Consider the following 239,213-nt stretch of genomic DNA (forward strand, 5'->3'; position numbering starts at 1 on the left):
CCTTTTCCCTGGAGGGGGGGGACGGGACGTTTTCATCTCAGGATTTTACCAGGGTAACTGCTTAGTTAGCTAGGTAAAATCATTTGGAAATTGCCCCCCTGCTAAAATCAAGCTTGAAAATATTACAAAAGGCTCCCCTTTAGGGAAAATTTGACAAAATACATGATGGGTGGATATTCTTGTGCATTTTAGCATGGCTTGTATGTGTGTTAACAAACATGGGCAGGGCCATAACATAATACATCAAGGTGCAGAGGTTTCAGGATACTGATCTGCAGGGCAACATCCCTGAAGAGGAAAGGAGATATAGGGCTTCGGTCACCATATCTGTAGGGAAACATGTCTGAGAAGGACAGACTGGTTGAGGGTTTGGTCACTGGATCTAGAGGGTAACATGTCTTGAAGAGACAGACTGGTTAGAGCCAGGATCACTGGTTTTGTAGAGTAACAGGCCTGGAAGGGACAGGCTGGCTGGGTCCTAGATCACTGGATCTGTAAGATAGCATGGATGGGAAGGATAGGATAGGCTGGCTGGGCCCAAATATCCTGGATTTGTAGAGTAACATATCTGGGAGAGGCAGGCAGGCTGGGGCCTGTGTCACTGGATCTGAAGGGTAACGTGTCCGGGAGGGACGACAGGTTGGTTGGGGCCTGGATCACTGGATCTGTAGGGTAACATGCTTGGGATAGGCCGGTTGGGGCCTGGATCACTATGTCTATAGAGTAATGTGCCATAAAATAACCAACTGTTAGCATGTTTTTCATGTTTAGCTCCACAACCTACAATCTTTCTGTTTGGGGTAATTATCACCATGGGGTTATGGGGACAAGATATCTAGACTCAGTGAGAAAGTGGTCAGTAGTGAGCCTAGCATGGCAGTGCTTCTTCTTGTATGTGTTTTGGTGTCTTGTCTCCAGGAGATGGCACCGAAACTTTGCATTCTGTGGGGGCTGCAATGATCTGCGTCTATCGGAAAGATTGATAATAAATCTTTCCGATAGATAAATTGGGGGTGGGGAGTGGGGTTTCGCTGAAACCTCTAGGTGGTTATAAGAACGCCCTGTGGAGAGCAGTGTGATGCAATCTCCGTGAACACGCAGATCTGCCTTGGGCCTTTCCTACTCTCAAAAAATAACCTCAAATTCTATAAATATCGAGAGAGTGACTTTTTGTTTTCCAGAAGGGAAGGCTTGAGGAGACCTAACTTGATTGCACATTAACAAAGAGTACGGGGGGGCAAAGAATGGAGGCAAATGAAGCGTTATCCTTCTCCAACCCTCTCGCTGCAGTGAGAACCAGCACCTCTTTCTCCTGGCCTTGGCCCCCGCATACTGGCTTCTGACCCTGACAGACTGTATGGGTGATCCTCTCTGTATTGCCACTTGGGTGTGTGCCATGACCTCAGCTCTATAGATCAACTGTTTAAAAGTCCAGTTCAGTCCAGGTGACATTGTAGAATTTGGATTTAAATTCAGAAGCACCCTTCCCCTGCCCCCCCCAACAACAAGGGACACTGTCTTGGATGAAACCTGAAGTCAGTCTGAAATCCATACAACATGCAGAAAGAGAGACCAACAGGTTCATGTCCGGGATTCCTCAGAAGGCATTTCCCACCTCTAGATTTTGGCGGCTCGCATGGCTTATGATGTCACTAGAACTCCTAATGGAGATGTTTCTCTGCATTTTCTGCTGCCAGAAGTAGCCCAAGACACATCTTTCCCAGTGACCACTCCTTTCAGTCCTTTTATGGTCTCCTGTATTTTGTTTTTTTTAAGATCTCTGTAAGTTTTAAACGGCCCTACATCCTTTCAAATTAAAAGGGGATATACTTTCCCCTACCTGATTTGGCTGCTATTCACTGGACCGGAGTGCATTACAGATGAATACTCCCCTGCCTTCTCCTCCTTCTATCACCATTAATACCCCTAACCCTACACAGATCTGTTTGAGGTGCAGTGACATAACAGTGCACTGATGCTTCACAAACGTGGTGATTAACATGGAAGCAGGAAATTCTGCCTTTTCTCTTCCGTGGTGATATTTTCACACTGTGCACACCTCCAGTGACCCCCACTTGCTGAAGTATCTGTGCATTGCTAATGCAATGCTAGTGCCAAAGCAGCGAGAGACCAGTGCTGCACAGTGTTATTTCAGGGCTGTGGTGGTGGCGGCGTTGCAGTGCTACTGCAGTCTTGTGCCAGCGTTGAGGCGGTGTTATGTCGGTGCTACTGCAGTGCCACGGGGCTGGGGTGTAATGGCAGGGCTAGCGCACGGTTATCGCTGTGCGAGTGCGGCGTTGCTATAGCACTGAAGCGATGTGGTCTCAGCCCGGTTTTTGTAGCTATTGCAGTACTGAGGCAGTGTTATGTCAGGGCTAATGCAGTATTACCGTTCTAGCACAATGTTAGTGCAGCGCATCCCAAACTATGTCACAGAGCAGCAACGAATGTGGGCCCACTCTGCACCCCAGTCCGCTCTGTGCTCCCTGTCATTTCCTCCCATCACCTAAGCCATCAGCTTGTCCCGCCACCCCCATCAGCACAGCCCCTCACTTCTTGCTCACTTTGGCATGTCTGCTGACACAGGGCTTCTTTTTTTCTCTCTTATTTTCCAGGGCAAGTGTAATAGTGCAGTTGAGTCTGTATGTTCGGACATTGTGCCAATTTCTGGGGAAGCCAAAGTTCACAAAAGCCAGCTGTAAAGGGCTTCTCACGTGGATGGGCCGCCAGACCCCAGCTTCCCGGCACCTTTTTCCTGCCGTTGAAATCTCATTTCTTTTTTTGAAGGCCCCCTGATGTCTCTGCATTTCTGTCGTTCTTGTTGAGGTTCCTTCCATATCTTTATTTTTTGGACAAATATTTCAAAAAACAAACAAACAAACAAAAAAAAATCAAAAACTACCAGGGCCTCGATTCTAGAACTGTAGAGAGATGCCCCTCCCACTCCCCAGCACACTGCGCCCGAGGGGACAGACCAGTGCCCAGCTGGTACCAACAGCGTTAAGCAAAGGGGACAGAAAGGAAACGGTTCTGTTCGGTTGGGTGGGTGAGGCCTCGAGGTTGCTGGAATGTCTGATCCTCTTAAATACTAAGGACACGACAGAATGGTTCTCTGCGGCCTTGCCAAAGGATGGGTTGCCTCATCGCAGATACACCGATTAATGTTAGCTTGGATTGATCTTGGAGAGGCACGGCGAGTCAGCTCGCCCTACGGGTGATGAGCCCTTCCCTTGAAGGGATAAAAGCACATTCAGGTGGTAGCGTCTGAGGGATGCTTGTGCTGCTGCTGCCACCCAGGCTGCACCCGCTCTGTGAATAACTGGAACACTTCAACGTCTAGACTCTAATACGTCACCTTTCACCAGCACGAAACTCAAAAATCAGACGACTATTTTATAAGTTCAGTATTGCACACCGTGCCACAAGTGAGCAGGCATGAATCTGTTAGTGTAGGGGTCTTTTTATATAGTTTTTAATGCACTTATTTTAGAAAAAAAAAATGATCACTGAAAAGATGTCTTTCTTTAAATTTCATACCAAACTCTGGGTGACTGTAGTTGGGTTGATCTACCGCAGACTGGGTTCAGTGCTCACCAGGGCCAGTTCTAGTGCAAATGGTTTCCTGAGCAAAATTCATTGATGACAACCCGCCCCCCCCCCCAAGTGATTTCCAGCCTCCCCCTTCCCCCCAGTCCTTCATATGGATTAGTAGAGGGAAGGGCACAGGCAAACTTCCTCTACAAGCACGCTGTGGCATGGGCGTTCCTCCTCCTACCAGTATCCACCCCTTACCACTCCCCCCCCCCCCCCCCCCCAGCATCCTGTCTCTTACCTGCCCCCCCCCCCCCCCCGCACACTCCATCCCCAGCAATCTCCTTCTCCACTGCTGTTGGTTCTGCATCTATCCATCCCCATGTTCCCCCACCTCCTTCTTGGGCAAAATACCTGTTTAGCCGCGGAGCCCTGGGCATGCAAACCCCTGCAGACAGCATCCTTCACACCTCTTTCTGCAGAAAAGCCAGTGTCTTCCTCCTGTAGATTGAATCTGTAGGCGCCTCGGTGTGTATTAGGGATGAAGCTTGTAACATGCTTTACCCCTGATATTGAAATTCATGTGAGCTAATAATAGCTTCATGGTTATAAGGGATAGGATGGTCTGGGCCTGCATTTACTCCCATTCCTGCAATTCTTAGCGACTTTGGAACCCCCCTCCCCCCCCAAGCCCAGAGATGCAACCTGGACTGCCTTCAGAACCTTCCCTCCGTCCCAAAGTAAATGTTACCTGGATAAAGGGACTGAAAAGCAGGACAGCTGGGCCTGGGAGGATTACGGCACAGAGTGCAGTGCTTGGTGCGTGTGTGTGTGTGTGGCTGGGTACCTCAGCCCTCGGAAATCGCTGCTTTACAACACAGGTGGCTCCAGAGAGGAGTGTGGCGTGCTCGGGTCTCGTTTTACTGCATTGCATGCCACGGTCTTGGACTTCGGTGTCCCCTCCGTAATATAGGAATTCCAAGTCCGTAAAGGCAAAGCTTGGCCCATCCTGAGTGGCACGGAGCTTGCTGGTGACCCTCTCTCCTGGGCCTTTCTTGGGCAGACCCCGATTGGCACCCAGAGGTTCGAGGCCCCAAAACCTCTGTGATTCCTTTTGCTTACATTGCAACCGGCTCCCTTCTCCTGTGTAACATAATTTGTGAGGATGCAGAAGCACAAAGCAGTTGGGAATGGGGTGACTGATCCCTCATCATAAACGCTCCTAATTTCACATAGCACCCGAAGGTGGCTGGCTGCACTACTTTATACAGGACAGTTCTCTTTTTTTTTTTTTTTTTAAAGAAATTGTCTCATTTCTTGCTTTAGCAAGAACAGGACACACAGAAAGTTACTGAATTTCCTTCATGCTACACATGGGCAGATCTAGGATATTAAAAAAAAACAAGCGTGCAGATGGTGTGCTCTTCTCCTCCCTACTTCCTCCTCCATTCTGTCACATCTTCCCTTTTGCTCCTTCCAGGTTTTTCTCTATCTACCTCCTCCACTTTCTTCTTTGTCCCCTCCTTCCTCTCCCCTAGGTACTGCACCATCTCTCACCTCCCTTAACTTCTTTTCCATTGCTTCCTGCCACCCCTCACCCAAGGGTCCTCTTCATCTCCCCCCTCCTTTCCCCAGGTTCCTCTCTATCAGCCCCCCTCCACTGGCTTCAGGTTCCTGTAGCACAGTACTGTAGGCAGGCAGGTAGCATGGCGACATGCTGAGTGCGTTTCCTTTCCTTTCAGCTGAAATTCCTTTGTAATCGAGCAGCTGAGCAGGAGCCAGGAAGCGCAGGCTTACTGTGTGTCCCAGTGACATCTACCTGCCAGCACTATTGCTGGTCTGACTGCCAAGGAGGGGAGGCAGAGGAAGATTGGATTGTGAACGTGACCATGTTTAGTGTGCCTTTCACCAAGGGGGATGTCCTCTAATCTGGGGATGTGTAAGTGGCCACCCTAGTACCCACAGCATTGTGGGAGCAATGCATAGGGATATAAGGAATGATTAGCACAGGTTGACCAGTTGCGCCAGGTCTGCAAGTGGTCCCTTCCCAAGGGAGCTTACAGCATGAGGATTGGTTGGATGTGATAAGACCCGGTACTGGGTTAGGGTGCAAGTGATGGAATGAAGTCCCTTCTCTGGTCATGAGAAGGGGGAATGAGGGAGGAAGGTTTTGGAGGATGGTGAGAGAATGCAGACCCCAGCACAAATGAGGGAGCCAAGCCCCTTGCCAGATCTTTGTAGGGTTTTAGCGCCTGCCAAGTATTCATAGAGAATCCTTTGTTTTGATTCTAGACACCACCACCTCAAAGTTGGGGGCAGGGAATGATCTACCCATCTCATGATCTAACGGGGCGATCCCCAGGACCCCCCCATCTTCTTTCAAATATAGATGTGAGGCCATGGGAAAAGGTTGTCAGAAGGGGCAGGCAAGGTGGGTGCCAGGTCAGAGGGAGCTGCAGGAGTGGAAGCTCGTTTTCACGTGAACTGCTCCTGCAGTAGAGCAGGAATTTTCCTCTTTGGCCAGCAGACCGTGTTTCCCCTCTCCTTCCCCCAGGGCACTACGTAGGTAGGTGGCTAGCCTGACCATGGGACTATAGTTTATAGTGTTGTGGAACCACGCAGGGGGAAAGGCTACTGGTGGTCCTGCAGTTACTGTAGTCTCTTGCAGAATAGCCAAGCCCAGCTCGTAGCACAGCGGGGGAGGGCAATGCGATAATCACACACTTAGCTTAACACACCAAGACCCCCACTGACATCACATAACATCTTAAGCGTGATGATTTCTAAATCCTACATCCGTGAACGGTCCCGGGTCCTGTGGAATCTGTTGCACCTGCAGACAGCATTCTCACAGCAAGAGAGGGAGGGCAGGGTGAGGGATTTGTCTCCAAGCCCTAGAATTACATGACTCCAACAGAGTTGAAGGGTAAGGTGGGGCAAGACCTGGCAGCACCCAGGAGAACATCTGTCTACATCCACACCTGCAGCACATTGCCCTTGCCCAGGTCATCAAAAAATGCTCAGGCTCTGGGACATTGCACACGTTGTCCGTTTCACAAACAGATGGGGAAAAGAAGGAGCAGGTGCATCGGGAAACAAATTCTGAATGTCGGCATTTTCCCTATCCACAGAAATCCTGACTTGCGTGCAACACATCTGCACTTGGCTTTCATTGTCGCCCGAGTGCAATCCTGAATCCACATTTTCAACCTTTTCCGTTTCCTTTTTTTTTTAAATTTTGGTTTTCCTGCATGCTGTTGTCATGGTAAATTGCTCCACTGATTTTTTTTTTTTTTTTTTAAATAATATTTACAGCCCACCTTCTAGTTTGGAGTAGTTTTGTAAAATCTTTGATGCTGCAAAGAACCTTGCTGACATGTAGCCCTCCCCCCCCCCCCCCCCTACCACCACTGGTGCCTCCTGCCCTTTTCTGCCTCCCCTCAACTTGGTGGCATGCATTAGGAAAGACAGAGGGGGAGTGGGAGACTAACTCATGGGCACAACAGCCATTCTGAGGTCTATCTAAGCTTTTAAAAATACCAAATCCAAGGCTAAAGTCAACTTGACTACCACAAATAAGCCACATTTCCCAGCCTGAGCCAGTCCTGGTTCTGCCTCCCTGTGCTATGTGCTAAATCGCCCAGATTTCTAGAGGGAACAATTTGCCTGCTCTGAGTTTTTTGAGCTTGCATCCCCAATGCATTTTTGTAAACGTTGACCTGGCTGCGGCTGCTGCTTGACTTTAGCACTACGGATACCAGAAACCATTGGGGGGGGGGGGGGGGGAGTTAAGTGGGCAGGATCATTCCAAATCCTCTCTCCAGAAATCTAGTCCCTTGCAACTCTTACTAGGTTGGCCTACTGCCTTTAGGGCAGGGCTTCCCATAGTTCTCCTGGTGATCCCCTATCCCCTGCCAGTTGGGTTTTCAGGATATCTGCAATGGACATGATATAAAACTGCATATATTGAGTCTCCAACATATGCAAATATATCTCATGCATATTCAGTGTGGATATCCTGGGATACCCTGCCTCAGGGGAATTGGAACTACAGACCCCAAAATGCAGTGGGGGCAAAACAGGCCTGGTTGAGCTGAACTGGAGCCATCAGGGAGTGATACGCTCTCCCAAAAAAAAAAAAAAAAAAAAATGAAAACACTGTGGCATTGTGGCTTTAAATTTTCCAGTAGGAGGAGATAATCACATTTTTGTTGATAAGGAGGTGGTGGAGTTTGCACTAGGAGCCAGGGTATTTTGAAGTATTAGAAGGGTGTATATTATTGCTGTACCAAGAATGTTTTATCGCTATTTTATATAAAAAAAAAGTTACTATTAAATAATTTTTTGTGGTTGCAATCTAATTTTTTTCCTGTTAAGTATTTTATCAGATTTGTATATTCAATATTGTGATTTCTGTGTATTTAAGAGGATTCTGAAAGGTCCCGAGAGAGTTTTATTTAACTGTGTATGTTGTAATTAACCCTTAAAGAGACAGTGACTATTTTGCAGCCCCCGAGTCTCTTCTGGCTGACCCCCCCTCCCTGGCTTTCCCCTATCCCACAATTTCAGGTTAGGTTCATGATCCATGGGAGGAGAATCTCATTAACTTTAAGGGAAAATCATTTCCAAGGAAGGCCATGCTGCAGCATTAATGAATTTCATTGGCTTAGAGGGGGATGCTGGATGGCAGGAGCAACAAGTAAAATTTCACATAAATTCATTAAAATTATTCTCTCCTGAAAAAGCACCAGATGAATTTCACTATTTGGGGGAGGGGAGGATGTCTCCCCCCCCCCCCCCCCCCCCCCCCCCCCCGCCTTTTAACATTGCCATCAGAACACTCCTGACTGGCACTGCTTCTTGGGTTGCCAACAAGCTTCAATGTCATTAAGGGCCAGGCTGAGCAAGCCCTGATTTTTACCTGCCCCCCAAAGTCCCATAGTGGCAAGATGGACAAAACCAGGACTGACTGACATGGAACCAGGCCAGCATGATCCCTTCCAGAATCTGAGCTCAGTGGAAAGACTCTTTGGGGGGGGGGGGGGGGGTGCCACAGAAATCTTCCCCACCCTAGTTATTTTGCATCATGAGCAATGGTGCACATGCAACACTGCCGCTCCGCATCTCCCAATTAAAAAGAAAAAAAAAAGGAAGACAAGCAGCCTAGATAGGTCTTTCTCTGCCATCCCATCTGCTTCTATATTCCAGTGTCTATGTTCCATCCTTTGGAACATCTGGCAACCAATCAGATTTCTCTTTTTAGCCTCAGTTTTTACCTCCCCAAGATAACGAAAGCTTTCGGCAAATAAGAATTTGTTGGCCCCAGCCCTCCGAGTCCCTGCAGACCTCCCTCCTTGCCCTCCACTCATCAGGCTGCCTAGGAATCTTGTTTTTCCATTTTTATTGTAATTTTCCCTGGGATTTTGTCAGTGTTTATTATTACAAGCAACCAAACACCGGAAAAGGACTCCTCCCCCCCCCCCCCCCCCCCCCAGTGATTTTCTCCTGCTTTTTGCAGTTTATTACAAACACTGATAAACGATTGGGGAAAATAAAATAAAAACTGAAAAACTAAGAGCCCTAAGGATGCAGCAGTTCCAGGGGTGGTAGGCGGTGCGGAAGGGGAATATAAAGCAGAGACATTCTGTTCCAGAACCAACTATTTAGGAAGAACTGGAGCCCTAAAAATGCTCTCTTGGGCTTAATGTAATACTATACTGCAGCCTCAGTCCATCTTTCAGTAGGTCCGTTGTAGTGGCACTCACTCGCGCTAGCTGGGCACTAGACTGGTTGGGAAAAATCTGGAATTGAAACTACAATGATAGGTTCAGTGCTCCTAAAGCCTTATTAAGAAGAATTAGGGCGTGTGGATGTTCAGTCCATTCAATCACGTGATTGGCTGAACCATGATCCACGAATTGAGTAGTGCCAAGAGCAGGGGTGGGCAGTTCCGGTCCTCGAGGGCCACAAACCAGTCTGGTTTTCAGGATATCCCTAATGAATATGCATGAGAGAGATTTGCATGCACTCTGCCTCAGTTGTATGCAAATCTATGTCATGCATATTCATTAGGATATCCTAAAACCTCGACAGGTTTGTGGCCCTCGAGGACTGGAATTGCCCACCCCTGGCCAAGAGTGACTACCAGTTGGCAAGATTAAAACAACCGCTTGTTTCTTTCCTTTTTTCCTGCATCCCCGTCTTCCCTCCAGACCTAAAATGTACCAAATAGACTCATTTTCAGTTGTCCTCCCAATTGCCCCTCTCTTCTCCCCCCCCCCCCCCCCTACCTAACACAAGCACAGACCTGTGATGGAATTGACTGATTATGCCACACCTATTCTGAAATGGTGCACTGTCCCTTTAAGAACTCATTGAAGGTATTTCCAGTGTAAAGAACTGTACCACAAAGAAACATGTCAAATGTTTAAAAACTTTTTAATTAAAGCAAGAGATAGAGAGGAAAAAGAATTAAAAGACTTTATGGAAAACTGAACCTGCAAATCAACCTTTCTAATAAAACAGATTTTGCACTTGTCAATTAATGACTCGTATATTCATTGTTACCTCCATGAAGGCAGTTACTGGGGAGGGAAGGAAGGATTCATGGGACTGCCCAGGTGCTATTGCAGATCTTGCTATGCAGACATTACGAAAGGAATATAATTAAAAGTGACTGCATGAATCAGGCCAGACCAAACAATCCTTCATGGAACTGGCTCAGCTTGCCTTTCATGCTCTTCTCTGCTTTCCTTAATCTTTCCTTTCCACATCTGGCTTCAGAATTCTTGACATATACTACATTTTTAGCCACATGCCCGATGTATTCTTGTCCCCGCTGGCCTATTTTGGTCAATGGAGAAAGCTGGACTACCAGGCCCAAAATGCCTTTGGCGGGGTAATGGGGCTGCACTAAGTACTCAGTATTGGAGGCAGTTTCTCATATTGCCCTGTGGTTGTGTTTTCTAAGAGTTAGAACTCAAACTATGGGATATATTTATTAAGCCACAATCAGCATTTAAGGTGTGAAAATCAGTGTTTATCATGCAACACATGCTTAGCGTGGCAATATCGTGCAATATTCCCCCAAAAAAGCCGTTTTTAAATGAGCTGCTTTACATGCATAAAATTTGTAAATACATGTAAAGCAGCTCATATATACATAATCTAATGCAAATAAAATATAGAAACATAGAAATGACGGCAGAAGAAGACCAAACGACCCATCCAGTCTGCCCAGCAAGCTATACACTCCTTTTTTTTTTTTTCTATTTACTCTCTCTCTCTCCCATACTTGTTATGCCTGGCTTCCAGTACCCTCTAGTTCTATTTCCCCTCCACCCCACCATCAATGCAGAGAGCAGCGCCGGAACTGCATCCAAGTGAATATCCAGCTCAATTAGGAGTAGTAACCGCCGCAACAAGCAGGCCACACCCCCGCCCCTGTCCACCCAGACCATGCAATCCACATATAGATCCTCCCTTCCCCATTTCCCCTGCCGTTGAAGCAGAGAGCCACGCGTTGAAAGAGAAGTATCAGACTCTCTCCCCTGCCGTTGAAGCAGAGAGCTACGCTGGACATGCATTGAAAGTAAAGTATCAGCCCAGCTACACCTCGCTTCCCTGTGAATACATTTTTTTTTTTTTCCTTCCACATTACCTCTTGCCGTTGAAGCCCAGAGCAATGATGGAGTCTCATCAACCGTGTGTATGTACACTGAACAAGGGTATTATCTCCAGGTAGTAGCCCCCATTACCGCGAGCCACATTAACAATCAACAAATATTGAACAAGCCTAATAACTGGCAATACCTATAGCCTATGACCTCACTGGTAATTTTAATTACTCTTACCCACCCCTGTTTTTTTTGTTTGAGATGGCAGCCCTCCATCCTTCCGCTCCGTGAAAGTGGTATACCATTGGCATCCCGCTCCGTGAATGCCTCTGTGGCTACTGCCGCTCCGTGCAGTGTTCTGCCGCCTCCTTCCACCCTTGGCCTTGCGGGCCCCGGTTATTGATCCCTGCGTCTGCTACTTTTCGTGGCTGTGACAACTCCTCCCCCAACAAGACCTTTAATTAGGGCTTCAAGGGCTGCTGCTTCTCCCTTTTCCTGCAACAGGTCTGAGGCGATCTCTAGCTCAGCCTTTCTGTGCACTTCGGCGGCAGCTTTGGCAGCAGCAGCTTCCTGTTGTTCTTCTATTCTGAGCCCTTCTGTCTTGAGGGCTTCTGCTTGTTCAGCATTCTGTATGCGAGCCACCCCCTCTTTATTCACGTCCTCTAGACTTGATGGATCCACAGTGTTTATCCCATGCCCCTTTGAAGTCCTTCACGGTTTTTGTCTTCACCACGTCCTCCGGAAGGGCATTCCAGGCATCCACCACTCTCTCTGTGAAGAAATACTTCCTGACATTGGTTCTTAGTCTTCCTCCCTGGAGCCTCAGCTCCGTGACCTCTGGTTCTGCTGATTTTTTTCTGATGGAAAAGGTTTGTCTTTGTCTTTGGATCGTTAAAGCCTTTCAAGTATCTGAAAGTCTGAATCATATCACCCCTGCTCCTCCTTTCCTCCAGGGAGTACATATATTTAGATTCTTCAATCTCTCCTCGTATGTCATTTGATGAAGAGCCTCCACCTTTCTGGTCGCCCTTCTCTGTACCGCTTCCATCTTGTCTCTGTCTCTTTGTAGATACGGTCTCCAGAACTGAACACAGTACCCCAGGTGAGGCCTCACCAAGGACCTGTACAAGGGGATAATCACTTCCCTTTTCTTACTCGATATTCCTCTCTCTATGCAGCCCAGCATTCTTCTTGCTTTTGCTATTGCCTTGTCACATTGTTTCGCAGACTTCATATCATTAGACACTATCACCCCAAGGTCTCTCTCCTGCTCCGTGCACATCCCCCCCCCCCCCCCCATCGAATACAGTTCATTTGGATTTCCACTCCCCATATGCATGACTTTGCACTTCTTGGCATTGAATCTCAGCTGCCATATCTTAGACCACTCTTCCATCTTCCTTAAATCCCGTCTCATTCTCTCCACTCCTTCCGGCGTGTCCACTCTGTTGCAGATCTTAGTGTCGTCCACAAAAAGACAAATCTTACCTTCTATCCCGTCCGCAATGTCGCTCACAAAGATATTGAACTGGACCGGTCCCAACACCGATCCCTGCGGTACACCGCTTAAAACTGCTCTCTCTTCAGAGAAAGTTCCATTTACCATCACACATTGTCTTCTGTCCGTCAACCAGTTTGCAATCCAGGCCACCACCTCTGCACTCACTCCTAAGTTTCTCATTTTATTCACCAGCCTCCTGTGCGGAACCGTATCAAAAGCTTTGCTGAAATCCAAGTAGATGACATCGAGCGCTCTTCCTTGATCCAATTCCTTGGTTATCCAGTCAAAAAAGTCAATCAGATTTGTCTGACAGGACCTTCCCCTGGTGAATCCATGCTGCCTCTGGTCCAGCAATTCTCCGGACTGTAGATAGTTCACAATTCTCTCTTTCAACAGTGACTCCATTACTTTTCCCACCACCGAAGTGGGGCTAACTGGTCTGTAGTTACCAGCCTCCTCTCTGTTCCCACTCTTGTGAAGCGGGACCACCACCGCTCTTCTCCAATCTCTCGGCACCACTCCCGTTTCTAGGGATCTATTGAACAGGTCACACAGCGGATCCGCCAGCACATCTCTGAGCTCCCTCAGTATCCTTGGATGAATCCCATCAGGCCCCATGGCTTTGTCCACTTTCAGATTCTTTAGCTCTTCCCATACATTTTCTACTGTAAAAGGATTTTCATCTACTCCACTCCCCTCCAGTTTTTTTCCTCAAATAACACAAGCTATGATATTTTCCGAAAAGTTAGCTACATCTCAGGAGTTGTAGCTTAAGTTTTCTCTGAAACATTGGGACACTAATGCAAATCCTAATGCTTCCGATTTGAAATTTAAAGGCGCATATCAGCCTTAAAAACCTCTTTCCAATGTGTAAAAGCCCCCCCCCCCATGGGTCTGGCTAGAACCCTGCCACCTCTAGAGGCATCCCAAAAGCAAAGTCAGGTGATACTCTATTCCTCCTCCCCTTTCACAAAATATATCCCCTCTTGATCCAAAGAAAGTTCCCCCCCCCCCTTATAAGTCACCAATCCCCCTTAGCCCACTCTTGGACTGCCCCATACCTTATGATATATCCCTGGTAGTCTAGTGGGGCCCAGACTGCCCCCTAGGCTCTAGGCCATCCACTGACATTTTCCAAAATGGCGACACTCAGCCTTTGCTCCATCACGTGAGGAAGCAAAGGTCGGTTGGTGCCATTTTGAGAGACAGCGGCAGCCAGCCTGGAACTTAAGAGGTGCTCCAGGCCTTACTAGACTACCAGGTGAAGGGGAACCTGAAGAGTGGGCTAGGGTACAGCGGGTTGGGGAGGTAAGATGAGTTCTAAGGGGGGGGGGGGCCCTCTTTGGATCAAGTGGGAGGCTTTTTGTGAATGGGGAGGGTCGGAAAGAGAATAGGCCATTGCTGCACAACTTTTTTTTTATCTATTTATTTTGTTTACCTCTTTTACTTTTGGGTCCCCCTCCAGAGGCAGGGGAGGGCCTTTTACACACTGGAAAGGGGGGGGGGGGGTTTGCTCAGAGCCGCTGCTGGTCCTTTTAGAAGAGGATGGCCTCAAGCAAAATGGGCTGGCTGTCACTGTGCAATTTTTTTTCCCCTTTCCCCACAATCTTTTGCTTTGTGGAATTTTTTCATGAGAAAAAATAGTGGGGGGCAGCCACCATGAAATGTTATTATGGACGTGAAAAATATTATAGGAACTCTCGCCCACAGTGTTTTACCCCACCCTGCAATAAAATACCACAGCTTAGTAATTGACCCTCTATATGCTTGAAGCAACAATAGAGTATATTCTGTGCATTTGAGAGAGCCAGAAAATTCATTTCGTAATCACTTATATTCTGCCTCTTCTCCTTCCCCCCCAAAAAAGGGTAGACAAAGCAGTTTACATCATAAAATACAAAACATTATAAAAAAAACATATCAACATCGTGTAACAATATAAGAGACTAGCAACTGGTGGCGAGCATTTTTATTGGCACATATTGTTTTGTAGGGAAGTGTTAGCTGAAAAGGAAAAAGACATTGTTTTCACCCAGGGCGAGGGACGTGGAGGTACATTTCAAAAAGCCACGGCTGGCTATGAAGTTATTTTATTTGGGGGGTTTTTTTTTTCTGCAATTTCTTCAGCAGTTGGTGGTTGCTGGCATTTAGGAGGCATATTTCCTGGACATCGCTGCTGGCTATCGGTGTTAGCTGCGTCACGTTCCTCAGCGGCATTTGCTTGGCGGCCAGGGAGCCACCACCGCCTGCACCATCTATCGGCGGGCTGGCTCCTTCCTCTCTGACAACTTTATGCGAGCACTGATGGACACACTATCAAGCCTGATATATAAAGAGATCCCTGACAGTACACTGAATGAAATAGAACTTATATTTACATACCAGAGTCCTTCAAAAGAGAACTCAGAATAGGTCACAACATAATCATGAAACTACAATCAAATGGCTAGAGGAGGTTACAGGCTTCTCTCCTCTTCTTCATAAGAGGATACCTCAACCAGAAGAGGCTCCCGCCAAATCTTGTCCTTCCACCTTCAAACGCCTCTTTCCCATGAGCCTTAAATGTCACCCTCTTTACATATCGATTCCCCGCCTCCATAGATGTCATTAGCATTCATCTCTTGGAGGCACAGTTCCCCCCTCCTTCTGAAGGCTTAAAATTTCGTATCCCTATATTTTTTATGTAAGGAAATTAAATGTACACTAAGGTGAATTACAGCTTCTTAGTAGTTCACTCACAAAAAGTCTACCATGTAACCAGCCAGCTTCCTATATGGCTGGGAATTGGAAAACTCCTATATCAGCCCAGGGCATAAAGCAGGAAGCTGTCAATTAGATGCATTTTTCTCTTTAATGCACCCGGCAATGTAACTCTGCACTGCAGCTTAGGGGAGCCCCAAGAATGAAGCTGCAGATGCTCATCGGCAAACCTGAGCCCTGCTTTCTACCCTAGTCCCATACTTCTTATCAGCAGTCCCTTCCTTACGCCTCAGCCACATGCTCCTTCCCTGACCTCGTACTCCTTCTCCCCCTCCCTAGGGTCGCCACCTCACCTAAGTCAACGCAAGCAGGATGATGATGAATCCAAGCCTGCTTTCAAACATCCCCCCCGCCCCTTGCATGCATGAAGATAGCAGGCCAACGGAAATCGGACAAAAAAAAGAACACGCCAGGCTCAGCCTCCGACTCATGTAAAATTGTCATGCCATTAAAGATACTTAAAGCTCAATGGGGGGGCTGCTGCAACCTCCTCGCCTCCTTTTTTCCTTCTTATCCGTAACCCGTCCCGGCACTGAGGAGGCTGCGCAGTTCCCCTGTCATGTGACAAGGGAGTGTCGCTTCAGCGCTGCGCGACAGCGATCACCTGCCTAGGTTTCTAGGACCCCGCCTAGGACAGGAAGGAGGAAGCGGGTCCCGGTGACGAGATTTAAAATAGTAATAATAACAAGAACAAAATGACGGCGGAGCCGGCCATGCTGCGGTCGGTACTGCAGGCTCTAGGGTAGGTGCGGGCGGGGGGAGAGAGAGGAGCAGGGTGTAAGTATACCGGGTTAGACAGCTTCTGTCTTCCAGTGCCTCAAGCCGGTTGGGTTTTCAGGATAGCCACAGTGAATATGCGTTTCTATGCAATGGGGGCAGTGCATGCAAATACAGCTCCTAAAGTAGTCAACGTGGATATCGTGAAAACCTTAGCGGCCTGCTGCACTTGAAGACCGGAATTGCCTACCCCTGGTATAATACAGCCCTGAAGAGAAGTGTGTGTGTGGAGCTCTGGTGAGGAAGGAGGGAGCAGTGTATGTTGGTATACAGCACCAGGGAGGGAGGAGCCGACCTGTGCATCGTACCAGGGGTGGCCTTTCTGATCCTCAAGAGCTACAAACAGGCCAGGGTTTCCCACACCGAATGTGCATGAGAGAGATCTGCATGCACTGTCTCCAATGTAAGCAAATTATATATCATGTATATTCATTTGGCTGTCTTGAAAATCAGGCCTATTTGTGGTTCTTGAGGAATGGAATTGGTTATCTCTGATATATACATCCCTGAGAAGAGGAGCAGTGTGTGTCTGTGCAGTCCTGAGGGGAGGCAACAATTATTGTGTATATGTACAGAGCAGGGAAGGGAGCAGTGTGTGCATGTTTATATATACAGCCCGAGGAAGGGAGCAGTGTGTGTGTGTATTTATAGCCTAGGGAAGGGAGTAATGTGTGTGTGTATATATATATATATATATATATATATATTTGAAAATTTTATATACTGATATTCATTTGCATATCACATCGGTTTACATGGAACTGGTATAACATAACTTTAGAAGATTTACAAGGAACAGGTAATAATAAAACGATTAATAGTTTATGAGAAAAAGGATGGCCACCACACAAGCAAAGCTGTAACTGGGGGATAAACATTAAAAGTTAGATCCAGGACATATAAATGTGGTGTGTAAGAGTAAAAAGGAACCGGTAGTAGTAAAATGATTTAATAAAATATATATATATATATATATCTCCTCAGAAAGAAGTACTCTGTACATACAGTCCCAGAACCAAAGAGAGGAGCAGTTTGTGTATTTACAGTCCCAGGGGGAGGAGCAGTTTGTGTTTTACTGGCCTGGAGAGGGAGTAGTATGGTTTGTGTGTATAAAAATTATTGTAAAATCAACATTTTATCTTTATTATCAAAAATGTTTAATATTGCCTAACTAAAAAACTATAAAATCATAATAGTCCTACTCTATATTGTACAAAATTGAAATTAAATACATATAATCAAAAAACTTCTACATAAACTATGCACATATACTGCACTCATACTTCAACAATATTAAAGTTAATATCGAGCTATTTGCTTGATCGTCAAGAGCTGAGTTAACTAATTGCTGGACTCATGCCGTGTTAAACATGGCTAGTGATCCTTTAGATACTAAGATATATTTGTTTTTGATCAGTGGACAATTTGTATACCGTATATGCTTATTGAAGCTGCATGTGGCAGCTAAGAGTTTTTCTGCAACAAGCACAGATATTGCACATAATTGAGAACAGATTGCTACTATTCATATCATCATTTACCTTCATATCAGTATAGTTTTTCAAGCAGTCAGCATTTTTTCAAATTTCACAGATTTCATGTTCGTCCATGTATAAATTCCCCCTGAAGAAGCCATTAGGTGAAACGAGGATCCTTATCATGGTTCTTCGTGTTTGAATTTTAACATTGGGTTCTGTGATAAAAGCCATTGTAATATGATCAAGTATGATTAACTTCATTTAATGTCAGTGGATCTGTTTAATGGATATAAATTAAGTTTAATATTGTTGAAGTATGAGTGCGGTATGTGTGCATATTTTATGTAGTAGTTTTTTGACTGTGTATTTAATTTCAGTTTTGTACAATATAGAGTAGGACCATTTATAATGATTAGTTAGGCAATATTACACTTTTTATAATAAAGTTACATTTTTGATTTTACAATATTTTTGTAGTGCTTTTTCCTTTAGGGTTTTATATATATATATATATATATATATATATATATATATATATATATATATATTACATATATAGTTTCAGAGAGATAAGTACTCTGTGTATATACAGTCCCAGTCTCAAGGAGATGAGCAGTTTTTGTATTTACAGTCCTGGGGAGAGGACCAGATTGTGTATATATAGCCTCAAGAATAGGAGCACTATGAGTATATACTACCTTGGGAAGGCAGTATTATGTCTGTTTGTATATCTATCTATCTATAGATATATCCATGAAGCAGGAGCTCTGTGTACATATAGCTATGCATAGGAGTAGCCTGATGGTTAGAGCGGCAGACTGTGACCTGGGGAAACCAAAGTTCAAATCTTGCCTCAGATACAAACTTTAGGGTCTGCTTTACTGAATGTATGGGTGAATTTTTGATTGCTCCTTCAATGAGATATGGCAGACAGCTCCTAGAAGCTGCATACACAGTAAAACTGCTGATTAAGATGTGTGGTGGCATGAGCCTGTTAGATGGCTCTGTCAGTGGTCTTCCTTGCTATTCCTGCTACACATTTACTTTCAAAAGTGGATAATTATTTTTTTGTTTGAATTGCTCAAATTTGTAGAAAAAAGTCAGTAGTGTTTAATTGAGGTAATTAAAACCAAAATTGTCTAACAAAGAGAGAGCATTACACCAGTTTTACATTTATTACAAAAAAAAAAAAGTACATGGTAGTTAGACATTTCAGAAACCTTTGTAGCTCCACAGTCCTTGGAAAGAACAGAGCACCTACTTTGAAGAGCTGCTGCCAAATTCTTCCAGTTTGTCTTGATGGCTGGCAATTTTCTTCTGCCTTTCAGGTACGAAGGCTCGCTGATGAAGGATGTGGAGGTGGATAAGTTGATAAGTGGCGGAGCTTCGTGCCAAGAGTTCACGACATTGTGCTGCTGGCTGGTTTCTGAGCTGAAGCTGCTGTGCTCACTAGAGGAAGATGTCAGTCTCACTAGTGGTAAGAAAAGCAGGAAAGCCATTGACTACCCAAGCCAGACTTCCAGCAGTACTCTGCACCTGTACACCTTACCTTTTTTTTTTTTTTTTTTTTAGAGCTGAGCAATTGTGTGGATGGGCAAATTAGATAGGCCATATGGTCCTTTTCTGCCATCATGTTTCTGTGTTTTAACCTACTTTCAGCAGCATATTTATCCTGCGGGGAACAGATGATTTAAAGACATGCAACAGAGAGAGAAATGTTGAGAGAGTGGTGTCAGAAGTGAGGATGAGAGAATCAGAAGATACAGGAATCCAAGAAAGAGTTCTAAGAATAGTAGCACAATATTTCCATTTCATCCTGCTACACCAGACCAGTGAGTCCTCACAAGTAGGTTATGTCCCCCTACCAGCAGATGGAGGCAGAGCACAAGATTTTCTCTGACAGCATTGCTACTGTGTATCGGTGGCGCAGCACCAAGAAATTCCAGCAGATGGTAGGGCTCACTGATGGTGCAGCAAGATCCAACAGGAGACTCGAGTGTGCCGTGGGCCAGGCCTGGTTCTGTCAGGAGAACGAGTCCATTCCTGTGGCTCCCAGTCACAGAGGGGACTTGGTAGAGCCTTGGGAGTGGGATTTCTTTCAGTAGTAGACTGGAGAGAAAAAGAGGACAGCTGTATTCACAATTGCAGTAGGAAAGAATCCTTCAGCCTCTTCCCTCTCAGTCCCCCTCACTTGGTTATTTGCCTGCCTATCTCTTTAAATTATTTGACAACAGAAAAAAGACACTGATTTTGAAGAGAAGTGGCTCTGAACTTAGTGCACAGGCTTCTCTGGTGACTCTTCAGGTTTGCAGCAGATCACTGTGGCATCAGTTTGGAACAGGGCTGGCATGGATGCATCTGAGCTCCCTCGCCACAGTCCTGCATGCTGCTCCCAGCACTCAGGGTCCACTTTAGGATGTCTTGTACCTGAACGGGAGAGCTTGCTGGAGAGTGCTCGCAAGCATTGGGTAGCTCCAGCGCGTCCCCCTCCCCACCTACCTACTGGAGAGGCTCTTAAGTCTGATCTGCAGTCTGGGACAGTCCCTGAGTATGCCTCCAGTATGCCACTTTTGGCAGGAGCGTCAGCCATTTTGGGCCAGCATCCTGCGGACATTTTAGGCCCTCTTCATTCGCACTTGAGTTCAGAAGGTGACTTTGGGGATCCCCCAGTGAAGATATGATCAAGAATTTCTCAGTGCTGCACCACCAATACATAGTGGCGAAGATGCATAGAAAAAAATCTTGTGCTCTGCCTCCATCTGCTGGTAGGGGGATATAACCCAGCTGTAAGGCTCACTGGACTGGTGTAGCAGGATTCATGGAGAGAAAATTAATAGGTAAGGAAAATTTCTCCATAGCAAAAGAATGTATAGACACACACAAATCCAAGGAGCTGTATATGTAGGGGGTTTCTTTTTCAGTTTATATATTTTTCCCAGGAATTTATCAGCATTTATTACAACAAGGAGAAATGTGACATTTATCCGGAAAAATGACATCATTTTTTTCCACTGATTTCTCCTGTTTTTGCTCATATTAATAAACACTGATAAATTCCCAGGTAAAATAAAATTAAGTCTGGAAACGAAGGTCCTTATGTATATGCCCATAGGTTTGGGAGTCAGGTTGTATATAAAGGCCTCTTATACAGTGAAATAGCCAAGACAGAAATTGATTGAAGCTTTAAAAACATTTTAGTGCATTGTGGCAACAACATGATTAGTATTTTAGCACATCTTGAGCTAGGACGCTTAATGTTGGTGAGCAATGAGTAGGAAAGTGCAGTATCAGATCCTAGGACCGATTGATCAGAGGCAGCAGATAACCTGGTTTCCTCTTCTGTCCAGGGCCTGAGGATGCAGACACCTTCCAGCTGGAGATGAGCGGAGTGCTGAGTGAGCTGCACTGTCCATATATATCACTAACCTCTGGGGATGTGACCTCTCGGCTGACCAACAGCAAAAACTGCCTGCTGCTGCTTGGTAAGGGGGACTGCAGGGATTGGGAGAAGAGAAGGAAAGAGGGAGTGGTTTGTTTTTTTAAATTGAAAAACCGTTTCTGATTTCAGTGGTTTCATACTACAAAAGATTGCATTCCTGTTTACAGCATTCAGTCATAGCCGTCACCCTCACTTTTTACTCCAGATCAGTTTTGGATAGGAAAGTACTGTAACAATGCAAATACTTCTGGTGACACCTTGCACTAAGAAGACACAGCCAAGTTCTGGTAGCGTGAGACCTGCAGCTTTTCCTGTGTTTTATCTTCTGTTTGCAGTGTTTCTGAGCTCGGAGCTGCAGGCGGCTAGGCTGCTGTCCAGCAGACTGACTCCTGCACCAGAGCAGAGCGAGGCTGCCGAGGAACTCGCACTGATCAGCCAGGCTCTGAACATGCCTGAGTCTACTTTGGGCAGCCCCATGTCACAGCTGCTAGAGGAGATAAGATCTAAGGTGAAGGGAACCTGGACAGCGAGTGAACGCTTGTCTACCGTTGGGCTCAGGGGATGTCTGCATGGAACCCTCCCGTTTTTCTACCGATTGCTCAAGGCCGCTGTTAGCAGCACAGCCCTTGGTATGTCACAGCGTCCGTGCTGCCAGCCCTCCAGTGCTGGCTAGGAAGAACAAGCCGGTACTAGATCCCACAAACTTCTCATCTGACAGCAGCAGCTGTACCGATCAGCCAAAAGAAAAAAGCTCCTTACTTGGCCCAGCAGTAAAAAAAAGAAAAAAAAAAAAAAGGTTTTCGTTCAAGCGCAGTTCTTGCCTTGCTCCCCAGAGAAGAGCACACTTTCCCTTTCATAACAGCTTTCACTTTTTTTCCCCTTTGTTTCTCCAGCCAGCTGAAATGTGCATGTCCCCCTTAGGTATCTGACACCTTGTCTACCCTGCCTGAGAGTGAAGCAGTGATGAGTCCTCTGCTGAGAATCCCCTTGGATCCCCATCAGTGGGTATGGTGGAGTGCTTTTTTTTGGAGTGGAGAAGGTTGCATCCCATCCTGTGACATTTGTATCGGCTGTGCTCTAGACTGGAATATAGTAACATTAGTAAATGACGGCAAAAAAAAAAAAAAAGACCCAAATGGTCCATCCAGTCTGCCCAACAAGTCGCCCTGCGTGACTTTCCCTTTCATGGCTGCAGCTGTCTTACCTCCTCCCATCCTTTGCAATCCCCAGGAGCAGCTGTTGCAGATCCAGTGGGCCTTGCACAGCGAGTATGAATGTCGCATGCGAATGCTGGTCACCCGCTTCCATGTAACACTGCAGTCCTTCCACTGGTCCGAGAGGTCAAAGGTGAGAGGCAACAGAGCTATGAAAAAAGACGGTTGTCATTTTTTGCCACATAGTCACTGTTGACAATGAGCAACTCATACAATCTGATTTGAATCGGTCAGATGACGAGAAACGACTGCAGGATATGTTATGTCGTTCCATATGAGCTGGTCATGTCTGGAACATGCTTCTCTCTTTCTTTCTGACTAGCAGCTTCCTTCTTCACGCCGCCTCCTTGATTTACTCTGTTTTCAAACATGGTTTAACAGGGCTGATTCTAGGTTGAAATCTTAACTGTAGCCTTCGCCTCATTAAGTTCTGATCAATTGCGTTTCCGCATAACCCTCCCAGGACCGAGAGGCAGAAATGCTCCAGGCGTACACGCCTCTCCGCCATGCCTTAACCGTACAGTCTCGTGTATCCTTGGCCCACCTGCTGGCCATGCGGGAGGACTCCTCGCGAATCGTCAAAACCAGCAGTGGCATCTCTCTGGAGAATACAAGCTGCTCCTTGAACAAGGTGAGCATCAGAGGGTGGCAGGGCGTTGAGTCCTGGCGCTGTGGCTAATTGTGTTAATGGAAGGCTTGCCTAATTAGGGGTGTGGGGAACAGGAAAAAGCTAAGGCTTTAGGCTGCTTGATGCAGCTGCTTTGGAGTGGTAAACCTCATTGTTATAAAGTAGAGGGGAAAAGGAGAGTCACAGACTAACGAAAAGGCAACTAAAAGGAATCTGGCATATACCAAACTGGTGGCCCTCTGCCAATTAGAGTTATCACTCCACATGCAGCTTTTGGACAGGCACGTCCATTCCTACAGGTGTAATTGAAATATTGTATAGTAGTGATGCACTTGGTAAATGCCATGCCTGGATGAGATGTAACTGTGAAAGCACCATATCTTCTCCCCTCACTCACCCTGAAATTGTCTTCCTCCTGAGGTTCTCATGGGCAGTGTCCCAGATCGAGGGGGCAGGCCCAACGAGATAGAGCCCCCCATGCCGATGTGGGAGAAGAGGAGAGAGTGGGGGAGCGACAGCCGCCGGAAACGCTGGAGCAAGCACGGCAGAAAAAAGAACCGCTAGGTTTGGAACTCGGGACTCAGCGCAGGTCGCCCCGTGGCAGTTGTGGTATTCCTGGGCCGTCATGGACTTTACTTCCTGACCTCTTGAGAAAGTTTTGCCCTCATTACTTGTAACCAACTTGCTCAACAGGTGCCATGGGGAATGAATATCTCAAGTACTTGCCTTGTTACCCAGCAGGGGGCACTGTAAATGTCTGTATTACTGTTTGCTTTAATGGTTAAATCAGCTAAGTGGGACTGATTGTAGAAAGGCTAATGAAAACAGTGAAGTACTTTTTTTTTCTTTATATAAATACCAGAGAAATTGTGATACATTTTTCTTTAATTTTGGATTGATAAGATCACATTTCCATGGCCCAAATCTCTGTGTTTAGAAGAAAGTTTGCCGAGGTTTTGGTGTACTTGTCTTAGAAAACTTCACTTATTTTTGGTTATGCCCTAGAGATACTGTATAATAAATATTTATAAAATCCTGTGCATCAGCATAGTAGTAGCTGATATAATACTTTTTTTTTTAATTGAAATATTTATTAAGCCAACAGTACCAAAGGCAAAGAGCAATAAAAACAATCAAATACAGGTTAGCCTATATAACCCATATATGGAACCCCAAACCCAATACAACATCATGCCCCCAGAACTCCTGCCCCTCAAGTACAATAAACATTCAGTGTAAAACCAAAGTAATATGAACCACTCAGCTTTCAGGGCTCCATGAGTTAATGGTGACTGTAGAACAAGAAGACCTGTATTGCATGAGAGATCCAATCGGGCTCAAGCAGGTGGCTGGGAGCACGTGACGGGTGGTCTCCTGCTGAAGCTAATGGTTCCAAGTTGATACTTTCCCCCAAAGCTCAGACTTCCAATGGCTTTTTTGGTTTTGTGTTTTTTTTTTTTTAACCCCGGCACGGAGGTTGTGGCACAATAAACCCACCTGACAAATAGCATTGTGTGCCTGAAGCTTTCTGTCCTAGTTCGAGGACCTCTCTTACATTTTGGAGTCGCACTCGAGGTGCAGTGAGTCCATGTCCTCCAGGAGGAAGGTGACCATGGGCTGGGAGCAGGCTTGCAGCTGGCTCTTTAGCGCCCCCAGCTCTTCCTGCAGGCTGCAGACTTGGCCCTGCAGTCTGGCATTCTCCACGTTCAGCTGTGAATTAGAACAGTGCAGGCTGGCATTCTCGAGCAGCAGACGGTCTCTTTCCTAAAAGATAACCGAGGCACGCCAGTGAATGCAGAGAGCGTTTCCCTGTGACATGCTAGCATGCACTACGTGGACATTAAGGGTGAAAATGCTGAGACGGGTTTTCAGCGAAAAGTACTCTGCTTGGGTAAGGGGGGCCCAGAAAGGTACTGTGCATAGTTACAGGCCAGGCTAAGAGAAGATCTCTTGCCTACAACCTTTCATCAAGTCCCCATAGCGGAGACACACAGATGTGTACTGGTAGAAATGCACATACAGTAATTGCAGATGTTTACATGTGCGTGTGATTTTGTACTTGGCATATGGTCTTGCTGACATTTGTACTAGCAAACACCCATTCGCTTTCACACATGCTTGTACCTTTTCTAGCGTCTTCAGTTGCTTGAGGTGGTCCTCGCTGGGTGAAGTTTTTAGGCTGTTCGTCTGGACGAGGCTGCTCTGTTCTTGCTGAATCCCAGGGTTCTGACAGCTAAGGAGAGCCTCTGAGGGGCTGGATTTGTGCGTGAACGGGGGAGCGAACCCCTCAGTCTGTGTCTCTTTATGCATTGTCCTCACAGGCCGTGTACAGATGGAGCTTTTTTGAACTGATCCTCCCATTGTCACGACGGTGCGTTCCTTATTCCCAAACCTGCGATTGCTGCTTGGACTGTGTAAAAACGTGGAGGCTTCCTCCTCTGAACCTGTTCGGGGGAGATACACAGGAGAAGCTCATTAAAGACATTGGCCTTTTTCTCCGGGACTTTCATCTGCGGCTTTCTTGTGTTACTTCCATGCCATCTTCTGTCCCACAGAAAATGCCCAGAGACGAGGAGAGAGCTTCAAGGGAGAGTCCTTGATATACAGCCTTTTACTATTTTTCTTGATATGGAGAACCATGGTGGCATTTGGCAACACACTTGTCTTGTGAGTTAGCTTCTGTATATTTATAAAATATCTTCAAATGCTGAACATCAGCCAGAGCTGGACCCTTGGTCAGCACTCCTGCACCATTTCCTACAGTGCCTCCTGTGGGGACAGGCTAGGACTGCAAGAGCTGTAAGCTCCCTACTACTACCACCACTTAGTTCTATAGCACTACTAAATGTATGCAGCGATATACGGATATACACAAGAGACTGTCTCTGTTCTTTTCTGGGAGAGATGCTGGGCGCCTGCAGGCATTGCGAACTTGCCCATAGTCTGTGCCCCCTGAACGATTCCCTACAGGGCTTCCTACTGGGAGAAGCTGGAACTGCCTTCAGTGCTCCTGCATCATTCCCTACAGAATATTTGAGTCTTTACCTGCCTGGCACTCCCCCTCCCTTCCATCTTGTCCTGCTACACCAGTCCAGTCCGTGACAAATAGGTTGTTTCCCCCTACCAGCAGATGGAGGCAGAGAGCACGGTTTTCCTTTGTGATATCACAGCTACTACTTACAGGTGGGGCTATAAACAGCAGGAATCCAGTATTTTTCTGCCTTCAGCACTGGATTGGTGCAGCAGCTCTGAATTGGATTTGTGATCAGACCCAGGGCCAGGCCACTGGTTGTGAGCCCATTTCTCTGCTCCCAGCCCCCAAGGAGATGTTTGGTTAAGCCTGCTGAGGAACAATAAACTTATCAGATTTTTTTTTAAATTTCCTTTTTCTTTCTGAGAGGAGGTTTACCTGCTTCCCTCCTTTTCTCTGCTCTCCTCTCATTCTGGTTACTCTTCTCCCCCCTCCCCCTTCAGCTCTAAGTGTGTTGGCTATTGTGGCTGCGCAATTGAGCCAGCTGACTCTTGGTCTAAAACCATCTGGGAAAGCTGCACTTTAAGGACAGGCTGCTGTTCAGGGAGGATCTGGATCATTGGTTAAGATTCACAGAGATCCTAAGCCTCGAGTTGCCAGAGGATAAGGGCTGCTCCTTTTATAGGGCTGGCAGAGGTCTTGGACAGTTTCAAGCTTCACAGTGATATTAGCCGGGTCAACACCATTTTGGTACTACCTCCGCTGCTTATTTGGGCCACGGAGGCCAGGCTCAGTCCTTTCATGGAGCCAGGAGACAGAGGGTGGATGCCAGTTCTTCCTCAGGAGTTGGAAGAACCATCTCATGAGGTGCCCTGGGTTCACTCACTCTTGGTTCCTGTAGGATGCTATCTGTAGACGTTTTACAGGGAGTGGACCCACACAACGAGCAACCAGTGGGTGTTGGAAATAATTCATTCTGGTTATATCTTCAATCTTTATCAACCCCTTCAAGATGTCTTTTCTGATATCGCCTTCTTCCACTCTGGCAAAGCAGCGGGTGGTCCACAAGACTTTGCTGAAACTGCAGCTCTTGTGGTATTGGTGCCCCCAACAGTGCAGGGCTGAGGACGTTATTCCATTTATTTCATGGTGCCCAAAAAAGACTGTTCCTTTTGTCCAATCCTAAGGTTGTGAACCACAGTTTGTGGGTTCCACCTTTTTCATATGGAAACTTTGCAGTCCATTCTCATCACGGTTCACCAGGGGGGAGTTCCTGTTCTCAGTGAATCTGTGGAAGCCTACCTGTATATTCCCATTCAGGACAGGGATCAAAGGTATCAATATTTTTGTGTGCTGTGAGAACATTTCCAGTTCCAAGCATTACCATTCGGTCTAGCGACCGCACCACAAGTATTTACCAAGGTGATGATCGTGATGGCTATGGCTGTTTGTTGCGAGGGAATTACAGTCCAACCATATCTCAACGATTGGTTAATTCGAGCACCATCTCACAAGGAGGCAGAGTGCATGACTCATCAAGTGGTTCAGTTTTTAGAAGGCCTGGCTGGGTGGTCAATTTCGTTAAAAGTACCCTACAGTCCACGCAGTTCCTGGAGTATTTGGGAGTATGATTTGACACATAGGTGGAACAGGTATTCCTCACAGATGAGAGAGTGCACAAGATACTCAGTCAGGTTCAGGGCTTCCTGGAGCTGCCAATCCCCTCTGTGTGGGATTACTAGCAGATGCTTTGTCTGATGGTGGCAACTCTGGATTTGGTGGCATGGGCCAGAGCTCACATGCGCTCTCTCCAGACTTCGCTTGTGACTCTGTGGTCCCCCACATTCACAGGATTACGGAGTTTGACTCCCTCTGAGTCAGTCGGTGTACCAGTTGCTTCTCTGGTGGCTGGTCCCTCACATCTGTTGAGGGGAGTCAGCCTAGCCACTCCATCCTGGGTCTTGGTAATGACAAATGCGAGCCTCTCAGGTTGGGGGGGGGGGGTGGACTCATTATCAGGATCAGGTGCATCAAGGAAGTTGGTCTCCGAAGAAGACCTCATGGTCCATCAACTGACTGGAGACCAGGGCCATTCTTCTGGCTTTTCTCCATTTCCTCTCGCTGTGTCAGGGGAAGGCCATTCGGGTCCTCTCAGACAATGCCACCATGGTGGCATATGTGACTTGACAGGGAGGAACCAAGAGTCAAGGGGTCTCAGTGGAGCATCTCTCCTTTTCCCATGGGTGGAGAAGAATCTATGGTTGCTTTCGGCGATACATATCACTGGTCAGGAAAATGTCCAGGCTGACTTCCTCAGCCGAAATCTGCTAGAACCTGACAAATGGGAGCAGAGCTTGAATGCTTTTCACGGGATTTGTCGCAAGTGGGGTTGTCCTCAGGTGGATTTGATGGCAACTCAGCAGAACATGACAAAGCTGGCAAAGAGAGCAAGGATCGGTGGGTATCGACACCCTAGTGCAGCCCTGACCAGAGGGAGATCTTCTTTATATCTTCTCTCCATAGGCGCTCAAAGGCAGGCTGCTATGGTGGATAGAGCTGGAGAGCAACAGACTGATTGCGCCAGACCTTGATACATGGATCTTATCCGGCTGCAAGTGGATCAGCCCTTCTGCCTCCCGAAGGTGTAGGATCTCTTGGCTCAGGGGCCTGTAGTCATGGAGGATCCTGCGCCATTCTTTCTTACAGCCTGGCTCTTGAGTAGAGCTGGTTCCGCAAGAAGGGGGTATTCTTCAGCGGTAATTTCTACTCTATTGAAGTATTAGAAATGGTCCACTTCCTTGGCTTACTTTCAAGTCTGGCATCTGTTTGAGCAGTTCTGGAAGTCCAGGTCAGAGCACACCTGGCAGGCTGCCATTTCCTATTTCTTAGCCTTTCTTCAGGGCGGCCTGGGCCCCTTGGGGGAGGGTCTCTGTAGCAGCTCACCCGGCTAGGTCCTGCCTCTTGAGGGGCATGAAAAGGTTGCAGCCACCTTTCCGGCCCACCATTCCCTCATAGGATCTCAATTTAGTGTTGAGAGCCCTCACAGGGGGCCCCTTTTGAGCCTTCCAAACGGAGTTCCTTGAAAGATCTGTCACTGAAAATGGCATTTCTGGTTGCTGTTTGCTCTGCACGGCAGTTCTCGGAGCTTCAAGCCTTATCTTGCTAGGACGCCTTTTTATTAATTTTGGCAGTAGCGGTAGTTTTTCAACCGGTGCCATCCTTTCTCCCAAAAGTGAATTCCCTTTTTCATATCAATCAGTTTCTCTTTCTGGCCTTTTCTCGGGAGGAGTATGGACCCAAGAATAGTTCTGTAAGGTGCTTGGATGTGTGGAGGCTTATTCTGTGGTATTTAGAGGTCGCTGATGTCTTCCACAAGTCAGACAGATTGTCCTTGGTGGAGATCCATGTAAAGGAAAGACTACTTTGTCCTGCTGGATAAAGGAGACAATTGATTTGGCTTACTTGCTAAAGGGCAAGAAGCCTCCAAAACTGGTGTGCATGTACTCCACCAGGGTATAGTCTGCATCTTGGGTGGAGGGGCATGTGCTTGTGTCGGCCGATTATTTGTAGGGCATCCATTTGGTCTTCTCTGCATACCTTTGTGAAGCATTATCGGCTGGATGTGCTGGCGCGGGAGGATATGGCTTACAGTGTGAGCGTTCTTGGGACAGCCCTCACTTCTTCCCACCTGAGTAGATGAAGCTTTGATACTTCCCACTTGACTGGACTGGTGTAGCAGGATGAGATGGAAGGAGGAATTTCCTTTCCATTAGTCCTGCTTCCCAGGTGGGTCCTGCTCTGGTGTAACAAGGCTGTATCATTTTAGGTAGTTCTCGGTAGGTGTCTGTATGGGGAGTTTTGGCCTTTCCTTTCGTTCAATTTATTATTGTTTGTTACTTCATAGCTTCTGTTACAGGTTGTAGGGAAACTTCTGTTCAGGTTTCTGGTTGGAATTTGATTCTTCTTAAGTTGGTGGGGTCTGAGCGGAAGCTTTGTCAGAAGGATAGTGGATTCCTGCTGCTTGGCACCACCTCTAAGTAGTGGCTCTGATATCATAGAGGAAAACAGTGTTGTCTGCCTCAGTCTACTGGCAGGGGCAAACAACCCCCTTATCAAGGGCTGGACTGGTGTGGCAGGACCAGATGGAAAGGAAATTAACAGATAAGAAAACTTCTCCTTCCCTTTATTTTACCTGAGCTGGTGTGCTTAAGGGCATCTGCTGTTATTGGATTTGGAGCCAGAGAGCCTAGGGGCAAAGAACCATGATCGACCTTAAACCTCTTCTTATATTCAGCCATCAACTGGTCCTTGTATGGTTTGTGACAGTTTATTTCACAGGCTGCAGAGACAAAAAGGCAGAGTGGGGGGTTACGAGGCCTGCACATCCTGCCCCTTTATCTGTGAATTTCCACTGGTCCCTCCTTACAGAATTTCATTGACTTTCAGTGCTCAGTGGGGCTGCACTGTGGTGCCCTGTGCAGAGCTTCATGCTCAGCTGGAGCTTGACTGCAGTGTCACGCGTGCTCCGTGCAGGCTGTTCAAGTGTGTGCTAGCCTAGAGTACATTTACAGCACTTTAATGACAGTAAAAAAAAAAAAATGTGGCTGTGGGGAATCCAATGGCAATAAAAAAAATTCCTCAGTTATTTGTAATCCCATGCTGCAGCTGTCCTATTTACCGTACAGCCCTACACCGGAGATGTTACCACTCCTGCATTAATGACGATGCATGGCTCTAGCTTCTTGCACCCCGCTGGAAATGTGCCACCTCCCATAGCATGACCCAAGTTATAAACCCTGCTGCTGTGCGGCATCAGCCAATCACAGAGCTTAAAAGAGACCTCGGCTCCTGCCCCAGAATTATAGACATCAGTTACTGCAAAAGGCATAAATCATCACTACCAGCTAAGTGCTCACTACTTTACACTTCAAATGCCCCTTGGTTCCTTCTGACTTACTTTAGCTTATGTAGACATGACACTGTACAGCTTGTTGCTGACTTACTTTGAGAGCGGTAGCCCTGCTTTGCATCACCCCAGAACTGAAAAAAAGGAAAAACAAAAGCCAAATGAATTATCCTAGAATTGCCTTGAAGCAGCACGGCTACAGCAGGTTTTTCACAGACCTATGGTAAACAGTGACTAAATAAAAACATGGCTATCCAGCCTGTGAGGACTTGGCCCTATTGCAAGAAGATGCACCAAAGAGAGGCAAGAACCTCACAGTGCATGAGACAGAATTTCATCTAACGGAGAGGGCAGAAATGTGCCCGAGGGGGTAGGCAGTCTGCTGTTTCAGACGGCACTTCCATCGGCAGAGAACAGAGGATCAAAAGAAGATACCAAGTCATGGGCTCTAGTTCCTGAACCAGAGATGCGAAGGCTGTGTCATTGGTTCTGCTTTTGGCTGCTCCAGTTGACTTGACAGTCGGGGCCCATGGTGCTGCTGCACTGTATTCTATATCCAGGTGATGAAGAGAAGGGGTGATCTATGTCAGTCTGGTACTCACGGGGCTACTACTTCCGCAGATGCAGAGGGTTGGCTTCTTGGAAGTGGTCCCCAGAAAACTGAGGCCCAGGCTGGAGTAGGCTTTCATGAAGTAGGCTGTGATCTCATCACGGCTCACCGGCCCCTTTCTGTTGGGGAAAGAAAGTGAGAGAATGGAAAGTCCGGGAATTAGAATTTGCAAAAAAAAAAAAATATTTGGCTTTCAATTCTGTATCTGCAGCGGGGATCCTGCTTGGAGGATGAGAAATGGAGCACATGAGCTCCTGAGGTCTCTTGCAGTCCTGCCTTTCCTTTTGAAATATTGCTTGGGAGTTGGTTTAACAACGGTTTAGCCTGTTCCCACTATTCCCGATATTAATCCAACTGCTGTATTGATATGACTGCTTGACGGCACAGTCCATCTGTTAGCAAGCAGACAAAGACCCATATTGGCAGCTGTCAGCCACATGCTCTTTGATTTATCTGGTTATACTTGGAGGCATTAAATGATGAGATTGAGGTAGGGAGGGTCTGAAGAATGCCGAGCCTCTCCTTACCGATCCTTCTCCGGGCCTTGGAAAGACAGCAGAAAATGCGCCGCACTCTTTGCAAAGTCTTCCATGGATATGTAGCCACTCTGTTCAGGATCGTAGTTCTCAAAAATAGACTGTGGGGATGGGAAAGAAATGGTTTTATGTAGCACAGCAAAATACTGGAAACACCAGTTTCTGCCCTCCAATACACACACACACTATCCTTTCTTCTTTCCCTCCCTTTCTCCAAGATACATGTACTCCTTGCCCCTTTCCATACTCTCCCTTCATGTGTCTCTCCCTTTCAGTACATGTACTCCCTCTCTCTCACCCACTACAACCCTGCTCCCTCCAACCATCTTCCTCACATATACAATCTCTGCCTCCCTGCCAGCACAAACACCCTCCTCCTCGATAGATAATCTCCCTCTGCCCTTCCTTATGATTATGAATATTCACCTGCATCAGCTGCACTGAGCATTTGGATTGGATGCTGTGGAGTATAAGAATGTACAGGCTCCCTTCCTCCCAATATACCTATTCCTCCTTCATCCCTTTCTCCGTACAAACACACCTTCTCCTACCCGTAAGGCCTGACTGCCTTAGCTTTCCTTTGGTTGACATGAAATCCATCTATGAGCTATTTATTCCAGGAGGTTTCTCCAGTCCCATACCTATGGCAAGCTTCTTTATTAAAAAGCAAAAGAGGTAGTGTGCACAGAATATTATCTTCCAAGGGTAATACTGCCATTGCAGGTATCGCGGTCTTGTCTCCCTACTTGTGCTATGTGTTTCCTTCTGGCATCGTGTTTCTCCATGTGCTGTATGAGACCATTCTGTAATTGGGTAAGCACTGACCTATTTTTCTTCCCCTTGCTGTAGCAGAGGCCGGTGCACTGCTAGAAAACAGGAAGGGGCTACAATCTCTCAATCGGCCACTGTAATCTGCTCATCATTTCAGGAGGGGCTGTGGGCCCCATCAAGGGTAGCCTTCTGCTTGCTTGGAGAGAACTGGGTCGGCAGTGAGAGTGCAGTGTCTTTTTTTTTTAACTCCTTGTGAACTGGCACAAGGTTCACACCAGAGATGTGGCTTTTAAAGAGCCCTGCTATCCCGACACAAACAAATGTGAGTAGCAGAGAAAGGGACAGAAGAGATGGGAGACTGAATGTGCTCTGTGGTAATTCAGCAGGAAAATAGTAATGGGCAGAGGGTGTTAACCAAGTGACTTTTAGCCATGGTCATGTGTTCTTATGTGGCCCATAGGATCCTACAGCAGTAATGCACTCGGGATTTCCTCCAGAAACCTTTAATGTGAGCCCTTCTCTGTGTTACTGTATGCTCTGCCTTGCAGTAGTAATTCATTGTTTTCTTGCCATATGTCTCTCTGTCTCAGTTCACCCAACTGGCAGCTGAGTAATGATAAACTCATTCTCTTTTCTCCCCTCATGCCTTTGGAAGTCAGAAAGCTCTCTTCTGCCCTTTGCCTCATAAAATGTCCACCTGTTTTCCCAGTGTGACATGTCGGGGGAATCCTATGTTCTATAATTCCAAATTCTTATTGGTATTAAACTTACAGTCACCGTTTCCTGCACGTGCTGCCCAAGAGTAACCTGATCGGACTTTGAGGCCATGCTTGAGACCCATTCCACAACCACTGGAGGAGCCTTGTAGGGAGCTGAAGGCTAGAAAGAGGCGTTAAATTGTATCAAAGCGTGCTGGTACAAACATTGCACAGACAGACATACAAAGAGGTGATCCAGGGACTTTAGCACAGGTGGCAGCGGCAATTCAGTTACCTCAAACTTGGGAGCAGCAGCACCTATAATTGAAATTATCTTAATTTAATTTTTATTTCTTTTATTGTACATGATGTTACAAAAGAGTCACCACTTGTCTTGACTCTGCAGCCAAGAATGGGAGTTTTCATAGGTAGAAGGGGAGGGGCTTAAGGTGGTTGTGGACTTAGGGTGGATGTTGTACAAACAGGAACCAGAGAATCAAAGTAGCTACCCACAGTATGTTCAGGCTAAGGCTTTTATCCACCTTTTGGGTTCTGTGCTGGGAGGAGGGTGGCACTGGGTTGTGAGAAAGAGAGCTTACATACACACACTTGGTACACTCACAGTTTTACATTCACACAGTGATATTCACACACACACACAGTCGCATCTGAAGAAGAGATTTGTGTGGTCTTCAAAAATACTTTTTCTATGTTGGTCATTTAAAAAGTATTGCAACCTACACTCCATTCCCACACTTTCATGTTACTCCTGAAGTTAAAGACTGAATTTTGCCAAAGCAGAAATGTTAAAGAGAACATAAGAACATAAGATATGCCATAATGGGTCAGACCAAGTGTCCATCAAGCCCAGTATCCTGTTTCTAACAGTGGCCAATCCAGGTCACAAGTACCTGGCAAGTACCCAAATATTAGATAGATCACAAACTACTATTGCTTATTAATTGCCATAATATCAGTTTGTGGATTTATCCTCTAGGAACTTATTCAAACCTTTTTTTTTAAACCCAGTTTTACTAACTACTGTAACTACATCCTCTGGCAATGAATTCCAGAGCTTAACTATGCGCTGAGTGAAAAAGGTTTTCTTCAATTTGTTTTAAATGTGCTACTTGCTAACTTCATGGAGTGCCCCCTGGTCCTTCTATTATCTGAGAGAGTAAATAACTGATTTACTTTAACTTGTTCACGTCCTTTCATGATTTTGTAGACTTCTATCATATCCTGCCTCAGACGTCTCTTCTTCAAACTGAACAGCACTAACTTCCTTAGCCTTACCTCACAGGGCAGCCGTTCCATGCCCCTTTATCATTTTGGTTTCCCTTCTCTGCACTTTCTCCAGTGCAGCTATATCCTATGAGATGACCCAATGATCACTCAATCTTTCCGAGGACTGAAATTTTCCACTTGATTGTTACCCTCCTCCCCCCTTTGTGTTCCCTCCACGAGAACATCTGGTACCCTGTATTTTTTCTCAGACTCTCTCAGATGTGACTTCTCAGTAACTGGGTCATAAGGACGATGAAGGTGTATAAACGCATAGAGTCTGCAGAAATTAGTCATGACCTAGAAGCAAAGGCATCTAAAGTACAGTGATTCCTTCCCTCACTTCCCCAGAAGTGGATCCCCTTATACCCTCTTTTCCTGTTTCTTACCAATGTCTTGGTAGTTTTGGGTTCTCTTGCGTAGGAGAGCTCGTAGATTTCATCTTCTGTGTAGAAGAGGTCCAGGGAAAGCTGAGGAAACAAGGAGGAGCATGGAGAGTGGGCAGCCAGCATGAACCTGTGCCTTTTTTAGTCCTTGATTCCAGGGCACCATCCTACAAGTGCCCCAGGTGGATTGCAGGCCCCAGGGTACTTACTGTGAGGAGGTGGAGCACATCTTTGTTGGCTTCAAAGGTGTGGGATGCCTGCTGGAGCTGCTTCAGTTCCAGGATGTGCTGGTACAGGCTCTGCAGCTTGCTCAGATTGATCTTGTTGTCCTCCAGGTAGTCGGGGAGAGCCTCATTCAGGGAGACTAGGTCCTTGAGGTGTACTCCAAGGATCGGGATCTTAAAGCCCTCACACTCGCTGTAAATCCGCCTGTAGGTGCTGTAGTTACTGCAGGAGGACAGGAGCTCTGTCATATCATTGAGTGTCTGCAGAAAAATACAAAAGAATAAATGCATTTTAGGTTTGATATTCTTCCATTGGTGTCATTTCTGCGAGTACTGAAGGATGTATTGTTGCCATGGTTACTAACAGATGTGTGCCTGTTATCTCCATGGTTAATGAAGGTGTGTTGATGTTACCGGGTGTGTCATTTCCATAGTGACTAAAGGCTGGGTTCCAGCCATTTCTGTGATTGTTGAAAGCTGTATTCCTGCCATTTCTTTCTTCTTTTTGACCTGGAAGTTTCCTCCTCCTCATAACTTCCAACTCAATCAAAGCGAGGGTTGGAAGATGACGCCATGAGCTTCATTCACAGTTATCTAGGGATTTCTTTCCTATTTTATATCCCTTCTCAGTCATTGTAAAGACAGTTCTTGACTTGGGGCCTTGCACCAAGGCTCCTTCTGTAACCCTGCTTATGAGCCCTAAATCTGGCCAGCAAGGTTCGCTATTGCAAAATGACTGTGACTTCCTTCACCCTTTGCAGGGGCTGTGCATTTATTCCTGCTATTTCCATGGTGACTAAAGGCTGTGTTTTTGCTGTTTCTGCATAGTGACTGACACGATGGCCATGACTGTTGAAGGCTATTTCAATATCTCCATGGCTACTGTGAGTTGTCCTCTTGTTGTAGGTGTGCTAGTCGCCATGTCTACTGGAGACCATGTGCCTACCGTCCCATGGTTACTGGAGAACTTTAACTCTGACATTTTTATGACGTGTTGATACCATAGTTACTCCAGTGCCAACACACCAAAGGTAGACAACCTTTATTTCCCCACATTAAGAAGAGAAGATATCTTGAAGGGGGGCAACGGGATATTAAAATGAACTTTGTGGCACATCACAAATTGAGCAGTCTAAATGGGTCTAATGATACTCATCTGCCTTCATATTCTATATCTCTAAATTTAATGTAACAAGAGGCCAAGCCCTTGCATGAGGCAAGCCAGTAAAACCCAGCCATTTGCCTCGCAGAGTAACCTTCCCTTGCTGCAATCATCATTCCGTCTCTAGTGCAATCTGGTTTTTATCTTAACCACAAGTACTCCTCTCTGTAATTCTGTGGTTTTTCTTAGTATTGTGACAAGAAGAGAAGGGTGGAGTGTGAGGGGAAATTACAAGCAAAGCCCTACTGAAAGGGCACCTGGGTACTGCTACTGGCCAAACCCAGGGCTCACTCTTTTATTCACCCATCTGGAGGCAGTTGCTAATCACACTTTAGGCCAGCTTCAGGATTACAAACGCAAATGGGTTTCCTCAAATGTCATGGTTCACAGATAGGAGTGGAAAGCTAGTGGGAACTTAGTTTGAGTAAGGTGCTCATTGACTCTGGTGTAATTTCCCTTAACAAAAAAAACCCAAAAAAACCCTTTCTCTGCAAATTGTTATCTGAAGGATATTTTAAGAAAGGAAGAGAACACAAACCGTTATGGGGAAAGAGAAATTCAGAAACTTAAAAAAGGAACTTAAATCCAGTAAACTCTCTTCTATGCTTTAGGCATTTTGAATCTTTTTGAAATTAAAGATACCACTTGGCAGGTTGGTAGTAATTTGTCCAGATTTGGAGATGGAATAATGCATAGCAGATTCTCCAACCACTCTCCTGGATTTCCTTCTTACTTCATTCTGGTAATTCAGTGTACATTCTCATATAAGAAAAATAAATTAAAAACTGAAAACAAAGTTCCCTATTTATAGGCCCTCCCAATACACCTAGCCTAGTCATTGTAGCAACAGTCCATGACCAGGGGTCATGCACCAGGGCTTCTCTTAGAATCTCTGGCCCTAAATCCAGCCCCTGGGTGTCATCGTTGCAGGATGACTGACCCTCTTCCCCATAAGGGCTGCAAACAATGTCTCCTCAGCATCCTCGGCTGGCCTGAGAAGGAGGAGACCCGACTCAGGTATTGAACCTAGATGGTCATCTTGATGAAGCACAGCACTGCTACTAGGCTGGCTCCCAAAAGTAGTTTTCTCTATCAATAAATAGGCTGAATTAGCCATTACATGTGGGTGATGTTATCTGGCAGCACCGAATGGTCTCATCTTTTCAAGCTAGAGCTTTGAACATTACTGAGCGTGTGTGGGAATTCCCACATTGGCATTGCCTCAGGATTCTCCAGTCATTTTTTTGTCTGAGCACAGCACAGGCATGAACTCTTATCATTCCTTTTATTTTTTTTCCTGAAAAAATCCTTATATCTCTCTGTTTGATATTTTTACTTCAGTTTCTTCTTATTTAGTTGCCTTGCTGCCTCTGCAGCCCCACAATAGCACTTTTCAGTGCTGCAAAAAAACCAAAACAAAAAAACCCCAAAATAGCATACTGAGGAAACGTGGTCTCTTCCACTATGTCCGGTGAAAAGAAGAAAGCAACTGCATTGAGTGGCTTCAAAAGTTTATTGGTGGGAGGATTCTATCCCTCAACAGCAGCTATGAATTGTGTCATTGGTGCCTCGGCCTGGAATATGACAAAAAAAAAAAAAAAGCTATGCCTGTGGATGCATGCCCCTGCACTCGCAGAGATCCATTGAGGAACTGCATAAATATCTCTGGAGTCGCAGTAGATCCACATCCCACAGTGCAGGCTCTTCTTCCTTCCTGGGAAAGAAATTGCGCAGGAGTTCTTCAAAGATTCTCCCCATCTGCTCATGCCAAAACCGCAGGGTCACGTTCTGCCAGCCACCCTGTGCTAAAGATAAAGCAGCATCAATCACTGAAGCCCTTGCATCAACGAAACACAGACATTCTAAGCGCAATGCATCGGCACCATCAACACAACCATCATCAGTGCCGTCAGCACCAACAGCATCAGCGACACATAGTGCATTGACTCACCCAAACAGCTTCCACTGGTGCCATCAATGCACGGTGCATCGAAGCATTCAATTCAGGATGCACCAAAGTGCTGAATGCATGAAACTCTATGCTCTGACACAACAAAAGCCTGCAGCCTCCACTACAATACTCTGTGCAAGGATCCATAGTGCAGCTCCGAATCAACTGATGTAATATTGTAGACCTGTGTCAGATTCTTCAACATGTTTTTAAATCCCACTGAAGAATACCAAAGCATCCAAAGTATTCAAACATTCTGCAAGAGGGAAGGTCCAGAAAAACAAACCGGAAATTGATCCAATATTGCAGTAGTGACCAAAAGAAAAGAGGATCAATAAACACCAGGAGTTCTTTATTAAGCACAGATTGTGATAAAAGCCCAACTCAGGCCGAGTTTCGCTCTATGAGCTGCTTAAGGTGGCTAACAAAATAAAACATATATAGAAACATGTAAATACAAGTAAAAACACCATACATACATAAACACCATACATACATAATTAAATCATATAAAAATTATATTTAAAAAAATCAAATAAAATCAAAATTAATAAATGACACACAATCACAACACAAAAGCTCAGTCAAAACAATGTGTTATTCAAACATGGTCTATGATATATTTATGTGTAATTCTTATTTATTTATTTATTTATTTATTTATTTAAATTCTTTTGGTATACCGATACTCAAGACTAGTGTCTTATCGTACCGGTTTACAGTGAAACAAGAGGTAACCAATTAACTAGGAAGATAAAGTTACAATGAACAGGGATTTACAGAGTGGGAGAGTTGAGAGCAAAAGCATACGATTAACATAAAGTATAACATAAGGAACGAATGTAGCAAGCTTTGACAATAGCTTAATCTTTAGGTCTATAAAACTGCAGGCAAGAATGTGGGAGAAGGTGGGGGCGGATCTGTGAAAATGAAGTGCAGGGCTGTGCAGTTAGTGGGGTGTCCATCAAGGGAAGGCTTGAGTGAACAGCCACGTTTTTAGTTTCTTTCTGAATGAAAACAGGCATTGTTCCTGCCGAAGTTCCGGGGGAAGAAGATTCCAATGATACGGTCCGGCCGTGGACAAGGTTCGTTTCTGGATGGAGGTGTGACTAGTGGATTTGTTAGTGGGGGCTTGGAGCGTTCCTTTGTAAGCCGATCTGATCGGCCTTGTGGAAACGTGAAGTTCGAGTGGTATTTTGAGTTGTAGTGTAGATCGGTGATAGATGTTTTTGTGGATGATGGATAAGGTCTTAAACATTATTCTGTGGTTGATAGGTAACCAGTGTAGGTTTTTTAGGATTGGTGTGATGTGGTCCTTGCGCCGAGAGTTAGTAAGGATCCTTGCTGCGGCATTTTGAAGCATCTGTAGTGGTTTCGTTGAGGCGGCCGGAAGGCCAAGGAGGCGCGCGTTACAGTAGTCGATCTTTGAAAACAGTATGGCTTGTAGTACTGACCGGTAGTCTTGAAAGTGAAGGAGAGGTTTTAGTTGTGAAGTGCAGTGCATCGGAAGTCTTGAAAGTGAAGGAGAGGTTTTAGTTGTATATAATTCATATATGTCCACATATAAATTCATACATAAAATATTAATTTAAAAAATATAATTTAATCAACGCTGTCTATTAAAAACTAAAAACTTCTAATAGAAGATAAATTAATCGGTGCAATCTGTTAGTTACTAAAAAACTTTAAATAAAAACATTTGAAATACCTATTACATCTATTGTGGATGATTTGTCTCCATACAGCAGGTAAACTTTTTCAGTGAGCTGAAAAGCCAGACATAATTGAACATAAGAATTAATCCAATTTATGATACCTCTATGTGAACACATCATTGAAACAAATTATCGATTCGGGGTCTGACTGAGAAAAATCTCCTTAAGGACACAAAAGCTATTCCCAAAGGTATTGAACATAAGCAAATAACAGAAATTAAGACAAGCAATAACCTAGATAAATTTGATTTGACATAAAGTAAAACATATACTAAAAACTTCTAGTAGAAGATAAATTAATCGGTGCAATCTGTTAGTTACTAAAAAAAACTTTAAATAAAAACATTTGAAATACCTATTACATCTATTGCAGATATTAATATGTTACTTTATGTCAAATCAAATTTACCTAGGTTATTGCTTGTCTTAATTTCTGTTATTTGCTTATGTTCAATACCTTTGGGAATAGCTTTTGTGTCCTTAAGGAGATTTTTCTCAGTCAGACCCCGAATCGATAATTTGTTTCAATGATGTGTTCACATAGAGGTATCATAAATTGGATTAATTCTTATGTTCAATTATGTCTGGCTTTTCAGCTCACTGAAAAAGTTTACCTGCTGTATGGAGATAAATCATCTGCAATAGATGTAATAGGTATTTCAAATGTTTTTATTTAAAGTTTTTTAGTAACTAACAGATTGCACCGATTAATTTATCTTCTATTTGAAGTTTTTAGTATTTAATAGACAGCGTTGATTAAATTATATTTTTTAAATTAATATTTTATGTATGAATTTATATGTGTACATATATGAATTACACATAAAGATATCATAGACCATGTTTGAATAACACATTGTTTGTTTTGACTGAGCTTTTGTGTTGTGATTAAGTGTGTTATTTATTAATTTTGATTTTATTAGATTATTTTTTTATATATGTATGGTGTATATGTTTTTACTTGTATTTACATGTTTCTATATATGTTTTATTTTGTTAGCCCCTGAAGCTGCTCATAGAGCGAAACTCGGCCTGAGTCGGGCTTTTATCACATTCTGTGCTCAATAAAGAACTCCTGGTGTTTATTGATCCTCTTTTCTTTTGGTCGTTACTTCAAACATTCTGCTCCATCAAAATCAATACATTTACTAACACAGCTCTACACAGTCCATCCTAGATCCATGGGAGAGGGGGGTCATATTACACCTGCTGCCACTAATAACCAGGCTGCTCACCCCACCTAGGCTAATAGTGAAAAGACTTTGCCTGGACGCTGCAAAACCAGTGATGTCTATAATACCACTTTCTTCCAACAGCTGCCCATCCTCATGCAGGAGCCTATTCTGGTCTTGGAAGAGAATGTCCCAATGCCTATGCGAGACCAGAGGCCACATCCCAAATTGCTGACTTAATGTGGAGTTTCTTTACCTCTCTGACCAAGGAGACGGAAGGAACATTTCAGCCTATCCTTTGTATTATCACTGCAGTGATACCACAGACCGGGAGTCCCAATATCACATATAGGAGTGAACTCATCATCAGAACCCTTACTCAAGGGTTCTTCATCATCTATTGCAGTAGATTTTAGAAATCAGAGGTCTTACACCAGACTGCTGCTCCTCTGAGTCAACCAGAAGCCCTTCTTGGTTCTCCTTCATAAGCAATCTAATACCTTTAGGCTCAGATGAAGACTCAACTGGCACTTCCTTTGACCCTCTTCCAGATCCTCTGGACCTCCTTGCCACCAGAGGATCTTATCTATTCTAAGTTTGTGGAAAAGATGGATACTGCACTGGGCATCCATGTCCGCAAAGAAAAAGACCCCCATTCTGAGTCCTCGGGCTTCTTTAATTATTGGACACTCCAGCTGAACCTGCAGCCCTTCCAGTTCATAACATGCTCAGTGTTTTGTGGATAAGAACATGGGAAACTCCCATTTCAGTTGCGCCTAAAGCAAGAAAGTTGGACTTCAATTTCAGAGTCTAACACTCACCAGGCTTTGGTGTTGTCCAACTCTCTCACCATTCCATAGTGGTTGAATGAGCTATGAAGAAAGTAAAGAAGACATGGATTCACTCGAATTCTTCTCCAGGAAAAGACCACAGACTTCTAGATAATTTTGTCAAGAAACGTTTTCAGAGTGCAATGCTATCTGCTTGTATTATCATCCACCAGTTTTGCATGATGCAGTACATACATGACTGTATTCAAACGGTGAAGCCGTTCCTGCCTGCCATGGAACAAGGCAATCACTATCCATAACCACTCCTGGATGTGGACGAGGGCATCCACTATCTACTCCGATCAGTTTATGAATCCTTAACTTCCTTTTCATGTATCTTATCTGCCTCTATTGGAGCTAAATGTATGGCATGGCTTTGGGCAAGTAGCATCCGTGAGCAGACCTTCTCTGCTTAGGGGACAATCTTTGTAGTGAAAAGCTCCATGAGATGGCCGTTCAGTTTAAGGACCAGAATGTGGTAGTGCAGACATGCTTAAAGGCATCATGTTTATCCATGCAAACGACCATACTTCCATGGGCAGCCTTACAGATCTTTTCAACAAACCCATCTACTACCACATCTAGCCAGGCCTCGAGAAAGAGAACACTGTCAACAAAAACCTACACAATAGACTCTACTCAATGCAGGGCCTAGGCTTTGATCCCTCCAAACAATCCATATCAGACTCTTCTAGTAGGGGGAAGAATCCAACATTTCATGGAAGAATGGAGTCAGATCACCAAGGACCCTTGGGTCCTCCAAATTGTGCAGTCTGGGTACCGGTTGTATTTCTCCCGGCCTCCATCCCTTCCACATTGTTCGGCGCTACATCAGGATCCTTCTGATTTATTGCAGCTTTGATTAGAAGTCCAATTGCTTCTCCAACAACGAGCAATAGAACCAATCCCAGGCTCCCAGCATGCACTAGATTTCTATTCCCAATACTTCCTTATCCTCAAGAAAACAGGGGACTGCAGCCCATTTTCAACTTGAGACACCTGAGGGACTTTCATTAGCCTCGAGGGTTTTTACAAAATGCCATGTGGTAGTGGCATCTCAACACTCGTCAAAGCAAGCTGAGTTTTCTTTCAGAACAATCCATATCCTTTTCTACTGCTGCCTCAGTGCTACTAATTACAGCTGGTACAGTACAAAGCCAGGAACTCTGTTGCACCTGAAGCCCTGTTAATCCTCTTAAAATGCCACTGGGTTTGGTACTTTTACTCATACTCCTCATGGGTTGGTGTTCTTTCAGCTGGTTGGCAGCTGCCCTTGCCCATCTTACCTTGATGACTTCGTGAGAGAGGTGGGCACGTGTGTCCTTCAGTCTGCATATAGCGCTGTGGCACAGGCCACCTATCACGGCCATTAGTGTGTTAAAGTTCTGTAGTTGTCGCAGTTTCTGAAATGATAAAAAAAAGATGTTTGTTGGGGAGGGTAAATGACTGTCTCTTACTCATCTCTGACAGCAATTGGGATGTGCTTTTCCTTATTTATTTATTTAGAGCCAGCAGTTTTCTCCTGCTCCTTTGGGTTCTGACCTTAATCGAACGTGACTTCTGATGGGCCACAGCACCATGAGCCTTCGTGCACAACTAACCAAGGATTTTTTTCCCCCCATTATTTTATATTCCTTAACTGAGTCCTCGGGAAACACTTAGCCCGACAGGTTTTCAGGATATCCACCATGAATATTCATGGCATAAATCTGCATACAGTGGAGGGCAGTGCATGCAAATCTCTCTCATGCATATTTATGGTGAATATCCTGAAAAGCTGACTGCGGGAGTGTATCCCCAGGATTGAGAAGAGAACCCCTGATCTAGTCAATGCAGCAACAGTCCTTGCTGGCCACCATGTATTACTAGGTCTCCCTACCCACTCCCCCCCAAAGGGCTCCTGGCCAACTCAGGGAACAGAAGATCTGACCCAGTAATGGAACACAGGTCCCTCCGCATAGTAATGGACAGCATTTGCCAGCCAGAAGATGCTTTTCTAATAACTTGGAGAGCATGTTCTCGTAGCCTTGGGGGACAGAGTAACATGATAAAATATTGCTACATGTCGTAAGGGTCAAACTAAGCCAGTCCTGGTGCTAAACCCATTCCGTGGGCTTGCATTTCTGCTTTTCTCTGAGCTATTGGAACTAAATGTCCGGAGGTGTAATGGTATAAACCCAGGTCTGGCTCAGCCTGACTTTTATGACATGGACCTATCTGGCCATCTTAGGACTGAGTCAGGTATTACCATTACTATGACACTTATCAGTTGCTTTAAAGAGACTCATTACTTGTTTTCTCAACTGCAAAGGAGCGTTGTGGAGTGGAGGAGAGTACTGAAGGCTGAATACGGTGGTTTTATGGTTCCCACAATGGCACCTTCGCGGACTAGCCAGTTGGATTTGTTCTCAGCAAACTGTACAAAGCCTGAATAAAAGTGTCTGTCTGTCTTCCCAGGGGGACGTTTTAGGCCATTTACCTGAAACTGTATCAAAATGCACTCAACTGGATACAGTCTTTTGCAGAACAGAGCAGAAAGATGGCCATTTGCTATCTAAAAAAAAAAGTGGGCCTATCCCGTCAAATATAGGGAGGTTGTTTCCCCCCCACCTCCAATGGTGGAAGAGGTTGCATGGGTCCCCATGGAACATGCCTGGCATCCTTACCTGCGTGACGTGAATGAACTTGGTGAAGACCTCAGCTCTCTGCTGTGGTGTGGGTCGGTTCAAGATCATCACCTGCACCCACTGGGAGATGCTGTTGCAGAGGGCCACCGCATGTTCGAGCCCTGGGTTCTCTCGCACAGAGCTCTGCTGCACGTAGCTCCTGTAATCCAAGTGCTGTCAGAGAAACAGACTGTTAGCAGCTCTGTGTGGCAATCTGTCCATCCAGATTACTGGAAAATGTCCACTCCAGCAAACCCAGCTGCCAAGTCTCCTGTTTGGGACCTCTCTTGGTTGAAAGGCTTGTGTGGGGCAGGCAGAGGCCACTGAAGTAGCAAAGCACAGAGTTGGGAAATAAGAGCCAGTATCCATTTCACCACTATTGCCAGCTTTCACTGCGCGACCTTCAGCTATCCATTCAGCCTTCCTGTGCAAAGACTAGAACTGTGCCAGGGACCTATAACACTGCAATTTGCCTTGCACAGCTCTGCCTGTGCTGTATAAATATTGAATAATGTTACTTTACAGTAATAAGTTATTCTCTGGAATCGTAGAGCAGTAGCACCATCTGCTTCTTACTTTCTAGGAACTTGTTTTTAAAATAATAAGATGGGGGTGTAAATTGGTCTTTGAGAAAGTTTGCAACCCTTTGCGTTTGAGCAATCTGTGATTGTTCAGCTGCAAGAGAATTTTCACTTTGCAGAAATGTGAGTTTAAGCTTGCAGGAGGGATGGCCTCTTCTGCTCTACATTTCACCCCCTTTGAGCTGCTGTTCCAGCAGAATCCAGGACCTGGTTTTCCAACAAACCCAGTGGGGGTCAAATTCCCCCCACTCTTTCCCAACTAGCCAGGTTTTCAGGATATCCCTCATGAATATGCATGAGATATAGTTGCATGCACTGCCTCCAGTGTATGCAGATGCATACAGTATCATTCATGTTCAAAACTCAACTGGTTAAGGGAGTTCCAAGGACTGGTTGAAGCACCACTGGATTATCATAACTACTATTCTGAGATCATTATAGCACACAGGTTCTCTTAGTGTTTTTTATGAAGATGTGCTACATGGCTGTAGAATGAAGAGGAGGTGAGATGAATGCTTTGTGCTCAAAACACCCTACACCATCACCACCAGGCAAGGGCAAGTAAAACTGATCACAGATGGGCAGATTTTGCAGTATATTGTGTTAGGTGGCTGATGCTGAGTGGTAGCATTAGGCACATCAAAGACCACATCAAGGAGGGGGCTACAGCTTACTTGTACAGGTGCCAACGGCAGCAGGAATGGGTAGTAGTGGATTCTCACCAAAGAGAAGTGCAAGGAGGAGAAGAGAAGTGGTGCGGTTCTCGGCTGAAAGATAAGGGGGCATGGTGTTTTTTTTCTTACTGATATCCTGCAGAAAGACTTGAACTCCAAGTAGCTGAGATGATTGGCAAGTTCCGAGGGCTCCAGATGGTCAAAGAGCAAAGATACTTTTCTTTTTTTATTGAAGTTTGGAGTGCTGTGAGCCATGGATCCTGGTGTCCAGTCGTGCACTGCACTGTGGGAACACAGGGGAAGAGACAAGAAGGTAGATGAAGAAATCCAGCATTTACTGCATCTGAAAGAAACAGGCTACGGGGACTGAGAGGCCTCTTATAAGGCATGGCTTACAAATTTCTTTTAAGAGTTAAAAATTAAAAATGAAATTCCCCATGCTTCCCAACGTGGGCAAGCTTCAGTCGGGTTACCAGCTAAGGAAGCAAAACCACAGTCTTGGCCATACCCCATTTCACCAGGGTCTAAAGAGAGAAACCCATGGGCTTAGCCCGCCACCGGTCACGCTGAAGGGTCTTCTGCGGCAGCGCGACTTCTCAAGGTAGAAAGAAAATCAAAGGAGGATTTGGGTCCTTACACACTGGAAGGGTCGATCAGTCTGCAGTGCGAGGCTTCACCTTCCCCCTTCACCACCTCCCAGAAGTCCGCCGTTACCTCCTGTAGTTTGGGATCCGTTTTGAATTCTTCGGGGTAGTGGGTGATCCAGTACCTGAGGGAACCAGGACAGTGAGAGAGAGAGCGATGGATGGTGGGGGGCAGGGAGGAACTAAAACAGATTTACCTCTGGGGTACTGTGAGTTCCAGCATCTGATGGGAAAAAAAAAAGAAGGAGAAAGACAAAGAGAAAAAAAGCAAAGCATGAACCTAGATCTGTGTGTTATCACTACGGTAGCTGTGATAATCAGCAGAGCGAGTGTGGCAGGGGTAGGTTCATCCATAGATCTATTCAGGCAATGCTTCTAATGTAAAGTTACTGAGAAGGGAGCCATATGGAAACGCTCTAAGGACATGAATCTTCCATGCAAAACCATTAGGGTATGTGTTCCTACCCAGAGTATGAAGAAGTGATAAGAAAGAGAAAGATATGAAGAGCTGTGTCCTCCTCAAATGTCTGCAATGTTATTTATAGAGAGAGGATATCATCTGTGCCCTGAACCATTCCCAGAGGAGCAGAGGGATGGACAGATAGGAGTGGAGGAGGGTTTACCTCACAAAGTTGCAGATTTGAAGGCGTCTCTGGCACTGGTTTACCCTGGATGCTTCTTGGTATGTAGATTAGGGTTAAGGGATGTATGCTTACATTACACATGCCCAGACGTTCCTCTTCCTTGGGCAGAGGGGCACGTCTTAACACACACAGATGCTGCCTCCTTCCTGCACGAGGGGCATAATATTCTCCCACCTGGTGCCCCTCTTTGCTCATGCAGGCAGACGCCCGCTCCCATGCACACGTTGGCTCTTCAGTGATGCCGGCCCTGGCCCTGCACAGCTTGATTATACTTGGACACCCAGCCCATCCTTTCAGCAGAGGTTATGGGTATGCTTCTTGCATGTAGATTAGGGTTAAGGGATGTATGCATACATTATACATGCCCAGAGGGAGGAGGAATAGCCTAGTGGTTAGAGCAGTGGGTCATGAACCAGGAGACCAGGGTTTGAGTCCTGCTGTTGCTCCTTGTGACCTTGGGCAAGTCACTTTACCCTCCATTGCCTCAGGTACAAAAACTTAGATTTTATCCCTCTGGGGATAGAGAAATACCTACAGTACCTGAATGTAAACCAATGTGATATCCCAGATCAAATGTCAGTATATAAAAAAAAAAATATGCAGAAAGATTCCTTTGTTCTTCATTACGCAGAGAATGATGCAAAAAGGATATAGTTTGAGAAGTCTGTGTGCAAATTCTGATGAAGGGATGACCCAGCTGTGCATTGTGAGAATCATATTCACCATTCGATCACTCCGGAACAAATTCCCATCCTGATCTGCTTAGAAAATGCAAGATATAAAAAATAGCACATTTAATGTTTTGGGGCAGATATACATGGTACGGATATCGTATGGGAAACAGATATACCGCACACTTGTATGGCGAAGACACTAAGGACCATGCAAATCTCACCAAAGGACTGGATGCATTTTTCCAGGAGCTCTTCCAGGCTGCAACCCTTTGTTAGCTGCCCTAGGGTCATGGATGCCATGACCTTGTTGATCTCTGCAGGACTGGGGCAGGTCATCCTGCGTCGACTCGGTCTGCTGCGCACTTTACCACTGCTGCCAACCCCGGGATTACTCGGAAGGGGGCTAGGCCATTCCTGCCGCGATTTCCTGAAAGATGGGAGGGCAAAAAGCAAGCTTGTGAGCTGTCTTCCATACCCCTGAAGAGCTACAGTGGATTTTAGTGGGATTCTTTAGCTTCTCCTGGTTTCTGATGCTGACTCTACCAATCACCTCAGTGAGGTTAGACAAGTCACTTCTGTCTATGTACCTCACTTCTAATCCTTTGTCGACAACTCTCTCTGTGTTACTTAGTACAAATCTTTTACTTCCCTCAGTTTTACCCAGTTATTAGATAGATGGAAAGCTTGAAAAACAGTATCGGTCTGTACCCTATCATCAAAGTCTCCAATTTCCTGCAGCAGCTCAGAAGTAAATTCTGCAGCAAGAGTTAGAAATTTCTGTGGCAAAGTTTCTGAACTTCTGTGGTAATTGCGTGGCATGTTTGCATTAATGTGTATCTTTTGCATACTAAATAATATAAATGTAATTTCCCATTATAAAAATAGTTTTCCAGCTTTGTTTGTGTGTGTATTTAATTTGGGGGTTTTGGGTGAGAAAAAAGGATCTCAAGTATTAGCACAGGGAGGGGAGTTTGGAGAGAGGGCGAGAAAGAGGACTGGGGATGGAGAAAACAGAAGGTGGGAGGAGGGGGTTCTAGGGTCAAGGGATGGAGGATCTGAATTTGGGATGAGGAGTGGTGGGAGGGGAAAAGATAACCCTCCCTTGGCTCCAGTCTTTTTCCTGCCATCCCCACCTCTTTTAACCTCCTCTCTCTCCTCCACAAAGTCCCACATGCCCTTTCTCATACACACACACTCTGTCCCATTCGCCTCTTGGTTCTCTCTGCCCTCCCCAGCTGACTGTCCGATCTCACAGCCAGCCTCCCACCATCATCCCCCGCATCCTAACCATACAAATACCCCTCATTCTGCAGTCCCTCATGATTCCCCTCCCCATCTTCCTAGCCCCTTCTCACCCTCCTAACGGACCCCAGTGATACTCCTTTCCCATTTCCCTCAATGATCCCCCAACGATTCCTCTTCCCTCTGATTCTAAAGAGCATCAGTTCATTGAGCCACACCTTACTCTTCTGCTGCTTTCAGCTGCACTGGGCACTGTGCTACTGTGTGTATCAAAGTGTCAGGCTGGAGTGGCAGAAGAGGGGGACGCAGCAGAGGTATTCATGGGTGATGTCCTCCAACTGCTAGTGATCAGTGGTGTGACAGGTATCGGAGGGTGGAACTGGGGGAAAGGATGTTGAATAGCACATGCAAGTGACACTTGCACATCCTCAGTGCAGCACCCGATTTCTGCAATTCCACAGTAAGGGTCTGATTTTGCAGCCTTGGCCATGGAATCTCAGCAGACCAGGGGCCCTACCTACTGTCAGTTCCTCTACTGCCACACTGAATAGGGTGAGATCCCTTTAAGGTTCATGTCCATGTGCTTAGTCAAGCTCCAGACAGGGGGAAAACTGCTGCCGGGGGTGGAGGGGGCAGAGGCTCCACCTCTGAGAAGCTGTGAGGGATCTTGATATTTCTATTTGCATAAGCTGCTGCAGGTACCCTGGATTTTAGCAGGCAAAGTAAGCTGCAGGAATGAGCATCTGCTCCTCCCTCTCTGAACATCCCAACTGTGCAAGGAACTCTGCACTTGCAGAACTTATCACGTACAGATAATGAAGGGTTTGACTTGCTTAAGAACCAAATAGCTGAGCTACCCTACCTTCCTTAAAGGATGGAATCCTTCAACTCTCTTATCCATGTGCCGGATTCCAAGCTGTTGTAGTGGAAACCGTTGCGGTTGATTTCTGCAATATTGTGTTGAAGCTTAACTTGTATCCATAAACGGATCTGTAGCTACTCCACGTGTGACCTGAGCTTTATTGGGGACAATTTTCAAAGCCATTTGGAAACATAGAACAAGATGGTGGATACAAACCACCCAGTCCATCCAGTTTGCTCATCATTTTAGCGTCTTCCTTTCCCTGGGCTTGTGTCCACCACTCTCTTTGTAAAGAAATATTTCCTTAGATTACTCCTGATTCTACTCCCTTTCACTCTCCTCCCCTGACCCCTCATTCCAGAACCTCTTTTCCATTGAAAGAGGCCCCCTCTCCTGTATATTTATTTTTTGGAGGTATTTAAATGGCTCTTTCATATCTCCCCTTTCCTCCAGGATTATAGCTGTTTAGATCTTCGTCTGTCCTGTTTGCTTTGTGATGAAGACCACTGACCATTTTAGTAGCTGCTCTCTGGCCACACTATTCAGTTTATATCCTTTTGAAGGTCTCAGAATTGTACACAGTCCTCCAAATGAGGTCTCACCAGAGACTTATACAGAGGATGCATCACCTCTTTTTTCCTGTTGGCTGTTCCTCTCCTTATGCTTTGTCTAAGTGTTTGGCCACCTTAAGATAATTAGAGATGATCACCAGCAGATCATGGACTTGTTTTGTGCACAGAAGAATTTCATTCCCTAAGCCGTACTGCTCCCTTGGGTTTTTGCAATCCAAATGAATGACCTTCCATTTTTTAGCATTCAGTCTTAGCCGCCAGGCTGTAGCTCGTTCCTCCAGCTTCACTAGATTCTACCTCGTGTCTTTCATACCTTCCAGGGAGTTTACCTTGTTGCAGATTTTGGTATCATCTGCAAAAAGGCAAACCTTTCTCAATAGCCCTTTCACCACACCTTACTGGGCAGGTTCTGTGAAAGACTGGCTGGACCATTTTGGTTTTTATCTGCCATCATTTACCATGTTACTCTGCTAAAATATCACTAACAAAATGTTCAATAGAACCAGACCAAGGATCGATCCCTGCGGAACACCACTGATTAAACCCTTTACCTCAGAATAAATTCTGTTTACCACTACCCTTTGTCACCTCCCATTCAACCAGTTTCCAACCCAGTCAGTCACTTTAGGGTCCATGCCTAGGGCACTCAGCTTGTTTAGAAGTTGCCTGTATGGAACTATGTCAAAGACCTTGCTGAAATCCATGTCCACTAGTTGCAGTATATTTATTTTATTTAAAAGTATTTGTATTCCGCCCTCTAACGTTCAGGACGGGTTAACAATATTACAAGCATAAAAAAACAGTAGACTTCACATACATAATTACCAAATTAAACCACTATATAGAGACAATGCCATAAAATCATAATAAAACAGTCACACAATTTTTGTGAATGCTTTATTCTGATTTTATATCTCCATGCATTTATTTAATTTGTTAATTATGTATGTGAAGTCTACTGTTTTTTTTTAATGCCAGTAATATTGTTACCCACCCCAAACGTTGGAGGGGAGGAATACAAATACTTTTAAATAAAATAAATATACTACAACTGGTGCTTTTCCCTGATCCAACTCTCTGGTCACCCAATCAAAGAAATTATAGTCAGATTCATCTGACAAGACCCTACCATTGGTGAATTCCAGAATCTAGGATAAAACAGGGGGATCTCGGGGTTCATCATGTTCAGCTACACTGTTTAATGTGGGTTTGGCCCTATTGAGCAAATTATTGGGTTAAAGTTCAGGATATATGCAGATGATATCCAATTTTTATTTAATCTCTGCCGTAAGCAAACTGGAGATATACCTACATGCCATTCAGAAATGCTATTTCCCATCTGGTTTTCTTTAAATCTATCAAAACTGCTATTACTAGCAACAGTACATGGGATAGACTTAGTTTTTGGATACTTGCCAGGTTCTTATGGCCTGGATTGGCCACTGTTGGAAACAGGATGCTGGGCTTGATGGACCCTTGGTCTGACCCAGTATGGCATGTTCTTATGTAAAACCAAACGATATTTCTCACTAGCTGTACAGGTATTCACAAGCCAGCTAAGATTAGATTTGAGGGGCATAAGATCTCATATCTCCCCTGTGGTATAGGATTTAGGAGTTAACAATGAAAGCCCATGTTCAGAATCTGATTGAGTTAGGCTATTACAAACTGCAGGTATTAAGAAGAATAAAGCCATATTTGGAACCTAAGGATTTCCAACAAACACTTTTTTTTTGAGGGGGAGGATAAGATTATTGTCAGTTCCCTTCTGTTAGGAATACCCATTAACACCAATAGATCCTTGTAATTGTTGCAAAACTCTGTAGCTAGGGTTTTAACAGGATTATCAAAACATGATCATATCAAACCCGTTTTATTCAGGTTGCATTGGGTACCCATACAATTTAGAATTCAGTATAACATTTTAATGTTCATCCAAAAAATCATTCATAAAACTGAATTTGTATGATTTGTATAACTCTCTGAATACTTAGACTTCCACAACATTCTCTACCCTTCCCAGTTCGGATTCCGAAAACGTCTAAATACGGAATCCCTCCTAATCTCCCTAACAGACAACATCCTAATGGGCCTAGACAAAGGCCAGTCCTTTCTACTGGCTCTACTCGACATCTCGGCAGCATTTGACACAGTGAACCATTCAATCCTCATCAACCGACTTACGGACATCAGCATCTCCGGCACCGCCCTCAACTGGTTTAAATCCTTCCTCAATAATAGGAACTACAAGGTTAGAATAAATAATAAAGAATCCCACCCCATATCTTCCACTCACGGAGTACCTCAGGGTTCGTCTCTCTCCCCTACATTGTTTAATATTTATCTGCTACCTCTCTGCCAGCTCTTAGAAAGTCTTAACCTGACACACTTCATTTACACTGACGATGTGCTGATATTGATCCCCATCACAGATCCTATCTCCAAAACCCTACATTTCTGGGACAGATGCCTTCACTCCATCAATCTTCTCCTCTCTAGCCTGAACCTTGTCCTCAACACATCCAAAACGGAGCTCCTCATCATTTCCCCAATGACTGCAACCCTCTCGTCAGCAACCCCACTATACCATCAGTGAACCATGTGAGAGACCTTGGAGCTATTCTAGACACCCGAATGAACTTCAAAAAGTTCATAAACACCACCACAAAAGAATGCTTCTATAAGCTACTTGTTCTAAAACATCTCAGACCCCTCCTACACCTTCATGACTACCGCTCAGTCCTTCAGGCCATACTGTTTTCAAAAATTGATTACTGTAACGCGTTACTCCTCGGCCTTCCGGCCTCCACAACAAAACCATTACAAATGCTCCAAAATGCCGCAGCGAGGATCCTAACCAATTCAAGACGAAGAGACCATATCACACCTATCCTCAAAAATTTACACTGGCTTCCCATCAACTTTAGAATCCTGTTTAAGACCCTGACCATTATCCACAAAACCATTTAACTTCAATCCACACTCCAACTCAAAATTTCACTCAACCTTCACGCCTCCACGAGACCGATCAGAACGGCATATAAAGGATCTCTTCACGCACCCCCTACTAAATCCTCACTTCACCCTTCCATTCAAAAATTGCTTTGTCCACTGCCGGACCTGCTCAATGGAATGCATTACCAATAGAGCTTCACCAGGAACAATGCCCTTTCACCTTCAGAAAGAAATTGAAAACCTGGCTTTTCAAACAAGCCTTCCCTTGACTGGCCACACCTCAAATAAGGGACTGTACGTAAATCTTCTTTCATAATTTTCCGTCAGAATTACACTGTTCCATTAATGACTCTCATAACTCTGACTGCTCTCCTGCTCCTAACCTATAATTTTACAAGCCTCCCCGCAATTTCTCAGCCCTCTTTCCCCCTCCCCCCTCCTTTCGGTCTTTTCCCTGCCACTTCCTTCTTGACCCCCCTCCTCCTAGTCTCAACACCTTCTCCGTTCTTTCTCCGCCCTGTACAGATGTCACAATCCCTTGAAGAACTGTTTGTTTGAGTACCCACTAGGTCCTTCGCCTAGTCACTACTATACGTTGATTGTACAGATGTCACAACCCCTTGAAGAACTATTTGTTTGAGTACCTACTAGGTCCTTCGCCTAGTCACTATTATACGTTGATTGTTATTTACTCTATAGTAGCGCTATGTTAAGCTAATTCTACCTCTCTTAGTTGTCCTGAATTCATCACCCTGTTCGATGTAACTTTCTCTTATATTGCTGGTTATCCCTTGTTTACTGTAAACCGGTACAATAAGATATTTATCTTGAGTATCGGTATATTAAAAGATTCTAAATAAATAAATAAATAAATATGATTAGGTGCAGGTCTTTATCTGTACACATCACAACACTCTCTGCGATCAGCAAACCAAGGCCTGTTGACCATTCCTACAATACATCAAGCACATATAGGGTATGCTGGTTGATGTAAAAGCTTTAAAAAAAAAGGCATTAAAAACATGGCTTTTTAAACAGGCTTTTGAGGATAAAGAGCCCAGGTTATTTGTAATTTTGAGTGCACTATAAAGGTAACTGGCATATGGTACATAGACTAAGATTGGAAGAAAGTATGTAAAATGTGAACATTTTTTGCCCTGAAAATTGTTTTATGTATTCAATTATGCACATTTTATTGTAAACCGCCACAATCTGTGGAGTGTGTGGTGAATAACTGGTTTGAAATAAATAAACTGCACTATCCTTTGTTTTAGTAGCAATTTAATAGATTTAATCACCACCAAGGTCAGTCTAACCAGCCTGTAGTTGTCAGACTTTTGTGACGAGGAGCCATATCTGCCTGTCTCCTGCTCTATAGAACCTACTCTAAAGAAGCATTGAAAAGATCAGACCATGGAGCTGCCAGACCTTCCCTAAGCTCCCTTAATACCCTTGGATGTATCCCACCTAGCCCCATTGCTTTATCTACTTTTAGTTTTGCTAGCTTCTTGCAAACACAGTTTTCTGAAAATTGATTGACATCTACCTCATTTCCATTCTTATTTGTGGATGAAGTAGTTTGGCTGTTGTGTTAGTCCACTTGAATGCACAGAAATTGGACTAACTTAATCCAGTTCTTGACCAGCTTTTGAGAGCTGATCCTCTCTTCTTCAGGTTAGAATTCAAATGAGCAAAATATATCGGGACCAGGAAATATGGAGTAGAGTGGCTGCCATAAGTGAATCATAAAAGGAATTCTGATGATAGGGTGAAGGGGAAGGGGGTTTGAAGGTCAATCATAAAACTGACAAGCAATATAATTTTATGATGCACTGTGTGATAAGAAGCCTAGGTCTTTGTTGCATCAATGGCCTTATGATTAGGTTAAGCAAAGGAAAATTTTAAACCATCCAGGAATGCAAGACTTTTGAAGATAAAATTATTAAATAGTTTGGAATTGACATGAAGGGGGAGGGGGGGGCTAGGTGTTGGATAAAGTATTGGTCTTGTAAGAATCAAAGAGGATGACAAGGCCTGAAATAGCCCAGCAGTAGAGATGGAGAAGGCCAGCAGTGGAACAGTTTTTGGACATGCTTGGAACAGATATGGGAAAAGGGTTGAGAGCTCAGTAAGACATAAAAACATAGAAATGACGGCAGAAGAAGACCAAACGGCCCATCCAGTCTGCCCAGCAAGCTTCACACATTTTTTTCTCATACTTATCTGTTTCTCTTAGTTCTTTGGTTCTATTTCCCTTCCACCCCCGCCATTAATGTAGAGAGCAGTGATGGAGCTGCATCCGAGTGAAATATCAAGCTTGATTAGTTAGGGGTAGTAGGGGTAGTAACCGCCGCAATAAGCAAGCTACACCCATGCTTATTTGTTTTACCCAGTCTATGTTATTCAGCCCTTATTGGTTGTTTTTCTTCTCCCCTGCCGTTGAAGCAGAGAGCTATGCTGGATATGCGTGAAGTATCAGTTTTTCTTCTCCCCTGCCGTTGAAGCAGAGAGCTATGCTGGATATGCATGAAGTATCAGTTTTTCTTCTCCCCTGCCGTTGAAGCAGAGAGCTATGCTGGATATGCGTGAAGTATCAGTTTTTCTTCTCCCCTGCCGTTGAAGCAGAGAGCTATGCTGGATATGCGTGAAGTATCAGTTTTTCTTCTCCCCTGCCGTTGAAGCAGAGAGCTATGCTAAGACATAGTTGGGGTGGAGGAGAAGGGGGAAGCAGGTGTTGATTTTCATATGGGAAGGTATCTGCTCATCGACCCAAAATGGTTTAAAAAACAGAGAAAGAGACAGAGTCTCAACTAGGTTGGATGAGACAAATGGTTTTGATCTGCTGTTACTTAATGCTACTGCTGTTACTATCTCTCATTTCTAAGGTGCTTCTAGACATCTGCACTTCTATACAGATAACATAGTAAATGGTGGCAGATGAAGACCCAGCCTCTGCTTCTCAGCTTTTACAGTCTAGTCAAGACAAACATACATGACATTGTGAAAGTTCTAGAAAAGTTCACAATTAGAAAAGATCCAGTTTGGATTTAGAAAAAATCACTCAACAGAAACCCTTCTCATCTCTTTAACTGATCCTGTGCTACAAGCCTTTGACAACAATAAATCATATAACCTGGTTCTAATAGACTTAAAAGCAGTATTCAACACAGTTGACCACACCCTGCTATATGAGTAGCTGAATGAAATTGGAATAGGTGGAAAAGTCATCAATGGTTCTCCTTCTTCTTAAAAGATAGGACATTCCAAGTTAAACTAAGTAATCAAATATCAGACACCTTTATGATTGATACAGGCGTCCCCCAAGGTTCAACACTCTCAGCCACTCTGTTCAACATCTATCTCCTGCCTATATGCACTCTATTAACAAACCTGGGAATCAACTTCTTCCTATATGCAGACGATATACAATTCTACATATCTTTCGACAAAACAATTGAAAATAAAGCGGCAACCCTGTCAACATACATGAAGGCCATACAACAAAATCTTTCCCAACTGAAACTAACTCTTAACACAAAAGAAATGGAAATTATACGGCTAAGGAGAAACAACTCGATACTCAAACCGCCAACCCTAAACCTAGGAATTACAAACATCATCACTCCATCAGATGAGGTTCGAGACCTTGGAATTCAAATCAACGAGAACTTCACTATGAAAAAGCATATTAATCAAATCAGGATACTCCAAGCTGAGAATTTTACATCAACTAAAACCTCTGTTAACAATACAAGACTTCCACACTGTCTTACAAACACTTATATTCTCAAACTTAAGACTACTGCAACTCCGTTTTACTAGCCCCCCCCCCCACAAGCCTACTAAAACCACTACATTTACTTCAAAATGCATCAGCAAGACTCTTTCTAGGATCAAGGAAATTCGATAACATCACCCCTTCACTGATAGCCCTGCACTGGTTTCCTGTGCAATCTAGAATTCTTTATAAAGTGTTGTCACTAATATTCAACATCATCAACAATATCGATCCATGCCCATTAGGAGTGACGCTACAACTCGATACACCACAGAGAGACCTAAGATCACAAAACAAAGGTCTCCTAATGGTACCCTCCACTCGGAACACACACCTAACGCAAATAAGAGACCGAATGTTTTCCATAGAAGGCCCCAAGCTGTGGAACTCACTGCCAGAGCCCTTTCGCCAGATAACCGAAAGAAAGAACTTGAAGCGGGAACTGACAACATGGCTTTTTAGAAAGGCTTATGATCTAACATAACTATAATGCTGATAATTGCATTGACAGGACATGAGACAACACTAGTCGAACAATCAATAGATGATGAATGAGATAAAAGTATTACTAGTATGGTTAGAATCTATTTTCACTTATGTAGACCTAGAATGAATTAATATTTATTTTATTTATTTATTTATTTATTATTTTTGTTATACCGAGTTTCGTGACAGATATCACATCAACCCGGTTTACAATTAACAATGTGTGTAAAGCATAGCGTAACGTAATAAACAATATGATATAAATTAGATAGGAACTACTTTGATATCCTTGAAGAAGTATAATTATGAACTAGAATATGTATTCTCTGTGATGTTGAATTAGAAGAGTGGGCATTAACACAAAGCATATGAACGTTGACCGTGAATATGAATGCTAATACTGTAAACCGTTGTGATCTTCTTTGGGAATGATGGCCTATAAAATGCCTAAAGAAAGAAATGACAGGCAACACTCTATGGGAAGTGTATTTATTGTACAGAACTCTGTAGGATTTAAAAGCAGCCTCCACAAATTTAGTTTCTAGACTGGATTTGAATATGGCCGGAGAAGAGGGCATGACGCACCAGGAAGTCCGTTCCAGGCATACTCCACAGCAAGGTGTAAAGCACAGCGAGGGGAGGTGGAGGCAAAGGGCAGGGAGAAGAGGAAAAGGAGGAAGGGTGTAGGGAAAGAAGAGAGAAGATAGGTAACTTATCACTTTGTTTCTGAGCCCTACAATCGTGCTTCCTAAAGCTGTCGCGGTCACACAGTGACAATGATTCCCTTCCCCCAGGAGCTGTGAATGCTGCCTCTGCAGCTTCCCTTGCCCACCCAAGGGAGTGCACGACCCTAACCGGCACCGGGGACCCAGGTCCCACTGCATAGGGGTTTACCACACTGCCTCTGAGCCACCTGGCCTCGTCTTGAAGAAACCTGACCTTCCTGTGGCAACGGGAGAAACCCAAGGCAGAAGGTCACAAGTGTGGGGGCCGTGTTTTTTCATTTCTGCTTAAAAGCAACATCAATCTCATTGAGGCACTCGGTAATAGTACAGGCTAGCTGACTAGCAGCAATCTTGAAATGTTTTATTAAATTAATTTACCTAAATTAATCAAATGGATCTCTGGGAAAAGGAAAAGTATGATTTTTTTTTTTTGCTCAGCCCGTTCGGGACTGTGGCTGCCAGAGTGGGAATGAACAGTGTCCAGCATCGCCACACAACAACAGCTCCCCCTTTCCCGCCTGGCACCTTCCACATCGTGTGGGCAGGGAGAAAAATAGAGAGAGAGGGAAATCGGGAGGGCGTGGTTAATCGTGCCGGGCAGAGAGTGAGGAAAATAATAAGAGCGGGGCAAGAGAGAAGGGGGGATGCTGTGCCAGAGCTACCGCCATCACCAAAGGAGGCAGCGCGGTGCTGGGGGAAATGGGGGGGGGAGGGGAGGGGAGGATGCAAAGGGTGGCAGTCAGCCTGGATTTCAGCCCGGTCTGGTGGAGCTGCGTTCCACAGTGTAGGGGCATGCGGCTAAACCCAGACTGATGAGTAATGATCAATTTGCCCAAAACATGGAAAGGAATGGAGAACAAAGTATGCTCTGGTGGGAGTGTATGAAACCCATCAGGATGCAAAGGGAAATGGAGTATCAGCATAGGCCACAGGCCCTGCTGTAGAAAGCAGCGGAGAGACTGGGACTACCAGGAGGTCACCGTTTACTTAAACAGTTTGTTCTTGGAAGCTGGGAAGTCTTTAAAGAGGCTCTCGCTAAGGGAGAAGGAAACTGTCTGCCTTACTCACTGTTGCTATTTAAAGTAAGGTCTTATGAGAGTGAGAAAGAAGCCAAAGAGCATAGATTATGCCATTTAGGTCTGCTATCAAAGAGACCAGCAACTGGAATGGTATCTTAGCAGTCTCCTACGAGTGGCCTGAAGATAAAAGCAATGTGGGTGATTTGGAGAGGAAGAGCAATCGGCAACAGTGCAAAGCTGTCCTGTGAACAGAAGAGAAAGCCCTCGTTCTTCAGAACAGGGTCAGAGGACGGATTTTCCTTGTTTTTGTTCCAAATTTGGGGAAGATGGATGCACTGGGGATGGAAAGCCTGAATTCTTGCAAACCGTGCTGGTGCTTTCACCACATGGATTCTGTAGCTAAGTTTCAAAGAATAAGTTTTTCTTGCAAAGGTGGATGTGTGAAAGCGCCTTTGCATTTTCCACCTATTTGTGCAGGTGATCGGGGGATGGGAATCCTGCACACATGCACGCCATTATACTGCCCCGAGGGGGTAATTTTCAAAAGGATTTACACGTGTAAATGTAACTACTATTGTAGCAATTTTCAAAAGCCCACTTACACGGGTAAAGTGCATTTTACATGTGTAAAACCCATTTTTAAGTGTGTAAATGCTTTTGTAAATCGGGCCCTAACTGCGCCTCTGGGAACGCTTCTTTGTAACCTGCATAAAAGTCCACGCGGACTTGTAACCGGAGAAGAAAGGGCGGTGTACCCAGGTGAATCGCTGGGGAAAATTGCCTCGCCTATGGGCACCTGTGCCAACTCCAATGCTGCCATCTGGTGCGATGAAAGACAATTCAGTAACCACGATCCACCCAGGAGCAGTTGTACTGCTAATGCCCAGCAGCATTCTTTAACATGAAGGGGGGTTAGCCTTCAAATGCATTTCTGCAGGAATATCAGCCTGTGGGAAGGGCCTCGTACAAAATGGCTCACCCGTTAGGCTCGTGTGTCGTGTACTCGGACTGAGCAGAGGCATTCCCGGGGGTCGGGATGGAGAGAGGTTTGCAGTCAGGCACATACTTTGGTGTTTGCAAAAGCATGCAAGAACATTTCCCTGAAATACATCTGCACGCAGATTAGCAGCTGTAACTGTGAATAAGTTTCAAAGTAAACCTTGCACATGCAAGGTTGGAAATTGGTGTAACTGGTGCACAAATTTGATTTCAAATATAGGTGGGCTGTTATAAAATGGACTCCCCCCCCCTCCTCAGAGCTTGCCAAATCCCCTCAAGTACTTCTGCAGTTTGCTGCAGCTCCACCCCTTTTCCCTGCACGGAAGGGGGGCAGCATTCAAAAGAATTTTTTTATCTGAAGGTAAACACATGTTCACCTGCGGAAATCCCTTTCAATATTGGCCAAAGGTATCTCCAAGATTGACAAATAGAGATGCCAAAGCTTCGTGCTTCGAATTCCAACCTGGTGCAGCAGAGCAGGGGCGGCTCAAGGCAATCTGCCGCTTGAGGCGAGGGATGAGATGGCGCCCCACTCGCCCTGCCCCCTGCTCACCCCGCCCTCACCTGTCCCTCCTCCCTTCAGCCGCCACCAGCCTGGCCTCCAGTGGCGGTGTCCCTCCTCCCTTCAGCCACCGCCGGCCTGGGTCGGCAGCCGCGGCAGGGGCAGGCATTGTGAGGTGGACGCCACAGTGGCGTTCTGAGAGGGGCATTATTTTTGCCGCCTCAAAATTCTGCTGCCTGAAGCGGCCTCCTCACCCTGCCTCATTATAGAACCGCCCCTGCAGCAGAGTCAACTGAAGAGAGCACCCAGATTTCATTCAAGGAGAGTGTCAGATTGTTCGGTAGGTAAGATGTCATGCTCCGCTTAGGTGAAGAACACACAGTGTCTATGTTTACTTGACCCTGGATCCCAAGTAATTTGTATTTAGAGGCCTTCTTTAAGAAATATTTAACACATCATGAATTGCATCCTTTGTAGAAAGTAAGAACATAAGAAGTTGCCATACTGGGTCAGACCGAGAGTCCATCAAGCCCAGCATCCTGTTTCAATAGTCACTAATCCAGGTTACAAGTACCTGGTAAGTACCCAAACACTAAGTAGATCCCATGCTACTGATGCTAGTAAAAGCAGTGGCTATTCCCTAAGTTAACTTGATTAATAGCAATTAATGGACTTTTCCTCCAAGAACTTATCCAAACCTTTTTTAAACCCAGCTACTCTAACTGCACTAACCACATCCTCTGGTAACAAATTCCAGAGCTTAATTGTGTGTTGAGTGAAAAAGAATTTTCTCTGATTAGTTTTAAATGTGCTACTTACTAACTTCATGGAGTGCTCCCTAGTCCTTCTATTATCCGAAAGAGTAAATAACCAATTCTCATTTACCTGGGTTAAACATCATTGCTATTGGAAGTCATAATGTCTCTTATCTGGGGTATATTGGAGTCCAAGTGGCATTTCCAGAGGAATATTGTGGATTTACAAATTAATATTGAAACCCCATTTCATTTTATCTGGATCATGCAATCAATGCAACAATACCCTTACTACTGGGAACCAGTGTGCTTCAACAGCTGGGTAGGGATTGTAAAACCAAGGTGGTGCCACAATACCTGAAGATACTTTCAATACACAGGAACTGAGCATATGTTTATAACATTCTTAGTTCCAGAACTGACAGTGCTCAGAAAGAAATGAGAATTGCTAATATGAAATTGTCAGGATGCAGGTATATAATCATCCCTAAGCATAAAGCAAGAAATTTTGAAGGGCATCATGAGTATAATTTCCTTCTCTGGAAATGGAAAGCTTTTAGTAGGAGAACCAAATAAACCTGAGAGTGATTATCTGGGCACAACTTATTCAAACACAAGAGTGGAATTGGAGGTGAGAAATTTGACTTTGCATGATATCGCCAGGTTATATACTAGCAGAAGGCATTGAAGTGTATTTTGGAGGCTCACCAATACCCATGGACTACATAAAACCTGTAGAACAGCAAATCCTTGAAGAAGTAAAAGACTCTTTCTCAAGTCATGACTTTGATGTAAGATGCATCCCCCAGGTGATTCCTCAAATTGTTCTTGTAAATGATGTACCCTTTAAAGAGTATACTTGGAGGATCTCAGAAATCATCTGCAGGAACATTTAGCCTCTGGGAATTTGAAAGTCCATATGCCTCACAGGTGGTGCTGGTCAGGAAGAAGAGTAGCACCGTGAGAACAGCAGCAGATTACTGAAAATTAAACCAAATCACAAGAAAGGATTCACATTCCCTTTCTAGGATTGAAAAGACTTTCACTTTTCTTTCCAGGTCCAAATGGTTCTCTGTTTTGGACTCGAAGAGTGGGTGTTGTTAAAGAGAAGGGTTACCCTGTGACAGCCTTTACCACTCTTTGAGATCTAACAGTTCTGAACGATACCTCAAAAATTGACTAACATTTCAAAGGATGATGGCAGACATTATTGCCTTTCATGATCTCATCATTTTCCCTGAAAACTTTGGAACAAAATGAAGCTGGGTGCTTACTGAATATAATTGAAACTTTTCCCTTTGCAATATAAATTCTTCCACATATGTAAGTATTTTGGACATGCCACAGTAGTAAGTAGTATAGCTCTGGTTACGTTCATGGAACCTTGTCTTACAGAACTCAATCAAAGAGACTTAGCAAAGAATTAATTTTAACATATTCATTGTTTATTCACCGTTGCTTGAAGAGAACAGATTTTTGGTCTGGGACATACCATTTCTGAAAAAAAGACCATGCTGTGATCCAGAGAAGATGTCAGAAATTGTAGATTGGCCTAGCCCAAAAGATTTGAGGGGGCTGAGATCTTTCTTTGGATTATCATCATCATCTTCTGGGAAAACTAGTTCCAAATAGCCAGACTTGTCATTGAACGACTTGTTGAAAAGTGGAGTTATTGGCCGAGGAAAGAAGAAAAATACTCTTATTCAGGACAGCGACATACCAGCACGCATATGATACCTTTGAGGGCAATTTTCAAATAAGTGGGTAAAATCCTCGAGTGAAAATTGCCTTCCCCTTCTGTGCCTGCTCTGCAAACCCCATGCTGCAAAGGAGTGGAGATGAGGAGAGGGAGAACCACCAGACAACGCATGTGGATTTCATTTTGAAGTCCCATTGAGTGATTTATGGTGCATACTTTGCCCCTACTGTGAAGTGGGTACAAAATACACAGATACTGAAGTACCCCTAGCACCAGCTGACCCCCAAATTTCCAAAATTGGCCTGCATGTAGCCATGGGATTTAAAATGACCCCTTTATAGAGACACTCATTTCAGCATCTGTACTGGGATTTATCAATTGGATGCTAATATATTTATTTATTTATAAAATGTATGAATTGCTTTTCACCTTTTACAATAAAAATTTTCAAAGCGATGCACAAACTTACAAACAAAAATAATATAAAACAGATTTAAAAAGTAAAATAAAACTGATTTCTAAAACACATCAACAGAGTCATCATTGTTATTCCTTCCATGAATTAATTTGCCACAGATTCCATCAACCAAGTTTTCACCTTACACCTAAATTGCATCAAATCCAACTCCCCTCTGATAAATAGTAGAAGGTCATTCCATACTTTGGGCACTGACATTGTAAATGAACGATTTTGCAACATAACATGTTGAAAAGCTTTAGCTGGTGGAAGCTGGAGTTGATGACAGAACTGTGATCGTGTAGATCTAGATGCAAATCTCCAACTGTTCTTACCAGACATTTGCAGAGGGCCTAAGCCATGTAAGATCTTAAAGGCTAATACCTAAAGCTTGAATTTGCATTGCAACCTCACTGGCAGCCAGTGTAATTTCAGAAGAAGAGGTGCACCTGATTCTTGCCTAGATCGACGCATAATAATTCTGGTGTCCATATTTTGCACCATCTGGAACTTCCAAACCAAATTATTTGGAAGACTCTAGAAGATGGTATTATAGTAGTCTAAAACCGATATAATCAAAGCATAGAACACTGATTTTAGTGCCTGTAAGCTTAAAAAAAGATTTTAACTGCCTCACAATTCGTAGATGCCCATATGCTGATTGAAGCACTGTATTGATTTAAATATCCAGTGTCCAACCAGAGTTTAATGTAACCCCCAAGGATTGGGCGATACATTATACTTGATGCAAGAAGGGAAGTTGTGAGTTGCAGACTCAGCCAAAATGAGCAGAATTACTCAACACAAACTTGAATTGTAGCTCTCAGGTAGACAAAATGTGAAATGTTTCATGACTTTCACTGCATTCAAGGTCATCACTGATGATACCCCTTTTACATACATTTGAAGCATTGTTAAACTAGATGCAGCAGGATACAGCATGTACCACTTTGAGTTAAGATAGAAATCTGGTAAAACTAACATAGATGCAGATGAATTCTCCAGACTACATAATACCATAAGGGAGGATAGAGAGTCTGTAAAATATCAAGAAAGTAGACAGAATGTCATCTAGAGTAATTCAAGCTTGGGAAGAAATAGGAAGAATAGCGTGCAAAACAACTGTTCTGAAGACAGAGAGAATTTCTTCATGTTTGCTGGTTTGCTCAAAAGAGGAAGGAGAATCTCATGTGGAAGAAGCAGAACCTGAGATCAGTGGAGATGCAGGAGTGTTAGTAGAAACTGCCCAGTGGGGGTGGGGATAGTAGCCTTATGCCTGATCTCTGGCCTTCGCAAGTCACATCACCAGGATTAACACAAAAAGGCTGGAGAGTGTTACAGAGGAAAGACTCTTCTCTAGAACAGATCATTCAAGTACTGCAGAGAGGTGAGAAGCCAGGCAAGGCTCATCAAACACATAAGACTTTTGAAATTTGTCTACCTCTTCAACAATGGTCAAAGATTTTATTGCACAATGGGGTGTTATACAGAGCAGTATTAAGGGAAAAAGGACCCCTGGCCAAGTAATCATTCCATGAAGCCCTAGGAGGAGTCCAAGAGGAAACCGGCTATCTAGAATATGAAAGAATATTGGATTTAGCCAAAGCACAATTTTGTTGGCCTGGCCTGACTCCAGACAGATGTAGACAAGATGTTCAGAACTTGTGAAAGATGTTAAGAAGGACCGAGCCTGAGAATGTGGCTTCTTTGTTGAACATCGAGGTATATTCCCCCATGGAACTAGCTTTTCTAAACTTTAAAACCTGACTCCAGATACATAAGTAACATCCTTGTGCTAAATGACCACTTTTTTAAATATGCACAAGCTTATCCCACAAGGGATCAAACAGCTAAAGTTGTTGCTGCATCTTTATGGGAGAACTTTATCTGGCATGGTTTTCCAAAGAAAATTTACAGTAACCAAGGTACAAACTTTGAATTGTGGAACTGTGTAAGATAACAGGTACAAAATCAAGAACTACAACCTGAACCTACCACCCAAGGGATAGTCTTGTGGAAAGATTTAACAGAGCTCTGAATATGCTAGAGACGCTAGTGGAGAAGTGCAAAGACAACTGGAGAAAGTATGTTTGACCTGATTCATGTTTACAGTGGCACATGCAATGATCCCACTGGCAAATAACCAGTCTTTTTGCTGTATGGAAGACAGTCTAGAATCCCAGCTGATCTCTGTTTTGATATTATCCCATAGGCCATGATACCAGGATGCATGGTCCTGAAGGAACGTTGCACAGGGATATATTGCCTTGTGGGTTCATCTCTGCAGAAGAAGCCATATTGGAAGATGCTACCCCCAACTAAAGTTAGAAGGATGCAAATGAGGCAATACCAAAAAGAGGAGTGTGTTGGTGAGGAAGTACAAGAAGTAAGAACTACTACCATTCAGATTAAATAGGCGCCTGATTTGAATCTAGATGCAGCAGAAATGTGTTCTGAGGTTCTGAGATTGGATGGTATGTGAGGATAGGATACCTTTGACACCTCCACGCTAGCTGATGACCTGTCTTCTGACAAAAGAGAAGTACCAAGTGTTGTACCTTTACAAAAGAGTGAAATGAAAGGAAGTATTTCGACATCAAGACGCTGGCCAAGGCAAAATTGACTGATCTAGTTAATAATATAGACCTACTTATATTCATAATAGTTCGCAACATACTCAAGCTGTTAGAGATAGTGAGGTAAATGAGACGTAACAGGGACTCCATATATCCAACAGAGAAAGGGGAATAATTTATTTGTTTATAGTTAATTTGACTAAAGAATCAAATATTCAAAATGAAGATTCAAAACCAAGTCTTGAAATGTCTATGCCCTGTGTACATTTTCATGTGTACAGCAACAAAATCGGTGAAAATTTGAGCAGACAAGTCAACACGTGGATTTGCTGTTAAACTTCATGTAGGATATTTATTTATTTATTATTTTTGTTATACCGAGTTTCATGACTAGCATGACTAGGATATAAAAGGAGAGGATGGTGTTTAATGGAGGGGGGAATACAACCCATATATTAATTCCTTCAATGACACACTAAATATGATGAGGTCCTTTTAAGGTTCCAGCCAGCTTTGCAGCAATCAGGTCTCCTGTCCCTGCGCTAAGTCAAGCACCAGGCAGGGAAGGAACTTCTGCTGGGGACCAGAGGCTCCAATTCGGATCTTAATACTTGTATTTGCTTGCATAAGCTGCCGCAGGCAAAGAAGCAAGCTGCAGAAGTGAACAGCTGTTCCCCCCTCCCCCGAACCTGCAGCTCTACAAGAAGCCGCTGCGTGTGGTGAACAAGTTGGACACAACTGCATGCACAAACTTCTTAAAAGACAGAAAAGCTGAGCTTCCCTGCCTTGGGGGAACAATACTTAGACTGTCTTATCCATGATATGTTTGTGGAAACAATTGCTATTAATTTATATAGTATTGAGTACTTGCATTGAAACTCAGGTTAATTGATCTGTGCGCTATTCTGTGCGATCTGAACCTTATTGAGTGCCAGAAGTATTGTGTTTGTAAAAGCAGCATTGCAGAGCAGTGACAGTGAGGTTGCACTCCCATAAGAACATGCCATACTGGGTCAGACCAAGGGTCCATCAAGCCCAGCATCCTGTTTCCAACAGTGGCCAATCCAGGCCATAAGAACCTGGCAAGTACCCAAAAACTAAGTCTATTCCATGTAACCATTGCTAATGGCAGTGGCTATTCTCTAAGTGAACTTAATATCAGGTAATGGACTTCTCCTCCAAGAACTTATCCATATATACACGATTTATACACGATATATACACGATATACACAGCTTATCAAAACGTACAAATTGCAAAGCAAGTTTCTCAGGGAAATATATACCAAAAAGAAGACAGTATATATATTCCACAGAACTGTAAAACAGAATTCTCCAATAAAATCAAGGAGATAAAAACTATATAATTATATATTCCCTGAATTTCTCCACTTCTAACATAAGGAATATGTAGGTTTCTCAATTTTTGCTATATTTGTCAGTTGTGCAAACAGTGCAGCCAAATTTCATCTTGCAGAATCCGGACCTTTCTGTGGACAGCAATGGGACTAGCCTAAGGCAGATTGTCGCAAGTCCATTGCCTTTTATTTTTGCTTTTTTTTTTTCATTTACGCAGTTTTCAAAATAAATGAAAAAAAGAGAGACAGGATAGGCACTTGGAATAAAGGTCAATATTTCTAATTAAAAACGGACTTGCCTATCAAGGAAAGATGGACTCTGCATAGAGTGCAGCTGAGGTGAAGACAGCTGCAGATTTTGTATTTGGAACTGAGCTACCATAGATCCAAAGAGTGCAGCAGAGAGTGAGCTGCAACCAATAAGGAGCTCATGTGTTTGACCTTATTAGAAAGGTGCCTTGGTCTGAGAAGCTATATTCTGTTAGAAAGCAGTGTGATAACACAAGTGAAGCCAGTGTACTGAAAGTCACATAGTAGCCGAGCACCAAGGAAAGACTGGAATCACAATCCGGACAGAATCCCAGAGAATGACTAAGCTGAGATCACATAGGGACATTCTCATACTCAGCAAGAAGTCCAGTGCTAGACAACCAGACATAGGCCTGGTTTATTAAGCTTTTTTCAAAAAGAGACAGAATGGGAAAAAAAAACAAACCCTTGGTAAATCAGATGCATAGGGCTAATGGTGAAAGACACTTGAGAACGGCACTGTTAAGAGAAGTATCAGTACCAAGCAGCTCTTCTGTACTGTGTGTGATGAGAGAGAAGATCATTAAGTGCCAAGAGATCAGGAAAATGTAGCACAAAGCCGCAGAAATCGTCCCAGTTATCTTGGGCAAATAGGCACCTTGGGCCTGAATGAAAAGCACTTGGAAATGCAAAAATTACAGGGCGCACTGGCCAATGAGAGAAGCTCATGCCTGCCATTAGGCATAAAGCACTAACCTGTGAGAGAGAGAGGGGAGGGAAAGAAGTCCTCCCCCCCCCCCCCCCACCTGTCAGTGCAGGTAACCGTCGCTCTTACCCCTTCCCCTGGGACAGGCGATGGTCCCCAGGTTTGCATGGCACAGAGGACGACAGCCGCGCTCTTAATGCAGGCAGACGCTGCATGAGCCACTTCCTGAATTACGGGCTCTACTCCGATCTGAAGGGTTTTCTAAAGTTCTTATTTGTTTAGGGCTTATGAAAGGGGGATGTCAGGATTGCCTGGACTGCAACGACATAAAAGATGCCCACCCTCCCTCTTACCGTTTCCTCTGGGTTCAGAGGAAGCCTCCAGCAGTCCCCGTGCCCGCCGAGCGCTTCACATCGCTGGGTTTTGGGTTTTTGTTTTTTTTTCACCGAATCTCCACCACTGGGCTCCGAGTTACACCTTCTGTGCATGCCGTCACTCACCCACCCCCACTCCCCGTCTTTCACTTTCAGAACTGTACACCACAGTGACGTGGGCGAGTCTGCACTGCCTGTGAATATTAATAATATAATCCAATGCACGAACGGACCCCAAACCATCTCTGATCGTTAGGGAGCAGAGCACGGGTGTGAACTGGGGCCATCTTTAGGCTGGAGTGGGGCTTTTCGTAAGCTGGGCACTCACTGGCAACCCGCTGCTACTGTCTAGTTTCATTAATTTCATTAAACCATTTTTGTTATCAACAGGGTACGTAAAATGATGGAATGGGACTTCCATGATGTGCAAGGCCATCCCTTCCACATTCATTTTTTGTGGGTTTGTAATATGTCACCTTTATGGTGACAGAGGATAAATGTACTCTCCATTCCTTCAATTGATTAGACAGGGAGGACTCCCCTCCATGATCTCTGCACCCATCCACAAATTGCGCTTAACTTCCAACAAAACAATAAACTTTATTCTCTGGATAAGCCAGCCAGCAGAACTATTTACATGGATGAGATTTGGTTACAAATTTAGTCCTTCACAAGTCAGAGGTTCATGGGTATCCAAAACATTAACTTCAACCATTGCTATTTAGCAGTTTATCTTCCTTCCTTCTCATAGACCCCATAATAGTACAGGAACTGACCACTCTTACATTCTCCCAACATTACATTCCCCCCGCCCCCCCCAGTCCTGGGTGAAGCATGGATTCCTGCTATACCATACCCACATCAAAATTCTCATCCATTTGGGACCAAATGCATTCCGCATAACCATGATTTATTCACACATCCTTCAGTCATGAACGGTTTCTACCTCTGTCATTGCAGTGCAGATTCCTCGGACCACTGCATCTCAAGGACTCGCCCCATTCTTGAACTTCTGTTCCTTTACTCTTGGTTAGTTCCCCAAAACGGGGAATAAACCCACTCCATGGCACCATCTTCTCCATTGTACCACTCCGGTAAGCTCCTCAGGAGGAGGAGATAACCTCTATATCTTCACAGCCTCAGATCTCTCCCCTTGAGAGTCCCTGGACCTCCCAGCCTGCAGGCTGGATACTCCAGTAGATCACATATTCTGGAGCTCCCTATAACCCAACATACTCTGGAAAGGGCAAAAACCCACCAAAAATGCCTTCTTTTATATTACCTGCTCACTATGGGCTACTAATCACCAGAGCCCAAGTATTTAAAGAAACATACACACAGCTTCAACTTCAACCTATTAAATAACGTAGTCACTGTACAAAACGCCATTTAATGATCATTCAGTTGTACAACTTTACAAAAACTATGAAACTTTTTTATAAATCCCCAGATTTCTCCCACCCTTATCACTAGGTACCCCCAACAGATTCTAGAATAATGCATCCTATTTAAGGAAGTTTCATTAGACATACATAATCTAGTACTGAATCATAAATTAAAGCAAACACAACAAAGCCATTTCATAACAAAATAAGACTAGACAAAGACTAAAAAAACTACTTCCAAATATATTATTAAAACCTATCACAAAAAACAGACAACTAAAATCAAGAATCATAAGCTAAATTGAGGAATAAAATCTCTAATTAAAAACCTGTTGGAAAAGCCAGCCTTTTATGTTCTTTCTGAATTTTAAATAATTAAGTTTCTGCCATATGAACAGAGGCAATGCATTCCAGAGAGTTAGTGCTTGGTAAGCAAAACAAGTCCATCTTTGTAACATTCAAGCCTAATCTCAGCAGGCGAAAGTAAGCTCATGAAATCCATTTGAGAAGATCCTGGTGTATATGGACAGTGAAAACTGGCTAGATAAGCTGGCTGACCCCTATGAATGACCTTAAATACCAGATGGAGGATCTTAAACTGTACTCTGTATCTAATCGGGAGCCAGTGAACTTCTTCCAACAGCGGCATGACATGCCCATACTTCTTGGTGCTGAAGATTAGTTTTCCTGCCGGAAATCATCCAAGCCAAGGCAATTCTCTGAATATCAAACTTCACCTTTGAATCAAGAGTACATGATAATCATCTCGAAGACTGTGCTCATGTCTAAAACTATAATGAGCGCACCTTTCCCTATTTCAGTTCTGATCCAAACTTCGTTGATAAAGGCAACCAAGGCTGATTCTGTGTTTTGGCAATGGCAAAAAAACAACTGTCAGGGATATCAAGCTCAGGACTTACCTAAAAAATTAGCAAGTTGATCAGAGACAACAGAGTCCATAAGAGATTGGAAACCAGCTTAAAATTGTTAACATGCCCTGGATCCAGAGTATCTTTCTTCAGAAGCAGACATACTCTGGCTTGTTTGAGAGCTTCTGGCACATGCCCATTTTTTAGACTGGAACTCACTAAAGTGGAAACATTTATTTTATTTTAATTTATTTATTTGTTTGTTTGTTTGTTTGTTTTTATATACCGACAGAAATAAGGCAGAAGCTGCTTATTTTACATTGTAACATTGTAACTTAAATAATAATTTAGGAAGATACATTTACATATTAACTTTGAAAGGTTAGGCCCAGCTCTGGTACTTTAATGAGCTTAGACTTGCTGGAATTCATTATAACTCAAATTTTTACCTATTCCCACCATAGAAATAGTATTAAAAGAAGTAAAAGCTGCTTGATGGAACTGGAGCTATCTCCAAAGCCTCATTGTCATCTGTTCGAAGGAAGAATCAAGTAAAAATGTGTTCTGTGCCTTTTTTATTTTAAGACCTAAGGCTTCCAGAAGCTTCTGCACCGTCCTCCTTAATCTTTCTTCACTTGCAGTGCATTCCAGGTTACTTGAGAGAGATTTTGCAATCAGTTGCTGTCTGACTGCCCAGAACTGTGCATATTCACAGGCCTGGCTTTAAACTTCCCATCTATGGACCTCTGTACTCTGCTTTCTCAGAACTCTCAACACCCTTTACCAGGATGACCCCCTCTTGGGACGAGAGTCACCCTCCTAACTTTATCATTCACCTCCCTAGATTTCACTGGTGTCACCCTCTTAAATATCCCAGCAGACCCATGCAGGAGGCTTGAAAACGTTTCGCAGAACTTCTCTGTTCTAAAAATGAAAGTGTGCCGCATCCACCCGCTGAAGAAGTGTCTGTCTCTCAGCTTATAATTAGTTACATAGCTCACTTCTGGGGAAATCCCCCCCCCCCCGAAGGTAGCATTCGTCTCAGCTTCTGCCCTTTTTGTCACCAGTTTCCCAGCAAACCTGAGACTCGAGGGCTGGACTAGTAACCCTTTGAAAATTAGCAGCCCTGGCGCCTGTCTGTTCTGGGAAGGCACTGAATCCAGCCAGCCTCAGGAAGAGTGTGGAGACATCTGTTTTGTGCCCAGTTGGAGCATGGGCAGAGACCAGCATTATGAGCTAGTGATGGGCTTTTAGAGACTCGGGGGAACTAACTTTGGAAGAAGCCAGGGTTCAGACTTCTGTTGGTGCTGCACCCCCTCTCCCCCCCTCGTATTCCACCCCGAGTCGTCCTTTTGGAAAGTCTTCCTTTTGGGAAGGTTGCAGAATGCCTGGAAAGCATAGGCCTTTGCCAGATTAAACACCAGCGGTGATTTTCTGAAAATATTAAAAAAAAAAAAAAAAAAGTACCAGGCCAGGGCCAGAAGTGGCCTCCACTGTCTACTGCCACAGTTCATTAAGGTCCCAGGTCAGCAAGCTGGCAGAAAGTCAGCACTGCCCATCACGCTCTAAGCCCCTCTGCTGCAGCCCGAGTGTAATCAGCACAGGATTCGGATCAATACGAAGGAATCCAACAACTTCCTTCAGCAAAGGTTCTGCTTGTGGCGCCCCCTGCTGGGGGATGCTCAGATGGCCAGCACCAGGCACCAGCTGGAATCCAAGGCAGAGAACTTAACTCAGGCAGCAGCTTGTTTAAGAAGAAGCACAGAAAGACCTCACAGGCTCTGTGAAAGAAAGCTCCCGTTTTTCCCCTCTTGCTTTTACATTCTTACTCTGGCGCTTTTCCTTGTGTTCAATCCCTCTCTTCTCCAGCAGCTTTTTCGATGCATGCCACTCCCTTCCCTCTCTCCTAAGCCATCAGCCAGACCCTGTGCTCCATGATACACTTTTTCCTTTCTCAAAGCCTAAATGTTCCTTTAGGATCTCACATGGGAAGCTTTCATCTCCCTGGGAGATGCTGATGTCAGCCTGTGACCTCCTAGGATCTCATTCCCTCTTTCACCTGTTAATTGTTTTTCCAATTCCAAGATGCACAAGGAGAGATGCAGGGGAGGATGATAAGGAAGATTTGCAGAGGAAAGAAATCTTGAATCCGGGGGGAGGGGTTTTGCAGGATCCAAAGCAATAGGGTTTATTTATTTATTTTTACCAGAGAGAGATCATTTCAAACAAATCTGATCAATCTCTTTGCTCGGGTGACCAGAGAATTAGATCGGCGCATGCGCTGGATGCGTTTCATTGGAATTTAGAAAACATTTTGATACTGTCCTCCTATGAGACTCATAAATAAACTGAACAGTCTTAGGGTGGGCCCCAATGTGGTAGTGTGGGGGGGGGGGGTGAGTTGAACAATAGCCAACAGAGTGTAATAGTAAATAGAGTTCACTGCGAGGAAAGATGATTAGTGCAGTGCCTCGGAGAACGGTACAGGGGCTGATTCTGTTCATCATCATAGTGAGTGATTTCACAGAGGGGTTAGTTGGAAAAGTTTGTCTTTTTTGGCAGGCGGTGCCGAGATCTGTATTACAATGGGCACTTCTGAGGGAAGGGACCGAATGGGGAGCAAGCCAAGAAAGCTTGAGGATTGGTCCAGTGCTTGGCAGCTGTTTCAAAGCGAAAATGCCATGTTGAATATGAAGGGTACAGAAGTCCAAGGGAGCAGTGCACGATGGGAGTTGAGATACTGCCCAATCAGAAGAGAGACTTCCACATGATCATATCTGATGACATCAAGATAGCAAAACAGTACAACAGGGCGGTGGCAAGAGCCAGAGGAACGTTAGGGTAGATAGGAAGAGGCCCAACAGGTAGGAAAAGGAGGTGATAATGCAGCTCTACAAATCTGAAGTAATTCTGGAGGCCATAGCTCTGGAAGGACGTAGAGTAGAGGTGGCCCAGAGAAGGGCTACCAAGATTGTAATCGTTCTGTACCAAAAGCCCTATTAGATTAAATATAGAGGACAAGTGGCAGGGGGAATATGGCAGAGATATTCAAATACCCCAAAGGTATATACTGTAATGCACAAGAAGCAAACCTTTTTCAGAGGAAAGGAAGCTCTCGAACCAGAGGTCATGGTATGTGGCTCAAAGGGGAAAGACTTAGGGGTAACATCAGACAATATTTCTTCACAGATAGGGGGGTGGAGGCAAAGAGAGCAAGGGGTAAGTACAGAGGATCCTTAAACTCAAGGAGTTAAAGGAAGCCACCTAAGATCAGCTGGGGTCTATGCCATTGCCTCAGAAAGTACATTGAGCAGACTACTTGAGCCTTATGATGCTTATATGTTCTCATATTCTGTTTCTTTGTTTTTATATGTGGGCGGCTCCGAGAGGAGACACAACAGGTTCAAAGGGTAGAGTTACAGGAATACAGGGGAGGCTCATAGGCGAGAGATGTAGGGCCTATGCAAAGTGGTTTGCTACCACTCTTCCTCTGCAGTGTGCTACTGCTACTACTATCCTCCCCCCCTCCCACCTCCATCACTACCTCCTTCCATATGCCTTCATCTCAAATTCCCCATTGCTCAGCAACTCTCTGCCTGCTGAGCCTGGTGTTGTGGTTCTGTCTGTGAAGCTGGAGACTATAGACCTCATAAGTCCCTCTCTTCCCTGTCACAGGCAGGCTTTCTGTTTGTAAAAGAAGCACAAACATGTAGGGGTGAGGAGATGGGGACATAGGTAGAGACAGCAGAAGTCTATGGATGGAGGGGTAGTGGTGCCAGTGGGGGTTGTTCATTTCTGCCTCTTGTAGCTGGCTGCCTGTCATGCCTAAGGGTCATGCTAACCCTACAGAAATCCAAGGCAAGATTGCAGGGGAGAGATACAGAAGAAGCTCATGGGGATAAATGCAAGAGAGGGTTGTAGGGGAGAGTCATGTGGAGAAATATATGGAAAGCTCAGATATAAACCGTTTGGAGTTGGTTCAAGGAGTGGCTACTAAAATATTCAGTGGTTTTTGTTCTACAACATATGAGGACAAATTTAAGGATCTAAACATATACCCTAGACTGAGGAAAGGCAGGATAGAGGAGATATGATAAAGATATTTAAATACCTGTAAGGTTTCCATGCACATGAGGTGAGCCTCTTTAAAAGGAAATAAAGCTCTATAATTAGGGGTCATGAGATGAGCATGAAAGGGGGTAAATTAAAGGGAGTAATGTAAGGAAATATTTCTTTACAAAGGGTGGTGGATGCATGGAATATCTTCCCCTTGGAAGTGGTAGAGTTGAAGACAGTATCTGAATTCAAGAAAGCATGAGAGAAACAGGGCTCTCTAAGGAAGTGGTAGAGATTATAAAACTGAATAATTGATGTGGATGAGCAGACTAGATAGGCCAGATGGTCTTTTTCTGCCATCATGTTTCTAGGTATTACAAAGAGCAGTAGCAGTAAATCTTGGAGATTGAGATTGTATCCAGCATAGTCTGGGTTACGAGGGTGATTTTTTCCTGTCATGGTATAGGTAAACCTGTTATATTCCCAAACACAAGCCATGTTGCAGCTAAATATAAGAGCATAAGATATGCCATATTGGGTCAGACCAAAGTTCCATCAAGCTCAGTATCCTGTTTCCACAATGGCCAATCCAGGTCACAAATACCTGGCAGGATCCCAAGGGATAGATAGATTTCAAGATGCTTATCCCAAGAATAAGCAGTGGATTTCTACAACTCTGCCTTAATATTGGTTTCTGGACCTGTCCTCCAGGAACTTGTCCAAATCTTTTTTAAACGCAGCTACACTAATAGCTTTCACCACATCCTCTGGCAAAGAATTCCAAAGCTTAATTATGCAATGAGTAAAAAAATATTTTCTCTTATTAGTTTTAAATGTATTACCTACTAACTTCATTGTGTGTTCCCTGGTCTTTGTACTTTTTCAAAGAGTAAACAACCGATTAATGTTTACTCATTCCATTCCACTCATTATTTTATTGACTTCTATCATATCTCCAACTGAAGAGTCCTAACCTCTTTAGCCTTTTTTCATAGGGGAATCATTCCACCCCCTTTATCATTTTGATTAGCCTTCTCCGTACCTTTTCTAATTCTGCTGTATCTTTCGGGAGATGTGATGACCAGAAATGCACACAATACTCAAGATGAGGTCGCACCTTGGAGCGATGCAGAGGCATTATGATATTCTCTGGTTTGTTTGTTTTTTACTATCTCTTTATTTAAACACACAGAAAGAAGAAACAGATTCAACAATAACAACATACACAGCAGCCAAAGCAGACTGTCAGAAAAGCATCCATATATAGCAATGAACACAGATCATTCCAAAGGCAATATCCCCCAAACCTACATTTTAAAGATCATGTACGACCCTCCAGTAGATTTTCCAAATATGGTCATATTTCACAGATAAGAGTAAAAAACTGTTCCACAACTGCAATGTCAGCCAGTACTTCCACCAATGTGACATTAATAATAGGCAATAGTTATGCTAGCAGCATGTAACATATATACCTCTACTTTCTTAATAACAGTGGTCATTAAATGATCACCCCAACAACCCAACAAACATGGGGGGGGGGGGGGGCAGTCAACTGGATATCGACCTTAGTTATATCTTTAATAATTTAATATTCAACTGTACCTTATGCCAAAAATCTTGTACAATATAACAGTCCCACCACATATATAAGTAAGAAGCTGCTATACCACATCCCCTCCAATGCAGTGGACCCAAAGCGCTGAATTTGGCAAAATAAAAACCCCAAAGGGTATTTATACATATGATACAATAACTGAAACATCAATTCCCATACTTTATTGCATCTAGATAACTGTAATGTGGCTATCCATATGGTCCTCATCCAGGGTTAGAGACAGGTCACTATTTCATTTATCAATAATAGTTTGTCTAGTATTCCATCTTGTAAATACATGTATAATCTAGATATCAATTTAGCATGAAATTTAGGATTGGTCGAAATAGATTCCAAACCTGTACAGGGTTGTAATGATTTTGCCTCACCCCATGATCGAACCATATCCTTTCTCAGTTGTATATAAACATATTGGGTATGTCTTGATATCCCAAATTCAACGCACAAACCCTGAAAAGATTTAAAAAGAGAGCCTTTCCATATTTGTTCCGGGTAACACAATCCCTTCTGAGTCCAGTCTACTCTATCAACTGACATTGTAGCTTTAGACAAAGCTGGATTTCCCCTTAATGGAGACAGCGGTGAAATGTCTTCTAGTGGAAGGTGCAACGGTTTATGAACACTTTGCCAAATCCTCAAAATCTGGGAAATAATGGGATTAATACGTCCAATCTGGGAATACAGTGGAGATATAGGAGACATGGTCAACAACGCTGTGAGTTCTATGTGATCCACAGATGCCCGTTCCAAAAGAACCCAACTGGGAGGCTTAGGAGAGGTAAACCACCCCTTAATTCCAAGTAATCTAGCTGAAAGGTAATAAATATATATCAGGTATGTTCAACCTGCCACAATCTGGAAGATATTTAAGAAAAGATAATTTTATGTGAAGAATTTTCCCCTTCCACAATAAGGTTTTAAAGGCTCCCTCTAAATTCCGAAATCAATACATTGGAATATTACATGGTAAATGCTGGAATAGATAAAGAAGGCGTGGTAAAATAACCATTTTGATCAAATAAGCCCATCCCAGTAAAGACAAAGGAAGGGATTTCCATCTATGTGCATGCATTTGCAATTTGCTAAAGACAGCCAGGTTATTAAGTTTAAATAAATCTTTTGTAGTGGAGGATATGACAATGCCCAAATATTTAATTGTACTCTTAGACACAGTAAATGCTCTTTCATCTCCCCAATAGGTAACAAGATAGATTTGCCATAGTTAATAGTATATCCTGAAAGACTACCATTGGCATCTAATAAGGAATAAGGAAATCAAAACAGGGAGAGAGGTATTAATTAACCTGAGTCAAATACAAGAAGATGTCATCTGCATAGAGTGATATTTTATGAATATGGCCATCAACTTGCTAATTTCAACCATATCTCTTATTTGTTTTGCTAGAGTTTCTAGTGCCAAGTTAGATAATATGGGTGACAGGACATCCTTGTCGCGTGCCCCTCTTAATGCTAAACAAACTGGAAAAAGCCCTATTTTCCAAACGTTTTGCCCTGGGGTTTTGATATAACGCCCGTATCCAGTCTATAAATTGCAAAGGAATCCCCCTAATATTGCAAAACCATAAACAGATAACACCAGGAAATCTTGTTGAATGCTTTGTTTGCATCCAAAGAAAGAACAGCTCCCGGAATCTTACGGGTTTTGGCTAAATGAATAATATTAATCAAATGCCTGGTTTTGGCAACCGAGTTTCTCCCTTTTACAAATCTGGTTTAATGATATTCTCTGTTTTATTCTCCATTCTTTTCCTAATAATCCCTAGCATTCTATTTACTTTCTTGATTGCTGCTGCACACTGAGCAGAAGAGTGTAATGTTTTATCAAGGATGACGCCTAGATCCTTTTCCTGAATGGGGATTCCTAATGTGGAAGCTTGCATTGCATAACTATAATTTGGGTTTCTCTTCCCTAAGTGCATCACTTTGCACTTGTTCACATTAAATTTCATTTGCCATTTGCATGCCCATTCTCCCAGTTTTGCAAGATGTTCTTGCAATTTCTCACAATCCTCTTGCGATCTAACAACTTGGAATAATTGTATGTCATCGGCAAATTTGATCCTCACGTGTTGTTCCCATTTCCAGGTCATTTATAAATATATTAAAAAGCAGTGGTCCCAGAACAGGTCCCTAGAGCACTTCACCTTTCTCCATTGAGAACATTTACCGTTTAGCCCTACTCTCTGTTTTCTATCTTTAGCCAGTTCCCAATCCACAATAGGACACTGCCCTCTATCCAATGACTTTTTAATTTCCTAAGAAGTCTCTCATGAGGGACTTTGTCAAATGCTTTCTGGAAATCCAAATACACTAGATCAACTGGCTCATCTTTATCCACATTATTTATGCCCTTATCCAGTTAAGTAGCGGCGGCTGTCGGCACTTACCCAGAGTGTTCCTGACATTTTTCCCCCTTTCTTCCCATTTTTTAGTAGCGCTGGAAACTTACCTCCAGCTCTGACCCAGGAGTTAAGTTTCCAGCACTAAGGGGTCGATGCAATACAGTGCACTCAGCCGAGTACACTGTATAACCCGCAGTCAGACGCAGGATAAATAAGCGCTAATCCACCCCCTAATGCAATAGGGGAATTAGCGCCTATTTACATGCGTCTGACGCAGAGTGAATGAGATAGTGCTCATCACATGCAAATGAATACTTAACTAAATAATGAGTTGGGGTTTTTTTATTTAATTGGGTAATAGAAGTGCACACCCCCTGTGTAAAGTATGCCAGCCTATAGTGCCTTTGATGACATCACAGGGCAGCACCTCATGCAGAAGCCTGAGCTGCATTCACAAAACATGTCACTTTTAGGTGTACCCATTGAGATCAACTTCCCCCAGCAAGTGATCCTAGTCAGCCATGTATCCTATCCTTCGCTAATACCACCCTTCCATCAGTAGAAGACCTTATTTTTTCCTTCTGCATACCCACCCCAGGTTGTAAAACTTCAGTTCCAGAATCAGTGCTTCCATTAGGCAAACTAGGTGGGTTGCTTGGAGTGCCACATCTTAAGGGGGCAGCAAAATCCTGCTAGCATCAGATCCCTGGCTGCTGACAGAGCCCATCCCACCAGTAGCCAAAGCCCAGAGCCACCAGCAGAGCCCATCCTGCTGCTGACCAAAGAGCATAGGACTGCCACCAGTCACTAAGTCTCAAGAGTGATGAAACTGCAAGACGGTAGGTTACCTAGGGCACCTAATACCCTTGCATTGGCCCTTCTCAGCTTTGATCCTATCTTGAGACAAAATGAATGTGAATTTAGCAAGCAGAAATCACAGACCGGTGGGAGAACCTTACTCGGAGAGGATTGCTCTAAACAGAGAAATGCACAGCAACCGAATTCTTCCCAAAGCTAAACAACTGGTGCCAATTAATTATTACATGTACAAAATGTATTCTAGAAAGCCGATTCCTTTCCATCTCTCCTGCATTTCCCAACACGTGTGGCTCCCCATGCCTGGGTGCACCCAGGAATGCAGACCTCAGGGTCAATCAACCTTTGAAAGCTCCATCCAGGATCTATATCAGCAAGACAGCTACAGCCGCCTAGGAGTGAACACAGTGGACTAAAAAGTCACTTCCTCCTGGCTTTAGCAGACGATATGGCTGGCACCCCAACAAGTGGTATCATTGCCTCAGGGCACCTCACTGCCGCAGCATAGACCGCTGCTGGGGCACAGTCATCAGGTACCCTTCAAGGATCCCAGAGCCAAGAAGCCAGCGTCAGTCATAGCAAAAGCAGCAGCAGCAGCAATAACCAACCAACCACGGGAAGCAAAAAAAAAAACCAAAAAAAAACGCAAGCAGGTGGGGAGGTAGGCGGCTCGGGTCTTACTGTACCTCTTGCTGTCTTTTCGATTCATGTTTTACTCTGAGGTTAGCGAGTCCTCACTTCACCTTATCCCATGAACTCCATTCCTTGCTTTGTTCTCCTCAATTCCTCCCTCCCCTCCCCCGGCCTCTGCTGATCTTCTTTCAAATTGTGAAAGATCCCCAGATCAGAAAAATAAAATCCATGTCAAAAAGAAAAGAAGACTGGCCCTGTGAGAGCTACGGCTCTGCCTCTGGTGTGATTCTTCAGGGCTCAGCTAAGAGGAACTCTCTAGGGCTCTTTTTTTTTTTGTTTTACTGATCTGTGACAAAGAGGAACTAGGTTTCCCTGTGGTGTCAGTCCACAACATGAGGGTTTGTGAGTGTGTTTGTGAGCACAGTTATGCTAGGGGTGACTACTGGCCCTCCTTTTTTTTTTTTTTTTTTTTTTTGCAAGGACAGATTACTGTTCCAGGCCTGGTTTTGGCCTCCCCCTCTTGCATGGCCTTGTAGTACATGCTTAGGCTAATCAGACTTAAAAGTCAGCGCCAAGATTAGAGCAACCTGTCCTTGTCAAAACAGAGGCAGCTCCTCACCCTGGCCTAAAGTATGTATCTACAGGTGTATAGGTGAGTGCATTTATACATTATGAGTGGCAAAATAGGTGAAGTGAGGTGGGAAGAGATGGAACAGTCGCCAGGTGTCCAAATCTAGAAGGCGACCTTATAAGGGCAGATTAAAGGTAAAGGGTAATAAGAGTAGAAGCTCATAGCTGGGGTAATACCTGGGGGCCCAAAAGGCATTCTTAACCCACCCCTGTGTATGTGTGTAGATGTAGAACAGGGTCCCCATCTCACAGAGCTGCCAAGTTACTCAATTCCAGCAATGAAATTTTAGACTGCTCCTTGATTTCGGACAATCTTATCCTGATGCGTTCTTGTGTCTGCAGTGTTTCTTCCAATGGAAAGAAGCAGGCTAAAAGACAGGAAACAGAGAGTAGGATTAAATGGGCAATTTTCTCAGTGGAAGGGAGTGGACAGTGGAGTGCCTCAGGGATCTGTATTGGGACCCTTACTTTTCAATATATTTATAAATGATCTGGAAAGAAATACGACGAGTGAGATAATCAAATTTGCAGATGACACAAAATTGTTCAGAGTAGTTAAATCACAAGCAGATTGTGATAAATTGCAGGAAGACCTTGTGAGACTGGAAAATTGGGCATCTAAATGGCAGATGAAATTTAATGTGGATAAGTGCAAGGTGATGCATATAGGGAAAAATAACCCATGCTATAATTACACAATGTTGGGTTCCATATTAGGTGCTACAACCCAAGAAAGAGATCTAGGTGTCATAGTGGATAACACATTGAAATCGTCAGTACAGTGTGCTGCGGCAGTCAAAAAAGCAAACAGAATGTTGGGAATTATTAGAAAGGGAATGGTGAATAAAACGGAAAATGTCATAATACCTCTGTATCGCTCCATGGTGAGACCACACCTTGAATACTGTGTACAATTCTGGTCGCCGCATCTGAAAAAAGATATAATTGCGATGGAGAAGGTACAGAGAAGGGCTACCAAAATGATAAGGGGAATGGAACAACTCCCCTATGAGGAAAGACTAAAGAGGTTAGGACTTTTCAGCTTGGAGAAGAGACGACTGAGGGGGGATATGATAGAGGTGTTTAAAATCATGAGAGGTCTAGAACGGGTAGATGTGAATCGGTTATTTACTCTTTCGGATAGTAGAAAGACTAGGGGGCACTCCATGAAGTTAGCATGGGGCACATTTAAAACTAATCGGAGAAAGTTCTTTTTTACTCAACGCACAATTAAACTCTGGAATTTGTTGCCAGAGGATGTGGTTAGTGCAGTTAGTATAGCTGTGTTTAAAAAAGGATTGGATAAGTTCTTGGAGGAGAAGTCCATTACCTGCTATTAAGTTCACTTAGAGAATGGCCACTGCCATTAGCAATGGTAACATGGAATAGACTTAGTTTTTGGGTACTTGCCAGGTTCTTGTGGCCTGGATTGGCCACTGTTGGAGACAGGATGCTGGGCTTGATGGACCCTTGGTCTGACCCAGTATGGCATTTTCTTATGTTCTTAAGCAGGGACTACAAATACCATCATGCACTGGCTGTAAATTCAAAAAGACTGGTAAAAAAAAAATACATACATTTAAAAAATCGTTTTGGAATTGGTTCACTTTACAGCTCTTTATCTGCACCTCATGCATATTCATTGCAGTGATCTTGAAACACAGCTCTCTTCACCATGCTTGCACGTGTGTGCGTGGAGGGGCGATGAAGGACAGCGACATCATCGTAGCCCCACCCCCATCAATGCCGTTCCCCTAAGACCCCACTGAACCCAAGGGAAAAGCTTTCCAGCCGATTCTCTGCCACTGTAGCATCTGCATGAGCTCCTGTGCCAGGTCAAGACACGCGTGAACCCCTGACCTCTCCCTCCCCAACCCTAGACACTCCACGCCACGGTTTTTAAACTGGCAGACTGAGGCTTGCTTTGTTTCTAGGACTACAAGTCCCAGAATGCTCCGTCGGAGGCTCGATCCAGCCCCTCCCTCCACCCCGGGCCGCTACGGTGGAGCAGCCCGCTGGCTTTGGTTTACAAAGTGGCTGGAGGCCCGGGGGTGTCATGGCTGCGGCCCTACAAACCCTGGCGCACATTGCCTGGCAGGCGCTAGTCCGCACCTCTGGGCCCCGGGGGTAAAGCTGAGATCCGCACATGACCCTGAAACATGAAGCTCTCCGAGGAGAGACAAACGATGCACGCCATCGTCCAGCATTTAAAGACCGCGGGCATTAAAATCCGCCGCTGGAAGGCCAACAGCAGCGAGCAGCAGGTAAGGAGGGGTCGGGGAATCGGAGGCTCTTATCCCGGGGAGGGGTCCGCGGCGGCGGCCCCCGGCACTAAAGTGTGACTAGCACAGGGGCAGCTGGAGAGAGACCTCGAGGGTATGAATACAGCACGGACAGATGAAAAGCTTCTAGAGAAGCGTTCACAATTAGCGGGCGCTGCTGGCTTCCAAGGAGATGGGGATTTTCCTTAACAATAGCTTTTCATCATCTTCTTACTTTTTATCCCTGGGACCCCCCCCGGAATGTCCCTTTTCTCAGCGGATGAAAGTGTAACACGACGCGCATGTTTCTGCGACTCACGTGCGCCGAGGCCAGGCATGTTCAGAAGGCCGTTCTATGCGTTTATACCCGAGTGAATTGTGCAGAAAATTGCTGTCTTTATGTGCCAGCGAGAAGAAAATGTTCATTTTCTTTTTATGTTCTGTTAAAGGAATGTCTTTTTTTTTTTTTTTTTGTGAGATACCAAGAATAGACCTTAAATAAACAAAGTCCACAGAGATAGTTATGGGCATGAAGGAGACCTGGGAGTAAGACTCAAAGTAGAGTTGGGATGAATAGAGAGAGACCTGTTTTGAGGATGATAGCTGGTACTTCTGACTTCAGATATGGCTCCCTGTAAACAGGATGCTGTCCTGTTAGAAGTGGGTTCCAACACCTGGTAAGGTCAGGAGGTTATCTCCTAACCAGGGTTGCCTTTTATAGAGTGTTGGGTAGGGAGTGGGCATGGGTCGCAGGTCGCCAGCACTGCCATGCAGCCTGGAGCTGATCTGACTCCTCTTTTTCCATGACAGGAGAGGCCGCTCTCTACCAGCTCGGGCCTGTTTGGGGTCCCTCTGCACGTGCTGCCGCTCTCCCAGAAAGAGGGACCTATACCACAGTGAGTATCGGTTCTGTTTTCCCTTCTGCCCCTTACAGCTCCTGGCATTAGGAGGGAGCAGCAGCATTATTCAATTAGTCACATTCATTGTCGTGCAGGGATAGATCGTCTAAGGTTATACCATCCGTGGCAGAGCCTGGGATTAGAACTGAGGCACAGGGAGATGCCCTATGGTCGAGTTTCTGAATCCCAGGAATTCTGTATCCCCTTCCCGTTTCTTGCCTGCATGGAGTAGTGTGTATCTCTGCAGCTGTACTGTGCTCTCTCTTGCTCCGGCTTCATAAAGCCCGTGCGGGCCCCTCTAAAGGTCATCCTGAGTAGCCTGGTAGGCTAGCACCCACAGATTATTCTGTCCTCTGCAGGTTCCTTGTGGATGTGTGCCATTTCCTGAACCCGCACCTGCACACAGAGGGTCTGTTCCGAAAATCCGGATCCATGACTCGAATCAAGGCCTTAAAGGTACGGTGTAACATCACCCACGGCTGGATTTGGGTATAGGAAATTCTGAAAGCACCCAAAAACTGTGACTTTGATTTCTGGGATTGAAACCCAACACCCCTGGACATTTGCATATGAGATCCATAACCTTGTATGCAATCACAGTATCACCCTGTATGATATGTAATTATACTGAGATAATGCCTTGCTATATAGACTTGGCATTTATGTAAGCATTATTACTGTGTGACCACACAATCGCAACAGGGAAGGGACTGCACTCAAACCCAGGTCCCAGACAGAGAGTCCGTGACGGCATAAGGATTAGAGCTGAGGCCCAGGGAGATAGGGACTCGCTCAGAGGTCACACCATTAATGTGTGCTAGCTAATGCACATTAGGGACGTGCATTCGTTACATCTGTTTCAGCAGGCATGCACGTACCTCGCCAACTTTCTAGTACACGTGGGAAAATGGATAGTACGCGTGTATCATTTATTAAAAATACACACATTCTAGTACACACAGGAAACGGGAGAGTATGTGTGTATTTTTAATAAACGATACACGCGTACTATCCGTTTTCCCGCGTGTACTAGAAAGTTGGCGAGGAATGTGCATGCCTGCTGAAACAGATGTAACGAATGCACGTCCCTAATGCCCGCACATCTAAAACTAATATTTGTTAGTATTATGTTGTGTTTTGTTTGTTTTTTTTAATTCTTCTGGAGGCGGCTGTGTTGACCAGAATGTCCCAAATGTCACAACCACCCTGTGTGAGAGGTGGAATGTAAATACATTTCCTGTCTCTGATTGGACCATACTGGGAAAATTTAAATACCATGACGAGCAGGAGCAAAGCGTAGCCTCTTTGCAGAGACCAGTCAGACACGAGCGTATATGGCTATATGGGATCTCATTGGTGGCTTTCAAGTGAACATTCCCAGGATGTGGGGGGAGGGGAGGGGGCTGAAAAGATGTCATACGGTCTTGACAGCTTCAGTCTATTGGGTAAGCAGTGCTGCCTGGACCACTTCACAGGGGCCGCAGATCGGGGCCCTGCTCTGCATCTTGTGCAATCCTGCTTGCCTAGTGTAGAAAGATGCCCTGGGTGGGGGAGGGGAGGTGATGACACAACCAGTATTGTGTCCCCAGGACCTGCGTCAGACATTGACTGCACGCAGAAAAGGGGAAAAAAAAAAAAGGGTTTGAGTAACTCGGATACTGGAAGCTGCACTTTGTGGAGGGAGGGTTTGCTTCGAAAACAGGAACTCTTTGCAAGTCTCGCCTCTCTGTCCCTTGCTTCCTCCTAAGGCCTGAGATGGGAGCATCTGAAAGCGAGCTGCCCCGCGGTCCCAGGAAATTTCAGTGGGCAGCAGGGCTCAGGCCTGTCTCTGGAAGCGATGACCCTTTCCTCTGTTCCATGCTGACCCGAGAGCCTCCGCTCAGCCTTCTCTCTGTGTTTCAGGCCAGGCTGGAGACCGGGGAAAAGTGTTTGGACTCTGCGCTGCCCTGCGACGTTGCTGCCTTGCTGAAGCAGTTCTTCCGGGACCTGCCGCACCCTCTGATTCCCGTGGAGCTGCAGGAGCCCCTGTACCGCATCCAGGAGCTGGTGCCGGAGAGCGAGAGGGGGTCCGTCACGGCGCTGGTCACCTGCCTGCTGCCACGGGTCAGCGCCTGCACCCTGCGTTACCTCTGCACCTTCCTGCAGCGCATCGCCACCAGGTGGAGCAAGATTCACGTGGCGGGGCCCCAGGCACACTGCACCAGCAGGAAGATCTCTTATATTGTAAAGAGTTGATTTTCTTTCCCTTCTGGTCCTCCTCTGGTTGTATGGTTGCTACCTGGTTTTATTCCTTTTCCATGCATGGACTAGGATGGGGGTCCTACCAGTTCCAGCCTGCACAAAGGGTAAAATCCAGGACTGGCTCAGTCTGTTTTGATAAAATGGAGTCCGTTTCTTCCACACTCACCCCCTCAACTCCTTATTCCCTTTTTTTTTTTTTTTTCTCTTTGCTCTCCCCTCACAAAGCATATTTTGTTTTTCAAAACTCCATTGAAGCACTATAAATTCGCTGTTTCAGCAGGGCCAGCTCCATGCTGTGCACTTCTTTGCAGATGGCGCACGCTTGGATTCTCCGGCCGGGTTTCCTACCGCCCCCCCCCGGGTCATCTGGGGCTGGAGATGGCACGGAAGCAGCATTCGCAGCACCAGGAGGGGGTGGGGAGAGTCACGGTCCTGGTTAAGGGTGCCACCGGGCAGCTGGATTTAGCGCCCGTAGCCCAGGGCTCCAGAAGGAGTCCTGTTGGGTGGCACCACAGGACTGCCAGGCTAGGAACGAGGGTGGGGTGGAGGGAATCCCTGGTTAGTTGCAAATGAAGGCTCATGGCACTAGGATCCCAGTTCTCCTTCTGAAAGGAAGACCAACCGGGGCCAAAAAAAGGCAACAGCAGCTATCCCTTAATACGACTGTATTGAAAAGTTAGTGGCTTCTCTGGGGCTGTCCCTGTGCTCTGCTTCTCAGCTGTCAAAGTTTGCTGTGCAGGCTCGTTTACCAGAAGAGGCGCTTTCTTTTTGATGCTGTTTTATGTGAAACACTTCAGGTTTTAATCATGCAGCAGATAAATCAAGCCTCATTATCAAAGCCTGAGTTTCTGCTTTATCATCTCTTGCACGTTTGAGGTTCCCATTTTGTTTTAGGGAAATTTCACTCTGACAGCACTAATGGCAACTGAAGCGTCCTACCAGCAACTGTGCAAGCTCCCTTCCCCACACACACACACAGGCACAGCACAGTCAGAAGCTCTGGAAGCTTCACAAACACACACTCATTCACTCACACTCTCTCGCTCTCACATCCAGCATGGGCAACAGTGCAAGCACCCATCCTCATATGTACAGCCCCAACAAAATCTTTGGAAGCTTCATGAACACTTGCTCACACATACACGTGTTCGCTCTCTCTCGTGTCTACCACAAAGCAAGTAGTGCATGTGAAAGCTCCTCTCCTCGAACACAGAAGAAGTATTCACTCACTCACACTCTTACCACAGAATGAGTACAGCATGGGCAGCAGTGCAAGCACCCATCCTCATATGTACAGCCCCAACAAAATCTTTGGAAGCTTCATGAACACTTGCTCACACATACACGTGTTCGCTCTCTCTCGTGTCTACCACAAAGCAAGTAGTGCATGTGAAAGCTCCTCTCCTCGAACACAGAAGAAGTATTCACTCACTCACACTCTTACCACAGAATGAGTACAGCATGGGCAGCAGTGCAAGCTCCCCACCTCACATGCATAGCCCCAACACAGAACAGGCACAGCACGGTCAGAAGCTATGCAAGCTTCACACACTTGCATTCACCACAAAGCAAATACAGCACGGGCAGCAGCAGTGCAAGCTCCCCTCCACACACACCAACACAGAACAGGTACAGCACGGTCAGAAGCTATAAAAGTTTCATACATGCAAACGCACAGGCAGCACTGCAAGCTCCCCTCTTCACACGCACAGCCCCAACACAGAGCAGGTATAGCATAATCGGAAGCTCTGCAAGATACACACACATCCACTACAGAACAGGTACAGCATGGGAAGCAGTGCAAGCTCCCCGCCTCACAGGCACAGGCTCAACACAGAACAGGTACTGCCACCACCCATGCAGTGCAAGGTACAGCATGGGTGGTGGCAGTGCGGGCTTGCACCGTCACACGCTCAAGTTCTTTGTGTCTGTTTTCATGGTTTGCTTGCCTTCCATTATGTTCTGTTGCAGATGTGATGAGAACAAAATGGACTCTGGGAACTTGGCCTTGGTGCTGGCTCCAAATCTGTTCCCCAGCTCTGAGCTGAGCGAGCGGCTGACGGTGGGCACCGAGAGGCAGCTGCAGTTGCAGGTGGCTGTGTTGGAGACCTTGATAACCAATGCGCTGGAGATTGGTGAGTCCTGGCAGAGCTGGAGGCAGGCAGATCATTGGCGGTCTCTTTACATTTCTAGCAAGGTAGCAGTCTGCCTGGTCGGAACTTGCTCAGCCCTGTTCCCTGACATTAATGCAGGGGGATCTGAGGCTGCTGCGTATATGAGGCTACGTCCCCATTTTAATCCTTCTATCATTTTAGCTCGCTGGTGCCTGTGAGCTGTGCTTCTACAGGGGGCCTAAGGAACCGGAGCTGGCTTCTGGAAACTGATCCAGGTCTCCTGCACATTAGCCGTACAGCCACCGTTATGACAAATCCTCAGAGCTGCTGCTAATCGCACGTGGTATAATTGTGTATCAGTTTTCCAGCACTGAGGCATAGTCTCTCCTTCCATATTACTAACGGGAATATGTTCTCTCTGTCTCCTGTCCCAGGTCACGTTCCTCACTTCATTGCAGAGAAGGTCTCCTCCATGCAGGAGCTGGAGACCGCCTGCCGCCATCCGGTGCCGCAGGGCAGCGGAGAGCAGGCAGCAAGTGACGAAAACTGCCGACGGAGACGCAGACGGAGTATGGGAGGTGAGCATGCCCCCGGCATGGGAGAGGCACTCCAATGCTGCTGCAGCGAGCACCACAGCGCAAGGAAAGCGTGCTGGCGTCACCCACACAGTGAGCAGCATGCCTGGCACAGCAAAGGGATGAACGTGTCCACGGGGCAAGGAAGGTGTGTGGGTGTCGCGCGTGTGGTGAGCACATAACATGCCTTGCACAGCATGGAGGAAGGAGCCTCCACAGGGTGAGAGAAGGATTGTCGGTGTGGCTAGCGAGGTGAGCAGGGAGTAAGGCCTGCCTGCAAGTCCATGGGTAACACAAGGGTAATCCCAATAACTATCAAGAGATAGTAAGAGTGTAAATTATAACGTTCCTACAGTGTAAACACTAATCAAAGGTGCTATTCATGTATGAGGACCACTGGGAGAACTGGCATCAGCCAAGATGCGCTAGATTCAATCTCCTGTCTTTTACCCTCGATGGGCTTTAGACAGAATTATTAGCACCAAGGTTTAGTCATAGATTATTCTCCCTTGTGGTCAAGGGTATATGGTGGCAAGAGAGACAAGATTATAACAAGATATGCAAGTTGGAGTTTGAATAAAAAATGCTTTTGATTCATGTGGGCACTTGGTGACCACAAGGGAGAATAAGAACATAAGAACATGCCATACTGGGTCAGTACCTGGGAAGTACCCAAAAACTAAGTCTATTCCATGTTACTGTTGCTAGTAATAGCAGTGGCTAATTTCTAAGTCAACTTAATAGCAGGTAATGGACTTCTCCAAGAACTTATCCAGTCCTTTTTTAAACACAGCTACACTAACTGCACTAACCACATCCTCTGGCAACAAATTCCAGAGTTAAATTGTGCGTTGAGTGAAAAAGAACTTTCTCCGATTAGTTTTAAATGTGCCCCATGCTAACTTCATGGAGTGCCCCCTAATCTTTCTATTATCCGAAAGAGTAAATAACCGATTCACATCTACCCATTCTAGACCTCTCATGATTTTAAACACCTCTATCATATCCCCCCTCAGCCGTCTCTTCTCCAAGCGGAATAGCCCTAACTTCTTTAGTCTTTCCTCCTAAAGGGAATGGAACAGCTCCCCTATCATTTTGGTCGCCCTTCTCTGTACCTTCTCCATCGCAATTATATCTTTATTGAGATGCGGCGACCTGAATTGTACACAGTATTCAAGGTGCGGTCTCACCATAGAGCGATACAGAGGCATTATGACATTTTCCGTTTTATTCACCATTCCCTTTCTAATAATTCTTAAACTTTGGTGCTAATAATGATTCTGTCTAAAGCCCATCAAGGGCAAAAGACAGGAGATTGAATCTAGCACATCTTGGCTGATGCCAGTTCTCCCTGTGATCCTTTTATACCTGAATGGCACCTTTTGATGAGTGTTTACATGAAAGGACTTGAACAAGTTAATGTAAATCGGTTATTTACTCTCTCAGATAATAGAAGGACCAGGGGGCACTCCATGAAGTTAGCAAGTAGCTCATTTTAAAACAAATCAAAAAAATGTTCTCACTCACAGCATAGTTAAACTCTGGAATTCAGAGGATGTGGTTACAGCAGTTAGTGTTACTGGGTTTAAAAAAGGTTTGGATAAGGTCCTAGAGATTAAATCCATAAACGATTACAGTAATTAATAAGCAATAGTAGCTTGTGTTTGGGTACTTGCCAGGTACTTGTGGCCTGGTTTGGCCTCTCTTGGAGATGGACCCTTGGTCTGACCCAGCATGGCATTTCTTATGTTCCTACGAGCATTATGATTTACACTCGCTGTTGTGGCTTTCTTTTTGTTATGACAGTAGTTAATACTGACATAAGGGTAACACGAGGACTTGCTTAGCCGTGGCGCTTTGCATCTTTCCCAGCTGGATGGGAGCAGATCCTTGACTCTGAGCTTCTCAGGGTCGGCTGCTTTCTTGCTGTTGTGTAGGTGCTGCCTATGTTCTTATCTCTGTAATGTCAGAGTGCTGGGGGTCCTGCAGGAATTCCTCTGAGCCGTAATAGCCAAACCTGGTGGGGCTGTGCAAAAGAACTTCTTCTTTCGAGATCTGTCGTGCTGTTTCCATTTCAGAGATTGTGAACGGAGCCCTGAGCAAACTAAAAACGGGACACGTGCCTTCTGGTGCATCCCAGAAAGAGCAGACGCCAGGTGGGTGCGATCTTGTTTTGGGGGACTCATTCAGTAGTCCTGCACGGCTGCATCTACTGAAATCATTTTCTGTCTCCCCCCTTCCTGCTGATTTCCTCCTTTTGAAAACAGCTGCTGAGACAGACTCCAATCCTATCCACAGGACGTCCTTCAAGACGAAGAGGAAAGCGTCTGAGGACTCGTGTGAGGGGTCGGAGCTGAAGAAGAGGTGCAGGGGGCATTTTACCTAGACTTAGAAGTTTACCTCCTCCGATTTAATTCTCTCTCAGTCCCAGTCCGAGGCGCTGCATTTCCGACAGCTGTGTCCTCCATAGCTAACAGAACCGCGGTGACGTCTTGTAGACCCCCCCCACCTAGCCTTCGTCTGTCCTGTCTCCCTTCTGATAAGGCCTTTGTGGCACTACCTACCTCTGCTTTCTGTTGCAGGAAGGCCACTCTGGACTTCATCCCTGGGCAGCTCCTGGCTGACGACGATGCATTGAGACTGCCTGACGGTTCCCTTGCAGACACGGGTGAGTCCGATATCTGGCAGCTCTCCCTGCTCTGTGCACCGGCTCCAGAGTTTTTATGTCTTAACACGGTGCAGGGAAAAGTCCTGGAGCGAGGGGGATACAGGGCCTCTGTTCTCTATTGCAAGGACTGTTTTTTATATTCTGGGAGAATGGCAGAGGTTGCGCTGATTTGAAGGGGGGCATAAGCAGGTGAGTCTCCACCTGTCTCTCTTCTTGGTATAGAGTATCTAGGTGTCGCGATGACATTTGTCTCGTGCTCCGAGCTGTCACATGAGCCGGAGAGGACCCCCCTTCCCTGGGCAGCTTTACAAAGATCGAGACCCCCCGCTACTGCTGCTCCCTTCCCTGCAGCTCTCCTCCTTTTCTTCCAGCGCTGGTTGGCCGGTCCAACGAGTCCCCCAAGGATGTGCTGAGTCCAAACTGCTTCTGGTCCTCTGCAGCCCTTGACGTGCCAGGTGCCTCAAGGTCTCCGGCCAGCATCAAGAGGCAGCGCAGCAAGAGGTTGGAGGGCAAGCGAGTTCAGAGGTGAGAGGTCAAACGGTGAGCGAGCCCTGCATTGCAGTTTAGCAAACTGGGAAGTACGTTCCCAAAGGGTGAGCCTGAGAATTTAACTGCCTGGGAAAGGGGAGCAGTGACAGCGGTGAGAAGACATGTGAATTGTTGGGGTGTATGGACCAGTTGGCACACCAGTTTCATGCATTCAGACTTCGGCCCAGTAGTGCCAGGCGACCTTCACCCAGTCAAACCCTGGGATTAGCAGCTCTCTCTTCCCAAAGTCCAGACATATCCCTATGCAGCCAGGGGCCCACAGGGGACAGCCCCATTTGAGGCCTAGACGGGGGGGGGGGGGGGGGGGGGAACCACAGAAACGTAAAGCTGATGTAGTTCCGCTCGGGGTGCAGACTGAGGCCTGCGCAGGGGTGGCTGATTATATTCCTGCTCTGGGTCGGTACAGGAGTGCAGCTGCTGCATCCTCGTCCAGAGCCCAGGCAGAAGGGGGTTCACCAGATTCTAAAGCTGACCTCTCCCCACCAGGGGACGCTCCCCTGATGCATTCTCCCCCCACCCTTTCCAGGGTTCCTTCGGGTTGCTGCTCCCCATCAGCGATGGACCGCACAGACAAGGTTCGGAAGTCCCTGCGTCTCTTTCAGCGCACTCGAACTGAAAAAGAGGAGGTGGGTGTGTGCGTGTGAGCTTCTCGCATGGTTTATCTGCTGTGCTGAGAGAACATGCTTCGTGTGTGATCCTGCAGTGTGTGTCTGTCTGAACCTCGTTGGTCATGCTTGCTTTTTGAATATTTTTTTTTTTCTTGTGTAAGTCCGGAGAACCCTCAACTCTGGAGACCAGCGGCTGGACCCTGATGAAGAGGATGGTGGCAGACGCCCTGGAGGGGCCCCTCTTCCCTGGGAAGGATTTCCGAATAACTCAGTCATCTGTGAAAGCAAGTGAACAGGGCCACGGTAGGACACGAGTCGCGCCTGTGGGCTCCCCCTCTCCTCCTGACTGGCTAGGCTTGTTGCCCTGTGGCAGATTGTGGCACCTGGTGGATAGCTGACCATCTCCAGAGAGGGGTTCATTTAACCTCCCAGACCTGGGCTCTGATCATGCTGTGTGTGACTGGAGGGAGGTCACTTAACTTCCATAATCCTCAAACTTGACGTCGGAAAGACTTAAACGCTATGGGGGAAGAGCCCTTGTGATTTTAATCTTTCTCTGTAGACTGGAGGTGCTCTGCCCTTGTCCGCCCACCCAGGCCCGTTGCTGAGTGCCGAGTACCATCTCTGCCAGCAGGTCCCCCCTCTGACGTGGCTGCAATCCAACAGCTGTGTAAAAAGCTCCTGAGACCCTCCCGCCTTTAGAGTTAACAGCATGGAGCACCGATGAGGGCTTGTTGGTGTGCCCTGGACAGTTGCCTGCTCTGACAGTCCTGCTTCCACCCCAGCTTTTCCCTAGCACTTGTAACCCTAGCACCCTTCCCCTTGCCTGACTCTTCTATGTCTTAGGCTGCAGGAATTCACTTCCTGCCGGGCCTCCCAGCACTCATCGCCCCCTCATGGCCAGAAGAGCTGCAACAGCTCGATCCCAGGCAAACGCCACCTCGGATCTGTGATGGATATGGAGATGGTCGGGCGTATTTCAGAAACTGGGGGATATGCAGAGAACGCTGAATGACGTTTTCTGCCTAAGGAAAGGACAGTAATAGGTCTGCACCTTTTCTCGTTTCAGGGACTCCAGGTGAAGCCACTGCAGAGGAGGTCCCCCCCGAGACCTCACCCGGCTGTGATGAGGCCTTAAGTAGCTCCAGCCCTGGGAGTCGAAGCCAAAGCGCACTGGCACCAGACACAGAAACGAAGAGCAGGATGAGCCTTGCATTCTGTCGGGCAGGGGGGACTGGACGGCAGACTTTGGACAGCAGTGCAGGGCGGGATCCAGATCCCCAAGCAGTCGGCAATAGCAGCACAGGCCCAGAGAAGGAGGAGGGGGGCTTCTCTGCCCCGGGAGCCGAGGACCCTTCTGAAGGCAGCACTGTGCCTCATCCGGACAGCGTGCTGGTGAGAGCTCCAGAGTCGCCCGAGAAGCACCGCAGGGTCCTGCGCCGGTCGCTCAGCTTGCCAGAGAACCTCTTGGAGTCTATGGAGGGCACGCCACTGGAAACCAGACAGGAAGTGGACCCCCCCGTCCCCGCAGGCAGCCCTTCCACGGAGACCATGCCAGGCGTGGACGGGTGTTTGAAAGGCCAACAGCTGCAAACCAACGCGGGCACGGTGTCGCGTGTTAACAGTGCCCTGCAGCTCGGGCTGCCTCTGGTGCTGGTGACGCTGGCCGATGAGCACAGTATGGAGTCGTTGGTGACCAAATGCTTGGGCAGCGGTGAAGCGGCGGCCCCGGATCTGTCCGAGGAGGGTGACCGGGCTAGGAACCACCCCCACCACAAGCTGCAGGAGACGCTGGGCATCTGCGTGTCTGTGGCAGACTGCATCCGCAAACTTAAAATCTCCTCCAAGTCGGCCGTGCCGAAGAGGAGCATGCACAAGCTAACCATGAACTTCCAGCGAGCAGCTCCGGAGGGCCCCTCGGAGAGGAACTGCTCCCCACTGAAGCGCAGAGGGGCCAGGAAGTTTGGGCGGTCCTTGAGCCACGAAAGCGGCCTGGCCATGGGGGCCGGCGTGGATGCCACCAAGTTTTCAGCGGGCGGGGGCCCTGCCGCCACGCCTCCCCCCTCGCTGGCGGAGCAGGGCGGCGGCCACCTGAGCACGAGGGGCGCCCGGAGCCCCCAGCCGTGCAAGAGCCCCCTCAAGTCCCTGAAGACCTACAGCCGTCAGATCTTCATCAGCAGGAAACACATCACCCTATCCTTCGCAGGGCTGAGGGGCAAGAAGGAGCTGGGAGCAGAAACCGCTACCAGTGCCGTTCCTGCCCCCAGATCTGCTGGCTTCTTTCCTGAAGCCCTCGGTGAGGGCTCTGATGTCCAGGAGGCAGCCAAGACTGACTCACAGGGTCCCTTACCCCAGGAGTGTCTGCTGCAGCCCACGGAAGAGTCAGCATCTGTATCGCAGGCCTCCCCTCAGGAAGTACGCGGCTATGAAGAAATAGAATGCTGCTGATCCACTCGGATGGTTTAATTGCTGTCTTCCAAGCATGAAATGGTTTCTTATTCTTATGTGGTGCAAGCTACCAGGCACTTGTGTCTGCTTTTGCATCAAATGTGTGCGATTGGGGGGGGGGGGGGGGGGGGGGGGGTCACATCTGCCTGGCACAATACCCCCAGAAAAGCAAGAAGGTAGCAGCACTGGTTTGCACTGCCACCTTCTGGCCTTAAAGTGTCACTGTAAGAAGCCAAAATCCAGCATCGCCCTCCCTTGGTTCATTTCTGTGCTGTTGATGTGAGCACGAAGTCGCTCAGGTGGGATCCTTGTATGGGCCGAGACGCCCACGTCTGTACTCGATAAGAAAATCTAAACTTTGCTGCTGCTTCGGGGAGATGCATGGTTTTGTTCGGGAGGGTCTGAGGCAGATGTTCTAAGGTGTCTCGCTCTGTATTTATTTTTCTTGTGATTTGTGAGGTGGCAGGAGATGGGGGGGGACGGGGGGACGGGGGCTTCCTGCCCTGTGGTTCTGGAATGGATGGTGTGAGGGCCTTTGAGGGAATCTCTCATCTCTGTGGGATGGGGCAGGATGATGCATGTTGTGTGACTGTGGGTGTTTATTCCACACCTTCTTTCCTGGCACCTGGGCTTCCTTTTCTGTCCTACATCCCTTTGCCAAGACCCTGTTTTTGTCCTAAGAGAGTTTTATGGATTTTGGAACTCTGTATTCTATAGTGTATTTTGAAATATATATTTTTTAAGTGAAATACTTTTTGTTCTTCCTGCGATTATCTGAAATTTTACAAAATAAAAAGGATTTTTGGAAGCAGACCTTTTTGTTTACTTTCCTTTAGCAGCAGAAGCTGATCTGATCTGGGACTGGCAGGAATCTTGACATGACTTTCGGCCAGGGTGCACTGGCACCTCCCCCCCCCCGGCCCTGCAGCTGGTGCAGGAGAGGGTTGCTTTTCTACTAAATTATCTCCACCCCGTAAACACACACAGACGCACTCACTCTCTTACTTTTGAACGGAGCTGCTAAGCTTTCACCCTTTCCTCAGAACTTGTGACACTTGGCACCACATTTTGGGGGAGGAAATTAGTGGTTGCCAAGAGGGATGCTGCAGATACAACTAGCAGAGGCATGAAGCATCTCTGTCATGCTTAGGTTTTTAATTTTCTGTGGAGAGAAGCCATGTTTTCTTTTTTTTTTCTTTTTAATTTTCTTAAGTTAGCTGTACCTTCTGATCGCCTGTTTTCTGTTCAGCCCCCCACTCTTTTCTGCAAGAGCAATGCTGTCATCACTTTGTACATAAACACAGCTGCATGGAGCCTATTTCAGAAGACTACAATTAGGGAATTTTTTTTTTTTTAAATGAATTGCAAGGGGGATGCTTGGTTAACTTGTCAAGAGCAAAGCCTTTGGCTTTGTTGTGCACACAGAGGCAGGCAAACTGCTGGGGTAGGCTCCTTGACGTACAGCTGGGCTTCCCAAAACTTGTCATCCCAAGGCCAGTCTGGGTTTTAGGCTCTTCACAATGAATGTGCATGAGCTCAGTTGACAGATATTGGAGGTCCAGTCTATGCATATTTGTTCTGCATATTCCAGAAACCCCGCCTGGTTCTGGTGTTACCCGGACTTTCTTGGAAAGCCCTTACTGTATATCTAGGGGCTCCCTAGATATACAGCGGTAGCCCCTCTGCTGGGGAGGGTCCTCTCCTATCTGTGTACCGCTTCTTACCTTCTCCCTTTAACCTGCTGCCAGTAAGATGGGATAAAGCTCTGGGTGTTAGAACCGTGGGCTCTGCTGGTCCTCAAAGGTCCAGCTATGGAGGGGAGCTCCTTCGCCGGGGCCCTGGTGAATGCCTCGGAAACCTGCATTTGCTGCTGCCTTCTTCAGGATGATACTATTACTGATTCAGCTCCTGAAGAGTGGGAGATGTTGGAGGGGGCTCCTGGCTGCTCACGTGCCTAAGCAGTATTGGAGGGGCTCCTGTGTTTGTTTGAGTGAGGAGGAAGCATCAGATGAGTCCTGTGTGATTTTAAACTTTTTATTTAAAGAAACTTACAGGCAACTGAAAAAGACCATCAAAAGCAAATGATGCAGCAAAGGGCCTTAGTAAAGGTGACAGTATCCCCAATTACACCCAGCAAGTAATAAAGCAAAAAAGTAACACATCTGCTCTTAAAAACCTCTACAAGATTATAAAATCAGAAAGGGGACAAAGAAAATAAGACCCAGAACATGGACCTGCTAATGACTTTGTTTCCTCCAGCCAGATTGCTCAGGAAGCAGATAACGGAGTTTGTCCATCAATGCTATTTTATAAAGAGTAGTAAGTCACTGGACAGGCCAATACAGTACAGTGCGCTCCATCGGAGCGCACTGTTAGCCTGCTCTGGGACGCACGTTTTCCCTTACCCCTTACTGTTGATGGCCCTATTAGGTATGCGCACGGGATACAGAAAGTAAAATGCAGCCAAGCCACACATTTTACTTTCAGAAATTAGCGCCGGGAAAGTGCACAGAAAAGCAGTAAAAACTGCTTTTCTGTGCACCCTCCGACTTAATATCATAGTGATATTAAGTCGGAGATCCCGAAAAGTTGCCTGTCGGGCCAAAAACAGTTTTTACTACTTTTCTGTGCACTTTCCCGGTGCCGGAAGAAATTAGCGCCGACCCAAAGGTCGGCGCTAATTTCTGAAAATAAAATGTGCGGTTTGGCTGCACATTTTATTTTCTGTATCCCGCATGCATACCTAATAGGCATATTTTTTCTGCATATGCCAGAAACCCCGAGCAGGCCCAGAGCAGGCTAATAGTGCGCTCTATCAGCCTGTCCATGTGTAAGTCTGGCAGTATATAAGCACAGCTCCAGAAGCAGGTTCGGCCTTTCTATCAAGATTAATATTCTCCAACAAACTTAACTGACATCACTTTGGAGACAGTGAGGGGAGAACCCCTTGCCTCTGGTGCTATTTGAAAGGGGTTTTAGGCCCTCCCTATGGGATTGGGGTGGTGGGGGTCCTGAAGGGACTGAGAGGCATTGGAAAAAGCTCCATAACTTGGGGTATAAGGAAGGGACCCTTGGGGGGGGGGGGGGGTTGTCATGTATCAATTTATGGAGTTCAAACCTTGCAGGGGCAATCCCAGCACCCCCTCACTGTAAGTGGGGCTATTATCTCTGCATAGTTGGATTAGAGGGTGTAATTAGGTTGAAGGGATGCAAGAGTAAGGATAGATATGGGTTAGTGAGGATGAGGGAGGGAGGTCTCGCAGTGGATGGAGTGCAGGATCCATGGAACTTGAATGCCCTAGCTTGCCCTCGGTATAAATGGTGTTGGGAGAAGGGAAATCCCTGGGTTGGAGGCTTGAGGCGTTCCTGGTGGACTGGGGTTGGGTTAGGAGGCCCAGCCTGGCTGTGGTGTTTGGGAGGGGTAGGACCCAGCGTGCTGCATGCAAGTCAGGACTTGCCAGATTCCCAGCATGCATGTGGAGGAGTGGGGAGGATTGCTGTGGGGTTAGAGTGGGGGCGAGTGTCATGTTAGCACAGTGGTGGGCTCTGGGTAAGGTGTAAATTAGTGGCCCTCCCCTTGCTTCTGAGAAATACCATACAATTTAGTAAACTAAATTTATTGTGATTAAATTAGGTAAATTAAAAAAAAGGAGCCAAATATTTTAACAATGTGGGTTGTTATTACATATCTCATATTTTTATTATATTCTCCTTTGTTTCCTGGCTTGAAGTCTGGCGAGCTCCAGTCGTGATAGCGGTGAAGGAGATCGGCACGGATTCTCTTCGGCCAGGGGGCGGGAGGTGGGTGTGGCAGTATGAGCAATGACCCTCCCCTTGGGCGCCTCCCCCCGGGCCTCGTCCAATCAGCAGGCAGGGGCGGGGCGCAAGCAGACAGACAGAGGGGGAGCCGGCAGCCGAGGTGAGAGAGCCGGGGTCGGGATTGAGCTGCAGGTCCGGGCTCGCTACCGGGCTCCCACCTCCGCGGCGCTATGGCTGAGGCCGGCGATGGGGAAGATGAGATCCAGTTCTTGAGAACCGTGAGTTAAGGGAAATGGGGTGGGGGAGAAGATCCGCTTCTAGCCCCGCGCACTAGGGCCCTCTTATCTGCCTAAGAGACGAGCTTGGGATAAGTCCTGGCACGGGGCCAGCCTAGGTAATAACAGATAAAGCAGGTCTTGGCCCCTCTGATAAAAGGGATGCGCGTAAGAAGGTCCTTGGGATGCTCAGGTGCGGCCAGTGGGATCCCCGGAGTGCCCTCCTCTGTACAGGGACTGATCAGGCTATCGTCTGCGGGCGGCTGGGGGATCTCTGATCCTGGGAGCCCTCCGGGCTGGGGCTCTTGCTGCTGTGACAGGTGCAGAGAGACACATGACGATGGCTGTTGGGGGGGGAGGGGGTGTCCTTCAGACTGCAGACACATTAGTGTCTGGCAAAGGGGAGCTCTGCAGAAGTAACTCCTCGCTCCCCATAGCAGAGCAGCAAAGTTCCCGCATACGTCTTGGAGGGTTTATAAATGTGGGTCTGTGGCTCTCTTGCTCTATTCTTGGCCCAGCAGTTTCTTCTTGTTGGTTGGGGCTTCCTCCTCGGTCGGAACCAGCTCTTTTGGGTTGGGGCACCATGGACCTTCATTTTTATCTACCCAGGATTTTAACTTTTTTTTTTTTTTTTTTTTAAATAATATCCGTCCCAACTTCTCTTAGTCTCCGAGAAGACGAAACTATCTCTGGCCATGAACCATGTTCCAGGACTCCCACCAAACCCCTGCAGTTCTCTGCCCCTAAGTCTGGCATCTAGTGGTTGCCATTGCATGATGACCGGGACTCCCTCCCTGCCAGGTAATGTGCTGACCTGGAAACTGAACCCAGGTACTCTCTATGGCAGTGCCCAGCTTGGTCTCTGCGGGCGCTGGGTGGCTCTCCTTGTATCCCATCCCTCTCCAGGTTCCTGCTGATCAGATCCAGCACTGCTTGGTTTTCTCTTTCAGCTCTTTCTATAATGGGGAGCTGACAGATGCAGTTCCTCAGTAACGCCCATTGCATACCCTGTTCCTTTTTAGTTTTCCTTTGCTCAGGAGTTTTTTTTGGAGGCGGGGATTTTCCAAATTAATTTGACAAAACCCCAAACCCCTTTTAGTGGGAAAGTGCCCAAGGTCAGTACCGCAGACAGGCTGGTAATTGACCTATGCCAGGTTTGTCCTTGGTATTGACGCCTGGCATTGTGGCACAATAACTATTGACTGTTGTGAGGTCACAGGAGGCTCAGTGATGTCACAGGGACGGTGGATTCTGTCTGTGCTATTCTGGTATCTTCCCCTCAGCTATAATTCAGTGAATCTGTGCTGGGAACTTGCTATTACCAGCTCCACCATATTAAGACCAGGGCGACAACTGTAATTGGCAATGTTAACTGTACTGTGATAGAAGAGAGGATTCTTTCTCCTGTTCCTTCCCCCCAGCAACCTTCTGTACACATGGGTAAAGGGAGACGGGTAACTATTAGGAAAAAGGCAGTGAGGTAGAACGTGAGCCCTGCATTAGAATATCATGTCCCGTTCTGGAGGCCGTACCTCTACAGGAGCTGGTCCAGAGAAAGGCAATTAAAATGGTGCAGGGTCTGCACCAAAAGCCCTATGAGATGAGAGTTAAGGACCTTAATATGAGTGCTTGAGAGGGGAGACAGTGGCTGAAAGGTGTAGTTCAGGCACAAGAAGCAAACCTATTTCAGAGGAAAGAATGCCGAAGAATAAGAGGTCACACTGTAAGGCTCTAGAAAGGTAAACTCATGAGCAACGTCAGAAAAATCCCACCTCTCTGAGGGGGCCGATGGAAATGGGCACTCGTATTGAGCGCCCACTTTCCTAACGCGCATGCAGCCACATCTCCCGGGCGCCCGATGCAGTATTTAAATGAGGGGCTGCGTTAGAAAGGAAGCGCTAGGGGAGAATTGTGCTCAGTATGAGGGTCCGTTTTTATCCCACTTCTGGCTCTTTTTGCTGAAGATGCCTGTAGCTAAAAGCCCCCTGCTATGGGCATCTAAATTGTGTGTCCAGAAGATTTTTTTTTTTTAAATCAAGCCAATATACATTTATTTTTCAACACCGCAAGCAATAAATTTAAGCATTATGGTACTAAATAAATAGGAGGACACACAGAGGACAGAATTTTTTTTTTATTATTTCTCATGAGCCCTTAACTCGCGGATTGATTTTACACCACCTCCAGGCTGGAGTTAAATTTGCCTCGTTAAAATGTGTGCACCCAGCAATTTTCTGCATTGGAGGTAAATTCCAGGTAGATGAGGCCATTGGCTACGCGTTTGTTTGGGCACACGCTAATCTCCTTATTGCATCGGGTGCTAGTCTAGCGCGTCCAACCACGCGTAAACCTGTGCACTTTTATTGCATCAGCCCCTGGGGGTGATGGATGCACAGAATAGCCTGTTAAGTGAAAGAGCTGGCAGCAAACACAGTAAGAGAACTTAAGAAAGCCTGGCTCGGGTGCTGAGGAGTAACGGGAAACCCGTGTGAGGGGCAGGGCTGCTGCAGGCTCGATGGAAGGAGGAAAAAAGTGGCTACAGGGTGGCTTGGCAGCGGTGGCAGTGCTCTGGTGCCTTTCAGAATTGGGCATCGGAGGCAGTTGCCTGTGCTGGAATCCGGGCCTGTGCAGACCGGATCACGGTGCGCGGTCTCTTGACGCTATGTGACTGCAGTCCGGATTGTGGTGGTGGTGCTGGGTGACTGCAGACTGTATTGGTTCTTTCCATGCTGCTGCTGCTGCTGCTGTTCTTTTTTTTTTTTATCTCTGGTCCTGCAGCTGGGGGTCTGCCTCTGTCGGCTCCTCTTTAGTTTTTCTCCATCTTCTCCTGGCAGAGAGCAGAAGAACTTTGATTTCAGGCTCTTAAAAAAACAAAAAAAAAAGCAAACTCTGGAACCATGTGCCCTAAATTGACTTCGGCTGTTCCAAAGCCCATAGGGAGGCAGCTCAGAGCTAAGGACCCTTATAATAAGCTGTGTAAACTTTCCCCATCAGTCTGTCTGTCTTTTTGAAGTGGGGCGTGCAAACCAATGGCTTGATTTTGCAAGCTGAGCAGGCCTGAGCTGGCAGTGACAGAACAAGGACACACAAGGTCTCATTCTGGTACCGTGATATACAGCAGTTTAAGAGAGACTGAAATCCTAGAAACAGAATACACAGCGGCCGCCCCTGAGATTCTCGAATCCATGGATTAGATACAGAATCCCCCACCCCCTTTCCTCTCTTCACAAGTGAACAGAGGGGATAAATACTCTGCACTCCCTGCAAAACCCTCCCTGTCTTCTGTCGATGCCAAGCATCAGCGCAGCCGCCTCGGGCTGCATTGGTTTGGCCTTTGTGAGGTCATTGAGCGCCGTGAGAGCAGTGGACGCTGTGACATCACTTTCCCCCGCCCGATTGGCTGGGCATGGTCTGTTAGCCTCTCTGCAGCCTGATTCCAGAAGCTTGCAGGAGAGCAGACAGGGCATGAAACGGAGCCTGGGAGTCTGCACGCGGTCACCCAGCTGCTCCCATGGGTACCAGAAAGGGCTTCGCTGCTGCCCCTGCCAGGGCGGAGTGCGCCTTGTGGTATGGGAGCCATACGGGATGGAGCGGGGGGGGGGGGGGTTGCAAGCCGCTTGGGTGCGCATCAGAGGGGAGACAGATGGCTCTTTTCTGCTGACATCTGGTGAGCTCCTAAATGTAGACACTTAAGTTAGGCCCTTATTTTCAGCTGAACTTCGGAGCCTAGGTTTTCAGCTGAAAATTCATCTCTATTTGGGCTCCTAAATTCATTTGCCTATATTTAAGGTCCTAGGTTAGGTGCCTAGTGCTGAAAATCCTTGCTAAGCTGACTTTTCCCCTGCCCTGTAGCCACTCACTTTTTAAATGTAGATGCTTGGCCCTGATACATTTTCAGAAGGAGCCTGCCTCCCAAAGTGAGGCTTCTGATCCCTTTGCTTATAGAAGAAGCTCACCCCTGGCCATCTTCCTGACTCCCTCTGGAGAGTCCTGCTGGAATATTCTGCCTCTCTCCAGAGGGCGCCAAGATTTCGGCTGTAAGCAGAATGGCTGAAGGCTGACACAGACCCGAGAGACTGAGGCTACTGGAGGTCTCTGTCTGACCCGGCATCTTCCCCCTGCTCCTCCAGGCTTCCAGCTCAGAAGCTGGGCTGGGATTCAGCATCTTTATACCCCCTTCCCAAGTTACATTTAGTCCTGGGCCAGGGTTCATGCACCAGGGCTTCTTCTGGAGCCTTGCGATCAGGGGATCTAAATTCTACCGCCAGGTGGAATTTATAGTTACATTTACTTGTTTGCCTTTCTGTCTTTGTTCTTTTTTTTGTTCCTGCATCCTTTCCGCCCTCTCTGACTTCAGAGTGTTCCACTTTTGCTATCTCCTAGTTAACCGAATTGTTATAATGTAATTTCCTTTCTTAGTTCAATTGTTATAATGTAAACCGATGTGATGTGGAAACAAATGTCGCTGTATATAAAAAAGTTAAATAAAATAAAACAAATAAATAATAAATAGGTGTCACCATTGTGCAACTACTTCCCACCCTGAAGGGGGGTGGGGGGGGGGGGGGGGCTGTGAGCATTGCCGTCACGGCATCCCCGTCCCCAACTGACCCCAGGGAGCAGGAAATTGAATCCAGGACCTTCCGCATGGCAGACTGGCACTGAGCCACCAGGCCAACACAGAGATCCTGAAGTTGTTTTTTTTTAAATTGTTAAAAACACCCCAGAGTTAATAAGGTTAGCATACCTGCTTGAGAATACCTGCTCGTAGCACATCTTTATTCTGGGGGCAGGGTGCAGTGGCACCACAGAGAGGGGAACGGCCGGGAGAAAGCCCCGCCTCTCGCGGACAGCACTTCAGTTACTCTGTTCTCTTCTTAGCGATTTGTTTTATGTCCTATGTACTTATTTTGGTGGTTGGTATTTTATACTTTCAATAACCCTTATCTGTTTATTGTGCATGATTGATTTGTTTTAATGTTTGTCGTGATCATTATGATGTTGTGGTTTTGTGCAATTTTACTATGGCTATGTCATTTATACCTGACTTCGTATGCTTTGTATTCCTGCCTTTGAGCAGGTTTATTCCTGGAAACAAAACTACAGCAATACAGCTAAACCCAGCTGGGGCCTGTAGAATAGCTGAGCCTGTACTGTCCTCGGAAGCTGTGATGTACACGGCCTCTGACTGACTGGGTACAAAGGACCACATGAAGTGCCGTACTGTGTCAGACCTTCACACCCTGCATTTTGTCTCCGAGACAACTACGTGGCACATCCCAAACAGTAGATCTATTTCTTGTTACTCCCAGGGTTAGCAATAGATTTCTTTAGTCTGCCTGGCTAATAAGGTATTATGGACTTTTCCTCCAGGAAGTTGTCCAAACCTCTTTTAAACCCTGCTATGCTCGTCACCCTGACCACGTCCTCTGGCAACAGATTCCACAGCTTGACGGTGCACCGAGTGAAAAAGTGTTTGTTTTTTTTACAATTTGTTTTAAATTTGCTGATTGTCAGTTTCATGTTTTAGTATTATTTGAAAGGGTAAATGATTTTATAAACGTCTGTCACGACCCCTCTCAGCTGTCTCTTTTCTAGGCTGAAGAGCCCTAACCTGTGTAGCCTTTCATCATAGCATTTTTGTTGCCTTTCTCTGCACACTTTTTTAGTTCTGCTGGGTCTTTTGTGAGATGGCATGACCAGAACTGCACACAATACTCAAGGTGCGGTTGCAGCATGAATTGATTCAGAGGACTCCTGGGAAGGCAAGGGACTGTTGCATCGGCTCATTTGATTCTGGAGATGGGGGGAACAGGGAGAGAATCGGATGCAATGCTGACCGTTAACTTAGTATCATAGAAAACGACAGCAGGGAAGGACCAAGTGGCCCACCCAGTCTGCTAGTTATCTCTAAGTCTCTCTCCTCCTATCCCACTGGTCCAATCCTGCTCAAGCTAAGGGTATCTCCCAGCTGTTGGCTTGACCGCCTGCAGGATATCGCTGCTTATCTAAGTCAGTTTTTCTCATCTTCCCTCTTTGATCCTTTTATACAGTTTCCCATGTTTAACCCATCACACAGGACCCCCCCACCAAAGGTCTTTTACCCAATCTCTTAGCCCTGGCCTTGCCATTACCTGCCCTGTCCGTCCCAAGGAGGCTTATATTCTGGCCCAGTATTGGTTTGTTTAGTGAGTGTGCGTTTTACATGCTAGTTATAGAGCTCACACGATTGGAATAATTACATAAAGGGTCAAAGTTTAGGGGGTTCAGAAATGGCAGGAGCTATTAATGAACTTATAGCCTCTATCCTCATCTTGCCACCCATTTCCACGTCCTGTGGCACCTTGTGCATCCTTTACAGCACTGCTTCATCCCTGAAGACCAGTACCGGGAGTCCGGGAGACTGGGTCAGTGTGTTTTCTTGCCCATCGACCATCCTGGGGCTCTGAAGTCCTTGCTGCTTCTGCCGTGCTTTCCTATCCACTTCGCTTGACAAAGACAGAGGCCAAGGAAAAGCCTTTGTATTGGACCTGTCTTGAAGGGTGATGGACTAGCAGTGTTTCTGGCCAGTGGAAGTTTCTGCTTTGGATCACTCGCAATTGCTGGGAATGGAATTTGGAACTTTATGTGAGACAGAATGAGCGAGACAGCGTCTGGCAGCCTTGGCATTCTGTGCGGGGGGCTGCAGCATCTCGAGTATCTTAGATGAGGGGGGGAGGGGTTAGTTTGGTTAGTGTTCATACTTTGATAATATGGTCTAAAGGCCCGGATCCTTCTGTCCAGCCCTGCACCCCAGGCGGGGGTCCTTAGACTCCAAAGTGGCTTCCCTGAACAATCCTTACGTCTTTCAGTAGCCTGGAAGTGGTCAGATCCAGCCCCTGGGTATTAAGGATGTCTCTGAAGTGGTCAGATCCAGCCCCTGGGTATTAAGGATGTCTCTGAAGTATGGCAGTTCTAGCACTTTGTCTCATTCCAGCTGTGCTACAGAAACCCAAGTAATTGGAGGCCAGCTGGCCTATTAAACATGTAGGTTCTCTGCTCCCAAATGTGGATCTAAGTTTTCGCCCTCAACTGGAAATCCTGGTTCCAAGGGGTCAAGACAGCCAGCTGAAAAGGGTCAGGCTGGGATCTGGCTGCACTGCTGTCAGATGAGGCAGAGAAAGGAACGTTTCTTCATCCATTGACTACAAAATTAACCTTTTACGTTTTTCAGTAATTTGTTTCAATAATCTTTTGCTTGCATTTTTTTTAAACTGAATGAAGTGAATTAGTGGCATGAAATATGTCAGACTTATTGACACAAAAAAGGGTTTGAATTAGCATAAGTTAGAACTTTGCCAACAGTTGTGGCCAATTGTCAAGGCTTCCATCCTGGCTATTGTCCATTCGTGCATCTTTCATATTCATTCGTATCATCGTATATCTAATAATCTTAAAAAAAAACCACCTCTATCTAAAGCGGAGAGTATGACAAAACCCTCATGTTCACCTCATGATTGGATTGGAAATGGCTGAGCAGTATGGAGGCAGCAATTCTGAAGGAGTTTCCTTGGGAAATGTATATATCAATAGATGAACAGTTTTGTAGGGGAGGGAATTGGGAGAGAAGCACATATATTGTTTTAAGTAGCTAGGATGGAGGGAATTTGTGTTCATTTTTAAAGGAAATGCAAAATGCAACAAAACATCTGCATGTTTGTTTCATTTAAAAACAAACCAAAATAAATGTATTTTTTTGGTTTAATTTTGTTTCGGAAAGCCACCAAAGGAAAACCAAACTCCTCGTCCCCCCCCCCCCCTCCCCAGAGTTCTTTCCCCTCCTTCCTGAGGTTTGTGAGGTAGAAAGGGGGCACCATCTGGCCATGTAACAGAATAGTGTCGGCTTCAAGACTGAGAGCTGGCGGGCAGGAGTATCTGGGGATTACTCCTGTCCCCCTGTACTTCATATACCCCAGGAAAGGGTTTAGAGAGGGTGGAGGGGCTTATGGGGAAGGCCTGCTAGGGGTTAATTTGATTGTTTGGCATCGGCTGGGAGGGTTCTTTTTATTTTATTTTTCTTGCAGGTGTTTTTTGTTTGTTTTTTTTCCAAATTATGTTTGTTTTGGTTCAGTAAACGAAATTAATTGAAACACAAATTTTAAAAAAAACCCCAAAAAACCCACCTAAAATGAAACAAAAAAATAAATGTTCTCTGCATAGTCCTCCTGGGATGCAGACCTGAGGAACGCAGCTAAAATCACAAAAATATAGCAAGAATCCTCCATTACCACTGCTCCTGCCACCAGCTTCCTCTTACTATATAAATTTCAAAGCAGCCTGCCCATAGCCAAGCGATAATCTTAGCTACTCCAGGGATCCCATTTCCTTGGATCTGTAAAGAGACAATCCTTGGCGCTTATGCAAAATCACCTGCCTGTAACTGCACAGAAGAACACGTGCGCATACACCAGGCAGGCACAGGGCAGCCAAAGCACAAAGGGGAGTTGAATTGGCACCAGTTTGAAAATTGTGAGCAGTAGTGTCCGACTTGTTCATGTCCCTTCCATTTCATTCACTTGCCACCCTCAGCACTATCTCTTCCTTCCCTCTCTGTGCCTTTTCTTACTCCCATATTACTCACTACGCCACCTCACAGCAGTGTGGGGGCCTCTCCTCACTGGCGGGGGATGGGAACCCCGCCAGCGTGCCAACGGATGGGTCCCCTCCTCGCTGGCAGGGTTGGGATCCCTGCCAGTGCACCGACGAATGGGGACTCTCTTTGCCAGCGGGGAGTGGAAACCCTGCCAGCGCGTCATTAAACTGCACCAGTGCTCCAACCTAGCTGCTCAAGCAGGCAGGCGTCGATAACTGAGCCTTTGATGGTGACGTCAGACACTTAGGCAGGCAGCTCGGAGCACTGGCGGGCCACACATAATGAAGAGTGTCCACGTGATAGGCAGGCTGGAATAAAAGCCTGTAGGGGCCGGATTTGGCCTGCGGGCCAAATCTGTTTGCCCATCACTGCCCTAGTCTATACATATCATGGCTTAAGTCTTAGTGCATCAGGGAATTTTAAATTGACCATAAAGACACCACAAGATAAGCCCTATATGCGTCAAAGAAACCTCTAGATAGATACAACTCCCCAGTAAAACTACTATTAAAATTATCTGATAGCATCATTCAACCAGCCCTCTTATTTGGGAGTAAAGTGTGTGTGTGTGTGGGGGGGGGGGGGGATGTCTACCATTAACCTCAAACTCTACAGAATTGGACAGAAACCCAATAGAAATCCTACACCTCCAGTTCTCCAAACAGATACTCCGGGACCACAGAAACACCTCTAATAATGGGACAGAGTAGAATTAGGATGCTTCCACCACTACTCATCATGCAAAAAAGAGGCTTTCTTTTCAGTCGCAGGCTCAAAACCCTGGAATCAGCTCCCTACAGTTTTAAGGAAGGAAGGAAGGGTGCATAAAAAGATTCAGGAAACAATTAAAGGCCCTTCTATTCAGACAGGCATACTATAACATCTGGTAGCAGAAATATTTATGGTATCGCTGTGTAAAAGACTGCTTTTATTGGGTTTTTTAAATTTTATTTTATTGTATTTGTAACACCATGTCTGGTTTTTTTTTTTATTATGAATATTAATTTTGTAAGCCACATAGCACTTTCGATATCGTGGCATAAATAAATATTCAAATTCTGGAGCCATTTCAATAACAGCAACACAAATTCCCTCCTCTATCGGGCTCTCTGTGAACTATGAAACCTTGGAAAAAAAGGCTACTCGGCCCTGCTGTAGCAGACCTGCCATACTAATCCAGCACTAACACCTGGAACAGCGACAGCCCCAATACAAAAAGACGGTGATGCAATTATTGCAATGTGCCCTAGAACACCAATACACCTCCTACTGTGAAGAGCAAATTGGAGAACAGAACAAGCCAGACTGCTACAGATCCCTACACACAGACAAAAAAAAATGCTAGCAGAATCCCTTACCTCAGTCATAAATGCAAAACAACTGGCAAACTCTCACCAAATTTAGCATAAGTGACCACAGACTAGAAACAGAAAGATGCAGACAACAACTGAACTGGAAACCCCAAGAAGTCCAACTCTGCATGCAATGCAACACTGGAGAAATAGAAACAGAAATGCATTTCTTCCTGTGCTGTGCAAAATACAAAGATATCAGGGATGCCCATTTCCCAAAGCTGAAGGGAGAAAATCTGAGACTTCCCTCTAGGGAATGAGCAGGAAAAACGCTGCATAATCCTGGTTGGAAGAGGAGAAACTGGCAGCCAGAGCAGCGAAATATGTGCTATCCTGTCAGCAGGCCAGAAATGAAACCTGAGCAGGCACCAGAACCAAAACCTGAGTTTTGTCCATTGGTTGTGCTTTCTGCAAGCTGTAATTTTACTTCCCTGCTATTATTTTGTAGTTTTTTCCCCCTTTCTTCCTCTTTATTTTAATCATGATGTATATTACTTTGTCAACACGTGTAAACTTGTCACGCCAAGGAAGTCATCTGAATCCGACCCTATTCAAAATCTCAGCCTGCAGGGAACATCTTTTAGTGACTCAGGGTATGAGAGGGAGACCTATCCATACAAACAGGGTGAAAGGCTCAGGGCAGAGGGCGGAGGATGGGGGCGGGGGAGGGCAGCGTACGTGGGCCACAGGCCGGAATGCAGAAACTATCTGCAAGGCTGCAGTTAGCAGGAATGAGAGCAGCAGGTGCAGGAGCCGAAAATAATCCTACATCTCGAAACTTCTGCCAGAAAGGGTGAGGGGAGAATCAGCGCTAAGGCAGAATTTGTCATTTCTCGACACACCCTATACTGCAGTATTCTTTCCTAGGGTAACTTTCGGGATGTGGCATTGGTATTCCTGTGGGAGTGCTCTGGGTGTGGCACTTTGTAGTGCTGTATTCCTGTGGGAATGCTCTGGATGTCGCACACTGTAGTGCTGTATTCCTGTGGGAATGCTCTGGATGTGGCACACTGTAGTGTGGTATTCCTGTGGGAATGCTCTGGATATAGCACACAGGTGGCACCCTATAGTGCTATATTTCTGTTGGCGTGCTCTGATTGTGGAACATTGTAGTGGGTATTCCTGTGGGAGTGTGCCGAATGTAGCACACTGTAGTGCAGTATTCCTGTGGGAGTGCTCTGGATGTGCCTTCCTGTAGTGCTGAATTCCTGTGGGAGTGCTCTGGATGTGCCTTCCTGTAGTGCTGTATTCCTGTGGGAGTGCTCTGGATGTAGCACACTGTAGTGCTGTATTCCTGTGGGAGTGCTCTGGATGTGCCTTCCTGTAGTGCTATATTCCTGTGGGAGTGTCTGGATATGGCTCCCTGTAGTGCTATATTCCTGTGGGAGTGCTCTGGATGGCGCTCCCTGTAGTGCTGTATTCCTGTGGGAGTGTCTGGATGTAGCACACAGTAGTGCTGTATTCCTGTGGGAATGCTCTGGATGTGGCACACTGTAGTGCTGTATTCCTGAGGGAGTGTTTCAGATGTGGCACACATGTGCCTCCCTGTAGTGCAGTATTCCTCTGGGAGTGCTCTGGATGTGGCTCCCTGTAGTGCTGTATTCCTCTGGGAGTGCTCTGGATGTGCCTCCCTGTAGTGCAGTATTCCTGTGGGAGTGCTCTGGATGTGGCTCCCTGTAGTGCTGTATTCCTCTGGGAGTGCTCTGGATGTGGCTCCCTGTAGTGCTGTATTCCTGTGGGAGTGTCTGGATGTAGCACACAGTAGTGCTGTATTCCTGTGGGAATGCTCTGGATGTGGCTCCCTGTAGTGCTGTATTCCTGAGGGAGTGCTTCAGATGTGGCACACATGTGCCTCCCTGTAGTGCAGTATTCCTCTGGGAGTGCTCTGGATGTGGCTCCCTGTAGTGCTGTATTCCTCTGGGAGTGCTCTGGATGTGGCTCCCTGTAGTGCTGTATTCCTGTGGGAGTGCTCTGGATGTGGCTCCCTGTATTGCTGTATTCCTGAGGGAGTGTTTCAGATGTGGCACACATGTGCCTCCCTGTAGTGCAGTATTCCTCTGGGAGTGCTCTGGATGTGGCTCCCTGTAGTGTTACACTGTCTTCTCTGTCTCTGTCTTCAGCTGTCTTTCTCTGGGAAGCCAAGGCCCCCCCCCCAGCTTTTACACTACACATAGACAATTGTGGGAAAGGTAGACCTCTAGAAAGGCTCCCTCTGATTTATGCCACTCCCTGTGCACACCTTTCCCTTTAGGTATTTCCACTGTCTGCAGCCACATCCCTAGTAAGAGGAGGGTGACAGCATTGGCTGCCCTCTCCCCGCTCAAGCCATACACGTGAAGTTCTAGGTCTCCAGATAACAGACGTCTCTTGCAGGTGGGTTATCTGGCCTTGGTGGTCTCATACGCTCTTGCCTCTCTTCCCCAGGAAGACGAGGTGGTCCTGCAGTGCAGTGCCACCATCCTGAAGGAACAACTGAAGATGTGCATGGGGGCGGAAGGCTTCGGGAACCGACTTTGCTTCCTAGAATTTACCTCCAATGCCCAGGTTTGTGGAGGAGGTGGGGGTGGAGGTGTGGGCCTTGGACCCTCTGCTCTCGCGTCTCACTCTCTCCTTTTCTCTCTGCCCTTGTACAGAATGTGCCCCCAGACCTTGCCATCTGTTGCTTTATCCTGGAGCAGTCCCTCTCGGTCAGAGCCTTGCAGGAAATGCTGGCGAACACCGTGGAGACAGGCAGTGAGGTAAGAGATGGAGACCCGGTACTCCGTAGCGGGCATGGGCAGCTCAGACACTGGGCACAGGGCAGAGAGAGAAAAAGAGATCCAGAAGTGCTAAGGTACAGAATATCTGGGTCATGTCCAGCCTGGGCTCTGAGAAGGAGACTTTAATGATGCCTTTGGCGGACCCAGGAATGGGGCGCAGCACTGAGAGCATTGCACTGCATATTGTGCTGTGAGGTGGCTGTTGGGGATGTGTGAGTGAGAAGCACTGGGGGCATTGCACTGCATATTGTGCTGTGAGATGGCTGTTGGGGATGTGTGAGAGAGAAGCACTGAGAGCATTGCACTGCATATTGTGCTGTGAGATGGCTGTTGGGGATGTGTGAGAGAGAAGCACTGGGGGCATTGCACACTGTGCTCTGAGGTAGCTGTTGGGGATGTGTGAGTGAGAAGCACTGGGGGCATTGCACTGCATACTGTGCTGTGAGGTGGCTGTTGGGGATGTGTGAGTGAGAAGCACTGGGGGCATTGCACTGCATACTGTGCTCTGAGGTGGCTGTTGGGGATGTGTGAGTGAGAAGCACTGGGGGCATTGCACTGCATACTGTGCTGTGAGGTGGCTGTTGGGGATGTGTGAGTGAGAAGCACTGGGGGCATTGCACTGCATACTGTGCTGTGAGGTGGCTGTTGGGGATGTGTGAGTGAGAAGCACTGGGGGCATTGCACTGCATACTGTGCTGTGAGATGGCTGTTGGGGATGTGTGAGAGAGAAGCACTGAGAGCATTGCACTGCATATTGTGCTGTGAGATGGCTGTTGGGGATGTGTGAGAGAGAAGCACTGGGGGCATTGCACTGCATACTGTGCTGTGAGGTGGCTGTTGGGGATGTGTGAGTGAGAAGCACTGGGGGCATTGCACTGCATATTGTGCTGTGAGATGGCTGTTGGGGATGTGTGAGAGAGAAGCACTGGGGGCATTGCACTGCATACTGTGCTGTGAGGTGGCTGTTGGGGATGTGTGAGTGAGAAGCACTGGGGGCATTGCACTGCATATTGTGCTGTGAGATGGCTATTGGGGATGTGTGAGTGAGAAGCACTGGGGGCATTGCACTGCATATTGTGCTGTGAGATGGCTGTTGGGGATGTCTGAGAGAGAAGCACTGGGGGCATTGCACTGCATACTGTGCTGTGAGGTGGGAGTACTGGTGGCATGGGGGCATTACACTGCACTCTGTGCTGTGAGGTGGCTGTGGCGAGACATCAGGGACACTGCACAGGGCCCTGGCTGCGGGAAGGTACTGGGACACTGCACGTTGTGCAGGGTGTGGGGACCGGGGGGCACTGCACACTGCCCTGTCAGTTGGCGGTGGGAAGGCACTGGGGTGCTGCTCGGGCAGGTGGCTGGGAGGAGGCGCTGGGAGCACTGCACTGCGCTGTGACATGGCTTGCAGGGGGGAGGGGGCTGAATGCACTTTGACCTCTCTTCTTTTTGTTTTGGCTTCTCATGTCATCTTTTCATCGCTAGCCTCTCGAGCTGGATAAATGGGTAGGTTCTTCCATGATTGCCAAGGACCCTCCCGCTGTTCCTTGCCAACCTGCTGGGGCTCCCACCTGTGCCTGGACTCTGACCGCGTGGGCTGTGCGGGACGAGGCCGGGCTCCTTCAGCTCTTGGTAGAGCAGCGCAGTCTTTTGTCACCAGTTGGAGGATTTTTTTTGATCTCTAGGGTCTGAGCTCTGCAGGCTCAGGGGTCCTACCCCATGTGCTGGAAGCACTTCCGGTGCTTTCTGCACGATGTACAATTAAATTTATAGCAGCGCTGCCCTGTGTGTAGCAGAAGGGTTTGTGCTGTAGTATTTCCAGAAATGAACTTGCAGCAGGGGTGTTTGTAGCCACCCTTTGCGCTGGTTTATACTCCTTCCAGTCTAAAAACAGAGGCTCAGCTTTTGTAATCTCACCCAGGTGGCAGCTCCAGATTCACTCCTTGGTTCCTGCTCCCTTCTTCCTGCCTCAGGCCTCCAGCTCTTACCCCATCTGATCTCATCTCCCCTCCCCAACACTCATCCACTCCTTCCTTCCTTCCTTCCCCTCTTCTTGTGGTGGTTCTGTTTCCCGTGTCCCTGGCTGACCGCATGGTCCCTATCTAACCAGATGTGAACAGACTGTTTTCTGGTGGGGGGGGGGGGGGAGACGCTCTGTGAGCCCCGCCATCCCCCACGCTCAGACCCTGCATGTGGAGTCACGGGAGGAGGCGTGTCTCGTGCTATGCAGCCCACGGAGGGCAGGGGAAGACTCTGTTCCTTTCTAACTGGGGGCTGAAGATGGAGGAGGGGGCCTGCCATGCCAGCGGGTGCTCATCCTCCTCGTACTCCAGAGCCCGATGCCATGAGGAGAGGACTCATTCAGCAGAAGAGGACGTTAGTCCATCACCTCCAGCCTTCCTCGGACTCCCCACTTCTGAACACACCTCACTTTTTTTTTGACTAAAAATCAGTGGCCCACGGTCCATGAGTCCCCAGTGGCCCCCTGCAGCAGTCGAGCTCCCGGTACGCTGCTGTCACCATGTCTGTGCCATCTGCATGGTCAGGGAGCTCTTCTGCCTGCTGCTGAGATTACTTTGGGTACTGATTTGGGATCTCTCTCTCTCTCTCTCTCTCTCTCTTGTTTTCTGTCTTTAACTATAGTCCTCACAAGGTGGTGGCCACCGAACTTTGCTGTATGGTCACGCCATCCTGCTGCGACACTCCCACAGTGGCATGGTAAGTGGGGTCACAGGTCATAATGGGTAAGGGGGGTAAAGTCTTCCTTCCCCGGGCGGGGAATGTGCAGCCCCTGAGGGGGCACTGTCTCAGCGATCAGACGGACCCACACTCTCTCTCTCTGTCATTCCTGCATCCGCTGCTGTCAGAGTTTTCTGCCTCCTCCCTTTAGTATCTCAGCTGCCTGACCACGTCCCGCTCCCTGACGGATAAATTGGCATTTGATGTGGGACTGCAGGAAGACGCAACAGGTGAGTGTTCAGCCTTGGAGGTGCAGAAACACTCACACTCCCACTCGCATTCATCTGCTCGCTCACACACACACACACACAACCCTCCCATCAGTGAGGCACAAAGATAGACCCCGCCCCCATACCCACACGTGCATGCACTCACACCCTTTCTGTAAGGCACAGAGGCAGGCCCCCTACACATGCGCACACTTATCTACATACTCTCAAAACATCCTCCCCCCCCCCTCCACCACCACCCAGGCTCCTTGTGGTAACACTGCTCCTTACAGGGGAAGCTTGCTGGTGGACCATTCACCCAGCCTCCAAGCAGCGCTCTGAGGGGGAGAAGGTGCGTGTTGGGGATGACCTGATCCTTGTCAGCGTATCCTCTGAGCGGTACCTGGTGAGTATCTGTGGGGGATAACCAGGATGGGGAGGGGGAAGAGGGCTGGGCACTAAGTGCATTGGAGGCTGCCCGGGGAGGGTCCTACATGGGAACTGCTGTAGCTCCGTGATGTCAAGGATCACTAAGGACAGGAGTGAGGTCAGCAGCTGGGAGTCTCCTCCTGGGTGGTGTTAGCTCTGAACACTTCTACTAGCGATACTAATCCTGCCTTCTCCCGCCTCCTTTTCCTGGCCAGCATCTCTCCACGGCCAGTGGGGACCTGCAGGTGGACGCCTCCTTTATGCAGACCCTCTGGAACATGAACCCCATCTCCTCGGGCTGCGAGTTTAAGGAAGGTACAGTCCGAGGACGGACGTCTGTACCTGTGTGTGTCTGTGTCCTTGTAACTCCATATATGTACCTGTTTGCTGTCTCTTGCTATGAGGGGCTGTTAACCCCGATGTATTCTTTCTCTGTCACCTCTCATGTGAGCAGCACATCTGTCTGTCCTGTTTCATATAACCAGCACTTCTTTCTTTGTCTGTCTTTCTGTCCTCTCCGGCATAACCTCCACCTCCTCTTTCTCTCTCTTGGACTCCTCTAGGGTACCTGACAGGGGGTCATGTCCTGCGTTTATTCCATGGACACATGGATGAATGTCTCACCATAGCCTCCACCGACCAGGGAGAAGAGCAGCGCAGGTCAGAGCTGGTGGAGGGAAGGGAGCAACAGCTCAGGTCAGCAATAGGGGGGGGGGGGGGGAAGGAGAGAGGAGGAGCACAGAAGCCTAGGTCAGTGCCAAGAGAAGGGAGAGCAGAGCGGATGCTGGCAGAGAAACACAAAGCAATGCCGTATCTTCTGGAGGGCGGCAGGGATGGAATAAGCCCACAAACATTGGAGGGCAGATTGGATTGAATTAGGATTCTTAGATCTAATTACTCGTCTTTCCTAGCCCAATGGTTGCTAATTGTGCCAGCAGGGCAGGTGGGGGTGGAATGCCATTTTCTGTTCCTATCAGGCTGGTATTCTGGGGACAGATCCATTAATGGACACCTCCTTTTTGCTGTGAGGATCCCAGGTGTCTCCGCCACCCATTATATCGTTTCGTCTTGTTTTTCAGATTGGCACATTACGAGGGTGGGTCAGTGTGCACCCATGCTCGCTCCCTGTGGCGGCTGGAGCCCCTGCGGATCAGGTACACCTGGGATGGGGAGTGGTGGGGTGAGGGTCACGTAGAGGAGTAGGCGCTTCCCTTCCCCCCACAGCACCCAGAGAATATCCTGGTAGACCGCTGAGATACTCCGGTATCAGAGCCCGTGGTCTCCTGGACCCTCGAGACAGACGGACGCACACCTGCTCTCAGCACAGAGCAGAAACATGCATGGCAGGGCTTCTGCGTGCAACTATAGAAGTGCTCTAGGGTTCACCTCTGCATTTTGCTTTGGCTAATAGGGGTGTGCATCGATAAAGTTTCTCCTTCATTTTGGTTTTCCCTCCTTTTTTGTTTTTTGTTTTGTTAGGTTTTCTTTCGTTTTTTTATACTTTTCATTTACAGGTGAATTTTCAAAGGAGTTATGCATGTACATGTAATATCCTAACATAGTTGTATTCAAAAGCCATTTACTAACGTAACGTGCTCTTAACACGGGTAAAACCCATTGACAATTCAATGGCATGTGTTGCAGCAATTGTCAAAAGCCCACTTACATGGGGTAAAGTGCAATTTCATGGGTAAAACCCAATTTTAAGCATGTGATATGCTTTTGAAAATCAGGCCTTAGTGCACAAAAAATCAAAATAATGCGGCATTAAATGAAAAATTTTAAAAACACATCATTCGTGAATTTTATTTCTCGTTTCAGTTTAGAAATGAAATGATACGAAACAAATAGGCTCTGTTGTTAAAAACGAAAGCACATCCCTATTGGCTACAGAACCACTTGCTTGTAACATCAGGCCCAGTAAATTCGTTACTCCGATGAAGGTTGGAGGAAGTCAGAATAAGATAGCATCACGTGCAGATGATTCTTTGGTTAGCGATGTGGCCACCTCTTCACCCCATCTTCTGCAGATGCTTTGCATCTCTTTCACCCTTCAGAGTGCACCCTGACAAAGCGGAGGTTGAGTTAATTGGTAAGCAGGGGATTACGCTCCCTGTGGACTGTCCTGTAAAATTGCATCAGACTCCAACAGGCGCTTAGGTGTTCATATTCCGTCTAATCCGTAGGAGCTTTGTTAGAGTCATCATGGGACCTTGTTTCAAACTACTAATCCAGAATGGGAAAGCTGGAGTACAGTTTTGGCCAAGTAGAATGATGTGTTCCTAAGATCCTTCGTGTGCCGGCAATTCAGTTAGCGTCGGGGGGGGGGGGGGGGGGAATGGGGGAGAGGAATTTAAGTTAAATAAACCACTGGCACATTTGTTCAAGACAACCTGGGCGCCTTTCTCACATGCACGAGGCAAAGTTTCAAAGAAGAATGACCCTCTTTGAAGATGATCAGAAAGTCCTTGCACTTCGTACCCACTGTTTATGGGGCAGAATATTTTTGAAAGCTGAAGGTGTGTGCAGTGCTTTCTCCCATTGCGGATAGAGGTAGAAAGGGCATCTTTACTAATCGGAGGCCTTATTTAGGGATTTGCTTCCTATTGACAGAGGAGCAGAGTCCAAGCCGCTGTGTGATACTCGATGGATTCTGATTGAACTGGGACGGCTGTGTGAGGAAGAAATTAATATTTTGGGAGCATCTTCTGCCCTCTGGTTTCATTGAACATGTTGATGGGTTTGTGGCACTGGAGCAAGCAGGATGGTTGAACAGATTTAAGGCTGTGGGAGTTTTTTTCCAAGCCCATGTTTCTTGGCCAGTGCGGTAAAGTTGACATTTTCTTCTGGTTGCACATCCCTTCCTATCAATGGTTTGCACTGAACAGGGAGTATAAAGCTCAGCTACAGATTTAATGGGTCCAGTGATAATTTATTTATTTATTTATTTAGTGATTTTTTTTTATATACCGCGGCACGTTAATAACATCACCTAGGTTTACAATAAACAATAAATCAGCAACAAGCTTTACAGTCAATATGATATAAAGTGGAAACATAATATATAACAATTAAGAACAAAACAATTAAACCAATGACAATCATATTCTATAGTTAATGGCAAGTCTAATAAGGAACGGGAGATCAGAGACAGATAAAATAAAATTTGGCAGCGAGAATAATACTAAATGCTTGATAATGCTTGGGGGGGGGAGGAGCACTTTTTAAATTGTCCGCATTGGTATAAAGTCCGTGGGCTCTGCTCGAAGATTGCAAGAGAACATGCGTGCGCTCGCTTGCACCCAGTGCAGGTACTGTCTGAATAGAAAGCACGGCCTAGGTGCCTCCGCAGCTTCATCTCAGCGCAGCTAGCATCAGTGCGTTGTGGGACAGTGGCATGCGCCTATAGCCAGATCGAGGGAAGGCAGCTTTCAGACAGCTGATTTTTTTTTTTATTTTTCATACATGCAAAATGATTTTTGCCATCATACATGGCTTTGCAGATTCCTTCCTTGTGGGTAAAATGTACAAGAAATTGGTGCTGGGAGGGTAAAACACTGGCATGCATTGTAGGCTGGAGTAAAGATTGCGGCTTCCACTGTTTCTGACTCAAGCCTCACAGCGGTCTCAGGTAGTCTCTTAATGCTCTTTTGTCACGAGTTGTCAAATCTCTCTGTATGAAGTTTTTTGGGTTTTTTTGCACAGAATTCACCTAACTTGTGAAAAAAGCAAAGATGCTTTTTTCACAAGTTAATGTCAACTAATGTCCTTCAACTTCAAGTTCTATAATACAACCAGCTCATTTAACTGTTCGTTGTAAATATTTAAAATGCTATTAACCTTTTCTTTTTCCTTCCTCTCCCAGTTTAAGCATCCCTGTTTTTTGTAACTGCTTTCTTCCGCACTACAGTTCCAGTTTGTTTTTTCTTTCTATGCACCACTGTTTTAATGTAAACCAGCATGATGTGATTTTATCATGAATACCGGTATATAAAAACCTTAAATAAAATAAAATAAAATGCTTACCTGTAACTGATGTTCTCCATGGAGGAATGGACACACATCTGGGTGTCTTCACCCCACGGGCACTAAATTGAGTACTAGACTCTTCCAGTTGTGGAATCTGCTGGAAATTTCTCACGTACGCGTCCTAGAGTTGGCGAGCTCGCTGCCTTGCTCCTCACCTCAGTCTGCCCCAAGCTAACTTAACTTACCAGGAAGGTGGGAGGGTATGTGTGGCTGTTTATCCTGATGTTCGTGGAGAACATCGGTTGCAGGTAAGCAACTATGCTTTCTCCATTGATAAGTGGACAATACATCCACATATTTATTTATTTTATTTATTTATAACTTTTATATACCGAGGTTCAATTAACAGGATTAGGATTGTGGGGTTAAATATTTCAATTGTTAAACCTCCCCCAACCTTACACTTCTTTTATTTATTTATGTTTTTGCAGTAAGTTGGTTTTTTTTTTTCAAATTGTTTATTGAAGAATTTTGTTGAATTATGCTGTGCCAAAGATTGTAACTGGAGCAGGTTCTTTGTGCAATGCATAGTGTTTTGCAAAAGAATGCACTGAAGTCCAAGTGCTTAGGAATGCAATCAATGTAGCCATTTCTTGTAGCATAGAAGGATCCTGGTGCGATAGCCTGTAACAGAGTGTAATACACTGTGATACTCATCGTGAGAGTGTCAGCTTGGTCACAGCTTCTCCTATGCAATGGTTGTCTTAAGCTACAAAAAGCTGATTTTGTTTTTCTGAGCAATTGTGTTCTTTGTAAGAATAATGTCAAGGCCCTTTTACAGTCTAAAGTATGCAGACTCTCTTCTACTGTTGACAAATGAGGATGTACGTAAAAGAAGGTGGAATTATACTCTGATTTATATGAAATTCCAATGCTACTTTTGGCAGGAACCTAGGAAGGGATTGCAATACTACCTGATCCTTGTAAACTTGTATGTAGGGATAAAAGATCACTAATGCTTGCAGATCGCTTAATCTGCTTGCTGATGTTATGGCCAGGAGGAAGAGTATTTTCCAGGTTGCATATTTGATGTGAACAGTTTTCAATGGTTCAAATGGGGACTGCATTAATTTGTTCAAAACAATGTTCAGATTACATTGAGGGATTGGAGGTTTTGTTGGAGGTTTGAAGTTGGACAATCTTTTCATAAAATTCTTAATTAAGTTGTTCTGAGAAATTGATTTTCTATCTGCGTGGCGGTGGTTTTTGAGATCACAGTCAAATGCATGTGCACCAAAGATGTTTTAAGAGTATGATAGGGTGTACAGATAAGTGAATATGTACTCAATGGAACACGTTGCGGGACCACATTTTTTTGCTAGAACCAGACTGAAAACCTTTTCTACTTGAAAGCATAAGATCATTGAGTTGCTGGTCTTCGCATTACAAAAAGGACTTTTTTCACATCTTCAGATAAGTCCCATTAATAGGTTCCACTCAGCATCCATGCTGTCGGAGTCAATGACTCTAAATTGGGATGTATGTGTATGCCTTCCATCTACATCAGCAGGCTCAGAAAGATTGGAAGAGATATTGGAGTTCACTTGGCTAATCTGTTCAACCAAGGGAACCATGCTTGGTGTGGTCAGAATGGGGCTATCAAGATGTCAGTGGCCCTGCCTTGGCGTATCTTGAGAATTGTCTTTGATATCAGTGGGAATGGTGGGAACACATAAAGAAGATTTTTCTTTCAGCTGATCACAAATGCATCTGCTGGTCTTTTAGAACAGTAACGTTGCAGTTTGCGGTTTAGAGAAGAAACAAATAAGTGGCAGCCCCTATATTTGGAATGTTTGATCTACAATGCTGCAGTGGAGCAACCACTCATGAGACTGGAACTGCTGACTTAGTGTGTTTGTTATCGTATTATTCTTGCCTGATAAAAACACTCCTTGGATTGTTTTCTTTCTGGCAATGGTCCAGTTCTACATGGAGACAGCTCTTTGGCAGAGTCGAATGGATCTTGTCCCTCCTTGCTTGTTGACATAGACCATAGCCACTTGGTTGCCTATTTGTATCTTTATTATTTTGTTTTTGAGCTTAAAAACTTGTAGGGCTTTGAAGATAGCCAATAGTTCCAACAGGTGGATGTGCTGGGTGGCTTCTTTCCAGAGCCAGTGGCCCCGAGTGGATATATTGTTGAGTTGTGCTCCCCAGCCCTGAAGAGATGCATATGACGTAATTAGCAGCTGGTAGCATGGAGTGTGAATGTTCTGCCAAAACTGAGTATTCTTTTTGATAGACCACCAGTTGATACATTGTAACATATCCATGTTACAATGTAAAATAGGGCGGACTCCACCCTATCTCTCAGTTTCCTGTAAACCGATGTGATATTTCGATCGAATGTCGGTATATTAAATAAATAAATAAATAAATAAATAAATAAATAAATAAATAGGATGCAAATAGCTGCTTTGTTGTGCATTCTTTGTGTGGAGTGTTTGGGAAAATTGGGTACCAAATTTTTCTCAGAAGCCAGTGAGCATGATAAATGGGCTAATGGGACTCCATGTAAGCAAATGACCCAGCATTTTTAAGTAGTACCTGGCTGTCTTGCATTTTTTTCTAAATGAAGATCTGTAGGACTTTCCTCAGTTTCTCTGCCCTTTACTGTGGCAGGTAAGCTTTGCCCTCTTTCATAACCAGGCATGCTCCTATGAATTCCAAGTTTTGGACTCGGGGAGGGGAGGGGGAAATGGGATTTCTCAAAATTTATGAGGAAGCCCAATCAATACATGATGCGGATAACTATTTGAACATCCTCTTGTGCATGTTGGTATGTGGTACTGAAAATCAGCACGTCATCTAGATACAGGAAGACCAGTAAGTTGCGTCTTTGAAAGCAAGCAGCTGCCACTGCTAAGCATTTGCTAAAATCTCTGAGCATAGCCATCAGACTAAATGACGGAATCCTTTATTGGCAGTGCTGATTTAGACATTGAAATTTGCAATGACTGATATGGATTGGAATATGCATGTAGACATCCTTCAGGTGTGTGGCAGTCAATCAATCTCCTTTTTGCAACAGCGGAATATTTAATTAGCAAGTTCATTCTGAACTTTTCTCATTTTAGGAAGAGATTGAGATCTCTAAGGTCTAAAATAGGATGGAGATTGCTTGGTTTTTTTTTTTCATAATAAGGAAGTATCTTGAGTGAAAACCTTTTCCACATTGATTTTGTGGAACTGATTCAATTGCTTTTATGTGCAGCAAGTGATTATTTTTTCTTGGAATACATTCCGCTGTTGACGTGAATATAACTGATGGATCAGGTATTTTTCTGGAGGGACTTCATCGAAATTCAGAATATATCCATTCTTTATTATGTTGAGAACCCATTGGTCTATTGTAATTTCCCTCCAAAACTGATGAAATATCTGTAGGCTTCTGCCAACGGATCTCTGAGATCAAGAGTTCAGCTTCTGGTGATCAGAAGTGTCAAAAGTCTGTAGGGGCTTTTAAAGAAGGCTGCTGCATTTGCGTCTGCTGAAGCCAATCTGTTTCTAGTTCTGTTGAGGCTGTTGTTGTTGTAGAGCTAGAGGATATGGCTGAACTATGATTGAACATTGTCTACAGTATTGATATAGATAGTATGATTATTTTTATAGTGGTTAGATGGATAACGTCTTTGAGAGAAGGTTTGTCTTTGAATTGTGATTGGAGAGCTCTCTTTTATTGTTTGAGATACTGTACAACTTCATATACCTTTTCCCCAAAAAAGGTTTTCTCCTGGGCAAGGTTGATGTTCTAAACACTCATGAATCTCTTCTTGCAGACCAGATGCCTTTAACCAGGCTAATCTTCAAGTCACAATGGCTAGTTTGGATTGTGTGGAGGTGGTGTCAAAGAATCAAAAATTGACCTAGTCATGTGCTTCAAACAGTCTTTAAGGTCTGCTGTTGTTTGTGAAAATGTGTCTTGCTGATCTACTGACATCTGAGCCAATTCATCTAACTTTCACAAGTTTAAGAAAGTAAATTGTGCCATTTGCATCTGGTATGCATTTATGCGTGTGATTAGCATGGATGCTTGAAAAATGTTCTTACCGGTGGAATCTAACAGCTTGGGCTCTTTTCCTGGAGCTGTTGAAGAATGAGTTCTCGGTTTTCTAGCTTTTTGCATGGCTGCTTTCACTATGATATATTCATGTAAAATTTGAGGTCTTTGATGTCCCATGTTATCTTGAATTCTGCTTCTATGATTCTAGACACTGGAGAAATCAAGCATGGTGTTTTCCACATCTTTATTTTAACTTCTTCCAATGATTCATGCATTGGCACTGCCTTCGTATACTTTTGTGGCTGGATAAATTGATACACCCCATCATAGATTTTGATTTTTGCATCTTCTTCTAGTTTGAAATTATTATTTTCTGACATTTTTAACTAAAAATGTCAGATAAGACAAATCTTCTGGAGGTGTGGGTCTCCCTACCAGGATCTGGAGACTGACCTGAAGGAAGATCTAGTGAAGATGGTTCCAATGAGAATGGAATTGAGAAGATGGAGTCTTCTGAGTTATCCAAATTTATGGAAACTATTTCTGAAGGTGGAGAAGGAAGAGAATGAGCCTTTTCGATTTCATCTTGGGGATGGATCTGATCCTCTGTGTTATCCCTTTGTGGAGATGTTTGATGAGCTCTATAAGGAGTATGAGAGAAATCTTTCTTTTAGTTGGATACAAACTGTGTCCACATCTGTTTAGCAAAGGCATGACATTCTGCTAGCAGTGGGTGAGATGATTAACCCCTTGTTTGTTTGTGTATCTGAGGCCTTAATTTAGGCGGAGAATTATTGTCCTTGGACCATCTTCTCTTTGTCTATGGTAACAATCCTTGTCTCTATCTGGAATATACACTGGATTATCTGTGTCTTCTTTTCTCAGAATGCTTTCTTGAGGATCTATCAGAGCTCTAGGAAGACTTATGATGAGAATATGGAGATTCTATGGTATTCTGTGGTTTCCTACTGGCTTTCTATGCTGAAGTTTGATTTCTCTGTGCCAAGGAATGTTTTGGCATGTTTCAGGCTTTCTCCATGCCGTAGAATATGGCGCCGATGGTGATGGAGTTGTTGGCGCCGACACATTGCTCTTTGGAGTCGAGAGTACAAATTCTTCTGTGCTGTAACTCTGTTCAGTGCCATCATCATTGAGCTCTGTTATCTCACTGGTGAAATATTGTTGGTACAGTGTTTGGCCTGCGAAGATTCACAGCCATCCGTAGAAGCTACCGACCTTTTGTCATGCTCTAAGTTTTTTAGAGTATGATCTGCCTGTGGCACTCTGTTTTAGAAGATTCAAATTTGCGCTCTTGTCTCCCTTTTTGATTTTTATTCTGTCAGTTTGAAGCGGGCATATTTGAGTTTTAACTCTCGATGTGAGCATGCCCCGGGAGACGTGCTGCTGCAAGCCTTACAGATTTCAGAATTGTGATTTGGTCTGAGACATTTTAAGCAGTATTCATGCTAATCTTTAAATGCTATTTTATGCTAGCATTTCTTGCACAATTTGAAAAGAGCTTTCCCTTTTTATATTCCTTTGCTTTTCCGTTCCATAGTCTTTGATGAGATGTTTAAAAGTACTAAAAACTCATCTAAATTTTTAACAAATTTTAAAACTATCTAAAAGAATACAACTGTGCAAAATATTTCTAGCAGATTCCAGAGCTGGAAGAGTCTGGTACCTGATTTGGTGCCGTGGGATGAGGTCACCCCCGATATATTGCTCATAGTCCGCTTGTTCGTGGAGAGTGATTTTACCTGAGGCGAGCAGGCTCTTCTGATTGTTGGAGAGGTTCCTGGGCCCACCCAGCGATGAAAAGATTTTGGTTGTCAATCCAAGATTGGTTGAGGAAAAATCTCACTTTAACGATATAAATGTGGCAGGCGCCCACTTTTGGTTCTTGCTGTGTTTTGGGGAGTTGTTGGAAGGTTTCCTTCAGCCTAACAAAGTCCTTATTTAAAAACCTGCTGTTAACTGCAAGGAAACCACAGAATCGGACTGGTTCAATAAAGTTTGAGAAATTTCTGGCTATGACAGATCAGCATCTCTACTGAGGAATCGGTATGACCTGTGTGAAATAATCTGGTCGCCTTTTGAGGCCGTTGCATGAGTTATTAATCACTTGCGCTATAAATGTGGGGAAGGAAAGACGGGCTTTAACTGCAGAAATGTTTAAACAGTTTAAACAAATGTTAAAGTTGATTTTGGTGCTTTTGTTCTGTTGATGAAGTTCTGTTCGTCTTTTCTCATTCTCCTGTATTGCATTTGTGCATTCTGTATTGTTGCTGTTGCACAATGATATAAAAGGTTAATAACGAAAAAGTTAAAAATAAAATGAAAGTGTGTTCCTTGTTTCCAGCATAGGCCCATACTGAGCAGCTTGTGTACCTGTACACACACAGTATAGGCGATCTCCTTCCTGCCCTCTATAGGCACATAAAGGAAGTATATTGAGCCTTTCGGCACACCTTTCCACACAGATCATGGATGTGACTGTTATAACCTTTTTTTGTCTTCCAATGGCAGCTGGAGCGGAAGCCACCTGAAGTGGGGACAGCCCTTTCGTGTAAGGCATGTGACCACAGGCAAGTACTTAGCGAGAGACGAGGAGAAGGGCCTACTTCTGGTGGACCCCGAGAGAGGCAATACCAAGGCCACCTCATTCTGCTTCCGCGCCTCCAAGGTAAGACCATGTGACCCGAGGGTGTGGCGCTGCCATCTCCTCCCGCCGCAGAGCCTGCCCCAGCAATCACAGCCTTGCCCCTCTGTTCCACCCTGCAGGAGAAGCTGGATGTGGCCCCCAAGAGAGATGTGGAGGGAATGGGGGCCGCTGAGATCAAGTACGGAGAGTCCATGTGCTTTGTGCAGCACGTCAACAGTGGGCTCTGGCTCACCTACGCCGCCGCTGACACCAAGGTTGTGCGTTTGGGACCTGCCAAGAGGAAGGTGAGCGCTCAGAAGGATGTCAGGGAGAGTGTCCCTGGGCACTGGGTGTGGGCAGAGAAGGGGTGTGGGTGGGCTGGTTGTATTTTGCATGCTCGGCGTCAAGGGAACGGAGGCAAGGAGATCTTGAGTGTGTCCTGCAGGCCTTCTCTTATTCCATCTCTGTGTCTTCTGCAGGCCATCTTGCATCAGGAGGGTCACATGGACGACGCTCTGTCCCTGTCCCGTTCACAGTGGGAGGAGTCTCAGGCAGCACGGATGATCTACAGTACCTCCGGCCTCTTCACACTCTTTATCAAGTGCGTGTGGGGGAGGGGGGCGCCGAGTTCACCCCCACCCCAGAGAGCATGGGAGGGGTCCTGGGCAACCTCAGCAAATCTTCCGTCTTGCACTTCCCCCACTCCCCCAGCCTTACAGCAGCTCTGGCACAGCAACCCCCCCCCCCTCTCTCCCACTGCCTTGCAGCGTTAACCCTTCCCTTCTCCCCCTGTCCTCTGCCCCGCACTACTGTTGTGCACATAACACTTCCAAGGGGGGGGGGGGGGGAAAGAGTCCCTCCTTTTCTATTCTTACCCTTTGCCGCCACCAACCCTTCGTATCTCTCTTCCCCAGCATCTTCTCCTGCCTCTCTCCCTCTCTCAGCATCTGCCCATTGCCTCTTCCCCAGTCTCCATCCCCCTCCTGTGTCTCGGCCTCCTTCCCTTTCCTCCCTCGCTCCCTCAGATTAACTGAGTGACGGGAGCCTTTGGTTTGGCTCCGCACCGCTCTCTCTACTTCGTGCCGGCACCACGGGGATGTTCAAACCTTGTGGAGCAGACCTCGCATGACGTCAGAATTGGGAAGTGCACCTGCTGGCCCGACCACCCCACCCTGTTCTGTCTGGCAGCTCCATCTTATTTTCCGCTGCCCGGACCCCAGTGCAGCATTTTTATGATTCCCTCCCTCCCTCCCCCCGACATATACATTTTGTCGCTCAAGGTGTTCACCCTAATGGTAAAAACAGCATGGGGGGGGGGGGGGGGTGAGGAGCATGGCTCAGTTTAGCCGAAATGTGAATGTACTGGAAGGTGACCTTTAACCTTTCCCCAGGCCTCAGCAGAGGGAGGAAGGAAGAGTGTAAGGAACTGCATATGCGTGAGCCCCTCTTGCTGAGATGCAGCCTCATAGGTAAAGAGTCCTGAGACCCTCGCCAGTGGCTGGCAAGCAAGTCTTGGCACCGGCCAGACTACGATTGAGTCCAAAAGTCTATACAAAGACCAGGCTTGCAGCTGAAGCCAGGCAAGGACAAGGCTGATGGCTTGAGGCAAGGATGAGGCTGAAGCAGAGCTGAGGACTACAACAGGGCCACAGGCAAAGACTGAAGCAAAGCTGCAGGCTAGGAAGACAGAACCAGGCTGAAGACCTTGAGCAAGACAGAAGACTGGAACCAGGAAACCTTCCTGCTGAGGCAACAAATCCAAGTCCAGGCAGGCTAAGTAGTCTTGAGCATATGACATCATCATCGGGGCAGATATTCGACTCTCTCGCCAACTCATGCCGAATTGTGCGCACCAATATGTTCACACGCCCTAAGTGTCTCTTCACCGGGTTATAGTATCACACGCGTCGGAGCGTCCAGTGGCGGCTCCCTGCCGCATGGTGAACATCTGCCGCCAAGGAGTCTGGGAAGGCAGTTGGATTCTAACAGAGAGGAGGGGATAAGGATAATTGCAGCATATACATTATTCAGACCCTTACCAGTTCTGCTTTTGGAGCCTCCCACCCTCTGCCCGAGGCCTTGGACTCTCTGGTGATTAGTCTGGGGCTGATCCTGGAAGATGGGTTGATTGCTTGTTCATGTGTATGCATGTGTTTTGCAGGGGATTGGACAGCCTGAGTGGGAAGAACAAGCCATCAGCACCAGTGCCTCTACCCATTGATACAGTGATCCGCAGCCTACAGGACCTCATCACCTACTTCCAGCACCCTGAGGAGGAGCTGCAGCACGAGGAGAAGCAGACCAAGCTTCGATCTCTGAGAAGCCGGCAGAACCTATTCCAGGAGGAGGTGGGAAGGGAAGGGGTTAACTTCCTTCTGTGTCATATGGTCTGCTGCAGCATAGTATCTCAGATAAAGTCTCTTCTGCGCTGCGTGATACGTACCATGCAAAGGAGCATCTCCTAGAGAGGGGGTTCCCCCCTGTGCTGTGTGACACATATCACATCAGAGGAGCATCTCCTGGAGAGGGGGTTTCTCTCCTGTCACGTGTGACACATACCACATCAGAGGAGCATCTCCTGGAGAGAGGGTTTCCCCCCTGTGCTGTGTGACACGTACCACATCAGAGGAGCATCTCCTGGAGAGGGGGTTTCTCTCCTGTCACGTGTGACACATACCACATCAGAGGAGCATCTCCTGGAGAGGGGGTTCCCCCCTGTGCTGTGTGACACGTATCACATCAGAGGATCATCTCCTGGAGAGGGGGTTCCCCCCTGTGCTGTGTGACACGTACCACATCAGAGGATCCTCTCCTGGAGAGGGGGTTCTCCCCTGTGCTGTGTGACACGTACCACATCAGAGGATCATCTCCTGGAGAGGGGGTTCCCCCCTGTGCTGTGTGACAAGTATCACATCAGAGGAGCATCTCTTGGAGAGGGGGTTTCTCTCCTGTCACGTGTGACACGTACCACATCAGAGGAGCATCTCCTGGAGAGGGGGTTTCTCTCCTGTCACGTGTGACACGTACCACATCAGAGGAGCATCTCCTGGAGAGGGGGTTTCTCTCCTGTCACGTGTGACACGTACCACATCAGAGGAGCATCTCCTGGAGAGGGGGTTCCCCCCTGTGCTGTGTGACACATATCACATCAGAGGAGCATCTCCTGGAGAGAGGGTTTCTCTCCTGTCACGTGTGACACGTACCACATCAGAGGAGCATCTCCTGGAGAGAGGGTTTCTCTCCTGTCACGTGTGACACGTACCACATCAGAGGAGCATCTCCTGGAGAGGGGGTTTCTCTCCTGTCACGTGTGACACGTACCACATCAGAGGAGCATCTCCTGGAGAGGGGGTTCCCCCCTGTCACGTGTGACACGTACCACATCAGAGGAGCATCTCCTGGAGAGGGGGTTCCCCCCTGTGCTGTGTGACACGTACCACATCAGAGGAGCATCTCCTGGAGAGAGGGTTTCTCTCCTGTCACGTGTGACACGAACCACATCAGAGGAGCATCTCCTGGAGAGGTGGTTTCTCTCCTGTCACGTGTGACACGTACCACATCAGAGGAGTATCTCCTGGAGAGGGGGTTTCTCTCCTGTCACGTGTGACACGTACCACATCAGAGGAGCATCTCCTGGAGAGGGGGTTCCCCCCTGTGCTGTGTGACACGTATCACATCAGAGGATCATCTCCTGGAGAGGGGGTTCCCCCCTGTGCTGTGTGACACGTACCACATCAGAGGATCCTCTCCTGGAGAGGGGGTTTCTCTCCTGTCACGTGTGACACGTATCACATCAGAGGAGCATCTCCTGGAGAGGGGGTTCTCCCCTGTGCTGTGTGACACGTACCACATCAGAGGATCATCTCCTGGAGAGGGGGTTCCCCCCTGTGCTGTGTGACAAGTATCACATCAGAGGAGCATCTCTTGGAGAGGGGGTTTCTCTCCTGTCACGTGTGACACGTACCACACCAGAGGAGCATCTCCTAGAGAGGGGGTTTCCCCCCTGTGCTGTGTTACACGAACCACATAAGAGGATCCTCTCCTGGAGATAATTTGGCCTCAGAGAAAAGTTGTGTAGTACTGTTTGTTCATTTCCTTGGGGGTTGAGGGGAATTGTCCCTGTATTGGGTGTGTATTCAGATAGATAATGCTGCCCCTCCCCATGCCCCCGCTCTCTATGGGCTGATGGAATTACCCCAGTGGTTGGGTGTGCAGGTAGGAGTTGCTCAGATCCCTCTGGACCATCCCCCTTCCATTCCCCTGTGTCTTGGCTCTTTGCACAGTGACAGGATCACCCCATGAAAGCATTCAGATAGGAGATGCTTGGATCTCTTTGACCCCCCACCCAGTTTCTGTGTTCTGGCTATTTAGGGGGTGATAACCTTGGTCCTGGACTGCATTGATCGACTGAATGTTTACAGCACGGCAGCACACTTTGCGGAGTTTGCTGGCGAGGAGGCAGCCGAGTCCTGGAAAGAGATTGTGAATCTTCTGTATGAGCTGCTAGGTGAGTTCCCAGCCCCCGGACACCGCCATCTTGTTACTGGGACTGCGGGAGTGAACAGTGAGCCCTTAACCCATGATCATGGGGCTTCAGTGTGTGTGTGTGAGAGAGAAACTATGTGACTGGAGGATTAATCTACAAGGGGTCAAACAGCGCAAAGTATCCTGGCCCCGAAATCAGTGTCCCTGAGGAGAGACACACAATCAGAGGTGACGTGAAGGGGCCCGAACTCTGCCAGAGCCGTCAATGGGGGGGGGGGGGGGGGGTCAATGGGAGGAACCTGAGCTCTGTAGGAGGCGTCAGTGGGTGGGTGTGGGGGTCATGCTCAACTCTGAGGCCTGTCTGGCCTTGGAGGTGTGGTGACGGTGTTGTTTATTTATTTATTTATTTTAAGTTTTTCTATACCGGCATTCGCGATAAACATCGCATCATGTCGGTTTACAATTAACAAGTGGATAGGGAGCAAAGTCAAAAAAATAACATTTAGTAATAAATAATAATAATAATAGTAGTAAAAAACATAAAACAAGAGAAGGCTAAGGAATGCAGTTACAATAAAACAAGGGAATAAAATAACTTGGATCGGAGAAAAGAAGCAGGGGTTTAAATAGAAAGAACATATATGCCAGTCAATGTGCTTATAGCATTGATGAATTGCCCTTATGAGGTAGGGATGTTAATTACCATGATTAAGGCAAAGTCTGGGCGACTGGTTGATAATGGAATAGGTTCAGTTTAGTTCAGGAAATGCTTTCATGAATAGCCACGTTTTAAGTCTTTTCCTAAACGTAGGAAGGCATGGTTCCTGTCGCAAATCTGGTGGGATGGAGTTCCACAGTGTTGGTCCTGCAGTGGAGAAAGCCCTGTCTCTGGCGGTTATGTGCTTCATGGATTTGGAGTGTGGTACTTGTAGGGTTTCTCTATAGGACTCTCTGATTGGTCTTTTGGACGTGAATTTTTTGAGAGGAATTTGAAGGTTGAGCTGCGATTGTTGATGTATAGCTTTGAAAATAGTGGTTATGGACTTATATATGATTCTGTAGTGAATTGGCAGCCAGTGCAGGTCTTTGAGGATTGGTGATATGTGGTCTCTTCTCCGTGTGTTAGTTAATATTCTCGCAGCCGTGTTTTGGACCATCTGAAGGGGTTTAGTGTGAGATGATGGAAGACCTAAAAGTAAAGAGTTGCAGTAATCTAGTTTAGCAAATATTATTGATTGTAGAATAGTTCTGTAGTCATGAAAATGGAAGAGTGGTCTTATTCTTTTTAAGAATAAGACCACAATTTGTTGTTTCTTACCTCCTCCTCCTCTCTCTCACCAGCTTCTCTGATCCGTGGGAACCGCTCAAACTGTGCTCTCTTCTCTAATAACCTGGACTGGGTGGTCAGCAAGCTGGACCGGCTCGAGGCCTCTTCAGGTGAGGGAAGAGTCCTCTGGAGGTGCTGGTTTGGAGTTGGATGTTCTTGTCTTGGGGCTCTGCTTGTACAGCCTGCGGAGGTGCCCTATCGGAGGGGGGTTATTGAGTCGGTCTCTGGGTTCTGTTTGCAGGGATTCTGGAGGTGCTGTACTGTGTACTGATTGAGAGTCCAGAGGTTCTGAACATCATCAAAGAGAACCACATTAAATCCATCATCTCGCTGCTGGATAAACATGGCCGGAATCACAAGGTAGGAGGGACTGGAGACAATGTACAAACCAGGGGCAAAAGGGGGTTTTGCAGATACCGGCCTACAGAACATCAGGGCACTTCTAGGGTAATGCGAGGAGAAACCGCCCTTTTATATGGCTGCTAAAGAATTCACTTCTTTAATAAGGCTTTTACAGGCCAACACAGTAAAGGTCGCGTGCGATTCAGGGGGGACAAACATGCAAATTAGGGCCCTCAGTAAAAAGAGGCGCTAGGGACACTAGCGCATCCCTAGCGCCTCTTTTTTGATGGAAGCGGCGGCTGTCAGCGAGTTTGACAGCCAACGCTCAATTTTGCCGGCGTCGGTTCTCAAACCCGCTGACAGCCACGGGTTCGGAAACTGGACGCCGGCAAAATTGAGCATTCGGTTTTCAAGCCGCGGGCCGATTAAAAATTTTTTTTTTTTAATTATTTTAAACTTTTAGGACCTCCGACTTAATATCGCTATGATATTAAGTCGGAGGATGTACAGAAAAACGCTATACTGTATCGGCCTGTATGTGGGGTGTAAAATTCTCATGTTCCCTTTTTCTTCTCCCCCCATCTCTTCCCCGCCAATGTATCTGTGTCTCGGCTTCCCCCCATCCCCAGGTTTTAGACGTTCTCTGCTCTCTTTGTGTCTGCAACGGCGTAGCTGTCCGATCCAATCAGAACCTCATCACGGAAAACCTGCTGCCACGGCGGGACCTGCTCCTGCAGACCCGGATGATCAACTATGTCAGCAGGTAGCGGACTGGGGGTGGGGGGGAAGGTTAGGGCCGGGGGTAGCGCCAGGATATTGGCTGCGGTCGTTCCCCTGTTCCTCAGCCGCTGGGGTACGGCAAGCGCCGGAGGTTATCGGGTCACAGCTGAGCGGCTGAAGTTGTGCACATGAACAGGGCAGATTCACCGGGGGTCTGGAGTGGAAATGAGCCCACAGGGCACACGTGAACTCCCTACACCTAGGCACTGAGGTACTGTTGGCCTACAGAGGAGACCTGCCAGTTTTGGGGTTTCTCTGAGGCTGGAAGAAGTATGGGCACCCCTATCCTACCTAGACAATGTAGTCGGATCCAGATCCGTGCTCTGCAGTACACGTCAAAAGGGTTATTCCCTTTATAGTTAGGACAGAATCCCACTCTAAGGCTGTCCCTAGTGGAGGGTGAATCAGGGTGACTGCCCTGAGCCCTCGCTGCACCTTATGGAGCCCCACAATTTGATTCTCCTCCTTCTGCCAGCAGAGGAAGAGCAGTGCTTGCTTCTGTTCATGCCTGCATCTGCCTCCTCCCATGTCAGTTTCAGTCAGGTCTAAACTGTACAAACCTCATAGTCTCACGGGACCCGCCAGCTCTGCCTGGTTCAGACTTCAGATCAAAGACAGCAGAGGAGGAGGTGGATGCAAAGTGAGAAGTACTGCCCTGTCTTCCAGCCGGCAGGAGGGGAAGAGGATTGTGGCGTGTGGGGGAGGGGTTTACGAGGTTTCTTCTGCCGGGGGGGGGGGGGGGGGGGGGGGGGGGGGGGTTGCAGGGAGGGTTGGAAAGGATCACATCAAGGGAGGAGCGGGATCCGCACAGGCTTACTTGTCCTAGACCCCACACCTGCCGAGATTCAGCCTTGATCGGGGAAGATGGGCCTCTCAGGAAGGAGACGCAGGCGCTTCAGGCAGGCTTCCATTTCCTCACAGACTCTATTAGGCCTCAGAATTCTGAGCGTTGCAGTGCGTCTGGGTCTCAGCACCCTCTCGTCATTCCTGTTGTATGGTTCGGTTACACGGCCCTTTGAGGGAAGTAGAGTGTCACGGAGCCAGAAAGGTCCTTGGAGGTCCCACCCTTCCCCTCCTCTGCGGCTTTCACTGCGAGGTGGAGCCTGCGACACAAGGGTCAGCCCACCAAGACGCTACCATCCAGACCACTTCCGACCTTTCTAGAAAGGAGCAGAGGTGGTGGCGCCAACCTTGCCTAGAGGCAGCAGAAAACCTAAATCCATCACTGTCTTTGAGAGTTAACTAGAAACAAAAGTGTTATTGATGAAGAATACACCAAGGCCACCCGTTCTCTTTTTTTCTTGTGTTCAGGAAGTGAGATTTTGCGGGTGCTTCCATTTGCGCCAGGAGCAGGAGCCCTGGAGGGGGAAGGGAGAAGGGGAAGCTGTAGGGTTGTGCGTCTCGGAGCGATTGGGATGGCATTGTTGAGCTTCTCACCTTTTCCTGCCCCCACACTGGTCAGTCCGTCATGCTGTCTCCATCTCTTTCTTCTCCCCAGCATGAGGCCTAACGTTGTCCTGAGCACGTGTGAAGGGTCCACGCAGTTTAAGAAGTGGTACTATGAGATGATTGTGGACCACGTGGAGCCCTTCGTGACGGCTCAAGCCACACACCTGAGGGTCGGCTGGGCCATGACCGAAGGATACAGCCCCTACCCTGGAGGGGGAGAGGGCTGGGGGGAGAATGGTGTGGGGGATGATCTGTATTCCTTTGGATTTGACGGGCTACACCTTTGGTCAGGTAAGAACAACTCTTCGTAATGCTCTCATCTCTTTTTCCTTTTCCTTCCCCTTCCATCTCTTGATACCTCCCTCTCCTCTCTCTCCATCCCCTGCTCCCTCCTTACCTTTCCCTCGCTCTTTGGCCTTCCTTTCTTCCCTTTTCTATATCTCCTCCCTTCTTCTCTGATGCCTTTTCTTCTTTCCTCCCTCTCGCCTTTCTCTCCCCCCTTCTTCTTCTTTCTTTGTTCTCCTGATCTTTCTGTCCAACTCATTGAGGCTCTCCTGTCTGCCCTCCATCAGGTCGTGTGGCCAGAGCTGTGACCTCACCCAGTCAACATCTGCTGACGGCTGACGATGTCGTCAGCTGCTGCCTGGATCTCAGTATTCCCACCATCTCCTTTCGCATTAATGGCTTCCCTGTGCAGGGCATGTTTGAAAATTTCAACCTGGATGGACTCTTTTACCCAGTTGTGAGCTTCTCTGCTGGCATCAGGTGAGTCCCTGATCCCTTTCTCTGCCACTTCGGGATTGGGGAGGAGGGAGACATACACCTGGAGAGTTATACCTGACATAATACACCTGGAAAGTAGGGGAGTACACATAGTCCTGTTTTGCCTCTTACTGCTTCTTCTCTCTCTCTCTCTCTATCGCTCTCTCTCTCTCTCCTTGCTCGCATGTAGGGTTCGCTTCCTCCTGGGGGGCCGCCACGGAGAGTTCAAGTTCCTGCCGCCTCCAGGATATGCCCCCTGCTACGAAGCGCTGCTGCCCCGGGACAGGATGAGGGTGGAGCCCATCAAAGAGTACAAACATGACTTTGAGGACATCCGTAACCTGCTTGGGCCATCCAAGTCCCTCACCCATACCTCCTTCACCCCCTACCCCGTGGACACTGTGCAGGTGGGAACCTGGGCAGGAGGGGAGAGGGCGGCCGTGCAGGGACAGCAGACCCGGGCTTTAAGCACATAGCTCAGAGCGACTGCACCGCGGGGTTGGTGGTCTTCATAGCCCATGCTTCGGGTTCTTCCATTCTCCCATTCTTTTGCCTCCTGGACTCTTTGAGGTCAATTTTCAAGGCCATTTAGCTGGGTAAAGTGACCTGTTTAGAACTTGTCCTCCTCTGCCCATCTAAATGTCCGCATGGGGCCCCTCAGTGTATGGTTACAAAGAGGCATTTCTGTGGGTTTGTTTAGGTTGAGGGCAGGAACATGGCTGGCGTATGGGGATTTTATTTCAGCTATATGAGCCACCCCCTCACCTCCACAGTCTGCACAAAGAGCAGGTGTAAATGGAGGAGGAAGACAAGGATATTGCTTACCACCATCTGTTTATTGGCAACCTTCTTGGAGAATGGAAGAGTTTGGTTGACCCCTGGAAGACAACTGAATTGCAAGTCATTTGTACGTACAATGCACTGTGCTGTTAATGGAATTTTGTATTGCATGAAACTGAACAAGGACTTCAGAAGCCGACAAATTCCATCAGCTCTGTCAGAACTACAGGGGGCAGACTTCACATGTTGCTGCAGGGTTCACACGCATTTCTCTCTTTGCAGGTTGCCACGCAGGGTGGTTGGAGGGGGGGGATGTAATCCGCAGAACTTTGCCCCTGTCTTCAGTGTGGGCAACGTTTGTTGGACAGTGAGGTGTGCAGATTGAAAACGTCAAACTCCGCGTGTGGTTTTTGGAGGATCATGCGTGTGTTTTTTGCTATATTTAGGGAGGCTGATTTAAGCCAGTACATCTCTATCTACCTATCTGAATGACTTTGAACTTGTCTCCCCTCCAGGAGAACCAGAAGGGAAAATGCAATTTTATAAAGTTAAGGCAGATCCAGCACTTTTCTATGGATCTGAAACACCCGTTCCACGTTGCAGCGAAGTTAGTAGAATCCAGGCGGCAGAAACTAAGCTTTCGGAGCAGTGAAAGGATGTAATAAGACAGGATTAGGAATGACGATTTAAATATGTATTTCATGAACGAGAAATTCAAACATTACAAAGAATGATGGAAAAAACGACGTGTCGAAAGAATGGGAGATTGCCGGAAGAAGCTCTTCAATATCAACCTACATGTAACCCTGCTTGGGGTCACTAACAGGTTTCTAGAAGATTTCTGGAGGGCTCCTGCTCTTCAGCTCGAATGAGAGGTCCGTGAGTTCTGCGTCAGGGCAGAGCTCTTGCAAGCTGCAAGCCTCCTCTCTATTAAGAAGGGGTGCAAGGGAGATGCGATGTAGGAGATAAGGGAGTAACCAGAGGAGGACGTCCCTTCCCTCCACGGGGGAATGGGTTGGGTTTAGTGAGAATCTGTATAAGATGCCCCCCGGGAATCTATTGGTTGTTGTCTTTAGAGTCCTGAGAAGAGGCAGGGCTTGGGAGGCCATCCAAGGAGTCTGCAACAAGGAACGAAGCAGATTCCAAGTTGAAGAAAAGTTCTGAGATTGCGAATGGCCTACCAGCGGGAGGACCCCCTATTAAGGAAAAGGGTAATCTAATGTCCTTGTCTGAGAAAGCTCCAGCACAGGAACCGTTGCCCCGCAGGCCTTGGGGCTGACGTGTTGTGTGGGTAGGATACCTCCTGCTCGGAGAAGAGTTGATACTTTACTGAATCTGTTTCGTTTCTTGTGGGATTGTAATCAGCTGTTCAGGTCAACTTTCTACTGGTTTTCTACTGTCTGGCCTTGGGATTTACAAATACATTTCATTTTGGAACCAACACCGATGTGCACATTGGACTGTGTTTTGTGCTGTGGGTTAAGTCTTCCCCTGAGTCTCCCAGTGGCCATCCCTGGTGGACGTTATCTGAATGCCAGGGCTGCGGCAGTGGCGCTCACCTCCTTCTGTACTCCCTGAAGGTGACCCCTGCGGAAAGGGGGGGGGGGGGGGGGGTAACATAGAGCAAAAAGGTCCAGGCAAACGTAGGACGAGATGGAACAGCAGCAATCTATACGAAGCCAGACCAGGCGCGGTCACCTGACCCGGGATGATGAGTGAGATGGTGATGAAGGTTTTGTGCTGCTAGGGTAGTTCCTCTTTGAAACTTTAGCTACAAAGTACATAAAAAGGAGCCCCCCCCCTGCCCCCTGCCCCCATTCCTGTGCTTTGTGACTACACGGCCCGCACCGGGACCTGGTCCATGGGTGCCCTTTACCTGCGGATTTTACACTGGGTTTTCACGAGAGAGTCCACATGGACTTTTTCTCTTGGGAACGTGCCGTGACTTTTTTTTTTTTTTTTTTGCGTGGACACTTTTTTTTTTTTCCCCCCAAGGAAAATAACATGCGTAGATTTGAAAATGTGATCTAGGCATGTTATGTCCCCCTCCCCCCAACCTATAAGCACGCCCCTGGGAAAGCCGTCTCTCTAAACGCAGCAAAAAGGCCACGAGTTGTGGCACATTGGAGGGCATGCAGGTTCCACACGGCCGATTTACGCGGCTAAATCGCTGTTCACCCGCATGCATTGCTTTGAATTTTGCCCTCCCCCTTATAATAACAGCGATGTGAGCAGTCTACACTTCACTGCTTGAGGATCGGTGCCTCCCCTTACAGCTTTGTAGCAAACTAAAGGATCAGACAGAATGAGCATTTCTCCCACAGACTCTATCTATATTTTACTGGTATTTTATTGTGTCGTGCTTTTAGTTTGACTTGTATGTCATTGTATTATTTGTAATTTTTTACTTAGTTTTGGGCGATTTTTTTAAATCTGGAAAGTGATTCATAAATATTTTTTTAAATAAAAAAATACAAAAACAGGACCTGGGACTTGTTCAGGACATCGGGTCCTGAGTGTGAACCCAAAATAGAATGAAGCAGTTTGCTGAAGGCTGCACAGTGAATTGGGTAGTAACAGTGGGATTGGGACCTGGACTTCCAGGTGCCAGGACTCTCCGCTGTAACCTGAGGGCCATCCATCTACACTGCCTCTGCTCTTTTCCCCTCCTGTGGCCTTGGGATCTTGGACTTTCAGCAAGGGTGGGGGCCACAGGGTTGGGCTCCTCCTCCTGTCTCCTGCTATTTCTGAGGCAGCCGGGCAGTTGCTTGTCTGTGTGGACTCCCCCCTTCCCTGTCATGCCACTGGCTGAACTGTGCCCACCCTCCGCTTCTTCTCTCGTTGCAGATCGTGCTGCCCCCGCACCTGGAGAGGATCCGGGAGAAGCTGGCGGAAAATGTTCATGAGCTCTGGGCGCTGACCAGGATTGAGCAAGGGTGGACCTATGGACCGGTAAGTGACATGTGCACCAGGCAGTATCACCTACTCACCAGCATTCGGAGAAAGGAACTGCAATAGAGACAGCTCGCTCCTGCTGCGGCATGGGGTGGGGCCAGGAGATTCCTTTAAGTAAGGTGACCACAGGTCACTCCATGTCATAAGGGACAGGCAGAGCCGGTCCTGCTTTTTTTAGTCCTATTGCATGCATGGACTTGTAGTTCCTGCCTTTCTTAGGGATGTCAGAACTGTATCTCTTCATGCAGAGAAATGAATCCATGACTTGATCCCCCTATATTCGGAGTGATCTGATCACTGTCATTCCGGTGCTCCGGTTTATTCTCTTGGTCTCTAGGCAGCGCCAACTTAGCCAGGTCTAACCTTCACATGGTCTAGGGCTCTTGTGCCCACTGCTCCGTGGGTCACATTACCATGAACTATGCTTTATGTCACATAGCAATAGCGCTTAGCACCTGAGGTGTATATAAATATATAAATGAATAAATAAATATATGTATATACAGAGAGATCAATATTCATTCAGTCTGGATAGCAAAATTAGCCAGATAACTTCTGAGTTAGCTGGCTAAATGCCTCTGAAATGGACCTCATAGATTTTATATATATATATATATATATATATATATATTTTTTTTTTTTTTTTTTTTTTGCTTTTATCATGAGACTGTTTAGGTTCCCTGTACTGTTGCCATCTAAACATACATTGTCTGGATATATCAGGGAAGTGGGACGGGCATGAGACCACGCTCTCTTTCCTTTCAGATCCGGGATGATAACAAGCGACTGCATCCCTGTCTCCTTGACTTCCACAGTCTTCCTGAGCCTGAGAGGAACTACAACCTCCTCATGTCCGGAGAGACCCTGAAGTAAGGACCCCCACCGAGGGGGAGCAGAAAGACATCTTCTCTAAAGCTTGGAAGCAGATGTAGTCCCCTGATTAAAGTTAGGGGCGTGGTTTTTGGAGGGTGAACTTTTATGGAATAATTAGATAAATCTGACTAAGCTTCCAGCTCACTCAGCTAGGCCATTCAGTCAAAGGCCAAAAATCTGGCCACCAGGTTTTGCCATTGTAGGGTGACTATGGCTCCCTCCCCTCGGGGGCTGTGAACATGGTCTATGCAGCATCCCCAGACCCGGCCAAACTGGCAGCAGAGCAACTGAGCTGGCAACCAGACCCAGGTCCTCCGCACTTCCACAGATCCGCTGGGACGGGATCTAATTAATTGTTATTAATATCTTAAAAGCAGTCGACGCTGAGGCTGGCAATGTGGTCAGGAATGACTCAGCAGACTGGATGGTCCGGTTGGTCTTTTTCTGCCTTTATCTACTATGTTGTTGTTACTTCTAGAACAATTTATGATGTCCTGGCATGATCCTGTGTGGAAATGCCTCACATGATGCCGTGGCCCCTGCTTTTATAACTGTGTCTCTCCCCCTAGGACCCTGCTGGCTCTGGGATGCCACGTGGGCATGGCCGATGAGAAAGCCGAGGAGAACTTGAAGAAGACCAAGCTGCCGAAGACGTAAGTGTGGCCCCCATCCTCAGCTCTGAGTTTCGCTTGCGATCGTCTTAACTCCTGGGGATAGTTTGAGCTGCAGGGCTAGAGCAGGTGGGCCACGGGGCACTCGTAAGGTGAGCTGGACGGTGGGGGTGAAGGGGGGGGGTTGCTGAAGGTTGGGGGGGAGCAAGCTCTGACTTCTTTGGCGACTGATTTTGGATGGCGCTTGCCCAGAGCTCTTCTCTCTCTCCTTATTTAGCCCATATTTCTCTGTTCACCAGTCCTGTGGTGTCTTGGTTTGTGCTGCTGCTGCTGCCACGTTTCAGTCTTGTGCTAATATCTTCATATTTCTGGCTATAAGCACTGGAAGAGTGGGTGAGAGGTATCAGCCAGACTATCGCACTACAGCACTGTCTAACCCATCAGACATGCAGGTGCTCACATAGCCAGATCTGTCTGGAAGGCTCTGCAAGGGATGTCTGGGCAGCAACTCCCCCCAGGCAGTAATAATGGAATTAAACCAGCAGCTGGGTCTGTCTGGCAGGCTGCAAATGAAGTAATCACTAGAATTCCAGTGGAGAAAGGCTTAGATGCCATGGTTTCACCCCGCTTAAAGCCAGTGATGCATAGGATCTGGGAATGCAGCCTAATATAGTTTCCCTCCCCCCCTTCCTCCTGCCTCGCAGGTACATGATGTCTAATGGTTATAAGCCGGCCCCTCTCGACCTGTCCCACGTCAAGCTGACCCCGGCTCAAAACACACTGGTGGACAAGCTGGCGGAGAACGCACACAACGTGTGGGCCCGAGACCGTGTGCAGCAGGGCTGGACATACAGCATAGTCCAGGTAACATGGGATTTATTTATTTATTTATTTATTGGGTCTTATATACCGTCACTCGGGTTCCATCGCAACGGTTCAGTGAATGGGTTTCCCCCATTCACTGGCTAAATTTAGCCCCCTAGATTCACAAAAGAGTGAAAATGGGACCGCTTGAGAGGCATCCCTGGGGTGGACTTATGACTTACGCTGATTTTCAGCACTGGCTGGCCCAGTTTAGGTGGGCAACCCCAGCCCAACATATAGTAGTCTTAAATCTAACTGGTTATGTTCGGCTAAAGATAGCCAACTGAAATTAACCGATTATCTAATCTGCTCGGCGTAGTTTTGAAAAGTGACCGTCTAAATGAAGAGTTTCTCTAACGAATCATTCCGAACCTGAGAATTTCTGTGGCGCGGAAGATGTTCAGTGGCCCCTGCTTCCTGCGTTGCCCGTGCAGACGTGTCACTGTCCGGAGGATGGAGGAAGCAACGGGTGTGGGGGCCCGTAGTGCTCGGGACTGAGGAGCTATGGTTCTCTTCAGTGTGCCTTTAGCAGGACCTTTCTCTTGCCCATCCCGGCAGGACATTAAGAATAAGCGAAACCCTCGGCTGGTGCCCTACGTCCTGCTGGATGAACGGACAAAGAAGACCAACAGGGATAGTCTGTGTGAGGCCGTGCGCACGCTGATTGGTTATGGTTACAACATTGAACCCCCGGACCAGGAGACCAGTGAGTCAGAAACTGCTTTTCTATCTCCTGCCCCACCCATCGACTCATTGCCCTGCCTTATCTATCTTCCTTAACTTATCTTCCCTTCTTTCTGTCCTCTACCTCCCCTCCCCCATCTCGGGCCTCCATTTGTTTTACAAATATCTTGGTGCTCACTGGAAGATGTGGACAAGTACCAGGCTAGGATGCCCCGGAAATGATTTTATATATTTATGAGACCGGAGAGTGGTTGTGAAGGAGCAGAGAAGAAGTAATGTGTGTGTGTGTGTGTCTCTATGTGATTCCCTCTAGCTGCAGCCCAAGGTGTCACACAGCCTCGCTTTGAACGGGTGCGACTCTTTCGCCTTGAGAAGTCAAATGCAGTGAAGTCTGGACGGTGGTACTTTGAGTACGAGGCGGTTACGATGGGGGAGATGAGAGTGGGCTGGGCGCGCCCCAATGTCAACCCTGATGTAGAGCTGGGAGCCGATGAGCTGGCCTACGTCTTCAATGGGTGTCGGGTATGTCTATGTGTCTGTATGTTGTCAGAGGATGCCAGATACATCTTTGCGTCTTCCGTGGGTGCCGGATATGCCCGTGTGTCTGTACATCTGGCATGGATGTAGGGCACGTCTCCGTGTCTTTAGTGGGTGCCGGGTACGTCTGGGTCTTCAGTGGGCATAGGGTACGTGCACCTGTTCCATATGTGTTCAATGGGTGCACTGTCTCTCCATCTATGGGTCTGTCTTCAAGCTACAAACGCATACATTTGGTCCTTTAAACATGAATGTTGGTCTTTCTGTCTGTGCTTTTGGAACTGTAGCGTCCTATAATGTCTCTCCCTCCCTTTTCCAGTTCTTATCATACGTAGAGCAATAGTAGACATACGCAGACAGTGCTGTACGGAGAGCCGTGAGACCGTCCCTGCTGCATGTCACCGATAGGACAACAATCCTTGATGCCTTTGTATAGATCATTAGTGAGACCTTACCTGGAATACTGGGTCCAGTTCTAAAGGCTGGACCTCCAAAAGGAGAGGCTGGAGGCGGTCCAGAATGAGGCTGCCAAAATGGTGAGGGGTCTGCACCAAAAGCGATATTAAATGAGACTTTGGAAAAGTTTCTGGAGGAAAAGTCCATAAATAGTTATTAGCCAGGTGGACTGTGGGAAACCTACAGCTTATCCATGTAGTGAGCAAGAAGAAATGGATCTAATCTTTGGGATCTGCCGGGTAACTTGTGACCTAGATTTGCCACTCTCGGAGACAGGGTGCTGGGCTCAATTTGACTTTTTAGTCTGACTCAGCATGGCACTTTTTATGTTCTAGATTTAGGGACTTAAATATGTGGGGAAAGATCTTCAAAGCTGGCCATGTAAGTAACTTAGCGGGTTAGAGCATATACGGCTAAGTTACAATGTATACTCAGCTGCTCGGCAAAGCCTCTGAATACAAGTGCATATATATGCACTTAGCCAGAGAAGTCTAACCTGCTCTAGGGGACGTCTAAACTTACACGGATACTTATGCAGCTAACTCCCAATATTGGTAGTTAGCCATATAAGTTGTACGGCTAACTCACTCCGCCCCCGATCCACCCAGTACAGGCTACGTTTTGTGCGTGTAACTTTTAGCCTTATAAGGGAATTATACAGCTAAGCGGCAGCCGCTGAACGTAGGCGCATATTCATCGGCCTCCAGTACTTAAGCCACACAAGTCCCGCTTATCCAGCTAAATAGCGCTGAACACGCTTTGAATATCGAGCCCGTTATGTTCTAGAGAAGTGGGGGGGAGATATAGTAGAAACTTTGAAATACCCGAAAGGTGTACAGTAAAGGAATTTTAAGAAGCCTGGGACAGACACAGAATATCCCTAAAGGCAAAGAAGTGAGGGGGAAGTGAGAGATCAGCCGGAGCTGTGACATTGCATCAGGAGTCAACTTGGGCAGACTGGATGGGCCAGGGCATAAACAGGACTGGGGTGTTGAAGCATCACAAACAACTCACCCTCCACTCCCCGAAGAGCAGAAAAAAGGGGCGAGATGATAAGGACAAAACTGTAGGCAGTGCTGCAGGCCATGGGGTGGTAGGGTGGGAGCTAGCAAGCTACGACTCCCCAGAAACCCATCGGGTTGGAGGTGGGTGCTGACCAGCAAGGCCATGAAGACAGTGGGAGGCTGGATGTGTGGCTGTGACGATGGCGTTAAACCAGGTCTGGGGCTATCTGGCAGGCTGCAAGTATAGCAATAACGAGAAGCCCTGGTGGAAACGAAGGCGCACACTTAACTGGATGTGTGGCTGTGACGATGGTGTTAAACCAGCGTCTGGGGCTGTCTGGCGGGCTGCAAGTATAGCAATAACGAGAAACCCTGGTGGAAACGAAGGCGCACACTTAGCTGGATGTGTGGCTGTGACGATGGTGTTAAACCAGCCTCTGGGGCTGTCTGGCGGGCTGCAAGTATAGCAATAACGAGAAACCCTGGTGGAAACGAAGGCGCACACTTAGCTGGATGTGTGGCTGTGACGATGGCGTTAAACCAGCTTCTGGGGCTGTCTGGCAGGCTGCAAGTATAGCAATAACAAGAAGCCCTGGTGGAAACGAAGGCGCACACTTAGCTGGATGTGTGGCTGTGACGATGGCGTTAAACCAGTGTCTGGGGCTGTCTGGCAGGCTGCAAGTATAGCAATAACGAGAAGCCCTGGTGGAAACGAAGGCGCACACTTAGCTGGATGTGTTTGTCAGGCTGTGCAGGGGATATCGGAGCCCAGATGCTCTGGCAACAGTCACTCTGATATTGGCGGTTATTTAAAACATTGGAGAGCTTTGTGGGTTGATTACGAGAAGGGAGGAGGTGCTGGGTGTGACCTAAACAATAGATCTTTGTATGCTCACCTGCCTTAGATGGAGTACAGAGGAAGAAGTTGCTAAAAAAAAAAACCCCAAAAAAACAAGAGTGATCGTATGAGTCCTCGCGCTGCAGGGGAAAGATATCCTTGGCAGTGTGGACAGAAATAACTGGGGTTGTTGCCGGTTGGTCCTTTTTCTGCCGTCATTTACTAAGCCTTGTTTTCAAAGCAGGTGTTCACCTGCGTCACATGGGCTTTTGAAAATTGCCCATCCTCCTGAAGAGCTGTAAGCCACTCGCCCTAGCGAAAATTTATTTGGTAGAGGACACCTGGGTTAAAAATTATCAAGGCTGTGAGCAGGGCGAGCTAGGGCTTACGATCGGAGAGCGGCCTCGGCGCATCCTTTATAGGCTGTCTGTCACTGCAGGGCCAGCGCTGGCACATCGGGAGCGAGCCCTTCGGCCGGAACTGGCAGCCGGGAGATGTGGTAGGCTGCATGATCGATCTGGTGGAAATGAACATCATGTTCACGCTGAACGGGGAGATGCTGATCAGCGACTCGGGCTCCGACCTGGCCTTCAAGGACATCGAGATCGGGGACGGTGAGCTACCCGGACGGGAGGGGGTCTCCTCGTGGAGAGAGGAAAGGGGAGAGAGATAGAACAAAGAGAGAGAGAGAGAGAGTTAAAGAGAGGAAGGGAGAGGGAGACTGGTGAGAGCCGGGGAGGCGGCAGGGATTAGACCAAGGAGAAGAGCTACAAGAAAGGTGAGGTTATTAAGACTGGGAGGGTGCCCGATGGGAGAAGCCCATAACGGGGGTGGGGGGAGGAGAGGATGAGGGGAGAGGCCATGGAAAGCGGGAAGATGGGCAGAACCCATGGCGGACGTATATGGGGAAAGGCCATGGAGGGGCAGGGTAGAGGGGAAGGCACAGGGGAGAGAAGGATGTGGAGGGACAGGGGTTGGGGTATTCCTGCCGGTAGCTCTGACAGGCTGTGACTGTTTTACCCCAGGCTTTATCCCCGTGTGCAGCCTGGGCCAGTCCCAGGTGGGCCGCCTGAACCTGGGCCAAGATGTGAGCAGCTTGCGCTACTTTACCATCTGCGGCCTGCAAGAGGGCTTTGAGCCTTTCGCCATCAACATGAAGCGCGACCTCACCATGTGGTTCAGCAAGAGCCTGCCCCAGTTTGTGACGGTGCCCCTGGAGCATGGCCACATCGAGGTGAGAGGGCGGCGTGGCGGGGAGCGCACCCGCATCAAGGGGAGATTGTGGGACAGTGGGAACATGGTGACGGTCCAGGTGAGAGCTACGGCCACACTGAGGAGAGAGGGCATGGAGGGGGTCACAACTAGATCAAGGTTAGAGCGTACAAAGGGGGGGAGGGCTCGGCCACCTTGAAGGGGAAACACATTGACGGGGCACAGCTTTATCGAGGGAAGAGGCGGGAGCAACCACGAGAAGAGGAGAGAACTAGGGGAAGGGGCTCATCTGCTTCTCCACGAGTATCCGCCTGTACAGTATTAATAACCCTTGGTGGCAGGGCTATTCTGGGCAGAGGGAAGGGGGTGCAGATAGGAGCGAGTGCCCTGGGCCCCCTGTGGCCTCTGCATAAGCCTCCACCCTGGCACCATAATTTCCTGTCATCTCGGGGCTGGGGGCCAGGACCCCGCTGTGGTTGATTCGTTCTGGTCCCCCTGCCCCGCTCCGGTCAGCCCCTCCTGGTCGGGACTGTGGAAGAGCGTTAAGGCCCTGTTCAGTGCGATGACTGCCCGTCCTCTCTGCAGGTGGCTCGCATTGATGGCACGGTGGATAACCCCCCCTGCCTGAAGGTCACCCACAGGACCTTCGGCTCCCAGAACAGTAACGCCGACCTGCTGTTCCTGCGGCTCAGCATGCCCGTGGAGTTCTACGAGACCTTCAAATGCACCCCGGGCGCCACGCCCCTGACCCGCACCCTGACCATCCCGGAGGAGGAGGTGAAGGACATTGACCTGGACTCGGAGTTTGAGGTTCTGAAGAAGTCGGCCAGCCGCAAAGAGACGGACGCGGCTAACGAGAAGGAGCCGCCAGGCAAAGAGGTGCCCAAGGAACAGAGCAAGGGGGAGAACGAGAAGGAAGTGGCCTCTGAGAAAAGCAAAGTGAAGAGGGGGTGAGTGCTCCCTCGTGCCGCCCCCCCCCCCCCCCCCCCGGCATCACCAGTCCCACCCAGTCCTCTCCGTCCCAGTAGTGATCAGCGTTCTGAGCAGGAACGTCCAAGAGGGCGGCCCTCAGTTATACCTCAGGCGCACGGTCCCCTGCCCTCTATAGCGAGCAGGAGCGTGGCCCCTCCCACACTCTGTGTAAACTGAGCAAGAGCTCCTCCCCCCCTCCACCCAGAATCATGTACAAGAAATGGCTCTCACGCCGCTCTCTTCCATCCCTGGGCTTCTCCCAAGTCCGTGGCACAAGGTGTGACGCTGTATGCGGGACAAGAAAGAAGGGGCCGATATTCAGAAAAAAGCAAACCCCTAAATTTTAAGCCTGAATTAGGCATCTGTTTTCAGCCCTATTCAGGAGCATACGTTTTCAGCTGAAGATTAGGCTGACAGAGGAACATGTTCAAACACATCTAGCCGCTTGATTAAGAAGTTATCCGGCTACATGAAAATTTGGACCCTTATCCAGCTATTTGTCCAGCTAGAATTTGGCTGGGTAAGTGCAGGGCGGCCCAGGGAGTTGCCGAGATAACCAGATAAGTTACCCAGCTAGCTCTGGTCGACCCATGACGCTGTCCTACATTTAGCCGAATAAACCTATCAGGCTAACTTTAAGACAGCCGGGTATATTCGGCGAGCATTAGTTTAGCCGGCTGACTGGCTGAATATGGTTCCCACAAGTTTTGTCCTGCTACTCATTTGCCTAAATTTAGGCTTCTAAGTTAGGTGCCCGGTGCTGAAAATCAGTGCTAAGCTCCTAACTTTTCTTTCCCCGCCCTAACTCCGCCCCGTCTCTTAAATTTAGGGGTCTGCTGAAACTAGGAGCCTAAATTTTAGAAACTCGGCCCACGTAAATTTTCAAAAAGGCCAATTGAGGAGCCTAACTCTTAGAAGCCTGAATCCTTTGAAAAGTGGCCCCCCAGATGTGCCTGAGCAGACCTCTCCCCACCCCCTCCCCCCACCTGTCACCCTGCTCCTCACCTCTTCTGTTTATTTCCCTCCCTCTGTTCTCTGCCCTTTGAGGGATTTTAACCCTTCTCGATTCCTGCTGCGGGACTCCCAGCTTCTCATCTCATCTCACCCCTTTCCTCCCCTTCATATCCTGCTCCTCCTCTCTACCTTTCCCATCTCGCCTCTCCACCTGCCTTCTCTTTTGCTGTTCTTGCACCTCTCTCCGTCTCCCGCGCTCTCTCTTCCCCTTCTCCCCTTCCCTCCGCTCCTTCCCTCTCCCTGGTCCCCCTTTTCCTTCCCAGGTTTCTGTTTAAAGCCAAGAAGGCCGCATTCCCCGCACCGCCGCCTGTGGTGCCCGCGATGCCGCGCCTCGTGAAGGACGTGGTGCCCGACGATCGTGACGACCCGGAGATCATCATGAACACGACCACGGTAACGCAGCGCGCGGATAGATGGCGTGGCCACGGAGGCGGCTAGCGTCTAGAATGCACGCCTCACGCCCTCTCTCTTCCTCTCCTTCTCTCGCCCCCGACAGTATTATTACTCCATGCGCATCTTCGCCGGCCAGGAGCCCAGCGGGGTCTGGGTGGGGTGGGTCACCCCCGACTACCACCTCTACGACATGAACTTTGACCTGAACAAAATCCGCACCGCCACCATCACCATGGGGGACGACAAAGGAAACATCTTCAACAGGCAAGTGGCCGCCGCCCGCGGCTCTGGGACCTGGGGGTGGAGAATAATGGGGAGGGGGGAGCACCCTGCGGGTCCACCTCCATCAACGAGGGCTGGGGGTAGTTCGGGAATTGCGACGCTGAGAGTTCTGCGGGGGGGAGGCTGTTTGCTTACCGGAGAAGTGAGGATCACTTTTGGGAGCGGAGAGGTGGGTGTAGGTGGGGCCCCAATGGGTCTAGAACCCACCACCTTTTCGATCTGAAGGCAGCTCCTCTAGCAGTTGGTCGGGAGGGAGAGCGGCCCCTGCTGGTCTGGCCATGGAAGGCCGGCCTCTTGTTTCTCAGCCGCCGTGCCTCTCTCGCCCCCCTGCAGCATAAAGCGCAGTAACTGTTACATGGTGTGGGCCGGGGAATACAGCAACAACTCCCAGCAGTCCCGCATCAGCAACGAGGACCTGGTCATCGGCTGCCTGGTGGACCTCGCCACGGGCCTCATGACCTTCACGGCCAATGGGAAGGAGATCAACGCGTTCTTCCAGGTGAGAGGCTCCGGTTCGGCCCCCCTCAAGCGTGTTAGGCGGCTGGGTGTCTCCTCAGGGGGAGGGCGCAGGTTGTAACCTCTCCCCCCGGTACTGACTGCGCTGCGTTCATTGTTCCAGGTAGAGCCCAACACTATGCTCTTCCCAGCTGTCTTTGTGCTGCCTTCCAGCCAGAACCTGCTGCAGTTTGAACTGGGTAAACTGAAGGTAATATCTCAATGCAACGTGGGTCCATTGTTACGTAGCTCGCACCCCCTTATCATCCTGTGGCTCATACCTCCCTACCATTCCCTGTAGCTTTTACTCCCGCATCCTTCCCTCCCCCTATCATAAAGGACAGATGCATGGATTGCTGCTTTCACTAAAACCTTTCTTAAAACTTTAAAATGCACATTTGTATAATCAGCCCTAGTATTTATCTTTTAACCCATGAATGAGCTGCATAAAGGTAAACCTCCTTTGGCATTAGCAGTAATCATCTCCCCCATCTCTCCCCCCCCCCCCCCCATGTCTTCTCTACTCCATCCCTTCTCCAATCTCTTTCCCGGTCTCTGTCTCTCTCTTTGCCCAGAACATCATGCCCATCTCAGCAGCCATGTTCCGGAGTGAGCGGAAGAACCCGGTGCCCCAGTGCCCGCCGCGGCTGGACGTGCAGATGCTGACCCCCGTGGTTTGGAGCCGTATGCCCAACGAATTCCTGCAGGTGGAGACGGGGCGGGTGAGCGAGCGGCATGGCTGGATGGTGGAGTGCACCCAGCCTCTTACCATGATGGCCCTGCACATTCCGGAGGAGAACAGGTGAGAGCTGCAGGGAGCGATGGCCCCAGCTTGCTGCCACCTGCTGGAGGGAGTATAGGTGAAAGCTTGTGGCACCGTGGGAGAAGGTGGCATGTCTGTCTCTCCTGCCACCCCTGCGCAGCCTTATGGGCACCAAAGGAGTGTGTGTTTATCTCCTTACTGCCATTCTCCCCTCCCCCTGTTACTGCAGGTACTCTGTGTGTGTGTGTGTGTGTGTGTGTGTGTGTGTTTATCTCCTTACTGCCATTCTCCCCTCCCCCTGTTACTGCAGGTACTCTGTGTGTGTGTGTGTGTGTGTGTGTGTGTGTGTGTTTATCTCCTTACTGCCATTCTCCCCTCCCCCTGTTACTGCAGGTACTCTGTGTGTGTGTGTGTGTGTGTGTGTGTGTGTTTATCTCCTTACTGCCATTCTCTCCTCTCCCTGTTACTGCGGGTACTGTGTGTGTGTGCGTGTGTGTGTTTATCTCCTTACTGCCATTCTCCCCTCCCCCCGTTACTGCGGGTACTGTGTGTGTGTGTGTGTGTGTGTGTGTGTGTGTGTGTGTGTTTATCTCCTTACTGCCATTCTCTTCTCCCCCTGTTACTGCGGGTACTGTGTGTGTGTGTGTGTGTGTGTGTGTTTATCTCCTTACTGCCATTCTCCCCTCCCCCCGTTACTGCGGGTACTGTGTGTGTGTGTGTGTGTGTGTGTGTTTATCTCCTTACTGCCATTCTCCCCTCCCCCCCGTTACTGCGGGTACTCTGTGTGTGTGTGTGTGTGTGTGTTTATCTCCTTACTGCCATTCTCTCCTCTCCCTGTTACTGCGGGTACTGTGTGTGTGTGCGTGTGTGTGTTTATCTCCTTACTGCCATTCTCCCCTCCCCCCGTTACTGCGGGTACTGTGTGTGTGTGTGTGTGTGTGTGTGTGTGTGTGTGTGTTTATCTCCTTACTGCCATTCTCTTCTCCCCCTGTTACTGCGGGTACTGTGTGTGTGTGTGTGTGTGTGTGTGTTTATCTCCTTACTGCCATTCTCTTCTCCCCCTGTTACTGCGGGTACTGTGTGTGTGTGTGTGTGTGTGTGTGTATGTGTGTTTATCTCCTTACTGCCATTCCCCCCTCCCCCCCGTTACTGCAGGTACTCTGTGTGTGTGTGTGTGTTTATCTCCTTACTGCCATTCTCTTCTCCCCCCGTTACTGCGGGTACTGTGTGTGTGTGTGTGTGTGTGTGTGTGTTTATCTCCTTACTGCTATTCTCCCCTCCCCCCGTTACTGTGGGTACTGTGTGTGTGTGTGTGTGTGTTTATCTCCTTACTGCCATTCTCCCCTCCCCCCGTTACTGCGGGTACTGTGTGTGTGTGTGTGTGTGTGTGTGTGTGTTTATCTCCTTACTGCCATTCTCCCCTCCCCCCGTTACTGCGGGTACTGTGTGTGTGTGTGTGTGTGTGTGTGTTTATCTCCTTACTGCCATTCTCTTCTCCCCCTGTTACTGCGGGTACTGTGTGTGTGTGTGTGTGTGTGTGTGTGTATGTGTGTTTATCTCCTTACTGCCATTCCCCCCTCCCCCCCGTTACTGCAGGTACTCTGTGTGTGTGTGTGTGTTTATCTCCTTACTGCCATTCTCTTCTCCCCCCGTTACTGCGGGTACTGTGTGTGTGTGTGTGTGTGTGTGTGTGTTTATCTCCTTACTGCTATTCTCCCCTCCCCCCGTTACTGTGGGTACTGTGTGTGTGTGTGTGTGTGTTTATCTCCTTACTGCCATTCTCCCCTCCCCCCGTTACTGCGGGTACTGTGTGTGTGTGTGTGTGTGTGTGTGTGTGTTTATCTCCTTACTGCCATTCTCTTCTCCCCCCGTTACTGCGGGTACTGTGTGTGTGTGTGTGTGTGTGTGTGTGTGTTTATCTCCTTACTGCTATTCTCCCCTCCCCCCGTTACTGTGGGTACTGTGTGTGTGTGTGTGTGTGTTTATCTCCTTACTGCCATTCTCCCCTCCCCCCGTTACTGCGGGTACTGTGTGTGTGTGTGTGTGTGTGTGTGTGTGTTTATCTCCTTACTGCCATTCTCCCCTCCCCCCGTTACTGCGGGTACTTGTGTGTGTGGTGTGTGTGTGTGTGTGTTTATCTCCTTACTGCCATTCTCCCCTCCCCCCGTTACTGCGGGTACTGTGTGTGTGTGTGTGTGTGTGTGTGTGTGTTTATCTCCTTTACTGCCATTCTCTCCTCCCCCCGTTACTGTGGGTACTGTGTGTGTGTGTGTGTGTGTGTATGTGTGTTTATCTCCTTACTGCCATTCTCTCCTCCCCCCGTTACTGCGGGTACTGTGTGTGTGTGTGTGTGTGTGTGTGTGTTTATCTCCTTACTGCCATTCTCCCCTCCCCCCGTTACTGCGGGTACTGTGTGTGTGTGTGTGTGTGTGTGTGTGTGTTTATCTCCTTACTGCCATTCTCCCCTCCCCCCGTTACTGCGGGTACTGTGTGTGTGTGTGTGTGTGTGTGTGTTTATCTCCTTACTGCCATTCTCCCCTCCCCCCGTTACTGCGGGTACTGTGTGTGTGTGTGTGTGTGTGGTGTGTTTATCCTCCTACTGCCATTCTCTCCTCCCCCCGTTACTGCGGGGTACTGTGTGTGTGTGTGTGTGTGTGTGTGTGTTTATCTCCTTACTGCCATTCTCTCCTCCCCCCGTTACTGTGGGTACTGTGTGTGTGTGTGTGTGTGTGTGTTGTGTGTGTTTATCTCCTTACTGCCATTCTCCCCTCCCCCCGTTACTGCGGGTACTGTGTGTGTGTGTGTGTGTGTGTGTGTGTTTATCTCCTTACTGCCATTCTCTCCTCCCCCCGTTACTGTGGGTACTGTGTGTGTGTGTGTGTGTGTGTGTGTTTATCTCCTTACTGCCATTCTCCCCTCCCCCCATTACTGTGGGTACTGTGTGTGTGTGTGTGTGTTTTTTCTGTGTGTGTCTCTTTGGGGGAGGGGGACAGGGTGGAGGCTCTTTCCCCATCTGCTAATGCCCTCTACAGCTACCAGGGAGCTGTTCAAGTCCATGATTCCTGGGGCTGCTGCTGGTGATGTGTGGCCTTGACTGACTGATGCAGCCCTGCCAGTTTACAATAAAACATGGGGATGCTCTTCTAGTGATACCCCCATGTGGAAATGCCTCACAGAGCAGGAAGGACCTCACAGAGCATGCCCCTGCTCTGTGAGGCCCTTCCTGGTGTCTGCTGAGGCAGCCCTTTGGCATAGTTACTGCACAGCAGGAATAGCGTTTGAAGCTCAGGAAGCCTTCTGTCCTGAGGGCGGGCTCTGTTTGATGACAGCTGCCACAGTAAAAACACGATCAGACAGGCCCTTCCCTAAATTCACTTCAAAAACTGTGATAAAGACGGGACAAACTCCCTCTGTCACTTGACTACTGGCCCATGAAGCCACAACACCATCCCTGCCCGACATCCTGTGGAGTAGGTGCCTTCACCTATAGGATCTTCCATTGCCCTGGCTCTTTAATCCATCTAGCAGACCCATATTGTTGCTGTACTATACCTTAGATGGCCACTACAGCTCATCTTGTCTTATATCCCTACCTTAATATGCCCCCTTCGTGTTTCCCTATGAAAACTTAAGACATAAATGTAACAGGAGTTTAATTATAAATGTGGTTGTAATTCACCAAGACCAGCTCGGTAAAGGCAGAATACCAAATATTTCTAAACAAATAAATCCCATGCTTTGGAATTTGCTGCAGCCATGCGAGAACAGAGGGGCACGCGAAGGGAGGGATGAGCTGGGTGTTGCCCGCAGAATCTCCTGTCTACACGGAGACTTTAATACGTGACAGGAAAAGGTTGTGGCGCTCACCTGTTTACCTCTCCCTCTCTCTCTCGGGCAGGTGCATCGATATCCTGGAGCTCTCGGAGCACCTGCACATGCTCTCCTTCCACTACCACACCCTGAAGCTGTACTGCGCCGTCTGCGCCCTGGGCAACAACCGGGTGGCGCATGCGCTGTGCAGCCACGTGGACGAGTCGCAGCTGCTGTACACCGGTGAGAGCTGCCACCTCTCGGGGCTCCTGCGCTGCGGCTACTACGACCTGCTCATCAGCATCCACCTGGAGTCCGCCAAGCGCTCCCGGCTGACCATGAACAACGAGTTCATCGTGCCCATGACGGACGAGACCAGGAGCATCCGGCTCTTCCCGGACGAGTCGCGGCAGCACGGGCTGCCCGGCGTAGGCATGAGCACCTGCCTGCGGCCGCCGCTCCACTTCTCCTACCCCAGCTTTGTCAGCACCAGCTCCGAGCTGTATCAGCTCAGCCCCTTCATCCCGCTGGATGTGCTGAAGACCAAGGCCATCAACATGCTGACAGAGGCTGTGCAGGACGGGGGCCAGCACACGCGGGACCCTGTGGGGGGCAGCGTGGAGTTCCAGTTTGTGCCGGTGCTGAAGCTCATTTCCACGCTCCTCATCATGGAGGTCTTTGAGGACGAGGACGTGACGCACATCCTGAAGATGATCGAGCCCATCGTGTTTGGGGAGGCCAAGGAGGAGGAGACGGAGGGAGAGCCGAAAGAGGAGGAGACGGAGGGAGAGCCGAAAGAGGAGGAAAAAGAAAAGGAGGAGGAAGGGGAGAAGAAGGAGGAAGAAGAGGGGGGAGAGGTGGGAGAAAAGGCACTGGTGGAAGCAGGGGAGAAAGCAACTGAGACCAAGGAGCAAGAAGCCAAGGAGGAAGAGGAGGGACTGGAGGAAGGCTTGCTGCAGATGACGTTGCCAGAATCTGTCAAGTTGCAGGTAGGTCACCCAGCCAGAAGGGGGGGGATTAACCTTTCCTGAATACAAGTGACCAGTTGGCTCTGTTGTTTCAGGGCAGGCTGACCCAGTTTTATCCTACTGCAGTCGGTGACCTCTGCATGTAGTTGTGATGGTCCTAAGAAAAGCAGGAACTGCAGGTCCCAACATGGTGAACCCAGCACTTGCATCAGCTTGTCCTGATGAGCCCGGACCATTGGTCACGCGACTCTGAAATGGCCTGTTTTGGGTGTCTCTTGCCGGAGACTGGTGTCGGCTGGCGGGGAGCACTATAACAGAGAAAGAGCCAGGATATCCATACTGTTTCCCCGGGCCTGGGTGCGCTGCGTCTGCTTGTGTTTGAGTTCAGTGAATTTGGAGCCCCAGAAAGGAGCAAGTCACAAGTCTGAGGCAGGAGTTAGAGAGCACCGGTCGAGATACAGAACAACCAGGGAACCATAGCAAATGACATCAGATAAAGAGCAAATTGGCCCATCCCGGTCTGCCCAGTTAAGATTCCTCCACAAGGCGTAGATGCCTATCTTTTACCTGTCCTCACAACCCTTATCCAACCATAACTGTCCCAGACATGACCAAAATCCGCCACAGCGACGGCCACAACCACTGGCACTTGTAGGCCACTTCAGGCCTTCTCACCTTTAAGTGTGCTTGCTAGAAAACGAGTCCTTAAGCCCTTCCATGCTTTATTACCAAGTTAAATGTCAGGAAAGACCAGGAACGTTCCAGGAGGCGTGCTTGCTAAATGGCGTGACATGTCAACGCATCCCGTGATTAGAGCATTGTATCGCGACTGGCGCTGCCCTTCCGGTGACCTCCCACCCCCACTCCTCCGCTGCAGATGTGCAACCTCCTGCAATACTTCTGTGACCGGGAGCTGCAGCACCGCGTGGAGGCCCTGATTGCGTTCTCGGAGCGGTACATGGACAGTCTCCAGACCAACCAGAGGGCGCGCTACAGAGAGCTGATGCAGGCCTTCACCATGTCCGCGGCCGAGACGGCGCGGAGGACCCGGGAGTTCCGCTCCCCACCACAGGAGCAGGTGAAGTAGCCGTGGGGTGAGGTGCACTCTCCAGCCCAGGTCAGCGGTGGGATCTGGCACATTTCGCCCCCTTTTAGTCAGGGGCATGTTTGAAAAGCAGAGTGAAAACAAGTGGAGAACTGCAATGGCAACTTAAAGGAGCCTGCTTTGAGGGTGACAGGCAAACCCTGCAGCCAGTTTGCAGTCCTGCAGGGGTTTCAAAATGCAAGCTCCAAATGTGCTTCCCCTGCCCCAGCTTAACCCCGCTCCTACAGTTACCTGTTGTAAGGGGGGGGGGGGGGGGCCACGGGGCTGGCAGTATTCTAACTGCACATTTCCATGGCTGAGTTGTTGTTTTAGCTGCAGAAAAGGCTTTGACTCCATGATCTGCTTGTGTGTGGGCTCCAGGTGCTCCAGGTTGGGGGGGGGGGGGGGGGGGAGGGTGGCAGGATGCATAGGGGTTGCGAGTATGGGGAGATGGGTGAAGGGGAGGAGGTGTTGGGAGGGGGAGGGCTGCTCTCTTCCTCTTCTGGTGGTTCTCTGGGCCCCAAAGGCGGTGTCTATCGTGTTTTATCTGCCGGGGCCTGGAGTCCCACCAGTTCCTGCTGGTGAGGGGATTCTCTACCAGTGGCGGGGGTGGGGGGGGGGGGGATTCTCTGTTTTTGCTTTTGTCCACCTGTCTGCCAATGTTCCCCCAGTATCACAGGAGGATGGACAAAGCTATTGCAATTCATAGCACGTTCTAAAAGAAGGATTCATTAAAAGAAAAGCCTGATAAATAAATTGGGGCTTCGTGTCCGGTGTGGAAAGCTGCAGAGAGTGTGATCCTCAGAAGAGAACGCTGGTGGGCTGTGTCCCACTGTGCATTGCGTGTCTGGGCCTCTCTCTGCCATCTCTCTGCCTCTCTCTCCCTCCTGCAGATAAACATGTTACTGAACTTCAAGAGCGGTCAGGATGATGAGGAGTGTCCTGTTCCTGATGAGATCCGGGATGAGCTCATTGAGTTTCATACGGACCTGCTGTCTCACTGTGGTAAAGCCGCATTGCTACTGTGCCTGACACACATGGCTTTGCCACGATACCTCCACCCTGATACTCACCCTGCCATTTCCCAACACATACTCAGCTCCGTCACTGTACGTGCATCCTGAGATCCTACACACACACACACACACACAGACAAACACACTCTGACTCCTGCCCTGCCCCCAGCACACACTCAGCTCCGTCACTGTACGTGCATCCTGAGATCCTACACACACACACACACACACACACACACACAGACAAACACACTCTGACTCCTGCCCTGCCCCCAGCACACACTCAGCTCTGTCACTGTACGTCCATCCTGAGATCCTACACACACACACACACACACACTGACACCTGCCCTGCCCCAGCACACACTCAGCTCTGTCACTGTACGTCCATCCTGAGATCCTACACACACACACACACACACACTGACACCTGCCCTGCCCCAGCACACACTCAGCTCTGTCACTGTACGTCCATCCTGAGATCCTACACACACACACACACACACACACTGACACCTGCCCTGCCCCCAGCACACACTCAGCTCCGTCACTGTACGTCCATCCTGAGATCCTACACACACACACACACACACACTGACACCTGCCCTGCCCCCAGCACACACTCAGCTCCGTCACAGTAGTTCCATCCTGAGATCGTACACACAGACGCAGCTCTGCACCTATACCTCCATCCTGATACCCCCCGCCCCCCACATAGCCCCAGCTCTGCCTCTATCCCGATAAACCTCCTTCCACCCGCCCACCCCTCCCAACCCACAGCTCTGCCAGCGCTCTCCAGTCCTATGGAAGTTTTTGCTCCGCGCACTCTCTCGAGTCAGAGGGTAACTGTGTTCTTCTGCCTTTCGGACAGGGATTCAGTGTGAAGATGAGGAGGAAGAGGAAGAGAAAGACACGTCCCTGCGGGGCCGACTCCTGAGCCTTGTAGATAAAGTGAAGCAGATCAGGGGCAAAAAGGAGGAGGCCGAACCTGAGCCCGAAGAGGAGCCGAAACCTAGTGCGTAACGTCTGGGGAGCGACGCTGCACCCTGGGGGCATTATAGAGATCCCGCCCGCTTCATTCTTAATGCTCAGTACCGGAGCACCTCACTGCGCCGGAGACAGTGCAACCCCACTGGCTCTGGTGCCGATCTCCAGCTGCTCCCATTACCCCCAGCACGCCTGCCTTTCATCCTGACGAGTGCCAGCAGCTGGCCGCTTACATTCCAGGAGTCGTGCTCTTTGCTGATATCCCGTTCCCAGGCTCAGATAGCAGCAGCTTGGCGCGGTCTGTAGGTCACGCTGCTCTCCTCGGTGGATTCCAGCGAATCGCTGCTGTCTGCCTCTGCCAGGAACCGTCCCTGTGACCTTAGGCCGTATTTTCTCCCCCCAGGTTCTGAATCTATGATTAGGTTACACTAGCAATATTGTTGTCTTTTATGAACTCCTAGAGCATACAGTCCAGGGGTGGCTGCAGCAGGTCTTGGGAAAGTGAGAGGCAGCCGGATAAATCAGCCTGCGACTCCTGATGCTTACCTGTTTTTGGAGGGGGTGGGAGTCTATTTTATCTGGGGGATGGACTGTGCACAGGGAGCTCCTGTGTGCTCTCACGGACCCAGAGAAGGAAGGCCAGGCTCCTAGGCCTGGAAGCTGACTCTCTAGCATCGCTGAGACTAGCACAGAGCTAGGGAGGAACATGGAGGGCCCCCCTGAACCTGGACACTGACATTCTCTCTCTCTCTCTCTCTCTCTGGCTGCTCCCTGGCAGGAACTCTGCAGGAACTCATCTCTCACACCACGGTGCACTGGGCCCAAGAGTCCTACATCCAGAACCCGGAGCTGGTGCGTGTGATGTTCAGCCTCCTTCACCGGCTGTACGATGGCATTGGGGAACTCATCCGTGCTTTGCCCAAGGCCTATACCATCAATGCAGTGTCCGTGGAAGACACCATGAACCTGCTGGAGAGTCTGGGCCAGATCCGTTCCTTGCTCATTGTCCAGATGGGGCCTGAAGAGGAGAACCTGATGATCCAGAGTATAGGGTAGCTTTCTTCCTACAGCACCCATGCGTTCATCCGTCTGTAGTACACATATATCCATCCATCCATCCATCCATTCCTCTACCTGTCCATTTATCCTTCGGCGGTATCCGTCAATGCATCCATCCATCTACAATATTTATTCACTCATTTATCCATATACCCGTTCCTCCACCTACAGGATCTCTGAGCAGTGTCTGTCTATCCTTTATCTGCAGTATCTAGCTAATCTTCATCATCTGCACAGACTGTGGGGACAGACAAAGACCAGACAGTCCACCTCGACTGACATTTTCCTTTCCTGCTATAGTACACAGAGCCCATACAACGTCCAGTTTTATCTGTGCTTCCTTGCAACTAACGATCCTCCGAGTTTATCCCAGGCTTTCTAGACTGCAACGGGAGGCCACTCCATGCATTTCTATCTACCCTGCCAGCTTTTAAATACAGCACCTGCCTCATTTACACATCTATGAGGTCCTCCTTCAGTCACAGTCTGGAGAGCAAATGTAGCCAGATAAACTGAATATCAGAGTTAGCTGGGTATCCTGGCCGGCTAACTCAATACCTCCGAGTTACACTCATGGCACAACCCTAACTTATCCGGCTATCTTATTAGCTGGCTGGAATTTAGGTGGTTAAGGGCCCAAAGCTTCATTTAGCCTGATAACTTCTGAATATGGACCTCATTGTCATTCTGTTTTTCCTTCATACTCTCAGGTGGGAGTCTTGAATGATCTTGGAATGCTTTAGTGTCATAACTTCATCATGCAGTTTACAATCACACACAGTGCAAAGTACTGTGGGGTAATTATTTTTATATGGGCAAACATGAGTTTATCTGCTTGTAAAAACTGGGTTTGGTTATTTCCCTCCCTGGATGACAGCGTGCATACTTTGTAGATGTGCCTGAAACGGGAAGAGCTAGGGGTAAGCTCGAGAAGGATCAAGAAAGCATGCACAGGAATTTCATTTTGAAATCCCTGTGCTTTACTTTCGGCTTCTACTTTTGCACCCGTTTCAAAGCAGGCACACGGTATGCAGACGCAAAGTCCCCTCCGTTCCCTATCGGACCGATCTTCAAAGGGAAACGCCACAAGGAGTCCAGCGGCAAGTTTGAACATTGTCCATCCCAGCATCTCCTGCTATTACAATACTGAGACACCCAGCTCTGCCAAAACACCTCAGTCCTTCCCTGCATCACCCTCTGCTATTCTGTTACCGAGAATCACCCAGACACATTCAACTCTGTGAATACACCTCAGTCCTACCCTGCATCACCCTCTGCTATTCTGTTACTGAGCATCACCCGGACACATATAACTCTGTGAATACACCTCAGTCCTTCCCTGCATCACCCTCTGCTATTCTGTTACTCAGAATCACCCAGATATTCAACTCTGTGAATACACCTTAATCCTTCCCTACACCACCCTCTGCTATTCTGTTACTGAGAATCACCCGGACACATATAACTCTGTGAATACACCTCAATCCTTCCCTACAGCACCCTCTGCTATTCTGTTACTGAGAATCACCCAGACACATATAACTCTGTGAATACACCTCAATCCTTCCGTGCAACACCTGCTGCTATTCCAGTACTGGGAACCTTCCTCTCCTCTGCACACTCAAATCGCTGAAAATGCACCTCAGTCCTTCCCTGCATCACCCTCTGCTATTCTGTTACCGAGAATCACCCGGACACATATAACTCTGTGAATACACCTCAGTCCTTCCCTGCATCACCCTCTGCTATTCTGTTACTGAGAAACACCTGGACACATATAACTCTGTGAATACACCTCAATCCTTCCCTACAGCACCCTCTGCTATTCTGTTACTGAGAAACACCTGGACACATATAACTCTGTGAATACACCTCAATCCTTCCCTACAGCACCCTCTGCTATTCTGTTACTGAGAATCACCCAGACACATATAACTCTGTCAATACACCTCAATCCTTCCGTGCAACACCTGCTGCTATTCCAGTACTGGGAACCTTCCTCTCCTCCGCACACAAAAATCTCTGAAAATGCAGCTCAGTCTTGAGCTGTGGACTACAGCTGCTTCTCTTCTGTGCATTAGGCCGAGAGCCCCAGGCCTGCAGCCTCACCTCCAGCTCTCAAATATGGCTCTTGCTGTTTGAATTCTTATTTCCATGTTTCTTCCTGTTGCAGAAACATTATGAACAACAAAGTGTTTTATCAGCATCCAAACCTGATGCGAGCGCTAGGCATGCATGAGACGGTCATGGAGGTGATGGTAAACGTGCTGGGCGGCGGAGAATCTAAGGTGAGGATGAGGTTAACGCGCTGTCCTGTCCTGTCCTGTCCCATTCTGTACACATGCAGGACTGGTCATAGGGAATCCAGGACGCATTCACCCTGGGCTTCCCGTCTTTAAGGGCTAAAAGCCTTAGTGAAGCAGACCTTGAGAGGGCAACTTCCCAAGTGATCTACCCGGATAAACTGGTTATCCTCCCGCAATCCGGTTGAAAGCCCGATGCTCCATAGCGCCCAGACTCTTAGCGGGATTAGGGGATGTTTTTGAATGAGTTCCGAAAATAAAGCACATGGATTGCAGTTCCTGTTCATCCCCCAGAGCAGTCCAGACAAGTGGGTAACCGAGAGCACCACCTGCAGTCCCTCAGTATTTCTCTGTCTCCAGCAGATGGGAGAGGTGCAAACCTGCAGTCTGGATTAGGAGTGAGGTGTTAGGTTCCTTCGTGGGCCATCCCTCAGATAGAGCCGAGGGGGGGGGGGGGGTTGGTGATCCCTGGTCTGTCTGGACCTGCATCACCCGGAGGGATCAAAAACTAGTGGCCCTGGTTCCCTCATCCAAGGTCTTCTCACCTGGATCTGTCGGCCAGATACAGGAAAGTAAACTCTTCTTCTGTATTGGTCCTTGCTTGGTAGGCGTACTGTGTCTTAAAAGAAAAAAGGAAGAAGAGTTCACTAGAAAAGCAAGGGAGGTCTGTGGATGGAGGCTGTCCGGGCTGGGCTCTGTACGCACAGGCGTGAGGATTTTTGTGTGAGCTGCACCGGGGATCCGGGACAGCTCTAAAAGCAAGCTGATTTGCGGCAGCGGCAGCCTGCTTAGGGATCGCGGCAGGGAGTGCAGGCTCGGCGCGCCACGTGCACAGTCAGCATGGCGCCGCCGTGAAGCGAGGAAGAGTCTGTCGGGCGTGAGGCCTGAAGTAAAGTTTCCTATCTATGTGCGTTATTACCCAGCAAGATTTTGCCCAGTTAGAAGCAGGCGCAAAGGTCATTTTGAAAGTGAAAGAGCAGGCGTGCGTTCCCTTTTGGAGTTTGGTGCCAGGTTTATGGTATAAAGTAGGCGTGGGCTTTGCAGCGGCACAGGTGGTTGGAATGTTGCCCTCTCTCTCCCCACTTAGCGCGTCAGTCATACATTTATATCCTTTATTTGTCTTGATTAATCGCCTTTCTTTCATAAAGCAGGTCCTTTGTCCCACTCCTGTGTTCATGAAGTGCTGCTGTGCCTTGCTCACGTTCTGCCCTGTACTCTTTTTCTCCTCCAGGAAATCCGCTTCCCCAAGATGGTGACCAACTGCTGTCGTTTTCTGTGTTATTTCTGCCGCATCAGCCGCCAGAATCAGCGAGCCATGTTTGATCATCTCAGCTACCTGCTGGAGAACAGCGGCATCGGGCTGGGTAAAGTTCTCATTTACCAAATGGGTTGTGGTAAGGCCAGGGAGCCTTGTAACAATCGTGTACTTGATGTGCCATGGTAAGGCCGGCGAGTCATGTAACCATCGTAAACAAAATGCATTATAGTAAAGCCTTCTAACAGTCATGTACTAGATGGGTCAAGATAAGGCTGGCGAGCCTTGTAACCGTCGTGTACTAGATGTGTCATGGTAAGGCTGGCGAGCCTTGTAACTGTTGTGTACTAGATGGGTCAAGATAAGGCTGGCGAGCCTTGAAACCATCATGTACTAGATGTGTCATGGTAAGGCTGGCGAGCCTTGTAACCGTCGAGTACTAGATGTGTCATGGTAAGGCTGGCGAGCCTTGTAACCGTCGAGTACTAGATGTGTCATGGTAAGGCTGGCGAGCCCTGTAACTGTCGTGTACTAGATGTGTCATGGTAAGGCTGGCGAGCCTTGTAACCGTCGTGTACTAGATGTGTCATGGTAAGGCTGCGAGCCTTGTAACCGTCGTGTACTAGATGTGTCATGGTAAGGCTGGCGAGCCTTGTAACCGTCGTGTACTAGATGTGTCATGGTAAGGCTGCGAGCCTTGTAACCGTCGAGTACTAGATGTGTCATGGTAAGGCTGGCGAGCCTTGTAACCGTTGTGTACTAGATGGGTCATGATAAGGCTGGAGAGCCTTGTAACCCTCGTGTACTAGATGGGTCATGGTAAGGTTGGCGAGCCTTGTAACTGTTGTGTACTAGGTGCGTCATGGTAAAGCTGGCAAGCCTTGTAACCGTTGTGTACTAGGTGCGTCATGGTAAGGCCAGTGATTCTTGTAACCATCGTAAACTAAATGTGTTATAGTAAAGCTGGTGAGCCTTTTATCGTCATATACTAGATGCATAGGGACCGGTGAGCCTTGTAACCGTCATGTACTAGAATGGGTCATGATAAGGTTGGCAAGCCTTGTAAGAAAGACTGAAGAGTGGTTAAGTGCTTAGCGGCTAATATTCAGTGCAAAAAAAGTGCATTTGAGTTGTAGAAATCTAAGGAAGCAATAGATGATGTGGTGTGAAATACCAATGTGCATCAAACATGAGAGAGATCTTGGGGCAATTCACCAGCCTTGGGTGAAGTTTTAATTCAAAAAGGCGGATTGTAAATCCAAAAAAAAAAAAAATACGTGAGGATCTCAAGGTTGCAAAACAGCATGACAAGGGCATGGCCAGAGCCAAAATCATGCTAGAGTGCATAGGGAGAATGTTTAACCAGCAGAAAACAGGAGGTGATAACAATAGATCTTAGTATGTGCGGTAAGAACATCTTGTGTATGCTAAAAATAGCAAGCAATGCAGGAGGGCCTTATCATGCATTTTAGAGGGGTCCTAGAAGATGTCCGCATAAGCACACACAATTTTGCATCCCAGAGCCTTGATTTTGCACTTTTGTGTACTGAAGTTAAGTACAGGCCATGGCGAGGCTGGTGGTGTTAACAGGTGTTGCTGTATCGAGGCATCTCAGACTCCTGCTTATGATTAGGGATTTCATTCTTTCACTGCAGGCATGCGGGGATCCACACCCCTGGACGTGGCTGCTGCTTCCGTGATTGATAACAATGAGCTGGCACTGGCACTGCAGGAGCAGGATCTGGAGAAGGTGAGGGCTAAATCCTGAAGAGTTGCCAGGCCCTCTGTCTCACTTTCTGTCGCTTTTCCCTATCTCCGTGCATGGATGGCGTTCCTGTATTTGCTCTTCTTGTCTCTTTCTCAGGTGGTGACGTACCTGGCTGGCTGCGGGCTGCAGAGCTGCCCAATGCTGGTGGCGAAGGGTTACCCCGATATTGGCTGGAACCCTGTTGGAGGCGAGAGGTACCTGGACTTCCTGCGCTTTGCCGTCTTTGTGAATGGTGAGTTGCGCGGCTCCCGTACGCCTTCCTGCACAAAACATTCATTGGGGGAAGGAGCACTCCTCTCGTGGCTCCCTGCAAGCTCGCTGGCGTTGACCTTTCCCCCCTTTCTGGATCCTTCAGGTGAAAGTGTTGAAGAGAATGCCAACGTGGTGGTGCGCCTGCTTATCCGTAGGCCCGAGTGCTTTGGCCCTGCCCTGCGGGGGGAGGGTGGCAATGGACTTCTGGCTGCCATTGAAGAGGCCATCAAGATCTCGGAGGACCCGGCCCGTGATGGACCATCTGTGAAGAAGGACCGGCGACGGGAGCTGTACGTATGTCTATGCATCTCCTCTGGCTGGGAGAAGAAGCACTCTTACCCCCCCAGATGACTTAGCAGGAAAGAAGCTAGGATAGCTCCAGGGCATCAAGACAGGCAGAGCCCTTCCTGGTTTTACTCCTTGGCAGGTTTAAGGCCATTCCAGTTGAGAGTCACAAACAGATCTAGTGTTCAGGATTTTGTCAATGAATCCACAGAGGTTTTGTTTGAGAGCAATTCCCAGGGTTCTGGTGACTAGGGTAGAATAAAGTTAAACTGAGCCCTTTTATCTGTTAAACCTGATTCCCAGATACCAGCAGTGGCAAAGTCTCTCCTTTTTTCCGTCTTCGATGCCTGAGACAGATTAAGCCTCTCATTAATGCTCCCAGCTTGACTGCTCTTCTTCCTGCATTCATGACGTAGCATGTTGACTATTGCAATGCTCTGTCTGTGGGCCTCCCTTTTTAAAGGTCTTGAACTATCTCCAGCTGGTGCAGAACACCCCATGCCTGGCTGTCTATCCAGATGTGGATACCAAGACCGCATTCATCCAGTCCTAGTCGACCTGCATTGGTTTCTGGTCCTAAACAGGGCTCAGTTCAAAGCCTTCAGGTCATTGCATGACTTTGGCCTGCAGTTTCTGTAATTCTGCGTCTTCTGCTATACGTTCTCTTGCTTCCTTCTGCTGAGAGTGAGATGCGCCTGTGAGTGCAAGCCTTCTCGTTCATTCCCAGGCTCTGGAATGCTCTGAGGAGAGACCGGGCTTTCTTCTCAACCTTTCGTGGTCTGCTAAAGAACTGGCTCTTAGCTAGGCCTTGGCCTGGTAATGCCAGATGTTGGGACGTCTTTCTAGAGTGCTTCCCCTTTAGTGTTGATCACGTTTAGCAAGGCCGGTGCTTAACTGGTTAGTAAGTTTTATTTTTTTCCTTGTGGTTGGTCTTGGGTACTCGAGCACGCACTCTGATTGGTTTTATGTAATTTTTGCTATAATTTTGTTTTTATTTGCACTATTGTCTGACTGTTAATAAGTAAATAAATAATTATATTTGCAGCCCTTGGTCTAAGAGCCTGGCTAATTGGCATCTTTTCTTTATCCTGATCACCAGACCTGTTTGTGGCCTAAGTCTGCCCATGTGGCATCCTGGAACTTGCACCTCAGTTTTCCCCAGGAAAAGCACGACCACGAGTCCCAGCATGAAATGGTGCTCAGCCTGTCTGGATGACCGGCTGCCCCTGAGCGTCATTCAGGCAGGTGTACAGGCTGAGGGCTCTGTGCCGTGTCTGAGACTTTATTAAAAAGCTCGAGCAGATGGTAGCGTGCTGGACCTGCTCTTTGGACAGCAGGTATCTGCAGGTAGAGTAGGCCACCAGGACATTGCCCGGTCCACCCTCAGAATGGTGACCCAGAGCCTATTTCTTGAGCGTTCCTGTCTCCCTTCCTCAACAGGTATGCTGGCGAGGAGGCCCCCGAGGAGAGCCGCGTGCACCTGGGAAATGCCATTATGTCTTTCTACGCGGCGCTGATTGACTTGCTGGGACGCTGCGCCCCGGAGATGCATGTAAGTGAAACAGCCACCACACGCATGTGCTGGGGGGGGGGTGGGGGGAGGCGGGAGAAGGGGGGCCCAGCAGAAGCGAAAGAAACAAGATCATGGGAGGTCGTTGGCAGTCTTCCTGCTGAAGGTCAGGTTTATCTTTTGAGCTCTCACACTCCATCTCTTTCCCTGTCTCGCTCATTCAGTTTCTGCTTCACTCTTTCATCTCTTTCGCTCTCTCCGTATGCTTCGGCTTTCACTTGCCTCTGCTCTGGCTCTCTTACTCTTCCTTTTCCCCTCAGCTCACACAAACTGAAATGGGAAAAGCCCAGCATATCCTGAGTGCACTCCCTCGCTCTCTTGCTTCCTGAGCTTGTGTTCTTTTTCCCTCGCTCGCACTCTCACTCCTGTGGGCTCTCTCTCTCTCTCCTTCCCTTTTGCTCCTGTGCTCACTCACTGTCTCTTGCTCTGCTGTGCACGTTTTCCTTCTATCATGCTCTCATTCCTGTATGGTCTCACTGTCTTCTCCTGCGCGTGCTGTCATGCTTTCTCGCTCTTTGCTTTGCTCTCTTGCTTGTGTGTATGCTCTTTCTTGCTCTTGCATGCTCTTGCTGTCTTCTTCACTGTCTTGCTCCTGTGCACGCTCCTGTGCTATCTCTGTCACTCTCGTGCCCCCCTTTACTCTTACTGTTCTGCTTTGTCACACTTTTCCTGGTGTTGTCTCATCTGCTCTCTTTTGCTCCTGTGTTCACATTCCTGCACGCTCGATCTTTGTCTTTGTTTTCAGTCTTGCACACTCTCTCAGTCTTGTTCTTGTGCTCTCTCTTTCTTCTGTACTTTCACACTCTCTCTCGCATCTGCGCTCTTGTGCGGTCCTGTTCCTGTGCACTCTCGCTCTCCTTCACCCTGTGCTCTTTTTCTCTCTCTTGCATTCTCCAGTGCTTGCTCCTTTACTCTATCTCCTGTCTTTAATTCCTGTGATCTCTCATGCCATCATTCCTGTGTGTTCTCGCTCCTTCTCTTGCTCTTATATTCTTGTTCCTCTTCATGCGGTCTCTCTGTCTCCTTTTTCACAATCCTCTCTCTCTCTCTCTCTTTTTCTCACCAGCTTATACAAGCTGGAAAAGGTGAGGCCCTGCGTATCCGAGCCATCCTGCGCTCCCTGGTGCCCATTGAAGACCTGGTGGGAGTGATCAGTTTGCCCCTGCAGATTCCTGCCTTTGGAAAGGGTAAGAGATGGGGGGGGAGGGGGGGAGGGGGGGATCCTGCAGAGTTTCCCATTTGAAAACATGACTGGCACGCCTCAGACAGGTACGTTTGTACCCACGTACTTTGCACTCTCCTGATCTAACTCTGCCCACTTTTTTTGAGGGTGTGAAACAGTGTGTGTACTTTTACTCACTGATAAATAATCAAACCATGTTTTTACCATGCATAACAACTTTTGATTAATGCTCCTGATTGTGCAGGATGTGCTGTGGGTGGGGCGGAGGTCTGGGTCTTACGAGGGTTCAATTCCTGTAGTTACTCACCAGGAGAAAGACCCAGGAGAAAGACCCAGGAATGGTTAAGGAGTGGTGAGCTTAAACCTAAAAATGAAGAAATGCATAACTGCAGCACATAACTGTGGACTGCCGACAAGATGGTTTATGGTAAGTATAGGAAAAAAATCTGATAAATGCAGGTTTTGTGGCCAGACCTGGGAACGTTGCTGTGTGCGATGTGCTGACGTCAGAAGGCTTGCGTACAGAAAGGCACGAGAGGTGGCACGGCTCATCTGCTGGAATCTGTGGAAGCGCTTTAGCGTCACTATGCCAGGAAAGCAATGGGATCACGGTGCTGACAGAACCGAAGAGAATGAAAAAGTTATGATCGCCCGAGGCGTTAGAAAGGCCATGCTGGGTCAGACCATGGGGTCTAGTGAGCACAGCATCCTGTCTCCAACAGTGGCCAATCCAAGTCATTTGGAAGTACAGGGAAGACCATCTCCCTGTCGCTCATGCCCATGTGTAGGAGAAGGCAATCCCCATGCCTGCCTGTCTGAGTGATTGTCTGCCCCTTCCTTCATACTAATGAATAAAAGGGCTCGATGCTAGACCTAGTGGTAAAGGAGAAAACCACAAGAACAGCATTCCTAGAAAAAAAGTATCAGCACCAAGTATGGTGCCTAAATATTCTATAGTACCTATGGAGACCAAGAAAAATGTGGCAGGAAGATTACGGAACTAGGTCTTCTGATACTGATCCCACACCATTTTGGTCCAGACAAAAGGCGACCAAAATGGTGTGGGGTCGTTATCAGAAGACTTATGAGGGGTGGCTGAAGGATGGAAGGGAGGAGGTGCATGGGAGATAGGATACCGACCTTCAGATACCTTAAAGGTTTTAATGATGCATGAACTTCAAACCTTTTCTGCTGGAAAGAAATTAGTAGAACTAGGGGTCACGAAATGAAACTCCAGGGGGAAGACTCAGAACCATCATAAAGAAATATTTTTTCACGCAGAGGGTGGTGGATGTCTGGAATGCCCTTCTGGAAGAGGTAGTGAGGATGAAAACAGTAGATGAATTCAGAGGGGCATGGGATAAACACTGTGGATCCCTACAGGTTAGAGGATGGGAATGAAGAGAAGAGTGCATGGGGTAACTTGCTGATGCGGCGGTTCCTACCCTTAACCAAGAAGCTTTAATACTTTTGATGCAACTGCAACATTGCTCTCCAAAGGCAGGGGCATTCAGACTTCAGCCAACGAGGGCTCCGATTTTTATGGTCTGGGGAACTGATTAGCACGGGGGTAACCTGCATGGAGCAGCAGTTACTACCCCTAACAGAAGGCCTGGGATTACTACCCTTACCCAAAAAGCCTTGATGCTTCTGACACAACTGCAACACAGCTCTCTGCTTCGATGGCGGAGGGGTTGTGTGGAATAGGAATTGGATTCAGACGACAATCAACATGAGCCCTGATTTTTACGGTCTGGGGTACCGATACGCAGACATAAGTGAAAAAGCACAGGACTGCTTCTAAGGCCAAGTCCATAAGCAAAGCAAGTCAAGCAGCACTGCGTGAATTTTCAAGAAGGCTCCTCACCCAGTAAAAATGTTACTAGCACTAAATTTTACTAGGTTATCATAACTGCACGGAGCAGCAGTTGTAACCCTTAAGAGAAACATGGAGGTAACCTGAACAGCGTGGCAGATCCTACCATAAGAAGCTTGCTGTGCAGACTGGAGGGACCATTTGGTCCTTTTCTGCCGTCATTACTATGCTGCTGTGTCTTAGGTGCTATTGGCCTGATGATTTTTATTTACTTAGTTAAAAATGTTTAGGCTTTTGAAAATCCATCCATCCTGATTTTTGCACCTGACGAGATGGCCCCAGGAGCAAGAGGCAGCCTGCCTGCAGCCCAGACACATCAGTGTCTTTGGCCTGGATTGCAGCCCTGGAGGTGGAGTAGTCATTGGCTCGGATTGGGTCTTTAGGGGTGGGGAGGAAGAGGTGCATTTGGACCAGGCCACCCTGAAGCCTGTGTGCTGTCTGAACCGAATAAAATGAAGTGAGAGCAAGACAAGATGGATGCTGCAAAAACTGCACCAAGCTGAAATCTGCTATTACTCAATAAGCAAGACTCATTGCCAACGTGTTGAAGCTTCTAGGCCTGGAAAACGGCAGCAGGACGATGGGGAGGAGAGGGCTGCAGCAGGGGTGGGATATAGAGGAAGAGAGGGGGAGGGAAAGAAGGAGAAGGGAGATGGGTCTGCATCCAGATGAAGGATGGGTGAGATGTGGAGGAGGAGAATGAGAGGGCTGCGATGGGGTGGAGAGGGTTGCTCGCTAGTCACTCTGCACTCCTGCCTCTTCTCCCACCACTCCCCAAACAAATTAGTAGGGGGCAGGAGTGTATGGCCGGTGCACTCCCTCCCTGCTAAGCCCCGGAGACATTTTCAGATCCTTGGGCCTGATTGAACAGAACTTCCAAGTGCAACTTGAGATGTTGCCTATACCTGTTAACCCCTTATGAGCTCGAGGGAAACTTTTTAACCCAATGCAAGTATTAACAGCACCAGCAGCAAATCTGAGATACTGAGGTCATATCCATCATGCCTTGGCTTACGAGTGAAATTAATTGCTGTCATGATTTGCACAAAACGCCTGGAGAGAGATGGTCCCAAGGTGAGAGGGCGTTCAGCCTGGGATTTCAGAGCCTTTCTCTTGCTCTTTGCTTTCCTTAGACGGTAACACCATCGAGCCGAAGATGTCGGCCAGTTTTGTGCCGGACCACAAGGCACCGACGGTTCTGTTCTTGGACCGGGTGTATGGAATCGAGAATCAGGACTTCCTGCTGCATGTGCTGGAGGTCGGCTTCCTGCCGGACATGAGGGCGGCCGCGTCGTTGGACACAGTGAGTGCTTTTGGGAGGGAGGAAAGCAGGGACCAGGGACTGAAGGAGGCAAAAGGAAGCAGGAACCTCAAGGATTTGGAGGAGAGGGAGGTGGGATCCAGGGAATTGGAAGAAGAGAATCAGGATTAGGGTCCAGATGGGAGAGGGAAGCAGGAGCTAGGGGTTGGACCACAGGCGATACATGTGTGTGGGCCACTTCTTAAACTCGTCTTCTCTCTCTCTCTCTTTCTCCATAACTCCATCTCCACTTCCTGTCCTTTTCTTTGTCGTCCTCCCGCTCCCCACGCCACTAACATTTTATTCCCCCTCTTCTCCTTTCAATATCTGTACACTTGTTTTTTTGTCTCCTCTTTTCCCTCCCCTCACCTCCCCCCCACCCTCCGACAGGCTGCCTTTAGCACCACAGAGATGGCGCTGGCGATGAACCGCTATCTCTGCTCGGCGGTGCTGCCTCTCATCACCAAGTGTGCCCCGCTCTTCGCTGGCACGGAGCATCGAGCCATCATGATTGACTCCATGCTGCACACCATCTACCGGCTCTCCCGTGGGCGCTCCCTCACCAAAGCCCAGCGCGACGTCATCGAGGAGTGCCTGATGGCGCTCTGCAGGTAAGGGGTCTCCTACTGGAAGGGGGGAGTTCCCGTGATGTCATCGAGGAGTGCCTGAGAGTGCTCTGCAAATCCGTGGCTCCCATTTTGAAAGGGGGGGGTTCCATGATGCTCACTGGGGGGAAGTTGTGGTTTGGTGGTGTTCTGCTGGTCCTGTATCGGGGAAGATGGTCGCTGATACGTCTTCCACATTGCGTTGCCTGTAACAGGGACTCTCCTTCCTTGCAGGTCCCTTCGCCCCTCCATGCTGCAGCATCTTCTCCGTAGGCTGGTCTTTGATGTTCCCATCCTCAATGAGTTTGCCAAGATGCCGCTGAAGGTATATGGTGGGAACTCTCCAGGGGCCATTGGCCAAGGCAAGGTGGGAGGAGAGTTGGGCAATGAGTTGTGGTCCCTGTTTTCCTGGTTGAATTGGCAACTGAAGGGCGGGTCCAGGTTTAGAGCTACCAGTGGTTAGCTGTGGTTCATCTCTCTCTTCTTTTGCCCTGCAGCTGCTGACCAATCACTATGAGCGCTGCTGGAAATATTACTGTCTCCCCACTGGCTGGGCCAACTATGGCGTGACCTCAGAGGAGGAGCTTCACCTGACCCGGAAGCTCTTCTGGGGCATCTTTGAATCTCTCGCTCACAAAGTAAGAGGGATCCATTTAGCACAGATCTTTTGGTTTATGGGGTGAAGAATCATCCTTTTACTGTTGCAGTCTTGTGGGTCTTTTAAGAGGGCAGAGAGGGTCACAGATATTCAATTTTAAAAATGTTTATTTATTACATATATAATCAAGGGAAAGGGCCACTTTTTAAAGGAATGGGTTAGTATGATCTTAAAGGGGCAGGTTATATAATTAAAGAGGAAGTACTGGTCTAGATATCCTTAAAGGGGTAAGATATGGCAGGTTATACTGTTAATGAGGAAAGATATGAATATCCTGAAGGGATCAGTTGCCAACTTTAACGAATACAACTTCCTTTTTGCCAAGAAATTTGATGCAGAACTGTACAAGATTGTCATGCCATGCCTCTGTGCTATTGCTGGTGCTCTCCCACCGGACTATGTCGATGCCAGCTACTCCTCCAAGACAGAGAAAAAAGCATCTGTGGATGCTGAGGGTAACTTCGACCCCAAACCTGTGGAGACTCTGAAGTGAGTAACATTCCAACTCCAAGCCATGAGCGATACTCTGATCCAGGCCTGATTTACTCATCTCCCTCTTCTGATTCTTTCAGCACAAAACTGCAGAGTCAGCTTAGACCTAATGGCTCCAGGCTAATAGGCAGGCTGAGCTGGAGGGCTTACAGAACAGGAAAATGACTGCTAGCCACTCCAGCCTACATCTGGCCATGTACTTCCCTGCCATTCCCTTAATAGAGAGTGAGCATGGGAGAGAGGAGGAGACACTTTCTGTGCCCACCTTCCTGTGCATTACCCTGCTATGTCTCTCCCTGTGTGGAGAGGTAGAATGCACACATAGAGGTGTGGGGAAGCGGTGGGAAATCCTGCCCACTCCCACCTTCTCACTCTGCAGGGATGGACCTCACTGAAATGTTCTTTTTCACTTTTGCAGTGTCATCATCCCAGAGAAGTTGGATGCTTTTATTAACAAGTATGCAGAATATACGCATGACAAATGGGCATTTGATAAGGTAGGAAATCCATTTAATGCATCTTACCACTGTCCTACAGCACCCTCTACCCCCTGCTATTCTAGAACCGAGACCCCCACATCCAGCTTTAACAGTACTTCTGCTCTGCAGCACCCCTGCTGTTCCAGTACTGAGACCCCCACACACAGCTCTAACAGTACTTCTGCTCTGCAGCACCCCTGCTGTTCCAGAACTGAGACCCTACACACAGCTCTAACAGTACTTCTGCTCTGCAGCACCCCTGCTGTTCCAGAACTGAGACCCTACACACAGCTCTAACAGTACTTCTGCTCTGCAGCACCCCCTGCTGTTCCAGTACTGAGACCCCCACACACAGCTCTAACAGTACTTCTGCTCTGCAGCACCCCCTGCTATTCCAGTACTGCGCCAATTCCCAGCAGAAGTAATTTTCTCTGACTTTGGCTCTTAAGATGAAAGCCTTAAAGAGCTGCCTGCAGAACTGAGAGAGGGATAATCTGTGTTTGAATCCACTTTGGCAACCCTTTTAAAATTATATGTGAGAACTTGTTTTAATGTGAGAACTGAAGGTTTTGGAGACTCCCTTGCCTTTGATAATGTGCGAAACGTCTCGCTCATACTGCACATCCCAGGAACTGAGCCTTATTAGCTGTTAAATATTGCATTCCAAATTGATTGTGACTGATCCGGCTTGGGGTAAATCTTTGACGGGCTATTGTACCAAACCAGGGAATGCTAAGAGACTGCTATCGAAGTTGTAGGGGGGACTGACTGGTAAACGACCAGCTAAGCCCTGTCATCTGTTTGCATGGGAGTGGAATGCAGGGGAGAGGGTTCAGACGAATCATCATGGGACCTAACAATCCATGTCTTGACGAGCTTTTGAGAGCTAATACCCTCTTCTTCAAGTCAGCTGGTCTTCTCTCTTCTCAAAAGCTCGTCAAGACATGGATTGTTAGTCCAATAACAAGGTATCGTCTTATAAATAATGCTTTGTTTTTATTTGTTAATCTTTATTTCTGTGCATCCTAGTGGACTAATAATGGCAGCCAAAATAATTAATTAACTATGCCATTAACTTAGCAGGAAATATAGAGGAGCGTGGCTGCCATAAGTGAATGACAAAAGGAGCTCCAGTGATAGAGATGGAAGGTGGCAGGGTTTGATGGGTGATATGAAGGCTACAGGCAATATAATTTTATCGTTCATAATGGTGTTAGGAAACCTAGGTCTTTATTATAATCCACTTTGACACAAATTGTGGGAAAAGATGGAAAATTGTGGGCCTGATATGCACCTGAATAAGTTAGCTGGATAAACTCATTCAGCTGACCTGTGTGGGATATTCATCTGCGCGGCTGTACTGCTCAGTATGCCCAGATAAGTTAAAGTTAGCTGGCCTAACTTATCTGGTTATCTTAGCCTGGATAAGTATAAATAGCAGTACTTACCTGGCTAAATGGTACTGAATATCGACCCTAAACAAATTGCCGGTCATCGTTTGATCACCCACCAAACCCCCTCGCCCCCTTCCCCCTATCATTGGCACGCTTTCTGTCATTCGCTTACGGCAGCCACACCGCGATTTATTTCCTTTCACTCGTTGAATTCTGACCCGAAGAAGAGAATTTTAGCTCTCGAAAGCCAGGCAAGGAAAGGATTAAGTTAGTCCCATAAAAAGGATTCATCTTCTGTGTCTTTTTTTTGTTATTATTTGTTAATCTTTATATCTGTCCAGCTAACTTGGTGAGGACAGCGCTGATTTTAAGTGACACTGTGTCCTGGGAATAACCTGAGTGGCACTTTTTTCAGTTTTATTTTTTACATGAGTATGCTTTGTGTGGGCAATTAGTTGCCCGGCTAAAATGTATCCGGGGACGGCGGGGGAGGGGGGGGTTTGCAAATATTCAGATTTCGGGTTTTGCCTGGAATCCTTTTGACTATCGGCCTCCCAATATTTCCGGGAGTGATTATGCAACACTGCGCATAAGTTATAACGATTTTCTAAGCAGGCTTATGTGCCTTTAAAAATTATCCCACCAAATCTGCCCACACACACTGACACCTGCCACTCGGTGCATGAAGGTTTTTCAGGAGAAATTCCTCCTACTGTGGGGTAAATGTATGCACACACGGCCCATAAAACACTGTTGTGTCCGTGGAAATCCTTCTGAGAATTACCTTCCCTAGGAGGAAAAGAGAGGCCCTGGTATGTGCCAGAGGTGCTGACCGAAAGTGCCGCAGCGGTAGTGCCTTGGCTCTGAAAGGGGCCACGTCGTAGCGTCTTCTCGGGGCTGACCGAGGCTCGGGTGCCGTGCGTTTCTAGCCGAAGCTTGTTTCTGGGGACGGTGCCTGCGTGCCGAGTTGCAGCTGAGGCTGACTTTCTGCTCTTTGCACCTTGCCAGATCCAGAATAACTGGACGTACGGAGAAGCCATCGATGAGGAGGCCAAGACCCATCCCATGCTGCGGCCGTACAAAACCTTCTCAGAAAAGGTACCCAGGTCCATCTCCTGGTTCTTTCAGTCGGCAGGAGCTCCACAGTGATAACAATATTCCCGTGGGAACGCCCTGGATATGGCAGGTTGTAGTGTGGTAGTTCTATGACCTTCATATGACAATAAAAAGAGAATTAGCAAGAAAGCTTTCGTGGACCTCTGCTCCCCTTTGGCCTATGGAGAGCCGTCAGTGCCATGGCCTCATCCTTTCTTTTTTTATTTGACTCCTCCATCTGTCCCTTCCATTCTTCCCTTATGTCAGGACAAGGAGATCTACCGCTGGCCCATCAAAGAGTCCCTCAAGGCCATGATTGCATGGGAATGGATGATTGAAAAAGCGAGGGAAGGAGAGGAAGAGAAGACGGAGAAGAAAGTCAAGACGCGCAAGATTTCACAAACAGCACAGGTGAGACGCCAACCCCTACCCCGCTCTCTGGGCGTGCCTCCAGCTCAGTTTCTTTTTCAGCTGAGGTTGCACAGGACCCAAAGGTTCCATGGGCGTCCCTAAAGGGTTCTGCATCGTTTCATAAATACGGCGGGAGGGGAGAATTTCACAGTAGATCATAACAGGGTTCCTGAACCAAAAAAAGAGGTTGAAAACCACTTCTGTAGCTTCCCGAGACATCGCTGCCGCTTTTAAGATGAGACGGAAAGAGCCCAAGCTGGTGATAGCCGAGGACTTTGTCTGAGCAAAGCTAGAGAGGCATTTATGTAAGGGGCAGGCCAGAGACGGATAAAGGGCTCAGCTTACAACAGTCCTTTTCACGTTCTCTTTTCTAGGCAACCTACGACCCCACTGTCCAGACTTTCAGTCCCACACCCATTGAACTGTCTGGAGTCACGCTGTCCCGTGAGCTGCAGGTGAGTGTCCACTCTGGGGAACCAGGACGGATGTCTTGGACATGCATCTGTCTTAGGATTGGGTATGACGTTAGGAAGCCCATCTGACTCTGCATATTTCTTATGGCTGTGAGGTGGCTGCTCGCACAGACTTACGGATCCTGCCCTATGATCTCGCTTCTCTTGCAGTCCATGTCAGAGCAGCTTGCCGAGAACTACCACAACACCTGGGGCCGGAAGAAGAAACACGAGCTGGAGGCTAAAGGTCTGTTCTCCTCCGTTCTTTCCTTGTCTGTCTTTCTGCCCCTTCCTCCGGGATTCCTCATTTTACCATTGGACATCTTTAGTTTTAAAGAGCTTTGTTGTACTTTTTTCTGCTGTTTCAGGAGGAGGCACTCACCCACTCCTGGTTCCGTACGACACCTTAACAGCAAAGGAGAAAGCCCGGGACAGGGAAAAGGCCCATGAGCTGCTAAAATTCCTCCAGATTAATGGCTATTCTGTGACTAGGTGAGCAAGACAGGGACAAGGAGAGCATCCAGGATAAAGAGAGAAAAGCATAGGATCTGTAAGTGAGGAGGGGGACCAGGAGAATAAATAAGAGGGAAACTGGGAAGGGGACTGAAGGTCCAGGCAAATGAAGGCTGAATGAGGTGAGGGGTCAGCGGGAGCTCTTAGGGGATACAGAGTGAGAAAAATGAGCTAGACTAGGTCAGTTCTGTTTGGTGTTGGAGACTGAGGGGAACAGGTAAGAGTTTGGGGGTCAGAGGTCAGGTTTGGTAATGGACAGTAAGGGTCAGGACGATGTGCAGTTGCTCTCCCTCCACGTACTCACAGCTGGAATCTGGCTTCCTCAGGGGACTGAAGGACATGGAGCTGGACACTTCCTCCATTGAGAAGCGCTTTGCTTATGGCTTCCTGAAGAAACTGCTGAAGTGGATGGATGTGGCTCAGGAATTCATTGCTCATCTAGGTGCAGTATGGAATGTGTAGGGTAGCGGTAGCCGGATAAGTACAATCCCCCTGCCCTTCCCAGTTCATCCCTAAATTCAGGTTGTAACAATATATCCAAAAGCAAAGATGGGTAACTTTTAGTTATAGTATATGATGTCACTTCCTGCTCAAAGTATGGCTTAGGGTTCCTGGGTATGATGTCACTTCCTGCTGGAAGGTTCCTGGATATGATGTCACTCTCAGTTGGCAGTATCCTCAGCTCTATACTAATTGTGGGCTCAAGACTCCATCCAGGAGGAGAGGAAACGAGAATGGGATCTATAGGAAGGAATGGGTTGGGTTTTTTTAAAGATGAGTTTAGCAAAGGCCTAGCACTGTTGCCATCTCCCTCTCTTTTTTCCTCACAGAGGCCGTGGTGAGCAGCGGCAGGATGGAAAAATCCCCTCATGAGCAGGAAATCAAGTTCTTTGCCAAGGTCTGTGTGTAGTGATCCAGGGGAACGTGTATACCATGTGTGTGTGTCTATCCTGTATCCCACAAGTTTGGGTTTTACCTGGGCAGTCCCCTTGTTGGCTTCTGTGATCAGGTGATAATCAATAATCCCTAGTGTCTTGTTTTTATGTATAGGTTCAATATTATGGACCAGAATTACAGGAAAATGGTTTCCAGTCCTCTCCCATGCTGATCCTCAGTCTCCATACCAGCAGGAGGCGAGCAGAGCTTATTACCACCTCTGCTTCATCGTCTGCTCAGCTCCAGCTGTGGTATGAACCACGTGGTGCTTCATGGATCTCACAGGTCTAGCTGGCACCACATGGTTCAAACACTGAGACTGGAGCCAGGCAGCAGAGGGGGCTGACGGGGTATGAGGAGCTGCTTTCCTCCTGATAGCAGAGGGAACTAAGACTTGGGGGAGGGGCGGGGAAGGGGAAAAAGCAGTGGGGATGAGAGGGTGGGGAGGGGAGAGATGATCAGGGATCAGCAGGGAAAAGGGGGAAAGAGAGGACTAGAGCCCGGCAGAGGGTGAGAAATATATCCAGTTATGGTTTGTGAAAAGATAGTAGTCTGCCCATGGGCGTGTGTGCGTCTCTCTCTCTCTCTCAAGTTCCTCTTCCCTAGCTTGCAGCCCTTTTCCAGCACTGCCTGAGTGAGTGAGCGGAGCCTGTATCAGGCGGCTGAACCTCTCTGGTGCTGCTCATTGATCTTCTCCTGCCTCTCTCCCTCAGATTCTGCTGCCTCTGATTAACCAGTCCTTTAAGAACCACTGTCTGTACTTCCTGTCCACCCCTGCCAAAGTGCTGGGAAGTGGGGGCCATGCCTCCAACAAGGAGAAGGAGATGATTGCCAGGTAGGTGCAGCTACCTGATGCCTCTGCAGTTCGGTACCACCGAAACGAACAGCGGGAGATGGATGATACTCCTCTGAGATAATATATTCAGAAATGTGTGCTGGCAGCCCATGGGGGTGTCTGTAGGGGAGCAACACATACATGTACATATAAACACACACACGCACACACACACACATCTAACGGACACCACCATGGAGATCCTCGTGGTAGCTTGGCTGTGGGATACTGAAGAAATGATGTCACCATGGCACAAGGTCCACGCTGGGTCCCAGTTGTCACAAATCCTCTTGAAGCTGTGACCACCTTTCAGCTGAGTCTTTACTGGGAGGGACTGGAAAATATGTTCCCTGAGTGGAGATTTTGGGCTAATGTGGTTGACATCTCAACTGTTCTGTATGTGAATGGCCCAAGGAAAACTCATCTTTTACCTGTTCCTTTCTCTCTCTTTCCTGTTTCCTGCCCTCTTTCTCCTACCTTACCTCCTCTCTCCGCTTTTAGCCTTTTCTGCAAGTTAGCTGCCCTGGTGCGGCACCGGGTCTCCCTCTTCGGTAAGCAGCATCTCCCTCGGCTTTGCTCACGCGGTGGCTGGAGTCCCCGGCCCAGAGAGGAGGAAAGAGGCGACCCGGCGGGGGCTCTGCCGCTGCCCACACATATCTCTCCCCCAGCCGTTATGTGTTTTATTTCTCGTCTGCAGAGCATTCCCGGGGCTTGCTCAAGAGACTGTGATTCTTCTGGGACGGAAATGTAAATAAAGCTGGGGAAAGTGTGTGCGGTAGGAGGCAGAGCCCCTTACCCCAGGGAGGGACATCGAGCACTGCGGGGCCCTTTCAGAAACGAGGCCGTGTCATGGGCCAGGGTCGCCTCCGCTTTCTTTCTCTTTCCTCTTTCAAACCTCTTCCACCTGTATAAGTGCTCAGGTCTTCAGGGTGCGGCGGACAGCGTATGACGTCCAGGGCTGGTTGGGAAAGGGGAGGGGGACAAGCGTGGCCATCCCTGCAGTAGAGTCGTTTGACGACGTGGTCGGCTGGCTTAGAGCCCGTGATGGTGAGGCGGGAAGGTGGCAGAGAGTTGGTTCAGCTTAGCGATCTTGACTCTCTCCTGATCGCCACTGCTTCCTGTCCTGGTGCCGTGGCAGTGAGGGGCTCCTCTACCATCGCCTGCTGGACCAGCAGACTCTGCAGGAGACGTTCACTTGCTTGGGTTGCGGAGTGGAGGGAACAGAAACAGGTGGTATATAAAGGCTCCCATGCTCTCCTCTTTTTCTCTAGGTACTGATGCCCCTGCTATTGTAAACTGCCTCCACATTCTGGCCCGGTCCCTCGATGCCAGGTATGCTCGCTGAGCAGGAGTCCTGTGACCGCCAATAAGTGACACTGGAGGGTCTGCTGACTCCACGCTCCCAGGGATGTGCCCACTCTGGCAGAATGACAACGCCTCCCTGGCTAGAACAAGGAGCAGAGGCTGCAGAGATTGGGGCCTAGGAGTGTTGGTTGCTGGGGGAATGAGGGTTGGAGGAGGAGGAGAAGGCTGGGAGGAAGGTGTGTGCAGCGGATGTGAGCTGCAGGACGGAGATAGGATAAAACTAAGAACAGCTGGGTTTGGGAGGGTTGGTGCTGAAAGGAATAGAAGTTGGAAGAAGCAGGGACTGTGAAGGGGCAGAATTGGAGGGCTGCTTTCTTACTGGTACACATTTACTCTCCAGGACTGTGATGAAGTCGGGCCCAGAGATTGTGAAGGCGGGGCTACGTTCTTTCTTTGAGGGCGCCTCTGAAGACATTGAGAAGATGGTGGAGAACCTGAAGCTAGGGAAAGTCTCGCAGTCTCGTACCCAAGTGAAAGGCGTCTCTCAGAACATTAACTACACCACCGTGGCGTTGCTGCCTGTCCTGACGTCGCTCTTTGAGCACATTGCCCAGCACCAGTTTGGAGATGATGTTATATGTACGAAGGGACCTGGGAGAAGGGGGATGGAGAGTTGGGTGGGAGATGTCATACAGTTGAGGTTAGACATTCAGAAGCCCTGGCTCGGCCTATGGCAAAGAAGTTGGCATCCAAAACTTCCCTCTTTTGACTCTTCTGTCTGAGGGCTAATGTGGTTTGAAATTATTGGCTTCTGGAAGGAGGCTGATAGTGGCCCCTCCCCTCCTTTAATTGCAGTAATGATGGGACTATGGCTGGTGACATCAGTTGACATTGGCATTTGAGTGAAGGGAGGGCAGCTCCCTGTACAGGATGGGGTAGAGGCCAGCTCTCAGGTTTGTGTCCCTTCTGTTTGTTTTCCAGTGGATGATGTCCAGGTATCCTGTTACAGGACCTTATGCAGCATCTACTCTCTGGGGACCACCAAGAATCCTTATGTGGAGAGGTGAGGATGACGAGAGCTGGAGAGAGCCTCTGAGAAACAGGGACAGCCTGTTTTATTCATGAGAGGAAATGTATAGGTCTGTGCAGAACAGAGATTGTCTGTCTCGTTCCTGGGAGGAGGGTCTATGTGTGATACAAGGGAGAACCTGTCTCATTCATAGGAGGAGGCTATAGTGTGAGACGCAGCCTCTCTTATTCATTGGAGGAGTGTTGACGTGAGACGGGGAAGATGTGTTGAGCATGGTTTATTGTTCAGAGGTGTGGAGGAAGGGGGGATCATGGATCCAGCTGTGAATAGAAGAGGGGATGGCGTGCAGAGCCCGGATCATGTGTATGACAGACATGTCTTCTGCAAGGCGTTCTGGAACAATGGATAGCGGGATGAGTCATTGTAAGCACGAAATGTCTTCGGCAAACAGGACCTTGTTAATTCCATGCTACCATACCCCTCTGTTTTCGCTCCTCCGCATGCAGACATCGCCCCGCGCTGGGAGAGTGCCTTGCCAGGCTGGCTGCTGCGATGCCCGTGGCGTTTTTGGAGCCAGCTCTGAATGAGTTCAATGTGTGTTCTGTGTACACCACCAAGTCACCACGGGAGCGAGCTAGTAAGTATCCGGCACCCCCACGTGTCAGCTCACCTATGTTGCTCGGAGAGTGACGTTCGAAGGGATTTCCGCAGGTAAAAAGCATTTTACTCTGAAAACTGCGCCTGCCCCTTCAAGCGGGCACGAGCACGCATGTAGTTCCGCAATCCCCTTTTCTAGTGGAAGCATTTGGGTCGGGGGAGAAACTACGCATGGAGTATTAGTTGGGGAAAAATATCTGCAGATCTCGGGGGGACGGGGGCTTTTTCCATGGGCAATTTTCAAAGTAAAAGTGCACACATGTTTTTCCTTTGAAAACTGGGGCAGAGAACATGGACTCCTCAGCGATGTGGTCAGTGTGGAGATTGCCTTTCTCCCCGTACCCCTCTCTCCAAGTACTGCACTGTGGGAGGGAGGGAGTGCGTGAGTGAGTTTCCCTCAACCCAAAGTGCCAACAAATTGACCTAAAGAAGAAAAGCCAGTAACTGCAGATTGTGTGATGGGAGTATCCTCCGTCAATGCTAAAACCTTTCTATTTCCTCAAGGCTCCCTGGTCATCTCCTTTTTCCGAGTTCTAATTGCTGGGTTTCCCCTCTCTCCACAGTTCTGGGGTTGCCCGATCACGTGGAGGAGATGTGCCCAGATATCCCAGACCTGGAGACTCTGATGAAAGAGATCGGGGGCCTGGCGGAATCGGGGGCCCGTTACACCGAGATGCCCCATGTCATCGAAGTCACTCTCCCCATGCTCTGTAACTACCTCCCGCGCTGGTGGGAGAGGGGCCCCGAGAACCTGCCGGACGACACGTGCCCCTGCTGCACCTCGGTCACTTCTGAGCACCTGAACGCTCTGCTGGGGAACATCCTGAAGATCGTCGTGAACAACCTGGGCATAGACGAGGCCTCGTGGATGAAGAGGCTGGCAGGTACTGCATGCATGGATGGGAGGAAGCTGAGTAATCACAGTATGGTGTCTATTAAGGCTGCTCAAACTTGTTAGATCACATCCTCCTTTCACTTCTGTGTAATACTTTGAGCCACTCAGATGATAAAAGAAAATGGTAAAATTACATGTAATTAAACATCTGTCAGAACCAAATGTCTCGTACACACCCACTCCTCTCCAGTTAGAGAACCATGGATTGCACCTCTACCATCTGCTGGAGACAGAGAAATACTGGAGGTCTGCAGCTGGCACCCCAGGTTATATGCCAGTGCCAGGGAAACTTTCTCTGTCTCCATCTGCTGGAAGGGAGGCGTAATCCCAGGAGTCTGGACTGATCCTGGAGATGAACAGGAACCATAGATGAAGCTCATGCTTGAAGACTGGAAGGCCCCATGTACGTGGTGGAAGTACCTGTGCAATGGTAAGATGGTGTAGAGGAGACAATGCCTTGTGGGTGACAACTTTCCATCGGATCTTTGTCATCCCGTCTAAACATCCTTTTTTTATTGTCCCATCAATAGTACAGTAATAGGTAAGAAACAGAAGGCTCGTGCTGAGAGTGATTTGCGGGTTTTTTTGTTTTTTATCCCTTCATCTTCTCTCTCTACTCCTAGTCTTTGCTCAGCCCATCGTGAGCAAGGCCAAGCCGGAGCTGCTGCGCTCCCACTACATCCCCACCATGGAGAAGCTGAAGAAGAGAGCCGGAAAGGTGGTGGCTGAGGAGGAGCAGCTGAGGCTGGAGATGAGGGCCGAGTCCGAGGACTCGGAGGAGATCATCAAAGATGAGTTTTCTGTCCTCTGCAGAGATCTCTACGCGCTGTACCCGCTGCTCATCCGCTACGTGGACAACAACAGGCGAGTTATCGGCAAACCCCAAGAGCGGCGCCTGCTGCTCGGAATTACGATCGTGCGTGAAAAAAAAAATCATCTTTTTTGGATAATTGATTCTCATTTTTAATTGTCGGTTAAATTGGATCCCCCTTTACTCTTCTGACTTGTATTATTTCCTTGAGGAATTATGGGTATTTGAAGTGGCTGGAAGCCATTCCTGTCTGATAGGGAGTTCTATGCTGGTAAATAGCGATTTATCCTTCAGCGTGGATAAAAGCGCGCACATTGTCCCGCAACACGCTGGCGTTTAACGGTGTCAGCAGGCGGGGGAGGAATGTGATGCGCGGAGATTGCATTTTCACAAGTTCCAAGCTCCCGGTTGTGGTTTGAGGTTGGGAGGGAAGTTCGGGTGGGATGAGAGGGTTAGGGTTGACTTGGCAGGGGCGGGGGAGAGAGGGAAGGGTGGCATCATGCTGCGTACGGACATTAATTGCTTTGTGGACGTTTTGGGAGGAAGGCTTTTTAGATCTAAAAGTCTGCAACTTGAAATTGCTAAATTTTTTTTTTGGCGGGGGGGGGGGGCAGGAGGGCTCGGGAATCGGCTAACAGGACTGGCGTTTTTTTACCTGGGGTGGGGGGATCCAGGCTGCAAGACCCGCTCTGGAGATTTTTTTTTTCCCTGTGATTTGCAAGGTTCTTTGAACGCCCTGGTCCAGTTAAAGTTATCCGGCATCAAATTCCTGGATAACTCTGCACCTCCTCGGATCTATGTCTTGGCAGAGCCGAATAACTTATTCGGCTAACTCCAGCTTGCTTTTTCAGCCACCCCCCCAGAACGCCCCCCAAAATGCCCTTCATCAGCTAAATTGTAGCCAGATAATGGCAGAGCCAGATAAGTGCCGGCGATATTCAAAACGTGGCATTTAGTTTTCTGGGTAAATGATTTAAGAGGCATGTACACCACGCTGGATGGCGAGTACTTTTCCTTTGAGAATTCACTAATAGAGATGTGCATTTGTTACATCTGTTTCAGCGGTAAAAGTGGATGGTAGGTGTGTATTTTTAATAACTTAGATATGCGCATACTACCTATTTTTCCCCATGCACTGTAAAGTTGGTGAGGCATGCGGGTACCGCCGAACGGATGTAACAAAGACACATCCCTATTCACTAACATGTGCATGGGGAAAAAAGCACCCCATCCACTGTGCCCTGCTGTTTCCAGGGTTAGGCGGAGGGGAGACTAGGTATTCAGCAGACAGGACACAGTTTCCTCCTTCTGCCCCTGGGGATGCTTGCATTTCGAACGGCTCCTGGGTTAGGTGACTGGATCCCTTGTGAAAACTGCTCTCTGCATTATCTCGGGGGCTGCTGCTGTGCTGTTCTAAATTAGAAACACTGAACCCGACCGTGCCGTAAAGCACGAATACGGCGCAGATGGTCTGAAGTGATTTCTGGAAGGGGGCTCTCGTTAAGGGGTTCTCTTATCGCCAAACGAGGGCATAGGGACTGGCAAATGCAGGGGAAGGCCAGACCCAAGCACCTGTCTGCTTCAGCTCAGTAGATGGAGCGGCTCCTTAGCCAATGATTATTGGGTGCTCATTATCTGATGCATGGACTACAATAAGTGCAATGCCCTTCCCCCTCCCTAAAGGGAGTGGATTTCAGTCTCTCCCTCTGACAGTTGTGTCTGGTTCTGCAGGGCAAACTGGCTGAGAGAACCGGACTTGGATGCCGAGGAGCTCTTCCGTATGGTTGGCGAAGTCTTCATTTTTTGGTCAAAATCTCATGTAAGTTTTTTTTGGTTTTTTTTTTAGCTGCTGGGGATGGCATGAGGCATCTTTGGGGGGGTATCCCCCGGTGGCAGGGCCTTCGGACCCTCCTCAAATCTGAGCCATCTAAATCCTTCGCTCATGAGTCTTGTTTTTTTTTTCCTCCTTTCGTCTTTCTGTGTCCTGGCCCTCTTCTTTCACCTCCCCTGGACTCCTTAACAGAACTTCAAACGAGAGGAGCAGAACTTTGTGGTCCAGAATGAAATTAACAACATGTCCTTCCTGACGGCCGACAGCAAGAGTAAAATGTCAAAGGTAATCTGCTGATTCCATCCCCCGTGACCAGCGCGATGCAGTTGTAACCTTTCAGCCCGGACTGGCCCTGAACAATGCCTCAGTGACCCATGTGATACAGGGTAACCTTTCACCCCAGAGGGCCCCCAAAATGCTGGGGATTTGCTCCCCAGTGACCAGCGCGGGAGCATAGCTATAGCCCTTTTAGTAAAAAGTTCCCAGGACGCTTCAGAAAAACAGTGGTGTGTGTACACGGCAGGGACACTGTTTTCTAGCTGAAGCTGAAATGGAGCGAGGATAGGCATGTTTTAGCAGGAAAGTGGCGAATATCGAATATCGAGAGATGGTTTCTGCAAATTTCTGACACTAGCGGCACTGGAAACTGGTCTGTCCCCTGCTGTAATAGCCTTTCAGATGCAGTTCGCTCTTATATCTGACAGTCTTTCCCTCTTCCTTAGCCTTGGGATAGCCATGTGCATCTGGCTACGGGTGCTCGTAGGGACCCTGTTCCTCTGGCTGTAGGTATTTGTGGGGACCTTGCAGGTGTTTGTCAGATGAGAAATAGAATTCCTGCTAATATGCAAATCTGCATTGTAAAATGCTGGCTCCTGATTGGTTAGGATAGTCTTCCACGCATGGTCCCCTCTCCCTGTACCACAGTGTTCCCTATCCTGGTACCTTCAAACCCCATTGAGCTTGGAATTACTTTAAAAAAACGCATCTAACTGTCTCCTGAAATGATGTCCCCCTCCCTCCCCTCTCTCTTTCCTGACTTTTCCCTCCTTAATTTTTTTTTTTCCTGTGTGTTCAGAATCTATGCATTTTAACACTTTTTATTCCTTTGTTCTTTTTTTCTTCTTGTAGTCTGGAGAAAGCCAGGTTAGAACGCACCACACCACCTTGCTTACCTTTGTGGCTGTTCCTGCTATTTTTTTTTTCCGATGCTGTTTGCTGCGCAGTCCGCATGCTCCCCCTTCCCCCTCCCCACAGTCCTTCTGGCTTTTTCTTCTTCCCTCCTACACTGACTGTAGAGACCTGGAGGTGGGAGGAGGGGACAGCTGGCACCAGAAAGACCACTGGCTTCTTTATTTCCTGGGCTAGGCTGATGGAAACCTTCGCAAGCTTTAGTGCTGGATAAGGGCAGATCTAATTTCTGACCAGGGCCTGGTTGACTAGAACCGTATGTAGGAGTGTAGAGCATGACAGCAGACAAGAATTGTAAGGCCCTTCTAGACTGGCCAGTTTTACTTTCTAGTGCAATGCCATGGGCTTGGGCCCTAGTTGACCTTGTTTTGTCATCTCTGTGCCTAACCCAGGCCTTCTGGAATCCTGTTAGTTTTTACTTCCCCTGGAAGGCAGTTCCATGCATCTGCCACCCCTCTCTGTGAAGCAATGTCTTTAGAGATATCAGAGCTAATGCAGTCTCCCACTGTCCTTACTCCTGCTGCTCTGGAGCTGCAGTTTTGTGCTAACAGCAGCAGAGCAGTGATGTCAGCTCCTCTTTAATGGGACACGAGACATACGATGACATCACTGGTACAAAATGGCTTCCCTCGGCAGCAGTGGCCTCCCAGCTTAGGTAGGATTGTTGGAGAACCAACTTCTGGTGCCTGTTACCTATGGGGTCAATTTGCTAGAAGCTGCTGGATAATTTTAACCAGTTATCTTTGGCCACATTTTTAGTTAAACATAACCAGGAAGGCTTTAGAATGAACATTTTCTGAAGCCTCTAGCCAGCCAAAGTTTGACTGGTTAGATTTAGGCCTGCTATTGGGGCACTGGGTTGAGTGGCTAAGTCGCAAGCCCACCCCAACAATGCTTCTAGAGATGCTCCTTTTTTTTTTTGTGCCTGGCTAAATTTGGCTGCCTTTTAAATTTCAGGGGGTAAACATTCAAAGCTGGCCATGTGAGGAACTTAAGCCAGTTAGAACGTATCCGGCTAAGTTACGATGTATACTCAGCGGCACGGCGAAGTCTCTGAATACAAGTGCATATATGTGCACTTAGCTGGATAAGTCCTGGATAGACCTGCTCTACGGGGCATCTAAACTTACACAGATACTACTAATACAGCTAATTCCAAATATCGGCAGTTAGCCATATAAGTTCTACGGCTAACTTGCTCCGCCCCCGATCCACCCAGTACAGGCTACGTTTTGTGCGTGGAACTTTTAGCCATGTAAGGGAATTATACAGCTAAGCGGTGGCCACTGAATGTAGGAGTATATTCCGCAGCCGTTACATAAGCCACATAGTCCCGCTTATCCGGCTGAATGCGCTTTGAACACTGGGCCCCAGATGATTACATTTCAGCTGGCCATGGGCGCGGTTTTTAAAAGCAGAGTTTTAACTGGCTAACTCCCAAAGTTATGAACTCTGATATAATAATGCACAAATACCGTGGCTTACCTACTCAAGACCTCATAACTGTGTGATAGCATTGGTATTGTATCAGCCACACATTATTTTAATCACAGGGCAGTCCATAAAAACTCTTCTATTTATATATGAATTTTATTCAAAACGTTTTTCACCGCACTTAAAAAAACAAAACTTTGACGGCCATGGTATCGTTGCGTAAGTGCAAACAACCCCCACTTATGAAAAAGCTCTTAAGTCACGTAATCGTAAATTCAACGCAGCCAACTTGAAATCCCAGACCCAACGTGGGCCGGGTTTCGACGCGGCTCCTGCATCTGCCTCAGGGATAGTTTCATTCACTCGTACCGATAGGTACTGGCGCCTGTGTGCATCAATGTATGATGCATATTCTTATGCATCGTACTTACCATGCGCTTCTCTAGTGCACTCTTCACTTTTGTTATCTCCCCAACGTTAGCCAGCTTTATTCTGATGAAAAGTGGGCCCCCTGTTTCCCTTTTTATTTCCCCTGTGGGTAGCTACCTTTACATTTTTGCAGCTGGACATTTCTCCCCAGGAGTTTGAACTGCCTCCCTCTTCCCGCTTTCCAGGCCGTTAGCAGTAGGAGCCCTGACATCACATCCTGCTCTGATGTCAGCCTCCTGTCGCCCTTCTGGTCCCCTTCCCCCTTTGTTGATGGTTAAAGTTAACAGCAGAATCTGAATCCAAGTCGCACAGCTCCCCCTATCTTGTGGGGCCGTTTCTACCGAACTTCTCTCCTCTTCCTGCCAGGGGTTAAGCTTTTCCTAAGGAGGCATGGATTATTTTCTTCCATCAGCTGGCCTCTTTCTACAACTATTTCCAGGCACTGAGGGAGGGGTCAATGAGGGGTCCACAAGGAGAAAGAGGAGTTTGCATGGCAGACATTAGCAAAGCGATTTGATCAGCCAAAAGTGCAGCAACACATGGTGCACCTAATGTGTTGGAAATGTGTGCACGGCCTTATGGAAGCCTCTGATGCAAGGGAGGTGTGACATGTGTGCAGTTTGTGGAGCTTCCATCGCAAGGGGGGAGATGTGACCTGTGTGTGCACAATCCTGTGGAGCTTCAATCAGAAGGAAGGTGTGACCTCTGTGTGCACAGTCAAGTAAAGCTTCTATCACAGGGGAGGTGTGACCTCTGTGTACCCAGTCCTGTGGAGCTTCCATCACAGGGGAGGTGTGACCTCTGTATGCATAGTCTTGTGGAGCTTCCATCGCAGGGGAGGTATGACCTCTGTGTGCAGAGTCATGTTGAGCTTCCATCGTAGAGGGGGTGATGTAATTTCTGTGTGCACAGTCCTGTGGAGCTTCCATCACAGGGGAGGTGTGACTTCTGTGTGCACAGTCTTGTGGAGCTTCCATCACAGGGGAGGTGTGACTTCTGTGTGCACAGTCTTGTGGAGCTTCCATCGTAGAGGGGGTGATGTAATTTCTGTGTGCACAGTCCTGTGGAGCTTCAATCACAGGGGAGGTGTGACCTCTGTGTGCACAGTCATGTGGAGCTTCCATCGTAGGGGGGATGATGTAATTTCTGTGTGCACAGTCATGTGGAGCTTCCATCATAGGGGGGGTGATGTAATTTCTGTGTGCACAGTCTTGTGGAGCTTCCATCGCAGGGGAGGTGTGACCTCTGTGTGCACAGTCATGTGGAGCTTCCATCGCAGGGGAGGTGTGACCTCTGTGTGCACAGTCATTTGGAGCTTCCATTGCAGGGGAGGTGTGACCTCTGTGTGCATAGTCTTGTGGAGCTTCATCACGGGTGAGGGGGGTGAGGTTTGACCTCTGTGTGCACAGTCCTGTGGAGCTTCCATCGCAGGGGGAGGTGTGACCTCTGTGTGCACAGTCCTGTGGAGCTTCCATCGCAGGGGGAGGTGTGACCTCTGTGTGCACAGTCCTGTGGAGCTTTCATTGCGGGTGAGGGGGGGTGAGGTTTGACCTCTGTGTGCACAGTCCTGTGGAGCTTCCATTGCGGGGGAGTGGGGTGAGGGTTGACCTCTGTGTGCACAGTCTTGTGGAGCTTCCATTGCGGAGTGGGGGGGGAGGTTTGACCTCTGTGTGCACAGTCCTGTGGAGCTTCCATTGCGGGGGAGTGGGGTGAGGGTTGACCTCTGTGTGCACAGTCTTGTGGAGCTTCCATTGCGGAGGGGGGGGGAGGTTTGACCTCTGTGTGCACAGTCCTGTGGAGCTTCCATCGCGGGGAGGTGTTTAGATTTTGACAGTATTTCATGTTTCGTGCTGCCTTTTATTTGTGAGCTGGACTGGGATGGGGTTGCTGATTCTGGTTGCTGTGCTTGCTTCCTTAAGATAGCCTGATGCAGGTCTCCCAGATGGATAAATGTGTCTTGGGCATCTTCCTTGCCCGCAACTTTCGGCATGTCTGCAAAACAGCGTAAAAATGTGTGTGCATCTAATAGAAGTAGAAAGGGGTTGAATTCGCGCAAGCTTGTAACTCAATCATCAAGGCAGATAGTGGTCCATATTCAAAAGCATTTAGCTGGCTAACTCAGAAGTTATAAAGATAAAAGCCACCTAACAGTGATATATAATTTATACTCAATCACAAAATGAACACTCTGTTCGATCACTGTACAAGAGAATATTTTTCAAAATCTCCCCTATAATATATTTGCTATAAATGCTAGATGATATATCTTTTTTCAAAAATATGCTAATTTTAAATATCCTACACGACTGTGGTACAAAATTTAATGGTAAGTGGTGATGTGATCATTCAATGTATTGTTTAAAAATATTTATAGGACTTAGTTGAAGTTTTCATATAATCGTGTAGGCGTCCCTGCACCATATATGCATGTTATAATCCTTAACCTCCAACCTCCTCCTTACGTGAGCTTCTTTGTGAACAATTTTTTGCTTATATTTTTTTTTAATGTTTTTGTATGTGACATTCAATAAAATTATTCTTATTATATATGTGACATCCAATTATTATATATGTTATATATGTGACATCCAATAAATATAAGCAAAAAATTGTTCACAAAGAAGCTCACATACAGGCCGATACAGTACAGTGCAATGGAGCGCACTGTTAGCCCGCGTTTGGATGCGCGTTTTCGACGCGCTACCTTAACCCCTTATACGGTAAGGGATAATAGCACGTTGAAAATGAGTGTCCAACCCCTCTGAAACTAATAGCGCCTGCAACATGCAAATGCATGTTGATGAGCCTATTAGTCAGTCACACTCGATACAAAAAGAAAAATGTGCAGCCAAGCCGCACATTTTACGCTCAGAAATTAACACCTGCCCAAAGGCTGGCGTTAATTTCTGCCAGCGCCGGGGAAGTGTACAGAAAAGCAGAAAAAACTGCTTTTCTGTACACCCTCTGACTTAATATCATAGCGATATTAAGACGGAGGCCCCAAAAATAAAAAAAAATAAAAAATTTTAAATCGGCCCGCGGGTCGGGAAGACGGACGCTCAATTATGCCGGCGTGTTTTCCGAACCCGTGGCTGTCAGCGGGTTTGAGAACCGACGCCGGCAAAATTGAGCGTCGGCTTTCAAACTCGCTGACAGCCGCCGCTCCTGTCAAAAAGGAGTGTCCCTAGCGCCTCTTTTTACCGCGGGCCCTAATTTGCATAGGCCACCCTCCTGAATCGCGCACCCAGGAGAGTGGCCTGTGCGCGCGCGGGAGAGCGGGCGCTCGCCGGCTCTCCCGCGCGTTTTTCTGTATCGGCCTGATAAGGAGGAGGTTGGAGGTTAAGGATTATAACATGCATATATGGTGCAGGGGCTTCTACATGATTATATGAAACCAACTAAGTCCTATAAATATTTTTAAACAATACATTGAATGATCACGTCATCACTTACCATTAAATTTTGTACCACAGTCGTGTAGGATATTTAAAATTAGCATGTTTTTGAAAAAAGATATATCATCTAGCATTTATAGCAAATATTATAGGGGAGTTTTTGAAAAGATTTCTCTTGTACAGTGATCGAACAGAGTGTTCATTTTGTGATTGAGTATAACTCAGACGTTAGCCTGCTAAATGAGTATTTGGGCACCTATGCGGCTAAATTACAGCTGGCTAATAAGTTAGGGGGCCAGAATTTAGCCGACTTAAGTTAAGGGCGTTGCGGGGGCGCACCTGGGAGGGATGGCGTTAGCTGGCTATGTTATCCCAGTATTCGGAGGTAGCCGGATAACTTGGCCAGCTAAATCTGGTAGGGCCAAAGAGCTGCCCTAAAGTTAGTCAACTGAATTTAAGAAACCGGCTTATTCAATATCCAGACTGTGTCTGAATATGGACTCCCTAATTTCATGAGACCCTAAATTTAGAAGCCCAAACAGCGGGGCGGAGTTGGAGCAGGAAAAGAACGTTATGTGATTAGCACTGGTTTTACAGTACTGGGCATCTGACTTAGCCTCCATCTAGGAAAGGCCCAAATTTAGGGACATGAGGGTCCAAAACTTTAGGCCCCTAAATTTGGCTGAAAATAGGCAGCTAAATTTAGGAGCTCAGCTTTTTTTAACATATCGGCCTTGAAACAAGCACATCATAAATGTAAAAATGAATAATACATTTGTTAAGCGGCTTTCCCAGCCTTTGGTCCATTTTGGAAGAGGTCTTCATGTAGCCCTTGCGTGCTGCTCGTCTCGCAGGGATTCCCAACTTACAGCGACAGGATGAGTCGGGATTGGTTTGCAGGCTTCAAGGAGTAGTTTAGATATTGCCCCCACCCTCCCCCACCTTACCTCCTCTGCCATGAGGTTGCCTACAGGGCCTGAGCATCTGCTGGTCTCCCACGGTGTGGGCCACGAGGCAGCGGAACGTGTCAAACGTGGGATCCACTGCCAATCTTCAACCCCTTTCTGTGGGCTATTAAAAAAATAAAAGGCCAGTGCAGGTGGGGGCTGCTTGTTATTGGGTGAGCCATGGCCCATCCTCTATGAAGCCATCTCAACTGGAAAGTGAGGCTTGGTGCTTTTTGTGCTGTGCTTAGAGGAGCTTCGGTGTCTTCACAAGAGCTGTGGACTGTGCTCGGTAGCAGCCATTCTACATCCTGTACTCTTCACTTGTATTTTGTATTGTTCCCTGTATATTTTGCTGTTCTGTACTGTGGTGTCCTCTTTGTCGGGCTGCTCTGTGATGCTTTCTCCTCGCTTCCCTCATTCTGTGGTGTTCTCATATGTACCATTTTGGATTTTTCTGGGGGCTTCTCGGGGGTAGGGGCTCGTTCCTTATCATTTAAGCTCCAGTCTCTCTCTCCTTCTTGAAAGAGATGGGTGTTCCTAGTTCGCGTATGAGTGTAGTAGGCCAGATTTGCAAGGCCTTGGTTACAGCGTGGGCTTTCCTCCCCGACAAGGGGGACCTGACCCTCCTACTATTCCCGCATGCTAACCAGAGAGCCACAGGAGAGAGGCTGGACGGCAATTCAGCTGATAATTTGACCTTTGTGACATGATAGTTATTTGTGATGTCATAAGGGGATGATTTGAAATGCTTTGTTGGAGGATGTGTGTGGGGCGGTGTAGATAAGTTTCATGGCAATGATGGGGAGCCCTGGTGGAAGGTAAGTCAGTCAGTGAAGCAGATCATAGGAGATAATGTATCACCTCCTTCCTTAATCTGGGAAGACCCAAATAGATTTCAGGCACCCCTCCGGGCCCATCTGCCCTCCATTTTACAGCAGTCGCCCCCTTCTCTAAACCATTCCTCTCCTTGGTCTTCACTTTCCGACACAAGTGCCACAGAGGTTGCCCAGCTGTGTAAGCTCAGGTGCGTGAGGGGGATGTCCTGCTCCCTTGATGTGCTGCATCGTAGAAATGTGCTTCTCCGTTTCTGAATCCTTGAGCATGCTGAGATGGGGGGTTTTTCAGGGTGGGGGGGGGGGGTGCGTTTGGATGGAGGAGGGAACCTCTGATCCGTTTCTCGTGCCTCCTTGTACTTTTTTAGTCTGGTGGATCAGACCAGGAACGCACGAAGAAGAAGCGGCGTGGGGACCGGTACTCGGTGCAGACCTCGCTGATTGTGGCCACCCTGAAGAAGATGCTTCCCATTGGGCTCAATATGTGCTCGCCCACAGACCAGGAGCTCATCACCCTGGCCAAGCTCCGCTACTCCCTGGTAAGGGGGGTGGGGGGGTCACTGCCAAGCTGTGCGGGAGCCGGGAGGAAGCTGCCCTGTCCTCGTAAGGGAGGGGGGAGGGGAGGAGGGGCAAGATGTGCCGGGGTGCCCTGCTTTTAAGGGCTTCCAAAGGTGCAGGAGTTGGTGTGGAGATAATTCCTCTGGCAGTTCCCAGAGCTTGGAAGGGAGGCTGCCTAACAGTCCATGAAAAAAGGAGCCCCTGCCACCCTGAGGATTGCACTCGGCCATCTTCCTATCGCTTTCTAGAGGAGGAGAGGCGCCGGGCATGAACCAAATCCCTCCAGTTTAATTCTAAACACCAGAGGGATGCCTCATGTTAAGGACACGAGGTTTTACCGTGGGACTAAATGCAGTAACAATTGTCTAAGCTCCATAACAGGGACTGAACAAGGAGGTGTCCCCGTAGCCACAGAGGGGGGGGGCTCAGAAAATGTCTCTCTCGCAGAATTCCTTGAATGAGATCTTTTGTCCTAATTGGACGGATATCAGCCAGCAGTGCACCTGCAAAAAGGGAGAGGAGTAAGAGGTGATCCCTCAGAGAGCCATTGGACTAATGGGCACTGGGGAGAGAGCTGAACTGGCCCCGCTGATGCTGACCCTCCTCAGGTCAGCGGCAGGAGCAGGTGGGAAGAGTCTGGTAGTCCTTATCCCTCTGCTGTGCTGCTTCTCCCTAATTCCTCCTTCACCGATTCATAATTTTAGGGACTAAGTGTTTCTCCCTCAGTCTCGTAATCTCGTGTCAGCAAGATCCTCGCTCCTCTTCGACCTCCCGCTTGATCCATGATTTTGCAAAATATGGGAATTTTCCCACTGATCATCTCTTCCATCCTCTTCCAGCTCTGCACTTGGGGAGAGAGGAAGGCTTGTGGTCTTAACACTTCACAGATCCTCAGTCGTTGCTTTACAATCTAACTTGTAGTCCGTGGTCACAGCGAGGTTAGAGGGCTCTCTGGTTGCATCCCCTTTAAACCTCCGTTTTGTGTGTTTTTCCCCCAACAGAAGGACACTGATGAGGAAGTGAGAGAGTTTCTGTACAAGAACCTGCATTTGCAGGGGAAGGTATGTGCTAGGGAAGGAGGGTGGGAGCAGGCCACAGCATGAAGCCCCAGGAGACAGGGCACGGAGGAGCCTGGAGCAGGAAGCCCGGGACTGGGGCGGGGGCCACAGCATGGAGGAGGGAAAAAGAGGAGGCTGCAGCATGGAACTGGAGGGGGAGGCTGCAGCATGGTGCGTGGGTATATTTAGAGAGGGTACAGATCTGCCTTTGACCTCTGTCCCGTCTTTTTGGTTGTTTTTTTCCCTAAGTACTGGGACAAGTGAGTGATTTGAGAGAATTTTTCTCTCCAAATATGTTGAAGTTTATTATTCTTTATATAAATGATGTAGATTGTTTTCATTGCTTTGTCAAGGGAATACCAGTTTCTTCTTTGAGCAATGATGTCCCAGAAGAAATCAAGGTGTTCTGCCTCCATCTGCTGGTAGAGGGACATAACCCAACTGTTGCGACTGATCTGGACTGGTGTAGCAGGATTCAAGGAACGAAAATTAACTTTTATCTGGGTATATTCAGCATCAGACGTATCTGGGTAACTCTCACTGAATACCCTGATAAAGTTATTTTATTTATTTTATTTATTTATTTATTTAACGTTTTTATATACCGACATTCATCAGTGATATCACATCGGTTCACAGCGTAACATAAACTAGTGCCTGGGGTGGCGCTTTACATCGAACAAGTTTAACATAAAACAAATATAACATAATAACATGGGGGTGATTAAAAGGAGGGGGAAATATAGAGATGAACATAAAATAAATATAACATATTAACAAGAGAGTAAATGAGAGGGGGGGGGGAAATGTGAAGGAGAATTAAGTATTAAGTTAATTCTTAAATTATTGTAAGCAAGGGTCGTAAGTATTTACAAGATGTACAATGATAGGGAATAACAAAATATATCATTTGTGTAAAAAAGGGGTGAGAGGGAACTTTATTCAGATAACTTATCTACTCACTGGCCTTCTGAATATTGACCTCATAGCACAGGGGTGGCTAACTCTGGTCTTCAAGAACCACAAACAGGTCTTGTTTTTAAGAATATTCACAATGAATATGCATGAGATAGATTTGCATGCTCTGATTCCATTGTATGCAAATCTATCTCATGTATATTCATTGTGGATATTCTGAAAACCAAGCCTGTTTGTGGCTCATAAGGACTGGAATAGCCACCTCTGTCATAGTACATAAATGGAGAAGAGAATGCATAAATGAATACATTCGTGGAATATTATTTTAAGAAGAAACATTACAATTGACAATTTGCACAGTGTACACAAAGCAAGCCCTCCCCCCCAGAAACATAAAGGATGACTCCTACTAGGATTCCAGCTCTCATGGTCCTGCCAACTCGAATCACCACTGGAGTGAATGTCTGCAGTGTGCTTATAAGAGTGCTGGAGTGCTATGTGGGATACCTTGACGCTGCACCACATAAAGGGACCCAGGCTAGTCTGATGAGTGGAGGGGGGTGTCTGGCATGGGCTGTGTGCAGGGGAAGCCTGGGTACAGGCTGTGATACTCAGGCACTGCTGGGTACGAGGGAGTTGGTAATGTTCTGGTTCTCCCCCACAGTGTGATAACTCGTCCATGCGTTGGCAGATGGCTTTGTACAAAGAAATGTCCGGGAAAGCAGAAGACTGCAACAGTCCTGATAAGATAGTGAAACGCGTGCAAGAGGTGTCGGCAGTGCTGTTTCACTTGGAGCTGGTGAGAAGTGCTCTGTCCGTGGTCTGTGTGACATGGGAAGCATCTCTGTCCAGGGCTGCCTGCGGTGCTCTGTAACTTGGAATTGGTGAGACGAGCACTCTCCGTGGTCTGCCCGGCATGGGAATATCCCTGTCCGATGGTCCCCGCAGTGCTGATGAGAAGAGCTCTGTCTATAGTCTTCATGGTGTGAGCAGGCCCTGTCCAGGATTTCCTGCAGAATGGGGGTGGGAGTGGGAGTGGGAGGGGTCATCAAGTCATCATCTCTTCTCTGCCACTAGACATGGATGCTTCTCTAAGTATTTTATGCAGTCGGTACAATTCTTCAGGATGACGTGGGACTATTCTGTGGGTCTTCTGATGTTGTTAGAACCTACCAGTCTTGTCTCCAATACCTCAGCAAACAAAGCAGAAAATATCTGTAGTGCATCCCATGTAAGAATGCGCAAAATGTTCCATTGACAGGCGTCGTCCGAGTCCAGAGGTCAGAGAAATAATTTGACTCTCCCAGTCAGAATCCCATCGCAACCTCTGGTGCTTTCTCTCTCTCTCTGTAGACCGAGCACCCGTTCAAGTCGAAGAAAGCTGTCTGGCACAAGCTTCTGTCCAAGCAGCGCAGGCGGGCCGTGGTCGCATGCTTCCGCATGACTCCTCTTTACAACCTGCCCAGGTGAGGCTGAGGGCCAGCGGGGAGGATGGCGGGGAGAAAGTGAGAGAGAGGGCAAGGGGAGGAGGATCTTGGGGGATGAAAGAGGGGCGCTCAGGGGGAAGGGGAGGGGGTGTGAGTGGAGGGGGTAGATGAAAACTCAGGATACGGAGGGGACAGAAAGGGAAAGTTTAGATGATGGAGGAGACTGAATTCAAGGGATGAGGAAGGTGAGGAGAGGGAGCTCAGGGTATAGGAAGATTATGGGGGGAGGGAGATGGATACTTAGGGAATGGCAGCGTGAGTGAGAAGAGGAGGCGCTCGGGACAGGGGGAGCATGGAGCAGGGGAGCTTGTGGATGGGGGACTGTGAGAGCAGGTGGGTGTGAGAGGGACTAGGGGGAAGGCAGAGCTTAGAGGATGGGGAGTCAGTAAGAGAGGAAAAGAAGAGTAGGACAAGGGGTGGAGAAGGGAAGAGAGAGCTCAGGATAGGGAGGGAAGGGGGAAGAGGATGGGGCAGTATGAGAGAGGGAGGGAAGGAAAGAGCCCAGGGGGAAGGAGGAGAAGGGAAAGAGAAGGAGGGAACGAGACAAAGGGAGGGAGAGCTCAGATTGGAGAAGCATGAACGAGGGAAGGGGGAACTCAGGTTGGGGGAGTTTGACAGGAGGAATTTAGGGGATGGTGGGTACAGCTAGAGAAGGGAAGGAGAGGAGGAGGATTGGGGCAGGGAAAGGAGCAGCGTAGGTGAAAAGAGAGGCCGTCGATTCTGTGTTTTATCCGGTTCTTCCCTCTCCTCCAGGCACCGTGCCTGTAACATGTTTCTTGAGGGCTACAAGCAGGCCTGGATCATGAGCGAGGAGTATGCATTCGAAGATAAGATGATTGATGATCTGTCTGTAAGTACTGAGCCAGTGTTGGACAGGGTACGGGGAGACGGAACATGACGATGTTAATACTAAGAATCAAGTGTAATCCCATCAATCTGCTCTCTCACACATTTCCTCCTTCCAACCTCTGGGCCAGGCTTAAGTTCTGAGCTCCATCCTGTTTGGGACTGGTTGGTTTAATCTTGATAACCCTCATCCACAAGGTATTCTGGGATATGTAGTCCAATAATAAAGGGCAAGACTGCAAGTCCCAGAATGCATTGGGGTTGGGAGTCCAGCTAGTGGGACTTGGCCTAACCCTTGTGACCTGTCTCTGTGCTGGCTGTTGCCCCCCCTCGGCTGCAGAACATCCCTGTGAGAGCCGTGCCTTATGGTAAAGACACAGGGTGCAGGCTTCAGCACGTGGGCAATGAAGGACACTGACACAGCGGTGCCAGCGTGGCTCCCGAAAGGCGGGGAAGCCTCATGGCACGTGACTGCAGAACATTAATGCTGGCTTTGCGATTTTGGCTTCCATCCCCAAGCGCTGTTTGTGGACTACGCATCTCGGAATCCTTTGGAAGACAGGTTTGAAAACTCAAATGTTGCCAGTGTCCTGCCTTTGGACATCCTCGGAGGTTTAAGGTTCTCTCTCTGTATGTACTGAAGCAAAGCATCACCTCTCTCCAGAGTGAATTCACTTGATTCTCCTCCCCTCACAAATCCCTCTTTATGTCTTTCCTTGAGTCTAGAAGTCTGGTGAGGCAGAGGAGGAAGAGGAAGAGGAGACGGAGAAGAAACCAGATCCCCTGCATCAGCTGATTTTGCACTTCAGTAGGACTGCCCTGACGGAGAAAAGGTGAGTCACAGAATTTGAGGGGGCCGGCGTATTCATATTAATCAGACTAATTCATATAACGATGTGCATTTATTATATAGCGCTGTTAGTGTATGCTACAAGATTTGCAGGATTTCAGCCTCAGTCTCTGCTCCCAGGAGCTTACAGTGAGTAGTGGCAGCAGGGGCATTGGAGCTTGGGGTTTGCCCTGGCAGCAGGTGGACTGTAGTTGGCTGCAAGCAGTATACGCATTATGCCAGGGCTCACAGAGGCGCTGTTAGGGCACTGGGATTTAACACCTCTTCCAAAATGTTCTGGAGTTTCTATTCCTGCTTTAATATTTGGGTCTGAATATTTTTTTTTCAATGTTTTTATTTACAGCAAACTGGATGAAGATTATTTGTACATGGCTTATGCCGACATCATGGCAAAGGTAGGACAGGCACAGGAATACAGAGCTGGATGCCTCGAGGGATGTGCACAGTTATAGAGAGCCAGTTACTTCTAGGGAAGCGCATTCATTTCTTCTGTTTCGGCAGATATGCGTGTATCTTGCCGGCTTTCTAGTACACGTGAAAAGACGGATATTATGCATGTATTTTTAATAATGAGCTATGCACATAATATCCGTTTTACCACGTGTACTAGAAAGTCGGCGAGATGCGCACATACTGCCAAAACAGATGTGACGAATGCACATTCCTAGTTACTTCTAGGACTGGATATCTCAGAGAACAGGCCCAGGGGCATGGAGCTGTCACTTTTAGGACTGGATGGTTCATGGGATGGGCACAGAGATACAGAGTCTGCCTCCTCTAGGACTGGATGTCTCAGGGTATGAGAACAGGGCACAGAGTCTTCCTCCTCTAAGCCTGGATACCTCCCAGGTGCCAGGCACAAGGATACAGAGCCTGTCACCTCTAGGACTAGATGGCCCAGGGCATTGGCACAGGGATACAGAGCCTGTTGCCTCTCAAACTGAATGCTTCAGGGGATGGGCACAGAGCCTGTCACTTCTAGGACTGGATGTCTCAGGGGATGGGCACAGGGATACAGAGCCTGTTGCCTCTAGGACTGTAGGGCTCAGGGGACAGATGAAGGGATACAGAGCCTGTCACCTCTAGGACTGGACGACTCAGGGGACACATGAAGGGATACAGAGCCTGTCACCTCTAGGACTGGACGGCTCGGATGATGGACACATGGCCAATAACAACTTCTCACCTCCTCGTTAGAGTTGTCATATTGAAGAAGGTGAAGAGAAGAGTGAGGAGGAAGAAGAGGAAGCCGAGCTGACCTTCGAGGTACTGATTGGTCTGTTCGGTTATTGCTTGCGTTAGTCCGTGTGCGGAAGCCGTCAGGGAAAGAGCCGCTTTTGTTCTCAACCTTTGGCATCTGTCCCCTGCTTGCAGGAGAAGGAGATGGAGAAGCAAAAACTACTCTACCAACAGGCCCGGCTGCACAACCGTGGGGCGGCCGAGATGATCCTGCAGATGATCAGCGCGTGCAAAGGTAAGGCTGGGATTGGAGGTAGCATGGTGCGCACTGCCCTCGAGCTGAGCGCTTATCGATACTAGAGCTTCATGGCTCCCGTACTCACTGCCCCGGAGCCCAGCCTTCCTCCGTACTCTCCAGCTTGAAGGTTCGCGTTCAGCTTTCAAAGCAAGAACGTGGGATCCCGTAGGAGGCTTCCGCATCTCCATCGTCCTCGCTCCTCCTTCCTCCCTCCTTACCTAAACCTTTGCGCCATAGCTTTTAGGCAGGGGAAAGACTTTCACCCATCTCGGCTGTGGTTCTCCTCCCCCCCCCCCCCCCGCCCCGATACCGCATAAACAGCTTTGCAAGGCAGAGCATTGCATAACCCAGCTCCCTATTTTAAATGCATTGGCGTGCGGCTGCTCCCCGGCCTCTCCAGCGCTAGGGCGGTGCTTGCTGGGGCAGGGAAGAGCCCGTCTCTTGGGCACCCCATGTATCGGATGCCGGCAGTGACTTGGTTGCTGGTTCCTTGGCAGGCGAGACGGGTGCCATGGTGTCCTCCACCCTGAAACTGGGCATCTCCATTCTCAACGGCGGCAACTCTGAGGTGCAGCAGGTACTGTCTTCTCCTCGTAACGCTCCGCTGCAGCTTTTCGGCCTTGCTCTTCTCCAGCTGAACGGTCAGTAGACTGGGATAACGGGGCGGGGCTGAGGTGAGACACACAAGTCAGGCTTTGCAAGTACCTGCTCCGGGACCTAGGCTCTTAGGTTTGCTTTCTGAATGCAAACACGACAGGGTTGACCTTACGCCAACCTGGGAGATGGCCCTCACCTTTCACGCTAACCTTGTGTGTTCCTGTGAGGGAAGACTTGATGATGGGGGGCCTGTTTGAGATCCCAAAAGAGAGGAATGGGGGGGGGGGAGAGGGAATGACTTGTTCTGAATCCTAAATCTTAATTTGATTATTTCTTGCGTTTTTACGTTACCTTGCTTCAAAGAGGCTCTGTACAGCTTACAGAATCGACACATAAAATACACAAAGTACAACAAACTGACACACACACCTACTAACCAAAGACTTGATGAACAAAAAGCATAAGAAAAGTACAATTAAAAGCCAATAAAAGTGAGGAGAACGTAAGCTAAGGAACAGCCGGTCCCGACAAGGCACCAGAGATGCCTACCCAAGAAACAGAGAAACGTGGCGGCAGAAATAGACCCTACGGCCTCCCTAGTCTGCCCAGCCACACCGAGTAATTCAGCTTTACGATCAATAATTCGCTCTGCATCCTCTGCTCTCTGCATGGTTTCTCTCTTGACTCCAGGAATCCTCTCTTTTCTTATGTCGGTCGGTCTTTGTATTGTTTTTATAGTGTCGTGAAAGGATAGTGTGGTGGTGTGCTGCACGTCAGGTGGCAGGAAAACTCTATAACAGCAAGATGAGACCTGTAGTCTCTGCTTGTGCGACTGTAATTGTTTGGTTTTATGTATTATTTTACATTTTTGCTGGTTTAGACATTTATTTTGTATTTTTTACTTTATTTCTGTGTTAAATTTCTGTTGTTGAATGTGGTGCAAATTTGGCATCACTGTGTGATGGTTTAGTTGTTGTTACCCCGGCTGGGAGCCGTCTGAAATAACTCCACAGCTAAGAAGTCATGAAAAAAAAAACCCCAAAAAACAAAATTGTGTTTTTTTATTACAGAAAATGTTGGATTACCTGAAGGATAAGAGGGAAGTGGGGTTCTTCCAGAGTGTCCAGCTGTTAATGCAGACATGCAGGTGAGCACTGGCTAGGACCACAGGTAGGGGCTGTTAGGGTTAGAAGGTGCTGTGAAGGGTGGTGGGCGGGGGAGTCACTCAATGGCCAGCTCGGGAGCAGATGCAGGCTGGCAAGGCGCTGAGCGAGCTTCCAGTAAACAGCCAAAAGCTTTGTGCTTTCATTGACAAAAAGCTGATTTTTGGAAAATAAAGGGGGGTAATATTCGGTCACCAGACCTCTTGCAAAGTTAGCCGGACAGTGATGCAGCCGCACTATTGAATATGGCCGGTTACTTTAAATATCTGGGTAACCTTATCCGACTAACTTTAGGTCTGCTCTTTGGCACGAGCAGAGTTAGCTGGATAAGTTATTCGTCTAACTGAATATCAGAGTCAGCTGGGCAACTTATCTGGCTAACTTAACTCCACTTTGGAATGCCCCTATATTATGCGGCTAAAATTTAGACAATCAGTTACCCGTCTATAATTTAGCTAGATAAGTATTCCAAATATTCAAAAGTCGGCATTTAGCCACATAACTTGTGAATTATCCAGCTAAATGCCTCTGTATATTAACCTCAAAGTGCTCAAGTTGTTAGCAGCTGAGACACTCCCACACCTGTGGTTTTTTTGGCTGGGAAGGGAGGCGCACTTCATGCCCATGGCAGCATTTTCAGAGTGAAAATCCTTCGGAACTCTCCCTTTGAAAATTGGAGCAAGGTCTGTAGGTAAGGCGTGCATTCGTCTTTGCATTAGTGCGGGCAGTACTGTCTTATGTCCATAAACAGATGAACAATGCTTTCAGACTTCCATGGGAAATCAAGCACTGAAATCATGTTACTGTGGTAAGGCAGTAGTCTGCTACGCAGTTGGTAGAGTGATGAAGCAGGCTTCATGTTGATGCAGGACTGATGAGCGAGAGGGGAATATTTATTTATTTATTTTACAGTTCTTCTATCTTGCCTATACTGAAGCTTATCAGGAAACCATGGGATCACATTAACTAAAGGAAGTATTCATGAGTTGAGAAAGTGTGCTTCACTATGAAGTGAATCTAGACATTAGGTTATATATAAATGACTACTACCACTACTACTATTTATAATTTATAAAGTACTAGTAGACATTCGCAACGCTGTATAGATGACATAAGAGACAGTGCCTGCTCCATGGAGCTTACAATCTTGTCATGACAATCATGGATGATAAACAAGAGACAATGGGGACAGAGTAGTTATTGTAGAGGACAGGCAATAAAAAGAGCCTAAAAAAGATGAGACTGGGTTTGAATGTGGCCAGAGAAGGAGCATGACGCACAGACTCATGGAGTCTATTCCAAGCCAATGGCACAGCAAGGCAGAAAACACAAAGTCAGAAATTGGCGGGGGAGGAGATGGGCATGGAGAAGAATTACTTTTGGGTACTTGCCAGGTTCTTATGGCCTGGATTGGCCACTGTTGGAAACAGGATGCTGGGCTTGATGGACCCTTGGTCTGACCCAGTATGGCATGTTCTTATGTTCTTACTTTCCCAATGACCGGATATCAGGAGGAAGAGTGTACGAAGACTGATAATTGACTTGAAATGAGCCAGAACTAGGTCAGATGATCACAGTGGCTGTGCTAGGTTGGCTTGTGTGATTTGATTGGTTGATATAATGGGTAGTCTTGGGAGATTTTGATTGGTTCAGTTAGGGGTTTAGCTTTTGTTTGGCGATGCAGTTGGTGGGCCTGCCTGCTTTCAGGGATTAGTCGATGGAACAGGTTGGTGGATTGGTTGAGTAAGCGATTAATGATGGACTTTACAGGTAGCCTGTCTCTTTAGCAGGACATACAGTATATTAATTCCAATGCCCGATGCTTGTTGAATTCACAGCACTAGGCAGGCTTTGCCTTCCATGCAGGGCCGGCGCTAGCTTCCGCGCCACCCTGCGCTTAGGGTCCCCGCTGCCGCCCCCACGTCGCCATACCCCCACGCCACGGCGGCGCAGGCAGCCCTCTGTTTCTTCAGCCACTAAAAGAGGATATGAGCTCATACCCTCTTCTGGCAACGGCACTCTCTCTGTCCTCTGCCGCCGCCGACCGGCTGGCCTGGTACCTCCCTGGGTGTGCCGCTCCGTGCAATTGCACGGTTTGCACACCCGGTTGTGCCAGGCCTGCTTCCATGATAGCATCATTGACAGGTACTGGGAGTCTTGGGCATTCAGGCATGTGCAAAAGGTCCAAACTTAGACCCAAGTACATGAAACTTGGGATATGATTTGGATTTGATATCCTCCATGGAGCAAAAGAGGAGGACATCTCTTTCGCTGCTCTCACAGATTTCCATTATGATCCCCCCTGCCTTGTTTTCCCCACAGTGTTCTGGACTTGAATGCCTTTGAACGTCAGAACAAAGCAGAGGGACTGGGGATGGTGACTGAAGAGGGGACAAGTGAGTAATAAAAACATGAACGCTCCTCCAGGTTCTCCTTATTCTGGAATAGCTGTCATCTCTGCCGAGTGCCCTGCTGCTGGTTATGGGTCAGGAGAAGCTTCCCGACTTGTCCTTCACAAAGGGGAGTGTGAGACGCCAGTTGGATGAGCTCAGCTCTGATGATTAACCTCCTTCTCATCTTTCCCTCTGCTCCCACAAATCACTGCAACAATTCTAGCTATTTTCCATGTGGGAAAAGGATGTTCTGATACATAGTGGCCCACTAAGGTTCTTGGTTGCTGGCATTGATCCTGTTACCTACAGCAAGAGAAAAGCATCAGCCTTGTTGGCACCTCCTAGCTGGCTGAGCAGGCAGAGACCTGATTCTGCATTGTAGGGCTGATGCACGGTGGTAGGGCAATACGCGGAGGGAACCTGCGTGGTCATTGCTGTACTGTTAGTAAACTTACGACTTTGGTTTCCACTGCCAACATTCTGATACCAGGTAGCCCGGCAAAAATGGCAAAAGCTTGATAACACAAGGTTAGTCAGCTAAGGGAAATTTAAAAAAAAAAAATAAAGCCCACGTAACTACAGGTTCCAGAAAGAAGTGGGGCAGGATTTGAGAAGTCAGGGCCTAGCACAGGTGAAACCTGGTGGCTTCCATGCTGCGAGCCTCCTAAATGAGCCTCGGATATGCAGCATTAAACCTCGCCATGGATTGTTTTTCAGCTCTTGCCCTAGTGTATTCTGGGAATTGTAGTCTTTCTGTCCCTGGTACGAGGAGTCAGCTTGGCAATCAGTGGCTTGACGACACAGCCCCTGTTTATATAAATAAATAAATGCAGGGTGGAAGGGGCAACAAGCACGCTGGCCACAGCTTCAGTTACTCTGGAATCTGGCTCCCTCCTGTTTTAATACCAACTAAATCTGTTCTCCATTAATACCTTCCAGTATTTTAATTATGCAATTGATGTCTGGTTAATTACAGAGTACAATTAATAATCCAGTTTTCTGTAATGACAATTAATAGTTGGGTTTTTTTTTTCCATTGGTGCAGTTCTAATTCATGTTTAATAAATAATGTTGTTAATAATTTCCTTTTTCCTTTTGCCGTGATGTGCTGTGCCCCGCCTCATTCTGCCTTCCTTCCTTCTTCCTCACCCCCCCTTTCTCACTGGCTCCCAGTCATCAATCGTGAACAGGGTAAATAATCCTTTCCATTAATGTCTGCACTCTCTTTTCTAGTCTCTTGCTTAACCTGGTACAATATAACACAGGCCTCAAGACTGATCCAAACCTGCCCAGGGCTTGCAGGGGGATGGAGGGGTTGGGTTGGGGGCGGGGGAAGATGTTGACGGAGGTGGACGCAGTGAGATGCATTGATGTACTGAAAACATAAGAAGTGCCATGCCGGGTCAGAGCACAGGTCCATTGAACCCAGCATCCCGAAGAGCCGATCCAATTCCTTGTTCACTCCCAGGGATGGGGAGTGGCTTTTCCCAGATATACCTGCTCAGTACCTGTTTATGGACTTTTCCTCGAGGAACTTGGTCAAAGCCCTTTTAAACCAAGCTATTGCCTTGACCACATTCCTTGGGATGGGGACGGCATTCGGGCCCTTTTCAGCTAGGTTTTTCCTGCATCGTTGAACAGGAGGAGGAGTGGGGGCTTAGGAAGATGGATTTCAGAAGACTGATCTCCATGGATTGGGTGGGGGATTTCTCGAGGAAAGGCTCACTGTATTTTTTATCAGTCTTCCCGTCTAACTTTCTGTCCACCCACTCTCCATGTATCCACACATCGTCTGTCCATCCCTTTTATTCAATGTCTGTCAACCCATCCAGTCTCTCTGTCCATCCATCCATCCATCCACCTGACCTGTGTCTACCCACTCTCATACCACCAAGCAACCATTTCTTTTAGCCATTCATTGCGTGTCCATCCATCTATACATTTACTCTCCCTGCAGTTGTCCAGCTAAAACATCTGTCCCTCCATTTCTCTTTTCATCTGTGTGTCTTTAAGTCTCTCTGCCCTTTGTCTGTCATCCATTTTTACAAGTACCCGTGTCTGCAGAGTAATTTCCCAGATGCAGAAAACACACACATGGGGCAAACAGATCTATGTCCCCACTGAAGATGGGACTTTTGGAGTTTCCAATAGCAATGACATATGATTTTCTATCATGGGTGTCATCTCACTTGCATGAACGGCTCACACTCAGTCTTAGTTACTCCACAGCTTCGGGCAGCAGGGGGGGGGGGTGAGCATAAAGATCTCTCTGTTGGGAGCATTTTGGATCAGTTTGACCCTCTCTGGGCTGTTTTAATGCTATGTGACATGCTAATGGATACCCTGAAACCCTCTGTAAAAGAGCAGCAGCTTTATAAGCCTCAGCTGATTACTAACTGCACCAGCTCTATGATGTCCTCCCAGTCCCCCTCCCTCCCACAAGGATACGGGGTGAGATGGGCGCCCCACTCATGTTGGGCAGAGCCAGCAACGAGAGGGGAGGGACAAAAGCAGCTGTCCAGATCAGATTCTGCAGAAAGGGCCCTCAGGAACATTACTGGCCAAACATCCACTCTGAGGGAAAAACCTTTCAAACTGGAGAATATGCGTGGGAGGGATTGGGGCAATATCTTGGAGATGAGGCTGGGGCTCATGTGGACATTTTGCTGAAATAAGGGGGCGAGGAGGCTAAAGGACCCAGAAACGTTGCAGACGTCTGTGTGGACAGCCACTTGTGCATGCTGTCATGAGGCCTGGAACTGTTGGAAGTGAATAACTGTGTAATGCTTCAGTGGTACTCGGTCTGTCTTGCATCCTGTTCCCTCCCCCGTTTTCACCCCGTGCCCCTCCCCCATCATTCCCCATCAGCCCCTTTCCACCCTTGAGAAGATGGAAGGAGTCAGAAGTTGGAGCCCCCATGTCATGGGCCCGACGTTTGCAGTTCTAGCCATTTTTGGGGTCGGAAGACGAGATGCATTGTGTTTGTTGTATGTTCTGCCTGGATTCTCTTCAGGAGATAGAGGGGGGGATCCAGGAATCGTGCAGCGAATGAGCCGGAGAATATTCAAACCCAATGCAATTAATTCTCTTGGGTCCCTTTGGATGCGTTTGATCCCCTGTTTGTTTGTACATGGAGGACTGAGGAATACCAGGACACCCAAGGCTTGGGTCTGCCGGGATTGTGTGTAGCTTCTTTGCCCAAGTCCTACTTGGTGACTGAGCAAGTACTTTTGCCTGGAGAGAGGAAGGGTTTGCCCTTTGGCATCACATCTGCCCCGCCACTCTAACACAGCTGTAGTGATGGACCTTTAGCTGTGACATTGTGTTGGCTGACTATGGTGTCACAAGCAGGGGATTATGGTGTGAGCTTGGAGTCACTCAGAAGGGAGTTCTTCACGAGATGACATGAATTGTTGCTGAAATGAAATGCTTTAGGATGTTCTCAAGAGTCTCTTTCCTCACAGCGCCCAAGGGCTTTTCAAGGTCAATGAGACACTTCTTATTAACTCCTTTCCCCCCTATTACTTCTGTCTTCCCTTTCCTCTCCCTATTGCCTCTCCTCTTCCTCCCCTCCCTTTGAAAGGTTTTTGCGAGCTCGGTTAGCATTCTGTGCATGTTATGCATCTCCACCGGTATCGCCTCCTCAGTGCACAAACACGGCTATTAATTGCATGACCCCTGTCATCCTTCCTCTCACCCCTTTACTCTACCCTACAAACCTCCTGCGCACCAGGTGCTCGGGCTGCTGCCAAATCTGAGTTGCCGCCAGGGTGGGCCACCAACCCCCTTTAATGGCTGAAGCACAGAGCGTAAGAGCATTAATCATTCATTCACAGGCCAGCCGCTCCCCCTCTTAACAAGTTCTCTTATCCAGCTTTGAGATTTCTACTCTCCATGGAGAGTTGCAAAGGACCAGCTTTGCTTCCATTCTCTGCTTGCATCCCTCAAGCCTTTGGGGGCTTCGTGTAGCATCAGTGTCCTGAGCAGGGAGGAACTCGCTGGGCTATGAGGGAGTAGCTTGGTGCCTTGGAAACAGAGCCTGAAAGAAAAGGACTGCCTCCCTTGACATTGGGAGCCCCTGGTAATGCAGCGTGATGCTCTCGCACACTTCCTTTCCCAAGTGGTGATAACGCCATTTTGTCTTGAACAGTGCAAAAATGTCACATTGTGCCTGCCACGTCCATGGGCTCGGGAGATCCTTATCTGGGATGGGGTTACAGCCAGGACTGACTAAGCTGTTCCCTTCTGCCCTAGTCACCTAAAGGCACTAATGGAGCTGGAGAAGTCCCCTGTTGCATTCATTTTCTTTCTACTCATAATTTTTCACAAGCTCCTCTTCTGCAAGTAACAGCTCAATATTGTTAGGTTTGGGCCAGGGTGCAGAGTTTAGTGTTGCAAGCTGCATCATGCTCTGTTGTGGCATCAGAATATATAACGGCTGTGGTTTTAACCCCATGCACCACTGCATTCTGGGGCTCGCAGTCCTGCTTCCTGTGCAAACGTTCAGGACTGTGAACCCAAGAACACAGCATAACGAAAGTTCAAAAGCCTGGTTTCGGACTCCTTCTTCCCCCGCCCATTCTAGCTCTGAACTTGTAGGGTCCAATTTCTCCCAGAAAAGCCAGGTGGCTGCTGCAGCCTATAAAGGCAGCTGGGACAAAACCAGGCCTGCTGCAGTTTTCCTCTGATGTCGCGCAAGGCAACCCTGCCACCTTATGTTAAAGCAAGGGCCCCCAAGCATTTAGAGCGAGAAAATGTTTGTCCTCTCTTCCCCCTTTCATATCCGCCCTAGCTGCATGGGTCCAGCCCTTTAACCAGTGTGCAGTGCTACAGGCTGTGCTTGCCCCTAACCTTCCCTCCCAGTGGGTTTCAGAGTGATCTGTACTAACCAGGTCCACTCATCCCCATTGTGGTCCTGTTTTGGTTCTGCCTGCGCCACCTGCTGATCCAGTCGGCCTCTCTCTCTCTCTTTCTCTCTACCATCCTCCTCTTCCTGTTTTTATCCTGCTCCTCCTTCCTCTCCCTCTGAGCAGGTGAGAAGGTGATGGCAGATGACTTGTTCACCCAGGATCTCTTCCGCTTCCTGCAGCTCATGTGTGAGGGACATAACAATGGTGAGTGGCTTCACCATCACTGGTGCACGGCGAAGCACCTGCCGTCCCGCCTTCTCCTGCATTTTATGTCATGCCGTAGCATGGACGCCTGGAATAACCTACAAGCAGAGGCGGTAGAGTGATCAAAACTGGGACGAAACCGAAGCATTCTGGGTGCTGGTAAGGGTGAGGGAGCAAAATGACAGTGAAGATCCCAAAGTGGTGCATAACCACAGACACCGGAAGAGTTTTTAAATGTATTGTTTAAGCAACCAATCACATATCTTCTTAACATTCCGCAGCCAATCAAAACTAAACTATATTCAAACAGTGCCTCCATTTTTAAGGTGTCTCGTAGATTCAGTTGACTTTACAAGCTGAAGTCAAAAGTGCTCAGGATTCCCAAAGGAGTCTTCTCTTTGGAAAACCCTGACGTGAGCCATGTTTTGCCCGCTGCCTTTCAGACTCCCCCCCGGGGGAGGGATTCTTATTGGCGTCACCCACGAGTTGGCACAGCTCATGTCTAGGTTTTCTGAAGAAACCCTTCCTTGGGACTGTTGAGCAGTATTGATGTCCGCTTGCATCGAGGGCTTATAGATTGTTCGTTCTAGTTTTATGACACAGACTGATGAGACACCACATAGGCATCTTGGTGGCACATTGTTTGTTTTTTTTTTTAATTGGGAGGGGTTAACTTGTTTGTTAAAAAATATATTTGTTATGCTGTTCCATAATCAATTTCTATGTGTTCTGTAGATTTCCAGAATTACCTGAGGACCCAGACGGGCAACACAACCACCATCAACATTATTATTTGCACAGTGGACTATCTCCTGCGCCTTCAGGTAAGAGCCATAACTGTCAGCACTTCCCATCAGGTACTTGACATGGCCGAATGCAGGTAGAAATGGTCTTCATCTTGATGCTTTTATAGGGCTCCAATGAGCACGAGTCAGGGAATCCTATCCTGTAGATTTCTAACACGCAGTCAGCCAGTCAGAGGCCTTTCCTCGTATTCAGTTTGGGCCGATTATATTTCCTCAAGAGGGTGGAGCACACACATGGGTCCAGAAGGGGAGAGTCACCATGACGTGCGGGTGAAAGGTCGACATTCTGTCTGAGTTCTGTAGCTCACGATTTGCTGTTTCCTTCCCCCTCCCCTCCCCAGGAGTCCATCAGCGATTTCTACTGGTACTATTCTGGCAAGGATGTGATCGAGGAGCAAGGAAAGAGGAACTTCTCGAAAGCCATGGCAGTGGCCAAGCAAGTCTTCAACAGCCTAACAGAATATATCCAGGTTAGAGAAGCCAAGGGATCGCTCCCTCCTGGCTCATCATCTCTGCAGCCCCACCCCCTGTGTGCTCTTGTTCCAGACTCACCTACTGTGCGGCTCCTCCTCCAGCCACACTTTCCTTGCCTTGAAGAAAGCCTTTGATAATCTTTCTCTTTGCTTTTTGCTCAGAAGCCCTTTGAGGACCCTGCTGCTCATAACCACCGTGGCCCTTGGTAGCGTGCCTCTTCTTTTGCTCAAGGACCATACACCAGGCCCAACCTGGAGCTCTGTCTCCTAGCCCTGGTCCTTGGCAGCGCCTCGCTCTTCTCTCCTGTAGGTGCCATGCCCTGGGTCCAGCACATAACACCTAACTGGTATCCATGGCCTTTGGCAATGCTTCTCTGCCTTCTCTTTCTCAGGGGCCATGCACAGGGAACCAGCAGAGCCTGGCACACAGCCGACTGTGGGATGCCGTGGTGGGATTCCTTCATGTTTTTGCTCACATGATGATGAAACTTGCTCAGGTAACACCACATATTACCTGTTCTGCCATCTGGGAACCCCCCTCCTCCTCCCCAAACCCCAAACAGGCCCTCGTCTCAAAGGATTGTACCAGCCAGAAGATCCCCAAAAACGTGCGGTTCAAAGTAGCAGGTCTCATAAAAAAATAGAACCAAAAATTAAGCTGTTTAGAAGCACAGCAAATGACAGGAGGACCAGAGAGCTGGATACGCTGAATGGAATATTTTATGGATTTGTTTGAAAATTATGTATGAGTGTGCGGTGGTTTTTGAATATTTTTACCTAGGCCTCTTTTTCTGTTCTGTGGAAGTCTGCAACTAAAATGGCGGATCCATCAGGGAGAACAGGAAGGGGGAAAGCTAAAACAGGAAGAGGTAGCTTTAAAGAATGTCCTTTTCTTCTGGATCAGCATGAGAATTATCCAGAGAAGGTGATGTGCATGAACGTTCAAGACTACATATGTCCTGTCCACAGGTAACATCTGAAGAAGGGTCTTGAAACATGGTCTTGAAAGCTTGAATGCCTCAACACCTCTGGACATTTCTTACAGTGGATCAATGAAAAGTGTTTTTTATTATGCATTTAAGAATAATCCATACAAAAAAAATCTATTTATTACAAAGAGAAGAGTATTTAATAATATCCCAAGTACATAAATCAGACGCCATCAATCACTAGCTCTAGGCCACAGTAAGTGAGGATCTTATTACAACAGAAATAATTCTAAAAAGAAAACAGAGGAAAGTGTGCTGGCTCAGTATTATCTAATTAGCTTTTTTACTGTGCTGGCTCAGAAACATAGAAACATAGAAATGACGGCAGAAGAAGACCAAACGGCCCATCAAATCTGCCCAGCAAGCTACGCACTTTATCCATTTTTTCCCCTTTTTCTCTCTCCCACCTGTTACTATTGGCTTCCAGTACCCTCCAGCCCTAATTCCCCTCCACCCAATTTAGAGAGCAGCTCTGTATCTGCATCCAAGTGACATCCAGCTCAATTAGGGGTAGCAACCGCTGTAACAAGCAGGCCACCCCCTTGCCCCAGTAAGAAACACCCGGGTTTCCCTCTTCCACACAGCTAACTTTCCTTCCAATCAGTCCTCGGGACAAAGATCTTTTAAGTGTGAAATTATTTATTGTACAGATAATTTTCCATTACTTACAATTGTCACGTTCCAAACGCATATGCTTCTAGCAGAGATCTTTGCAACTGGAGATAGGCAGGAGAAGGGAGATGGAGTTTCTTGGGATTCAGGGTGAGAAGGCAAGGGGTTCTGAAGCTGATTAGTCTTTAGAATTAAAGCGTTGAGAAGAAATGTAAAAAAGCTAATTGTATTACAGAGGCTGCAGACACTTCTAGCTTTGAGGCAACATGCTTGAGACTGACTAACAGTCTTGGAGAGTGATTACAGGAAACATCTCCACAAGCTGGGGCTAGTGAGCCTAAGATCCATGTGATGCAGGGGGGAGCATGAAGGGCGGTTCCTAGAGCCAATAAGCACTTAAGAAGACTCAAGTTAGATTGAGAGAACATGCAGGCCCTTCCCAATGAGAGAAGCAGGGGGGAGGGAATTTCTCTTAAAGGCAAAACTCCCCTTAAAGGCAAGGCTCATAGGCTTTTATCATGGTTACAACTAAAGACTGCACCAGACACAGTTAAACTGCAATGTATATACAGGTACCAAAATGTATCCACTGCTGGGGACAGAACAGAAAGAAAGAGTCCATGTCATGAATATTCCATAATAATATGAGCAAACTCGTCATTCATTTCCCTCCAAATTAATTCAAGGAACATTTGACTCACTTACAAAAATGATATTACATCTGACACGTTCTTACACTCCAGGAAAGCCTCTGGTTGGTCAGGGGTTGCAAAAAATCAAGCAGGTGTCAAGAAATACGGTGAATTTCAGCATACCATCCAAACCGTTTGAATTCCCCTTCTTTAGTCCATCAGATTCCCTGCACTGTCCCCAAGCTCTCCACCACAAGGAAAAAGGAATCCAGCTGTCCCCACTGGACCCCTGTACTATAAATGAAGTAGTGTTTGGCTTTTAGTGGTGTTCTGCATTTTAATTCTGGCTGTTAGCAGAAGCGCAGCAACGCTGACTGCCTCCCCCAACCAAAAAAAAAACCCCAGTTCATTTGCTTGAACGCATGAATGAAATCGTCGAGCACCTTGGGATTTTTCTTTCTAATTTTTCTTTCAGTCCTGAGGGAGACTTCAAATATTTTGGAGGGGGGGAGTGTATGCAATTTTCAGATCATCCGCTTTAGGGCAGAGTTCGCAGGTACTTCTTACCTGCGTTGAGTTTGAAAGTGAAAGGATCTGTGGAACCTCTTCTTTTTTTTTTTTTTTTAATTTGCTGCGTGTACTTTTTTTGCTCCAGCTTTTTCTACAGGTCTGTGCACATTATTTTCCGGTCCCTCAAAAAAAGGGACAGAAGCTGCTGGGTGTGTTACCCTTCAGTAGAATTCATTTTGATCCCCATTTAACCTCTTTCTCTCCCCCGCCCCGCACACTAATTCTAATCGCCTCTTTAACTCGCCTGTGGTACGGCTCCTGTGGTTTTATTAATTGTTGTAGGGAAGGATTGAGTTTGTTTGTTTTTGATTTAATTACCCATTTTTGTATTTCACCTTTAAACCTTTCTTTATGAACAAAATTCATTCCGGGCCTTCTCCCCCTCCCCCTGTGGAGGAGAGGCAGCAGTGGTGCGCTGACGTCCAGAACCCGAATCGCTTTGAAGGCGCCCTCCTGTTCCCAGGATGCTCTGGGGTGTAGGGAGTTATTTCATTATTAGCATTTTGTCTTCTTTTTGTGTTTATTTTGGCTTATTTTGGTGGTGAGGGATGGGGGCTAGCAGAGGTGTGCTTTTGCGCCCAGTGCATGAAGGAAGGTCTGAAGGTGACGCAGAAAAAAATACAAAAATGCCTTCAAAAATGCTTCTGAATAACATTTTTATTCTGATGTGTAACAGATACCCCAAAACGGAGGACTTCGAAATGGCGTAAGGATATTTGTGTAGCGCGGCTGCCATTTCACGCCCTGGTGTCTAACGTGTGCTATTAATGCTCTAAGGCCTGTACTGACCCCTCTGTTGTTTCTCCCAGCCCTCTCGCTCTCCCCTCCCATCTTCCCCCCCCCCCTCTTTTTCCTTTTATCTGTGTTCATATCTCCATGTCTTTCCCTCGCTCTCTTCCCCCCCCCCCTTGTCTCGCTTTCCCTCTCTGTCTTCTCCTGTTTCTCATTCTCTCTTTTTTACTCTTTCTTTTTCTGTGTGTGTTTTATGAGGTCACCGAGTGGTATCGGGGAGAGACAGGTTTTGCTTCCTCTCTCCCATCTTCTGCGGAATATGCACAACAGAGTGGCCTCTGATGAAGGGCTGTCTCTCCGTACACTCTGGGACGTTTGCCCAGATAAAGGGCCATTGCCTTTGTGCACTTGCTCCTGCCAGTGAAGTGAGCAGGTGACCAGCAGCTCCAGAAAGTTTTGTATGGGGGGAGCAGACAGTGAATTTCAGGGTGGGCAAGCACCAAGTGCCTTGTCCTCCAACCAATAAAAAATGATACAGTCTGACTGGGAGGGTGGGCTTTTGGCCTCCCCCCCCCCCCCCCCTCTGGAGCCGCCCTTGCCGGTGACCCTGTGGAGGGTGAAACACCAGGCGCTGTCCACCTCACGCCGAGTCGGCTCCCGTGATCTCACTTTGCCTTGGATCACATGCTGTGAAGCAGGAATCCCCCTCTTTTCCTTCCAAATCTTTCTTTGTCTGACCCTTTCAGTCTTCTCTTCCTTGTCTTCAGTTTTCTTGTTTTTGTTTGTTTAACTCTGCCACCTTTTGATTAACCTTCTGCTGTCGGTCTCCTCCTCCGAATGAGCGTGGCTGGGGGGGGCTCTGGGGGCTGCTAGCTGCTGCCTCTAGGTGTAAGCGACCTTGCTTGACCTTGTGGGTGTCGTCATCCCTTTTGCTCCTGTAACCTCTGTGCAGTCAGTGGAGAGAGGGGGGAAATCCCACTGCATTAGACCTTCTGTTGCCATCCCTGCGTTGCCCCCACCCTTGAGAAATTGTTTAAATGTGGTGTTTGTTTCATTCCAGCTAATAGCAGAATGTGGTGGTTTTCCAGCATTGCTTCAAAAACGGGATAATGAGATTCCCCACCACCAACCCCAGTCCCGGGGTGAGGGGGTTTGGGGCAGGGGGGGGGGTGGTCCTCAGCAGGTCCCAGCTGCCCTGCCTGCTATTAGCTATGCAAATTCTAGGTTTTATGTGTATGCATACGTAACATTCCCAGACCTGCTGGGACCCCTCCAGGGAACAATTCCCAAGGGAGAAAAGATGTTTGGGGTTTATCTATAAAGAGGAAAAAAAAAAAAAAAGGATTTTTTTTTCACCCTGGAAAAAAAAAAAGTGTATTTTTTATTGCAATGCTCACCAGGATCCCATCTGGAGTCGCATGTTTCCCGAGGTAAGCCTGTCTGCCGTGAGGAGTGCTTGCCGTTCTCAGTGTCAATGTGCCTCTGCGTTCCTCCCCTCCTCCCAGCCTCAAGTGGTCTTTAACCTCTGGTTCGAACACCTTTACTGTGCAGTGTTGCTTTTCGGCTGTTTGGCTGAGCTCCAAGCTCAGGGTTTGAGCTATGAGCTGAGGATGCTGCCACCTTGGTCTTTTGGGCCAAGACTGAGAATCTGTACAATAATTTTGGGGGGGTGTTAACGCCCTGTTACCTTATCCCATGGGAAACAGAATTCTATCACAAATATTGACTAAGCAGGAGGATTAAACCTTCTGCATTAAAAAAAAACAGGGGAGTGAGAGCAGACTGCAAAGCTGGGATGTGTTCTGTTATTTTACCCCCTGAGCCCATGTCATCGGACAGCAGGTACACATCATTTCACAGCGATCTTGGCTCATTGTCTGTCCAGGTCAGCTCAGCTGAGGACACGGTCCAACCTTCCTGTGCCGTGAGATGGCAAGTCAAAAGCCGGCCAGACCCGAGTTAGTTCCAAAATGTTATCAGAAGGATTCTATGTAGAGGTGCAAAGGCAGAGTAGGAAAGCTTGTCCAAGAGAAAATTCATCACTCGGTCTGTTCTGTGGTAACTTTTAATGATGGTTAGAAGCAGAGTAAAGGGGGCTCCACAGTGTCCCAGCAGGTGTAATGCACACCTACTGGGACACCAATTTTAAAAGCTTTGCGTGCTTGCTTACACTCCTGTACCCACCGGGGGGGATGCTCGGGCAGAAGAGGGAGGTAAGAGTGAGGGTCCCGGGAGCACTGAATTCTCCAGGGTTGTGCAGGCTGGTGTGCACCTTTTCCATCACACATCTGCTTGTTTGGCTGCAGTCCGCACTTTGCGCTAAACATGGAAAACCCTAGAGTGGGAAAGCATGTAGAGTGATTTATTTTGCTGGTCGCTAAGATGGGAGGTTATGGAGTGAGGGGGGACCTTTTCCTATCAGTGAAGCAGGGCAGAGGCGTCTTCCTCCTCCTCCTCCTCCCAACGCCTTGATGTTCCTCTGACCCCTAGTACTCCCTCCCTTGAGCCACAGATCATAGCCCAACAACACTGCCATGAGAGCTGCCCTCCCCACGCTGCCATCTGTCATCCCCACTGCCAGGGACTTGAATGTCATAGAATCTGTGTAAACTGAACTGATTTATTTTGTTTTTATTACTGTTACTTTTTTCAACAAAGTGGCTTAGGTGTTGAAAGGAAATCTCCCCAATAAGCGCTCACCTTCCCTTGGGAAGATTGAGATGGGCAGGTGTCAGGATAACTGTGGAATGTCCAGGGTATGGGGTTACTGATGAGATTTTGTCTAGAATAGGGGCATGGGAGCTGGGGAGTGAGGGTGGGCTTAACTCCCCTCCCCACTCAGAGTGTTCCATCGTGGACCCCTCATTCCCCTTCTCACCATCAAGGGTGATGAGCTCTTCATTCATGAACAGGCCGAGCCCTCCCCAGGACAGGTGTGCATGCACAGGGTTGGACTCTTTTCACAGGGCTGCACGTTTGTGTGTCTCTCTGTGTGGTTCTACCTTTCAGGACTCCAGTCAGATCGGCCTGCTCAAGGAGCTGCTGGACTTGCAAAAGGACATGGTGGTCATGCTGCTGTCCCTGCTGGAGGGTGAGCCTACTGGGTTCCCAGAATGTACCCCTCAGTCTAGGGTGGGAGTAGTGATTAGGAGGAGGGAGCTTAACGCTGAGACAAGGCTGAGGAGAGGAAGCCTGTAGGGCACCTGTGCTTAGCTTTGCAGGTCCCCTAGAGGTACAAATGCTACAGATCACCATAACTTTATAAAAGAAACCAAAGAGAGGTAATTGCTCATTTGGTTCTGGGATAATCTGGATATTTTTTTTATTTTATCTTCTTTTCAGAGTGTTTTTTTTTTAACCATCTAATTCTCCTTAGAGAACTGTAGCAGACAGCACCTGGTACTTTGCATGTTTCCTAATAGATCCATGACCTCCTCACCCCACCTCCTTGGGATGCACGAGCCAAGTGGCTTCCTGCAGCTGGGATGATGCAACTCTGTAGAGTTACTTCCAAAGTGCTTTCTGACTTGCAATTGTTGGCGTAAGGTTGCCATCTAAGTTGACCCTGTACTTCAGCACTGTGCCTCACTTGGATACCATCTGAGGAGAGAGATTCAAAGCCTTGGGTCATCTGCTATATGGAAATCCAAAGCAATAGGCCACTGGGGCTAGAATTCTGGTTCCATGATTTGGTTGTCTGTAAGCAGAAAGGCAGATGTTCAGTAAAGTGATAATAGAATGGAATAAATCTTTGGCACAGTCACATCTTTTTCTGTTCTTCCAGGGAATGTGGTAAATGGAACAATTGCCCGGCAGATGGTGGATATGTTGGTGGAGTCATCCAGCAATGTAGAGATGATCCTTAAATTCTTTGACATGTTTCTGAAACTCAAAGACATTGTGGCTTCTGATGCTTTCAAGGACTATGTCACTGACCCAAGAGGACTTATTTCTAAGAAGGATTTCCAGAAGGCCATGGACAGCCAGAAGCAGTACACGCCCTCTGAGATCCAGTTCCTCCTGTCCTGCTCAGAGGCAGATGAGAATGAAATGATCAACTATGAAGAATTTGCCAACAGGTTCCAGGAGCCAGCAAAAGACATAGGTTTCAACATTGCCGTCTTGCTCACCAACCTATACGAGCATGTTCCTCATGACACAAGACTCCAGAACTTCCTTGAACTGGCTGAAAGCATTATCAGCTACTTCAAGCCTTATCTCGGACGGATTGAGATCATGGGTGCAAGCAAAAAGATTGAGAGGATCTACTTTGAGATCAGTGAGACCAACAAAGCCCAGTGGGAGATGCCCCAGGTGAAGGAATCTAAGCGGCAGTTCATCTTTGATGTGGTAAACGAGGGAGCTGAGTCAGAGAAAATGGAGCTTTTCATCAACTTCTGTGAAGATACTATCTTTGAGATGCAGATTGCTGCACAGATCTCTGAGTGTGAAGAAGAGAAGGCTGAAGTTGAAGATGATGAAGTTGAAGTCTCAGAAAGCACAGAGGCTGAGACAAACATGGCTTCTGCTGAGCCTTCATCAGCCTTTGGAGAGTTTGTGAACAATGTGGTCAATTTCTTCAAGATGTTCACGTTCAGGAACTTAAGAAAGCAGTATCGCAAGGTGAAGAAAATGACCTTGAAGGACATTGTGCTGGCGATCACTTCCTTTTTATGGACTTTATTGATGGGGATTCTTCATTTCATCTACAACATTTGCAAGGGCTTCTTCCTAATTGTCTGGCACACACTGTTTGGAGGGAGCTTGGTAGAAGGTGCCAAGAAAATGACTGTGACTGAGATCCTTGCCAGTATGCCTGACCCAACCCAAGATGAAGTCCATGGTGATAGTCCCCCTCCAGTGATCAGTGCAGAGGTCCCTGAAACAGGTGATGTGATGGACTTTGTGGATACTGACAAGGAAGAAGTACATGAAGAGGGAACAGAAATATTTGGCCTGGATCTGAGGAAGGAAGGTAGCCATTACCGGCTGTGCGCACCAGATGCACCTGGAGGCCTGGGAGACATGGGAGATACAACTCCAGTTGAACCACCCACTCCAGAGGGCACACCCATTCTCAAAAGAAAGTTTGGCGTAAGTCTACAGAGAGATAGTCACGGTGTGTTCTATATTCTTATAATTGATTACTCTAGTTCTAGTGGTTAAACTCTCTGACTATCAGAACCACACACAGCCATCTCTACATCATTCCTTTTTCAAGCACAAGGTTAGGTCATTTGCCTGCTCTAGGCTTTACCAATTGTAATGTATCATAGTAGCTCTTTTTCTATTTTCCTAACCCACATTATCCCATAAATCTTTGTAACAACATTGCATTTCAGATGCATAAGGTCCCCAGGGTCTCACCAGTGCTCCCTCACACACAACATTTGCAATTATATTTGTAATTCCTAGGAATCGGAGGAGTTTGAAGGTGAGCCCGAGAAGACTGAAGAGATTCCAGTGGAGCCGGAAAAAGCAGAGTAAGTCATCATCCTGAACTTCATATTATTTTCACAGATCTCATCATCAACTCCTCCTCCTCTCCCCAAACTCCTCTTCGGTGCAGCAGGTAAAATGAGGGTGGAGGGAGAAAGCGAGTAAAAAATGCTTCTAGGAAGATTCAAGCCAAGGAGGCCGTAGTCTGACAAATCTTCCTAACCTTCTTGTGCTCTGTCTTGTCCTATTCTGATTCTGAAGATAATAACATAGTCATCCATGATTTCTGACACATGTTGTGGTGTTGCGATAAATGATTTTCTGAGGTCCTTGCTGAGGGCAAGAAACAGAAGTCTGAATGTCCATTCTCTTGTTACTGACAGTTTCACCTTTTTGGCTTTTTTTCTTCTCCTGGGGGCGGTGGTTTCAGTGCTGAGAATGGGGAGAAACCAGTTGAAAAGGAAGAGCCACCGGCAGAGCCTGAGAAATCTGAAGAGCCCAAGGACCTCACCAAGGAGAAAAGGAAGGCTGCACAGAGGGAGAAAAAGCAAGAGAGCAGTGAAGGTGGCATGGAGTTCTGGAATGAACTGGAGATCCAGAGGGTCAAGTTCCTTGTGCGTCTTTCCCACTGATTAAGTGACAAGAAAGCTAGTATTGCCAGTTGCTGGGGAAAGGGGTTGTAGGTACTGTATGGACAAAGTGGTATGGAGATTCAGAAAGACCTAGAAAAGCTGGGGGAGGTGGGTAGTAGAATGATTTCAAGAATGATTGGTTCCTAAGTTGAACTTTGCTCAGTTCTGTCATGTTTCTCTATGGTTTGTAATTCCAGAACTACTTGTCCAGGAATTTCTACAACTTGCGCTTTCTGGCTCTCTTCCTGGCCTTCGCTATCAACTTTATCCTGCTGTTCTACAAGGTGAGTTGCTTTCCTAGAGGGAAACACTCCTCCCCCATGGAACCCCTTCCCCCTCCCCTCATAATGATACTCACCAGACTTCCTCCATTTCTTCCCTGACCACAGCAATATTAGGATATTGGGGAATGCTCAGTATTTGCTTCTCCTCTGACCCATGAGGTTCATTTCAGGTATCCGACTCACCCCTTGGAGCCGATGAGTTTGAAGGGTCCGGGATTGAGGAGGAGCTGGAGGGATCTGGGATTGAGAGTGGAGAGGAACAGGAGGATGAGGAGGAGAGCATGGTCTATTTCTTCCTGGAAGAAAGCACTGGGTACATGAAGCCCACATTGCAGTTCCTATCGATCATTCACACCTTGATTTCTTTCCTCTGCATCATTGGTTACAATTGCTTGAAGGTAAGAGGGTGTGACCATGTGTAATTGTGGCTCCTGCTCTCTCTGCACCCATGTTCCTCGCTGACTCCAATGGGAGTCAGACTGCCTAAAACACACAATTTCTTTACTCACTAGAACTTTTCTCATGCCCAGAAATAAAATGAGAAATTGCAGGCTCATTTTATTAAAACCATGCTGTGATAAAATAGTAGTTGCACTGTAAATATTATTGTTTGTCATTTAAAACTCTTCCTATTGGACAGCTGGTAGTGTTCCATAGTCACCAGCAGCTGGCCCTGAAGGGGTTAACCTCAGACAGAGCCAGCTGATGATGTCACTGCTGTTGCTTTAGAAACTCTCTATAGGAAGCCATAGTTGGTTGGCAGAAGCTGGAAGAGAGAGAGAGATACAGTTGGGGTCGGAATGCTAAAATTACTAGAATTGTCACTTAATTAAGATAGGATATGTTTAGTTCTGTAGTTAAGTTCTATAGAAAGTAAACAACATTATGTAATCCTGTTTCCTTTTTCCCTGCCTGCTTCATTGCAAGTTTTTGTGTTTTCTTCTTCATTCACTGTTCTTCCTTGTTAATAATAAACTCATTAGTTTATTACCACTGTGCTTTAGACTGATTTGAAATCTCAGGTATGCGAAAAGCTGAGTGATCCCAATCTTATGGATGCATGGTCTGTGAGCACTTCTCCAGGAACTGTGGGACCCCAAGTTTGTGGAGTTAGTGTCCCCAGAAAAACCCTTGGGGAATAACTTTGCGGGCAGAGCAATTGTCTGAAAGCAAGCGGAACTCCAGTTGATGGGTGGGTGGATAACAGGAGAAAATTTGCATGCACTCAAGGCCTATGCAATGCTTAGTAGGACCCCCCATCTTCCATTTCATTTTGGAAGTCCTACATCTCCCCAGCCCTCTGCAGGAACCCCTAACCTCTTTACCTCCATCTTTTGTCTATAGACATTTTGCTGGAACAGGTTTAGATGATCACACATGGCTTATACTGCTTCTCACACTTAAATCTTCTTCCCATCCAACAATGCTCAAGGTTCCTCTTGTGATCTTCAAACGTGAGAAAGAACTGGCTCGGAAACTGGAGTTTGATGGTGTTTATATCACAGAACAGCCAGAAGATGATGACATCAAAGGCCAGTGGGATCGCCTGGTGTTGAACACACTGTATGTAGCCACGATGTAACATATAACCTTGTCCTGATTAACTTGGTGGGGTGGCCAACCTTGCCCTCCTGACCCTGTTTCAGGAAACAACTGCTATCCCATTCTGTGTAGATAGGGCAATCACTTTCAGGGGCACAAGCTGATCCAGTCCTGGCTTTACCCCACTGCATGCAGAGAAATCTAGTCCTACTCCTTTCTTAGGGAATTTAAAAGAGAAATCAGAACTGCATTTCCATGCATGGAAATACGGTAAAACCAAGACTAGTTTCAGTGGCCCACTAGAAGTGGAACTATATTTATTTATTTATTTATTTATTTATTTATATATATTCTTTTTTATACCGAAGTATAGCTGAGTGCCTTCACCTTCATCTTACTGTAATAACTAGAATACCTAGCAAAAACACAGGTGCTGACGTAGCTGGGACTGTTGAGCAGGCTACGCATGATACCTAGGAGGCCATTTCATTGAGCAACAGCCAAGCTGGTATTGCTGGCTATCTAGATTATTATAGATCTTTGTGGTTAGATATGAGAAAGGCAGATCCAGGAGGGAATTAAGATGGTATCTTGAATGCTCATTTATCCAAGATTGTGGGAGTACCGAGGAAGAAGGAAGATTGTTCTGGACAAGGAGAGATATCATGCAGGCACTCATACTCTGTGACTGGGATGTATCTTTGGCAATGCGGCTAGAATAATTGGGTAGACTGGATAGCCTGGTGGTCTTTTTCTGCTGTAATCCACTGTATTATATATAGGCCTCAATTAATGGTTGTAGGAAGAGCAGTTGCTAGTTGGGAAAAAACAAAGGCCCATCTTCCTGGAGTATGTGTTGAAATGGTGGCTGAGTCTGTATGCCACACACCACATCCTATAGTGCCCCGGTCTCGGTGTGCATGGCCCATTTTCTGGTATGTAACTGTGGAGTCAGAGTATGACCCTACCAATAGCCTTAACTGTTTTGCCATCCGCAGGTCATTTCCAAGTAACTACTGGGACAAATTTGTGAAAAGAAAGGTAGGAGAGTGTGTGTGTGTTTATATAACATGTTGGAGCTCTTTCTGACTTATATCCCCAGAGTTTTATACCAATAATTTGTTCAACCATATCCTCACGTCCTGTGCAAATCTTGGAACAGGTCCTCATTAAATTCCCATATTGAACACAGACAGTCGTACACAATAACCTGCCCCACCCAGTCCTTAAATCCCAGAATCTGTGGTTATGTCTATGTGGCCACTTCCTTCAGAGGTGACAAGGAAAAGGTCCTCTTAGAATAATTTATTTTTCCTTAATTATTAGGGCCTTGTCAATTACAGCAAATGTTTACTGAAAAAAAGGATGTGGTTAGTGCAGTTAGTGTAGCTGTGTTTAAAAAAGGATTGGATAAGTTCTTGGAGGAGAAGTCCATTACCTGCTATTAATTAAGTTGACTTAAATAATAACCACCGCTATTACTAGCAACGGTAACATGGAATAGACTTAGTTTTTGGGTAATTGCCAGGTTCTTATGGCCTGGATTGGCCACTGTTGGAAACAGGATGCTGGGCTTGATGGACCCTTGGTCTGACCCAGTATGGCATGTTCTTATGAGTCTGCATGCCAGTCCCAGGTCACCTGTGGCATCTCTAAATAGAAGTATTTGGGGGGGGGGGGGGGGGCAAGCTAGGTATGGAGGGGGGGAGACAAGCCAATGTGACATCTTCACATGGCATGCCACTGCCTTTAAAATAGCTGTAAAAGACTCTATTAGATAAAGTCCCAAGGGCCTTTTATGCAAAAAGAAATCTTCAACCAGTTTCAGCCATTCAGTAGAACTGCCGCTTCTTTATATGGGACTGAAGTCTGGAGCCTAGACAGGATGGGACAGAAAATATAAACACTGCACCTTCAGACAACGGAGCCAGGACATTACCTCTTACAACTCACCATATAAACAAGTCTAGAATTCCACGGCCGCATCGAAGAGCACGTTTTATGACTCCAAGACCTGCATATGTACGTCTTGCAGTTGCTTATGGGTGGGTGGTGAGTGGCGGGGGTGTTGTGTGTGTATGGAGGGGTGTATTTGGGGAGTGGGGAAGGCATTATAGGGATATCCCAAAATCTTTTGCGCCCTCTCCACTCCATCTGACTCCATGATCTCTCCCTCCCAACTTCACGCCTACACTCTACCTTTGCTCTTTCTCCCTTCCCCCACCGCACTCGCCCTACATTCTCTCCCTTTCTCCATCTCATTCCGCTTGCTTTCTCTTCCTCTAATTCTGTTCTATTCTTTGGTTTATAGGCCTCGTTATTCCCCTACAAGTGAACCCAAAGTAGTTTACATCGTATGAGATAAAACACATCAATACAACACAGTATAACACATACAAAATAATGTAAACAATTTCAAATGCAGTGCTGCCATCCCCCATCCTCATCAGGGAAGAGAATGGACGCACCACACAACTACAAAATAACAATCTCTCCTAATTTCATTAATTGTAGAGCCCGATATTCAAAATTGACTTAGACAGACGAGTCGGACTTAGCTAAGTGGCACCACTTGAATATCCAGCTACAGTCAGCAGTCGCCACTTAGCCCGATAAGTCACTTATCAGGCTAAGTATTTAGCCGGATAACTCAGGGGCGGGGAATGAGCGGATCGGGGAGGAGTTGAGTTAACTGGATAAGCTAGCCAGGGGGGGTTTAACATTTTCACCCTTAGTATCTCTCTTGGCCAGCAAGTTCCTCATGCCTCAGGGATCTTCTAGTTGCAGGGCATTCGTAGTCATTGTCCTTGTGATTACCTGAGGCCTGAAGCTGTACCAGCTCTTTACTCACAGTGAGGAATAGTCCTTCTGCCCCCAGTCCTGGTCCACTATTGCAGTGATATTTAGAGGTTGCTTTCCTTGCGTCTCTCTGCAGCGCATGCTGTAACACCTTGGGGGTGTTGTGTCAGATGCGCTGTGCTTGCACACTGTAACCTGATCCCTGCTGTGGTCCTGTGTTCTGCCCCACACATGGATACCATCCTGTCCCCATGGGAGTCCCATGTTCTGTACACAGACTGTAACCCATCGCTGCTTCTTCTCTCAGGTGCTGGAAAAATATGGTGACATCTATGGCCGTGAGAGGATTGCTGAGCTGCTGGGGATGGACCTGGCCAGCCTGGAAATCACTTGCCAGACAGAGAAGAAGCCGGAGCCCGATAAATCCATGTTTGCCTGGTGAGGGTGGGATGCGAGGTAGAAGGGGGTTGCCCAAGTCAAAGGTGGGGTCAAAATGAATTTCAGCGGGAGCCCCTTATCTTGCAGCTCTGATGAATGGTGCCCTTTTCTTTCTCTGCCCCACAGGATCACTGCCATCGATATCAAGTATCAGATCTGGAAGTTCGGGGTAGTCTTCACTGACAACGTAAGTGAGAGGGCGCTGAGGATGGCGTTTGAGAAGTCGCAGTCCAAACTGTTACAGCAGAAGATCTGTTTCTGTTCTCCTGGTCTAGTCTGTTAAGGCAGGGTTCATCGGTGTGTGTGTCTGCTCTCCCAGCTCATTCTAGTAAGGCCATGTGTCTCTGTCTTCGCCTTTAGTCTTTCCTGTACCTGGTCTGGTACACAGTCATGTCCCTCCTTGGACACTACAACAACTTTTTCTTCGCTGCCCACCTCCTTGATATCGCCATGGGTGTGAAGACCCTCCGCACTATCCTGTCCTCTGTCACACACAATGGCAAGCAGGTACAGAGACCTTAATGTCTTCATTCAATATTGGGTGGTGGTGTGTATGCGATACGACACAACACAACACTTCGCTGCCTTGGGGTAACAGGGAGGGGGGGAAAAGGCACAGCGCTATTACCCTTTGGCTTGTGCCAATCCCTTTAGCTTGTGCCCCCTTAGTGTAGGAGTGGTGACTTTGATTGCCCTCCTGTTTTGAAGGAAGCATTTCCTTGGCTGCAGTGTTGATGGTGCCAGGAGGTGTGACCTTGAGAATGCGTCAAAACATTTTCTGTTCTCACACTCTTTCGCATGTTCTCTCACACTCTTTCCTACCCTGCCTCTCCCAGCTTATGATGACGGTTGGCTTGCTGGCTGTGGTGGTTTATTTGTACACGGTTGTAGCCTTCAACTTCTTCAGGAAGTTCTACAACAAGAGCGAAGATGAGGACGAGCCGGACATGAAGTGCGATGACATGATGACGGTGAGTCTTTCTGCTGCAGGTAATGTTTTTATCTCCAACCATTTCCATCATTGTCACAGCCCCTTACATGGGTTTCACATGGGTCTCAGCCTGTCATTCCTATTGCTTCACAAGATCTGCTCTCAGTATCCCAATGCCTGTCTCAGTGCCTATCATTTTCCCAACCCCTGGCCCAACTCTTTCCATCAGTAGTGAAATCCCGTAAACATCCATAAATCTGTTCCATCCAAACCCATCTCATCTCCATGAATTCCATGAAACATTCCATGAATTGGAATAGTTAAGTTAATTCCATCTAAAAGGTTCTCATTATTAGAGTAGTTAATCATCGAAAAAGACCAATAGGTCCATCCAATCAAGCCAATTATTCCCATCCCAATGCCAAGGATGTATCCCAGCTACCAGCCATACAAGCTTGACAGCTAGCAGGATAGAACATCTTTACCAAGTCAGTTTGTATTTGCTTCCTCATTGATTCCCTTCCATCCTGGACAGATGTCTATATAACATTCCATCCCCAATCCAACACCCAACATCTCCCCCGCTCCTACCATGCTGTTCCACCCAGCTCCGTAATAATCTAGACAACTACAAAACTAGGGAGGCTGTTGCTCAAATATTTGCCCTCCTAGATTACCATGGCCTTGCTGAGCAGTAAGCCAACCTTCACTCGGTTGGTTCCTAGGGAGTTGTAGCCTGCTGGTACTAACCTGGTGACCCCCATGGCCTGCAGTATTGCCCAATTGTTCTTCCTTTCTCTGCCTTTGTCCTTATCACCCCTCCCCTTGCCTTTGATCTTGAGGGAGTGAAAGTTGGGTTGTTTGCAATACTGCAACCTCCCAACCCTGTTGCTACTACCACTGTCATAGACTATGACAGCAGATAAGGACCATTAAGCCCATCCAGTCTACCGAACATCACTCCTGGTGCAATGCCAAAAACTGCAACCAGTTTCTGGCTTCCTCCTCACATCTTCACCCCTAGGGATTCTTGTGTCTCACCTCCAGCTACATCCACTTCCGGTGTAGCCTGGTTCATGAGCTGATTCCTGTTGCATTTGTTCTCGCAGTGCTACCTCTTCCACATGTATGTGGGAGTCCGTGCCGGCGGTGGAATTGGTGATGAGATTGAGGACCCAGCTGGGGATGAATATGAACTTTATCGTGTTGTTTTTGATATCACCTTCTTCTTCTTCGTGATTGTTATCCTGCTGGCTATTATTCAGGGTAAGTGATGGAGAGGATAAGAGAGGAGGGCAACGAGATATTGGCTGGAGGAAGGGGTACAAGGGCATAGATATGGTCCCAGTGGTACTGTCACTGCACACATGTAACTAGTTTGTTTGTTTTTTTTGTAGGAGGTGGGGGAGCAAAGGAGGATAATGTTTGTTAGTTTTTATATGGTGCCCTCACCAGGGTGCCTCACAATAAAAAACATTAGAGCAAAGTAAGTTGAATATCGTACCAGTATATAAAATTGCAATGCTCTAAATGGAGGAACTGATGGGATTTGAGTTTGGTTTTAAAGGTGGAAAGAGGAATGGACACATTAAGGTGTGGCAATTGACAATTCTTCTGCTAAGAATGCGTATTCATTCCAAAAGAGCCAGTGGGAGGTCAGCATTCTCCCCCAACCCCCCCCCCCCCCCCCCCCCCCCCCCCCCCCCCCCCGTCAGTCATGTTATTAGTTATGCTTTACCCCCAGGTCTGATTATTGATGCATTTGGGGAGCTGAGAGATCAGCAGGAGCAAGTGAAAGAAGATATGGAGGTAAAAAAAAAAAAGTTGTACTTAAAAGCAAGTGTTTTATAAATGCATCTAGTTCGCATGACCCCTTTCCACAAATCCCTCTAGATAAATGTGTGGATATCATCCTCCAGCACGGGCTAATGGGCTGATTTCCCTCTCCCTTTGCCCTGCCCCCATACATTTCTTTTCCTCAGACCAAGTGCTTCATCTGTGGCATCGGGAGTGATTATTTTGACACCACGCCACATGGGTTTGAAACGCACACACTGGAAGAGCATAACTTGGCCAACTATATGTGAGTACTGGACACCAGCAGCATAGGCCCTCAGTGTGTGATTCCTGGAGAAGAGAGGTGAACGAGGCTGTGAATCTGAGGCTTGTGATTGGTGGAGAGGTGGACTGGGCTGTGGGCCTGAGCCTTGTGATTGGTGGTGGAGAGGCAGGCTGGGTTCAAGGCCTCTGTGTAACTGGTGAAGATGTAGGCTGGGCTGGCGCTTTGGCCTCTGCAGTTGGTAAGAAAGCTGAATTGGGTAAGAGAGCTGAATTGGGTTAAGGGCCCGTGTGTGTGAGACTGGAGAAGTGGACCGAGTTCAGGGCCGGTGCAAGGGTATTAGGCACCCTAGGTGAACCTTGTGCCCCCCCCCCATCGAGCCACCCCCTACTGGCTCGAGTCAAGCTAGAGAAGATACAGCCGCTGTCGCGGCAGTGGCAGCTCAGCAGCTGCCGGCAGGATATTTCACCCACGCGCGACCCGTCTGAATGGAGCCGGTAGGCGGTGGCGCGATGACGGAGGGGTCGCGCGTCGGTGAAATATCCTGCCGGCAGCTGCTGAGCTGCCACTGTCGCCACCGCGGCGGCGGCTCTCTCTGTCGCGGCTGCTGCCGCCCCTGGGAGCCTGGCACCCTAGCGCTTCCGCCGGCCCTGACTGAGCTGGAGGTCTGAGCCTTGCTATTGGAGAAGAGAGAGCTGCATGCAAGGTAAGATTTAACTTTTCCTCTGTCACGGCAACAAGCTCACCAGCGCAGTGAAGTCTAACCTTCCACCACCCCGGCATATATTTTTCTTTTCTCTTCCAGGTTCTTCCTGATGTATCTAATTAATAAGGATGAGACCGAGCACACGGGACAGGTAGGGGGTGGTATTCTCTCTTCCCCTACCTTAACACTACTGCGGTCCATATTCAGTCGCTATCCGGTTGAGCTAGTTAGCCCAATAAATCAATCCGTCTGATATTCAGAATATCCTGGCTAAGTTAGCCAGAGTTAGCCGTATAACTCATCTGGCTATCTCAGCTCCTCCCAGTTATGCTTAGCCAGAGAAGTAGTTATCCAGCTAAATGCCAGTCGCTGATCCCGGGCAGATATTCAGTCGAAACTTAGCCGGCTAAGTGGTGCTGAATATAAATCTCAGACTAGATAAACCTCAAGGACCTTCATGTTCTGTTTTTTATTTGATTTGCCCAGGAATTTATCAGTGTTTTATTATAAAGAAATAGAAGAAAATCAGTAGGGAAAAAAAAAAAAAGGAGTTTTATAACAAACACTGATAAATTCTTGGGGGAATTAAAATAAAAGCAGAAAAGGAAGGATCCCTACTAATCCTCTGCCTGTCTGTTCTGAATGACCCTGGCCGCTTTCCAGTGGGCAGGCACTCACTCTCCTGCCACCTGTCCATGCGTCTGTGTTGCAGGAGTCCTACGTCTGGAAGATGTACCAGGAGCGGTGCTGGGACTTCTTTCCCGTGGGCGACTGTTTCCGGAAGCAGTACGAGGATCAGCTGGGCTAGCAGGGAACAGTGCTGCAGGCATCAGGGCAAACATCCTCAGCCACATCCAACTCTTCTCCCGAGGCGCGAGCACCAACCGTGGCTCTCCTCCCACAGCAACCCTCCTCTGCTGAGGCTTTTCCTTCCCTGCTTCTGGACTGAGTGGATGTTCTCAGACATGCCTGCTATTGCCCTGCGCCTTTGGAGCCGGGGGAGAGACGCGGCGTCCATTTCCACCACCTTACATCCCGCGGGGAATCTCCGCTGTGGCCACGGCTCCTTTTCCCCCATGAGTGCTGCTAACACGGCTCCTGCAGCGGGAGGTCAAGTGCAATATCTCCAAAATATCTGATAAACTTATAATTGTTTTAATACTTAAAAAAACAAAGAAAATCTACAAAAAAACCAGGAAAATTATTTTAAAATGCTGCTTAAAAATGAATGAAAGAATTGAAAGTAACATTGAAGAAAGGTCTAGTGCGTTAGAGAAGGTGATGTGAACGTGTTGCGGGAGACGAGAGCGACAAACCACAGACTGGATTAATTCACGTCATGCTGGCTTTTTGCAAGAAGGCTGGATGGATGGATACGCCCTTTAGGGGACCCTAATCTCCCCCACCTCCTTGGAGAAAGGCCGAAGTCCTCTTGTGTTTTTAACCAGTTGGATCTGATGAGTTGCGGAGATGAAGTGCCTTTTACTGTTGCCCTATGGCATCCTGGGAGAATGAGAATATTTTAGGTAACACCTCTGTTGTGGGAAACAGCTGAGGTAAAGGCTGTCCCCTCTTCTCTCATTCGCTTCAGCCAATGTTTTACAAATTCAGATTGCTGCCTTGTATGTCGTTTGGTCTGAGATTGGGGAGGAGAGAAGGTGGTGTACGATGCGCAGACCGCCCACTGCTGGAACATAGGAACCTGTCTCTGTAGACTAAGACACAGCCTTTTCAAACTCTGACTGTCCTGATTTTGCTTTTTTCTTTTCACTGACATAGTCTATGATTACAGAGTGTTCAGCACATATAGCAGTGCGTGTAAACCCAAATACGATGTTATGACCAGAGGCTATCAAAGCCATGAGGCCTGTATGCAGGAAGAAAACCTTCACTAGAGTCAACAGAGTTTGCAGGAATACAGCTGAATGATTTTAATTCCTAGATACGCTCACTTTACACAGAGTCTCCAGGAATTAAAGCTTCAACAGCTGTTTCCTGAAGTCTCTGCCTGTGTTAGTGGATGTTAATGTCTTTCCTACGTGTGGTAGACGCTCTCTTTCATAGTCCAGAAGGCTCCTGGCCTTGATGGATCTCTGGTCTTCCTTCATCCTAACCAACTTCAGACTGTAACTTCTGAGCAATAACCCATGCACTCACTAAATAAGAGGAATGCCACGGAGTGGGAGTGAGGCAGGAGCCTGTATGGGGTAGTCTTACACACCACACTCCTTCTCCCAGAACCATTCCAAAATAGCCAATGCTGGGTGCCATGATTTTGAAATAAAAATCTGTAACTACAGTACCACCTGTAGGTGTATGTGTTGCAATTACCACACCACACTTACACAAACGAGCCAGCTGGGTCATGGGTAGTCGAGGACAAGGGGCCCTCTCCTGGCTTCTCATGGCTAAGCCACAGGCACAGGACAAGGAAGCAGTTGCAGGTACTGTTTAATGCAAGCAGGCTCTCACAGCATGATTAGCAACCTAGCAAATTCATAAAGCAAGGATCAAACAAAAGCGCACCGTACCTTTGGTAGGCAGAGCACAGGTAAAGAACCAGGCAAGCGGGCAGGCTGTAGAGGGGCAAGACAAGGAGTAAGGCCCAGGCTGGAAGCACAAAGAGAAGGCTTTGAACAAGACACCGGTCAGGAGCAAGGTTGATGTTGGCATCAACGAAAAAATGCAGGAGGCCAGTTCAGGGAAGAGCTGAAATACCCAGTTCAGACAGAGGAGATAGGCTAAGGCATAAACAGCCAATCGAGGAACAGAATAGAGAGTTAAAAATCTCATGGGAATGCAGACAACAGTGAGCTGGCTGAGAAGCCCTCAGCACTAACAAGTGGCTGTGTCCACCTTGGAAGGGGAGAGACTAGCGAACCTAAAGCACACGTTTGAGCCCGGCCCAAGGCTGTCCCCTGGCAGCTGGTACTAAGACTCACATATTTGGTAGTACTAGACTTCTCTGCACCCCACATGAGTACCAGGGTTTTTGGCTTATGCATGTTTGATTGTCCAGCCAGCAGGGGCTGCAAGAGAAGTCAGCTCGGCTACAAGGCAAAGCCCACCTCTTTCTGCTACCAGAAACTCCAGAGCAGATATCAGTGCTCCCACAGAGGTTCTCTGTTGAGCTGAAGTTTGCTTGGCTGGAACACTGTTTTCATATAGCCCCTGGATGCTATATTTGAAATACAGATTGAAAAACAACAGAAAAGAGCGGAAATGAATAATATGAAAAAAATATTCCCTCGATGGTTATAACTTGGTAAATGATTATCTTGTGGTGCAAGGTTGGCGTCCTATATTGACTTGTCAGCACTTTTTGTATGACGTTGTTGGTTGAGGATTTTGAGAGCAATCAAGAAACAAATATACTCACTCTCTAATGGTAGGAAAGAGAGAGGGATCAGCCAGTGCCGTATTTTAGGCTGGCCAAGAGGGAATCGTGCTCACTCCCAGTCTTTGTTTACCTTCATCAGAAGGGGCCCAAGATGGGGCTCAGGGTGCAGAGTGTGTCAGGTAGGGGGGGGGGAAGGTGGTAGTTTGGTGCTGTCAAGCCTCCATTGTTGTCCTCATGTCGTGGGCATAGAGATGGGAGTGTTACCTTGGGGGGGGGGGGGGGGGGGGGGGGTCGCTGAGCACCCATGGTGGTTCTTGTTTCAGGGTAGGGGGAGAGAGGCACTGAAGGCCCTGAGCCTAGGGGTGCAAAAAATGTCAACCCAGCCCTTACCTAGGACAGTTTGTCCTCTTTCTCCTTTGTACTCCACTATTTTGGGTTCATGAGTGTACAACATCACCAAATTAGTTCCTATCCAGGACCCCTCCCTTCTCATGTCAAACCACAAAGCTGATACCAAGCATCCAGATTCGTAGGTCCCTTGCATAGCCGACCAGCCAGACCCGGCTATGTGAGCTGTTACTGTACTTGTAGTATATACACCCCCCCCCCATGTGTATATATATCATGTGCCCCCCCCCTGCCTTGCCCCCCTTCTGTAAATGGAGTGTGTTGTTGCCATATATACTCCTGCAAGCTATCGGAGGTCCTCGTCCAATCCTTTCTAATGGTGAACAATGCAGAAACGAATTTCTGCTGTTTCCTTATTACCCTCCACACGTTCCTCCTTTCCGTCACCATCGTACAATCCCTCCATTTACTAAGATACCTAAATGTGTGTTTTGTTTGCATACTTTCCAGCCTTTACTGTCGGCTGCTCAAACTTTTGCCGTCCTGACAACCTTCCCTGACCCCCTCTGCTTTCCTAGAAAGTCTGCTCGGTCCTTCTCTTGCATCTTTTGAGTGCTCATCTTTTTGCCCTTACCTTTTCAGCCACCTCTTTGACCAAAAAAAAAAAAACCAACAAAATGCACGGTCTCTTTTCCTTTGCTAATATAAGATTTGCTGAGCTGACAGGGAAATATAAGCTGTGACAGCTGCTAAGGCCCATCGACTCTGCTCAGTTTCCTTTCTGGTGCACTGCCAATAGGTTTATTTATAACTTGCATTTATTTGACAGCCTACCAGCAACAGCAGCCCAGAGTGATTTAAATACCATAAACATAAAAAAAATATATATATATCCGGAAAATCAATGTCAGGTGTGCCTTGCAGCTCGGCATACACGACACAGAACCATGCAAATAAGGACATCAGTGCCGGTCCTCGGGCTGCTGCTGTTTTAACGGCTTTGAATAATTGTGTCAGCTGCAGATCTGATCACCTCAGCTCTTCCCTTTTCCAGATTGTTAAGCAAACAGCGGATCGCAGTACAGATCTGGAGCCCTCCACCATAGAATCCAACTTTTCCAAATGACTGGGGGGGGGGGGGGTGCCAAACTCGGCACACATTAAATGACCCCTCCCTGGTCACAGTGTAGGAGACTGCTCAGGCACCCATGCAGGCCACTAGTCACCTCTCTCCCTTTAGAAACCTGACCATTCGGTCCTGCTCTCGATTTCCTGTCCTCCTAGCCCATGAATTTCATTTCCGGAGTCATCGCTTGGGTGGGGCGGGGCTTTATCAAATGCTTTCTGCCAAATCTAGCTCCACGCTGTCGCCTGGCTCACCCTTGGCCACGTTTATTTATATCTTCAGAGAATGCGCACTGATGTGTGAGGCAAGACTTCCCTTTGCTAAATCCAGGCTGAGCACTCGGACTTAGCCGGCGCAGCTGTTGTAAGCCAGCGCTTCTCAGTATCTCAGCCTTTTGAACTCGATCGCCACACTTAATTCCCAAAAGCTGTCACAGGTGTCTCGGTCGCAGGCTTGTGAGCTTCTTGATGCGCCGCCTCTAGGGCAGGCAGAAGTACAGGCTGTACCCAACCCCAATGTACGAGCTGAGACCACCTGCTGACAATTCTTTGGAAAATATTTGAGACTGGAGGTACTGAGCATCCTTGTCACCACCCAGGTCAGCTCCAGCCTTTACCTTCCCATTCCCAAACCCAATCCTTTGTCTACCCAACCCGACCCCCAGCCCCTTAGCACTCTGAATGTACCCTAATGCTCTCTCCCTGCAATGATCTTCATCCTGGCGCTCTTAAGACCAAAGCAGTGCGACCCGTGCCCGCCACCTCCTTCTGCCCAGGGCCTGAATGCTGCCGCTACGCATGCGGCTAGAAACGGCTGCAGCCACTTTTGCCCCTCACTATCCCCCCCCCCACCGAGCACAGGCTGAGACTTCATTGCCACGCATGCAGTACTGTGACTTCAGCAGCCGCACGATCCCTCGCAACCCCAGCGTCCGACCATGCTGCTGCGACACCAGGCGGTCTGGAGCGCGCCTTCTCCCTGCCTCCAACAGACAGCACGCGTAACTTTGCCAGAGTCACGGTATTCCTTGGATAAAATGTGCATGCTGTGCGAATAGCATGTACGCCCCCTGGAGGCCAACCCCAGAAATTACACCACCAGTCCAGTCCACAAATGTATTATAGAAAGAGATACATAAACATTAAAACCTATAGCCATATACCATTATAAATGCATCTATATATACCTCCTGCAAGTAGCTGGATCCCAGTTCCCTCTCCCTGCATAGTCCAGAGCTGCTGCGTGCTTGCAACTTAGCCCAGATTCCCTATCCCTTGTCCATTTACTGACAAGGGATTGATTTATGGCACGTGATGCAGTGTAGGAGGGAGGACGTACACAAACCACATCTTACCTTCCCCAGCCCATCTCTCTTTGGATTCAGGAATTGACATTTCTTAAACCAGTTCCTTCTTTCTGTTGGCTCCTGTTAAAGGCACTGGATGAGTGGTTTCTGGCATTCTCATTCCGGCACCTCCCCTAGACCTTGCACTCTGACCCCTGCTTCAGCCCTTCTGACCTGTGCTACAGCACCCCCCCCCCTCCCCCTGCATAACCATCCCCATGTCTTGGCTTGCTACCCTTCACACCATCCCATTCACTGACTCTTGCTATACCCTGCCAGCCACGTTTTACCCATCCTCTGATCTCTGTTACACTCTCCCATCTCATCTACAGCTGACTCCTGCTACAGCCTCTCCATCCTTCTTACCCATCCCCTGCTCTCTGCTACACCTTCCATTCACTTTGTAGCCATCCCATCTAGTGACCCCTACGTCTTCCCCTGCTCTGGGACCCCCCAGCTACTGCCTACTTCCCATGTCCTTCTTACCCTACTGCAGCTCTGATCTCTTCCCTTCTCCACCTTCCAGCTCTCTGACCCAGCCCTTCTTCTCCCATCCCCCACTCTGACCCATGCTAAAGCCCCCCAACCCCTCATGACCGCATCCCCACCTCTCTGATCTCTGCTACAAGTCCCCCCTCCTCTCTTTTTGTATCCATGCCCTGCTGTCTGAAAGGCTGATATAATAAGGTGTGCTCAGCTGTGCATACATGTTAACACGTTGTGTGCACATTTTTATGCATGCAACTTCCAATTTACCAAGGAGCTCAGTGCCCCAAAAAAGTGCATCCAAAGCAGCTGGGCTCCATGCCAAGGCCATGTCAAGGCATTAACTATTGCTCCCCAGTTCAGAGATTTGCATAGGCTTAATCCCTGTTTTCTTAATGCTGGAAATTTAACTCCCGGTCAGAGGTGGAATAAAATAGCTGGGGCTAATGTTAGTCTATGGGACTGAAGCTGGAGTTTATGATGCAAAGGTCCTGTACCCAAGATGTATCCGTGCTAAGCCATTTTTGTGCACACATTGTTGGGTCCGTGTGTTTTTTCCATTTTTTTTAATGGCTGATGAAATGGTACAGCACTAGTTTACTGTAGCAGCAGTTTGCTCACACCCTAAAAAGAATTAAGGAAATGCACACTGAAGTTCAGCACCTATTTGTTATATATTTAGATTTAGCTCATACCCTTTCAGTGGTAGCTGAAGGTGAGTTACATTCAGGAACAGTAGGTATGGAGGTCTTACTACTCTGGGCTCTGCCTCAGGTTACCAACTCACCTCAGCTTAACCGAACCGTTTTAGCTCTGGTTTTACCCCACTGCATGCAGGGAGTTGTAGTTCAGATTTTCACGTTGATTTCCCTAGGAAAATCAGAAGTCGTCCATGCATGGAATGGGGCAGACCTAGGACTGCTTCACCCTCACTGTCAAAGAGCTCATCCCCCATCCCCCCCCCCCCCACTATCCATCTCACTTACCGCCAAAGAATGAAACTTCAGAAATTACCACCTTCTCCTTCCTCAAAGCCCCCAAAAGTCTCCCACCTCACTGATATGCCATTGTCCTTCATCGGTCTGACCCTGGTTATCTTATGCCTGATTGGGCTAGACACCCAGGCATTATTGCACCATATGGGACCCAAGCAACTTCTGCCCCCTGCTTTGTCGTGCAGCTGGAGGAATGGGAGGAGTGGGTCTGCGCCCCATCCGTAAAACTGGCAGGTGGCTTGAGAATTTGATGTTTTCATGGAGCACCTGAGCCAGGGCACCTTACAGCACAAGTGGAGCAGGCAATGCAAAGAATTATTTCATCAAGCACACGTAGAGCAAACTTTGGCCGATACTGGATTTAGGCACTACAGCTTAGGGTCTCAGATTTCGAGGGGGTCTCTAAATACAAAAAGATGACTACTTTTCAAGTTTAACTTCACACGTTCCAAAATGGGGAAAAATGCAATAAATTCAAATATATACTAATTCCATCCTTCACACTTGTATCTCAACAATATGAATATCAATTTCAAACACTGGAGCTGAACCCATTACTTATTAATGGACCATCATTTCTAGGGCTGCAAACATTGCGCAGCTCATAAAGCAACTGTTTTTGCTAATGCTTTGTGGCCTCTTAAACTTGGCCTAGCTTAGGGCCTCAGCATGTCTTAATTCGACCCTGACCCAGACCCAGGAATGGCTAAGAAGAGTTGATCTTAAACCTAAAGATTGATACATGCAGCACAGGACAGTAGACTATAGACAAGATGGTTTACAGAGCGCATAGAAAAAACAGACAAATGGCGAGGCTGCAGCACAGGCCTGGAGCTCGTTTCCCATCTCGTGGCTGGATGTGATGTGATGGTCGGCAGAAGGCCTGCACAGAGAAAGATGCAATAAAGCGGCACAGCCCATCCACTGGAAACCGCGCAAACCCGATATCATCGCCATACCAGAAAAATACTGGCATCACGACCTTTGACAGAAGACGTTGTGATCACCTGGGTCATTCCTATTCCAAGTGCTAGAAAAGCAAACAGAGTGGCAAAGAAGAAAAAGACAAGAATGGTGTTGCTAACAGAAGGGTCAGTCCTAAGCAACTCTTCTGTGCTACGGATGGCAAGACTAGAAGATCATCAAGTAGCAGGAAATGCAATCAGAGACCAGGAAAATGTGGCAGGGATGATCCCACGGCCCTGATTGAAAAGAACTTCCGAGGGCACCTTGATATGTGAGTTCCAGGAGGAAGCTGTCCTCGGACCGATGGAAATATTAAGAGGGGCACGAGCAGTAAATCAGAGGCTGAAAGCATGCACAACCTACCCCG

At 47.6% G+C, this 239,213-nt stretch overlaps 4 protein-coding genes across 19 annotated transcripts; 3 read left to right on the forward strand and 1 right to left on the reverse strand.

Moving 5' to 3' along the window:
* Positions 1–15,933: 15,933 nt before the first annotated feature.
* FAM98C (family with sequence similarity 98 member C) lies at positions 15,934–23,984 on the forward strand. Of its 2 annotated transcripts, XM_029619171.1 has the most exons (8): positions 15,937–16,150; positions 18,992–19,140; positions 21,011–21,145; positions 21,438–21,610; positions 22,024–22,107; positions 22,333–22,449; positions 22,780–22,947; positions 23,365–23,984. In XM_029619171.1, the coding sequence occupies exons 1-8, from the start codon at positions 16,104–16,106 to the stop codon at positions 23,506–23,508; spliced, it is 1,017 nt and encodes a 338-aa protein (XP_029475031.1). In that variant the 5' UTR covers positions 15,937–16,103; the 3' UTR covers positions 23,509–23,984. The 2 variants fall into 2 exon arrangements, with proteins under 2 accessions (XP_029475032.1, XP_029475031.1); XM_029619172.1 differs by lacking the exon at positions 22,024–22,107 and having other exon boundaries at positions 15,934–16,150.
* A 101-nt stretch (positions 23,985–24,085) lies between these two features.
* RASGRP4 (RAS guanyl releasing protein 4) lies at positions 24,086–81,382 on the reverse strand. Of its 2 annotated transcripts, XM_029619169.1 has the most exons (17): positions 81,150–81,382; positions 48,265–48,470; positions 48,022–48,127; positions 47,349–47,411; positions 46,719–46,850; positions 46,211–46,364; positions 44,827–45,000; positions 43,447–43,563; positions 35,316–35,591; positions 35,110–35,190; positions 33,510–33,617; positions 31,959–32,068; positions 31,424–31,550; positions 30,919–30,955; positions 30,108–30,254; positions 25,069–25,388; positions 24,086–24,708 (listed from the first exon to the last, which is right to left on the reverse strand). In XM_029619169.1, exons 1-17 carry the CDS (start codon positions 81,170–81,172, stop codon positions 24,496–24,498), a joined length of 2,394 nt encoding a protein of 797 aa, XP_029475029.1. In that variant the 5' UTR covers positions 81,173–81,382; the 3' UTR covers positions 24,086–24,495. The 2 variants fall into 2 exon arrangements, with proteins under 2 accessions (XP_029475029.1, XP_029475030.1); XM_029619170.1 differs by lacking the exons at positions 48,022–48,127; positions 48,265–48,470; positions 81,150–81,382 and adding an exon at positions 46,923–46,948 and having other exon boundaries at positions 47,349–47,401.
* Positions 81,383–83,691: 2,309 nt separating this feature from the next.
* LOC115100603 (rho GTPase-activating protein 11A-like) lies at positions 83,692–96,902 on the forward strand. The gene is made up of 13 exons (XM_029619168.1): positions 83,692–83,990; positions 84,798–84,883; positions 85,246–85,342; positions 86,789–87,045; positions 89,099–89,262; positions 89,676–89,819; positions 91,895–91,972; positions 92,084–92,180; positions 92,399–92,484; positions 92,856–93,009; positions 93,560–93,659; positions 93,803–93,944; positions 94,711–96,902. The coding sequence occupies exons 1-13, from the start codon at positions 83,886–83,888 to the stop codon at positions 96,087–96,089; spliced, it is 2,889 nt and encodes a 962-aa protein (XP_029475028.1). The 5' UTR covers positions 83,692–83,885; the 3' UTR covers positions 96,090–96,902.
* A 3,091-nt stretch (positions 96,903–99,993) lies between these two features.
* RYR1 (ryanodine receptor 1) lies at positions 99,994–232,539 on the forward strand. Of its 14 annotated transcripts, none has more exons than XM_029571751.1 (107): positions 99,994–100,126; positions 112,532–112,651; positions 112,741–112,845; positions 114,349–114,369; positions 115,507–115,581; positions 115,754–115,832; positions 116,105–116,217; positions 116,456–116,555; positions 116,804–116,900; positions 117,320–117,394; positions 126,802–126,958; positions 127,057–127,221; positions 127,396–127,517; positions 129,078–129,264; positions 131,288–131,423; positions 132,743–132,838; positions 132,970–133,088; positions 133,700–133,833; positions 135,349–135,590; positions 135,872–136,064; positions 136,252–136,468; positions 139,689–139,793; positions 140,562–140,665; positions 141,239–141,322; positions 141,985–142,144; positions 142,703–142,850; positions 143,142–143,350; positions 146,103–146,277; positions 146,689–146,897; positions 147,461–147,825; positions 149,125–149,254; positions 149,358–149,518; positions 149,870–150,035; positions 150,156–150,242; positions 150,607–150,833; positions 154,693–155,593; positions 156,450–156,650; positions 157,550–157,661; positions 158,544–158,687; positions 159,438–159,711; positions 161,892–162,006; positions 163,253–163,385; positions 164,932–165,026; positions 165,141–165,276; positions 165,400–165,586; positions 167,022–167,133; positions 168,218–168,338; positions 171,344–171,513; positions 171,901–172,121; positions 172,350–172,440; positions 172,613–172,753; positions 173,099–173,262; positions 173,684–173,762; positions 176,147–176,236; positions 176,501–176,644; positions 177,019–177,099; positions 177,268–177,343; positions 177,465–177,588; positions 177,936–178,051; positions 178,440–178,507; positions 179,259–179,380; positions 179,882–179,931; positions 180,652–180,712; positions 181,086–181,324; positions 181,667–181,748; positions 182,222–182,352; positions 182,936–183,256; positions 183,891–184,131; positions 185,810–185,897; positions 186,102–186,194; positions 187,038–187,052; positions 194,504–194,674; positions 195,695–195,754; positions 197,334–197,468; positions 198,023–198,135; positions 198,910–199,006; positions 199,729–199,835; positions 200,196–200,247; positions 201,050–201,118; positions 201,227–201,326; positions 201,827–201,906; positions 202,997–203,073; positions 205,412–205,485; positions 206,656–206,673; positions 210,516–210,596; positions 211,332–211,420; positions 211,744–211,872; positions 212,268–212,372; positions 215,355–215,384; positions 216,811–216,840; positions 218,420–218,501; positions 219,195–220,504; positions 220,826–220,893; positions 221,280–221,463; positions 221,679–221,765; positions 221,936–222,163; positions 223,198–223,328; positions 224,306–224,348; positions 226,414–226,544; positions 226,671–226,731; positions 226,905–227,051; positions 227,381–227,515; positions 228,585–228,741; positions 229,220–229,284; positions 229,458–229,558; positions 230,340–230,391; positions 230,953–232,539. In XM_029571751.1, exons 1-107 carry the CDS (start codon positions 100,079–100,081, stop codon positions 231,046–231,048), a joined length of 15,165 nt encoding a protein of 5,054 aa, XP_029427611.1. In that variant the 5' UTR covers positions 99,994–100,078; the 3' UTR covers positions 231,049–232,539. The 14 variants fall into 14 exon arrangements, with proteins under 14 accessions (XP_029427611.1, XP_029427612.1, XP_029427616.1 ...); XM_029571752.1 differs by lacking the exon at positions 206,656–206,673 and adding an exon at positions 209,066–209,080; XM_029571756.1 differs by lacking the exon at positions 216,811–216,840.
* The last annotated feature ends 6,674 nt before the right edge of the window (positions 232,540–239,213 follow it).

The sequence above is a fragment of the Rhinatrema bivittatum genome, chromosome 11, assembly GCF_901001135.1.
Source record: "Rhinatrema bivittatum chromosome 11, aRhiBiv1.1, whole genome shotgun sequence".
In the NCBI taxonomy this organism is placed as follows: domain Eukaryota; kingdom Metazoa; phylum Chordata; class Amphibia; order Gymnophiona; family Rhinatrematidae; genus Rhinatrema; species Rhinatrema bivittatum.

Bases quoted from the DNA above. Each gene is read 5' to 3' on its own strand.
- FAM98C (XM_029619171.1), top strand. From the start codon at position 16,104: ATGACGGCGGAGCCGGCCATGCTGCGGTCGGTACTGCAGGCTCTAGG. The intron at 21,146-21,437 runs GTAAGGGGGACT...TTCTGTTTGCAG, and splicing joins AAACTGCCTGCTGCTGCTTG to TGTTTCTGAGCTCGGAGCTG. The intron at 22,450-22,779 runs GTGAGAGGCAAC...TAACCCTCCCAG, and splicing joins ACTGGTCCGAGAGGTCAAAG to GACCGAGAGGCAGAAATGCT.
- RASGRP4 (XM_029619169.1), bottom strand. From the start codon at position 81,172: ATGAATCGAAAAGACAGCAAGAG. The intron at 32,069-33,509 runs GTAAGTTTAATA...CCATCCCCACAG, and splicing joins ACGTGCAGGAAACGGTGACT to TCTATTTTTGAGAACTACGA. The intron at 24,709-25,068 runs GTACAAGCATGT...GTTATCTTTTAG, and splicing joins AACTGAAGACGCTAGAAAAG to GAAAGAGACCGTCTGCTGCT.
- LOC115100603 (XM_029619168.1), top strand. From the start codon at position 83,886: ATGAAGCTCTCCGAGGAGAGACAAACGATGCACGCCATCGTCCAGCAT. The intron at 87,046-89,098 runs GTGGAGCAAGAT...GTTCTGTTGCAG, and splicing joins CTGCAGCGCATCGCCACCAG to ATGTGATGAGAACAAAATGG. The intron at 89,820-91,894 runs GTGAGCATGCCC...TTTCCATTTCAG, and splicing joins ACGCAGACGGAGTATGGGAG to AGATTGTGAACGGAGCCCTG.
- RYR1 (XM_029571751.1), top strand. From the start codon at position 100,079: ATGGCTGAGGCCGGCGATGGGGAAGATGAGATCCAGTTCTTGAGAACC. The intron at 179,381-179,881 runs GTAGGTGCAGCT...CTCCGCTTTTAG, and splicing joins GAGAAGGAGATGATTGCCAG to CCTTTTCTGCAAGTTAGCTG. The intron at 197,469-198,022 runs GTGAGAAGTGCT...CTCTCTCTGTAG, and splicing joins TGCTGTTTCACTTGGAGCTG to ACCGAGCACCCGTTCAAGTC.